We start from the raw sequence: 238742 nt of genomic DNA, 5'->3' as shown, positions 1-238742 counted from the left end.
TAGCAATCAGCCTGGACTTCTGATAATAGAGACGTGAACACCTGAACTCTAGGGGATAATATGCCTCCTTTTCCTCTGCCCCTGGAAGCGGTGAATCTTTCCATCTCTTTGACACGTGTAAACACCGCAGGAGACACCTAAGACTTTGTCCCCAGAGACTGAGGGAAAAATAAGGTGGGGGTGGGGGGTGGGTAAGAGGCTTTTGTAAGAATACAGCCTGCTGTCTAGAAGCTGCCTTGCCCCAAATCTGGTCCAAATCCTGCATAAGATTGTCAAGGGCAAATATACAAATGTTAAAAGTTTTCTCCCCAAACACCAGGGGAAAGTTTTGGCCACGGGAGCGGGCCTCTGACTCATGGCCGAAGTCTGGGAGCCAAGCTGAGGGGTCCTTTCCGTGTCCGCAGTCTATGCATCTCCGTGGACATTACACCGTGCACTTGTGATGCTCTTCTGCCTCCCAAGGATATCGCCTAAGTTGCTTCGTGAGAAAGTTCCCTTCAGTTGGTTTACAATTAGCTTTAATATTAATAGCATATTTAGGTAAAACTGAAACTCAATTCTCTCTCATTTGCTGATAGGACAGAGTTTTCTTGGATACCTGGTCCGTTCTTGATAGGATTGTGAAAGGTTTGTTTAGGTTTTACGTAATCTGTCTAGGAAACGATGATTCTGTGTTTTATGAAAATGATTTCCTGTAGTTCCCATTTTCGTTATCGGGGCTTACATTGCTTGAGGAAACGGATTCTTCTCCATTACAAGGGCTAATTTTTTTTACAACTATATAACACCCTGATTTGCCGTTGATTTCTTTAATAGTGACTTTGTTTGGTTCAATGAGTAACTAAATATTGTCTCACCACGACCTATGAACCTTTTTAATCGAGTGTTTTATCCCTTTTGACATTTACTACAAACTTCCCCAGAATGAAATTTTACATAAGTCTTGTTGAACTAATCCTTGAACTAATTCTGGGATTTTTAGGAGAGTCCCTGAAACATCTCAAAAGATGTACTCTCTCTTTTTTTATTAGAGCTATTAAATTAATTAGGCTTATTTGATATGTTAAACTACATGGGAAGCATTGTCAAATAAGAAGTGATACTAAACCTTTCTTTAGGTTATCTTGTATAACTATATTATTTTATTACTTATTAAATATGTTATGATACTAAATTATTGATATATTATTAGCACAGTTATTAACACAAGTGTCCTGCAAAAGTGCTTCATCTTCAAGGACTTCTGTGGAAAGACTCTGACAAGTGCAGGCTTCTGGTAACCGAGCTCGACCTGCCTTTGTGTGGTGGGGGCAATAAGGGAGGGACCTGCCAAGGGCTTCCCCAAGGCCACCGGCACAGCCCAGAGTCTGTCACGGGTGGTAGCCCAGACCTGTCCCCCTTCCCCACGTCAGTGCAACGGGCCCATCACCTGGGGGACATGCTGTTGGCGTGTGAACTCCTGCCTCTGCCACAGGTCCCTGCGGGCTTTGCCGGAACATCCGTGAGCGAGCAGGTGGATGGTGAACCCAGAGGAAATTCAAGGCCTGGGCCCTGCTGCGCCAGGCAGTGTTGGGAGTCATGTGGTTGGCAAGATGCATGTTTTCCAGACGCTATGATTGGGAGGGTGCAAGCTGACCTAACCCCCCAAACGAGATAGAGATGCAAGGCTCTGCAGGGCCTTTGGGGTTTGGGAGGACTGTGTTGCCCACCTGGCACAGCGCCTTGGTCCCTTAATACCTCCTGGTAAAGATGGGACACGGGGGGGACAGGGCATCAGACACTTGGGAGAAGGCAAGCGACTGGGGACACACCTTGGAGCCCTGGACGTGTGCCAAGCAGGGCTACCGTGTGAGTTACATGTGTCCCTGACCCCGGAAGACACGGGCTGGGCACAGGGACTAAACAACAGAAGGGGGAAGTGCTCCTAGGAGTTCGGTTCCAGAAAGCACTCCTAGGATTCTAGGGAAAAAACAGAGACAGACTTCTTATGTCCCCTCTTGGCGCAGTAGCTCCTAGCAGACACAGAGCAAGGGATCTGGCGAGTTGTATCCAATGCGCTACAGCTGCTGCCTAAAGGTCCCACGAGTCACTTCAAGTCCTGCCTCACTGCCCACGGCAGGGGCCGTGCACACACGTTCCGTGGAAACCACGAAGGCGGTCCGGCTGTGTGCCTCCCCCGCCCTCCTTTCGCTCCTTCCGGATTTCCTTGGGCTCAAACTTTACTCTATGGGTCTAACGTTTACATTCAATTTTAAAACTAATTTTTCCATTTTCTTCAAATCTTAGGTCTGAATCTAAGTGGATTTCCTGTTTTTTTCCACCACCAGTGTCTTCTGGCTGTGACTTCTCTGTCACCAAGGTCCGAATTTTGACTCATCTTTGTTTTTCTTTTCCCCTTGCATTTCATAACCAAATTTTTCAGACAGCCCCTTGGACTCTGCCTTGATTTATTGCATATTCATGAATTTATTTCCTTTATGCTAAAATGTCAACTTGACTGAGTATCAACAGTCTTGAGTCATGCTTCTTTTTTTATGAGGACTTTATAAATATTATTTTACTCATTTTTAGCATGCTAACGTGCCCTAGTTGAATGCTATTCATATTTTTCTCTCTTGCAAGATTTTTCCCCTGGATGCCATAGGATACTTTTTAACCAAGTTAAATCTAACTTTATTAAGCTTTTTAGTTTACAAAATAAGATATGCTATTTTAATGTCATGGAGTGCAGAGAGATAGAAAATGGCAACATACCTTATATTGTCCACTTATCTCATCTACCTGAGCTTGTTTTTCCATTCTATTTAAAAATATAAACATTTATTGAGTTATAACGTAGATACAAAATGTGCAACTCATATGTCTAAGGAGAATTGATTTTATAAATGCGAACACACCAATGTCAGTGGCGTGTGGATGATGAAAACAATCTGGTCAGCATTCCAGAAGCTTCCTCATGCTCCCCACAGGACAGCCATTATCCTGATTCTAATGGCCAAATGATTTTTGCCTATTTTTTCACATTTTTTATTGTTGTTCAAGCACAGCTGTCTCCATTTTTGTCTATTTTTAAAAAACACAGAAAACAAAGAAGTTCTTTGGTAAATAAAATTTTTCATAGACCCAAAGAAGAGTGAAAGGGAACTTTAAGTGTATATATCTTTTTAATAAAAGCATTTGTTTCCTGATAGTGGAACATTAATTGAAAAGAGGCATGTGTATTTTTAACAATCACATTTCAATTCAGTTTTGTGAGCAATGGGAAAGCAGCCTGAATTCCCACACCTGCAGGTATCGACTGGACTTCTGTGGGAACGCTGTCAGCATCTTGAACCATGGCCATGCATTTCATAATACATTCCGTTCTTTACCTTAGGCTAGTGATTACAAGCCTACTTAGCAAGGTCTTTTCAGGAAAAACGTTTTATTCAAGTATTAGAAACAAATGAGCATGAATCCTAACCACGTAGGACCCAGAAACCAGGGTCAAGATCATTAAATGGCGAATTCCTAGCGCACTAAAGTCCTTCCTCACTCACCTGACTTGTAAAACCAGGGTGTGAGACACCACGTGAGGATGTCACACACTGTCTACTCTGTTGTGTCTTTCCTCAGCTTATAATTGGGAGAGTTATCCTCATCCTGCTGGGTAACTGCACTTGCTTTTTTTCCTGTTATTGTATCATATTCTATTGTGTGACTAAATCACAACTTATTCATTCATTCAACTGCTAATGGGCATTGGGCTGTTTTTTGACCATTACGAAGTGTGTTGCTATGGGAATTTTTTATAACTGTTATGTGTTTTTTGGCGCACATGAACTTCAGTGTTTGAAGTATGTACTTAGGAATGAAACTGTTGGATTGCAGGGTATGCGTGTGTTCAGATTTAGTGCATGCTGCAAAGAGCCGCCTGAAATAGTTATACCAATACCCATGCCTGTCAGCGGGAAGGGAGAGACCTCGTTCTCCAAATCCTTCCCGACTCTCCGTGTGGTCTGATTTTTCACTTTAGCTATTTTTTTGTGGGTTTGGAGTGATATTGCACTATAGTCCAAGGTCACTTATTTAACAGTTTTATACTATTCAACAGCTTTTTATTCAAACACATATACAAAGACATACAGATTTTTTCCCCATTCTCTCCCCATTTTTATTCAACCTTTAACACACACAGGATTATATATCACCTGCATGAGGAATTACTCTAGGTGAAGCGTGCCCCTGCTTGGCAAACAGGACATTATCTTCGCAGAATTCTTCATCCATTTTAAACGCACGGGTCCTCCTCACATGTCGCGCGTGTCTGGCGAGCAGGGAGCCTGCAGCGCTGTCCCTCGAGGCCCTGTGTCTCTGCCCTATTTGGCCGTGGCTGGTTTGTCTTCATCGGGCGATGACTAGCTCTCTCCCAGAGGACGGCGGGGTGTGCGCTCACCCCCTTCTTGCCTGCCTCCTGGGAGTAAGTGAGATGTGGTCTCTGCAGCCCCCCATTCGGGTTTCCCGCTCACCAGTCTTGCGTGAGAACACCTGCATCCGCTCACACCGTCGTGGGAGTGACGCACCTTTGCTCCACCCCAGAACGTCCGCGCTCCCTCTGCTCGCCTGCCGTTTTGACCACAATGTATATTGTTTACAGTTTACTTTCGACTTTATTTTGTATTGCTTGTAGGTGTATACGGCTCGGTGGTTGGACAATAGTATGCCTTCCACAGTGTTTCCCTTGACACTTCCAGTACCCGGCTGGCACTGCGCACGGTCATCGCAGTCAGTGCTGACGGTTCCCCAGGCTGCACTGTGCACCCTGTGGCGGGTCTGTACCTGCCCACGGGCACCTCTGAGTCCCGGCCCCTCTCTCGCTCAAGTTTCTATGTGGAGGTTGTGATCTGGGCTGGGACTGCCTCCTCGCCCTGTTGAAAATGTGGCAGTCTCTATTTTTTATATCTCGTTCTCGTTCCAGCTGGCATTACAGAGGAAAATAGATAAAAATACAGAAGCAAAGGATGCCTCATTCACGGAAACTGGGTAAAACTTTGGTCAGTGAGCTATTTTCTAATTGCTTACCTCTTAAAGCCTGTCGTTATAAAATGTTACATTTTTCTATGGCATCAGGTGGTCTGATGCCTTGTAATGGGGGTGCAGTTACTGCGGAATGTAAAATTTGGGGCCCCAGCGTGGAGTGTGGACCCCTGCCAGGGATTTCAACACCAGCATCCAAACAGCAGTGCGCTTGCTGAGAGACAGAACGTGAAGCTGTTCGTCTCATGAGGACATGACTCTGGTGGTGCGCCAAGAAAGACATTATTTATAGCACCGCGGAGGAGATGGCTGTTGGTGGCATAAATATATTTATTAGTTCGTAGCTTTTTCAAGTACGAGTGGTAGAAATTCAGTTCAAACCATCTTAAGGAAAAAGAGAACTTACTGATTCCTACAAGTGTTTCTGCAAAGTGCCGCCCAATTCCTAGTCTTTCACGAGGACACGCGTTCTCCCCTGGTTAGAAACCACAGCAGAAAGAGTGACGCACAAAAGATCCTCCTTTCTCACCGTCTGTAATGTTGGACCCAACTTGGACCAAATGCCCACGCAGGGGTGCAGGAATGGATGCTGGAACCCCAGCACAATCGACTGAAAGGTGTGGCAGGACTTTTAGATGCAAGAACAAGATGTTAAGTCTAATATAATTAACTGGGACGTCCTATCTCAACATCCTGATGGCTGTGCAATCTCAGAAAAGGCTCTGCATTTCTACTTTAAACATGGGCAGGGGCTCTGAAGGCTCTTGTTTTCCAAAGGATTGGAAGAAAGAACAACTGATGAGACTGAGCTATTTCTGTGATCTTTATTCTTTAGATACAGATTGGAAAACGAAGGACTCTGGGTATTTTCCCCGGAGCTCCAAGCTTTGCTGGCAATCCTGGATTGGAAGGTGCTCTCTTATTTCTGCTGGAAGTGGGTGATCTCACCCCGTGAGTGAAATCACGGGGAGGGATATCAAAGGCAGGACAATTAAATGCAGAGGAACTAAGTTCTTCAGGGATCCTCACCTTCCCATATCAAGTTGCCCTGCCTCTGAATTTTTCCATACATTAGATAACACATTTTTTGAAGTTCTTACAGAATACTCGATGAGGTATTCTGTGACTAGTCACCAAGGCCATCCTAAGTTACACACCGAGACATTTGGACTCAGCCTTTTCTGAGTGTCAAAATCTCCCTTTCTGAGAATTGCCAGCCTGCTAATGCGGGCATGTCACAGTCACCTCCATATTCTTGCTGCCCCTCTTCCTGCCTCTGGCCAGGTCTAGTCCTCAGAAGCTCCGCCCAGCATCAGCCTCCGTATTTCACTCGATTTGACCTGTTCCCTTGCTCCTTCTTCCGGCTTTGGTAGTACCTCTAACAAGGACCTCTCTGTTAGTATGGGGTCACGGCTGGGCAGCTCTACTTCCTCTCCACTTCCATTCATTCCTGCTCATGAGCCCTCACACGACTCTAGAACAAATGGCCCAGTGTCTAGCTTTCCCTTGAACTTGGAATTAGTCCATCACCTGAGCTGATCTTCTGCAAGAGATTTTAGCAGTAAAGGAAAAATGAGGGAAAAGGGACAATCAGTGGGAAATTAAAAAATGAAACTGTTTATTTTGTTGACTATCTCAGTCCCCTTGGACCTGTATTCCGGTGTAAACTCTGGGTGCATTATTTTTGAAGACGTGCCTGAACCTGAACAAAACAGGTACATCATGGAGAAATCATGACCTTAGAGAATTTGGTAGCTAACGTCTATGAAAACGACCTATTAATGATTCCAGAAATTAGTGGAAAAATTCCCTTATGGCTGTCAGGTCATTAATGTTGAATGGCATTGAGCTTTTCTGTACCACCCTGAGCAACTCGATGATTCTCCCGGGGTTTGAATCCAAGTAAGCTCGGGGGTGGCGGGCATATTTCCGTGTCCTCCATCTGGGCAAACGCCTCATCAAAAATGCCAGCCCTCCTGTGCTTACACATCATGCATTGGCACTTCTGCAAACCAGCCAGTGTTTTTCAATGCATTTTGTAGTGCTATCTGAGTAGGAAGGAAGTGGTGGGGTACCTTCTTAATTACTGACTTGGCCCTGACACTTCCAGACTGCTTTTTGCCATATTCGTGTTTTCTGCAGCCTTCACGTTCACGGGGACGCAGTGTAAAAACTGCATTACTCATTTAGCTCTGCAGCACATGTTGGGTTTGGTACATCGGGACTCAATATGGTGCTTCGTTCTTTCTTTTTTTTTTCTTTTGCTTTGAATGTGAGTATAATTCAAGATGTTTGTTTTAATTTTAAATGCCTGCATGATCTGGCTCCTACCTGGAGAATATTTAAAATAGTTTTTGGATTATCTGTATTTATTATTTCCATGGGAGTTCAGAAGAATCATTGAGCACCCAGGGTTTATTTTTCTTTTTGACTTTAGTACATTTATTTGCTTCAATTTCTTTGAGGGTGCATACTACAGTTTATCTCTTAAAAGGTAACCAAAGCTGCTCAGCTGGTTGTGTGAAATTTGAAAAGTCTAATTTAATTCATTAGTTGCTAAACAACAAACACCTGTTTATATTAAGAAACAGACTTCTTAAAATGTGCATGCCCGCAGTTTGAAAAATACATGGAACAACAATGTGAAACTTGTGGTGAACACCATTAAAAATATTTAGATGCATTAGTGTATTTGATCCTCGAAAAACAAGTGCTGTCATTGTTCCGCCTGCTGGAGAGCGAACCTAAGACAGTCGGATGCCCAGACATGCTGGCCCAGGGTCAGGCCCGAACTCCTAGCAGTCCACATGCAGAGCTTTGCACTCGACCGCCAAAGAATATTGCTTCTCGGGTAGCAGCACGGGTGGGCTGGGGGCACTGGGACCAGGTGAGGGGTGGCAAAAGGCAAGGGTTTTAGGTCAAATCATGCCCACTTCTGAAATTCAGAGCCTATCAGATAAAATAACCAGAAAAGATTTTCTAAGATTATTTCTGTGTTTGTGTGTGTTTGTAAAAAATGGGATACAACTTTTGTACTTCGTGGGGTGGAATGGTTTAGGGGGGAAGAGGTAGCTTTCACACGGAAATGAGATGCATGGTGACTCACTCCTTTCAAATAGCAGGTGTGCGTGCTGGACACAGTAGTCCCGTCTCGGGGGCGGAAGCACGGCGCCATCACCCACAACACAGCCCCTGTTAGATGGCAGCCTCTCCGATAACGTGTCTCTTGCTTGAACGGTGTATCTTATTTTCTCTGATTTTGTTCTTTTCCTGAAGGCTAAATTCAGAAAGTTCAACTGAGGCAAAACCGTGGCGGCTTATGACCATGTTTAATAATTTCTTCTCCTTTCTCAGTCCCTACATAGGAACATAGGAATACTCACCATCTTGTCAGTAGTATCAGTGTCTGTATTTTTCCGTTTTACTCTAGTTTTTATATGACATCAGAAAAATTTATGTCTGATACTCAAAGTTTTAATAACTTATGCCTTCAAACTGCACAAATCAAGATCACGAGGGACACAAAACTACCATTTAATACCTGGAGTGATGTGCTATTTGAAAAGAATTGAAAACCCAAGTTTGGTATATACAGGTAATATCGTTAATATTTACAACATCACACCATAGGTAATGAAAATATGTGAATGGCAAGGATCTTATGTTTCTACACACACCACTGATCTCAATGTATCTAACATAATTCTGTATGAGAAATGTGTGAGATTTTTCGAATTTCCTTAATGTGTTGTTACGCGCTATGTTTATACCATGTTACTATTTGCAATGAAAACTGTCAGCTTATAGCCTTGGGACATTGCCTCATAATGAGGAAGATTGGACTTTCATATCATTCATACTGAAAGGGCTACTGAGTAATTTATTTTAGCTCTCTGTCGCCTCTGTTGAATCATCTGCAAAGAGAGAGAAATATTTATCCTATTAATATAACATATTGCCACATTATTAAACAAATGAGTCTGTCCTGGACAGGCAGTGACCGCCTGTGATGAGTTGTTGATGTATTACAGCAATAATACAGCAATCATGCAGAAATCACCTCAAGTTTTCCCCCCGGGAAATTAAATTTGTACATCGGAGGAATCAATACAAGTTAATGACAATATTTCATGCAAGTAAAACCACCTCAATGGCTACGACCACACCCTACATATGTTTTCTGTCCGGCAAGCACTACTCTGCCTCTCGAATCAAACCGCGCACGAGAGGGCTGTGTGACCTCCACACGAGGCCGTCACGGATGCTCTGGGAATCTGCACCTCTGACTAACGCACGACACGGCCATGTCATGCCTGCACACATACACTTAAGAACCTTGTCTCTATGTCCAATGCCTTGTCCCCATACTGGAACTGAGAAAGCTAGGGAAGTTTTTGAACAAATTGTTTTTCTTTCCTCCACCTCTCCTTGCTTCCCTTTCCTGTTTCCCATCACTGGGCAGACTTTGTTTTCGAGTCCCTGCTCTGCACCGGCTGCTGTTCTGCGGGCTCCCGTCTACAACACGCTGGGCTCAGAGCTTAGGAGGAGAGGCAGAGCAAGGAAAAGGCAAAGAGATTAGCATGATCCAGGAGATGGCAAGGACTACCTTTAAAAGCTAATTAACATGGGTGCTACAATGGTTTCCTGTGATGGACAGTGGCTGGGTGACATGTCTCTGTTGGGTGCTCAGGACAGTCTTCTCTGCTGAAGGAAGTGATGAGAAGGCCCTGGGGGAGGGAGAGAGGAGACTTCTGGGAAAACACACAGGTGATGGGCGGTCCCGCAGGTGGAAAAGCAGGGAACCGAGGCTGGAGCCCAGCACATCTGTAGGAGAGGGGTGGGACGATTTTATAACTCCATTTTACCATTCAGCTTACCAATCGAAGAACATAAGCGTGCACTAGATGTTGACCATAAACTTGCTTTCTCAGCTGTTCTGTGAAGAGTGTACACTTCGGACTGAGAAAACTGAGGTGTTGAATCTTGCCTGAGCACCCTGTAGCGGGGTGGTATCATCCGAACCTAAGTTTTTCATCTTTCAAATTTGGACGTTACTTTTCAAAATTATGGCAAGTCTCCTGGCATAGTATCTGGCACATGCTGGTCCCTCACTCTGCTGCTATGAATATTCAAACACCTGTATGTTCTCATGTTGGAAGAGTGACAGTTATTCCATCCACTCACGCAGCTTCCCAGGAGCTCACCGGACTGCGGTCGCTCGCGCACCAGTTGACGAAGACCGTAAACAAGAAAAAGGGCGCTTGTCATCCTGCTTTAGCAGGTTGGACGAGGGTCAGGGCACAGGGGTGCCCTGTCTAAGGTATCAATGAGCAGGATTTGGGACACCGGCAACCAGAGGATGGGACGATCCAAGATAATACTGGAGCTTTCCAAGCCTTCTGGAGATTTCCCTCACTGATACATGTGTTTTGTGGGTAGAACAATAACATGGAGGCAATTCCTGGGTTACTGGAAGAGGACAGGCTTCAGAGTTGTTGAGTGACAGTTTGGCACCGAAGGATTCTCTCATTGCCTCTGTGCACTCCCTCTCAAAGTGCAGTCAAGGTGCAGAGAGTGAGAAGCAGGTAAATGCAGAGATGAGCCACCATGAAGAGCAGCGCTGAGCTGCGCATCCGGAGGGAGCGAGGAGCAGAGGGAAGAGGCGAGGAGGAACACGGCAGAGGAGGACACTGCTATTGACAAAGTGGACCTGCCTCTGGACAGGTTTCCACTGCCAGGCGAGCGTCCTGGTTTCTCTGCTCAGGCCGGCACTATTTGCAGGACGCCGGGAAGCGCTAGATGTGCGGCTCGCTTGCCTGCACTGCTGCAAAATCCATCAGTCTCCGGCGCATGGTCTTCTGCTCTACTACTTACCTGGGCCTTTCTGGGGGATTTGTGAAAAGAATGTGATATTCTACTGTTTCACTTTTTCTTTTTACTGTATCCTCCTTTCACTGTTGATGAAATAAAAATGGCTTTGCTCATGCAGCTAGACACGGTAAGAAAATAGGGCAGGTTTTGTTACCTTTTTCTGCCTGTGGATAGATGCTGAGGGGGGCCTGAAGAATGCCACTCAGAGGGGTGCGAGACTATAATGGGCAGAACTAAGTTTAAAATTGTTTCGAAAAACCGATTGTCATGTTACAGCGGAATGAAAGCTTTCACGCACACGGAGAGAACAAGAGTCTATGAAATAGGATATTAAAAGAGCACAGTGGAAAAAGAAAACCAAGATTTAAAAAACGGAAAGAGGAAAGTACATTTTAACAGCAGGAAGTGGCTTGGAAAAAAAAAGCATAAAAGTGTAGTGCAGAAGGACAGGCGGGAGAGCTGAAAGTCAAGTAATGACAAAAATTAAAAAATCTGTCTTCAGAAAGTTGAAAAATATATAAAGGTAAGCAAAAGGTTCTTCCGATTATAAATTTGTTTCAATGCTTTGAAGATCACTAGATTTTAACAATGGCAGGATAGTATTTCTCATGTTGCATTATTTCTTTAATGGTTTAGATTTCTAAGTGTAAAATTTTCCATGCGGACAGCGATTTTAAGCCACACGGAAGTCAGTGCATCATTCACGCAGAAGGACCCACGTGGCTTGGCCTGTTCAGGTACTTTGTACCATTTGTATCCTATGGGCTGAGCAGGCTTTTACTTATTTCTTCATTTTTTTCTTTGTTACCTGGACTCTTGAAGTGAAATAATTACGATGGCCACGAAAGTGAAAAATAACGGTACACTGCCTTTTTTTTATATGTAAAACGTGACGTGGCCTCCCCTCCTACTTTGTGTATCTCGGTGCCCAGCACTCAACAGCGAGGTTTTTTAACTGCCTTGCTTCTGCGTCTTTTGCTGATACAGAAACATATGAAAGCAGATGGTCATAATACAAATAAAACTGTTAAGTTTTCACCTGGAACATTTAAAAGGTGAACTTCATAGCACTATCTTAACAAACAGAATGCAAGGGCCCAAATATAAACGTGCTGTTTTGTCTTTTCCTTTCCGTGCACCATCAGCGTGGTGATGGAGCTGCCTCATTTGGCAAAGCGATTCCATACGGTCACGGAAAAGAAACGTAAACACATACACAACTCTGGAGCTACAGTACATGTGAAAAAGTAATAACGTCCTAGGTATAAAAGCTTCTAATGCGTCTCCACAAAATGAAGAAAAATGCAATCAATCGTTCACACGGCAGGCCGGATGCAATAGCGCAATGAGAAAACACACGGGGTCAGAGGGGTCCGAGGAAGAAGGCACCAGCACTAGCCTGGACCACCCAGGAAACCGAGTGGAGGTTACAGCATCTGAGCAGGAGGAGCAGGTGGGATTTGAAGACAGAGACGTAGGGTGCGGACTACTTATTGCATTCCCGCTGTGACGCTGCAGGTTCACTTACTCATCCTGTTTTAACTAATAGCGCCTTGTTGCTGATGTCTTCTTGTAGTTCCGATTTTCTCTATAAACCCCCACTGAATGACCTCACTAAGGTTAATCACATCAAGTTCACTGTCTTCTGGATAAACCAAACAGTTTTTCAAATTACGTTGCCCGTGCTATTCAGCTCGCTCATGCTTTCTTCCCTCCTCTGAAACGGTGAGCAAACGAACAGGGGGCTTTGCTCATTTTCAGTCTCTCTTCAGCCCTCCAAGAATACCTGCATCCGAGGCATCCCCAAATCCCTTTAAAAGTGGTCTGATCACTGAGTCTCGTACTGTATCACTTCATCAGCAAGCGGGTTCCTCCGGGCACACTAGGGGATTCCGAAGGGCGTGGGCCATGTTCAGGGTTCCCCATACCGTTGCCTGGGATGCATTCGCTGTCTGTATAGAGCCCGATCAGTTCTCGGTGCAAATGGAACTAGGGCTCCTGCATCCACAGCAAGGTTGCAAGGGAAGCAGACGTTGATGCTGGAAAACCAGCTCTCCAGTTACCTCCTTACTCTGGCTGGGTGGACCACGCCTGGGAGCTTCCCCAGGGCTGGGGGGTGGCACCTGCGAGCCCCCAGCACCGGGAGGAGCCCCAACAGTCCTGGACCAGTATCTGGTCCTCGAGGTTTCAGGGAGCAACCCTGGTCCTCCTTCACATGTGTCCCTTCTGCGGCCGGAGAAGTGCCTTCCTTCCTTTCCAGGATCAGGGAAACACCTCCCATTCTTGCAGATGGCAAGAGAAAAAGAAAAGGGACTTTCCTGGGGCTGGAGCGGGGATTCCCTCCGCAGGGGCGCGCGTGTTGCAGCCCGCCCACCCAGCTGCAGGCGCGCAAAGCCCAAGGGCTTGGGAGCACCTTGGACACTCCCAGCGTCCTGTGTCCCCCTCCCACGGAGGGTCTGGAGCCCGCAAATCCGCAAATTAAGCGTGCCCTCATTGGTCATCCCCAAGGCCCCTCCGTGCGTCACCATGTTATGCAAATGAGGGGGCGTCTCATTGCCACGAAGGTGCGTGCAGGGAGCCTGGGCGGTTTCGGGGACCCAGGCTGGGGTCCCGCGCCTGGTGCGCCTGCTGCCTTTCCGGGAAGCGCTCCGGCGTCACGTGGCGCACGCTCCCACCGAATCCCCTCTTTCCAGGCACCGCGCCCCCCGCCCAAGTTACTTTTGCATTCCCGCCTCCCCCGAGTCCTGGGGAACCAGAGGCGGTGCCGAGCCCGGGGGCGGTTCCTTGGCAGCGGAGATTCTGGTCGGAGCCAGACTTTTGCTCCTGGGCTGGGTTTGCATCATCCCCATCACTCTCCGGAGGGAGAGAGGAGCCAGCCCCCTGCAGCCGGGGCTTCCGGCTCCGAGCAGACCCTCCCCCTCCGCGCCCCTTCCCCCTGCTGCCCCCCTCCAGGCCCCGCGTCTCAGTCGCCCCCTCCCGCGGCTCCGCAACCTTCGCCGCCTGCCTCCCTCCTCTCCTGCGCTGGCCTGTGTCCCCTACCCCCGGAGGAGGGATGGTTGATTTGGAGAGCGAAGTCCCCCCTCTGCCTCCCAGGTACAGGTTTCGGGATTTGCTGCTAGGGGACCAAGGATGGCAGAATGACGACAGGTGAGTGATGCGGGGCAGGGTGGTTCCCTCAGTACGGCTGGGGCGGAGACAGGTGGGGACCTGCGGGGCGGGCGGGAGGGGAGGGGAGGCCGCTGGAGCCGGGGAGGGGGAGCCAGCAAAAGGCACGCTGGTCTGTCTCTCCATTTTGACTCCATGGAAACATTGTCACAGACGAGCAACTCCTTCCCTCTCCACCTTCCTGTCCCCGCGGCGGATTTATTGCCTTTCTGTGATGCTCATTCTTGTCCGCGTGCGTTTCCCTAGGGTGTGTGTGAGGCTGGTATCCCAGGCGGAAAAACCCAAATGGCACGCAATCCCGGCGCCCGTTCTCCTTCCCCCCCTCCGGTGCTGGTGATCGCGTTCGCAGATGCGCGCAGGTCGGCGCGGGGAGCCCAGGAGAGACTTAAATCTCCTGCACCCGCGTAGTCAGCCCGCGTTGTCCTGAGCAGGCGTGACCTGCCACCAGGTGTGTGATGCTTTGTAAACATTGAGAGTTGCAGGTGGACGGTCGGTTTAAATATGTAACAGGTGGTTCCTGAACATGACAGCCTTTGCCATGGAAAGGACTCACTTCGGCCGGCAGCTGTGACTGTTATTAATGATAGTGATCATGGTGTTTGCAGAGAATGATCCATCCTTCTCACAACTGAGGTATTTTTAACCTCAATAGCCTACAGCCTGTATGTCACAAAATTAAGATAAGTGTCAAAACTGGAATAGTCATTCTTAGCAAAATATTGCTCATGTGAATTTTCTACAGCATCACTGCTTTGCCTGAACTTCTGAAATTCCTCCGGCTAGCTCGGTCTCATGGTTAAAAAAAGCACATTTTCTGTTTCATTGAATGTGGTATTTTCTGGAATGGTCCTTTCATGTAGCACATGCCACATGTCCTTGTTGTGAAATAATATGCGAGCTAGGCTCTCCATCCAGTTGAAATGTTTCCGTGAAGTTCACTTTGATATTGACGTTGTAATTTAATTACAGAAAAGATCCATTATTGGTCCGATTCAAAAACCTCTTCACTCACCCCTGGGAGGTCCCTTCCTTCTTTCCCTCATCACTTCAGCTCCAATACCAACTCCTGTCCCTACACACGCAGGATTACATCCCGTGCATCAGTGCCTGATTCTTGTTTGGTGTCCTGTCAGTGGTTCAAAGGGATACAGGTGTTTTGCAGAGGACAGGAGTTCAGCTCCATCTCTTCTTTTTAGGCAAAGACGTGTGCGTGTGTGTGTGTGTGTGTGTGTGTGTGTTGGTTTAGGCTTAAAACAATGGATACCAATTTACCAGGAGTCTTGAGAAGTAAGGAGTGCTGGTTGAAAGAAGAAGGGAAAGAAAAGAATACTTGAACACACAGGCATTGCTAGTGGACATGGACATACGTTGTATCAGCCTGGTTAAATGGCTTCTCAAGTGCAGTGCTCCAGATGACTGGCCCTGGCTTTGTTACCTGAGGACCTCAGGTTCATCATGTAGAACAGAAATCTTCTCTTCTGTGTAGAAAGGTGAGGGGGGGGGCTCAGTACACACAGAGGAGTTGGTGCTGGGGGCATTGTTTGATTTTTAACGTTGTAGCCAAGACATTATTACTTGTGCAGTTGCTGTCAACTTTCTGAGGACCCTGCAGATACGTGTCAGTACTGAGAACTGTGGTCGGCTGGATGCTGCCTACAAGAGTCGCTGCTGTTTTGAAAAAAAAAAGTTTTATACATTTATTTATAATGTCTATTTCAATAAAGATTATGTTAGCCCAACTTTATCTTAAAGATTGGCCATGTTTACTGTTAAAAATGACGTGTTAAACATTTTAAGTTGCTCATCTATTCTTAAAGATTAGACTAATTTTGTGGCTTTATGAAAACTTAATATTCAGTTTTGGTCCATTTGTTGTCCATCTTTGAAGACAAGAGGCTTTGATGGTAGGGGACCAGGACCTTTGTTTATTTCTTCACTCACTGAGTGACTTTGGGCAAGTCATTCAGTCAAATAGATTCAGAAATCATAGTTCTGTAAGGTTCAAGGCTATCAGCTAGTTAGCACTAAGTACTGGCTGCTACTATGTGTTAATTATGCTACGTGTTTTATACTTATATCTATATTCGTATCTATATATATCTACACACACGTGTGTGTGTAATATAAATATATGTATGTTAACTTATGCTATATGTTATCTCAGTCTTCAACACTCTCTGAATAGTGGGTTGTTATTTTAAGGAGTAGGACATTCACTTTCTCAGAAATCAAATGCTTCTCTTTGCAACATGTCTTATAAATGTAAAGATGGCACTCCAGCTCAGTTCTTTGCCACTCAGATTCCTCAAGAAGCTCTGAAGTTCTTCCACTGAATGGATTGGAATGGATAAAGATCACTTGTCTGCATTGAGTGAGCATGGTTTAGTTGCTCATTAAATGCTGACTCCCTTCTTCTGAGTTGCAGTTTGCAATTCTCGCTTAGTTTTCTCCAGGATCCGAAACTGACAGGCGGTCAGTGAAGCCGTCCCTTTCGTCTGCCCTGCGGACACGGTGCCTCTTCGCACTCAAGTCCGAGGGGCCACGCGAGACTGCTCCGCTCTCTTCACGGCCTCCACCCCCAGAGTCGAGGAGGGAGCCCCCTTTTCTGGAGGAACAGGCAGACAGGGTCCACCCACAGGTGCCTGGGGTGCTCTGCCCATGTTCTCTAGGCTGTTTTCTAGACACCCTGACTGTGTTCTTCTTCCCCTGGCCTTGGGGTGCACCACCCAGCAGGCAGGGTTGTGAGAGGAGCTTCCTGTCTCCTGGGCTGGCATGACTCCGAGGAGCGTTCTGCCCGGGTCCTGTGGGGCCGAGCTCCGCCTGCCCACATGGTAACTCGCTGATATTGTAAACTTTCTTGGCTTCCTTCCCGTCATCCCCCTATTGGTGTTTTCTGGATCATTTCCCAAAGACACTTACCCACCTGTCCTCACAAGATGTGCTCCTGGGAGAATCCGAACCGAGGTGGCGTGGTCTCCAGAGTCACGTCTGGAGATGACGGTGGAAGAGACGCCAGGGGAGCAGCCCTCTCTCCCTTGCTTTCCACGTTAAGGATTTTCCAGGCAGCCCCAGTGGGGCATGGGTGGCTGGCATGGGAAATGGGGGAGGCCTCTGAGGGATGTGGGAGGGGTGCTGGTGAAGAGCAACCCTCGGTGGCTTCTCAGGACACAGGAAGTGTGTGCGCCACACCCGAGACCCTTTGCGAACCGACCTTGCAGAGGTAGTTCACTGAGGTTTCATTTGTACCACCTCTTGGCAGGGAAGCACCCACACATCCTGTACAGGTACGGGTACAGTCACGTGGTGCATAATAACATTTCGGCCAACTACAGTCTGCATGCCTGCTGTGGCCCCGTGAGGTTATAACGGAGTGGAAGAATCCTTTCACCCAGGGGCGCTGTAGCCGTCAGAACGCCCCAGCACAGCGCGTGTCTCCCGTGTTTACGGGGACGCTGGCGTAAACGCACCCACTGCGCTGCGCGGGGTGTGGGGAGAGCAGCACACCTGCCACCAGGTGCAGCCTGTGATGCTTGACTGTTACTGGCGTGTGTATTTGCTACCCTTGCTTTTGATCGTTATTTCAGGGGGTCCCCCTTTCTACCTGAAACCGTTGGCTGTGAAGGTCTGCGGGGGTCTGCCAGCAGTGGCCTCCTGTATCTCGGGTGTGCGGAGTCCCTACAGGGCGTCAGTTTCCCCGGGGCTTGGCGGGGTCTCACGCTGTGTGTGCAGTGACCTGCCGCGGGGGCGTGCGGCCCAGGAGCACCAGGCTGTGTCGTACAGCCTAGGCGTGCAGCAGGCTAGACCCCCTAGGTTTGTGTAAGCTCACTCTGGGATGTTCACACGAGAAAATCACCCGATGACGCATTCCTCAGAGTGTGTATCCTTTGTGAAGTGGGCGTGGCTATATATAATGTAAATGTATGAAATACAGCACGCATATGTAGTATATGCATAAGGTATTTGTCAGTGCCATCCCTACCGAATTACCTCCCCTTCATGTGCGTTCTCAGATCTGTTTCTGCTGTAGGACAAGGGAACAGGCTTACTGTCCAGGTCACTTAGCACACGAGTGACGTCAGTTCAGGGGCCCATGGAATAAACTCAAGAGTTGCTAAATGACAACAATGCTTATTATGCCTTAGAGATGTCTGCTGTATATATGATGCAAGTGTATGTCTTTGGTATCCTGAATAACACACAGAAATCTAATTCAAATGGTTCGCACGGTATTTCCTTAATGGTCCTTTATCCCTTCAGCTAATATCGAGCGTACGCTGCATTGCAGGCCTTACTGAGTTAGGTTCTGGGAAAAGCTATAAGAAAGACTATGAGACAGTGTTTGTTCAGGAAGTGTTCCCACAGGTAATTACAGGTGCATATCTGCCCAGAATATTGATGGTATTTTGTTACGGGGATGGCTTTGCAAAATTTCCATTTTAAAACTGTCCGAAAGATCATGCGCTATTGTAAATCGGATAATGAGTGTTTGCTTGAAATACATTAGCGATGGATCAAGGTATTCACTATATTTTGAATGTAACGTTTAAAACAGTTGGTCCCTCCAAAGCTGCTCCGCGGTCGACGCCGACGGACCAGAGGCTGAACGGAACTGGGTGTCTAGGGAAGCCGAGCTACAAGACGGAGAATCACTGCCGTGTGGGACTCCCACGAGCCCGACCTCCGGGTGCCCACAGGGTGACAGCGGTCTGTTTCAATCTTTCTAAGGTTCATAAGACCACAAAGGTTTAGAATATTCCCCTGAAGCCCAAGATGGCAGCTGCCAGGCTTGAGATGCCTTCAGACAGAGCAAAGCCTTTCACGTCCGCCATGGAGCCTGGGACATTTTCAAGTTTGGAGCACGATGCACTTGATGTGGCTGAATTATCACGACGGTGGATAAATTGCTGTTAATGGACAGTTCTCGGCGGCAGCCGTGTAGAAGCAGGCCATTTACTTAATTAACACCATTTTAGTTTTCAAGTATGTGTTCAGTTGTTTCAACCCCACTGATTTCAAACACATCTTTCATATTTTATACGTTGTGTTTAGAAGCAATGCGAGCAAGTCACCTAATGCGTTGCAGTAACTGAAAACACAACAGGGTTTGAACAGAGTACAATCCAATCAATGAATGGTTTAAGGGGTATTTATAAAATAGGGGACATGTTTAGATAATTTTTGGAGTGTGTGTAATTTTAGATTTCTTACAATTCAGTGATATTACTTTATAAAATTAAATTGGAGGAATAGGTTTTGGATTGGCAGATGACACATTCATATAATTTACTGATTTTATCACTCTTAATAAATTACATATTGTTTTCAAAAGTAGCCACTTAATGTAAATAACTTATTTTAAGTTTTAAATTCAAGTCAGAAGAGAATGAAGTGTTATATTTACTGTTTAATTATATCATAAATTCAACCATGCATATACAATATTTAGAAAAAAAGATTTGAGCATTTATTGTTACAGGGAGAATCCAGAAAAGCTGTGTTTCTTAGTGCTAGATATTATATTAAAGAAAATCTCCACAAATAAGACAAAAAATTACCTACTTTTGAAGTATGTAATAGTTATCAAGAATTCAAATTTTAGTATCTAATGTAAAAATATCTTGACTGGCTCTGATAAATAAAACTGAAATATAGCTTTTCAAGTTACTTAAGAGTTTGCTTTTAAAGTTCAATTCCATTTACTCATTCTCATAGATCCACTTTCTGAATATGGTTATGCATTAGCAGAAGCTCTTCTGTGAATAAAACACTTTTAACTTTTCCGAGTCCCTCTACATATAATATGTCTTGGGTCAGGGAGGTTGGAATGTAGCAATTTAATTTTCCACATACGGTATTTGACATTTTAAATTGAACTTTCTACTAAACAGTTTTTCCATAGCAGCTTCGAGTAGCCTTGAGGATGGGTACAAAAACCCCTTTCCACGTGGGTGTCCCAGGAAATGATTTCAGCTAACTCGTTTTATTAAAATCAGCATCCTTTCTCTCTTCCCTCTTACTAATGTGATTCAACTTCTACAAAAATAGATTTGAAACTCGGGGCGAGAAGCAATACAAAGGGAGGCTGAACCCTCATAGCTCGGTCTTCGTGGTCGGCGCAAGGCACAACTAGCCTACCAGTGTGCTGAGTCAAACGTGCACCTGTAGCCAGGCCACGATTTTCTCTCTTTGCTGTAGTTAATGGTGAATGTGATGTTTTTATTGGCTTTTTCAAATCATGGGCTTGTTTATTACAATGTTTTATATGTTCATTAATCATTTTGTCATCGATGGGTCATTAGTTTTTATTAGTGTATTTATGAGTTATCAGTGTTGACTGCTGTTGTCTAAGTTACCTTTAGTAAATGAAGCAAAAGGCAATATTTTTTCCACAGTGAAATTTACCCAGTCGCTTTATCTATTTATAGTTTGAAATTAAACTGATATGGCCTTTTCTGTGGAATATTTATCGCATACCTTCAATCAAGGTGTTTTTTAACTAATGCTTTCCCTGAGTATTAAATTGCCAATTAAAAATTTCTCTATAAAAGTAAGCAAAACAATAGGCAATGATCTAGAGAGACAGTTACTTTTAGTCTTTGACAATCCTGTACCAGACAGAGGATCTTTTTTATGGACCATGGAAAAAGCCAATTATTTTGTTCTCAAGGACCTCAATCATCAGACAACAATCAGGTTGCAATTTATGACAACGGGATGGGAGGAAAGAACTACCTAGGGAACACTGACAAAAATCTCATCTTCGGTACAAATCCAAAGTGGTTAGCGGGGGCTGCACAGTATGGAATACACGTGAAGGCAGGGGCGGGGGGCCCTTCTCGCGTGGACTTGCCCCGGTCAGGGAGACTGGTCAGCAGGGCCCGAAACTCTTTTCTGGTACAAGGGGTAGTGTCATGTAAGGTTCTTAAAAAAATTGTTTTTTTTTTAAGATTTTATTTATTTATTTTTAGAGAGGGAAGGGAGGGAGATAGAGAGAGAGAGAAACATCAATGTGCAGTTGCTGGGGGTCATGGCCTGCAACCCAGGCATGTGCCCTGACTGGGAATTGAACCAGCGACACTTTGGTTCACAGCCCGTGCTCAATCCACTGAGCTACGCCAGCCAGGGCAGGTTCTTAAAATTGTAAGCAAATGACCAAACTTTATAAACAAACAAATGATAAAGACTGAATCTAGGTACATATTTTACTCTTCCAGTTAAATAAAATATAAAATACTGTCAATCTATCCAACATTTGATAGTATCCATATTAAATATTTATCCCTAATATCCATTTATAATATCTATTTATAGGTATTATAGATATTTATAGATATTATAGATATTATTTTAATATCTATTTATAAATCATGATGATTGGGCTTCATTCTAACTCACAGAGACACCAAGAAGTTTGCCACATGCTATGACCGTGAGCTTGACTTTCTCAGCTGAACCTCACTGTCAGTTTTCCATTGCCCGAAACAGTCATGAGTCCTTATATCTTCCCCAATACCCTGTGTTACCTCGCTGTTGTTTTCTTTTTTTTTAAGATTTTATTTATTTATTTTTAGAGAGGGAAGGGAGGGAGAAAGAGAGAGAGAGAGAAACATCAATGTGCGGTTGCTGGGGGTCATGGCCTGCAACCCAGGCATGTGCCCTGACTGGGAATCAAACCTGCGACATTTTGGTTCGCAGCCCGAGCTCAATTCACTGAGCTACACCAGCCAGGGCCGCTGTTGTTTTCTTAGTTGCGCACTCGTGTGCCTCAGAACAGGTGCCATGCTGCCTTGTAAGCCCCGCAGGCCGCCGCCTCCGACCATCCTCCACTTTAAAGCTTTGTTCGTGGCATCTGGCCTCCTAATGCGGCCCGGCATCTGGGTGACCCTGAGCCTCGGAAATGTTTGATTGCTTGCGGTCGGTACACAAATAAAAAACCCAGGCTCCTTGAAGGCAAGAGAACACGGTGAAAATGTCATTGGCTCCTTCGTATCTGACTATCTGGGAGCAGAAGAAAGGATTGGAAATTTCTGACCCCGACTCCTCAGTAATTAGATACAGCTGGAAGAAGCTGTGAACCAGAATCTAAGACGTAAGTGCAATTTGAAGGGAAGAAGAACCACCGCACAGACTTGGACAAATAAATCTCCCGTGTCAACCAGTTCAGAGGACCAGCCGTGCGAGATTTATCTGTCTCCTCCGGCAGGAAGCGGAGGCGGGTTCAGAGTTGGGGAGTGGAGGGTTAGATCGGAGGCTGCAAAGCCCTTGTCGCCGGCAAGGAACAGGGGTGACACGGCCCTGGTTTGGGGGAGAAGAGGACCCACATAAAAGTGAGACCGCAGACAGTAAGAGTTTTCTCCAGAATGTTGTCTTGGATTGATCATATTTATCTGCATTTTTTTTTTTTTACAAATGGAAGCATTGCAAGAAAATGGAAACGAACCCAGACTGTCAAGCCTGGCTGGTGTTTAAGGGACAGTGGCTGGCAGCAAGTCCCCCAGTCTTCGCCCCCTTGTGTGCAGAGTCCCACCAGGGACCGTCTTTGGAACCACGCTATGGTGCCCTCAACACCCCAGCGATTACGCCACGACTTTCCAGAGAGTCCGCCCACTCTGCGTGTGCATTCCTTGAACTCAGAGTTGCATAGTTTCCAATTTTCACACTACGTAAATATGGGTAAGAAATGGATGCTGTATAGAAAGCCCCAAAACAGTGCATGTAGGAGATAAAGTCTTTGGCTCTGGCTGGTGTGGCTCAGTGGCTTGAGCACCAGCCTGTGAACCTGGAGGTCCCCGGTTCGATGACTGGTCTAGGGCACAGGCCTGGGTTGTAGGCTGGGCCCCATTTGGGGGCACGTGAGAAGCAACCACACATTGATGTTTCTCGCCCTCTCTTTCTCCCTCCCTTTCCCTCTCTAAAAATAAATAAGATATTTTAAATTTTAAAAAAAGATTTCATTTATTTATTTTTAGAGAGGGAAGGGAGGGAGAGAGAGAGAGAGAGGGAGAGAGAGAGAGAGAGAGAGAGAGAGAGAAACATCAATATGCGGTTGCTGGGGGTTATAGCCTGCAACCCAGGCATGTACCCTGGCTGGGAATCGAACCTATGACACTTTGGTTCGCAGCCCGAGCTCAATTAAAATTTTTATTTAAAAAGCAGTAAAGGGTTCCTTGCTCTCGGCTTTCCAGCGCTGGACTTGGTGCAGCATCACGGCGGTGAATTGTGATGAGCAGGCACACTGAGCCCATCTTGTAAATCAGCGTGTTGATGAGGACAAAGGCGGATTTCCGCATTTCAACCCCCTGGAGCCCCCCATGGGAACCCCTGTGGACTGTCCACGCATTGCGAACAGCCAGGTGTTAACCAGGGGACCCGACGTGTGGGTTCGTAATGGACAGCCCGCTGGCCCAGGTCTGTCACAGCGGAATGCCTGGTGGTCTCCCAGGATGTAGGGTCATCCGTGAGCTGGACGAGCACCACTGAGAGTGATGGCAACGACTTGAGTGGCTGTCACACTGTGTGGTGAGGACATAGGCTGTTTTACCTATTTCTACGGAACATGGGACTATACACAAGACAAGGTGAAAGCGGATGATGATACTGCGTATAGTACTTTTCTTAAAGCCAAAGAACATTCACCAAGAGCTTAATGCATGCGGTACATCGATCCAGGCACGTGACGTGTATTGTTTCATTTTGTCTGCATGCCAGCTCTGAGGAATTCTGTTATTTCTCCTTTGACAGATGAATGACCCGAGTTACAGAAATAGGTAACTTGTTCCAAGTTACGTAATTAAATAGGTAGACCCAGAATCAATGGTTGTGCCTACCACCTGCATTCACACCACAGACGAACGGGTTTGGATGCTGTTCAAGAAAACAAGGAACGGAAGGCCGCCTGGTGGGAGTGCTTGTGGAGCTAGGGAAGTCGCAGGGCCTCTGCCTCCCTCTCGGCCGGCGTGACAGTGACAACTTGAAGGGACCGGCGTGGAGTTTTGGAGTTGGTAATATTTTGGGGGGAGAAAATGATTTTTCTCCTCTAGATGTAGAGCATTGTTCTTCTGACACTTTGGAGTGAGTGGATTGAAACAGGAAATTAGTAAAACAACTAAAGCAGAGATTTTTTCTCCCTACCTATCTACCTGTGTATCTCTGTATCTGTCTATGTATCTCTGTATCGACCTACCTACCTACCTACCTACCTACACCAGAGCATATATGGAATCAAACGATCCTTATATAAGATCCTACAAGTAACTTACCAAGATTCTTAAAGTGAAGCTTTGGCCAGGGTCATCCGTCCCACTACCTCTTGGCCACTATAGGGAACACACGACAAGTATCTTTCTTTCGATATGACTGGTTTTTCCCCTCGTGTTTCTTAGTAAAACTTCGGGGATTCCTACATATTTTTGCCTAAGGTGTTTGAACCTGTGTGAAATTCTTTTTTCTCAGCTATGGGACTGGTGCTAATGAAAACTATCTTGGAGAGAGAGTACGAGATATAAAGGTGTTAATGTGAAGTAACTTGACTGAGGGTTTCCCACTTAGCCCTGCCCGTTCGTATGTTTGCCCTGTTGCAAAGAAGGTTTGCAGTGGTTCACATAAATGCGCATGACAGCATGACATGAAGACATAAGTAGCAAACTTAGCAGAATAAAAGGTACCTGGGGGGCAGGGACCACATGAGGTGTAGAGATGGCAGCACCCACTGTGGAGTCCACGAGCTCCTCCAGAGTCACCCGAGTGGGCCACGGAGTGAGCCGGAGCAAAGAAGACTCAGCCAGTCGCAAAGGTGAGAAAGAAACTGGTCATTCAGGAGAAATTCGGCCTTCCTTGGCAATCAATTGGAAAGGACACCGCTGCCACAGACCAACCATTTGCATACAATGTGTCCGCCCACCGTCCCATCATAAGTCACGGCACGTTTCCGCAGACATTTGTGACCAACGCTGCCCGGTGCTGAGATAACTGGAAAGAATTGTTCACTTCAGGGAGACCCACGGGACACGCACAGTGTACTGCAGAGTATCTCAAACAAAAAGGGCATGCCTGAGGGTACTGACGGATTAGGACCTTCATGTAACCTTCCTTGAAAAATTATGTAGGTGACTTTGACTACCCATCAATAATGAAAACGTGTAGAGTCTGAGTCTGTCGTGAACCTGACGTGTAAATACAGCCCACGGAGGCCAAGACAGCTGTGTCTTTGTGCACGACCTACGGGATCTAACCCAACACACGCTTCCCCGTGGGCGAGCTCACCTCCTCGCTGGCACCGGGTGAACCCACTGACTTTCTTTCCCCACGGATGCCGACAGTAAACATCGCACAATTTAACCGTATGTAAAGACCGTAAGCTTCCTAGATTTAATTATTTATGTAGCCCTGTATACTTCTATATACATGGTGATACGTTCAATGCATTAAGCGTGATGTTATTGCAGACTTCTGGTTGCTAAGTAATTGATATCAGACAAATAGCCTCAAACAAGAACATCTTTTCAAATCACCTGCCACCACCGATACCACCAGAATCCTCCCACATTCTCCACTTTAAAACTTGATGGTAGTTTTGTACTGCTTTATTCAGCTTGCTTTCCTAATTTTGTAAAAAAGATTTTATTTATTTATTTATTGTTAGAGAGGGGAAGGGAGGGAGAGAAACGTCAACGTGTGAGAGAAATATGGATCAGTTAGCTCTCACATGCTCCCAACTGGAGACCTGGCCCCAACCCAGGCATGTACCCTGACTGGGGATCGAACCTGCGACTTTTCGGTTTGCAGGCCGGCACTCAGTCCACTGAGCCACACCAGCTACTAGTGAGTTTGGGATCACTCTGTATTCTACTTCAGTAGGATGTCACTTCTTGCTGAAAGCACTGCCGCGCTCGCTAGCGTGCCTCGGTGCCCCAAGCCTGTCCCACACATCCCATCTGTAATAACCCCCATGGCCGACCCACGCTGCGCTCGCCCTACGCACTTTCATTGTCGTCTCACAAACGTGGCTCTCTCATGCACTGCGCATGCTTTCAAACCCACGCAATGTCACTGGGGCTCACCAGGTGACACTGAAACTGCCTAGCTCAGTCTTCAATGCTGCTCACTAATTGGCTCCTTCCTTGATTCCACCTAAACCACTTTTTGGAATGTAATCACCCCTGCCCTCACATGCTGATACCCGCTTCATAGCCTTGCCTTGTATTAATGATATCACGATGAGAGGGTGTCACGTGGCCGTCCCCTCCCTGTCACCCTCTCCTTCATGGCTGGGCCCCAAACTGGACACAGAGCCAGGGTGACTAATGAAACCTTTGAAATCACTCAGGCTGTTCCATACATTCTCTTACTGTTATGTTGTATAATCGCGTCCTTTTATGTAGAATGTAAGCTACTCCAGGGAAAAAGCCACGTCTTCGATGCGTTTCGAATCCTCCTACATTTTTTAATACAAGTGGTTTGGACAGAGCCTCCAGGACTTTTAATTCTGTAATATAAAGAATACATTTGGAAAGTAAACAAGAAGTCCCAGCTATGAGTATATATATATATATATGTACATATATATATATATACACGTACACATACAAGATTATGACAAAAATAATGGGTCACTTCAATTTGAGACCTTTTCTCCCATGGAAAAACAACGTCATTTTTTAAAGCTCATTCCAGCCCCAGTTACGGTGGTTCCAGTATTTTGACTTGGAAATGCCCTGCCCACATCCCCTTCAACAGCCACGTGAGCTTTCCTTGGGGCGTGGCCGAGCCGCGTGTGCATCGGTCCACAACCCGGGCCGTGACGGTTCCGATGACTCAGAGTCGGTTCTGAAGTCTACACAGGCAGCCGCTCCGGGAAAGCCATCAGCTGCTGGCCGGCCAGCAGCGCCCCGGCCGAGGGACGCGTGGGGGTCTCGCGAGACACCCTCCCCACCCAGCTCGGGCACCGACAGGCGGCGGTCGCCGCGCTGATGTCATTGGACCAACGGAAGGAATTACATTTTTTTGTCTCAATTCCCGTAAAATTGTTTTCTTAATGAGGAGCAGGGTAGAATGTCTAATTTGGCAGTGTTTAGGATAAATAGAATGATTTTCTCCAGGAATAAATAATATGTAAAATGTATCAATGACTGTCATTGACACGTGTTCCAAAGTCTTTGACTAGAAGGAGGCATGTTATTCTGAGACATGTGCATTCCTGTTATTGTTCTGTGTACCAGGTCAGAGCTTCACCTGTGTGTTTTGGTTGCAATGAGTGCCCACGTTTGGTTTAACTTCACTCTGAAGTACTAGGAAGAAGTTTGTAACACATCTTGGTGCGTTTGCAGCGTATTACCACCTGACAGGTAGGGGAGAGAGAGACTGTAGTCACTTTCGGACATAGATAATTAAACGCGTGCTTAAAAAGGCTAATTAAAATGTTTGCTGTAACATTGCTCTGACTTGCCAGTGCTATTCTTCCTACCACATCATCCAAGCAATGTCTCCTTTCATTCGACCCTATACCACAGGGAGGGGAAGCCTCTCTGGGCACCCCAAGTCTTCTTGGGATTGAACTTACTCCTGCTACCAAAGGAGGGAGGATGTGGTACGGGAGGAACTTCACTGATACGGCGGACACTGTCCCTGAGCTTACGTTGTGTTGGAGACCTAGATGTACACAGTCACTCATGTAAGTTAGAACATGGTACAAGGCACAGAACTACGGGGAGAGGTGTTGGAAAATACTCCTTGGGGAATTCTAGAAAGACAGAAATTTGACATTGTGGGATTCATGTGTTAGAACTAAAGTGGTAATGGCTGGCACAGGGTGTAGTCCACAGGGCAAGATTGAGGGGGGAAGCAGGAAAGAGGCTAAATTAGAAATGGCATTGGATACAGAGGCATTCATTAGTAATGGATATTAGTAGTTGCTGGGGTGGAGAACTTATATTGCCAAGTGCAGGAGTTTGATTACTGTTGTCCTGCGGACTGTGGGGAACTATTTGAAGAATAAGGAGGTCATGTGACTAGGGGAGTCACGTGATTAAGGTTGTAGCATTAGTGGGATTATTTCAGAACTCTGTGCAGTAGTCTGGAAGATGGAGTGAGGAAATTCATTAAGCTAAAAAATATTAACATAAAATCAACAGGTGTCCCCTCCCTGCAAAGGAAGAAAAGAAAAAAGATTCATTCCGCTATTTTAATGAGCTATAAGAGGTGGAGCAGTGATAGTGAAAATGGCAACAAAAAGTCCAATAAAAAACCTGGGCAATATCATTAACGAACTTGAGGCTGGACGGGGGGAAGAATGCCGACCGGTATCGTACAGTGAGAGGACACAGGAAAGGAGGACCACTCTGTGTCACTGTTTGTCATGGTCTTTGAATGCAATTCCACATGACCCACTTGGTACAAATTCTAGGGTGCGAATTTCTGGTTTCTCATTAATATGCCTTGCAAAACATCCAAAAAAGGTGCTACTTTTTTTTGCATACTCATTTTTGCTATAGATGAAATTGAATTCCATCCCATTTTTCTCTGGAATGAATTCGTTGGGAGCATGTCAGGATGTCACAATGAGGCAAACTGAGCAGTCTTCGTTTTCTAGTGGACGCTTATTTTATTTTTCATCATGTTCTACTTAACTGGGCCACTGGATAGTCCAAAAGCAACTATCAGAGCTGGTGCTACATGCTCTATGGGTTATTTGTGGTGCTTTAAAAAAAAACAAATTAAAATGGTAGATTAGAATCGCAGCGAAAAGTAAAAACACTTTCTCTATTGAACACTTACGTAAACATGTGTCTACAAATTACTGTAATTAAAGCCTCCAGAGCTAAATTTGAAGCATCCACCTAAATTAGGGCTCAGAGATGAAAACGTGATACTTAGCAATCTTAAGAATGACAGAGAATGTTAATAAATGATACTACTTGGTGACTTGTGGCATTATGCATGTAATTACATAATTGTGAGGGAAAGGTCATACGCTTTCAAAGTCAATGTAGTCTAGTGTATGGGGGCATGCACTCAACAGGGACTCCTGTTGCTTGGTTTGCTGCCCTTCGGCATTGAAACGACACAGCCTTGGGCAGCTCTGCAGTCTCTCTAGTTGTCCGTGCTCTCATCTGCAGAGTGAGCACGACAGTCTTACCGCCCTTGGGAAGTGAGTTCACCTTCTGAGGTCTTTAGCTCTGTTCTGGCTAATAATTACTGCTAAATAAAGAGTAGTTGTTTTTGTTGTTATTTTATGAGTAGTATGTTAGAAATTTTAGGCTATCTAGCCAATCTTCAGAAGTCACCCATCCATACATTATTTGACTTTTGGTTGTGATTTAGAAAAATGATTTTTGAAAACACATTTGAATATATGATAGGCCAGTTCTTAAAGTTTCAGCTGAATTTTTCCCTGCCTAGAGTATTCTTAGTTATTTCTTTGTTTTTCCACCCTTCCCCCTCTCCTCTTTGGAAACCACCCTTTTTGGTCTCTGTATCTATGGGTCTGTTTGTTTCTTTGTTTTGAGACCCCACAAATAAGGGAAATCACATGGTATTTGTCTTTCTCTGATTTATTTCACTTAGCATCATCCAGTAGCTTTGAGAAAAGTAGTATCTTGATAGCAAATTTACTGCTGTTTTTGTTTCATAAGCCCTGAATCTATTTTAACAGTTTTATGGTGATTGTGCTTTAGAGAGTCAAGCTCCAGGATAAAGGATTCTTTTATTATTTACAGAAAACAAGACTTGTGTTCTCCTAGGAACACTGTTAAATACTGCAGCTGAGATCGAGAGAAGAACTCGTGAAGAATATGTTGTTTCTCATAGTAAGATATCGTGGAAGAAATGGTACATTGTACCACCTAGGGCTTTAACATAGCTTTTCCTCCATTTTAATTTTAGTGTATGTTTCTCCCTACTTGTCTTACCGATGACTTATGTTTCACAAGAGAAAAGGCAGCTGGATGTTGGTTCTACCAAGAGCGGGCTAAGAAGGTGACACAGGGTCAAGTCCGTTACCGTCACTCATGGTAACAGAAAAGAATGCTGGTGCACTTGAGTGTTTTCCCCCCAGCAACAAGGGAAGTCTAGATTGTTAGTGCACAGGCATCAAAGTATCTAAGCCCCCACATGGTTAAATTCTTATAACAATATTGCTCATAGTTTTAATATTTTAAATCAGTGGTTTGAAAATTCCATGGCGCTTTAAATCAACTTACAAAGTAGAAAATCCAGGAGCAAGAAGAGAATTGAAGGCTTGATTAATCTCCTCCTTCTATAATGAAGAATTCAGTAGAGTTGAGATTTATGTGCACTTAAAACAGGTATCTCTGGATTTACGTGTATTTAGATATTATTGAAAAAGATGACATCATTCTGAATATACTAAAGATATGAAGATAAATTGGTGCATGCACCTATTTAAAGTAGTGCAGAAAGGTCCCATTATCTAGAACTAAAAGAGGTATTATCAGTGTTTATTCTCCCTATCAAAATATTATCGGCAGATATAAACACTGAAGTAGCTGAAAGTATGAAGTGCATCACAACTCTAAGTTCTCAACCTCTAGATAAGCTATTCTGTTCTTAGTCTGTGAACTACTAAGACAATGTCCAGGGAATTGAATTGACAAATCAAATGAATGAGTGAATGAAAGACTTTTTGTTTTTATTAAAAAAAAGAAAATAATTGTTCTAAAATAATTTCATTCCTTTTGTTGTTCTGCTGTTCACAATTTATCAAATTCATTTTGTCATCATTATAGGAGCGTTATTTTGAATTAGCTTCCTCTTGGCCGTAGTAAGTCCTCCGTTATTTCCGGTAAATTGGCCAATCCATCGCATTCACTTGAGCAAGCACCATGACAAAGGAAATTTGTTAGCATCCATTGTTAAAATAAAGGTGCTTGGTCTGAGTAATCAAAATAGAGATCAGATGTACACACAGGAAATTTGTAAAGGCCTTTAAGTTCCTTTTATGTCCGATTGTCCTCATACTCGGAAATGACAAATCTTGGCAAATGCTGAGTGCTCCGCCTCTTGAGCTGAGTTCTCCCCAGGGCCTAGGTACAGTGGGACAGCCCCTGTGCCCAGAGTTTACCTTGGCTCAACACCACTCCCCCTCGCAAGAACAAAGCACGAAACAGAAGATACTGTGGGTCTTGTCTGGGGCACAAAGCAGACTCACTAGTGTGAGACTGGGTAATAAATTATATATAAACTCCACTTGTACTTGGACAGAACTTTATCCAAAATTTCACTGGGGCTCTTGAAGCCAATTAATTTTACTCTGAGTCCCAAGGTCCCTGTCTGGCAAAGCCTATTAATTTTCTATTAAAATAAATCTTGACTTAAAAAATGAACAGGATTCTTTTCTCTTGACAATATTTCTAATCACTGCAATGTTTAATCATAAAATTGTCTGCGAATATGTTCATTCATCTGTCCTCTCTGCTAACCCGCCTTTCTCCTGAGCCTTCTGGAATTCCTGCACCACCGTAAATACATTTCCCTAAACCCTTAGTTTTTCTCAAAGAGAGTTGCCTCCATTTGCTTCTTTTAATAGGAACCCAGCTGCAACTTTAGCATCTTCTCCGCAAACACGGCTCATTTCTCACACACCCGTACTTCGGCCCCCGTCCACGGGCTGAGGGCGTGGTGCTGTTCCGACGAACCATCCACCGTTACGTCTCTGTGTTTTTGATGTATGATTTTTCCTTGTCACTGTGTTCCGTCAGCGTTTGGAGGATTCATTCATGGAGGGCAGGGGTGCAAACGTGCATTCTCTCCCCTTATGTCCGATTCTGCTGTAACCCTTTGCGTGTCCTTGACCGTAGTGAATGACCTGGTCAAAGCCCTGCCTCGGTAGTTCCTAGAGTTTGCTGACTCTGGTGTCCAGCTGCCTTGAGCATCCTCTTGTAAGCCTGGGCCTTTGCCGGCCCACGGTCCCTTCACTGCTGCTGGCCCAGCCTGAAGGGCCCACTCCCTGGCGGCCGGTCCCCCTGCCCGTCCACACCCTCCCTAAGAGTGCGCTGACGCAGTTCTACGTGGGCGTTTCTGTTTCTCCATGTCCTGCCTCCACGTCTCTCCCATTCATATTTGGCCTGTTTTGCCTCTTATTTTCTCTTTTCTCTCCTGCACTTTCTTTTGTCTTACTGCTCTGCAGAGCCTCCCACTAAAGTTTCTGATCATCTGGAGCATGTCAACTCCAATGAACAATGGTCTCTGCTTCTCCTTTTTCTAGAAACTTCCGCCTCTAGATTTCTAGGACATCCTTCTCCTTTACTTCACGTCCTCATTTTTCTTAGTTTTTCTTTACAGATTTCCCTTCTTTTATTTCCTCCGAAAAGTTATATTTCATGCAGGGTTTCTCTTTGGTATTTTCCTCTTTACATTGCTTACCTCATTCTAGTTTACTTATTCAGATTTCAATAATTTGAGTGATATATTGATGATGTGCAAATCTGTTTGACACATTCCTTTATCCAGAACTCTGAAGTTATACACCCATCTTCCCACGGAATGACGGTGCCTAGCTGTCCAGCAGATACATCTCAATCTAGAATGCCCACGCTTAATTCAATCATCTCTGTAAAACTTTTCAAAGTTTAAAATACCGTGCAAATTTAAGGAAAGGAGTGGAGGGAAGCCTGCCGGGAATCAAGGAACCGGGACTCTGCGGCTCAGATCTCTGCGGCTGCCTCTCGAGCACTTCCTCCGGCACTAAGAAGTCGGGGTGGAAATCTGCTTACGGACTTGACCTTCTTAATAGACCATTTATATAATATTCCTTTTTACCGGACATTCTTCTAAGTACTCTGTTTCTCCCATGGGAGGTATTATAGTGTTCTGTTTTATAGATGAAGACGCTGAGATGTAGGGAGTTAAGTGACCGACCAGTGGCAGCAAAGCTGGACAATGGCAGAGGCAGGAACTCAGACCCCATGGGTGACCGCCAGGCTGTGCTGGAAGATAACAGGAACATGTAGGAAGGGATGCACGGGCGACTAGGGGTCTTTGGTTTCTTTCCTCCAAATCTAGTGTTGATAAATAAATACATCAGTAGATGCTAAAGAAACACCTGTTGATTTTGAAATACACAATGCATCTTTTTAAGGGAAGCTTTCCTGAAGGACTGGTGTTGTTATTGGTTCTCCCACAGAGTTTTCTGATGAGAAGGACTTAATTTCTCTGAAGTGTGAAAATGAAGACATTTGTAATACCCACTGTTCCACTGTCACCTGTCTGCTCACATGTACAACTGGTGTCATTTAAATAAGAGACCAACAAAATGGAATGCTTTGCTTTCAAAACACAGTGAAACGTGATAGAAGAAAATAAATTGGGCGGTTTTATAAAAGCCGGCATTTAGGAAATACTTTTTGGATTAATTGAAGGTAGTTTGTGTTTGAGCGGAGCTTCTTTGTCCATTCAGAAAAATGTTTGTAAGTGAACGAAAGCACATTTCTTCTCACCTGAAATACCCACCCCCTGCCCCCCGCCCCCTACCCCGCCTCGGCCTGCCTCTCCCTGGGATTCTGATGGAGTATTGATGGAATGGCTCTGGTCCTGTTTCTGCAGCTTGGTCAGAAGTAAAGGCTGTAAGACAGATGGTGGCTTTTAACTGATGACTACTGTGCATTCCCAAAGAGCTCCATATCTTTCTCAAATTGAAAATCCATTCAAATTCCTGCAATATCACTGCTGTGTCTCCTTGATAAATAGCTTAATACTCTGAATCTCAGTGTCTTCTTTGTATGATGGTAGTAAAGCCAAGAACACTAGCTTTTGAATCAGATTTACCTGTGTTTATATTGCTCTTTTTTATACCTACTAGCCTTGAGTTAATTAATCTTGGGAACTTTCATTCTTCCCATTGTAAAATGAGAATAATCATAATGGTTTTGTGCTTTGATATTAAGATTCATTAAAAAGATTTATATAAAAGGCCCTAAAGCACTGCCTGGCACCTCATGTCACTCAGCCACTGTGATGCATTATAATAAATGTTGTGATAAAATTTGCACATAAAGGGAGCTATTTGGACCAGAATAAGCTTGTCAAAGTATCCAATCAGAGTAAATAATAGAAATTACCAAAGGCAATTTCTTAATTCTGTAGTACTCAAATAGAGCACTTTAGGGTTATATAGCAAATACAGGGTTTTATAGAACCCTGCCCCTTGAGGTGCTGTGGTTCTATAGAAGCTCTATAAAAAGTCTTTACTATCCTATAAAGAAGTGTGTTTGGAAATAGAAGAGTCGAGGAATAGCTCTTATGTTCATGGATCACGTGACTTGAACTCTTGGGGCTGTCCTGATCCCAGTTTTCTGCTCCCAGTGTTGCACTAGGGTTATGTTACATCGTGACTTGGGGGGGGGGGCTGGGTGAAGGGCGCACAGACATCCCTGAACATTTCTGTGCCCTCCTGTGAGTTTAAAATTATCTCAAAAGAAAAGATTTTTTTAAAAGAAACCAGTAAACTCAAAAACATTCCAATACTTGGAGGCTGAATAACAGGTGATTTAATAATGAATGGGTTCACAATGAGATCAAGGAAGAAATCAAAAAGTATCCAGAGACAAATGAAAATGAACTCACAAAAGCCCAAAACCTATGGGGCACAGTGAAGGCAGTTCTGAGAGGGAAGTTCAGAGCAACACAGGTCTACCTAAAGAAAAGAGAAAAATCTCAAGTGAGCCACCTAACCCTATCTCTAAAAGAGCTAGAGGAACAACAACAAACAAAGCCAAAAGAAAGCGGAAGGAAGGAAATAATCAAGAGCAGAGCAGAACTAAATGACACAGAGACTAAAAAGCAATTCAAAGGACCAATGAATCCAGCAGCTGGTTCTTTGTAAAGATACACAAAATTGACAAACCATTAACCAGACTCATCAAGAAAAAAATACAGAGAGGACCCAAATAAATAAATCAGAAATGAAAGAGGAGAAGTAACAACTGATACCACAGAAAGACAAAGAATTGTAAGACATTACTATGAACAACTATAGGACAAGAAATTGGACAACCTGGGCAGAATGGATACATTTATAGCAATGTACAATCTTCCAAAACTGAACCAGGAAGAAGCAAAAAACCTGAATGGACCAATAACAGCTAGCTAAAAAGCAGTAATCAAAAAACCACTGACACATAAAAGCCCTGGACCTGATGGCTTCGTGGGCAAATTTTACCAAATATTCAAAGAAGAACTAAAACCAATCCTTCACAAACAATTCCAGAAAAAGGAGAGGGAAGACTCCCGAACTCTTTTTATAAGACCACTATTATCCTAATCCCCAAACCAGGTAAAGACACAACAAAGAAAGGAAATTACAGGCCATTATCTCTATGAACATAGATGCAAAAATCATCAACAAAATACTAGCAATCTGGATCCAACAGTACATTAAAAAGATCATCCACCATGATCAAGTGGGATTTATTCCAGGGATACAAGGCTGGTACAATATTCACAACTCAGTAAGTGTGATACATCACAGAAACAAAATGAAAGACCAAAATCATTTGCTATGTCAATAGGTGAAGATCGAGCGTTTGATAAGGTGCAGCACCCATTTGGGATAAAAGCACTCAGCAAAGTGGGAATAGAGAGAGCATCCCTCAACATAATAAAGGCCATTTACGAGAAACCTACCACCAACGTCAAACTCAATGCGCACAAACTAAAAGCATTTCTCTGAAGATCAGGAACAGGACAAGGCTGTCTGCTTTCACTACTCTTATTCAGCCCAGTACCGGAAGTTCTAGCCGCAGCCATCAGACAGGAAGAAATAAAAGGCATCCAAATTGGAAAAGAGGAAGTAAAACTGTAATTATTTGCAGTTGATATGGAACCATATAGGTTTTACCAAAAAAACTACTCAACCTAGTAAGTGACTTCAGCAAAGTAGCAGGATACAAGGGCAATATTCAGAAATTGATGACATTTTGGTGCACTGACAATGAACTACCAGAGAGAGAAACCAAGAAAAAAAATCCCATTTGCTATACCGATAACAACAACAAGGAAACCTAAGGATAAACTTAACTAAGGAGATAAAAGACCTGTACTTGAACAATTATAGAACAGTGAAGAAAGAAATTGAGGAAGATACACATAAATGGAAGCATATACCCTGTTCATAGATTTAAAGAATTAACATCATTAAAGTGTTCATACTACCCAAAGCCATCTATAGATTCAACACAGTGTCTATTAAAACACCAATGGCATATTTCACAGATCTGCATCAAATACTTCTAAAATTTATATGGAACCAAAAAAGACCCCAAATGGCCAGAGTAATCTTGAGAAAGAAGAACAAAGTTGGAGGGATCGCAATATACTACATTGTGACATTGGTGCCAAAACGCCAATTCTGAAGAACCTGTGCACCCCAATGTTCATAGCAGTGTTATTTACAGGAGCCAAGTGCTGGAAACAGCCTAAGTGCCCATCAGTAAATGAGTGGATCAAGAAACGATGACACCTTTACACAATGGAATTCTATGCAGCAGAAAGAAAGAAGAAGGAATTCCTACCCTTTGCAACAGCATGGAGGGAACTGGAGAGCATTACGCTAAGGGAAATAAGCCAGTCAGTGAAAGACAAGTATCATATGATCTCACTTACAAGAGGAATCTAATGAGCAAAATAAACTAATGAACAAATCAGAACCAGGGCCATGGAAACGGGGAACACACTGACAGCGCCCAGAAGGGGAGGGGGAGGGGAGGATGGCGGGAAGAAGGGGAAGGGACTCCTCAAAGGGCAGGTGTGAATGACGCCTGGATGTGAATGCCTGGGTGCGGGTGGCCTGTGGGAGCCGGGTGGGGCTGGGCGGCGGGGGGCAAAGCGGGGAAATTGGGACAACTGTAATAGGATAAAGAAGAATAAAATTTAAAAAAAAAGAAACCAGTAAACATAAATGAAATAACCGCTTCCAGGGGGGAGAAAGATCTCACATTTCCTCCATTAAGCACCGCAAATTGTCAGATGTAATTACCAAGTCTTACCGATATTTCAGCCCATTTTCTGAGGTGGCGCATTCGGTTGCCTCTCCCCCACTCCCTCTCACCTCCCTCCTTTCACTCATCAATTATTCAGTGTTCAAAACACTTGGAAAGATGCTGGCTAAACAGCTGGAAGAAAATACGAGTATCATGTATCGCATCTTTAATCTGACTTTGAGTTCTACAGAGTGACTCCTCAATTTAAGATCCTTTGACCAGGGCTGATTAGAAATCGAAACTGTCTTTCAGTAACTTGAAAAAAAAAAGATAATTGCACAACTACATAGTGCTGGACTGTAATCAGATACAAAGCAATGTTTCTGCTCATTCACCCCTCCCCGCAAAAAAAGTTGATTTCAGTTGATTTCAGACTCGAGTCCTCCAAGCAGTCAAACACACACGGACAAATATGTTTAGGAATTACAGTGTGTACTTTCATACAATTCTAAGTGTATCAGAAGACTTTCTCTCTTTTCATTGTGTCTTGATTTTTTTCTTAAAACTTAAAACTAGTCCTCTTTGTCACTTTTTTAATGAAGACTGTTAAGGTCGTTCTTTAAGTTAAATGCCGTGGGCCAAGGACCTGTGAGGGAGGAGCCATTCCTTTCTACTCTGTGCATTAAGGATGCTTTGGTCAGGTTCTGGCTTGTGTTCCTTGTAGAAGTTAAACGCCAACATCAACGTGTTGAAAATTTTGAGAAGGCAAGGCCTGCTAGGGTGCCAGGAGCTCAGACACACAGTTCCTGGAGATTTCTTTTTCCTCCTGGTTTAAGTGTGTTGTTCCTTCATTTTTCCCTACCCCTGGGACGTGAGAGCACCTTTCATGCATAACCCCATTTAAGTATGTGGAGTCGAATTTAAAGTTTTCTGGGAAGCAAGAGAGTGAGCAGGCATCAGCAGCCACTGAAAGATGACATGCCACACGTTCTCGTTCTTAAAGTCTTGGGTGGCACCTCCTGCTGGTGGCTCTCACCTGTCCCCTGCTCCTCCTCAGCGAGGGGCTCTCTTCCTGTTTCATCAGGCTTTCTGGAAAGCCTGCCTGCGCCTATCCAGGTGCCTCATGACACTCAGTCAAATAAAAGAGCTTTTAAATAGTAATATCCACTCTCATTAGAAAGCATTTGCATTCCATGGCAAGGATGGCTTCCAAATCAGAAATGGCGATGGTGACTTAACATTTGTTCGCAAGGTAGCGAAACATTTACTTTTCTCCCCTGGACACACCTCCCTCAGGTTTCTCTGGCTGGCTTCATGACCCCCTCTCTCCTGTCCCCCCAGCAGGCCAATGTGAAGACACTCTGGGCCCCTGTCGTGTGTCCCAGATGCTGGTGAGGCCCTTGTCCCCTCGTCCCCTCGTTCCGGTCACTAGGTTGTCGCATCAGCTTGCACCACCCCAGCCTGGCTCCTCCGGGCCTGGGGGCTCAGGCAGAGTTAGCTCTGCGCGGGCAGAGGTCCCGAAGGCCCTGCCGAGTCTGTTTTAGCTCCGAAACTTGAGCTGGCAGCCTTTGGGCCCAGAGGCTGAGAGCACTCGGCAGGGTGTCTGCCACAGCCACGCGGCCTCCTGGCTTGTTTTACGGTCAAGACTGGTGGTCATCCTGCAGTCCACCAGGGGAGGGGATGGAGAAATGATCAGCAGGTGCTCGTCCGCCGGCTCTCTCCCTCAGCAGACGGGAGCCTTACATCGGCAAGGGGACGGCAGTGTCCGTCGGACCGTTTCGTCCGTGGCGCTGGACTGCACTGTCGCTCAGGCCCTGCTTCTCATTTTTCTTATCTGCTGTAGGCAAGTCTAACGGACGACAGTCAGGGGCAGCTTTGTAGCACGGACACCCATCACCAAAAATGCCGTTTCTGCCACTACCATGTTGACATGTCTGCTCTGTCTGCCCCCTCCCCAGCATACATCACCCCTCCAGAAACACACCTCACCCCAGGTTGGATGGACCCCCTCCACGAAAGGGGGTTCTGCATCTCTGGGGCAAGAAAGATGATACCAGATCTCTGCAAGCGTGGGTGCCTGGATTTGTACCATTTAAACGCTTATTTTCTAGCTCTTAGGCCACGACTGACCTATTGATCAGTTATCTGGTTTATAGACCCGGATTCCATGATGGAGACAAATGAACCAGCACGGTGAATAACCGGGTACCCAGACTTTCTTCAAGGATACTTTGGTGTTGAAAAGCTAGGTGAACTCCAGCCTCTTGGGCACCAAAAATTCCACATCAAGCTCCTTGTCTTATCGATTCCTACATTCCTCCAGGTTTCTGTCTGAGCCGAGGCTCCACGCTACTCCATGTTGGAATGTTCTCCAACAACGGCCATTTCGCCCCTCACTCTTTCCCCTTCTCAAATGAGTATCTGCAGCAGGGAGAGCCTGGGAAATCCTTCGGGTCTTTCTGGATGCTGCTGCCCAGTTCTCCCAGCAGATCCTGTGAATGCGAACACGCGAGGTGCTTTCCACGGTGGAGCCTGTTGTCCCCTCGTCTGTCTCACAGCCACGGCCTGGCCATCTGTCGGTAGAGACACCGGATCTCACAGCACAGATTATTTCAGCTGATCTGTCTTCGGGGACCCCCGGGCGCCCACTCGCACTGCCGCAAGGGTTGAGGTCAGGCCTGGGGAACACGCAGGCAGACAGGGCTGCCCCCTGGAGCGAGCTTCCCGGTGCGGAGGGGGACAGAGTCACATGGCAGTTTGTTGAATGGGCCCCATGGGACCGGTGGGGAAGGGAGAGACTGGGAGGCCGAGCTGCCTGCCTGTGGAACTGGACTTGGCCTTCTCGGCACTCCCTGGAGAGGACTGAATGCTCGATGCGAGCAATCAACAAAATAAGACGCAGCCGGTTCTTTCTGGGGCACCTCCGGGAGGAGCTTCCCGGGGTTCAGTGGTCCGGGTCCAGGAGCGAGCCAGACCTGTGCCGTTTCTGAAGAGGACGGTGGTTCTCACCCCAGGAGGATGCATTCTGGCTTCAAAATCCTCAGCATCCTTGTTTCGCTTTTCCTCCAAGAGCTCATCCCCTGTTGCTCCATGCAGCACCCTGATCTGCCACGGACTATCTGTGCGCCACTCCATCTGCCACCCCCGTGAGCGCGCAGTGCGCCCGCCCGCGCCCGGAGAGACTGCTCCAGCGTCCGCTCCTCCAAGCTCCGCACCTTCCCGTGCCCTGGCTCGGGTCGGGGTTTTACCGCCGCCAGGGGACCCGAAGGTGTTGAGACGAGGCTCCCACAAGCAGATCCAATTCTCCAACCCACCAACATCTTCCGGTTCCTCTCTTCCTAGTGCAAAATGGTTTGTCTGATCATTTTCCAGCCAGGCTTCTGCAGCTTCAGTCAAAGTGATGCGATGAAAACGAGTTGTACATACAAATCTGCCAAAACAACGATTTCACAGAATTTGAACACAAAATCCAGAAATTCCTCAAAGTGAGATTCTTATTTTTATGATCACTGTACTTTTTTTACCCTGAGAACAGGCTATCCTGGTGTTCTTTTTTCCTTATTTTTTTCTCTTTTTAGTGTAGTGACGTGCCATGTTGAATCTCCCAGCCTGCCATTACGTGGAGCCCTTTCCCGGAGAGGGTGTCTCTGTCCCGGCTCGGCTGTGCCAGGCCCTGCAGGGCCACCCGGCCAGAACTCCCTCTACAAGAAGCACAGGGCTCCTGGTCCTTCAGTGACTTTGGAGACGATCGGCTGTACGTTCCAGTCTCTCTCCCTGTCCCCGCCCACGCCCATATTGTCTGTCGTCTGCCTTGTCATCAGACCAGAGTCATGAGTTTATTTTTAACAGAAGTTTCTAGCAGCGGAGGAAATCACAGCCTTTGAATTCTCTCCCCGGTCGATTAGGGTGAACATGAACTCCAGCTGCTGAAGTCTGACGGGGGAAGTGGGCCCCCAGGTCTGCGTTCCCTCCCTCCACTGGGGGGGGGGGCAACACCGCTTCCCTGCCGTCCATCTCCGGAATTAACAGAAGGGGTTCAGGGGCTCTTTGGGGTCTCTCTGCGGGGGCTGAACTTTTCAGTGTGTTTAGCTGTAAGTAGCTCTACCAGTAAACTTATAAAGACATCTATAAAGTTTAATTGGGATATGGAAAATGGAGACTTACATGTGAAAGTATAGCTTTATCCTAATGTGGCCACTAAATATCGGGTAAATCTGTAGCTTTATTACAATTCTAGTAGCTGACTTATAAGCAATGTGATCATACAGTTAGAGGGGATGTTTGAGTTCGGTTTGGACAGCTAATGAGGTTTTCTTTTTTTTTTTAATATTTTGTTTATTTTTAGAGAGGGAAGGGAGGGAGGGAGAGAGAGAGAGAGAGAGAGAGGGAGAGAGAGAGAGAGAGAGAAACATCAATGTGCGGTTACTGGGGGCCATGGCCTGCAACCCAGGCATGTGCCCTGACTGGGAGTTGAACCTGCGACACTTTGGTTCGCAGCCCGCGCTCCATCCACTGAGCTACGCCAGCTGGGGCATGGACAGCTAAGGAGGTTTTCAAGAGGTCGTCACACTGTGGAAAGGCTCTCCAGGTCATGTCAACAGGGAGTTACGTCCGAGGACCGGTACAGCCTCATGAGGACGTTTGTGTTGAATGACAGGATCAGTGAGAGATACGACTGGACTGGCTGAATTATGCTGCACCTCTTCTAAACTGAGTTGCTGACATTTCATGTCATAATTAGTGTTCAGCCAGTCAAGGTTTTGATTGAAAAGGATATTGATTAATAACTGTCTTAACCGCATGTTATACAGACCTTGTGTTTAAGTTGTCCTTACGTGTTTATGCATTTTAGTACCTATTTTTGTTTATGCACCTCGTGTATTTATTCATTATTTACATAGTATAGTGTCTCAAACATTTCAAGTCTGGACTGAAAACCTAGCAATATTTCTATCTTGGCTTTAACGATATCCTGAAACAGCGCCCAGCGCTCAATCCCATGCGCTGTTTTTGCACGCCCTGTACTTCCCTCCTGGCGGGCACTCACCCTCAGGGAGTGTCTTCCGAGGCGCTCCTCTCCCGCGTGTCGTTAACTACGTGACGACAGACAGTTTCCTTCTTATCGCCAGGGAGGTGGCCTCTCGGCAGCTATTTGCCAGTTGGTCCTAAGCATGATGAAACCATAGAAACTGTGTGTTTGGTTCATTCCAGAACTACAGGTAAGCTTCCATGCTGATTCCATAATGTTTCTCCTTTCCCCTCGTCCCTGGCCCCATAGCCCACCTTTCTGTCACCGCACGGCTGGCCGTGACACGGCCTCATCAGACACTGACGTCCTGCCCTGTCCCGTTTGATGCCTTGCACACGGCTGCCACCCTCCGTTCACAGACGTCGCTTTGGGCAGGCCATTTCTCGCCGAGACGCCTTCCACCGTGCAGCCCCGTGTCTCTGCTGGGGCCCAAAGGACAGAGTCGAAACTGCACTTAACACGGGAAGACCACCAATTCTGAAGCCAAATGTTCTCTGAAATCGCTCAGGCTGCCCGCTCAGGCCACTCCGCCCTTCCTAGTTGCTACTTTTCCCTGCTTGGAAGGTCGTTTTCGCATTATTTGGACCTGATGAAATGTGACCTGGAGACAGCGGCCCAGTTCCTCTGAGCACTGAAGGATCTTCAGTGACCCCCTGACCTCAACGCTCTTCTCCTTCACCGCCTGCTTATTTCTGTTGTACTTGGCTCATACATGTTCATTGAGGTCTTAATTGCAGGTGGGCGGGACAAACTTGAAAATTATTGGCATAAAATGGTACGTTGTGACCCCCTGGGAGGTAGGTGGTGAGGAGACGTCCTGGGCCCCCATACAGCCAGGCAGAGGGGCCCCCTTCCCTGGGTGTTCCCGAGACAAACAATACCCAGTCCCCACACTCGGCAGCAGCTTCGTGGCACACAGGTCCTCCTGACTTTGCCTGGTCACTGGGGCCTCATCTGCATGAGCGAACTGACTTTATCTGCAGGAAAAACAAACTTCTCGGGCCTTGATTACTGGAAGTAGTTTTGCAACTTCGGGCGGTGGAGTTGGCTGCTGTGCCGTTGCAGAGGCGGAGAGTGGGGTTTGGTCTCCCGTGATGTTTGTTTCTGTGGCGGAGAGGTGGCCCCTGGCCCACGAGAGGCGTGGCTGCTTTACAAAGGGACTTATATAATGTCAAAGGAAGAGAGTACTTACACATCAAACTTCCTAAAGTAACCGCTCAAGGAGAAAGGGGCTGGGTGGAGGCCTCTCTTTCCTTATTTCCCCAGGGAGAATTAAGTGCCTTACTTGTAACTTGCATTTGTCTTCAGGATGCCAGAAATGTCGGCGTGCTTTCCGTCCTTGAATAGAAAGCACAGATCTTAGGAGGGAGGGGGCAGTGCTGGCCGGTCCCTGCACCTGTCTCCAGCTCTGGCACCCTCTGGGCTCTGCCACCACACGTTTTCGGCTCCATTGCTCTTACTTACTTATTTATTCTTTGCAGAATACACAGCACAGTGTGTAACAAAGTCATTTCTGCTTTGCCACCCCCCTTTTCCCCGTTCAGCCTTGGCCAGACCCTCTGTATCTCAGCCCACACAGTTCTCTCACTAATAGTGTCTTTTGCATTAAATTTCAGGCTGCAGGAGCATAGATTTTCCTCGGGTCTGCTTTAGGCCAAGTTTATACTATGTTATCTTGATGCATAGGAAGTGCCTTGCTAATGTGTTTACAGGGATGGAAGGAAAAGAAAGAACATGGAAAAATTAAATTAGTAAAAAAGCAAAAGAGCATGTGGTTGTTACAGAACAGAAGGGGCCAAGGGCGATAGGTACACTGTCACCAAAAGGACCCCGTACTGGGCTTGCTGCTTTACAAGAAAGACAACTCTCAATGCCAGAGATTCGTGAAAAGGAAAGGAAATGTTTATTTAATGCTATATAGACTTAAAGTAGTGACCTAATGTCATCATCAAAATCCCAAAGTCCCTTGAAACACCCACAGACACACACAGTCCTTCCTTCCCCCTTTGCCCAGTCTGGGGTACCGTGTCTCAGGGAAAGAAACAGAAGTCCATGGCTCAGGCAGCCCCCAGTTCTTCCCAGTAATCCGTCTCGGCTGGTCGGCCTCCCTGGGTTCCCCGCACCATCAGCTGTGTCTCGGGGATCTCTGCTAAAGCCGGGTGCTGGTTCCCCCTTCTAAAGCTGTGGGGGTCCCCACCCTGGCAAAACTGCGTGGGTGGCTCTCCTCTCTATTGCCACAGCCGCATGGTTCTCTGCACTGCCACAGCCCCGTGGTCCTCTCTCTGCACTGCCACAGCCCCGTGGTCCTCTCTCTGCACTGCCACAGCCCCGTGGTCCTCTCTCTGCACTGCCACAGCCCCGTGGTCCTCTCTCTGCACTGCCACAGCCCCGTGGTCCTCTCTCTGCACTGCCACAGCCCCGTGGTCCTCTCTCTGCACTGCCACGCCCCGTGGTCCTCTCTCTGCACTGCCACAGCCCCGTGGTCCTCTCTCTGCACTGCCACAGCCGCGTGGTCCTCTCTCTGCACTGCCACAGCCCCGTGGTCCTCTCTCTGCACTGCCACAGCCCCGTGGTCCTCTCTCTGCACTGCCACAGCCCCGTGGTCCTCTCTCTGCACTGCCACAGCCCCGTGGTCCTCTCTCTGCACTGCCACAGCCCCGTGGTCCTCTCTCTGCACTGCCACAGCCCCGTGGTCCTCTCTGCACAATGGCTGCGGGAGTCCCCACTCTGCCAGAAGCGCGTGGTTCTCTCCTCTATTGCCATAGCCGCGTGGCTATCTCTGTACCGGCTGTGGTGCTCCCTCCGCCGCAACAGCCGTGTCTGGATTTAAATCCCCACGCCAATCCTCCTCTGCAGCCCCATTTCTGACTCCTCCCACAACTGGCTATGCCTGCCAGCACTCCCATATCCTTCCAGCTTTTCTGGGCTGCCATAGTGGGTCTGGGCACACGTGGCCCCATGTCATAGAGCCAATCATCTCCAAGCTCTCACGCAGGCTCTGTAACTAGGGGGAGTTGCCACCTAGTTACATCTTGGGGGGCAGTTACTTCCATCCTCCTAGCTCCATGCATGGCCACTGCTATTTAACATATCTGCGAAACCAGTTAACTGTTATAGATATGTTAAATGACCATGACTGAGGTTAGCTGCAAAGCTGTTGCTAGGCAAAGCAGCTCTCAATGGCCCTGCTTCCTGTGTCCCTTCCCCCAACCCACACCTGTGGGGGAGGGATAAGGACATCCTAATATTTCCTGGACACCTTGAGTTCTGGACCCCATTCCAAATCCATTTTTTGCGGGGAGGGTCCCCTCTTGGCTACACACTATTTCAGTGGAGTGTCAATCAAATATCTGAATGGAGGAAAAAAAAAGAGACTGTCCAAACAGTGTAAGAAAAGGAATGATAAATTTGATTCAAGTGTCCCGCATGCTCACACACACATCCACATATACAAATCAGAAGGCTGATAATGCATTTGAAAACCACAGCAATGAGTTCATTGCTGTATTCGAAAATGTCTCAGAGGATGTATTGCAAAGAATTGAACAAAACATCCAGAAGAGATGAAATCCAGATAAATACTAATCAGAGGGAAACAGTCACCAACACATTGAGAAATGCACCTTAAAATGAGATGCCACATTTAGTTGTGCTTTTTATAATTGAATGTGGAAGAGGATAGAGTAAAATAGGAACTGTCTCACATTGCCAGTGGGAATGTAAATTTGTACAGTGCTTTGCAAAATGAGTTGGCAATATTTGTCAAGAACCTTAAAATGTTCATACTCAGAACAAGTAAACCCACTTCTAGGAATCTACTCTGACACACAGTGAGAACTTTGCACAGAAAGATGCTTCCTAGTCACAGTGCATTTATAGTGGTGTAACTGGAAACAATCTAAATATTCAAAATTGGAAACTAGTTATTCCTTTATGGAATATGAATATTCAGGAGGTGAATTTCTGTGCAGACAGAAAATACAATGTCCTCAGGTAGTTTTTAACCATATGGGGAATGTTCTTTTGAATTTCTCCATACTTTCTGCTTATATATACATGGATATTTATAATATTAAATAACAGAACAATATTCTTCTTATTTACTATGGCTTTTATTAAAAGTAAGTAGATTGTACGTAAAAGAATTGTTGAGATTCTTTTTGGGGCTGAAGGCACTTGACCTTCAGGTGGTCTTACAAGGCTTTTGTTTGGGTGGGTTTTACTTGAGAGCGTTGGCGAATGTGCTTTTCCTAAGCACAGGCAGCCATTGCTCACCTACCTCTTTTTTATTTAGGTCTGGCATCTGTTTATGTGTACCTCATCTTTATTTCAAATAAACGTGCTTCTCAAAACTGCTTGCTTTCTGAAGAACAATGGTGTCACCTTTTCATAACACTGTACAAACCTGTGTATGAGTAAATTTTTTATAATACTAAAACATTTCAAAAAATGGCCTGTTTGAGTCAGGGTATATATTTCAGTTTTCTATATTATCACTAAATAAGTAAAAAAAATCAGTTTCAATTCCAAAAGAAAATACACCTTGACTATTACCTATCAGAGAAAGAGTAGATAGGACACTATCAGAAAAATTTTGGAAAACTATAATAAATGAATTGTGAGCTTATCATTTGACAGCATTTTTGTCTTGTAACACTTGGTTCACAGTCCATTTGTTTTTTTGGTTCTGTTTTTCCGGAAAAATCATTGACCAGGTTCCCAAAGACATTAGAGATTCTGGCAAATTACACGTTATTTGGCTTGTTAAACTGGCTGTGGAAGTATTAAACCTCCCATCCATTTTCCTACAGAAGCTCTGCAAGAGGGGAAAAAAAAGAAAGAGAAAAGGAAGCAAAGAAAGAGAACCCTGTCCTACTTTGTGATTTTCTTTGCCAATTGTGGACCCGAGATACATGTTAGCAGACAGAGCTGCTGGTTGCCGGTGGCAGGTGTAATTCCTGTGAACCGTTTCCATGCGGCCTCTGAGAGCGGCGTGCACCATTTCTTGAGTGGTGGAAAGGCTGAGGGATTCCTGCTACTGGAGAAAGTTCTTTCGTTTTATTACGTCGTGGTGTTCTCTGATCAGAAACAAAAATCAGCCACTTGCTCTGTGACGACATAGCTTGCAGTAGAGAGCGCTTTCTGGCAAGCATTTATTCGGCAGATGCTGGTTTGTGACGTTCTGGCGACAGCGGTGAGAACTGCTGCAGAGCTCTCCCTGTCAGAAGGTGCCACCTCTTATGTCTCACCACTTAATGATCTGGTGGCTTTTCTTAACAATTCTTTTTTTTTTAATATTAGTAAAGTTTATTCTTTTTTAAAAAATTATTTACTTATTTTTAGAGAGGGAAGGGAGGGAGAAAGAGAGAGAGAGAGAAACATCAATATGTGGTTGCTGGGGGCCGTGGCGTGCAACCCAGACATGTGCCCTGACTGGGAATCGAACCTGTGATGCTTTGGTTTGCAGCCTGAGCTCAACCCACTGAGCTACGCCAGCCAGGGCTAACAATTCTTAAAGGTGTTTTTGATGAAGGGGTTTGAGTTCCTTGCGAACAAATGATGCACCTTGAAAGAATAAATATTTGCTTTCCTTCCAAAGAATATAGATAACAGAAAAAACGGATTTATTAACCAACTTGGTCAAGTAAATTATCTTGTCTTGTTCACAGCTAAGACTTCCAAAGTATCGAAGTGTTTTCATCCTTCTTCCTTCCTTAGTGATTTGTCTGCATACTTCTAATGAGAAGTATGGAGACGAGATAGGGCTCTGATAAGCAGCATGGGATTCCTTTGCTGTTAATTAGTAAGTTCTCTGTGCATTCTGAGTCAGATTGGCTTTTATAAAAAATCAGTCCCCCATTTTTTTCCTACACGGAGATCATGTTCAGTCATAAACCTTGTGAGAGAAGAGGATCCACAGGGGCCGGGGAGGATTACATCTTCACGACTAATTGGCACCAGGCTGCGCACTACAGGTGACCCACGCAGTGGGCGAGTCGCTGGCTTATAATGTTCCTCAGCGATGGTGTTGGAGGATGTTTACTATGTTTTTGAGTATTGTTTTCTCAAGATTATGATAAAAATGCAAATACTATTGGAATTATGAAAAAATGAGACTGCCATCTTTGTTTTTCTAAAAAAGAATGGTTTGGCTCTTTCTAAACCATTGTAGAATGAAAAAATGAAAAAAACCTGTAAAATTAAAAAAAACTCATCATGTTGATGATAAAATGACTCATTTTTATTTTTTAAAACACTGGAGACTATCATTTTTAGAATTAAGAGGATGGTCCCTGCATTTCCCATTGGCATAAAAGTATGTATTTTGTTTCCCCCCCCTTGAAAGAATCCTTGGTAGACAAAGCTAGGAAGAACTGCAGAACCAGCAAGAGTTTGAGGGCTGCGGTATTTATAAGTATTTCCGACACGGCACAAGCTGACACTACGTTTAATATCGTGCAACAGTTCCAAAAGGACCCCAAGCAGGGCAGGAGGGGAGTGCAAGCTGCTCCTCATTTCCATGCAGGGGTGGGGTGTGAATGAGGACCACGGCTACACGCCTTGGGGGGGGATTACGGTCCTGGGGGAGTGACCACACGGTTACTGCGGGTGCCACGGCCGCCTTCGTGCCTGGCACCAGTGGAGCCCGCAGTGGGCAATGCTCTTTAATCAACGTAGTTGGGAAAGAACGCTCGTGTTGATCATGACCCAGAATGCCACTGAGACTGTGAGAATCCAAAGGAAAACTCATAGAAGAATCGTCTGGGGTCAAAGGGTGGCCTTGACCTGAACGGAGTGGGTCCCCACCACCCACACTGACTGCAGGTACTGGGTGCGCCTCTTTCATGGACTATTTAGAAGACGTCTGTCTGAGGAGTAGAAGAAATTAGCTTTTAAAGGAACGCTCCTGTTTTGACTTTTATGTGATCCTACATGGTGTGTCCCTAGCGTACAGAAATGCAGTCACCAGGACTTAAAAGAAACCGCGACGTGGTCAGTCTGTGTGTGTAGTTCCTCCCTCCACTTCAGGATCCCCCTTCTTTTAAACAGTCTCCCGCCCCCCACTCCGAACACTCTCGGAAGCCCACACCTACCTGTCATGTACTGCCTCTCCCGTTCCCTTTAGTTCTACTCTCCTTATAATTCTAAATGTCGAATTTATGTTGTGCTCCTCAGACCAAAGCCTAGCATCTCTTATTGCCCAGCGCACTTGTGTTACAGTCTAATAAAATGATTCAACAGAAGTTATGGACTTGAGAAGGATCGAATGATCTCAGAGGGTGTCGGAGCCCATGAGGGAGTCCCCATCCATCTCTGAGCAGTCAGGCCTGGGGCGCGTGGCCTCTGAGCTGTCCCCATCCTCCCGGGGGCTAGGCTGAGCCTGCCTCCTTCTCCCGTGACCCCCCAGGGGCGGTGCTGTAAAAAGACACACTACACAAACCGGTACAATTTCTGCACATAATCTGAAGTCATGAATCACAGCTCCAAGAGTGTAATGAGTTTCTTGGATTTAGAAAACAGTCTCACCAGGAACAGAATCTTCCTATGCCATGTTCGAATTCTCCATGCTGTCTCCCTGAGTTCACGGTCAGCTGTCCCTCCCCTTCCCAGGATGACGTTTATCCCTTCCCCTGTCCCCTCAGCGTTTGGGTCAGAGAACGGAAGTGCCCACCGGAGGAAACAGGGTCCCACTAGAACTAAGCAGAAAGGGGACTGGACTAGATGCGAGACAAAGTGTGAGCTGTTTTCTGTTTGCGGGCTGATTCATTTCAGCCTGTGCCAGGGGTCTGTGCTTATTTTTCTGTGCTTATTTCTGTGCTTATTTTTCTGCCTGGGGACCTGGATAAAAAGTACACATGGTCTGCATTTAAATCCCACTGCTGACCTGTGTGTCAACATAAGACATAACTTAGAACGACTGTAAGGCCAAGGTTACACTCTTGACTTTGATCATCTTTTATGGTAACTGCATATCTAACAGAAATGACTTACACGTCATATAAAAATCCCTGTGTTTTTTTTTTTCTGACAGACTGGTCACAAAATGTGCCAATTAAAATAACCAGTCTTCACGCTGTGTTTTTTCCTGCAAATGACCTTTGAGCAAAACATGAAAGGAATGCAGACTATCCAAATGCTTGAGTTTCCAAATGAGTGAGCCAGGATCTTTGAGTTTAACTTTTTCTCTCACCCCTGCTGAGAAAGTGTGCACGTCTTGAAGTTCCATGTACTTGAGCTACACTTTTTTTCCCTTGGCTGATAAGATGCATAAGGGAGTGGGAATGAACTTGAGACAAGCTGTTGATTTCTACTGAACACCCTAAAAGGGTCAGGTATCAGAAAAATTTTAAAAATTATGCAGCGATCAGCTAAAAATGTATTAGGATTTCAGTCAATTGATGTAAAATCATCCTGATGTCGGGCTTATAGGAAGCAAAGTGTGGTTGGGGTACATTTTATAATTGGTGTTGTGATATTTTGCTTCATCCCGAGAGTTACAGATATACATTTTTTTTAAGGGAGAGATTTAAGACCTCATTAGGGAAACATAAATTTACACAATTTCAGCAACAATATCGTTATCACACCTATGCTAGTGACATTCTTTCGTCCTCTTTGGGATGTTCTTATATAATTAGCAATAACATGTTATTATAAACAGGTGACCCTTTGAACCACATGGGATTGAACTGGATGATTCTACTTATGTGCAATTTTTTTATATACTACTGTATTTATGGGTTTCCTCTTCCTTATGATTTTCTTAATTACATTTTCTTTTCTGTAGCTTACTTTATGGTAACAACGCAGTATATAATGTACATAACATAGACCACATGTGTTAACTGACCCGATACTATCGGCAATGCTTCCGGTCAACAGGAAGCTATTAGTGAAGTTTTGGGGGAATCGAAAGTTACAGGTGGATTTTTGATTGTTTAAGAGTGGATGGCCCTAAACCACCACGTTATTTAAGGTTCAACTGGATCTTTTCTTGTTTGCTGAAAGCGGAGTTTAATTGAGCCTGACCTGGTTAGTTTGAGAAGCGGTGAATTAAACAGCAAGTTATAAAATACATAAGAAACCTTTGCAAGTAGGAGCGCTTAGGAGGAAACCTCGTGGGCCCTGAGGCCTGAACGTCTTAAGCAGAAACCCACGTTCAAGGGTCAGCCGTACAATACATGGATGCATTTCAATAATTGGCTTATGCGGTTCTCAGGCTTCAGTGTGCTACTTGTTCCGAACTTCGCATTTGGAGCCTGGCCCCCCGGTCCTCCATGTCTGCTCTTGAAGAACTCCTCCACACCTTGGGGTGCTAGTTGAGACATACAGGGCTTTTGCATATTGCCAGAAATTTGAAAGGATTTAATTTAAATTATAAATAGACCAGAGATGGAATTGTGGGGGTCTGTGGTTTGAGGCTTTAAATCACAATGCAATTTTATGTCATTTTACTAGGTCTTACCTCTTAGACTGTTCTCGCTCTCTAGTGGGGGCCTTGCATAATCACTCAGAATAATTCTGTTACTTTTCTCCCGTGAAATTTCCTACATAGTAGTTCACTTTGGAATGCTTAGAGTTGGTGTGTAAAAAAGTGGAGTCACAACTGATGTGAAAGTGAACTTCCAAAACTGCAAATGCCTTGGAAAAACAAACTAGAGAGTGTACCTTATCCGAGCATAAATCTAAAATGATGTTTTGTTTTTTGGTTTTTTAAAGATTTTTTATTTATTTATTTTTAGAGAGGGAAGGGAGGGAGAAAGAGAGAGAGAAACATCAATGTGCGGTTGCTGGGGGTCATGGCCTGCAACCCAGGCATGTGCCCTGACTGGGAATCGAACCTGTGACACTGGTTCGCAGCCCGCACTCAATCCACTGAGCTACGCCAGCCAGGTAAAACGATGTTTTAAAGAACTGGAGAAGCAGGTCTCCCCTAAGCGATCGGTATAGAAGCACAGTGCAAAGAGGAGTTTTTCCCTGTTTTTTATTAGTTATTACTGTTTTCCCAAATCCCCCTCATATCATCATTTTACAGCTTGTAAATGTTCTGCCTATTTAACGAGCAACTCCTTGAAAATCTTTAGACTACATTGCTTGCTGTGTGGCCTGGGTTATGAGAAATGTGGAATCTCTGGACCCGTTCAGACCTACAGAATCAGATCCTGCCTTTTAGGAGATTTTAGCATATTTTTACTTGTTTTAAAATTTGAGAAGCACTACCATAAAATACTTTTTTTTCCTTGGGCTTTACCATACTGGAGCTTACTTCTAATCTGTTACCTTATGACAATAATGAAGTGTCAATGACAATGTTTTAAAGTACAGTCGTGCTGCTTTTGTGCGCATTACGGGTGTCTACTTACGATATGAAAATAACACAGAGAAATACAAATAAGAAAACTCCCTCAACCACTCAGAAATTACATTATCACCATACAATAATTGTAGATCTCTAAATATACACACATAGGTGTAGGTTTATAAAGATGGATGCAGGGACGGATGGGCGGATGGGGAAAACTGAGACAGAATTATACTGAAGTGAAACCAGCTATATAAAGTATTTATAATAAAAGATATCAAGTTAATTTTTCTGAGTTTGAAATTTTTCAGAATTGGTAAAATAAGAAATTAAGTGAAATTAAAGATGTTGCTGAACTTGAGACGAGTGTTTCTTTACAAGGGGAGACGTTAGATTTCACAAGTCTTCCCAAGTGCAGTGACATCAGGAGATGGACGTGTCTCAAGCGGAGGCATCTGGTGTCTGTCCAATGAAAGACGAGGGAATAAATGTCATCGTGCGGCCTCACACTTCCGCCTCCCAGTGCTGCATCTTCAAAACAACTTTCTTCCACGTGGCGTTTGTCCCATATTCATATCCCACTCTCTAATCACAATCTCAACAGCTGTTTAAGCGTGTGTCTGTCTTTAGAGGTATAGTTATCTTTTTTTTAAAGATTTCATTTATTTATTTTTAGAGAGGGAAGGGAGGGAGAGAGAGAGAGAGAGAGAGAGAGAGAGAGAGAGAAACATCAATGTGCGGTTGCTGGGGGTCATGGTCTGCAACCCAGGCATGTACCCTGACTGGGAATCGAACCTTCGATGCTTTGGTTTGCAGCCTGCACTCAATCCACTCAGCTATGCCAGCCAGGGCTAAACCTGGACAATTTTTTAATGGTTGTTTTGGGGACCAGGGTTGGGGGAAACATCTCATAATTCATAGGACTTGTAGCTTCCGCACGAAGCTTTTCGCATGGCTGGAAAAAACGTAAATACAATCGAATGAAATGGTAGGTTTTCCGAAGCTGCCAGGCCTTTGAGAAGGCCACCGGGCTTCTTTGTTTCTTTTCTCATCTTCTCCTAGGAATGAGGATTATTTGTTTTTTTCTTCTCTCATCCAGGAAAACATTTTGTAAATTTTAGTTTGAGACCCAATCTTCTTATTTTTGTGTAGTCAGTCATTATCCCAAGTATTTTTCCCCCACCCACTCCTATCCCAGGAAAAACTACACAGCTCGGCCTCAGGGGTGGCGTCCTCAGGCCCATGAACCAGTCCGACTGCACGGAATGACACGGAAGGAGCCAGGCCCGGCGGTGGGGCCGACCACAAATCGGGAGGAAAAGGCTGTTCAGTGAGGACGTGGAATCGTATCAAAGAAAGCTGCCGAGTCCCCGAGTGTTTCCGACATCCGGAGTTCACGTCCTGACTGGAGACAGTGTAGGCGCATTTATTTCCAGCTGTGCAGGGGAAAACTCCCCAAGGGGGCCTTCGCGCTCTTCCCATGAGGTGCTGCTCGCATTAAGACACTTGTGTTACTTTTGGAGAAGAGTTATTAGAGGCTGGAATAAAATAAAAAAATACATATTTTTATTTTAAAAAGTGTCTCACACAGGTAACACATTCACAAGGATGAAAAGGTTAAAACGTGTAAACAGAAACGGAAGGAGTGGAATTAAAATATTCTAGTATCTCCTTCTCCACCCAGCTGGCATTTCGAAGGGCCAATCGATCAGTTTAGCTGGGCCTCTGTCTCTGGTATCAGCTTCAAGAAACAGTCTATTCATTTGGAAGCAAACACATACATGTGTGCAACTATATAAATGTATGCAAACATACACATATTGTTATTCTTTCTTCCCTTCATGGGAATGGTAGCTACTATATCGTCTGTTTTGCACACTTTTCAGTTGCAACACGTCTTGGGGAAGGTTTCACAACAGCACATCAAGTTTTCTCTTGTTATTAAAATCCGCACTGTGATTGCTTTTAGGGGCGTACCGTAACCTTGGGATGCAGGGACCTCCCTTGGAAATCTCGGCTGCCTTAGAGAGTCATCCATGTGACTCCCTGTGAGTAGTCTGAGTGTACGTGCAGTCTGTCCTGTTCGCCGCTGAGCTGCGCTCTGCAGTGTGGATGGAGCTCACCGTGGCTCACTGCTCACCCGCTGGGGGACATCCAGGCCTGTCCATTTCCGAGCTGTCACAAACAATGCGCTACGAACCTCTGGGTGCACGTTACTGTGTGGACATCAATTTTAGCTTCTCCGATGTAAATGCCTAAGAGTTGCTGGCTTCCATACTAGTTGCGTGTTTCGTTATTTATAGAAACAACGAAACTCTTTACAGGGGCTGGAGCATTTCTATTCATATCACCAATGAATGAACCAGTTTTCCACACAGCCTCCAGCATGTGGTGTTATAACGAACTTTATTATTTTGGCCATTTTGATAGGTGGGTAATGGGTCTAATTTTTAAATCATAAAATGTTACAAACTTCATTCAGTGGAACCATCCAGGAAATCACAGAAAATTGTGGCAGAACATTCATTTTTTTCCCACGGGAGATGATTCTTCAGAGATAAAAATAGTGAGTTAAAGGTTATACTGTATAAATTTTTATTCATTCTGTTTTGTCTGGGTACCTTTTCTCTACCATCATTCTCTTTTCTACTATATTTTTAACTTCAGAGATTTATCTTTAAGAGCAGTAAGATGGTGCTAAGTACGATTTTTTATTGCTATTTGTTCTGACAAAATTCACATTTCTGGGGTTGCACTGAGGGAGAGCTGACTTGTAACCCCTCACGAGAGGTAGACAAGACATTGTACCAGGACGGGACTTCAGCCTTCTGATTTCAGAACCTTCACAACTGCAGTGCGTTAAAATGTTAATTCTCTAAGATACTGCCAAGAAGCAGATGGGATAATTATCTACATATCAAATATAATTGTGCGGAAGCTACAAAGTAAATCATTAACCAAATTTCTTATGCATGAAGGCCAACTCTACTGAATACCCTGGAAGAATTATAATTCGGTAGCCTTTAGGACCACCACAGACGTATTTAAAAGTAATATTTTGCTTATAATTTGCTAAATAGTTTTATCATCTATTTATAACTTCACATTACATATCTTAGTGTTTATTAATGTTTTTCACTTTGCATTGAACATTTTCTGCTCCTTGATTTTTCTTTTTTAAGATTTTATTTATTTATTTTTAGAGGGGGAAGGGAGGGAGATAGAGAGAGAGAGAGAAACATCAATGTACGGTTGCTGGGAGTTATGGCCTGCAACCCAGGCATGTACCCTGGCTGGGAATCGAACCTGCAACACTTTGGTTTGCAGCCCGTGCCCAATCCACTGAGCTACACCATCCAGGCTGCTCCTTGATTTTTCCACCTGTTTTTTTTATAGTGGACTCTCACCTATAGTTCCTTGTTTTTGTTTTCGTGTTTTTCTCTTGGTAAAGGTCTTGCTGGCCTCTGTTATTCCTGGGCAGGGGCCACGCTAAACTCTGCACCAGTTAATTCCTTCTCGCAAATGTTTTCTTAACTCGTGTTTCATAAGACACGCACCAGCTGTTCCTTGGTATTCCTCCTTCTTCCGCAGAGCCTCTTGTTTACTGTCCTCGAGAGGAGACACGTCCCTGGTCCCTGCCGTCTGCTGCTGTTCCTCCGGGGCCCAGGCGACCACCTTCCCCGCGCCAGGCACTCAGCATGGCTCTGCGTTTTTGCTGAATGACAGAGGGAATGCAACAGTGGACTTGAAAATCCCTCCCTACTTCTACTACGTTCCCGGGACAAGTCTGTCCTCCTTCCTCCAGGAAGCTGCTCATTCCTAACTCCTGCCCCTTCGAAGGGGAGCAGGTTGGCGAGCTGGGAAGGGAGAAGGGACACTGTGGAAGGTGTTGAGGGTCTGACGTCCTCCCGTCACTTTCAGATGGTCCGGGCTCACAGCCCCATCTCCTTCACCCAGGGTTCTCTTTCTCGGGAAACCAGAGTTCTAGAGGAATGTCTCAGGCAGTGCTTTCCCTCAACTCAGAAATTTTATATCAAATGCCATAAGGTTATTGCATTTTTTGTCTTGAAATGACTTTGATGTCATTTGTAGCCATGTCTAAGGAAGCTTAAGGCACACTTTCTTTTTTAATTAAAAAAATTACAGTTGACATTCCACATTAGTTTGCATTAGTTTCAGGTGTACGCCATCGTAGTTAGATACTTGTGTACTTGACCAAATGGTCCTCCTGGTATTTCCAGTGCCCACGCGGTGCCGTACTTAGTTATAACATTAGTGACGTCATTCCCTGCGCCGCGCTTTACAGCCCTGTGGTTACCCTGTGGCCCCCAACCTGCGCTTCATAATCCCGTCCCCTCGCCACCCAGCCCCCGCATCCCCCAACCCTCTGGACGCCGTCGGTCTGTTCTGTGCGTCTGTGAGTCTCTTTCTGTCTTGTTCGTTTGTTTATTTTGTTCTCTAGATTCCACATCGGTGTGAAATCACGTGTTTTCTGCGTTTCTCTGACGGACTCGGGCAATGCCTATTTTCAAGTATGTCCCCAACTGGTAGTTACGTGTGGATGCTTTAATTGGTAATTTTGCAATTTCAGCCCGTTTCCTCTTGGACGCTGGGATGTTCAGAACATTTGATGGCACACCGACATTAGGGGACTTTTTCACAGTGGGAGCAGGAGAGGTGAAGTGTTTTGGGGTGAGGATTATAAAATGTTGAAGCACGCCTTTTTTTTTCTAAAGCCATTTATTTATTTTTCTTTCAACTGGATATGTTTCATGAAAGTGCATACTTCACTTCTAAAGCTGGAATCCTTTTAGTACATTTTTATGTTCATTTTTGACCTGGGTAGTGCTAGGACGATAAGAAGCTAGGAAGTTTCAAGAATAATCCATGTATGACGGTCAAATGGCCCATTGAAAATTGTCTTATAGTTTACTGATGCCTAATTTTAATGAGGCTTGAAAGATAAGTGGTCATAGACACTTCAGTTTAGAGTTCCCTGTGAACAGAATTACCTATTATTTTAGTACGTACAACACGCTTCTCCCGTAAGGTCATGGTGCCAGCAAACCCAAGGGCGTAGACATGTGTAACAACAATAAGCATAACTTTTAAAAAAAAGTTGGGGGCTCTTTATAAAGACTCCTAAGTAACTGTGAGTACGTCTCTCTAATACTTATTAGGGTGGTGTTCAGTTGTCGCTTTTCCCTGACATCATCGTGACCTGAGTCAGGTTTCCAAGTGACTTCCCGATGTCCCGGCGGCTACCAACTCCACTTGTAAATGAGTATTAATAAGACAAATGCTCTTGTAAGTAGGTAACAACTGAGAAACTGGAATTTTATCCTCCGTGATTTCAAAGATAAGGCCCAATCCTGTTGCGCGTGGGTCACCGGCCAGCAGTGACCACGGAACGCTGTGGATGGCTCGACAATACGCGAGAAAAAACAACACATGCACAGAGACAGACTAGTTTCTGTGGGGAAGTAGGGACGGAATGGCCACCCCCCCTAGTGGGGAGCGCGCTGATTTACCGTCCATACCTGCTTTTATTAGGCTCATTTTGCATAATAATTCAGGTAAAGTACAGTACTCATTAGGGGGAAGTAAGGAACTATAGAAAACAAAGAACTCTGCCGGTCTATTGAGTTGGGGTCAAAGAGCTGTAAGACTGAGGAACAAACTAACTTCCTCCTAAGACCCTTCTCATTCAACTGAGAGCATTTTAAACAAAGGAGGTTTCACAGTAATTTACATGTTCTTTCTTAGGCCTGATCACCCTGGGGAATCCGCACTTCTCAGTACCGAGCTGCACCACCCTGTCATTGTTTCAGGCTTAGATGGAGCAAGGGAACTAAGGCAACTGAGAGATAAGGAGATTTTCTTCCAGACGCTGAAAACTCAGACTTTGTCAGAGCCGAGGAGTGAGGGTCCATCACCCCCTTTTGCTGCAGCCCCCCAAGTCCTTCTTTTGGGGGGCCTCCCAAAGTGATCGTGCCTGGCTTAGGTCGTTCCCCCCGTGGGGAATCTTACCCGTCTTTGGCTAACCGACCAAGCTTTTTGGGGTTCAGCAGCAGAAGCAACATACCTGCCAGGGAGATAAGCTTTTGTCTCCTTGCTGGCTTACGGTTCCAAGGGCATTCCCTTAGCCTTAGCTAGGTGGGGGTTTCAGCCTCTGATACCAGTCAGGGCGGTTCCCAACACAATCCCAGAAGAAAACGAGAAAGCGATCAGTCATTAGGGGGCTAGTCGCAGTGGCCCTGCCTGGCTGCGCCCCCGTGAGCCCCTCCCTCACCTGGAATCTGGCGTCTGATGCTGTGCCGGCCTCCAGGGTCCTGCCCTTGAACCACCGGGGGCGCGCTCGCTCGGCGAGCTAAAGCCTGGCCGGGATGCCAACAATGACGTTGGGTAGTGACTTTGTTCACGTTACGTCATACACATGGGAAGGGATATAATCATCGGAACCATACTCTGACAACGAGATGCAGAGGACCAGAAGGAGAGAGAGAGGCGAGTGATTCGGGGAGGTCTGTAGGATGGAGTCTGGTCTCCGCGTCGCCGGCAGCCTGCCCCGGGAGAGTTACAAGGAGGTCCCTCCAGCTTTGGGAAGGCGGGTGGCTCGTCTGTGTTTGCATTCCCCTCACTGAGGGTGTGCACCCGGGAGAAACCGGTGCAGTTCTGCAACATGGCTTGCTTCCTCTTGCAGCGGGCTCTAACGTCTGTGTATAATAATACACTGATAAAAACAGGGAATCTTACTTTTATAGAGTTTGAATTTGATTTCTTTCATCTCTAGGCTTTATCCTTTAATCAAATGTCAACGCAAAAGTCTCCTATTCTTTTTTCTTTAATGTTGCTTTAAAACCTTTAAGGCTACGATGGAAGCTTTCTTTGAACGCCTTTCCCCCTATTTGATGCTAATTCAGTTTACAGGGTTTTCTTGGTTTTTCCCCATTTCTTTCTTATTCTTCATCTGAGGATAATCTCTGGACGTGGGCATTGCTACATCAGCTCAGATCATTAGTGTCCGAAGTCTAGCCGATGCTGTGTTAGTAACAATTCCGTGGCTTGCACAGATTTGCTGCCTCAAGCAGTGTTTCAGAATGAGAAACGCTAAGCGATGGGCCGAGCCCGCCCTGTGCTTTGAACACAGAGGTCATTTCCCTCCCAGTCTAGTAAAAAAATCAGCTCATTCCCTGGGACAGTACCTCCATGTATGATTTCCTCTCGGCATGAATGTACTGGAAATAATTCCCTATCAAAGGCACTCAGCAGTGAAATATGGACAGTCATCAGCTTGGGGAAGCAGTCTTTGCAAACAGTGCTGTTCTGAGATGGTCAAGTAAAAAAAAAGACAAAACGAAACAGAACATTCCTCCTCTACACCACCCCCGCCCCCCGCCATCCATCACCTTCCAAGCTGTTGCCCACCAAGTGCAGGGATATTGTGCCTTAATGACCCGAGTCCTGCATTGTCTCCAGACCGCGAATGAGAGCAAAGTTGTTGAAATGAACAAAATGACTTTTTGGAGGCGGACCATTGAGGAGGGGCCTTGGGCCAGGCAAGGTGGTGCCAGCGTGGAGGCCGCTGCTGCCTACCACCCACTCGATTTCTTTAATGTCTTGGGCTTCTCATTCATTGCCTGTATTCCAACTTCCACTTGAATGTTTCTGGCTGTGTTCGTTCATTTTCTGATTCTTCTGACTATAACAGAATAGATTCTTCTGTGCTAACAGAAGGCTATTTTTGTTTTATTCACTGTTTTGTATATGATGCCAAGTACCATTGAAGGCAGTAAAAAAAAAAAAAACCTCACTGAATGAATAAGTAAGTGCTTCTGTAACCAGGCCGAGGCTTTGCTTTTCACATGGGTTCATTTAAAGCATCGCTGGGTTTCTGGGAGGAAGCGAGTCAAGTCTCGTTCTGCAGGTGGGGAAACTGAGGACCCCGGGCGATGGGTGGGCTTGAAAAGCTCCCAAATGCGTTCTGGTCCCCAAGATGCCATCGGTGTATGCTAGGACAGGTGGTTTCTGCTTATAATTGCTTCCTTCTGGATCATCATATTTTTATTTCCGCGTGGTTCTTATACTTGTAAGACACAAGGACATTTCCACAGAGAAATCAGGACCATGATCTATTTCTGTGACCAAGGGGTACATTTCCTGTTATCCACGGAGCCCTGAGATGCCCAATGCTCGTGGAACGTTGGAGGACAGTCTCACTCAGCCATCTTTCTCACGGCCCTTCTGCCGACGTCCCTGGGACAACCTGCAGCCGTAGGAACGGTCAGGCGTAAACAGGACTTCAGTTGGCTGTGGTGTCCTTGCCGGTCACCTTAGGCACTAACTCACCAACACAAATTTAGTTCATTACATCATTTATACAGTCCTTGGTTTGCCCAGAAATAGGAATGAAATTATAGCATTGCCTGTGTTTGTTGACTATTTGAAAATTTCTTTTGGTTTGGAATTGCTACTTCTTTTCCTAAGAATGTGTATAATCTGAATGACCAAAATGTACATGAGTTGAGAAAGATGATATTTCTAGGATTATATGGAGACGAAATCAGTCAGAACCCTTCCATTTCATTGCAGTGCTTTCTAAGTTATACGGTTTTAAGCCTTGGTTTATAACAATGTGCTCAAAACTTGATTATTCATGAAAGCATATTAATAGAGTAGAGTACAATTCTACAAACATCTCTGAATGCATGCAAAAGTTCAAATACAGAGTGAAAGTAAGTGTTTTGGGCTCAGCCACAAGTAATCATTAAATAAGTTAAAAATATTACTACTGATAATTGGAGATTGCAATATATTCACAATTTTTCTACCTTTTTCCTTTTAAATTCCTTTATGAAATACTGGGCACATAGAATTCTGCTAGGTACGATGGAAATTGTAGGACGAAATAAGAAACATATGGTCTCAAGGATTATCTGTATCTTCCTTATCTCAACATTTCCCTTCTTTTGTTTAATAAGATTGTTCCAAGGTTGAGCTTGCTAATGTTAAAAGAGTTCCCGGATGTTCACTTTATAAATGAATTTAGCTGTTGAATGGTTCTGTTGATGTTGGTTCTGGAAACTCAAATGATGTCCAAACAGATTCCATGGAAATTGTACCAATCACTTACTTTTCTCTCTTGCTTGCCTGGCTTCCGCTGTGCTCATGATACTGCTCAGAGTTGGAGTGAGTTGTTCCTGGCAGCGTGTGCTGTTAGTTCAGACTCTGGTGTTTGGAAAAGATGTTTTATGGACTCAAGTTTTAAATCAGGATATAATTCCTGTTGATTCGTATTTATAATCACCGTGAAATGAATAAATCTGAACCTGTGATGAAACATCCCTTTCCTAAGCGGGAAAAAGACTAATGGAGACTTTGTTTACTGCAGTGTCCAGCAAAAGCAGTTAAATTACTCATTTGCATATCCTGACGGCTGCGCATAATCAGGGCAAGAAAGTGCATCCACAGATCAGCCTGCAAGGTACTGACTGCCCAGCATCACTTTAGGTAACGTCTGAATGCTGGGGACACGGCCTCTGCGCCCCCTTCATGCTGCCACAGCCCCTGATTCTAATCACATGAAATTGCTGAACCAAAGACGTCGCTGATTGTTTCACGGGGAGACGCTCTCTGCTGACCCACTGGAGCGCAACGATCACCAGGGCTGCTGAAATAATCACCGGGCTCCGGAGTGATTTCCGTTCCTTCCATAAACTTTCCGCAAATCTACCTTTCTCAGAGATAAGGGTGTGAGGCCTTCCTAACATGTCTATTTGCTCTGGGGGGAAGTTTCCCCATGCTTGTGGGGTCATGATGGCTACCATTGGAACACCGGGTCCGTATATGGGGGACCAAGGAAACATTAAGAAGCTTCTATATGTCAGTTTCTCTATTACTTATTTCATATGGATTCTCATTTCACCCTCATTAATATCAGGAACTTCAATATTTATCACCTAGAAGAAACTGAGTCTCAGGACAGTTAAATATCCTTGGTGCGTTCAAAGTCGCATAGCTGGTCAGCTTTGTAGTTGGATTGAAATGCAAGTCATGTAACTCTGAAGCTAGCCCTCTCCCCTCAGGGCTACAATCCTCAGATGCTTATCCGTCCTTCTGGGCACTGGTGGGGGTTCTACTCTGAGAACTGAGGATCTTTTTTTTAAAGATTTATTTATTTATATTTATTTTTGGAGAGGGAAGGGAGAGAGAAAGAGAGAGAGAGAGAGAAACATCAATGTGCGGTTGCTGGGGGCCATGGCCTGCAACCCAGGCATGTGCCCTGGCTGGGAATCGAACCTGCGATACTTCGGTTCGCAGCCCGCGCTCCATCCACTGAGCTACGCCAGCCAGGGCTGAGAACCGAGGATCTTTGCTTCGATGGGGCTGGCCGACCAGTGGGGGTCCAGCGCAGCTGAGTTGCAGAAGATGCCTCTGAAACCCTGGAGAGCAAAGCCCGTACCTCGTACGCGAAGAAATGCAATGAACAACCTTCACAGACTATTCAGAAGGAAAAAGTTACGAGAATGTTAGATGATATGGCTCTTGCTCCCCGGGTAGCAATGGAAGTCGAGGACTTATGTTCTATAAAGTCGTTGTTCACAGTCTCTATTTGGCCTTTATTTTTGTCCTTTCAGCTTCCTGTCTGAATTTAACAAACAACCCTGGGAGGCTGCTGGGAAGCCCAACTGGCTGAGCTGAGTAGCAAGTAGACGTTAGGACGAGGAGCTGTGGTTTCTGACTGTGAGGATGACGTGATCCCAGCATGACGTATTTTAAAATGGCCCGAGTTCCCAGAGAATGGCTGTTTGGGCCTCTGTAAATGACACCAGAAAGTGATTTGAATGGATAAGCATTTTAGGAAGAGAAATCATGGTTAAACCTCATGGTAGTGATGCTACTTGGTACAAAGGGTGTGTCTCATTTTGTTAGTGTTTTATTTTTCGTACACAAGTACTTATATGGTTATTATGGGGAAGGCAAAGAAACTGGTTAACAACGATCATCAGAAACTTGAAAAGAACAACATAATTTCAGCAATGTGAAGAGTCTGATGTGTAATATTTTGGATTTTTTTCTACTTTAAAATGTGTGAGCTTTACCCAAACTGGATCAAACCACGATAGTATCCAGTAACCTATTTTTGTCTGTTTGTTTTTTAATTGGTTTTCCACTTAACGGTGTATCATAAATAGCTTTCCAGCTTTATTTGTGATTGCATACTGTTCCCTGCTATTGATGTAGCAAAAAAAATATTTATCTGATTTTCTATTATGAGGCAATTTCACTGCTTTGCTTTTTCCTAATCAAAACATGATTTAAAAAGTGTTTACCTACTATTCTGGGCCACCATTGTCCTAACAATGACCAATATCATCCTAACACTTTTTGACTTTTAATGAGATTTGTACCTGTTCCATATTCCGGCAGTTTTATGAATTCATACACATGTAGCTCTTCTCTCTTGTGTTCTGTCGTCCCACATTTGTTGTGTCCCTCAGCATGTCAGCCGCTTCCCCGGGCACATGTGGACAGTTGTGCCCTCGTGGCGTTTTACACTGGGGACGCGCGCATATTTTCCTGCAGTGAACCCTGGCCGCTGGGGAGACGGTCACTCGTGTTTGCCTGGGTTGCACGGCACACGTGTGTTTGTCAAACATGGTTTCGGCGCTATGGACTTCTCTCAACATTGGCCTCTGGTTGTGTTTACCAGGGAAAAGGTTAGACATCATATTTTCTGAAACAAGCGATATGTTCTCTATTTTTGAACACCAGACATCCTAAGGCTACGTAAATATGAATAAAAGATTTCTTAGAAAGAAGCAGAGAGCGATCCTGTGACAACTTATTCACTATTAATGAATGCACAGTGCTCTGCAAAATAATCATGTTAGCCCGGACCCTGGCCTTCCTGCATCATCAACATTTCCTTAATAGTCTGTCAAGCAACGCCGAATCAAAGATAGCAGTGAAGAGGTTGGAACCGGCTGCTGGAGCAGGAACGCTGACATCCTATAAAGACTCCCCCAAGTCATGGCAAAAACCAAGGGGCACCCTTCCTGTGATCGTGCAACTGGATGAAAGGCGTTTGTGGCCGTAAACAAATGTCTTTCTCTCGAGCACACCCCTGAGCAGGAGGCCATAATGTCTCCCCAGCTGTTCCCTTGTGGACCCAGCTTTGCGCCTTTCCCGCGACTGCAGCCGCCAGTGTCCGACTCGGGAGCAAGGTACTGTAGGGTGGGAGGTGATGCCGAGGGGCTGGACTCATGAAAACAAGGCTCAGCCGCTTTTGTTGACGGGGACGAAGCTCTCCTTATTTGTTCTTTACTTATGTACCCATCCAAAACAGAGTGCTTTTAATAGTCGGCAGTTCTGATGAAGTGATATTGCGTGTGTTGAATATACTGAATGCAATGATCAATGAGAGATAGATGTGACTTGCAGGAAATTCTCTTTAGCCTTGGCCATATTCAATTCAGCCTTAGGATAATTGAGTATAGAAAGTACATATGCTCCCACTGTAAATCATTATCAAATTGCTTGGCTTCGCCCTAATGTTCTCTCTCTAAAATTATTGTTTAAATGCAAGTTATTTTGAATGTGTTGTGTTTCAACATTTGCTCTAAAAAGTCACTTGGTTATTTATTTTGAACGTTGTGGGGCTACCTCATGTCTGCCTCTCCCGGTGCTCGCCTGACTGCCAGTGCTCTCTCTCTGACTGTCCTGCTGGCCCCGCGCCTTCTCCTTCCACCAGTGCGTCCTGGGCATGGCTGCCAGCGCTGTGCAGGGGTCGTTACAAATGTGCTGCCACCCTCAGTCAGGGGGCGATCCTTCCTGATGAGCCAAGAAGGCGCTGACTAATTTTTAATACCGACAAGCAGTCGTGAGCCAACAAGAAGGACACTCCCATAAAAGCTAAATCTCTACTCCATGAATGATTTTATTTTTATATCAACACTCGGCACTGAGATGCTTCTTTAAGTGGACGAAGGTAAAAGAAAGTGTTTGGGTAATAACCCATAATGAGGAAAGGTTTACTGTGCTTCTTACTGGATCTTTCATCAACGAACACCTTTTTTTTTTTTTGGCTTGGGTGTGTTTGCTTGAATAGGAAGATGGTTACTTGAGCGAAGTGAGGTTAAGCATTTGTTTTTTTGCCATGGAAATGGTAGCTAAGGGTTTTCTCTTGTGCTCAGAGGCAAACGGAGGGTAATACAACTGGTGGTACCTAAGGACCATTCCTCAGCCTTCATTACTCGGGGCTATGCAGGGCTGTAAGTAACACTGGGAAGAAACAGTTTGTTCAAAGATATCCCGCATCATAATTCTAACGTTCCAGAAAAGATGATCCTGTATAAAATCTAAAGGACTGGTCTCCTATGGACTTATAATGATCGTGGCACTGTTTTCCAAAACAAATTGAAAAATTGGGTGAAAACGAGACAGAGTATTTTGATGCTTTTCATTTTTTAGCTGGAAGTGGTCATTCTCCTAAAGAACTGATTACGGAGACCGTCAGGCTAGTGGCCCAGGAGCTGTCATTCCATGAGGAGAGTTATCCTTCCCCCTCCTCAAGAACATGCTCAGCAGAGGCAGTTAATCAAAACTCACCGGAGGCTAAGGAGGTGGTAAGTTAAAAGTCAGGGAGAAATGGCCGGACAGATTTGGTACCTTGGGGAGAAACATGATCTAAAAATCAGACTTATGTTCACGTCCTGTTCTGTCACCTGTAGAAATGGAGGCACCTCTGTTCAAATCAACTGTCTGTTCATGGTGTCAGTTTCCCCCTAGAAATGAAATGTAGCCTTAAAGGATCTCTTGTGCAGATGAAGTTATGGCCCTTGGCGTCTTGTATTTGCACAGATGAATTCTAAGGAATGGGGGCATAAGTCTTGGAAATGCATTTGATTTCATTGCACGCTTGCCCTTCCATCAGCGCCCAGCTCCTCAACTCCCAGCTCCCTAGCAGGGCGACCGTAGGGCGCATGAGGGTCTCTCTGAGCCTCGCCAGTCTCACCTGTATAATGAGGACAATAACTCCTAGCTCTGATGATTTTTGTCACATTATATTTAAAAAAAAATACATGCCTAGCAAAGAGAAAGCATATATGAACACGGTATGATTGATCAGTAGAATACACGTGTTTTTGGAGATGAAAATGTCTATGGGTGATGAAGATATCATTTATGTTGCTCCTATTAGTCATTCGAGATCATATTTTCCTTTTATTTCACTTTTACCCATAATTGTCAACCTCCTGCTAAAGGACTTACCCATAATTAGGAGGAAGTGATGGAGGTAAGGAAAGGTTGCAGATATACAACTTACAAACTTGGCTTTTTAAATAGCTTCTCCCCTGCCAAATTGGACCCTTGCATGGAAACTGTTGAACCAGACGTACTAGGAAACCAGATTAGTTGTGACCTCTGCACAGGGCAGTGACAAATGAATCACACTCTCCGCGTGCACTGGCAACTTTGTGTCCACTAAATTATTGAGCTAATGAGAACTTTTCAAACGGCAACACTCCATCTGGTGTTTAAATGAGAGTACCTGAGCAACGAAGCCTGCATCTCAGATGCTACAACTCCGTGCCGCCCCGGAGAGCCACCTGCTGCCTCGTGAGTGCAGGAATCGTTCCCTGTTAATGCTCTCCCCCAGGAAAGACATTCAAGCAGCTTTTAAAGTGCTTGAAACCGTGAAGATAATGGCCTCATTTTCAGGAGGTTTCTCAGGTGATAACATCATGGATTCTATATCACTTTTTTTTTTTTTTGCTAGTCAAGTGTCATTATGTACACGTGAATAATCCTGAAGACATTTCAGGTCATTTTGCCCAACTTGGTGGTGCTCCCATGCGTGTCCCCGTGTGCGGCGTCAGCCTTGTTGGGGTCACACCCCAGGCTTTAGTAACGAAGGCAAAATGACCAGCTGTCCCAGAGACTACCTGGTCCGCCTGGCCCATTCAGACGAGTAAGCCATGGTTGGCCACTGCAAGAGGCCTTTTATTTCTTCACCAAGACCCTTTGAGGGATTTTCTTAGGGACAAAAGGAGACGCAGTTCCCACGCTCACAACTTTTGAGCCCAGCGAAGCGTTGCTGGCAGCTGCGGAGGGGCACGTGGCGGAACGTGCCCTCAGATAAACTCCTGAGGATGCTCCGAGTTCAGCGTTGGTGATGACGCATACCATCTGGTCCTTGGTGGCTTCCTGCCTATTTCAGTCTAGGTTTGCTCATCATTTCTGCCCAGCACTAAGCTAAGCTTTTTCTACCTTGCTCAAGGCGGGTATACCCTTTCAAACATGTAAATAGACCAAATTTCTAATTATTGAAGATTTTTTTTACTTTATAATTGAATTTATTGGGGTGGGATTGGTTAAGGAAATAATATGGATTTAATGATAACACCCTCTGTATATTAGATTGTGTGTTCACCACCCCGAGTCCCGAAAGTTATCTTTTTCCCTTTTTTTTAAAACTTGTCTGTGTTCTGCATCCTACGGAGGGCAGAGAACCAGTTATTTGATCTCTCAGGTCTTTTAGAAGGATACAAACCCTTAAACAGGTAACTGGACACATTGCAGTCAGCACTGGGGTAAAAGGAACTGAGTGCGCTGAAGCAAAAAGTACATGCCTGTCACCTAACGAAGACTCTGGTGAGGGAGAAGTTGCAGGGGCACCTGAAATGAGACTGGAAGGAAGCAGCGTGAGGTCTTCAAAGGAGGGCCGAAGAAATCTCGGTTGAGTTGGGTTGTTCATTCTTCTTAAGGTCCCGCTGAATGTTTTTATTTAAAAGTAGCAACCCCCGGATTTCAAAGCTCCGTAACTGGTACGATAACGAAGTCTGGTTGAGGAAATAAGGAGGAATTATGGTGTGACAGGGTGTTCGTACCATCCGCAGCCTCTCTCCCCAAATGAACAAATGTGTTTCTCCTTTTGGAGCAAGGTTATTTGGAAGTTCTGTTTCCCCGCGTGGATGCCAGATGGCAGCGGCCACAGATCGAGAGCCCCTGAATACTGATGGTTGTCAACTTCAGATGCTAATGGGACGTTGGAAGCAGCGGCCACCGAGTAATTTTTAACCCCAAACACATTAGCAAACATCCGCTGCACTCCAGGCACTGGGTGAGCGAGTGTCGGCAGAAAATGACGAATACCTTCGTAGTGGAGCTGGAGGTTTAATGGGGTTTTAAGAAACTGTGCAAGGCGAACTTGATTCTCCCTTAAAGCAATTCTTATTTATTTAGGGTTTTTTTTTAGAACTCTTTATGCCATAATTGGAATTGACGGGAGGGGTAGGCATGGGGAGACTTAGCAGGTATATACCTCCTTGTTAGACAGGTACAGTTAGGTGATGGGGAGAGGAACGTGGTTGTTCCTTCCTTTCCAACATTCCCCACTGCGTCGCTATACCTCACTCACAGGAGGGATCCGATCTGCCAGTTGCAGACACGTCTAATTAAAGGTCGTGCCTTAGAATAGAAGACTGCACAGCACAGGGCTTTGAAGGATGTGAAATATTGCACGGTAACTTTTGTAGACTGATACGTGGATAGAGCTTCCCTCCGGGTTCAATATTGGCGTTTATCATCCAAAGTTTTGTTTTGCTTTGCTTTGCTATATCTTGCCTTGAAAATACATTTTAAGTCCAAGGCAGATGAAATGTCTTTAGGTAAATCTGGCAAGCTGGTGTGGACAGAGCGTGGTCATTATGAGCATTTGTCTCCTTTTCTTTATTATTCGGCTAAAAAGATTTTTGCTGTTCAAAGACTCTAGAGAGTAATACTAGAGAAAGAGGATTCAGGTATAACGACGTGCCTTTTTTCCCTGAACCGCCAGAAGGATGGATTTGAAAATAGCTCAGATTGGGAGATTTCTGGGGAGAAGATCAGGTTCGGTGGTGCCGCACTGCCCGCTAGGCACCCTTCTTGTGGGAGAGCTGAGTTCCGCGGCTGACTACAGAGTCCGGGGAGACGGCTGGCTGACTATATGAACCGGGCAGTCTTGGGCATATAGGTGGCTTATGCCTGGAGTATCCCTGTAAAAGAAGACTGATCCTGAGACTAGGAGGGAATGAACCAGACCTGCCCAAAGATACGCAGAAGCAAACTTCAAGGTAAGGAAACCAAGAGAACCAGACACCTGCAGGTCAAGCAGAGACAGCGATTCAAGGATGAGGAAGTGACCAGCCATGCCTAATGCCTAACGTGGACCCAGGGTAAGTAAGGTGACCTATGAGACGTAAATTTCTGCTTCTGAAGTCACCCAGTCAACAGTATTTAATGACAGCCCTAAAACACGAAGACATCAAGTCTCACTGTGTTTGTTTCTTTTACTACCAATCAGGGCCACGGCCAACACGGCCAAGGGCACTCACCCTCTGCTTCTGGGATTTTCCTTCGTGCGTGTGATGGTGATGCTGTGTCTCAGGAACTCGGGTCCTTTGTGGGGGTTCCCTTTGACGGGTCTCCTGCTCGTCAGAGCACACACTCCCCAGCCCCCAAAACCGGCAGGCAGCATCAGGGCGAACAGCAGTTTTAATGCCAGCTTACTTCTCTGATTCCACATTTTATTGTCCTTTCTAGCTTCTGAGGACTTCTTATACTTTCCTACTGGCTATAGTTGCAGAATGTAGGTGTCCATGTGTGCTTGCATGTTTATGTACACACATGTATGCACATGCATGCATGTGTATGTATCTATGTATGTATGCATTTGATCTTTGGGGGCTTCTGCGTGTGTGAGTGAGTGATAAGAGTAGAGTTAAGAGGAAAAATGGAAACGATATTAACGCATCCGATCTCTTCTTTGAGGTGGTGGCTGTAAACCCACATAATTTATTAGAAGCCCACATGCTGCATATTCTTGTTACTCTTTATTGTGTACGGAAAAGAGTAAAAATGAGTTCATGTTCTATTATTTGCATTTGTTTTTGGCCTGACCCAGACCTGCCCCTACTCATGCATTTGGGCAGAGACATGAAGAGGCAAAAGCTCTTTGCAATTTAAGGATGCAAATATGTCCCTGTGTATTTGCTCTAGCGTTCTTTCCCTCTGCTTCCCCGGCTTAGGGCTGAGTTAAATTGGGTTGTTAGAGGGAATCGCTTTCAACAGAACGAGGAGGTACGGAGCACAGGTCCTGCAAGCGAGCACTGCCCCCGAGGCCGCGAGCTTTCCCACCGAGGAGCGGCTAGAATACAAAAGTACTCCTGGGCAGACTCAGAATGGGTTTCACCATGGAAACGGTGAGGCTGTTATTTCCAGCTACCTTCCAGCCCTGATTACCAGAATGACAGGAGCATAAACGCAGTTACTGAGGGGCTATCAGCATTATCGAGTGGTTAGCAGCCCGGAGCCCTCCCGCACTGCCATTCCAGCATGATATCCATGTCAAACACACACACACACAGACACGTGTGTCTACATGTGTATGTGTCATGAGTGTGGTGAGTGTATAAAGCTAGGTTCCCTTTCCAAAATGGACATGATTTCAGATTTTACTTTTAAAATGCAGAGAATGCTATTGAAGGTCATCAGCATTAATTTCTGCCTCCTTATAAGATGTAACAGACTCAGGACATGAGAAAGTGAGGCTGGAATAATGATGAAAGGGACTAGATGGGCAAACAGAAGTTGGGAAACGCGTGGGAGGGGCTGTCAGGTGCCGAAAGTGAGGTTTTGTGTGCGTGTCGTGAGCGCTGGGAGCCGGCTAGGCGCCCGGGGAGCACTGGAGCATGAACTGGTGAAACGATTTTTTTTCCAGATGAAAAATCGATTGGAGGCTTACTAATTAATTTATTTTTTACAAGGCTCCATTTAAATGTTTGCTCTGTGAAATAACTGAGTTACCGGAGGTTGGGAGTGAGTATTTGGAAATGGAAAGGAACCTGGTTCAGAGTCAACGGCCAAAGGGCAGGGCTAAGCAAACACTTCTCCGCAACCCCGTGCGGGTCTGCTGTTTGCGATGGTCTTTTGTAACATTTTACAGATAACCTAGGACTCTCCTAATAAGGAGGGGTCGACCTGATGAGGAGGTAAGAGGCAAGAAGCCATGGAAAGAGCAGGGCGTGCAGGCAGGTGTGGCCTTGTCTGAGATAAGGTGGTAACAAGTGACTCGCCCGAGGACTCTGTGACGGATGCTGCAGACTCAGAAAGCGGAGGGAGGGAGGGAATGGTGCTGTGGGACCCACAGGAGACTTTTGCCAGTGGTCTCTCTCTGTCCACGAAAAGTTCCGGAAGAGGGTGTCGGCAGAAGATTGGCATCCTGGGCCATTAGCCACTGAACAAAGCAAACTAGTTTCTGAAAGAAGAATGTATTGACAGCCTGGGTCAGAATTATTTTTCTGTGTTATAAAGTGGTAAGGCCTACTTTAAAATCACTGAATAAGAATTGTAAGAGTGAAGCAAGAAAATCGCATTTTAATAAGATGCTGCATGATTTTTGCAAGCAAATGAGAGGAAAATGAAAAAAAATTAATATTAAGGTAGATGATACTGTTAGGGGAAACTGATGATGATGAATCAAAAAAAATGTCCACAGTGTTCAGAATTGTTTTGGAGCACAGAAACATCTGGAGAGTTGTTTTTCAATTCATATTGGAAGATATTAGAATAATCTAAAGATGTTAGCTTAGATCAATCTTAGTTATGACCATAGAAGAAAAACTAAAAATATATAATGTGAATCCAGCAGCACATTACCTGACTAGTTGACTATTGCAAAAACTGTTTGTACCAGACACGGAAAAAGTAATTGTATAACAGAAAAACTGTTAAAACAATTCACCAAATCATTGTAAGAAAAAAACTCCAACAATGCATCATCATCAAGATGATGAGACAGATTCGAGAGAGGTTTCTGACAACAGTCAACATCCGCCCACTCCTGATAGGGTTTTTAGTAAAATATAAATATTTCTTGCAATGCCCAGGGCAACAGTTTAACTGCTAGGGCACAAGAGGCCTTCTTTTGCGAGAATGTGTTCCACGGCTGATACTTTCCTTCCAAAAGCACTAGTCAGTGTGGCAAGACAAGAACAATGAGATGTAAATAGAAATATTGGAGATTTTCAGACAGCATGATTGTCTGCCCAAACAAGCCTAGAAATAAACCTGAAAAAAAAAACCCCACCGCATATGAAGGAGTTCAACATGGTGGCCACTTAAAGTACCAAAAACAAATAAAAAAAAAACACGCTGGAACAAAACACTTGTACAGCAACCAAAATGATAAAATGCATAGAAATAGCATCACGAATAATATTTAGATCTACCCAAATGGGACAATAAAATGTTTTCACCCATATAAAATATCATTATTATACAAGAAAAATTGTCAAATGGAGAAAATGCCACCTAGTAATGATTGTAATACCACTTTATTTTCTATAAAATACAATATCATTTGCTATTATATTGGAGTAAATGTAATCAAATGGTCCAGAGTTTTATTCAGAGTATAAACATGAAAAAATTACATTTTAAGGACTGACGAGGGCAGACTTGCCAGAGTGTGTTACCTGAAACTGTGCAGTTCTGGGAAGGTGCAGAAAGGATACACTAAAGTCCCTACTGGGTGGAAGTATATTCAGATAAATGTCGATGAGAAGAGGGAGGGAGGAAGAGAGAAAAAGAAGAGGGAGCACATTCGTATCTATAAAAAGGAATCCTAAGAGGATATTTAAAGCCAATGAAAACCATCCACAGACTTGAGAAGAACAAGCAGCACGTGCTGGGCCACGCCCTGGGAACTGGAGGGCTGGGTGGTGCTGGAGGAAGCCCCGAGAGATCACACTAACGCCAACCGGCCTTGTTTCGGTAACAACTGCCTCCAGGTCAGCTAAAAGCAAGTGCCACTCTATAGATCATAAATCAGAAAACTAAAGGATATTCTTTTGCCCTTGATAGAAGACATGACTCAAAAAGTGTTTTGCTTTGTATTTCACTTTTTAGCATTAACTCTAAAAAGTATTTGTATCAATCCGTACTTCAATATCATCTATAATCCTAAGAGGGAAGGTAGATTTAGATGACTAGATTTATTGTTTTATTTCACATAATGTTATAACTGAAAGGGAATTTGGAATTTGTTTATTTATTGAGAGACCTCACGCCATGCAAAATTGTCTTCACCCTCAGGAATAAACACACACACGCACACACACACACAAGAGTCACCTGCAAACTGTGATAATTTTTTGGCAAGTTTGTAAGTGTCGGAGAGCTGTTTGCTTCACGTTGACGGCCACTCCAAAGTTGGGCCGCCACGCCCATAGTTCTCCTGTCTCTCTCCGGCTCGTCTGCACAACAGAGCGTCACATTATGAGTCACCTCACCTTCCTGATGACGGGCGCCTCGATATTTAAAGAAACCCATTCTGTTACTGCTGTCTCTTCCTAGGTAGGCTGTGGACAATCTCGTTTTAGTTCAGGATGCACCTGTGCTGTGCGCCCAGTGGACTCCAGCTACTAGGTGAAGATGGGATCCGTGTTTTCGTAAATTTGATAACTCAAGGAAGCAAACCTGCATGACCTTTGCCAACTTACCTCTGTAAGAGCCACGTGTCCTTTCGAATTTGCTGAGGCACCCAGAGCAAATTTGAACCCATTTAGCTTGCTGTCAGGATTACGGTCACTTTGTTGAAAACGAACTGCCCTTTTATCTGACGAACAAAGGAAGCGTGTCCGACGACGGGTTTCCGAGACACTGGTGGCGTTCTCTGCGCGGGGGTGTGTGCTCGGTGGTGTGTGTGAGTGTGCAGGACCGTGGATGAGTGGGGGGGGGGGTGTGTGCATGCCCGTAGTGTCCTGCTGGAAGATGCTGTGACTTTCAGGGTTTCTTTCTGGAGGAATTTACAAGGCCATCTTGATTTCTGCCCCTTTTTTCCACTTTAACATATGAAGTGAGTAAAACACAAAGGATGGAGCGCACACGAGAAAGGGATGAAGAGGGATGGCAAGTTTATGCCTGTCTTTAGGAACAGAGGTGAAGGGAGCGAGCTTTCAGGGCTTTTTGAAAGCGTAGCAGAGAAAACTTGGATTCCCGTTGATAATGAGAAGCCTTTTACTGTTACGGCGTAAGAGACAGCTTTAAAAATAGTCATGAAGATTTCTGACGGTACAGCACTGAATGTAGTAGTGAAATATTTCTTTAATACATGAGCATATTCATATGTTAATTTTTCTCCAGTTTTGTCTCCCATGGGTGCTCCTGCCAAAAAACCAAAACTAGAAAACTATCTAGTCTGTATGGGTAGCATTATCAAAGTTTTGTGATGTTAGGAAAAAATGAAATGAAATCTTTGTTTGTATAAACACTGAAATGTTTCTGTTAGCTGTTTTTTGCAGTCCTGACTTATAATACGTGTATTTGAGACGAAGAAAATTTTAAATGATGATTATTAACAAGTCACAAGACACTGAACACAGTTGTTCCTTTCACTCAATATTTGGGAAATATAATTATGCCATCACATGGAAGGAAGATTGAAAGAATTTAGGGGGGAAAGCGGATACATTTATTGAATAAATATTATTTTTGAGTGTTGATATCATTTTGTAGAGGGTTAAGTATATAATGTTCAGCATCGTGGTTGATTTGCCTGGTTCATATCTGTGGTGACTGTCACGTTCTATTGGAAATGAACTCTCCTCTCCTGACCCATGTCTGGGTCACTCGGAGTCTAAATAAATAAATAAGGAGGGGAAGGGTCCCGGGATGTGGCTGCCATACAGTCAAGGTGAGGTGAAAGGCTTGTTAGAAGTAAACGATCAGGCGAAGCCCCTTAAGATTTTGATACAGCGCATCTGGGGCGGTTCTGCTCAGACTGGACTTTTCAGGCATTCGGTTACTCCCCACGATGGGGAGCAAAACTGGGAAATGCTGACTCAAAAATTATTTGACAGACGCATATGAAAGGCTTTTGTATCACTGCTGGTTTGAATTACCTGTACCGCTCACTACACCCACTAGTACAGATAACTGAATGAACTGCCTGATGGCATTTGAACTGGGGTTGTGTTGGGTTGAAAAGTGACTGCTTCTTTCCGTAGCACTCCGCGTTTTACCCGGTCCTCATATATATTCTTTGTGATTGGGATTCACTTAAAGTCTAATGCAGATAGTTTTTAATTGTTCTTATGCGTTAGTTTTCCGTTTAATTAATTATGTTTTGTTTTCTGTTTGCAGGGTACAAGTTGAATTCTTTATGAATGAAAACACATTTAAAGAGAGACTAAAGTTATTTTTTATTAAAAACCAGAGATCAAGTAAGTCATTCATTTTATTCCCCTGTCTGCTTGCACATATATATGTATCCCCAACAATTCCCTTGCAATTCCTGCAAAATATTCTTTAAATAGAGCAGTACAATAAACAATCTTGTCTGCCAGGCAGTAGCATTTTAGAAAACTGTATAGACTTTGCCTCTGCTGGTGTTAAGGTCTCTTGACCTTAAAGGCGATTAAAGGCATTTGATTGTCCAGATCCCACGCTAGTAAGTAGGGTTCTGAGTGAGCCACCTGGACCAGGGAGGGGGTCGTCACAGCTTTTCTGTGGGGGCACCTTATTATGAGAAGGCTCTCATAATTCAGACTGACCCTAAGGGAGAGAACAATGGTCTGATTTCCTGGGGGCAGAGTTCAGTGTTGCCCAGAGGTGCGCGGTGACAGAGAACGGGGAGGGGACTAGCACCCTTTCCTGGAGAAGCTGGGCCGGGAAGTGCAGAGCTAAGCTCAGAGTTTAACACCCCCAGGGGTTCTTAGCATCGGACCAACTGGGGACAGCGTTGGGACTTCAAGAGGATATGCAATTGGCAGCCCCTGACCTAAACTTATTCAAGGTCCAGTGTCAAAGCATCCTTCTTGCCTCCCCATGACACCACGAAGTTTTGAAAGCCATGCACGATGGGGCATGATGCAGTTTTTCGGGTGGGCAGTGCTTAAAACGCCGACGGACGGTGGGGACGTCTATCCTATATCGGCGTCCACTTTGCCCTCTCTGACTGGGACCCCGATCCCCCTAGGGGCGGTCTTCACTAAGTGGGGGTCTCTGCGGGGTCCAAAGAGAGCAGCCTGGGTTGTGGGAAATGGTCCAAAGGCTGGTGGCAGGGGCCTGTTCAGTGTGTGAGGCTCACTGGCCAGGGGCGTGGTGGAGGGTGCGCTCCGGGAGCAGGCCAGCGCTCACGCACGCCGCTCCCCTCCGACCGTTTGGAATGTCCACGGGAACCTCGAGGACAGATATCACCCACAGGGGGCCACATCTTTTGAATAAAAGGTTTCCTTGATTTTTTAACACTAACAACCCTATCTCTCCAGGCCAGAAAAGATAAATGCATGATTTGGCTATTTCATTAGCAGCCAGCTTTGACTAAGCCGTCATTTGGGGAGGCAAGTTCTATAAAACCAGGACAATTTCATTAATAATTTAAAAGACTTTCTAAAGAAGCTAGCCCATAAAAGGCGCAGAGCATTGTAATAGCAAAGCTTAGGAAAAACTGCACGATTAATGAGCCCTAACCTTTTGCTGTTAAGAAATGTCACCTGAGGTGCACTCGCATGTAACGGGGTAAAAACTGGCACTTCATTTCCAGATTTTATTAACTAATAATTACAGGAAGACTGTTCTCTCAATTTTATTCATAATGCATGAATCAGAAGCTGCCTGATTGTTACAGGAAAGGTAATGCTTCTATTAATCAGACTTCGGGCATGTTTTGCTCATCTTAATTGCCCTTTTTCACCTTCATTAAGTATGACAGACTGCATAACGGTGACCCACACAGTTTCAAAAGGGACATCCATGACAATCTTACTCCCCACAAGAATACTGAGATTTCACTGGTTCATTAACCCAAAGGGAAAAGAAAACATCCACTGGTCAAATTCAAAATGCCTGTGTGTATTCTGTATTTCCCAGCATAGTCTATTATGATTTCTCCATAATTACACAGTTACTAATTAGAAGTATAATGTATAATTATAGACATGATTATAATTTCTCTATAATTAAAATCTGCAAGGTATGCGGAAGGTACGAGTTTTGTGACTTATGCTGTGAATGTGTAAGCAGCTAGATGTTCTAGCTGGCTAAGATTTACTTTCAAACTCATGGATATATAAAATGCTTAACCTTCTAAGCATTTCTGAAACAATGCTGAGGAGACACAGTTTTTGTGGCCTCTGGGTGCTCAACCCCAGACTCCCTCTCCACGTAGGTCTGCTCTCACGGGAGTCCACGCATTCCGTCAATCACGCTCTTTGTTTCAATATTCAGATCATTAAAATGCAGCGACCTAGAACTTCAGCGAATTTAGGCAATTGTGGCATTGTAGTTTCTAAATACAATTTAAGTGCTGTACTTAAAGTTGATATTTTTGACAAGTCTTTTTAAAAGTCTTTTGTGGACTAAATTCAAATGAAAATCAAATTTCTGTTGTTTGTTTAAAGGTCTCAGAATACGCCTGTTCAATTTTTCTCTCAAATTATTAAGCTGCTTATTATACATAATCCGAGTGCTATTAGAAAACCCTTCACAAGGAAATGAATGGTAAGGTACTTCTGTCTGACCCTCAATGATATTCTTTGATTGCTTTGAATTGCATTATAACTTTAAAGGATGTTATATAGAATTCATTTTTTTTCCTAAAGATGCTTTAGGTGTTTGTTGCAATTAAATCGAGCTGCCTTTCAGGTAATACACAGATATCACCTTTGCAAGTTCTTTTTAAACATCTCTGCTTATAGTCTGTATCTGTTCCTCTAATGCTAATACTGGACACCTACCTGTAACGTTTTTACTGCTAATCAAAATACCCCAAGTCACTGTGCAATGTGGGTCCGTCTCTGTAGACAGCCAGTAACTTTCTATTCTGCATTTACATGCATTGTTCTACTGTGAACCAGCTTTGTGAGTATTTTCGGCGACGCTCTAGCTGTTACTCTTGAAGAGAAACTCTTCAGCATCCATGGGGGCACGTGACTGTCAAGTTCAGAGTTAGTCTGTGTAGTTCTTTATCTTATTTGAGTGACATGGCTTCTGGATTTAACTTATTTTTTATTCATGATCCTGTTGCTTTTACTGATCACACAGTTATTGCATGGATGGGTTTGCCTGTTTATTCTCTGTTTTCGTTGGAAGCAGCAGAGCAGGCGACTGGGTGTACGGCGACTCGAATGATGTTGCTCTGATGACCACCTTGGGCCCCTGTCCAGCCCACTACGGTTAAAATGGTTTTCAAAGCAGAAAATAATGTCAATGGTTAACTTTGGTGCAATTATTTTTTCGTGGGGCAATCTGCCCTAAGAAAATTTGCAAAAAATTAAAGTAAACTGGAAACTGAGTACGTAACACGCGTTTACACGAATCGGTTCCCCTTCAGTTTGGTTAGACAGGGAAAAGGATCCTGTATTTATTAAAGACCCTGGGGATTTAAGCCAAAGATTCACATGTGAGATTCTGTTGTGTAATAATTTAAGTCATAATGCTTTAGAAAGTAATTTAATGAAAGAGCATTGTTACTTCACTGGGTCTTTAATGAATGCTCAGCCTGTACTTTCATTGCTCTGAAAAGGAACATTTTCTGCCCTCAGGGAATTTCCAGCCTGTACACAATTGTGGATGCTGGGGTTACTGCTTTTTCTGGCACTGGGCTACTTCTTTTATTTCCTTCAGTATATGTACTTTTGATCCTATTTTCCAGTTTTCTCATATGTGCCCTCAGTGCTAACCATTTTTGTATGTATTCAGAAGTATGTATATTTGCAAATATGTATCTATGGGCATACATATAATTTTTTTCACATTCAGTATTGTTTTGTGTTCGTTTCACGTGTGCCACATGGTGGTTGGCCAGTCCTGTGCTCTACAAAGTGGTCCCCCAATGTTTCCCCTACCCCCAAGGCCCCACACATGGAAATATTTTCACGCCTTTACAAAGGCTGCTTAACTCATCCATCACGTTCTAACTGCGTAGGCGGTTCCTCTGCTGGGCTGTCACTTCCACGGGCCACGTTCCGGTCGGCTTCTCGGGGCCCCTCCCACGGACCAGTGAGTCACAGCTCTGTCCTTCCTCAGACCCTGCTCCCCTGGCAGCCCCGTCCCCACAGCTGGCAGATGCCTGGGAGGCATCCTCACCTCGTTTCGCCTCTCGCTCTGCAGCACCTGCAGAGCCCTGAGCAAGTCCTGCTGTTTCTCCCTTTACCACGCAGCCTACCCTCACCGCGTGTCCCTTCTCGATGCCACCGCCCTGCACAGGCCGACCTGCCACCTGGATGACCACGGTCGTCCTCCTCACTAGTCCTGCCGCTTCTGTCTTTGCTGCCCCTGGTTTATTCGGAAGGTGGCAGCCAGGATTCCTTTAAAACGTAAGCCAGACCGTGGCATGGCTCTGCTCCAAATGCCACAGTGGCCACCATGACCTATAGGGACCCCCACTTTCCTGGGAACTTCACCTCCTGGCGTCACCCCCACCCCATTCTGCCGCCACACTGGCCTCCTCCCTGCCCCCGGGTCCTCAGCAGACACACAGCAGGCTCACAGCCTTCACGCCTGCTCTTGCTTCTGGAATCCTCTCCATGCGACACCACACGACCCACTCCCTCAGATCCTGACCCGGAGTCGGACTTTCGGGGAAGCCTTCCCAAACGTCCCGTTTGGAACTGGAGCGTCCTCACAAGGCTCCCTGGAATACGTGCTTCCTTTTCTGCATCGCCTTTCTGTTCTTTCCGTGTTGCACGTTTTTACGGGTTTCTTTTGTTCTCTGGGTGTTCCACGCGGGTCGAGACGGCTCTTCCACGAGGGCGCAGACCATTGTGTGAAGCCTCAGAGCCCAGCACGCGTGAGGCCCTCAGCAGTCACTTGTTAAGTGACGGAGGGACTTGCTGAGTCTGTGGAGGTCATCTGATGCGCCCCCCTCGCCCTGCCCAGGGCATTAGCAGGAGGAGCCTCGGGGGCCCACCTCTGCAGACAGACGCTGCTCTCTCCGCTGCCTCGGGGCCCTCACCCCGCAGTCTCCGTCTTCCGCCCCTGCCCCTGACTAGCGGTAGGACTCCTGGGCGTTAGAGGTAACAATTTCTTGGATAACTCCGAATCGGAAATGCTTACCCGCTGCCATGACTACAGCCCAGCTCCAGCGTGGGTCAGCGGGGGCTTCAGGTGTTCTGCCCGCACCCCCGAGGGCCTCGGTCACGTCACTCAGTGCACCGATGTGGGTTTCACTGCCACTGACCCTGGGGCAACACGGGAGGCATCCAGGGAAGCCACCCCTCACCCCTGCACAGTCGGAAATCTGAGTGTAACTTTGGACCCTCCCCAGTTGCCTACTGAAAGCCTGCTGTTGACCGGAACCCTTACTGAGGACGTGAACAGTTGACTAACACGTATTTCATATGTTATATGTGCTATATGCTATATTCTGACAACAGGGTAAGCTAGGGAAAAGTGATTTTACGAAAATCATAAGGAGGAGGAAATACATTTACAGTAATCGTTGGTACTATCGAACGAACAGGTGGACCCGGGCAGTTCGACCCTGTGCTACTCAGGGTGGACTGCCTTTACTTCCCTGCTCGCCCCGCACCCTCGCCGAGGACAAGGACCCCGTGGCTCTAACTTCCGGAGCTCCCGTACTTAGCACAGGACGCGGTGGCCCAGCGGGTGCGGCTGAGCTCATGGACTTATGTCAACAGCTTGCTGATAGCCTTGCACCACTGAGGTGATTACAGACCGCGGCCTGGAGACGCCACATTACAAATGCTTTCAAACACATGCCGGAACTGTTTTTTAAAACTTGCTGATTCATGCATAACCTGTACCTTTGAGAGACCGGAAAATCACAAACGGAGTCATGACCGATTCCTTAGAAGGGCAAAAGGGCTCTGGCGGGTGACGCAGACTAGAATAATGTTATTTGAAAGCATGTAGTGGAACAAAGTTTCCTACAATTAACTTCTATGCCATGCTACTAAGTATTTTGAGCCATAATTATAGAGGATATACATTTGAAAAATCAGATTACTGCAATTAGCAAACAACCGAAAGAACTCATGGCCCCATTTTGAATAAATGTTCTGTTTGGTTCCCCTTGTCCAGGCAGTCCTGGCTAATGAGAAACAGAAGTGGCCTTGACGGGCACAGGCTCCCTTTTAAAATAATGCGGCTAATTCAGCCAGGAGATTTATTTAATTAGCGCTGCTGCCGCAAGAACGCCAAGGCTGTTCTGTTCTGTTTTGCTTCATTTTTAAGTCCCTTCAGGAGTCCAAACTGATGGGCAAATGTTGCAAGTCTGAGCAAACTGAAGGACACGCAAAGAATTTTATTGTTCACATGTGAAGCTCAGCAAGTGACAGACTCTGGGAGTACACGCAGTTTGTGGTCAGTGATTTAGGGGTGCTAGCAAAGGACACTGCGCACTCAGCGTGTGGTGCGTGCGTTTCACTGAGACGAGCCGCCAGCTCTGCTCGCTGCCTCCTGCTGCTGATCACGCCTCACGCCGTGCCCAGACTCGCCCGTCCTGTCCGCTTCACAGCTGCTGCAGTGATGGGCGCTTTTAACAGCAAGGGACAGGCCTGAAGGGGTGAAGGCCGTGACTGTGCTCCTATTTCGTGGTATTTGGATTTGCACGTGACATCAGGGGCTGATGGAGCAGCACGTGACGTGCATTCCGGTGACACGCTCCAGTTAAAGATCGGGTAACAACTCTTACAGGAAGAAACACGATTTTGACAATATCTTTTAAATGTCTGGTCACCAACAGGAATGAATACCGTCACATGGACTGTTCACTTTTGTCATGTACATTAGTCACAGTGAAGATGAACGCAGCACCAAGCGCTTTGACGTATATAATCTCAAAAATCCAAAAGAAGTTTGTTTCTGTTTACTACTGCCTAACACTGGTGTTCCTAGTCAGTTTTCTAGACCCTTTCCTCTCTTCACACACACACACACACACACACACACACACACACACACCAGGGCAACTGCAACATCATGTATGTAAGCCACTTTCATTGTGCGGCTAGCTGTTGGCCTAAAGGGCCCTTGCAGTCGGCCTTCAGACACATGGAGAGCACGCAGAGAAGGGACACACGCTTCTTAATGCCACGGGCCGTTACTCTCGCTTGTGTTTCGGGCTCAGACCTCATGTGGGCACCCGTCACATCCAATACCTTGACCCAAAGCCTCAAGGATATATTCGAACAAAGGGAGAAAGGGAGAGTGAGTGTTGACGGACTGAGGCTACTGCCTCAGCCGATGTCTGATGGAAAGACCCCCGAGGATGCCCCCCGCCCAGCCGCGCACACTCAGTCCTTCATTGTCTCCCCAACACCTGGACAGGTCCTCGTCGGCCTGGTGTGGAGCCTACCCAGCGCTTCTGGAGAGGGTTCCGGTACTGAAAACCTCCCGAATGTATTGTGAAGAGTCTACTACGCTTCGGTATCTCAGTCGCTTTGGTGCGGGACTCGTCTTGAACTTTGCCTGTCCTGGACATGCGGGTCTAGGACCACGCCTGGTCCTCGGTTCTCAGTGTCTGGTGCCTGCAGGCGTGTTTCCTGGCTTCCCTCCCTGGTTTAGATCACACTTGTGTTAATAAGATACAAGCGCGCATTTGTTTTCTTCGGAAGGCTATCGACCTGAGTTCTCGAGTCTGTGACCCATGGGTCACCCCCCGAGGAACTCTGCCCCCACACACCGACCCTATCACCTCCACATGTTTATGCAACGTTTTATTCTTCTGGGGGTCACAATCACCCCCTGGCCTCCACCCCAGCTACCAAAGCTGATCGGACATTTCCAGCAGCCGTTTTCCTGCCCGTAGGCGAGGCCACAGGCACGCGTGCTGTGGAACGTGAGGAAGGCTCTGGCTCATGAACTGTCCCTACTTTGCTTCTGCTGAGACTTCCGTTGTTTGGTAGGCCTCTTCCTGTCGTGATAGCGAATCTTCAAACGTGAGTTGTAGCTGTGGGCCCAGCTACAATTCATTCACAATAACTGGATGAGATCAGTTTTGCTTTTATGTGTGCTTCTGTTTCATTTTTATGTTTATAATTTAAAAAGTGACATCTTTTATTATTTTAGAAATGGTTTATGATGATCACAATGGCAAGGAAAAGGAGGTAAAAACTATCTAAAATCTCAATGCATAAGAAAGCACGTTTTGATGACTGATCTCTTATGAGTTGTCTCTCTAAATGCACGGGTGTACAGAATACACTCACTCTGACATAGTTAGCATGATATTATAGACTTTGTCTTTATCATTGACTTTTGTCTCATTTGGGGTATTTTTACTGTTGATGATGATGAGGCTACTTTTGTCGTCTTGTTGGAGGGTGTTCAGGTAGATGCCAGTGCCTTTCCTGATATAAATAATGCTGCAATAAATATTCATGTGTAGGTTTCTTTCCTCTGAGTGCTTTTTGTCAACGGGAGTGAAGCTTCAGTGGAAATTATGGTCTGGCTGCCTGCCTGTTTCACTCCCCGTTTGTTCTGGACATTAACTAAAAATGTGCGGATCAGCCCTACACTGTTTTTCATGATAAATTTGATTTAGAAAGGGCAGCTCGGGCACTAGGTTTTTATTAGAATTTAGACATTTCCTCCTATGCGTTTATCCAATTTAGTGCTCGGTAAAGGGTGAAAAAAAGGACTTTCCACTGGAGATCTCACTTCACATTGAAATTTATATATTTGAGATTGTAGAAGTGTCTTTTTAAGGATTATGAAAGCTATTCTACATTACATAGCCTTGTCTAAAAAAAATATTTTCTCAAGGTCTTTTTTAAATTGAAATGCTGCATGCTATTTTAAGAACGATGAAAAGAACATCCCAGAGAAAATACTGTCAGTTTGATAAAACCAGCTTTTAGCAAATTCATGTTAACTCCCAGTTTCCCTCTGAAAGTGCTGACCAACTCATGCTCAGCAATTTATTTTTAATCTTTCAGACATTGGTGTAGACTTTTCTTATTATGTAGTCGTTTTTGTAGCATGCCATGTTTCTGTCTACGAAAACTGTATATAGCCTTTCGCTCTTCCATACCTAGGTTCGGTCTGGTCTCTGAAATGTCACCGACACTGTGATGTGGGTTTGGAAAGGACAGTGTTGCTGGGCTCATCGCCATGTATTTGCCTGTATGGGAACCGTCCATTTGTTTGTATTGATGTCTCGTCCACTGCACTCACGTACGCAGAAAGACATGGTCACTGAGAAAGACACACCTTCATTTTACGGAACTTGCAGTGTAGTGAGAAGACACCTAGTAAAGAAATGTACTTGCACATAAGTATCCAGTTACAACCGAGATGCCTGGAAGGGAAGTGCAGTGAGTGGCGTCACCTAGGACATCAGTTGACTGCTTCGATCGAGTGGAAACCTCAGAGAGGGTTTCCTTGAGGGAGGGTTGAGCAGAGAACTCGAGGCGAGTCAAGGGCTGAGATGGGAAGGAGAAGTCATGGTAGCATCAGTCTCAGAATGCCATGCTCAGAGTTTTGTTCCCAGGAGACGGAAGTCTTGGCTTTGGATGGCGGGTGCGTGGTGCAATATGCAGATGATGTGCCATAGAACTGCACACTTGAAGCCTGTATAATCTTATTAACCAATGTCGCCCCAATTGATTTAATTTAAGGAAGAGTTGCGGTCTTTATCTTAACCAAAATGCGATGTCAATACACAGTGAGGCGATGTGAGCAAAACGAATTGAGAAAGAATCGGTGTAGCTGTAAATTGGAGGGGAAATGTAGAAGACAAGGGAGTGTAGTGTCTCATTGGGAAGGCTTCTGCAAGAGTTCCGAAGAAATGCAGAAAGGGATGGTTTAGATCAAGGTGGCTGTGGGAATGGAGATGAACAAAGGCAGGTAAATTTGAGGACTAATGGGTTAGTTATTTACACAAATGCAGTGGAATTGGGTGCCATTTATTGGGATGTGGAAAACTGGGAGGACCAGGTTTTGGGGGGAAAGATCAGTGGTCTGGTTTGGAGCAAAGGAAGATGACAACTACTCAGGGAGATATGACATTCTGGAATTACCGGGTACTTCCATATACCAAGTAGTCTCTTTGAATAGTCCTTTTAAGTTCTATAACTCTATTTAAAACAAGAACTTTAAATAGAGTTTTATGGCTTTTTCTCATTGCTTGACATATTACCAGAAAGAAAATTATCGAAAGGTTTAAGAACATACTTCGTGTTTTGTGGAAGGGCTCTCATGCTTCCTAACGGGGGAGAGCGCGTGGGTTTTGTTGTGATTGTCGTGTTTGATTTTGTGTGTGTTTATTTGCATTCATGGGAAACATAATATAGTTATGTAAATGTTTTCCCAAATGCGGTGTGTGGCAGTGAATGGCCCCCACGTGAGCCGCTGCACGCCAAATAATTCAGATAAGGACAGGGCACAACAATGAACAGGGATAGCCAGTGAGACGGTGGGGATGTTATGCTGTTTTTGCAGAGCATCAGTAATTGTTGACACTGAAGGTGAAATGATCTTTAACAGACATCTAAGGACAGCCACCCCTTGTCCTGTGCAACATTCCATGCTATATCCTCCGTCACAGGTGTTGTGGTGGCATGCTAAGTATTTTCTATAAATCCAGATATGAAATATTAATGTGGTCTATAATCTGAGCTACTGACTTTATCTGGAGTATTAATGCTTTTGAATTTGTACTGCCACAATATTAACAGCTTTAAAATTAACAAAATCTTAAAGGTTTATAGAAGACCCTTAAGTGACTTTTCAATGGAGAATTTGATTAGTAGGTTTTGAGGATTTTGGACCCTTCTATAACCACTCTTTAAATAAAACTCCTTTATCTTTGCTTTTATTATTGATATGAGACCGAAAATGAAATTAAAAAGCCTATTTCATGGAACAGAACTATTATTCAAAAGAAAACTGAAAGGATATAACGTTTTTGTAATTTTAATTTGGATATTTTATTGTCTTCTCATGCTATTGTTATTTAAATATTTCCAACTTCAATCAAATGTTTAAATGAATGCATTTCCCACATTTAAAAAAAGTAACATCTGGTCTTTCTTTTCACAGGTCTCGTATCTTTTGGGTGAACCGGAGTCCGCCTTTGTGGGGCCTGCAGGTCACGTACAGTTTTGTTTATCCCTGCATTGGGGATGGATTCCTATTTCCTGGAGAAATACTGTGGGAGAGAAATGCTTGCTATTAAAAATGAGCTTGTCTTATTGCTTAATTAATCACGATGCACATTTTAGACAAACACGTTCACTGCTCTCTTCATGTTTGCTCGAGCCCTGCGTTCTGTCGTGAGAACTCGCGGTCAGAATTAGACTCAGGTCGCTGTCCAGGGCACGGAGAAAACCCAAGTCAGCCTGTGTTTTCAGCACCACTCATTCCTGTAACCAGCTTTCCAAATTCCAGTTACGCAATCCTTGAAAAATTAATCAAAAGTTCGTATCCAAGTGTCCTTGGTCTCTGGAACATGTGCGAATCTCAATAAATAATCAATAAATCAATAATCAAATGAACAGTTCATATTTCCAATAGCAAGAGCTTGCTACCGAGGCAGATAATTTGTAAATCAAATAAAAAGCGTGCCCTGGATTAGGAAGGCTGGAGGGAGGAGGGAGGCCACGGCGAGTCTGAGTCACTCTGTTGACGCACGCCCTGGAGTCCTCCCCTTCCTGTCCCCTCCCCTTCCTGGTGAACTTCACACCAGCAACCTTCGTGCAAGCTTCCGTCCTCACTTCTGTCTCCCTCCTCTGCATGCTTTTTATTTTCTGTCATCTTTCAACAGTAAAAATTATTCTAATAGAGGGACTTGGAATGACACGAAATGACTTTAAGCATCCCTGTTTATAAATAACCTTTAAAACACTTTGAAATCAACTGTTGGGTTCGTCTTTTAAAGTCAAGATGACTGTGAAGTCTGCGTTTTATAGGTGACAATGAATTCTTTCAATGATGTGTGTCTGGGATTATAATTATGAAGTCAGAGTTTTTACCATGTCTGGATATTTCATATTTTATTGAAGTCAAATTGCGTTTTACATTACTTTACACTGGCTTTCATTGCAGTGTCATGAACTTAAAAATAACTCTTTCACGTATTTCAGTGTGCACTGAAAATGCACTCTTTTCATCTCCAAATTATCCTCCAGGGAGGAGCGCATGTAAAATAAGTTAACATTTTTGCAAGGAGTTATATATGGTCCTGAAATACATGTTGATCTAGGCACATAGCTTTTGTCTCATACTGATGTTTTTAAATGATAATAGCACTTATTTCCAAATAGGAGTTTGAGTAATTCATGCTAAAAGCCTTGTAGAAGCCCTCTATCAAAGCGTCCCTCCAGGAAAAGGCAGGGATGATTCAGAGGCCTTGCGAAGAAGATTGAAGAGGTGTGAATTTTTTTATCATGACAACGTGCAGCTGATGTATGCACTTTTGAACACGTTTTATTTATATTCCCTTGCATTCACAAGTTTTTAAATTGTCCTTATGTTTCAAAATTCACCTCAACCAAAGTTTTCACTCCCATGGAGTCAAAATGTGAAACTCCAGGGAAATCTGTCTTTCTCCTGTAGGCTGTCCCGAACCTCAGAATCTGCCAGCAGATATATACTTGCTCTCTGAGTCACTTCTGGCCTGTGCTTGCTGATTTGGGTTCCATCCCTCTGCCCTAGAGGGCTGACAGGAACCTCTGGATCTCTCCTCCAGTTCCCCTTCCTGCTGCAGCCGCTGCCCCTGGTTAGGTCAGCAGTGGAACTGTACCTACAACAGGCAAGACAGAGAGAGGTGGAAGCTGTTCGGGGCAGGCAGGTCAAGCCCGTCCGGCTGCAAACGGGAAATTGGTTGTGAAGCTCATTCAAACACAAGCTGAAAGGCTGCTCAGGGGCTGACGTGGACCATTTTGTTAAGTGTTCAAAAGCCCGGCTCTTTCCTTCCGTGTGAGGCAGGCGATAGGGTGGACCACATCCAACCCAGGGTTCCTGTGCTTTTCTGCAGGGAACTGCCGCTTCTGGTGAATGCGCCTCAGACTCGGGCGGTGTTGCTGGCGGAGGGTGTTATTTGGGGGCGGGGGCAGAAAGCAGGGGTGTGAGGCCGTGAGGGATGCACACAGCAAAAACCTGTTCTTTCTGTATCACGCAAACTGCAGCCGGTCTGACTCTCCTAATCCCATAGTTTCATTAGGGATAATAAACCAGAAAAGATTTATTAAGGAGTATTAGAAATGGCCAAAGCTAAGCTGTAGTGCCGGGGACGACCTACAACCCACCTCCTGTATATGAGTTAATGTGCCTCGTAATACCTCCTATATCATATCTCACGTAAATATATCCAGATATATAATACACATATGCATACATTTATACATTCATTGACTTTATAAATTACCATAATCATGAATACATTATATTCTGTATAGTAGTATAATCATGGCTACATATTATTTTATTCTTATGATGTTTTCTCATAAAGTTAAAATTTGTATTTTAGGTTTTAGTGGCCTTGATAAGTCTGTTTGAAACGATCCTACTTGGTTATCTCAGTTATAAGGTAAGCTATTTTCATTAGAAATTTTCTGCTGACAGTCCACATTAAGAGCTTTTCCCCAGCCTTCCTGTCTTTATAATGCATACTCTGGGGATAAAGCAAGCCCTTCTTAAAGCACTTTAATTATTTTGAACCTCTCTAGTAGGTGATTTTAAAAAAGCTTAGTAACATAGTACTGTTCTCCTTGGTGGCTGGAACAGACTTGACTAACTCCTATGGGTTGAATTATCCGTTAGGTGCGTGCTCGTACGAGTCAAGCAAACGCGGTGGCCTGGCCCTTTCTCATTCTCAATCCCCATTCCCGATCCGTACAGAAAACACCGAGGGGACAAAAACATGCCTGCTAGGAACCGTTTTAAGGAATTCTTTTAGTTTTTGGCAGAGCTCTGCCTGGCGAACACAACCTAACCAGTGATTCCAGGACCTCTGTTTGGTAAAGAGCGCCTCGTGGTGCATGCTTTGCTTTGCTTTGCTTTGCTTTGCTTTTTCCCTGGGAGTTTATAGTCTGGAGGTGGGGCTGGGTTGGAAACACTGCACAGACTATGACAGAAGGCAGAGGAATAGGTGTTCTCAGTGAGGCCACGGGATGAAAAGGGAATCCTTGACTCATTCTGCGGAGCCCCGGCCCAATGATGTCACTGATGACAGGAGAGGAGACGGGACAATAGGGATTCATAGGATTAAGACAGGCATGAAGGAATGCACATATATAATCAAGAGAACGATAAATATTCAAGTGTGGCCAGAATATAGGGCATTTAGGGAAATATTGGTGCAAAAGGTTTGGGGTGATATTGTGAGCGCCTTGGACAGTAACGTGCACTGGGAATCGATGGAGGATGTTGCACGTGGGAGTTCTACAGTAGTAATTAAGTCTGAGGGCTATTCATTCAGAACTTCTGGGCCCCCGCAGCTCAGAGAGACATCACCCGGAAGGCCTTGCTGTGCTCCGTGAAGACACCGTTGCCGTAAAGGAAAACTGGGAGTTCGTGTTTGGCTGGGGGAAATGAACAGACGAACGGGATGCAAGATGAACTATGAACGTAGACACTGGAGAAATCAACTGGTGGTTGAAGGGAGTGAGTTCGTTAAGTGTGGAAAAATATCCAAGGGCGAAGCCAGGCTCATGTTGGTGGGGATGCTGGTGTCATCGTTGTTGGAAGTTGCTGGAAGAGGACCACAGCCATCAGGGAAGACGGAAGTGGACCAGAGGGAGAAAGTTACCAGAATGGGGGTCGCATTCAGCACTGATTTTCGGTTCACAGTTTCTGCATGTGCGTCACCCCATGCTCTGTTTTGGGGGGAACTCTCTATCTGGCAGACACCGATCTTCCTTTTTAAAACATAGGGGTTTGAAGACAACATTCCTTAGACGACTTTTGAATCCTAAATTTAGAGCAAGTTCAATCCCAAATGAAGCCCTCTCTCGGGTGCGTGTCCTGTTCCAGGGACCACAGGTTTGATTCTCCGGGGTCTGTACGTGGTTCCCAAAGAACAGGCCCCTTTGTCTTAAAACTGGCCTGCACATATTACAACAGCCAAGTGCTGGAAGCAACCTAGGTGCCCATCAGTAAATGAATGGATCAAGAACTATGGTACATTTACACAATGGAATTCTATGCAGCAGAAAGAGAAAAGGAGCTCCTACCCTTTGCGACAGTATGGATGGAGCTGGAGAGCATTATGCTGAGTGAAACAAGCCAGGCAGTGAAAGACAAATACCATATGATCTCACCTTTAACGGGAACCTAAACAACAAAACAAAGAAACAAGCAAAATATAACTAAAGACACTGAACTAGAGGACAGGCTGACAGTGTTCAGAGGGGAGAGGGGAGGGAATTTCAGGGGAAAAGGGGAAGGGTTTACAGGAACAAGTATAAAGGACACACAGATAAAAAACTAGGGGTGGGTGGAAATGGGAGGGAGGAGGGGAGGGCTGGGTGGGTGGGCTGGGATGGGAGTAAAAGATAGAAAATTGTACTGCAACAACAATTAAAATAAAATAAAAAAAACAAAAAAAAAACTGGTCCAACTGGGTGTTTTGGCTTGTTCACATCTCAGCCTTCTTTCTCCCCACGGGCTCCTTATATTTGATGTTTCGGGCACGGGTGTCAACATTACACCATCTCCCTGCGCGAGCCAAGCTAAGCGGGTCACTTGAGTGCTTCTCATTTAACTCGAGGAGCTGGCAGATGCCGCTTGGCCCCTGTAACGACTCCACACAGAGGAGCTGGTTCTCACTGCTTCCGTTTCTTCTACCTGCGCTTCCTGCCTTTTTTTTTAATATAGTCTGGAGAGAGAGACAAGCTAATGATAAAAACGCCTGTCACTGAATATTTTAGCACATGGACCATAGCCATTTGAGAACCGGGGGCAGGAATTTTCCATCACTGCAATGTTTTAAGCCTTTGGGACTGCCAGAAAATGAAGAATGAGTCTTAAGTTTTTAGGCAGTGTTTGAAAATAATTGGAAGTTACAGGGAACCAGACTGCAAACTGATTTCCTATTACACAGATGTCTTCATCGGAGATAAGCTGCTTTAGGAAGTTCTGAGTTGTGTTTCGCTGGACGTCAGTCAAGAAAGTTTCAGTGGCGAGGACTGTATATCAGGGTGGACTTCCTGGGCGTGTCCTCTCGGCCGCTGCGGGGGCCCTGGACCTGGTGTAAGGCTCTGATGTCGGCTTCTGGCAATTGTTCACAACTTGTTAATAAGAAGCCCTGCTTTTGCTTTTGCACCGGGCCCCTTGACTTGTGTAGCCAGCCCTGCTTGCGTGGGTTGGTAGGTTTGAGAATCCCCTTCGTTTATGTTTTCTCATCATCAAAACAATGTTACTATCGATGAGCTTTGTTAACACGTAGTGTGTTTGGGATCTATTTCATAAGCTTCGAGAAATGCCTGAGATTTTACTGCCTATATTTTCCTCTAAGGTTTTTTTTATGGTTTCATGACTTACATTTAAGTCTTTAATCTATTTGGAGTTTATTCTTGTGTATGGTGTAAGTTGGTGATCTAGTTTCATTTTTTTTTGCGTGTATCTGTCCAGTTTTCCCAACACCATTGTATGTGCTTGACTCCTTCATTAAATATTAATTGAGCATAAAGGCATTCATTTATTTCTGGGCTCTCTGTTCTGTTCCATTGACCTATGTGTCTGTTCTTCTGCCAGTGCCATGCTGTTTTGATTACTATGGCCATGTAGTATAGTTTGACATCAGGTAATGTGATACATCCAACTTTGTTTTTCTTTCTCAGTGTGAATATATTTACTATAGTAAACATTATAATTGTCACTTTTTATCAATTATACAAGTTTTGTTAGCCTGTTTTATTTTTACTGGTGAATTTTCTTTGATCAAATATGATATGATCACATGTTATGTGCAATAATCAAGGATTACTGTAACATTTGAATTGCTTCTTAAATTTACCATGAAGTTGAGAGGGCACGGTTACATTTAGAAAAATAATCTCTAAAAGTTATTGCTACGCCTTTATATGATAATTCAAAGAAATTATGAGTGCTGTCTTTTGCTCCCTTTAATGGGATTTGGTATAATTGACTTTTATTTTTATTCATTCTTTCCTGAAAGGGGAACATCTGGGAACAGATTTTACGGGTACCTTTCATCTTGGAAATAGTTAACGCGGTTCCCTTCGTTATCTCGGTAAGTCCTAAAATCATCTTTTAAAAATAATTTTGTCATTAGATTGCAGTGAAGTCTTTCAATACCAATGCTAATAAAAATATTTAACTCAAATAAATAAAGTTAGGTGTTGGTTAGAATCATAGTACTAAAAAATAAATAGTGAAATCTGTTGAGTAGCTAGATTGTGAAATTAAATGAACACTAATGAGATTCAGTACGATGGTAAAATGAGATGCGTCTTAGAAATGTATGGTCTAGTGGTGCCATTTAAACAAGTACCAATATTGTCTAAACAGACTAGAAATCGCTCCATTTCTTGTGTGTATTGTGGAATTAAAAAATACAGAAACCAGGTAGAACCACAAACTTGTAAACATGTCTCAGACTGAGAATACACTCATCTCTAGTTTAACCACAGGGTTTACTAGGTCCAATTCTCTCCTTAACAAGAAAGTTGCCAACAGCTAGACAGCCAGCAACTTGCTTCTTTATCAGGTCGATGGCTTACCAATTCCACGAAGCTTCTGTTCAATTGCATGCTTCCGCTACAAAATTTGGTTTTAATTTCTGTTTGATAGGGTTGTAATAATGTCTGTAGGGACTATGCTTTCCAACACTCTGAGTTTTATTTGGAAAACTATGAAAATAAGAAGATATTTAAAGCTGTTGCTCACTTCTGAGAATTATTTCAATATGAGTAATTTATCTAGAGAAGCGACTGGAATTAGATGAAGTGGCTAAGTAAATGTAATTCCAATTAACCATGGTTCCCCAATGTCACTTAAAATGTCTGGGTCCCGAGAGTGAGTGGTGCTATTAGGAAAGGGGGGGCTTTCTTTCTTTGTCCTACTCCCCCCCCCAAATTGCAAAGAAGAACGAGGCCGTGTCTACTCTAAACTGTCACAGCAAGAATTTAATGGTAGAATTAGCATAGTTATATCTGACATCCAGTGAGAGCTTATTATTTTCTTTCTGCTTCTACAATAATTTTCCAAAGAATTTTTCCGTAAGAATGAGACAGTGAATGAAAAGATCATATCTGCTCCTTGCATTTTATTAATAATAGGCATTAAATGTACTTGTCACATATTTTAAATTGTTATATTGTTTTTAATAAATTTTTCGGTTTTACATTTCTTTTAAATCTGCTGGATATGATTCCTTGCTTTGAGATAAAAGTGTAGTTTTGATTTATTTTTTTCAGATATTTTGGCCTTCCTTAAGGAATCTCTTTGTCCCAGTCTTTCTAAACTGCTGGCTTGCCAAACACGCCTTGGAAAATATGATTGTAAGTATGAAAGGGATATGCAGATGCAAAACTCTCCCTCCATCTTTTATTGTTTCTTGCTCTCCGTGTTCGGATTAACCAGAGAGAGAAAATGAGTCGGCGTCTGTGCCTCATTACTTTTTCATTCTATTTCCCCCCCATAAAATATAAATTCATACTGCTGGAATTTATTGGGTTCCAATTAAATATCTAACTGTTTTATTTTTAAGCTTCTTTTACATGAATATCGTATCTTAGTAAATAGCATCATTTAGACGTTTGTAGAAAGGAAAGAATTCTGGTGAAATGCCCTCAGATAATGACAGTGACACGTTGGAGAGACGTCTAAGCTAATGACCCTGTGTGACCGACCGGTCTGCCTGTGTCCTAATAGAGTGAAAACTTGCAAAATGCCCTTGCGGCCCAGTCACTGCCCTTTTCAGGTCCTATGAACCGGTGAACCAAAATGATTTAGATTTTCTAAATATGACCACTCCACAGCCAGCGGCTGCTTGGACTGGTCCCAGGAGTGAGTCATCTTCTGGAGACAGATAACCTCCCCAGACATGTAGCTGGACCCTTGGTTTTCAGGGTTCAGGAAGTCACAGAGTCAAACTTCCCAACTGTGCTGGGCCCACGTTTTGTAAAAATCTGTGGGGCTTTATAAGGCCCTGTAGAGGAGGTGGACGACCCTCAGTACAAGTCATCTTTTTAGATTTGGCTGGGCTGTGAATGGGGTATTTTCGGAGGGATAAACGGAATCAGGAAGCCAGGGATGCCGGTTTCAGAGTGTGCCCGAGGCTGGCCCTGCTTGGAAGGACTGGTTTATAACTCTGACCAGAATACGTTGACGGTAGGGCTCAGGGCTTACTTGGCAGTGAGATGTAAGACATTTGCTGCCTGGTCTTTTATTCTATAAACGTTAAAGTCAGTTCACTGTGTGCTAATCACTGATAGGATAGCCAAGCGAGTTTATTTCTTTATCTTCAGAAGAGAATAAAAGTGCCCACTCTTCAAGCTTGTTGTGAGAACTAAATAAAATTATAGATACATAAATAAATATGAATGTATGTACATATATCCATAAACATAGTAAAGGCTCAATATTATTCATGTTACTAAAAGGAAATGAAATATTTTTTTCTGGAGGTAGACTTGTTTTTCTTTTAAGTGGTTTTTCAACAGAAATTACGACACAAGTTTTGGCCAGAAGTGATATTTGGATAACATTTGAGAATTCATAGCGGATGAATGTTTCTAAACATCCATGTTAGCTGACCTCTGGAGTCTCATGGCAGTGCCTGGCCAGACGTGGGTGAATGTGGCCCGCGGGGCGGTCTGCAGAAACAGACCTGCCTTAACTCTTCAAAAAGAAAAAAAAAAAACATTTCACTAAATAGACATTGCCTAAATTGTTGATGAAAGAAATGCACCGGAAAAAAAATAAACCTCTGTGCTAAATTGAGTTGTTTGTTGCTGGAAAAAATAACCTAACCGAGGGAGAAGTGGTCAGTCCTGGAGAATAACAGGAAGGCTTTGCAGTACTAATTTAGGACCCATTTTCCATTGCGATATTTCTGGATTTTGCTTCTCATGCTCTCACTGGTTGCTCAATTTCTTTGGTTTTTCTGCTCATTAACACCTCTGTTAAAAGAAAGCAAGGGTTGAGAGGTGAAATTCTATTCACCTTAGTTTTCTGTTAATGTGGCAGTTCTGGTTAAATGTGTGGTGGAGGAAGAAACTGCTGGCTCTTTGGGATTTTATGTCGGTGAAGTTATCTCCCGTTCCATTGACTTGAAGACCTTTAACAGTTTATTATTTAAAAACTTGAGATGAACTGAAAACTAGAAAGGAAAAAATTATGAAAATCTACAAATCTATCACACTGAATACTAGTAATAATGTATATCTTGTATTTTATATTAACAGACATATCATACATTAAATTGTATTGTATGTTTAATTTTATAATTTGAATTTTTATCATATGCTAGTATGTAGTAAACAAGTTCTTATGTCATTAAATATTCCTCTTCAAATCAATTTAATGGATGTATCTAAATCTATTATATGGTTTGATCAATTTATTTAACTATTTTTGTATTGCATATTTTAGTTATTTTGATGGTAATGAGCATTCATTATTTCATATAGTAAATGTAATTTTGTAATGAAGATAAACAAATCATTATTGATTTCCATTTTTGATTATTTTCATGTAGTTAATTTTTTAAAATTATGTTATTGAGTAAATACTTAATAAATGAGTGAATGAACTACAAAGGACATACTTGTGAATTATGACCTGAATTCCCAAATTTCCATCAAGAATGATAATAAATTGCATGAGCAGTAATAAAAGTGAGAGCTCATATTTTTGCATCTTTAACAACAGTGGGTGTTACTATTTGTAATGTCTTTCAATTGCAAAGATAAAAACATAAATCTTGAATTCACAATTCTTTTAATAGTAATGAAATTGAACTTAAAAATATTTGCTCAATGGCTATTCAGCTTTTTTAATGATAAATTGTCTGGAGCAATTCCTGATTCAGGGAATAAGACTTGATAGCAGTTTGACCAAACTTTTACTTTCTCCCTAATGGAGTATATTATTTTCTGATCTTTTAAAATTGAAATTGGCCATGAAAGATTATGCTTCTAGAGGGCTTTGGGGGAGTCGGTTTCTGCAGATGTTTGTAAAGTGAATAACTAAAATTTGGTGCTTTTGTGGGCCTCCTACCCTATTGCCTTTGTAACAGGAATGTTTCGGTAAGATCTATTTTGACCCAGGCAAACATGAAACTGTGCTACCATATACATTTAAAGTATGTGTCCTGAGTAGGCACAAGATAGTTGAAATACAATACATAGTAATAATTGTAATGAACTCATGAATATGTAATACTTATCACAACTTAAAATATGTTTTTTTGTTTTATTTTAGAATGATCTACATAGAGCCATTCAGCGCACAGGGTCTGCAATGTTTAATCAAGTTTTGATTTTAATATCTACATTACTATGCCTTATCTTCACCTGGTAAGATTGCACAAATCAGTGTTTTTATTATGCTTTGTTGAACCATAGTTTTAAAAGTTCTTATAAGCCGTTTTAGTGAATAATCAGATAAAAATCAATTAATCATTCGATTAATGTTCACTATGAAATGGGCGGGGTCGCCTACGGAAATAGAAGTGACATCCTCCGGTCTTACAGAAGCAGCAAGGAGGCACTTCTATCGCGTGGTACTGGTATTCACAGCATCTCTGGCATTTCCCCAAATGCTGTGAACATCCGACGCACGCGTGTGCCCTGCGTGCCACAGACGCCACACACGGATTTCTCCTTCAAACCGCTGACGTGGGGGTGCCTGGCTTTTCTAGCCTTCGAAGCGGAAACGCCGTGAGAGAGCTGCCACTGCCCGTCACGGGGTCCGCCGGTGCCTTCTCTGGGTGACATGTTCGTGTGCACGCAGGCAGAAAGCGGGGCAGACCTCGAGGTGCTTGGCTACGGAAAACAGTTGTTTCTTCTTTTGGAAGGTCCCGCTTTGGCAATTAAAACGTAAACCACGTGAAATCGGGCACTGCCCGTATGGACTCATGCAGATCCGTAACTAGACAAATAATGTGAATACCCAAAAATGAGGTAGAATAATGTTCTGTTTTGTAGGAGTCTTACACATTACGTGTGGTTGTGCTCTGCCCTGGAGTTGACCTACTGAGAGATAAAAAGCTAATTAGGAAGTACTAAAGGAGGAGTGTACTCAGACACTCTTACAACTGAACGAGCTATGAGCAGAGCCATAGGTACACGTATTTAAACACATTCATGCCCCGTTCACAACTGGATATGGTCTGAGAAATTCGTCACTGGGTGATTTCACCACTGTGTGAATATCAGAATAATAATGAGTTATGCTATGATGTCAGCTAGGCTACGACATCACTAGACGATAGGTTACAAGATTACAATGGCCTGAAAAATTCCATTTGGTTTGCAGTTGACTAAATGTCATTATGTGGCATGTGATTGTCTCAATTTGGAAATAAGGTATGACAGCCTGTTTGCATCAGTATGCGGCTAATATGTCTATTAAATGGGCTTAAAATATATTTCATGGCATACTTTTATATTTAAAAACTAAACATTTTAGCATATTTTATGTCTTTAAACATAAAGTATCCCTCTGAAATTGTCACAATGCCATCTTATTAAATTTTTTTCCCTTCTCACAAATTGTTTTTTATTGCATACCGAGGAAATATCTAACTTCATAAGTGTGAAATACTAACAGTAGTGACCTTCCTTCCAATGTCACTAAAAATTCTTAATTTTAAGGTAAGGCAATTATTTGAATAATTTAGGAGATTTTTTCCATTTTACTTAAGGAAAACTACTTGAAATTAAAAATTTTATATACATGTACACGGGCCAGTATTTCCATTGCTGGAAAATTACAAAAAATAAAACAAATGATTTCTAAACAATGTGGGAAATCTGTTAAAGTAGAAATTACCATTATTTTTTTCTGCCTGACCCATAAATGAAGGATATCTCAGATATGTGTGTATGTTTTGTATGTATTTATCTATGTATATGTGTATATCTCATAGAATGTAAAATATATATGCACATACATATATGTAAATATATATACACACATATACAAATATATCTATATACACAGATATATTATATTTTGTGGTGATTACAGCCATAATTAACTGCTGTTATATCATAGAGCAAGGCTATCGAAGCTTTTGGAAATCGGAACTTTTTTTTTAAGATTTTATTTATTTATTTTTAGAGTGGAAAGGGAGGGAGATAGAGAGAGAGAGAAACATCAATGTGCGGTTGCTGGGGGTCATGGCCTGCAACCCAGGCATGTACCCTGGCTGGGAACCAAACCTGCAACACTTTGGTTCGCAGCCCACGCTCAATCCACTGAGCTACGCCAGCCAGGGCTGGAAATCGGAACTTTTAACATGTACATTGTTATTGAAGCCCCGAAAGCTCCGGGACTAATACTTGAAGCATCGGCAGCGTTGCTCACAAGTCCCACCATCTTACAATCACCTGCTTTGGAAAGCCAGGACTTAGTTTTGAAATGTCACGTCTCTCCATCGTTGTTAACATCACAAAGAACCATCATTAAGCATCTGTCTGCCGGAGACACGTGCTCAGTGCCCGGCCGGAATGCAAATGGAGCCCCCACCCCCCACCCCCCTTTGTGGGGAGTGCGCTCAGCATCGGTTTTCCTGCCATTGTGATGGAGCTGGATGGACCTCCCCACGTCTGCTTGTCGCACCCCTCCCGGTCGCCCGCACCCACTTCCCCGGCAGCTGTGACTCGGGATTCTGCCTGCGTCTCTGTGGCAAACAAGTAAACAGGCACGTGCGGGAAGGAAGTGCATGACTTTAGCCTAATTATTAACGTACTCTGAGCAATAATAAGTACTCTCATTCATAATGCACTGGGCGTTCTCAGGCGCTTGTTGGCTTATTTTGAGCCAACTTCACTTCAAACTTCAGTTTTTTACTTCAGTATGTCCATTTACGTATTTTTTATGTTATTTCACAGTTATTACATAAAGAAATCTATTAGGCTGATGGATAGTTCATGTTTTGGTCAAACATGAAACATTTAATCTACATTCTCAGTCTTGTTTCAGGAGAAAAGAAATGTATTCATTGATTTCTTTGAAAATGCAGCTTAGTTCAATGTTATTAGCGTGCTTAACTCAAGAGTATCTGGTATTTTTGGAGCACCTTTGATTGACAGTACTTGACCTCCAGAGGCATGGATTCTTCTAGTTACTGATTCAACTCGAGGGCAATAGCTGCATGGGAACTGGCCAGGGCAGGGGTGGGTGGTACCGTTTGCAAAAAGTATGAGAGCACGGTCTATTGGTGTTCCCACCATCATATTTGATTCTTAGTCTTGATTGGTCGCATGGGCTTGGCTCATGTTATAAATGAAGGACAGGAAGTCCACGTGTCTGAGCATCTGGCCCGACTGCCAGCTCCAGGGTACACTGGATGGGGCAGAAACCTGTTGTCCCAGCTCAGTTTTGCACAAGCGAGCAGCCAGGTTCGGGGCGGCTAATTGGCCAAGTGAGGCAAGTTTCATGTGAAAGGGAAGAGAATGTGGTCATGTAACCTATGTAAATAATAATGAGGTCATTGTTATTAGTATAAAAATCTAGGTAACTTGGTTTGGGGTTAAAGTTTTGTTTCCAACAAGCTGCTTTTGAAACACGACATCAAGTGTGTTGTTATTTTCACACATGCAGACCCTGAGGATGATGGCTAAGGTTCCAAGTGGTTACTACCGTCAGGCACATGTCAGAGCATGTAACCTGTATTAACTGATGGAATTTTCAACAGTCTAGAAAGTAAATTCTGTCATTATCCTCATTTCATAGGCACAAAATAGTAAAGGAATTTACAAAAAGGAACAGTTAAGCAGACCTGCCTTAAATGTTCATCTGTCTGCTCTGGGCTGTGGTAAAACTTCAGAAAGAAAGACTTTGCTTACGGGGGAATGAGAACCAGTCTAATATCTGTGGTCTCCTCTGAGCTAACACCTTGCTCACAAATTCCCGAGGAAAATTGATTTAGGACCCAAAACTTGATACAATGTAAAGCATTGGTGAATTAAGAGGGTCCCGTATAGTTGTTTTCAGAAATACAAGAACTTAGAAAGTATGCTGCCTACATCTTCCAGCGAAGTACTACAGAGGTAGGAATAAAAGGAAAAAGTGAAGGTTATATGTGCAGTGGGACACACAGCAGAACACATTGGCACTGACCTTGGGAAGCTGCTTTCACACCGCATTTTACCAGGAGTACGTACCGCTGCAGGCTTAGCCAGGCAGAAGTGGGGACCACGTTATCATACTCTACGGTGCAGACAACGAGCCAGGGGAGGTTCCCCGTGAAAAACGAGGGGGAAGGAGGGAGAAAAAGCCCGAGTCCTCGGCGCACACCCGCCAGGAACCGGGGACGTGGAATGGTCCCCACAGGAAGAGTTCTGAGCGAAGCGCTCGTCTGCACTAGTGTCCGGCCAGCCGCGTTGGCCGCGCCCGTGTGAAAACCCCTGACCCGAAACCCGCATGCGCAGAGGGTGCACCGCACAGGAGGTCTCATTCAGAAAATCAGGACGAAACCTAGCCAGTTAAGAAATGAAATTCAAGAAAAAGAAAGAAGACTTGGCGAAAGAGTTAAGAGATAAATCAGCTTTGTTGAAGCATCGGGCATGCACCCTCAGCTCCCAAAGAGACTGGGAAGTGTCCTAGTGGTGAAGACGACAGCTAACACGTATTGAAAGTTTGCCTTCTTTGTCAGGAAATTCCCTTTCTTTCCTTTCCCCTCTATTAAATTGTTTAACTTTGCACAACATTCTATGGCAGATATTATCATCTTCATTTTACAGACTAGAAGCTGAGGCACGGAAAGGCTAGACCAAAGGCAGCCGTAGTTTGTGTTATCCGAGGCTCCCAGGGCAGAGAAAGGAGAGCTCAGATGCGGACCCCGCTGCTGTCATTGACCCATTCTGGTGTCATGTACATTGTGTCCTGGGAGTCATTAACCTGGGCACATAAACTTAATAATCAAGCCAAAGAATCAAACAGAGTTATAATTTTCTCATCTGTCACAGTCGATTTTTAAGTTACTGTTTCGAGAATTATAATGTAAGAAAAGAGATTAAGATGGCAATTATTAAAAAATTTTTGTTTTTTCTCATATTTCTTCCTTTGAATTTTTTCATTGCTAAATTTTCACTCTGCTTCAGCCATCTGATCTAAATCCTGATTCTCTGCAGAAAAGTCTGCTCTTCACCGGTTATTTTGAAATAAAGAAAATGTGTGTCTGTGCATCGTGGGATGAGGGGCGGTCCCTCTTCGTGAGTCACTCAACTGCAGTATAAGTGGATGTCATTCAGATGAATAGCTTAGGACATGACTCACTAACCCTTGTTTTGCGTAGACACAAGGACAACGTCCAGAGGAACAAGAACTTTCTTCCAACAATAGAAATACAAGATGGATTATTACTTCAAACACTCAATTTCTCCCTCGACGGTGTGAAATCCCAACATCTCCAATTACCTTAAGTTCCATGGGATTGTTAGGCTTTAGGCAGACGCTCTACAGGAAATGAAAATGATGATTTGGAACAATTTAATTGGTATTCATTCACTAGGTACCCAAGTGCCAGGCGTGGGCTGATATGAATGCTCAGGTCTGAACTACAAGCATGAAGTCCAAGTGTCGGTTGCCTTCGGCACAGAATGCCATTACTAATTACATTTCCCAGGAACTGTGCACAGCAATGGGATTCCCAGGGAGCGCGTGGATATTTAAGGTTATTTATTTCTGCCATGTGACTTTTGCTCTGAAAACATTTTGTTGTACCGATTGACATTTACCAGGTGCTGAAAAAGTTGACAGTCTCAATATTTCCTTTCATTTAAAATAATGTTTTCCTTAGAAACCTTGCCAAAGCTTGGGAAGCTTGTATAACTAAGTATATTTTTAAGAGAGGCAAATATTCTGAAAAGCACAGGGTAAGTGATTAGTCATTAAGGTGCCTTTTATTATATATATATAGGCTCTATTTAAGTAAGCAACTCAGTTAAGACTTTTCAGTCATTTTAAAGAGGGCACAAGAGAGTCCGTATTTTAAAGCCTAATTAGAAGTTGATCAGATTTTGTTTTAGAATTACATAACACTGAAATTATTTTGTATGGATTTGTGTCCAAGATAACACTTAAGAATGTTTTGTAAAGAAGCCAACCTCACAGCAGGACTCAAATCCAACATTCTTCATGAAATCTTTCAAAGATAAACCACATTTCTCTAAGAAGAAAGTGAAGCTAACATCGATGAGCTAGCACTCTATAAACAATTCTTTGAATATGTGAGTGTGGACTTATCTAGTATAGCTTTCAGTGTCTACATCGCTGTTGTGGCTTTGAGCATTGTTTCTTTTATGACGCAGTCACTTATTACCAAGAAGCGTAGACGGCGTCGTCATGTGGTGGGTTGAGCTGGTTGCAGCTTGGGGCTGAGATAAGGCGCCAGCCTCGCGCTGCACCTGTTCAGCCCCTGGGAGCTTTGTCTCTGACAAGGGCGGGTGCCTTCAAGGACCTGGGGCCCACTTTCCAATTCGGATCGCTGCTAGGAGCCCAGGTCCCGGCTGCTGTGAACCGGGCCCTGGGCGGCCATGTCTCACCTGGCTGCTCTCTCACCTATTTCGGGGCAGGCTGTACACAGACTTGTGTGGCCTGCTGGCTCAGTTTTATAGCGATGCTTGAGGAATCTTTACTAAAAAGTGAGAGTGCTACAGTCAATGAAAACGATTCTCTATTCTGGTTCAACGTTTCATGTATCGTGTGCCTTTCACTCAGGTCGATCTTAACTCAGGTGTTTTACTTTTTGTCACTTGTTATGCGCTTCAGTTTCCACCTTAATGCTGGCCGTTGTCACACTGGAGTGACCGCAGAATCGCTGTATTCAGGAAACGTTAAGGTGTGCTTGCTCTGTGGCACAAGGGTGAAGTCATAAACTGGAATAGGACCCTGAGGTCCTAGTGTCCCGTCCCATTCCCGAGGCCCCTGATTGCACTTCACGTCATCTGCCGTGCCCTGCAGACTCGCTCAGGGCGTGGCCCCATGCTGTGCTCTCACCGCCACGAATGCTTTCAGAAAGAGAAGTGACATAGTTTTGGTGACGCATTGGACACCATGTGTGAGACAGGGGCACACGGAAGGGTGACCTCGCAACGTACTCCCCGGGAAGCTGACTGAATGGTGGTGCCGTGCACGAGGGAGGAGAGGGGGCCTGGGGAGAAATGCACGAGGGAACAGAAATGGGGTCCACAAGAGCCGAGACGCCGTTTAGAAACAGTGAGCTGTTGGGGGGCCCCTGGTGGACAGGAGCCCCGAGTTCGGGGGAGGGGTTGGCCCAGGCGGGTAAGCTGGGGGACACCAGCACCCGGATGGCCACCGAGGCGGGACCCAGAAGACAGCACCCTCCGGGCACGAACAGACTGGAACGTCTGAGTAAACGCTGAGCGAAAGCAGAGACCTTGACAGGCGAGTGAGACGCACTGTGCCCGATAAAGCACACAGTGTGTGCAGAGACGAGCACTTGATTCCCCTGCGTGTCCCCAGATGGGGGCAGTCGATACACAGAGTGAAAACCAGGGGCCGCTCAAGGAGAACCCGAGGACCAGGGGATGGCGGCAGAAGACGCTCATAGGGAACCACGTGACTAAGGGGAACCGGAGCACAAATGTGATTTTCCACTTCTCCAAACATAGCTCCTTCCCCGCCATCCAATCCAGATGGTTGTCTATTTTAGAGCGCAGTCAACGTCAGAGTTTTCATCGCACATGGTAATGATAAAAAAAGCATTTTTCTTACCATCAAGCGACCGAATCTGGGTAGAATTCATACGTCCTTTAAAAATTCCGCAACCTCTATTTCTTCTCCTTCAAAATTCCTCATTTCTTCATCCTGCCTTTTCCTTCCTGTCAATTCATCTTGGGTTACTTAACCCCCTAAATTTCACAGACTCTTCCGCACGTCAACTGACGTTTTGGGATCAGTGTGTTTGAGATTACGTGCCATTGTTATTCTCCCAGTTCCCTCTGAGCAAATTCTTTACAGTTATCTCATTGCCTTATAACTCACTCTCTTTCCTATCCACAATTGCTGCTAAAGCACTTCAAAGCATTCCGATGCATAGTAACATTGTCTACTTTCTCTCCACTCATTGCTGGAGCTGGTGTTCTCTCCTCACCCCATATCAACCTTCACCGACCTTTTGCTATGTAAATGTTGTACAGAATCTTTCTGATTATCCTTAATAATCCAGGTTCCTTTGGCCATTTAATACTCTCTTTATAGCTTCTGTCCATCCATTACCTTATATTTATTACACCTTCGTTACATCTTTCTGTGTAAGTTGAACATATTTACTCTTTAGGCTCCTGGTTTGCTAGCACATTGATCTTAAGGTGTTCTAACTATCTCATTGAATCCTGCCTATGCTGTCCCCCTAGCGTGCCTGCTGGGAGGGGTGACAGGCCAGGTTCAGTCCCCCGCTTTGTAGTGACCTCACGTGAGCAACTGCAGCCCTCACCCCCCTTTCCTTGTAGCTGACTATGTCCCCAGTGCTTTAGTGTTTCTCCCCAGGGTTTTGTGCTTTGTGTGTTGGCCTTTCTCTAAACTGTTCCTATTTTATAATTACAAATTCAAGCAGAACCCAGTGCTGAGAAATCACCAAGATCCAGATAATTTACATAAAAGCATTTGGTAAATTATAAAGTGCTATTCAAACATCAAGTCATATTTTTATTGCTGTAATTTAGGGGGCAGGTTTCTCCTAAAGCCAAAAAAAAGAGAAAATTGTTCCTCTTGGAAATTTTATTTCTTACAGAAGCATGCGTATATGTACAGCGGTTTGAGGGACTTTTGCTAAAAACGGAAAGGCACTGAATTTGAAGGATGCTTTGAGACTCTTCTGCTCCCCTGTACTAGCTGTTCTCTGTCTTGCCACAAGTATTTCAAACGTGTGCCCAAAGTTGTTGGAGGTTTACATTTCAGGCGGTTCGAGACAGGCTGCAGTACAGGGTTGATGCTACATGAGCCTTTTCCTACCTACAGCCTGCCTGGAAGGCACTGCAGGCCCATGTGTCGCTGGGAGAGGACAGCAGCTTGGGGCACTCGCTCTAGTTACTTAGTCCTGTGGGTCACCGGGCTGTGAGCGTGGGTTTGCCCTTGGTTCAGAGAAAGATTCAGAACACAGTGCTGGGCGAGCACCGTGCTCTCAGGGAGCCGGTTTCCTTCCTGGCTGATCTCTGTCCTCCGTGAGAACGCGCCTCCTTGCCAACTGCCCTCAGAGAAGGCTTCCCTTTTACTAGATCGCCACGAAGTTGGGGAGAAGTGATGAAAAGCTTTGTTTTATGCTGCGTGTTTCCCCTTAGGAGGAGAAGGGCCCTCGGTGGAGGTTTTGAGTCGTTCCTCCCTAAGCTCCACCCCCTGCGGAGGGCGGGGCGGGGCTAGATCTGTTCCCCTCCACTTGCCCTGGCGTCTCCCCAGCGGTGCCCCCAACGATGTCACTTGAGGACATTCATGACGGCTAACAGTGAGAATAATGGCTGTTCAGTGGGAATTTTGAGCTGAATGGCTCTCATCCTGAGCAAACAAGTAAAGGAAATAGCACCTTTATTGTATCGGCTGGATTCTAAATGGGCACACTTTGCTTAATTATTTTTCTCTTGCAAAAAAAAAAAATTCAGAATTAAAACATTCTTGAATGGTAATATATGCATCGCAATATAAATTCTTAGTTTAATCGCTTTGAGTATAAATAACGTGATACGGTAAAGCTCTCACAAAATTTTTACAAGTTGAAGCCACCGAAGCAAAGCGTGCCTTATGTAAATGTCAACGCGAACCACGTTTTCCAGCGAATTCCTGTGGCTCAGAGTGTGGCATTGACCCTCCTGAAACTGCTCTTTGAACAAATAGCATTGATCAGGAAAACAGCTGTGATTTCCAGTGAAAAAGTAGAATAACTATTTAGCCGGGAGAGTGTTCCGCGTATGTATTGATTTCTTGAAGAATAGTTTACAAGCAGTTGCACCCGCCACCATAGGAAGGTTAGTTCAAAGTTCCAGTGAAATAATCACATACTTCTCCAGAGTGTTCTTTCGCACACATAGTTATTCTTGTGTACTATAGACTCACGAGGACATATTTTACTCTGTAAAATAGATACGAGGTCATTTAGCCATCTCTTAGAAAGGAAAGAATTGTCAATTGGTTTTAAGTGGAGATCAAGTAAAAAGGCTACCATTATGACCAAGAATTTTCCATTGTTAAACATGGCATTTTGATATTACATTTGTGTTTATTTTCTAGTTTTTAAGTTCATTTTTTATTGAATTTTTCCATTGCCATTTACCCTCCTTATACCTGGTCCCCTGCTGTCGCTACATTTTTTAAATGTTAGATTCAAATAAATGATTATGTAAAAATAAGAAAGTAATTTTCACAGCTTACAATGAGAAGCAGCCTATTAAGCTCAATGTTCTCTTTTGTTCTGAAGGGCTCATTAAATTTGGACCATTTCAGGAAAAAATGAAATAAAGGTTCATTTTGTGCCTTGCTTGATTTCCAGAAACTGTCCACTGGAGACTGAATATTGGGGATTAGCTTTGCCACGTGGCATTCAGAAGAAAGACATTTGTGTGGGAACACGTTAAATGAATAAAATCAGCTTACATCAGCCAATATTTACTGGGTGTCACTTTACATTTTCCACGGACAAGCACATAAAAACCGAGCCCTCACCTACTAACTGCTCGATAGTGAAAAGAGAAATCCAATACTAAATCAAGCCTTTTCTGGAGAAAATTCGAATATATACAGATTTTATTTTGCTTTTCCCTACTCAACATAAACATACTGTTAAAGACATAAAGGGCATTAATGGTGTGTAAAGCTAATATTCGGTTGGCTGTGCACCTCACTGTTGACAACTGCATCGGAGAGGTTTAAACAAAGTCAAGAAAAAGGAACACTAGATCGCGGCAAGGCAAGACCTCACGACTGAGCACGGGGCTGGGGTCTGGATTTAGGAGCTGGGGGTGCCCCCTGCTCCCTCGCTCAGAGCTGCAGCTTCGCTCGGATGAGGGTCTGGGGCAGTGCCTACAGGTGGTTTGTCAGCCGGGGGGTCTGGTGCAGAGGCAGGCGGTGCCTGGGGCAGCAGCAACCACTCAGGGTGTCTGCAGACTCTTACTAACGAGCCCTGCACTACTCAATTTGATCGTGTCATTCGTTCTCCCGCCTGACATTTGTCGTTTGAGTCTGCAGTGTTCAGGAAAATACAAATTCCTGTACTGAAAGTAATCCACGATTTGCCCCTGGTGCTTCCCCTGCCCCATCTCCCTTCCCAGTCTTACGCTACAGGCCCGACGGCAGCCGTACGGAACTCGAGTCGTGTTTTCCACAGCTGAGCTTTTAATGCCAAGTTCTACTATATCTACTTTGTACCAGTAGAAGTTACTTTGTCCATGACTTGAATTTGAAGCTTCTCCTACTGAATACCTTTTTCAAAAAAGAAATCTAATGGTTAGGAGGAGAAAGTGCAAATGAAGAAGAAAGCAGAATAGATACTGTGCTTTGTTTGTTCATTGGCACGTTTTGGAAAGTTAAATCTTTAAAAGGGGGAGGGGAATATGGTGCTGAGATGTATTGACCTTATTCTACTATTCTGTTCCTGGGAATAAAGCGAGGGTTTACTTAGTAGGGATCTCTGATATCAGAGTAGGACTCAGAAAGTGAGTGTAAATTACTCCCAATATTAAATTCTGAAAACTTGATATAACAAATCATTCACATGTACATGAAGGTTATGAGCATGTGTGTGCCCACAGGTACCCTGCACACTACACATGCACACACACTTCATGGGTGCATGTGCACAGATACACACATATAGTCAGTTTGTGCATGCCTGTCCTCTTCTATAACATATTAAATGCCATCGTGTCTCAGTGATCGGTCCTTGCCCCTTTTACTTCACTTTATATTTTCCTCCCAGGAATATGTATTTCAGCCATCTTTTGTGTAAGCCCGTAAGTATTCCAGGAGGGCGTGGTGTACGTGTCCATGTACCTTGAGACCTAGGGATGGCTGACGGGCCTTGAAGGACCCCCCTCAGGGACCCTGTACCAGGCTGTCAGCAGCTCCAAGCGTCCATGCCTGCCTCTCAACCCTTACGCGGTAACACAAGGGAAATGAGAAATATTTCTGAGCTACGCGGTTGGCAAGAAAGTGCTGTTTGGTTATTTCCACTCTTGCACAATCAGAGGAGGAACGTGTGGTGAGCGCAGCAGCCTGACCCCTTAGAGACGTGGCCCCTTAGGTGTACAGGTCCGAGGACCCTGTGGTCTGATTCCACAGAACCGGGAACGGAACCTCCCCTTCCTACGTCAGCAGTTTTTCCTTGTGAGCAGTGGACCCTTGTTCGATGTGTGTGTCGTTAATGCGCAGAAAGACAGGACAGGAACCTTTTGATCTTACAGAACAGGGACTGATGAGCATTTTACGTGGAAGAATTTGGTCTAACAAGAGCTGATCTCACGGGAGACGGGTCAGGCCACAGCCTCCACTTTCTGTTTACGTTGCAGGTTAGAGGTGGACACCAAAAAGAACCTGGCAGTGTGATCACACACATTGTCTTAAAGCAGATTCTATGGCTTTAATTGCATCCTTTGTAGCCTTTAACTCTTCCTGTTCAAGAAGAGTTCATGTTCAAGATTTCCTGTGACATTTCCTGTTACAGTCCTCCGACTAAATATGTACAAAAACTAATTCATCATATGTCCTCCTTAAAGTGTCAGGTCTGGGAAACATCAACCATTGTCCTTTCTTTGGGCCAATGCCCCCGCCAAATTGGAACCATTCTTAATACCTGTCCTGTCACCCAATATGCAGTCGACACATTCCATGGATTTCATGTCCTAAATATCTCGCAACTCTGCCCACTCCCATCCCCCTCAGTTGCCACCTCGCTGGTCAAAACAATCACAACATCCTCAGAGCAAGTGCCGGGCAACTGGTATACCATGTTCGCGCTGGCTCCACGCCAAGCCATTTATGTCATGGCAACCAAAGTGACATTTGAGAAATATAAACACCATGTGTTACCACTTGCTTAATGTTCAAGATTTCCTGTATGTCATGGGACGTATACCAAACCTTTCAATGTGCTCTAAATTTCTGGCACCGTCAGGATTCTCGGCATCTCTCATTCTCGTCTCAGACTGCCGATTTTCTTCCTCTGCTCGGAAGTCCTCTATTAATTTTTTTTCCGATTTTCTCCATCATGCTGACCTCCCTGCTCCCTTCAATGCTCTGCCTCCCTCTCTGCAGAGTGAAGTCTGCCTCGTCCTTTTTATGTTCATGTGAGTATCACTTTTTCATTGTCCCTGACATACCCGACCCCGTTATCATAGGAAACCATAGCACTGGGGGGCTCTCCTTGTGTATTTATATAGATTTACTTCAGACATTTTCTATCCCTTCCTCTAGATTCTAAGACCCATCAAGGAAGCCATCTTGCCAGTTTCTTTAGGCCATTGCCCCCCAGTACCTAGTTCTGTGCCTGACATAGTGAACAAAAAATTCAAAACTTTTTCAAATGCCAATGATCTATAATAGAGCACAAGTAAAATTACAAGTATTATATCGAAGATTCAGAAGAGAAAAAAAACCCTAGCAGTTTTCCAAAGAAGCAAAAATAGTAAATAAAAATAATTAATTAATATGAATGTAAAGTGATTATATTATACATCTTTATTAACTGCCTTGTTCATGTTGCTTTGTTTTAAAATGATAGCAATAATTACAATACTTTTTATGGTGATTTTGGTCCTCATTTTTCTCAGTAATGGTTTAATTTCTTAATATTGGCATTTCCTCGAGCAAGAGTTTAAAGGAGAGAGCATCGTTCTGATTTTACTTGATTCCTGACTTCACCATGTTATGGCTTTTGATCGTAATCGTTTTGTCTCCTTATTTGACCTGGTTTCATCTATCTTGTTCATTTCTTTTATCTGACTGCCTTACTTTTTTTTTATTTGTCTACTTTCCCCCCCATTCACAGTGGAACATACATCTTGTGTTAAGACACAGTACACATTTCTTAGTGAATGGATATGGGCGACTATGCGTACATGCCCAGCGAGCACGTGTCCTGAGGAGGAGACAGAGCAAACCATGACGTGACTGTCAGTTCCATCCTTCCCACCAGGAACGACGGCGTCACGGAAAACTCGGCCCCCATCTGCGTGCATTATAATGGTCATGCCCACAGGCTGATGAGTCTATGAGAAATCTTCCAAGATGGTTGAGCAGATGTTTTTATTTTGTCTCAATCAATTAATGGTGAAAGGAGATGAAATGTAATCAATTAACTTAATGTCATTTTGCTAGAAGAAACATGTCCTGTAGGACTGGCAAGGGACAGTGTGGAGGCGCTTTCATTGGAGCACTGCAGAGGGGAAAGAACTCTTAATAGCACTTTGTCGATGATGCTTAGTCTTAGGTAGTTTCTCTCTCAGACTGTGGCGGAGCTTTATTCACTAGGTGAGGGAAAGAATGAAAAAGTGCATTTTAAAATCTGTCAGTTAAGATGGTAGCTCTTCTAAGTGGAAGGATGTTTTGTTAAAATGAGACAAAGGAAATACACTTCACTTTATATGTGGCCTTTTATTTCTAAGGATAATTTGAAGTTATATGCTTGGTGTGATATATTTATATCTATTATGGCTGTATGGATTTAGTGCAAAAGGGGCCATCATTCTTTAAAAATAAATGTTGTTATGATTTCTGCATGTGTTAGCATAGCTTCTTTAACTAAAATTATCTTTTGCGACATTTGACGGTATTCCAGTTAACAAGAAAAAAGTAGAATGAAACTTTTTAAAGTGAGATATCATTTGGAGTCTTCCGTTCCATATGGCACGCTCAGGGTGGTGGTCCCCATTTCAAATAATCACGGGGCCTATGGAGACGCTGTTCTCCTCCTCCAGCCCCTCGGGAGCAGGGAGAGGCTGCGGCTTTGGTGCTGCTCCAGTGCTCGGTGGGGCTGCTGTGGGGCTGCCGTGGGGCTGCCTTTACAAACGGCACTTTGTTCAATGTGTTCGAAGTTCGGATTTGCAGGGAGTCAGACTTGCAGGAAGTCAGTAAACACCGAAGTATGAGGAGCAAAGCATAATGATTCTTGTGAATCTGTGGGCAGAAGAGTAGGTCATTCCAAAATGCGTAGGTACGGGGTTTTTAAGCAGTATTAAATTGAGATGAAGGGTAGAGATGGCACTTTAAAATTTTATGTATTCGTCTCCCTTAAAAAAATAAATAAAACCTCAGGGCCTGACAGTTCCACTATTCAATTTCTTCAGGGGACAGTTAATCCAGGGCAGGGTGATCTCGGGCATGGGCAAAGGTAAAATGTGAGCCATGTCCTTTAATAATTAAACTAAACTGTGACTCTAACACACTCTGATGAGGGGCAAAATATGAGCTAACCTTCTCATTCAGTTCATAAAACCCTAATCCTCTGAGATACTTTTTCCAGACTAAGAATGTTGGCAGCTACGTTTGGTTAATCCTATAAAAATTCCACTCTCAGAGCTGTGATAAACACAAACTCGTTAACAATATCTGAAAAGTCTTTGCTAAATAAAATACGCTGAACTCAGAGTTGTGAAATGTACTTGATGGTGGAACTTTGCGTCTGGTTACCATCTCCTGCCAGATTGGCTTTTCAAGGCATGTGTATTGAGATGCAGCGCTATGGGCCAAGATCCCTTTAAAGAGATGGATATAAAAATCCCACAGCGATAAACTGCCAATAAAAATCAAAAGTGCATTTTCATTAAAAACAAAACAAATATTAAACAAGCAGGAAAAAACGTAACTAAATAGTAATTACCTCAAAGGTAGGTAGGAGTGTGTTGATTTATTAACTTCTCATTCACATATTTATTATTTGTCTTGTAATAAGTGCATGTTATTACTTTGGGGATTAAAAATATTGGAACTGTAACAAAATTGCCACCAAGTAGGGTTTACTCTCGAAGCGTAAGAATGCCTTATTATGGGTGTATGTATATTAATAAAATACTTCATCACATTGGATTGATTGTACATCGCTCACAGGAATGGTCGATTCAGCATATCCAAAAATGAAATAGTTCTTACCCCTCCCTACCATCAAAATTTTCCTAATATTCCTGACTTACGTCATTATTATTTGTTGGCTTCATGCCCTGGTATCCAGAGGTCATATGGGAGACCAACAAATAGTAACTGAAAACCAAATAAAACGTTACCCCTCTCCTGAGCCGTACCTGTTTCAAATGGTTCTACTTACATAGTCAGTCTCTTACCCTCATTGATTATATGAGGAGATTTGAAATTCCCAAGAACACGTCTCTATGTTTCTAGTGTACACTGCTGAGTATCAAGTTCTGAGTGTGCGTTCAAGGGCACATCTGACTACTGGGCGCCTTGTCCGCTGGTCTGCACGGTTTAACTGCACGCCCACACTGAGGGAGGAAGACCCGCCGAAGTGCCAGGCTATCAGATTCCTGAAGGATTCGTATTCTGTGACCGTAATCTTTAAGATAAACATTGTCACCATGGGCATTCAGGTAAAAGTGAATTACATTAAGGCAGAAATGGGTAAGTGAAATAGTTTTGAAAGTCCACTTTAAGCTCAGGATTGTGAAATAAGCCACAATTACACCAACAAACATAAGTATGTACATGGGAGGAATTCTGTGTCCCCAAAATGAACAGAATGTCTAAAAAAACAGATATATTTCATTGTAACTGTCATAGAATAAAAAAACCCGTGTTACATCAAATACCTGTTTAAATGATAAAATGAAGTATAAGTATATATGTAAAATAATATAAAAAGATAAATTCTATTGGTGTTTCATTCCCAAATATTACTATTTTAACATTTAAATCTTAGAATATTACTATATAATGGTATACTTAGTAGTTACCTACGTCAGTGAATTACATAATTATAAATACATGTATGTATGATATATGTATATGCAGTTTTTTATGTAATTACAAGGGAAATTCTTTCATTCAAGCAATCTCAGTGACAAGTAGCTCTTTTTATAACAAGTCACTGGCCCTATATTGACATTTTCCCCAACTGCCTTACCAAGAATTGGTTGTCAGTTTCGGGAAACGAGGACAGTGAACTTTCCCCAAAGGTCAGCTCATGTCATCAGGACTGGTCTTTGTGGAAAGTTCAAGATTACGGGTGCACATTGCAAATTGCCTAATACTCCTCTCTGCCCCCTCCACGCCTGTCCACGTCTCCATGGCAGCCGAGACTGGCGGGCCGGGCAGAAGCTCAGACAGGGTCGCGTGTGTCCATGAATACTCATGGACCCATGAATACTCATTCTCTTGCTGCTAACAACTATGACTAAATCCACAGGGAAGAGGACTGGACACACCGCTTCCTCCTAGTCCCCGAGTCCGTCGTCGGGTTGAAAACCAAGGCTTCGTCACCTTTTTGTGCAAATATGGGATGGATCCTTATGTCTGAATCACTTTTGTGCTTCGCTTTCTTTCCTGCAGGGCTGGAATATAAATAACAAAATTGCTGCTGGATTCGTGGAGTGTTATTATGTGTCTGGTGTTTCGCATCATAACCAAATGAAGTTAATAGTGCATTTAAATTTCTGTCGAGGGGCAGAAAGTTTAAAAAGCTTAAGAAATTATCTTAGTTAGCATTACTCAGGGTATATGTTAAGTGCTTGATTGTTAATTTGTGATGTTGTTACTGGAAGTATTATAAAGGCGAGGTCAAAATCGTTCACCGTAGGTGTAGGAGAGTGTCACACTCACGCATGGCCGACAGACAGCACCATGCTCGGCACTAATAAACCATAGGAAATGGATTTGCATGGATAAAGATGACTCGGGGGTGTCCAACCAGCAGCTCCATGGGCTGCATGCGGCCCAGGATGGCTATGAATGTGGCCCAACACAAAATCGTGAATTTACTTCGAACATTATGAGATGTTTTTGTGACTATGTGTCATATTTAATATGTGGCCCAAGGCAACTCTTCTTTCAGTGTGGCCCAGAGATGCCAAATGGCTGGACACCCCTGCATGATAGTAGGTTACTCATTTTTCATTGTGAAAAATATTTAAGGAAATTTGTTTAGTACCTTTTGATTTTACAGTGAACTTTTTTTCTCATTTGAAATTTACAGGTATTTTTACAGTGGAGGAATTATAAGATAGTTATATTTACCTGCTACTTTTCATTTCAGAGTCAATCACTAAAACTGAATCTGAGCAATTTTAGCCTATTAACTAAACAAAAAATTAAATAGAGGACATGGTGTGATACTGGTTAATTGTTTTCTGTTTTAAACTGCAGTACATCATTTAAAATGTTTAGACAGGGGATAGAGGACAATCAACAAAAATATTGTTACAATTAGATATCCACTAAAATCAAGCATTTAAAGTCAGCTTTTAAGAAATATGACTGCTCAGTCACAAAACAATATTAACTTTCATTAGTATAAAATTTAAAGATAACAGAATGCTTACGAATATCCACGGGCTATAATTATTTATTTTAAATTCTACCTTAGTAAATTCCTCTGCTACTTGCAAATCAGGATATCATTTAAATAGTCTAATGGAAAAGATGCATCTCTTTTAAAATAAGACAAAATGGGATATTTTGATTATGGATGTGCTGTATGTGAGCACATTCTTGGATTTAGTTTATCAGAAAATCTGTGCCCATCATTAAAATCACTCCTGGGTACAGACACAAAATGGTAATTAACTGGAATTCATCAGCTATGGGCTGGGGGAAGAGGCGGTTTTCATTTAATGGTGACTCTGAGGACATCTGTGAATGAAGTAAGATAGCAATCTATATTAAAATGGATTATAATCACAAAATAGCTTCAAGTCCTCATGTGGCGAGTTGCAGCATGCACAGTTCTAGGAAAAGTAGCTCATACATGAGAGAAATAATGTTTATGCACAAGGCAGATCAAGGGTGCCTCAGTGCCAAAACCATCCTAGCCTCAAGATTCTATAACAGGGCAGCAGTAACCTATGTATCTACCTATCCTGAAGGTATATGTTTCACTTCAAAATAAAACTATATCTGGTTAATGTAGAAAGAACTTAATAATTATGTTTTCCTGAGGGAGGATGAACAATGCAAGATCCCAACTATTCAATGTCTTTTATGACACGTGCCTCCACTTGCAAACGATCATAACGATGAGAAACGATGTGCCCACTTTTCGCCGTAATGCACGTTTGTGTCTGCAGCATCTGCGGGATCCAGCACCTGGAGCGAATAGGCAAGAAGCTGAACCTCTTCGACTCCCTGTATTTCTGCATCGTGACCTTTTCCACGGTGGGCTTTGGGGACGTCACTCCCGAGACATGGCCCTCCAAGCTCTTCGTGGTGGCTATGATCTGTGTCGCCCTCGTGGTCCTGCCCATTCAGGTAAACGTCGCCATGGTGACCATTCTAGCAATGGGGAGTCTTATAAAACCACATCTTCCATGTTGAATGAAAAACGTAGGATGGTATATTCATCTAATGTCGTACATGCTATTATTATATGTAGTCAATTTATTAAAATTTTCTCAGAAAAGAATTTTTACATCATTATTAGACACTGAGGGTTTTCCCCTTCACTCAAGTCATGGTTCACATCTCGTTTCAACTTTACAGATGTTTCTTTTGAAAATCGGGCATTTATCTATGGCAGGAGTGTAGGGTGATAGGGTTTTTTAATCATAAATGATAGATCAAGGAAAGAAACTTGCGAAGGGTTGAATCCTTTGACTCTTGTAATCATCTAAAAGCCAAACATCATAATGAGTAAAAGTTGATTGCATGTATTAGTCACTAAAATAAAGCCTGAAGAGAATATAGAACTGTTACGTAGCATTTGGGGAGCAGATAAGGGACTCGCAAAGGGACAGAGATATAAAATGAGACATAAGATAAGTCGCTACAATCTCTTGATTGTTCCTACAAAGGAGCTTTGGGCGTCCATGGGTGGGCCGGTTAGAAACAGGATGTGGCCAATACAAATCTAACTTGTACCGCCCATTGCAAACCTTGGCCACAGGCTCTCCCAACATACTTCGTGTATGTATAAAAGTGAACTTGCCACTGCTGACCAATCCTCCTGTCTCTCCTTCCAACACCCTCCCCGACACCCTCCACTGCCCTCACATACCAGCTACCCCACAACTGGGATGTGGCCCTCCGGGTTGTTGCCGTGAGGTTATCTGAATGCATGAGATATGGGGAGACCCTGACAGAGGAATGAGACTCTTTTCTTTGACTCGGCATGTGACATGCCATGGTTGCATGCTCTACTGGACGTGAAGCAGAGGCCCAAACCATAATGCCCTGTCGTGATATCACAGGAAAATCAGATGAATCTGTTTCCTTAGAGCCACAGGCAGCCTCTGGGGGGCACAGAGACCTCCATGGCATCACCAGATAGGGGCTGTTGAAGGCACCGGTCATCCGGGTCTTGATGAGCTCCACACGGAAGGAATTGAGCGCATCTCATAAACAAGGAATGGGTGGTGCTGGTTTTAACTTCCACAACCTGTGTTTTCCCTTCACATGTGAAAAATGTGTTCCAGTTTGAACAGCTGGCCTATCTGTGGATGGAGAGGCAAAAGTCGGGTGGGAATTACAGTCGACACAGAGCCCAAACGGAGAAGCACGTGGTTCTGTGTGTCAGCTCGCTGAAGATCGACTTACTCATGGACTTTCTGAACGAATTCTATGCTCATCCAAGACTGCAGGTACATTTCGTTATGCTGTGCATTACACCAGATCCTACCTGCTAACACATGGTCAATGTCAGTTTGAGAAAGTGGAGATGAAGAACTACAAATATAACCAGGAACATAGAAAAAATGCTGAGGGAATACACGGCATTTTAGTTTCCTTCTGTACCTTCACTAAAAGACAGGTGGAATTATGGTAATGCTACCAAGAAAAGTTTCTCTGAATTAAAATGATTGGCATTTTTCTCCCTGGGAGAATGCATAAATGATATCTTTATGAAACAGTGGAATTAAGCATAAAATATAATAAAACAATGCACAAATCATTTCAATATCATCTGCTCACTGGAACCTGTCAGTTTTGGCAAACGTTGCTGGTTCAGACATGGAAATCTGGAAGTTCTGTTCTTTCCTTTTGTTTCCTGGGGTATAACTAGGTCAACTTGATAGTAGCAATAAATAACCAAAAATGGGATAATAATAGTTGAATTAAAAACACGGGTTCAGAACAATCTCTTCGTTTGTCGATGCAGATCAAATGCTCACAATACTTCTTGTACTTGCCACAGGGATGGGCCAGTGTGAAGTAGGTGATGGTTGCTGCTTAAAGCACCAAGTTCAGCCCAAACAGGAAAGAGCTACTTGAATATCTTGTTTTTCTTCAATAAATTTACATCATAAAACTGGACAATCCCGAGATCAACATAGTACTGAGTATATCTAATTATCACTCCTTGAAATAGACTTTTTTCATCAATGCTTTGGAGAGCTTTTAAGTACAATTTTTATATGTAAAAATCTTATTTATAAGTGGTACCTAAATTATATAATACAGCCTTTTGTTTTCATATAAATTAACCTGGATTTTTTGGAGAAGCTCCATATGTAGTTGTTGGGTTTTTTATTTTCATATTAAGTAACTTCAGATTTTATTGTAATGTTAAATAACTTTCTTTATAACCTTGGAGGAAAATTCGGATCCCTGGTAACTTATTGAAATTATTCTAAAATCAATATGGAGAATTCTTGAAACTCTAAAGAAGTTCACTAGATATATTTTAGAGTGATACGTGACGACTGCTCACCAGAGAATTGTAATCCCTGTGGATCTCGGGTTGTGAACCATCTCCTTGAGAATAGTGCCATTACGTTTTCTCCAAAGGACCATTATTTTGAAATATTTGACCTCAAACTCTTTAATTACTTTGTCAGCATTATCAATATTTTGATAAACCCTTATCCATTCAGCTATCAGAAAACGTTCATTTTATCAGTGCATCATATTACCAAGTGAAGTAAATCGCCATCACAGTTTTTATTCTAAAAGTAAAAGTTTGAAGTATGAGTTTACACCTAAGCTTTCTAGCCCGACATGTTATGTGTATTTTAGAATTAGCCCGAAGAGGATCAAACCGGAGTGTGGCAGTGTGTGCTGACTGTAAGCACGAATCGCCTCCTCTTCATAGTACTAGTAAGACTGAAAAAGGTCAGGACGGAAGGAAGTACTGATTTAGGAGATGTACACATCTCAGTTACACTTATTAGAGTCTTGTCTTATTTATGTAGGTTTGGGTTATAGATGCAAACGTTTACTTATTAGGCAGACTTCACTTCTAGCTCGTCACCTTTCAGGACACGGTGTGACATTCCGCGTGCCTATTCAGGGTATACACCTGAGCCGGACTGATTTTCTTCCGCCGCCCTCTGTGCTCGCGCAGGACTACTACGTGGTGATCCTGTGTCCCACGGAGATGGACGTGCAGGCGCGAAGGGTGCTGCAGATCCCCATGTGGTCCCAGAGGGTCATCTACCTGCAGGGCTCAGCGCTGAAAGATCAGGACCTGCTGAGAGCCAAGTAGGTGCCCCCACCCCAACCATCGTCCCTGTGACGGTGCTCCGTATCATTTCCCTCCTCCCAATTTCCACCTTGTTCGGTGTCGCGGGGGCGGGCGCGCGGGAGTACTTTGGAATGCAGAGTTTTGCCTGAGTCCCAGTGCTGGTCAACAGGAAAGGTCAAAAATATGAAATCAGTGTGTTTGCTCCGGTTTCTCGGTGGGAAGGGGGTCAAAGATCGTACCCACATGCCACAGTGACTGTGGCGTGCGTGGATTGCTCTGGCTGTCGGCGATGAGCCAGAGACACCAGGGAGACAGGGTGTCTGCAAAACAACCTCCGTGGTTTCAGAGCCAGAGGAGATTCCTAGCAGAGGTGGCTTTGCTCGGTGTCTGCTGTTGCTTCTAAAGGCTTAAAAGGCTTTGTATTTACCCTGGAGTTGTAAGGATGTACAAGGAAACCACTTTTTACTGTAGGCGGATTGATGAGAACAAGGGTTAAGTTCCTGTGACATCTTATCAATATGGTCACAGAATGACTTTGAGTGAACCAGAATTATTCAAGGTCCCGCAGTATATGAAAATATATAACAAAAATCATCACATGACTTTCTTACTGTCATTACACACTACTGAGCTATAAAGCCAGGTTAACAGTGATCTTATTAGTAGTCAAAGACAGCCGTGATCTTGAACTCCAACTTTCGCTTCAGTGTCAGAAGACTCAGAGTTTTTAAGTTTCGTGGGCGTCCTGGGACTGAACCCTGAAACCCGGTTTTTCGGATGGCAGAGGGGGCGTTTCAGCATGCGATCATGTTGTCTTTCTGTCCGCTTCAGGATGGATGACGCCGAGGCCTGTTTCATCCTGAGCAGCCGCTGCGAGGTGGACCGGACGTCCTCCGTGAGTCTCCCGGGTCTCTCTGCCAGGGGTTGTTTCACCTCCGCGGAGCTCTTAACAATTCCGATTGTGTTTAGTCTTTCAGCGCTAAATCCTGGGGACAGTGAAATTTCCCTCAAAAGGAGCAAATGCCTTGAAACGATCTTTGCCATGTTGTAAGCTCAGTGGGCTCACGGACAGTATCGACAAAGGTGTTTTGAAGTAGTTTGTGCTCATCCGTGGGTTTTCTGTTGATCAGAGTAGAACCAGTCGTGTGTGTGTGCGAACGAGACCGTTTTGTACTTCATATACCCTGTGCCATGCGGTTTTGTTACACGATCTCGGTTTTCTCAAGTTACAGCCAAGGCGGCTGGCTCGGGGAGCCTGCATTAGAATCAGCTGAGAAATCACTAGAATCAGGCATTCGTGAAAACTCTGTTCAGAATACATGGGCTGGGGACCGAAATGCGTGTCCTTTAAAAACACCCCAGGCGGTTTTCAACCACATCTCCACTTGGTAATCTTCGGCTCACGTGGCCTTTATGATGTATATTTAAGCCTAAATTTCTGTAAGTGTTTAATTAAATTAAATGGTAGTTTATCAAATTATAAGTTCTTAACTTTATCCTTCCAATTTTATTAAGTGTAAGAAGTGCTTTGTCATTCTGGTGACTAGGCACTGCTAACTTGCGCTTCTATGGCAGTGCGTCTGGGGCCGTGTCTGGGGTCTGCAGACAGATGCGCCGTTGGCGATTTGCACAGTGACTGGGACACGGCAAAGCATGCCCGGGTCTTTCAGGACATGCAAGAGGCTCCCCTTTGACATTAATTTAGGACCGTTAGTCCTTAGCGTGGGGAGGTATTCTGTGGTCTTCAACCCCTGGCCTGAGCTTCCCAGTCACGTTTCCACAATTTTTTAACCTGTGTCACCGTCAACCTTGCGTTCCTCGAGCAGCGACTCCGTGTTAGGACACTTGCAGTCTTCCATTATCTATAACGTTTTCAAGTTACAAAGGAAGCACTAGGAAATACATGCTTCACATCTTTTGTTAAAAGATTTTATTTATCTGTTTTAGAGAGAGGGGAAGGGGAGAAGAAAGAGAGGGAGAGAAACATCAATATGTGGTTGCCTGTTCACACACCCCCTACTGGGGACCAGGCCTGCAACCCAGGCATGTGCCCGGACTAGGAATCGAACTGGCTTTGGTTCACAGTCCTGTGCTTAATCCCCTGAGCTACACCAGCCATGGCCTAACATCTTCTAGAGTACCCTTGACAATGAGGACCTGGGGACTCTCAGGTAGCCCGTGCATGCCATCACACCTGACACGCTGCTAGACGGACAGGGAGGGAGTGAAAAGATTCCGCCCAGGAGGACGGAGGAGGCGGTAGACGAGAAAACGCTAACGTAAGATCGGAAGCTGGAAAGCAGAGAGATGAGTGGTAACTGACTTCACAGACAGAAGGAAATTAAAATTCAAGTTGAGAAAGGAAAAAAATCCAAAAGGCAGCTTCTTGCCATGGAAGCTCAAAAGCCTCAGGAAATAGAGGCCCCAGAGGCCTTCTGGTAGGGCTGCATGTAGGGCTAAACACGTGAATGGGGATTATGAGTCTGTAAGAGAAACGGTCAGCATCTTTGAACCACAAGTTCATTGCGGGTCCCTGCCCCTGCCCTGGGGGAGGAGGCTTGCTATGGAGAATGTAACCCAGGAACACCCCTCCCTCCGAACCACAGGGATTAAAGAGCACCTTGTCTCACTGAGTGTGAGTGGCTTCTCCCACGGAACCCAGAACCCTAACAGCCAGACCCACAGCCAGACCCACACCCCTGCCGGCACAGGAGGGGGGTCTTCTCTGGGGAAAGGGTCCATCGAGAGAGAGAACGCCACATGGTCATGAGGGGTAACACGGGTCCATGTTGACATCAGGTCTGGCGTTCCTGAAGTGACGTGCAAGTGTAGGTAAGGTCCCACTCCGGTCCCAAACACCTTTTGAGTGCCTCCCTCCTCCCTGTGTTCAGGCAACAGGGCTCTCTAGACATTTAAGAAAACTTCTAACAGAATAAAATACAAAATGAAGCCGACAGCAAAGAGGAACTCAGAGGAAACACGAGCAAAACCGTATCATCCTGGCAACCATCAGAGTTTGGGTCGCCCTGAGCGGAGGGGCGAGGGGAAGGAGAAGGACCCGGGTCCTGGGAACTGAGTGAAGTCACAGGTCTGGACGGACAGAAAGGGTGAAGAAGAAAAACCGGTGTCACCCGAGTCACCAAGAGCACAGTCTGTCTGCTCCTTGGGCAAAGGCGGAGAGTCAACTGTGCCGCGTTCTCGTGAGTGAGGTCCCATAGAAGTGTCTGCAGCCCTTGGAGACACGGACTTTAGGGACTTTGTTACCAAACGGAGGCGGACTCCCGCTGCTGGGCAGGGGCTGGGGAGGCGCGGTGCTCCCATTAGGACTTACAGGCGTGCGTGACCCAGGGACAGGAGGATGGGGTAGGGATGGCCTGAGGGAGAGGCGGGTGCTGCTGGGTGGAGGAGGGCAACGGGGGAAAAATTGGGACAATGCCACAGCATAATCGATAACAAATAATTTTAGAAAGGAGAGAAGAAAAAAACATAGAACCCAGGAAAATGTTGCACTATGCTAAGTAGCTGCGGACATTAGCACAGAGGCCCCCATGCTGCTCGGTGACGGTGACGGTGACGGGTCTCCGCCGGGTCGGGTGTCGTGTCTTAGGAAGGGCCCGGCATCCTGGCTGCTGCCGCATCCTTTCCCCAGAGAAGCGGCTTCGAGGATCCCTGCCGCCCGCTCGCCCCTCCTGCCCCAGGGCCTGGCTGACACTCTACCAGGACAGTAGATCCAAAAGGGAATTAAAGTCATGAAACTCTGCTCTTTGATTCACCAAAGGCTAATAAGCTCATTATTTTTTTTTACAAAAATATAGGTCGTCTTGCTTTGTTTATATCTTCTTGCCGAGACGGCACTGTGGATGGGGGACACCCCAGTTTAGCCGTGCAGCGCCCGGCTGTGCAATACGCATTCCGTGACGTTTTGGTTTTACCGTTTCAGGACCACCAAACAATTTTGAGGGCGTGGGCCGTCAAAGATTTTGCTCCCAACTGTCCTTTGTACGTCCAGATATTGAAGCCTGAAAATAAATTTCATATCAAATTTGCTGGTAAGTTTAGTCTAAAATAAGATCCTTTGAATGTTCTCAAACTCCCGCTGTGACTGTGAGAATTGTGTCTGTGAAGGGAGTGGCAGCTTATTATATTCGTGTTTCTACCATCATCTGCTTGTTGTAAGAGAATTTATTCACATTAAAATGTGACGAGATAGTGATTTGGGGCGAATCTTACTTTGTCATGTGATTTGGTGATTTTAGCAATCGAAGTTACTGGATACTTAGTAAGCCTAAATCGATTAGCAGTGATAACTTGTGCATAATATAGACACAGGATTCGAGTGTTATATCCATTCATTTATACTTACATTTCCCCATAGATAAGACCTTGCTATAGATTATTTAACACACATATAAACTTATAATACAGTTCAGTAATATATTAGAGTATATTCAAGTATATTTAAGTGAATTTGATTTGGAGGGTAGATTTTGAAAATGATTCTAGAAAAAGACATATGAATCTTTTATAGAGACATGGTTTTTAAAATAATTATTCACATGAGATTATACTTTAAACGTTTAGAAACTGAAACAATAAAATGGTACCTTATTTTTTTCTTGAATGCTTCTGTAGGAACTAATTTTGATCAAGGCAGTAATATGCACTGTTAAAATTCTTGTATTATTATTTATTAATTATTATATTATTTTTTGAAATTTTTATTGAATTTATGGGGATGGCATTGGTTAATAAAACTATATAGGTCAGGTGTAAAATTCTACATCACATCATTTATACACTGTATGCGTCCTCCACCCTGTCACGTCTCCCTCCATCACCATTTATGCCCCCCATACCCTCGTCTATCTGCCCCGCCCCCCTCTTCCCCCCGGTCATCACCATACACGTGTCATCTACGAGTTTGGGTTTTTTGGAGGGTTAATTCCTTCACCTTTCTCACCCAGCTCCCAACCCCCTCCCCTCTAACAGCTGTCAGTCTGCTCTCCGTATCTATGAGTCTGTATCTTGTGTTTTCTATATTACAGTTCACCTGAATGGTCTAAAGCTTCAAAAGTCATTAAATGGAAATCAGTTTAACTATGCATTGTTAACATATTTTCTTCAAAAGAGGTGTTCACATATCTTCATATCTTAAAATGATTTGCCTTATATAATAGTTACATGAAAAATTATAAACGCTTTTAAATGCTAATAAGGAAACCATGAAATTATTGCTATTTAATTTGCTCTTTTATCCTTTAGCTTTGAGACTAATGGTGCCATTTTCCTAAAACTGTACAGCATACAATTTAAACCAAGGCTCTCAACTCTGGCTGCATTTTAGTATCTCTTTGGTAAATTGTTTTTAAAGTACTAATTTAGGGGATTCTGATTTAAATGGTTAGAGCTGATGCCAGCATTTCCTTAAACCTGTTTCCTAAACTGAAAATTAAAAATAACAGTACCTTCTTCGTAGAAGATTTTGTAAAATTAAAGTATTCCATCTATTACCTGTTATACAAGTAATTAGCCTTCAGGCAATGACTTTTTTTTTAACTAAAAGAACTTTATAACTAAGCTGCCTTATTATTATTATTATTTGGCTAAAGGGATGCTTTTGCAAATTTTCATCATGCTGATAATGCCCCCTTATGATAAGATTTTTAGGAAGGCAGTGATGACCTAGCATTAGGCCAGGCCCTAAAAATATGAATTTAAATCTGAAAGCCCCACTCAGGGTTTAGCCAGACACACCTGCATTCTCAGCCCTCTTCCCCCTCCTGGTAAATGGCTGCAATACACAAGATGTCTCTGTTCCATTGGCTGGGATTAGCAATAAGGATGAATTACAAAAGGTCTGCAACAAGTTAGGTGTTGCGTAAATACATACTGAATGTGGATCTTGAGACGACACCTGGTTCGGGGAGACAACTTTAATTTCAAATGTGTTAACGACTAAAACTCAGAGCAGACTTGGGTTTTCCTTCCCTTCCTTGGCAACCCCTTGATGGGCTCACAACAGATAGGTTAAAATCACTGAAACGGTTTCCTTTACAAACAGAAAATTCCGAAGACTCTTTGAGGTGATTCTCTTTCACATTCTTCTTTTGCCATTATGTTGACAAGCTCATTGAAATGAAGGGAATAGTTAAAAATTCTATCCCAAGAGTTTATCTTACTGTTTCTCACTTACAGTACCTGCTGAAGTTTCTTTTCTCCCAAACTACTTTGTGGTTGAGATTACATCTTGGAGGAACTCTTTATTGTATGAAGAAATGAAAGCACCTAATGTCATTAAAGTGCCATAAAAACAGTCCAGGGTGGTGTATGAAAATCCAAAAACAGTATCGTATATTTATACCTCAGCATGGGATTAAAAAGATTATGAAGTTTACCATTCAAAAGGCAGGGTTTCGAGCTGTCACTTAGTTTGTGGGGTGCACTGGTGAAATAAGGGGCACCGGTGGACCATGCTCCCTGTGCCTGCCCCACTGCCACGTGACTTGCCCCCCAGGGAGGTGGAGCTCCATTTTCCCAGACCTGAATATGGGCTGTCTTGTGACCGGCTTTGACCAATAGAATGAGATGGTAGTGATGTGGGACTTCAGAAGCTAATCCTCGGTGGACGGGGCAGCTCTACTTTCTCTTCCTTGGCTCTCTGCCCACTGACTGCGTGTAAAAAATCCTGATTTAGCCTTTCAAGGGTAAAACATCCCAGGAAAAGTGGGGGGCACTCTTCCCAGGCACCCTACTGCTCTAGCTCCCAACTAACCTGCCAGGCAACCCAAAGACCATGCTGACCACAGTATCTGGGGCAGTAAAGTGAGGGCGTTGAAGTCACTACATTTTGGAGTAATTTGTTACACAGCAGTAGATAACTGCTATTGTTTGTAATTATGCTTTTTGTCCTTGTATCCCCACAGGTATTAAACAGCATGACTCTAAGTTACCACAAGATATAAAATATGTTATTTCCAGTTATTTAAATGGCATTTTTAGTTCACTCTAAATTGTGGAACTTTTACCGTAACACTGATATATTTTTAAAACATAGATGAATGTTTTTAATAGGTAGAAAAGAGAAACTTCAAAATTTGACTTATTAGAAAGCAAAAATAATGTAGCAACCTAGCAACTATACTTTGTGCAAATCTACCATTCATATCATTTAAGGGTCCTGTTCTCCTGAGCAAAATGTAGACATTTATTAAAGTATTGAATCATCACACTGTCATTTGAATGAATGGCCATATAAATTATTATACTATTAATTATAATTGAAATGACCATCTATACCTGGATCACAGGGAAAAGGTCACATGGACATGCCTTCGGCAATAGAGAAGATACATTCCCCTTCCTTCCACCGAGATGGGAACGAGAGCTAGGAAGCCTAAAGACAGACAGAAAGAATAAAACCTTTAGTAAAATAATCATATAAGAAGAGATTTCTGCACATGAACCCATGTGCACAACACATCATAATGAGATTCCAGTAACAAAAAGCAAACTCAAATTGACTCAAAGAAAAACAAAGCATGCTTCCAGCAACTCGTCCTTCTTACAATAAATTTGTCCAAGTACACAGATTACTATTACAAGTTCTAGAAAAAGGCCATCAGTCAAAATCTTTGATCTGCTGTATATTAACTGCATATCTCAGACTTTCTAATCTCTCTAAGCCTGAGTTCTCCAAACTACAAAATGAAGATAGTAGGAGAAACTACCCCATAGGGTTGCAGATTCTCATAAGTTTATCAGCCATTAGTAACTGGTACCTACTGAACTGATGGTCATCATTGCTCTCAAATGCCCACTTTTCACTCTCCTAACAAATTTACATGATCTTTCTCTGCAGCAAAAGTAATTGAGGAATGCCTGTGATATTTTACAAACAACTCATTACAGACATTCAAAAAGCACGCAATTCTCAGCATGCCCATATTTTACAGAGAATAGAAAGAGAAAGATATCTCCCTAACTCATTTTAGGGGGCTAACACAAACTCAATATACAACTCGTCGAGGGTAACATGAGAAGTGATAATAAATAAATTTATTTAATTGATGCCCATTGTTGAAAAACTGATATAAATATATTCACAAAATGAACAAAGTAATGTATTTAAAAATAAATAACCAGCTTTAAACTATTCCAGAAATAGATCATCATGTTAAAGGAAAAACAAACATTATTAACATTTCAATGGATATAAAAAAAAGAATTTGAGAGAGAATTCAATACGCACTCACAATTAAAGGAAAATAACAAGAAAGAAAAAGTGTTAGAAAAGTATGACTAAAGAACTCCTTCAGCTCAGGCGGGTTATCTACGAAATAACTGCAGAAAAAGAGCGCCGATCATGTAAGGAAAGGCTCTCTCTACGGTTGGGTACGGACAAGGGTGCCTGCTGAAGCCCCTTTAACTCAGCATCTCCCTGGAAACCCGAAGAAGTGCAGTAAGGCTACACAAGTAGAGAAAAGAAACAAGCATTGGAAAGCGACAATGAAGTTGCCATTGTCCACACAGTAGATTCTCCGCTGCTGCCTATGGACCTTTCCCTTCGGGGAGCTGGTCCACGCGTCTGATTTCCACAATTAAATCTCTGCCCCAGTCCCCACCATGGCCCCAGTGCCCTGTCTCTCCCTGCACAGCCAGTGCCTCCTGTGAGGGTTCCAGTAGCTGTCTCAACGGGAAGATATCTAGAAATGGCTGGCTTTCCCTGACATTGAATCTGTTCCCCCCCCCCCCATTCTTCCCAACACCATCTACTTGGAACTCACGCCCCAAACCTAGGACTGGGTCTTCCATCTTCTGCATCCAATCCACCGAGTCCTATAGGTTGCATGCCCTGTGTACCCCAGGCTGACCCACTGACACAACCCGAGTCCACGCCAAGATCAAGTTTCACTTAGTGTTTCACACCACTCCCTCCCTTTCCCCTGGGTTCACACACAAGCCAGCACATTTGCGATAGCGTTTGCCACCCACCTGCTATGGGAGGCGCCCACGTGTTCGCCCCTCTGAGGTCCGCCTGGACTTGCTGGTTCCCTTGCTAGTGCATCGGCACCAGCGTTCTTGTGCATATCACTAAGTTATTTCGTTTTTTAAACTTTTATTGTATTTTTGACATTACCCTTTACTCCCCTTATACCTCCACCCCCAGCAATCACCACACTGTTTGTTGTGCATGTCCATGAGCCCTCTTTCCTTCCTGCTTGACCCCACCACCCCCTAACCTGCCACCACTGCTAGCTGTCAGCCTGCTCTCCATCTGTGAGTCTGCCCATTTCCCTTGTCAGTTCGGCTTGTTCGTTAGATTCCACATATGCGTGAAGTCATATGGTATCTGTCTTTCTCTGGCTGGCTTATTTCACTTAGCATAATGTTCTCTAGGTCCGTCCATACTGTTGTAAAGGGTAACATTTTCTTTTTTACAGCTGAGTAGTATTCCACAGCCCAAGTATCCAACAATAGAGGAGTGGATAAAACAACTATGGGTCATTTACACAACATCACTAGTTTAAAAAGATTCTTTCTATTGCCTTATTTTTGCCAGCCTCTGGAGATCAAAAGTTGAATAGTGGTGTAGCTTTGGTTATGTGAAATCTCTTTGCCAGTGAGAAATATTTTTACCAATGCACGTAGTGTTTACGAGGTGACAGCTGGGACTATAATGTAAGAAGAGGTGGCGGCAGGCTCCCACACTGTGGCTAACCTCGGACGGTGGTTTGACACCATCTTGCAGTCTTCGTCAACCTTGTGTGGGACTCGTAATTCTGGGAAAGGATTTCTGTGGTCGACTCTCTATCAGAAGTCACCTGGAAGGCAGATCATGCCTCCACTTTGTTGAGCCCTTCATAAATTGTCTCCATTTAGTTCCAAAACCATGAGGAAAAAGGCAAAACATCATAGTAGTTTCATTGTCAGACATGTTTTTGCAGTGCCAAATTTAATCAGAATAAAAACAGGCTCATATTTCTTTCTCAACTTTACATTCCAAAATTCATTAAAAAAAACTCAAAAAAGCTGCACATAATAAAGCAGAGAAGGAAAGATATGTCTTTTTAAAAATATTTTATTTATTTATTTTTTAGAGAGGGAAGGGAGAGAGAAAGAGAGAGAGAAACATCAATGTGTGGTTGCTGGGGGTCATGGCCTGCAACCCAGGCACGTGCCCTGACTTGGAATCGAACCTGCGATGCCTGGTTCGCAGCCCACGCTCAATCCACTGAGCTATGCCAGCCAGGGCTGAAAGATATGTCTTTACTAGGTGCTGGAGTCCGGCTCCAGCAGGTCCAGGGATTCCCAGTGGAGGGGTGCTGTCAGCGGAGGAATGACACGAGAGGTGTAGTTTCAAGCTCAACAGCCAGGCATCTCTGCTGGGCTCTTGAGTTCTTTATTTTTTATGCAGCTGGGTGTGTACATGTGGCATATGTGAAAGCAATCAAAATGAGGTTTTCAGGGCATATTTGCATTGTCATTGTTCTGCAGAAAATATGACACAGACATAATAGGAAGTAGCTGTCCATTGCATATTATTGTGCAAGCTTTTAGCTCCTAATCTTTGCAATTAATCAGTAACATGTTTTACCACTTTATGTAACACCTTAATTTCTGTTTTTTTCAAAGATTTTATTTATTTATTTCTAGAGAGGGAAGGGAGGGAGAAAGAGAGAGAGAGAGAGAGAGAAACATCAATGTGTGGTTGCTGGGGGCTGTGGCCTGCAACCCAGGCATGTGCCCTGACTGAAAATCGAACCTGCGATGCTTTGGTTCCCAGCCCACACCCAATCCACTGAGCTACACCAGCCAGGGCGAACACCTTAACTTCTTAAAGCTTAATTTAATTTTAATCTATATATTCTAAAGCTGCAAGCTGGGCACGTAGCTGCACGCGTAGCTGGGCACAGGATTGTTTTAGCTCACTGGCGAAGGCCATGCGGAAGGCTTTCGTGCTCAGTGTGGTTAGAGCCTGTCTCTCACTTCTCACTTCAGCGCCAGAGCCCTGCCATCCTGTGCAAGTAATAATCTTTGTGTTGCTCAGTCCATTCGGCTGCCTCCCGTTCACCTCGGTGTTGATGCATTTTTATTGTTTGTTTCCATATTTGACGTCTGACCTCTTTTGGCAACAAACACCATGGGGGCCCGGATCGCTTAAGTGCCTCATAGGAGAGGAGCGTATAATAATCTTTCCAATACCCATTTATATTTGCCCATCATGTCCCTTTATGACAGATTCCGGTACAGGGTGAAGGGGGGTCAGTGGGCCTAGGAGTCAGAGGTGGGACAGACCATGGATACTGCTACAATGCTGACCAAATGTGTTTTTTGAATCTCTCTCTTATCTCCGGCGCCCTGGTTCTAAGGAATTGTGTAATAAGGGTGGGTGTAGGGGCTTTTGTAGGGAGTAATCCTAGGAGTCTTTTCCATTCCCACTCTTTGAACTCTCCCACCCACTTAGGAGGACACCGTGGTGGGGAGTCACTCTCCAATGAGCTGTCATTTTCTTGCTTAGTTCCGAAGAACTGCATTTCTTCTGGGGAACTGCCGTCTGTCCCGGTCCCGTGGTAGATCACGTAGACCCTCGGCACGGGCAGTGATACAGTGATTAGGCAGAGGAGTGCTGGGTACTTTCCCTGCCGTGTCTGCTGTGCGGACGCACGGTTCCCCCTGTGACTGTGTCAGACTGCAGGGCTGGCCTGGCTCCTGCTTGAATGGACTTAACAAGAGGACTGTGGTCTCTCCAATGAGCTGAATTGAAAAGAAGTTTGCTGTTTGTCTCCTAGCCAAATGAAATTACTCAAAAAGTCAGAGGAAGGCGAATCCATGTAATGTGAGTAAATCAACTGCTATATTAGGTTAACAATCTATTCTCACCCTTCAAATAAAATGTTATATTGTCTGTGAATGTCCCATTCTCTTGGCTTTATCCACAAATTTTCTTTTCTACTCCTGGGTCCTCTGAAAATCTCCCACTTCATTTTAGCAGATGTTAAACTGGTAAATTGCCCCCACAAGTAGGAGGAAAGAATATAAAAATCAATTTGCAAATGAGTCTGAATTTTCCGTTAATTTTATTCCCATGCTTTGATTATTGTATGTCATAAGGAAGAGAATTTGAGTTGTAGTTCATGAATGAAAGGAAGAATAGGAAAGTGTTGACTGAGTTAAATACTTCCTAAATCACAACTAAAATATGCCAGGAAGAATGAATCATTCTGGAACAGTAGGAGTTAGTTTGGGGAATTAAAAAAAAATCTATTGCAGTAAAGTTAAAAGGGTAGGCAGGAGTAGAAACCTTTGAACATTAATCATTGACAATATTGTATAAACACATTTTTCTGATAGTGGACGGTTACCAGTATAAAAGAGTATTGTTTAAAACCCACACACACACACACATGCGTGTCTGCACACATACACACTTCCCAGAGAAAGGATTTACTGAAAAATGAAGGTCTTGTCTCACTTTAGCCACCATCTACTTTTTAACGTAACACCAGACATTCTAATGCCTCGATTTTTCCTACCCGAAAAAGAGAGTGGAAAAATATTTCCAAGCAATATAAATATTGGAAATGATCTTAGCTGTTTCTAAATAACATATGTGTGTGCAAGGCTTGACTTTCACCAAATGTTGAGGTGCGAGTTTTTCCTGCTGAATAATTTCTTCATTTCCCATGTAACGCCTACATCGACATCATTTTAAACCCCGTCCTTACAGCCTACTTAAGAACATCATGCTTTGAAATCCTATATTTTAAAGTTAAAGCATCAAAACTTTGAAAACCCTCCAATTTTAATTCTATCTTCCGTTAAAATATAGTTCTGTCAGTTTCGGGCATGCAACATAACGACTTGTATCTAACAGATACAGATACAGATCTCTGTGTCTATGTCTAGTATCGCATGATGTGCTCGCCGTAATAAGCCCAGTGACCATCTGCCGCTGGGCCAAGTTACTACGACATTACTGCCTATTTTCCACGTGCTGCCCATCGCATCCCCATCATGATCTTAAACCCGTGGCTTTTCAGTCTGTAAAGTCATTTCTTAACATCAGTGTTTTATAAAGAAGGTCAAGTATACCATTTTTCACCCCCATTTTCTCATTCAAACATTTTTATCGAGTCCTGCTGTGGGCGATTGGTGATTCCAGGCAGGAGGGGTGCAGGGATGAGGGAGATGGACTAGCAGTCAACCCAACAGCAAATTTCCTCTTTTTCTCTACGTCTCACCGTTTGCGAGTGAGCCAGTGTGCACGTGCGTCCTGACCGGAAACACCACCCCAGCCAAGCCGTTACCTCTGTAGCGCTTCCGTTGTAACCACCTAGTCCTCCCCCCGGCCCTGCTCCCCTCCATATGGGTCAAAACTCATGATACGAGCTAGGATCTGGTCTCGCTGGGTTTTGCTGGATGAGTTTAGTTGATCTGATAAAATTATAGGTAGTTATAGTTTTATAATTTAATATAATATCTCCATCCCGGGAGTAATTACTTTTGCATTTTAAAGGCCCTCTTCAAATACAAATTTTAGTTCCAAAAGAATGAACTCCTAACAGTAGGAGAGCCAGTAATTGCAGATGGCAAATATTATAATGCGTTTTCCTTGGGTAACATTGTCCCAAAGCATACTGCGTGGGAACCTAGTAACTTCATACTGCACACACAGGAACATGTGTGTGCATGTGTGTGTCCGTGTGACTGTGAATTAGGCTTCACTAAAGAACTGGGGTGCTGAGAAGTAATGAGGGTTTAATGGAAGTTTTCGGGGAAGGTATAACATTGTAACTCGGGAGAACACAGTGACTTCAGGGGGAATGTGCAGTGCGGTGGAGGGGACAGAAAGGAACCCCCCCCCACAGGGGCGGTTACTCAGGAGGCTGCAGGAGTTGCCGGGGCGACAGGTACCAGGAAAGAGACGGAAGCAGGGTGGTGGGAACAGGAACGCAGCGTGAGATCAGACTCCCCGGTGGCGGCTCCGGGCGTCCTGTGCACTGAACGCCAGCTGAGTTCGGGAGGCAGGGAGAGCGAGGAAGCGTTTTCCTGTTTATCTTCGCAGCTCTCACCCCTCGTCTGCTGTCTTCACCTGTATATGAATTCTGTTAGAGCAGTTAACCCATCTCTAATTGCCTAGATGTCCACTGAGCTCTAGAACATAATTATATATATAATATATATCATTCATATCATTGAGGTTTAATTATACGTATTTATTCAGTGAGGTGTAATAATATTTATATAGACACATACATATACATACATCTGTATCACTTAGAATAGAAGGTGAAGGATTGTTTGGTATTGTTACCATTTTATTATTAAGATGATTCAATCATTACATCATTAGCTCTCACGATATCAATAGCTGTCGTGAACTAGTGAGGAAAGAATAGTTTTGATTGGAACCTAAAAAAAGGAGACTTCTGAGTAAAATTATTTTTCATAAAATATTAAGACTGTTTTTCTGACATGTTTAAGAGGAAAGGAAAATAAAACTGTTTTGCTCTAGAATTCAGGAAACAATTCTCTTTTTGAGCATTTCATTAGTACGAAACATTTAAAAGCATTGCACCAGTACAATAAGACAAGAATTCAAACAGTTTGAAGAACAGAACAATGTTTTTTATACTCAATGTTGCTGAAGTGAAATAAATCTGCTTTACAGCGTATTTGGCCACTTTCACACTGGGTTGGACTCTGTATATGGAGCGGGCAGTCTCATATTTAGGCCTTGGGAAACCAAGTGGCTTGCGAAGGTTCACTGAAGTCTATTCGCAGCCATGTAGCGGCCGTGTGGGCCGCAACCCTAGAACAGGCAAAGGTGCCGATGCATGCATGTACGTGTTGGTGACACACATGCACACACATGCACTGCCCCCGATGAGTTGTTTTGATTCCAGCAATAGGATCAGAACAAAACTCGGTGCTTAGAGATGATCTTTTGTCCTCTAAGAAGAGGAAGCAGTTTTCACAGACATCAGCCTACTCACGCCCAGGAACCGTGTGATAAGAAAACAGTCTGTGAGACTTTTATAACACCATTTGTGCAGTTGGTCTCTATCACAGACTTGTCCTGGTATACTAAAAACAAAAATGATCAATTTTAAAATTTTACCCTGGTTTGAATTTCTGTTTAAAAGCTTTTTTTTCAAAGGATATTTGATTTCTGCAAATCAACCTGGATTGGTTGAGTACACTTTCCACTGCCGTTTATTGCCATCTGAAGGGCTGTTACCTAGCAACCACATTGCAGAAACTTCTAGTACTTTATATCAAACAGGAGCTCAGAAAACTCGGTGAGGCAGACTTTAAAAAAAATCTGACTTATTTAAGTGTAATTAACAATTTTATTTTTCATAAAGCCAAAAGGACTAGAAAATAGATTTGATTCATATCCATCTATGAATTTGTATCCTTAATTATACTTGCTTATTTTAAAAGCTCTTAAAAACAATAAAAAATGACAATAATAAAGAAACCAAGGACCTCACCCAATTCTGTTACTCTAACATTCTTATCTCTTAAGAACTGTTTCCTACCTTTCAGGTAGTTATAATTAATAGTATGATTTTTGATTTTACAGACACTTATTTGTGCTTATTGGACATACATGTGCATGCATGAACATACATGCAGAATGCAGCATCTCTATAAAACTGGGATCATGGTTCACTGGGTAACGATGGAGTTATATTGTTTGGCTACTCACATTATTAAAACATGTTCTTGGCATGTATTTCAGGAGAGTTTATACAAATATAAAGGCAGGGAGGGGGAGTGTGCGCCCACCCCGGCCCTCGGTGGGGACCCCCAGGGTAGCGGGCGCTGTGCCAGCCAGCAGCGGAGCAGAGGGGTCCTGGCCCTGATCGAAATAAGCAGAAACTGTAGCAGAGTGGGAAGATATGATGAAATGTCTATCATTCTTAAAGCGGAAATGCTTTCTTCAACAAGGAAAGGCCATTAGATGCCATAAAGGAAAAACGGGCAGATTGAATAGTTGCTAAGCAGCGTGGTCTTTGCAAATATAAGCCGGACTTTGACCACACGGGCCATTTTGCCAGCAAGGAAGAGAGTTTTGGGAAAGTGGTTTGTCTACAGCACAATAACCCAGCAGTTAAAACCCAGTTATGCGACCACATCTCACAGACAGGGAGGCTGAGAAATGTCATTTCCTCCTGGGTAGCCATACGCCCAGCTGAAATTTGGGGGGGAGGGGGTGCCCTGAAGCCTCTAGCACCCCAGGGAGAAGGAAGGACGGCTGTGGGTGACAGGCACTGGGTTTCCACCGCCACTCGAGTCTTTGTCCACCCCAGGAGCCTTGTACAATACTTTCCCTGCAGAGTAAGCTGCTTGTCCATTATGATGGAGAACACTTCCAAGTGACAGACGTCATCTGTTGCAGCCAGCTCCAAGTTCAGGCCGCCTGGGCGATGCAGACTCGGCCCCAGGGGTGCCCGAGTTTCTGGCCTGGTCTGGCGACAGACGCAGAAATAGAGCAGTTGTTTGCCTGCACCTCCAGCCCGTCTGCCCACACAGCAGGGCGCGAGGTCACTGTGAGGACATGCTGACTTTCGGGACAGGGAAGGAGGGGAGACCCCAGCAGTCCTGGGCCCACCGCAGTGACGGAATCCCGTGGGACACGAGTGGCAGAGACTGTCCCATAGATTCCTCGATCGGCCACCCGTCCTGCTCGTGGAGAATAACTCCTGTGTCTGTTCCTAAGCTCGGCCCCCGGGTCACCGTTCTTAGTGACCACAAAGAAACAGAAATTGGAGTAGATGACTTCCGGCCACTTCGACCAAAATTATGCTGGACCCTTTCTTTGATTTATGCAAATGAAGGTTATTATCTGGTTGAATAGTTTATCATATTCCTCTCCTTGTGTCAGTCATTCATATTGATTAAATTGGTATCTTTTTCGTGAAAAAGGTACCGCATTTACTTTTTCTCTAACAAGGAATTCCATGATTATGAGACACTAACTTCTCAACATGAGACAACGATTTTCAACCTAGCAGATCAAATGCCTCCTTTTTACACTAAATATTTTGTAATGCCTCCTTACTAACCTGCAGTGAAATTCAGATCATGTAGCCATCCATACAAATATACTTCATGTAATTAATATAATACCCTAATTATAATATGAAAAAGAAACCGAAGGGATGACGCATAGTAAAGAGGCACGTATTTCAATATGTAAATGCTCAGGTACGAATACCCAAGGGACACAATGAAAAGAGAGGTGCTTACTGACACTGGTAATATTAGTAATTAGACATCCTCAATTTGTATGAATGACTCACAGTGCTAAACAGCTGTGTTCTCTGATAATTCAGGGTTTACTAAATAGCTTCCACTGAACTGCAGAAAAAAAAGGCATCTGTGAAAATAAGAATGGTTACCTAAATTTTTTCAATCTCTCCTGCCTTCCAGTTCCTCCTGATCACTGTAGTGTCCCATCCAGTGACCCGTGTAACGCAACCCTCCCTCCGCCCTCCCCCCACACGGGCACACACAGTCACTGGGGGGAGGGGTGTGTCCCCGGGCTGAGCAGCTACACCTCCCTCCACTGTGGCCTCACCCTCCCAGCGATGTAATTTCTCATGGTTTTTCATTGTTGAGTTTCAATATGGACCCTGTGGTTACTTTTTTTCGCCATGAGGTAAATCAGATGGGATATTTTTAAACTGTCACACAAGCACGGCTTTTCTCACGGTCTCCGACGAGGAGGATTATGGTTTGTACATTCCAGGAAGGGACAGTTAATAGTTACACGTGGTATTGCGGATGTGGCAATCATATCTTCCAAATGCTCTGGTACAGTTTGGATTTTAAAACACTCTGTCTTATGTCATAAAAAATGCACACTAATTTCCGGTGAAGTGGTTTCTTCCATAGGTCCTCGGTCACAAGGCCTCTCTCCAGGGAGGGTTCGGTTGGGTACTCAGGATGGTTTTTCTTTAGTTTAGTCTATTCCAGTTAGGTCCTGGGAGGAGTACCGCTTCCACTCACTCCTCTGCCGTCTTGGGTTTCCCCTTGTGCACTAATTTCTTAGATCTGATTTATTGCCAAACCTACCTGCACCCACCCCCCGTGCAGAGGAGGCACAAGGAAATGAAACTCTTTGACAAAGCCGCCAGTTTTGTTGAAGGCGGAACTGGAGTTGGGTGCTCCTTCTCTGTCAATTCCTAACTCATGGTCTGCTACTCTCTTGTTTTAAATTTGATTTTTAAATTAGTTTACATTCAATATTATTTTGTTTTAGTTTGAGGTGTGCAGCATCATTGTCAGACAATCAAATACTTTACGAAGTGGTTTCCTAGTATTTCCAGCACCCGCCTGGCACTGTACGTAGTCCACACAGTATTCCTGAGTTTGTGTCCTGTGCTGTAGTAGCCTCTCTTAAGAAACAGTTTTCCTGGGGAAAAAATTACACGTGTAAAATAAGATCTTTAAAATAAGCGTATTTATGTGGTGATGTTTGTAATTTTATTCGTTGTTTTATTTTTCATATTATTTTAAACTATTACCATCCCAAGGTAAATTATTCTAATGTACCTATTTTATTTCAAATAGATCACGTGGTTTGTGAAGAAGAGTTTAAGTACGCCATGTTGGCTTTGAACTGTATATGCCCAGCCACATCTACGCTTATCACACTACTGGTCCATACCTCTAGAGGGCAGTAAGTACATCTTTTCTTTAAGATAGTGCATTTTAAATTATATGTACATATTATAAAAATAAGTGGAGCTGTGCGATTTAGAAATATAGCAAGCCGAGGTGTACAGCTAGACATGTACCTGTACTTGGATTTGTGTGTTAGCTTTGTCTGAAGCAGAGACAGTCAGGCAGGTACAGACCTGTTAACGGGGCCGAGACACAGAGAAACTCCACAGGGATTTGCTGTCTCTCCTAACTGATCTGGAGATCGCCTGTCCCAGCCCCAGCCCTAAGTGTCACTAGTCAGGCCCAGGGTTAAGGCATCGCCTCTCGGTTTGAGATGAGCACTTAGCAAATGAAGCGTTCAAGAACAGGGCGACGGCAGTCGCCAGTGTGGGACCTGAAAGCTAACTTTTTCTACTTCTGAGATACGTTTTTAGTCTTTCTGTCTTAAAGCTATCTATACACAATTGACTTCAAAATTAAAAAAAATTCCCAATGATCACAGAATGATAACAGAATCAGAGATACGATTAGCTAATGTCATGTAAGAAATCGCTTTTGTATGCATTTCAAGGGAGATGGGGGAAGGTCCCGTCATCGGAACACGTTGTTCTCACTGACGAGGCTTCAGTTTCGTGAAACACCGAGGCTGCTGCTGACGCGGGCGGCCACGGAAGATGTGGTCAGGGCGCACGCTCCCCCCTCCGCATTTGGAGGGGAGACACCGCGCATTTCCTACCGTGTCCTATTCTTCATTGCATTACAGACAAAAAGTTGATTTTCTAAGGAAACTTCACTGTGGTTTTGTGGTTCTGATTATTTAAATTAATTGATAGCTATTTAAGTGATGTGCCAAGTTGAATTTATCAAGGAAAAGGAAAATTCTTTCTTGGAACTTAGATGGGATAAATTGGTCATTGAAAATCAGTAAATGCCTTGCGGTATTTTTAAGCACTTTTTGCTCTTTCCTTGGATTACGCCTGTGCTCTATTGAGATAGTAAGAGTTTCTCAGAGGCAGGTTTACTCAAGTTTGGAATACAAATATTTCTATTCTGTACACTTACAAGCTCTTCTTATCTGTCGATGGGAAGAATAGAATAGGATCGAGGATGTAATTGTCTTTCATTGAAGAAAGTGTATGGATTGCGAATAAGTTGAATAAAAAACTGAAAATTCTTTTGACACCAATGAATTGAACACGCATGGAGCTCATCACACTGTACCTCTGTCACCGAGTCATACGACCTCCAAGATAAATCGTTTCACAACTACACGTCACAGAAGCGTGGTGTCCCCAGGACGACTTTCTTTAGAGCTGCTTCAGTGAGATGTAACTCACATACTCTACAATCCACCACTGAAGTGTAAAACTCAATGTTTTTTTTAACATAGCCCTAGAACTGTGCAGCCGTCACCACTGTCTAACTTGAGTATGTTCCCCACCCCATAAAGGAACGCTCTACTTTTTGGCAGCCTCTACCCTTCCCCCAACTCTTTTAGGCCCAGGCAACCACTGGTTTCCTCTGTCTGTAGATTTTTCCCACTTGGGACATTGTCTACTGCGTATAAATGGGGTCACACAATGTGTGGGGGGGGGTGTGGACCTGTTTCCTTCACTCAGCATACTGTTTCCAAGGCGTGTCCATTCGATAACATGCCCGAGTCCTTTGTTTCTCTTTATGACTAAATAATATTCCATTGTGTGATTACATGGCATTTTAGCTTTCTGTTTGTCAGAGGGTGGATACTGGGGTTGTTGCCAGGATTATAAGGTGCTCTCGCACACTTGACATGCGTGTGATGACTTTTACGTGGACCTTTGCGTGCATTTCCTTTGGGTGTAGATTAGGGGTGGAAGGGCTGGGACACGTGGGAACACTGTTTAGTCCTTTTTAGGAACTGCCAGGATTCTTCCCGAAGAGAGTGTGACCTTACGTGTCCGCACCAGCGATGCACTAAGGTTCCGATTCCTTTGCATCCTCAGTAGTGCTTGTTACTGTCCGGGCTTTTGACGCCACGGTCCTCGTGGACGAAAAGTGGTGTCTGCCTGTGGTTGGGGTCTGCGTTGCACTGACAGCTCATGACTTTGCGCATCTCTTTATGTGTTTCGTGGCAATTTGTGTATCTTCTTTGCAGAAAAGTCTATGCAGATCCTTTGCCCATTTTAAAATCGGGTTATTTGTCTCTGATTATTGAGTGTCAGAGTTTTTACGTATTTTAGGTACAAGTACCGTATCAGATATATACCATCACTGGAATATAGTTAACCCAACAGAAAAGCGCTTAATTTAATGTGTTTAGTGTATTTATGAAGAATATTGTTTGGCTAAAGGAATTTATATCATTTCCCATATTATGCTTTCGTTGAAGATAAAGTCAAGATTCACTTACTGAGAAAACAGGTTTGAAGTTTTGCCCTTGAGCCTCAGCTGGCGTTAGAAGGCTCACACAGGTTGATTTAATAATAAGAGAACAAACTAGACAAGACAAAGGAGAGAGATAAAGCAGTCAAGAACTGGAGGTCAAAGGTCAGCTCTTTTGGCGACAGCTGTCCCTCTGGTCACAGTGACGATGGAGCTCCTGACTCAGACCCAGTGTTGGACCGACCCACTCGGCCGCCACCGCCCACTCCGTAGTCACCTTCCTCTAGTGGAAACGGGGACACAGAGGGAAACCACAGGTTAACGATGAATTGCTTATCTCTGGGTTTTTATGTCAGAGGAGTATTAATGCTTTTTAAACAATTGTATTCCTTAAAAATACAACTTTGGAGTCTACTAATACAGTCAATACAGCTCCCAAGGCTGGTTAACATTCTTAGGATCTTATAATTTCTTTTTTTTTACACGTTTTTGTTTTTTCTTTTTTCTTTTTTTTTAAGATTTTATTTATTTATTTTTAGAGAGGGAAGGGAGGGAGAAAGAGAGAGAGAGAGAGAAACATCAATGTGCGGTTGCTGGGGGCCGTGGCCTGCAACCCAGGCATGTGCCCTGACTGGGAATCGAACCTGCAACGCTTTGGTTCGCAGCCTGTGCTCAATCCACTGAGCCACGCCAGCCAGGGCAGGATCTTATAGTTTCTATCCTATTATTGATTAATATTTCTGTCCCAGTTCTAGTTGGTCTGTAAGTCATAAAGGAACTTCGAGATGATTTCAAGTAACTGTGCTCCTTGGATTCACCGGGAGTTTGTCCTGCCCTCCAGCACTGCACAGCTTCTCCCTTCGTTGGCCTTATTACATGTGGAGGGTTCAGCGCTCTGGCTGTGGTATTTCTGATGGCTAATTAAAGTAGCATTTTGATTTATTGGACGATCTTGCTAGAACGATGAATGTAAGTTTACCGTTTGGATGGTAATTGCTGCAGGACAGTAACCACGGACCAGGGTAATCTGGGCAAAGAAATGCCTAATTATCAGTCTAGTTAATTAATAGACACAAGTGATTCAGCTTGATGACATTTCATCCTTAACAAATTTCATTTCCTTTTTATTTTCCTTTCAATTTACTTTCATAAGAACCTTTTCTTCATTAGTCCATCCAAAAGGTAATACCGTATTTTTCGGGCTATAAGATGCACCCCCCCCCCAAATTTGGGAGGAAATGCAGCGGCGACCCTGCTCGTGCCTTCTGTGACCCTGCTCCACCATAGCCCGCCCCCCGCCCCCCGCCCCCCACCCCACAGCAGGGCAGATGAGCTACATGTGGAGCATAAGACGAACACCCCCCCGCCTCCCAAATTTGGGGGGAGTACATCTTACAGTCTGAAAATACGGTATTTTTGGTCCCAGTGGTCATGGATAGGACAGAGAGAGAACTGAGGAGGAAAATATTGCCAAGTTAGAATTTACAGAACTTGGCCAGGGATACGATCTGAACGCAGTTCTCTTTGAATTGCTTTTGCCAACCATGAAGCCAATACGTTTCTTTCTCCCATTCACGTCTTATCGCTCCACCATTCAGAATCTCCAAAGATGCCCCATCTTAGAGGGACAGCGGGCAACCTTCCCCCAGCGGGGAACACAGAAAAGAGAAAAAAGAAACAAATATTCTCAAACACCAGTGTGGACGCCGGGGAACTAAAAGCTTGCTGTCGGGCAGAAAGGGGGATCGGGAGGAGGAAATGTTTGCTTTCTGACGCGGACGTGAGTGGTGGGGTTGCTGTGATCCTGGGCTCCTGGGCACAAGGGGGGGCATTCAGGTACAAATCCTGGGGGTTGGGAGGAAGGACGACTGAACACTTCCCCCCCGCACCCCCCAGCAATCATTACTTTTAGGAAAGGGTGGAAAAGAGGAAAACAAGTGCAGCGTGGCACTGTGGACTGTCGAGGAGTGAGGCGATGGAAGGGGACCCGGGTGGTCAACAAAGCAGAGGGGTGGGGACGGATGGAGCCCACGGAGGTCACTGGTTCCCAGGGAGTTCTGAGAAGACAGCTCCAGACAGTGGAGACATCCTCATCGTGAGGAAGGACGAGGACAGAGGACATGTCACGGAAGTGTCCTCGGTGTTTTCCACGAAGATAAGAAACACAGTGAACTCTCTGTTGCACAGAAAAGTTGAGAGAAGCTTTTCCTGTGACTGTTTTTTTCATGTGAGCCTGTATGCATTTCTCTATTTTTTTTTGTTTGCTTTTAAAGTTAGATTTGCGGGGTGAGCATCCGAGAGGAGGAGGAGAGAAGGGTGCGGTGAGACAGCGGGGGTGAGACTGGGGACCGCCGGCACCACCTGGTGTGTCCCACGGGCAGGAGGGGTGGCCGAGGGCTCGTGCGCAGCAATGTCGTTGGTCACAAAGCACAGTGTCGCACTAACTGAAAATACGTTCTGCCTCACACAGCAGGACTCAGTGGAGGGGTGGTAGCTATTTGACAGATCCAGGCCGGGGGACCCATGTTCGGAACAGGCCGTCTCGCTCCACAGCGTTATCAGGACACCTGGCCCTTCCCGTTTTCTCCGTCCGGCACCTTCCCCCGCAGACCAGCACCCTTCAGGTTCTCTCTGAACTCACTCGCGCCCTCCGCCTCGGGCCGTTCTCTTGCTCGGGTACGAAGGGACGGGGATAAGAAGGGGTGAGCTGAGAGTGTTGAAAACTTTCCGAACTAGAATATGGGCTTGATTCCAGTTCCGTCTGTTGGCAATGTAGATAATTTTCAATTAAAAATATATGAGTACATACACACACTTAGGTGCATACACATATATGCACATGACCACTTAGCATGGCAGGTCTGTCCTTTGTAAATAATCAGGTTATGCAGCGTAGGTAAGACAAGGCAAATGGAAGGATCGCATGTGGGGGTACACTGAGTCATGCAGAGAGCCGTGATCGCCCAAGTTTTATGTATGAAAAACCACGAAGGTCATTGTTATTTGGTAGAGGGAGAGCTGAAATCCAGTGCTGCGAACTTGACACAATTAAAATAACAAAGTATTACTAAGTACCTGTAGCATGATTGTTATTATTTTTGGCTAATTCTTTATATGTTATCTGTCAAAGAACCCAACCAAACATATTATTATAAAATATATGACTTTGAAGCTTCTCTCATCAACGTAGAAACTAAAGCCAGACCCTTTGGGGACTGCCCGGCCTACTCATAACTAAAATTCCCTGTTTGGTAGTGTTCATGCCGCGGAGGGAACTCATACGTTTGGGGAGGAAATGGGGCAGAGAGAAGTCACCCCAGTGGAGATGGAAGAGGATATAAGGGGGATAAATGGTAATGGGAAAAATACAATAAAAAGTCTTTAAATTAAAAAAGAAAAGAAATGGTTGGTCCCCCACCTGGGAAAGTCATCCACCAGCGAGCTGATTACATACCCTGTTTAACTCTCCGGCGCATCTGCAATAGTCATTTCATCCGCTTCTTTATTTATTTGCTTACCAATTATTCACTGAGCACTGAGGGTGTGACAGAGCCGTTCTAGGTGTTGTGGTTTCCACAAGGAAATCCACATAAAAAACTCCAAAATCGGGGAGACAGAAAATAAGCACACAAAAAATATGTAAGATATATACCGTCTCTGAGGCTGTCATTCAACAGAGAAAGTATAAGCTGGGGAAGACAGTGGGAAGTTCAAGATGAAATACCGAGTCCCACTTAAACGTTGGCATCAAGGAATCAGTGTCTCACCGATGACTTGGTCAAGTTGGCGTGGGAGCTGCACGGGTACTGAGACGTGAGCTTTCTGGGTGGCAGGGAAACAGACTCTCAGACGCACACACACCTGGCCGTGTGAGAGGCAGGTCAGGGCGGTCAGAGCAGAGGGACGGGCAAGAAAAGGCTCGGGTCTGAGAGGCAGCCTGGAGCCGGGTTGTCTAGGTCCTTCAGGTCAGTAGAAGGTTGCCCGCTGTCCCTCTAAGATGGGGCATCTTTGGAGATTCTGAATGGTGGAGCGATAAGACGTGAATGGGAGAAAGAAACGTATTGGCTTCATGGTTGGCAAAAACGATTCAAAGATTGTGTACATAATCTCAACCAGGGCACTTACATCTTGTCTGGGACAAGGGTCCGCTGTGGGAGACATGAGAAGTGCTCAGATTCTGATACATTCAAGGTGTTGGTGTCAGGACTTGTTGACTGACGGGAGAGGAAAGAACAGAAAGAGCGGGGTCTAGAACGATGGCAGGGTTTTGGATGGAGCAACCAGAAGGATACACTTGTCACTCACCACAATGAAAAGACCACAGGGCTTTTATTGGGGACACCATACGCTTAAGAGACTTATGACACTAGCACAGTTTCGTCCAGAATGGCGTCTGGAGGTGGGGGAGGACTCTCCAGTGAAGGCATACACTTGGCCTTGACAGCGTGTGACGGATTTGAAGACACGGAACTGGATAAAGACACCTTGCAGGATTATTTTGAGGACTCGGCATGCCATGCCAGACCACAGCAGGTACCCTCTGTTCGCCATCAGCTCTATTAACTGGTATCAGGGAGTCGGACTCTGTGTACATCATACTCATTTCTTAATTTGGCGTCAGACAGTTTGAGGTGGCAGGAGAGATGCTTCCAAGACAAGAGGACTTGGAGAACCACACATTGTATTTGTGACAAAGTGGAAAAGACTCAGCCCTTCTCACGGGTATTTTACATCTAAATCGGAATAGTTCAGAGGTCAGGCCAAAATATGGCGACCCTCATGATCAGAAAGGAATAAATGTTTGTCACTTTATTTGGATATTTTCTAGAACAATGATATGAACGAGCAGGTACATATCAGAATGTTTTTAAGGCACTAAAGAGTGAAGGTGTATGTCTTCACCAGAGGCAATCTTTAGAATCACTGTCTCAAGTATTGCAGAAATTAGTGTTAAATATATCTCAAACATGTGACTAAAGTACGTACAGTATCAGGCATTTTACTCTCAGGTGATGTATCACATTATCCCATCATAGAAGATTTTTATAGAGGGAAGTCAAATAGAATTATAGGAAGTATAAAAGTCAGTCTCCTTGAAAGATACAAGTTTTTAGAGGCCATTTGAAAGATTGTATGGAAGACCTGCATGATAAAAAGAATTCAGTAAGAGGAAATGATTAAACTCAGTAACAATTATTGTAAAATGCAGCAGAAGATGAGCATAAAGAAGGTAGGTGCCAAAGGAAATGATGTTTAAGTTATATAAATGTAAGCAAATAACAGTTTCTAAAAGATTCAGGTAATGATAGCACGTTATTACAATATGTTGAAATAACTTGACCAAAAAAGGGGACGCTTCAAATAGAAATCAGTTGGCAAATGATATAAATATCTACATTAAAAGATATAAGATAAAAAGATATGAGAACCCCAATGCCTCATTCCATGAGAACATGCTAGAAGTCAGGGGAAAGCTAAGTTGCTTTTATATTTTAGTATAATCAACTTTTAAGGGGTGCAATTTTGCAAATGTGTACCTTGGGGATGGTTATTTCATAAGAATCCCTTCATTAACTTACTGGGCAAGCATGTTATTTTCATCAATGGGATCTAGAAACTGTAGGTCTGGGCATTGTGGTAATGTTCTTTGTAAAATGAAAATTAACTTATCAACACTCATATTACTGTATTTTGCCATGCATGATGCACACTTTTTTGCCCAACTTTTTGAGGGAAAAATAAGGATGAGCATGATACATGGGTACTGCTAATTCTGTATCTATATAAATGCTTTAATTCTTTTATTTATGCTTATGCATTAAAGTGTAACTCTAGAAAGCAATAATGATATATGTATTCACAATAATACCCTGGAACATAACAATTGATTTCTAAATAACAAATAACAAAATAGATAAAACTAAATAAACTAAATAATACAAACTAAAACTAAACAAACTAAATAATAAATAACAAATAAATAAAAAAGTGAATTAAAAAATTAAAATGAAAGATTTTTCCCCTGAAAGTTCGGGCCCAAAACGTGGGTGCGCATTATGCACAGCAAAGTACAGGAAGTTTCATCCATTTTTTGTCAAAGTGATTGGTGTCTTTAGAAATACAAGAATATCTTCATTCCTGGTGTTTCCTTAGCTTGCAAAATCTATCATCCTCTCACCAAATGGTAGGCATTTGTAAAATCACAGAGAGATGGTCTCCTGTAACTTTCCATCATGAACAGGGTACTTGTGTAGATTTAAACTCAAGTGACGTTTGGGCTTTCTCCAGTACCTGCCTCCCCAGAGACCACCTGACAGTTTTATAAAATCTGCAACCACAGCGGGAACATATCAAGCCAGAACGCAGTGTCGTTATTTGTGTGAGTGGCATATAGACAGTGGTTCTGGTATTTCATACAGTTGTCCAATGTGTGTTCCCAGGCAGGATTCGTGGTGCTTTGGGATGGATAGTGGTACATTCTCTGAAAAATACAGTTGCATACTCAAGTAAGATTGGGGAATGCTAGTGAAACATTACATTTTTAATGGCTTTTGACTTTTACTTCTTTAGTTGAACTACTTCCACATTTAGAGAAAGTCACAAAAGTGGAAAATAGTCCCAAGAGCTCATTTGCACGCACCTGTGCCACGTAAATGCCTCCTGATATTCACATCTTACACGATCGCAGTGTAGTTATCAAAATAAGGAATCTATATTGATTCAGTGATTGGCCATATTAGAATTTTAGGAATTTCCCCCTTACGTTCCCTTTTCTCTTTTTTTTTTCTTTAAAGGTTTTTTTTAAAGATTTTTATTTATTAATTTTTAAAGAGGGAAGGGAGGGAGATAGAGAGAGAGAAACATCAATGTGTGGTTGCTGGGGGCTGTGGCCTGCAACCCAGGCATGTGCCCTGACTGGGAATCGAACCTGCGATGCTTTGGTTTGCAGCCCGTGCTCAATCCACTGAGCTACGCCAGCCAGGGCAGGTTCCCTTTTCTATTCCAGAATTCTCCCATGGCCTTTCCTCTGTGAGCCCACCTCCTTGAATCCCCTTGAATAACTTGATCAGGATTCTCTCATATTTTGAGAAATCTGGGCACCCTCTGCTTGGGAAGCTTCTCATAGCTCCTCATTCCTTATCAAATTAAATTCAAATATGACTGTTTTATTTAAGGGCTTCCCTGCTTTAGTCTTCATTTACTTTTATGTCCTTATCGCCCATGAGGCTCTTGTGTATATATAGCATGTTCTTCAAATAACAAGATCCTAAATATACTTTGTGGTTTCCGCCTCCTACATCTTATTTTAATGTTGTTCTCTCTGCCCTGAATTCATTTCTTCTGCCTTCTCAGAGGATTTTACTAAATCAGATATTTGGTAAAATATTCACCATGGTCCCCTCGAGAATATTTTAAGCTCTCCAGCTTAATGTGAGTTTTCCTTTCTATGAATTCACATAGAATTTTGTTACATTCTGCCAGAGCCTTTCCTTTTATGTGTTTATGTTATTCAATCTAGTCCGCTGTAACTTCATTCAAGGTAGAGAACACGTCTTAATCATTCTTACACCTTCTAGAATGTTTTTCACAGCCTGGATGCTCACTAAACATGACTTTTAAAAAAGACATAAAAGATGCACGAAGGACTCCTTGGGGCTCCTGGTCCAAAGCAGTTTGTGGTCGGCATGCCTTCATCCACTCTCCCTCATCGAGGTCCCCCAAAAGGACAACTCAAGAAATAAAACATCATATGCTTCCAACAGTGAAACAGAAGTGCAAGGGTGAGAGGCTGCAAGGAATCTGGAAGATGGAAAGTGGATAAAGGTGTGTTTTCTGAGGAAGCCCCAGTCCCAGGATATGTTTAGATGAAGCAGAATCTCTGGCTCACAAGGCAGTTCAATATTGAGTTTTTTGAGGTATCTCTTTACTGCTCTCCATGGTGGATGCACTCACCTGCGTTCCCACCGACACAAGAGAGAGTTCCCCTCCCTTTGCATCCTCGCCAGCACGTGATTGTTGCTGTATTGATGAGAGCCCCTCGGACAGGTGTGAGGCGATGTTAGGTAGCATGACCCGTCAACCAAGATGGCGCCAGAGTGGGTGGAAGCCACGCTAACCTCCTCCCAGGACCAAACAGGAATGCTAACTCCAGAAAATCTTAAAACTTGCAGAAAAGGAGGAGAATCTCAGAATCCTTAACTTCTGAGAAAAGGATTCATTTAACTAGTTTAATTGCAAAGAGATTTCCCGAGGCATATGGTTAACTCACAGAACAAGGGAGCCTCCTGTGTCTAGGCTAATCTCCCACACGCATTTCTGCCACCACACTGGCCAACTAGCCCTGTCATGGACCTTGACCTCTAAACACCCTAGATCCTCTGTATCTCTTCAGCCGCCCACTGCAACAAAAATGACTGTCCTTTTCCTGTCTGTTCCTCCTTTAGTGCACTTCCAAAACCAACTGCATTTCTGTGCAGTTGATGGGACTCAGGTCCCACATCGGCATCAAAGCTAAAAGCAAAGATCCCTACAAGTTGTGGTAAAGAGATGAAAAGTCCAGACCTGTTGGGTCTCAACAGGAGACTGGACTAGATTAAAAGCAACATAGGCAGTGGGGTGTGGCAAAGGAGGTGGCTGTTTTCTCTCCCAACTGGAAAGAAAAGGCAATCGTAAACTCCAAGAAAATAAAAAAGAAACTCTAATAAAGCAGATTAAAATATGACATAACACTGAACTAAGGCTGTCAGGAAGTAAAGAGCAAAGTTTTAAATTTTCTCTACATATTTTTCATTGTTCAGGCACCTATGGGAAGGTATATAGTTATAGTACTCCCAGTAACCCTTAAGTCAGGTGTGTTGCAATAATCATAGTAATGTGATCAACGCACACAAGTTTTCTACTTTTTTTCTCAGCTTTACTGAGATGTGATGTGAGTTTCATGTGTAAACCTGTTCTCTCTTTTTAATCTGAAGTCATTGACTTCCCTATAGCCAGTGAACAAAATACAAATATTTACCATTTCGACAATGTAAAAATAACCTCCCAGCCAACAACGCTTTGGAGTAAAAGCAGGGGGGAGAGGTGGGAGGGAGGAGCGCAGCCACTCTCCTGATCTTACACAGGAAAAATCGAGATTTTATGTCTGCAGTGGGTGGACCTGAGTGCTAAGTGTTATTTGAAGTTAAAGAGTAACTAGCTCGTCGGCAGATATGAACTTGCAACCTAGGAATGCTGAGAGCAGACAGGTTTTATCTGGCCACCAGCCTGGAGTCAGTGTGTCTCCTCCTTTTGAAGTGTTTTCTTTGACGCTGCCTTCCAGTGGCCGTGCAACACCCAGCTCCCACCGGCCTGCACACGTCCCTCTGTCGTCCCATCCGGCCTGACTCCCCCACTGCCCTTGCCAAGCCTGCCCTGGGGACCCTGGACTTGCGCTCCCAGAGAGGGATTCCAAAGAAATGTTTATAACAGCAATCTGATTGTACGCACAGCTCGGTGTCGGGAATCTCTCATAACTCAGAGAAGGAGGTTAACAGATAATGCCTACAATAATAGAGTAATTAAGTTAGATAACATATTATTAAGAGAAGCCTCAGAACTCTTTGAATTCAGCTCAGGATTTGGGAGCACTTAAGGAGGTGTTGAAATGTAAGCGATGAAGGAAGTAACGTGCTAGAAACAGCAGTAAGTGGGATGAAAATATTGTTGAAATTTGGCCATTCATTCATTCATTCATTCATTCCCTAAATCAGGATCTCACGTGTCCACACCGTGGGATGTACTGTGCGAGAGTTTAGGCGATGCCATGTGAACACATGATCTCTAAAGAGGAACATCTAACACAGGTCAGGACACCAGGTAAACACGGCTCATGTGTGCATTTGGAACGCACTGGGAATTCACCACCCTACATTGGTTTTCTTAGGAAAGTATCTTTCAGCGCTGGTCAGGTCAGTTTGCAGACCTTGGGAATCAATCAAAGGACAAAATGAAGGGACAGGAACGAGACAGACCAGTCACACCTAATTTCCAAAGGGCAAAAAAAAAAATCTTCAACTAATAAAATGTAAATAACAATGAGAAGAGCTTTGGAAACTTCTGTATTTGTAAGTACTAACCTTTTTGAGATGTAACTTTCCCGAAGACTTCTCTGGATATTTGAAAGTAAAGAGACAGCACAAAGAGGCTGAGCGAAAGACACTCAGTACATTATTCAGAGAGTGAGGGGACAGGGTACTTTAGCTTCAAGTTTTTACTAATGCTGAAAGCAGAACGCTAGAAAGCACCGGGATGTGCCTTGTCTAATGATAACGTTCAAGAGTCCAGAAGGCAGTTTCACTCTGATGAACGGATTTATTTTTTCACCCTACAGTTCAAAAAATAGATAAAAAAGATCTTTCCAGAATTTTATTGGTTATTTTTTTGCGTGTAAAAAGCAGGTAGCTCCCTGAAGTAAGGGACCCCTTCAGAAAGCCCCACACTGACATTTCCCGGGGACAGACCGGCTTGAAGGGTAGTGGGTACGGCCTCCTTCACGTGCATGCACACGGCCTGTCGGGTTTAACGCTCGAGCTCCATTCCAGTGCTCACTGAAGTGTGTCCCTTTCCAAAGTGTGATCCTGTTTTGCGGTCACTACTGACCATGCTTGGAACCCAGGGAATACTTGTCTGTTTCTACCCCACTGCATTTTTCTCATCCTGACGAAGGCGAACAGCTTTCCGGCTCCACCTAGCGGTAGAAAATTGATTCTCATCCTTTATACTTTAGTCTTCGGACTCAGATTTCTAGCTTTGCTCTCCGCAGACATAAAAGGCTGGGGAGGCCCTGCTGTGGAAGAGTGGGAATACGTATGTGCCCGAGCCACGCTCGCTGGTGCCTTATCACTTCTAGAGCTCATGAATGCTGTTCTCTCCAGATGATGATGCCTGTGGGTCAGTTCTGTCTGCACATGAGCAAGAATGCATGCTCCTCCAAAAACGTGGACTAGCTATTTGCTTTACAGCTTTACCCGGTTTAGAAGCTTCGGTAACATTCATGTGCTCTCTCCACCCCCCAAATTTCAACTCTGTTTCCAAGGACACAGCCTGACGTTTGTCAAAATCCTTTCTTTCACCAGCGGGAACTGTAGCTTCCCGATATTGATGGTAAAGGCAAGATTGCATCAGAATTGAACTATTTTACTTTTTTACTTTTTTAAAGATGTCATTTATTTATGTTTAGAGAGAAGGGAAGGGAGGGAGAGAGAGAGGGAGAGAAACATCCATGTGTGGTCGCCTCTCATGCATCCCCCACTGGGGAGCTGGCTTACAACCCAGGCATGTGTCCTCACTGGGAATCGAACCGGCAACCCTTTTGTTCACAGCCCACGCTCAATCCACTGAGCTACACCAGCCAGGGCATATTTTACTTTTTAAATGGAGTAAAAGTTTGAGACCACTGGGAGCTAATGCAGTTCATGCCTGTTCACGGAGAGGCGCCCTGAGGAAACCGGAACGGCCCCGGGACCAGGCGGGCGTTGGACTGGTGTCTGCCGGAGCAAGGGATGAGATACCGTGTGTCCGTCTTCATTGCATCTAGCCCTAAAGGTCACTTCTTTTAGACTCCTTACATCTACTTTTAACCAGTAAAATGAGAGAGTAAATGCATTTTGAACCTCCTTTAAAATGGGGTGTCAGTAAGGAAATTTTATCTAACTCTTCAAGTACAAATCTAAATGTCATCCTTTTCCTAAGGCAAATATTTCTACCCAGTTACATGCAAAGTCTTTTATTGCACAGAGAAGAATGGATCTTACACCAAAGGTTCTTGTCGCAGGTTCTCTTTAGTCCCACTGATGTGGGGACGATTTAGTTTGATGATAAAAAGAGGTGTGTAAAACCACCTCATCTGACAATCTGTGCCGATTTTGGTGCGTCTGAAATGATCGTTTACTGTACGCTTGACTACATTGTTTGGGGCTGAAGGGAACGGAACGGACTAGCCCAGATGCATCTGATCATTGACAGGCAGAGGTGTTTAAATCAACAACTACAACGTTATGAGACAGATGCACTCCCACTAACCATGGCTTTTGCAGCCTGGCCCACGGTGCTTCAGAATGCCGTGGTTTTATGCTTTTTGTAAAATGCAAACCATATCCTGTGACACACTGCTGACACAGGAAAGAGTGTGTAAGGTAGTAAGAGTTCAACTGGTTGCATCTGCAACAGAAAATTCCAGGTAAATCCTTCTTTTCTTCCTCTGGGAGAGAAGCAAACCTGCCTGGATTCGTTTACTGCATTCGAGGCCTGTGTTAAAGTGCATTTCTGCAAAGAGCAGGCCCGAGAACAGAGTCATCAGCGAAAGGTCCCGTCCCACTTGGCTGATTCTGAGGCACAGGAAACAGGTGTGTGAGTTAGTTTGCTCTCCGGCCATAAACACTCTCTCATTTGCCTGGAAGGGGTAATAATGGATTCATGGGGAACGTGCAACTTCCCTTTGGAAGAAGAAGGAAATGCAGTTTTCAAAATTGATTTATGCCTCATTCAAAAACTGGTGGGAACAAATGGTATTTCTGACCCGGGAACCATAAACAGAATAGAACAAACATACTTTGACTTTTTTTCTTTTCCAATACTTAAGTATATCGAGGAGGGACTTTTCGTGTTGTCCCGGGATGAAGGACTTGAGGCTAAACTGAGGAGAAAGGAGAGTCATGTGCCCCCTTTTCCTAATCCCCCCTCCTTTCTGCAGGGAGAGAAGATGGGGCCGCGGGAGAGGGCCACACAGGGGCTCTGCCCCTGCCCCAGACCCTCACGTCTGCAGGAAGTGGGACGGGCACCCCTTTCCCTGGCAGACGCCGGCTTGCGTCCCAGTGTTCAGCGAGCTCATGAACGTGAGGGAGGGAGAATCAGAGAGGGACGGCAGCACCGGAGAGCAGCATTCACCCCCATGCCTGGATTCCCTGCCCCACAGCTGATGGCTCAAAAAGATTTGAGCCATTTGTCTGGAACCCCAAGAAAGGAAACCCAAGAAGCTAGAGGATTCTCGGGAAACACGGCAGGGAGGATGAAAGAGATTTTCTGGGAGAATATGAAGAGGGCTGTCCCTCTCTCCCCACAGGAGATTTTTTCCACGTCTCTACCAACCAGCTCCCTGGAGGATGTGCGGGACCAGGTAGAACTATTTCAGAGAACGGGGGGCCCCGGGGGGCATAAGGCTGAGCTGGCAAGAGGGGAGTTCCGGACTGGATGGCTTTGTCACAGCTGGATGTGGTTCAAAAGAAACGAGATGTGTCCAGGACGCTGTTAAGGGACAGGGGTGGGAGCTCTGTCAGCGCGTGGTGGGCAGCGGCAAGGTCTCGGGGACAGGGACAGTGCAGTGTGGGACTTCTTTCCTCTAGTAGATAGTGTTCTTCCTGCCTCCTAAAGAAATTCTCTCTTGCTTTTTCTTGCACTTTCTCTTTCCTTATTTCAAATGTTGTCCTCACTAAGACATCTATCGGGGGTTTAAGACATAGAGAACTGTGGCATGAGCTTCCTTTCCCTCGAGGTTGCCATCAAAGTCCCCCCAAGGCTCTCGAGCCTAAGGAATCCGGCCCATGAATTCCAGGGCGTGACCCTCCATTCGGGGGAAATAGAGATTTCAATGAGATTTTTTTATGTATCAAGTGTACACTGTTATTTGGTACTTCATTATTTCTCCATGGAGTATTTTATTTCCATAGTCCTGCTTTTATTTTGTTTCATTTCCTACTAATATCTTCACAAACAGATGGGGCTGGCGATTGCTTTGAAAATAAAGGGGGACACGAACCCACCCAGGGGTGATTCATCGCCATTCCGTAGTCAGCAGGGAGAGCAGACACGTCACCAGGGTGTGGCAGGGGCAGACCAGACTGTGTCACCGCCGGCTCGGACTTCGAGTCGACCGCAAGGAGGTGCACGAGCCAGTTATTTCCCCTGCGCGCTCATTTCATCGGTGCAAACAAGTCTTCAAATTTCATTAAGTGGCTTTGCATAATCTTTACTGAGGTCCTCATTCTGTGCTTTTTGTTCCTGATGTCTTTTGTGTTTTTACAGCTGCCAAGGTTAAATTCCTTTCACGTTCATTAGTGCTTACGAAACTCAGTCATGCCTTCCCCCCCTCAATTCTAATGGCAAATTCATCCTCGTGAAAGTAATTGACCGAACCTAAAAAAATGACTCTGGTGAAGGAAAAAGATATTATATAATTAGAAGAGCCGAACATGTCGTAATTGAGCATGAAGAACACTGTTGGATTGTTCTGTGTTCATTAAACAAAACATTTATTAAGCACTCGCTGGTGTCAGAACAAATGTCGGGTCTCAGGGATGGCGGTAAACGAGACACGACTCCTTCCCTCACGGAGTGCGCTGCCTGCGAAGGATTAATGAGTACCGTTTGGCGCTGTAGTGTTACGGAACAAGGTCTAACGTCAAGAAGCCGAGGAAGTCGTGAGTAGCCCCAGGGTCAAAGAGTAGATCAGGCCTAGGAGACGAAGGAGCAGCGTTGGGCAAAGGCCTTGGTGTTCGAGTTTGCATTCAGGGAAATGACAGGCTGCCCCTGGCTGCAGCCAGGAGAGGTGGAAGGGGAGGGACCCAATGGCCTTTGAGAGACCGGTCTGAAAGCTTTGCAATGACAGGGGCGCTCCCTTCCAAGGCACCCCACCGCGTTCCCATTCCGGTGCCTAGAGTTAGATTCCCACATGGCTCTGGTACCCTCGTGTGACCGTGATGCGAGCCCGCGCTGCCTTTTGGATCTCAGAACAAACCCAGACGGATTACGAGCCTCCTCTCTTGAACTCCCAGCTCTTTACATGGATTCTGTCTTTGCCAAGTAGGCCCGCGCCAAGCGGTGACGTGGTGCATGACCAAGAATTTTATTTCTGTTTGCCAAAGGGAACATTGTCCCTGCTGGTAACAGCCTTTCTTAGCAAGTGGTCACCAGGCACAGCCAGATGCACTCGGTCATCCAGTGTTTTATTTTCCTGTTTCCCAAAAGAAGTGGTAACATCACAGAAAGGTAAAGGTTTTAAGAGCGTTACTGTTCGGCAGTTGGCAGGCGTGTTAAAAGAGGCCGTAAAACACAGCAACGGGGAGGACCCGAGAGCAGAGTCCCAGAGGAAGCTAACGTTTACGGAGAGATGACTGTCATCCGGCATCTGCCCGGCGATTTGTCTCCATTACCTCATTTTGTCCACCCCAGTGAGGCCGAGAGCGTTTTCTGCAGAAGCGGGAAAGAGTCACTGAGAAGTTCAGTAGCTCACAAGATTGCCGTTAGAATTCAGATCTATCAGACCCCAGGGCGTCCTCAGCATCCCGAAGAGGAAATGAAGAGAAATGAAATACATCTTGAAAATACAGGGTTTAAGAAAACTTATGCACACTTTGATAACATCGATAAGTATCTTATCTCCCTAGTAATCCTTTAGAGAAAACTCGAAGTTTAAAAAGGCTTTTGAAACCCTGTAGATGGTTGATGTGACTTGTTACCTGCGTAGGCCCACTCAGAATCCATGGAGATTATGAAGTATTTGGATTTTTATAGATTTATCCCCTTTCTTCCTGAATGTGTATTTCCCGTGCTTGCCAGAGTTCACAAGCTTTATTCGGCAAAAGTAATTGGAATTGTACAAAATGGGGGAAAGGGCTATTGGATATTTAGAACAAACTTTTCCTAGGTTGAATATTTTATAAGCAGACAGGTCCAGAATAAAAGAAACTGCACTTCCTGTTTAAATGTATTTTCTTAATACTTTTGGGATCCCTTTTGGAGACCCTGACTTGTACCACAAAGAAATAGTTTTTCTTCACAGCCGTACAGTTGGAAGAAAGCCACTAGCATGATATATAGATAGAAATTAAGAATATATTTTCTATGAGTCAAATGGCTGAGTTGACATGTACCCATTGATAATTTTTTTAAAAAGCAAACTCAGCTACAGCTGCCAAGCGGTCCCCATAAATGAGACAAAGCGGGCCACACTGTCGATTCTACAAAGCCAGGGTTGCGTTTGGCCGTGCGTGCCCACACAGACGCCAACAGAGACCAAAAGTCAATGCACGGTCAGAAGAGATGCTCTCATTTATGGGACTGTGGGAAACTCCTACTTTCTAGGAAGCTTCTCCAGGGTGCGGGTGTGCGCGTGTCTGTGGTACCCGCATTTGTAAGGGGCGCCCGCACCTGGGCCGCCACACAGACACTTCCAGCTGGGACGCCCGCTTCCCCGCGGCGGCAGCCGCCGTGTTGGACCCACATTCACCGATTTTCTCTGTGTGTTGTGTGTGTCCGTGCGTGTGTGTGTCCGTGTGCTGCAGGGAAGGCCAGCAGTCCCCGGAGCAGTGGCAGAAGACGTACGGCAGATGCTCTGGCAACGAAGTGTACCACATCACCTTGGAGGACAGTGCGTTCTTTGCGGAATACGAAGGAAAGAGTTTTACATATGCTTCTTTCCACGCACACAAAAAGTATGTGTCTGCTTCCAGGGTGGCGTGAAAATACGACTCCATCGGACCTTTTCAATGTGGTTTTCCAAAACACAAGTCGTGTTGGTCGGTGCTCATGAGTGGCAAATATTCTGAGGTTTCACGTCATTACTGAGACATTTGAACTTGGGCCTGGTGGGTGGTCCCCACAAGTTCAGACAACCAGGGATACAGTGTAATTCAGTAGAAATATTTACTTTAGTGACTTTTAAATTATCTTTGAAAGATTTTAATCCATTAAGAATTCACAATATATAAAAATGAATCTTTTTATAGATCTGAATTTTAAACTGTTGATTAAAAATTTAAACAAAGTAATAATGAAAGTTATAAAAACTAGACATTTTAAAAAACTTGTTTTGGCAAGGGAAATAGGTTAAAAAAAGATAGTTCCTTCTAATTCAAACATAGAACATTATTTTATTTTCTTTTTATAACATATTTACTTTAGAGATAAAAAAATTTTATCAGAATAATGTATTATCAGTATTATAAGTATATTAATATAACATTTTTAGGGTTTGTAATATATCTGGTATATTTCACTAATCCAATATCCAATGTACTCACTCCATGCTGAGCCTCAATATGATTTCATTTGTATATATACTGTTGATGTTTAAAAATATTTTAAAGCTTGACTTATTTATAATATTATAAGACATGTCAAAATATACATATTCAGGACATTTTGTTTTTGGAGCATAACCTGGAAAAGTAGAAATTTTTAGGTAATGTTTGTTACAGTCAGTGGTTGTTATTTCTCCTAATTAAGCTACGCACTTATTCAAGACTATTTGAAATGTGTTTTTCTAACATTTAGAGTAAACCAAACATGGTAGAAACAGAACAAAAATAAGTGTAAGGACCCCGATTCTTTCTCATACGATGTTGGGTAAGTTCCTTCCTCTCCATTAGGCTAACGGCTCTCAAACATTTTTAACTAAAGTAAGAAATACTGTTTTACCTTTTTTGACCAACGTAAGGTGTGAGTTTTATGATAAACTCCAGTACACACACACACACAAAATTTACTAACGTTTATTGCCCTTACTATATGGTATGCACTCTGATGTTTTCTATTCTCTTTTATTCTTCTTCATGTATGTACATAAATATATGTAATAACCAGCTAGATTGGTTTCTCAACACACTAAGGACCCAGTTTTCCTTAAAAAAACACGAGTCTTAAACTTTCAGGATACTTTCAAGCTTTAAAAGGCTCTGACTGGGGGCTTTACTTTTCACCTGCTTTTTAAGAGTTGAATTATTTTCTGACGTATGCAAACTTAAGAAAACAACACTCAGACCTTTGCTGAATTACAATCCTTAAACTCTTCTGTTGTCTTTTTTGTATTAAGGTTTGGTGTCTGCTTGATTGGTGTTAGGAGGGAGGATAATAAAAACATTTTACTGAATCCAGGTCCTCGATACATTATGAATGCCACAGACATTTGTTTTTACATCAATATAACCAAAGAAGAGAATTCGGCATTTAAGCAGCAAGACCAGCAGAAAAGAAGCAAGGCCTCTCGGTCGCTCTACCACGGACCCTCGCGGCTGCCTGTGCACAGCATCATTGCCAGCATGGGTGAGAGCAAACGCACTTGAAAAGGCTACTGGTTTCTTCCTAAAGATATGATAAATATACTTCAATTGTATGAAAAGTTCAAGGTCAAATTCAGAATACACGCTTTGGTGTAACTAAATATACAGAACATGGTTCTAAGCTGTTAAATTGGTAAACAAAAAAAATATTAAGCTCATTCAAAGCAGCCAACAATTGTTTTAGATTCCCTGTGAGGACCTAAGAACCTGCCGGGTCTGTACCCCATTCGTGGGGACTCCCCTCACACACCGGGGGGCTTTCCCAAGTATTCCTTGTTTTTCCCAGAACTCCCCTTCCATCCCTTATCTCGTTCTCACCATTCGACTTGGCTTCTCGGACACAGAAGTTAACTTATAAGAAAATCCAGACAAGTAACTTATAAGAAAATCCAGACAAATCTTCCCACCGAACTTCCTACAAACCTACACATAGAGTTTCTGTCACAAGAAAAATAAGTTCTTTCTTTTGACACATCTTAAGGCGTTTGCATATGCTACAGACCTGTCTCTCTTTACTTCACGGGACTTCACTCTTTACTTTTAATTCCTCCACATTATCTAACTTCACCCCCCCAACACACTGGCAAATTCCTCTCTCTCCCTCTCTCTCTCTCTCTCTCTTCATAATTCTACACACACACACACACACACACACACACACACACACATACTCTGGACCAACATCTTTGTAGATAGATTTCTCCAAACGGTTGTCTTCGGTTCCTGGCTTGAAATCTTACTGTTCCCTCTGGGGACCTTGGGAGTCAAAGAAAGAGAGTGAATAGATTGACAGACCGTAGACCTCCTTTAGGGAAGAAAGTGAAAGACATCTGTTGGTTGAAGGGGACTGAAAAGTAGTGGATGAATTGATTATACTTCCCTCCAGAAAGACGGCAGGTGATGGTGTCGGGGAAAGAGGCCGGACACAGGGGCGAGCAGCCGTTAAGGAGCCGTCACTAAATCGAGGCTATGACCCTGAGTGGGAAGGGCCTTAAGCGGTCTAGACTTGCTGTGCTTACTTCCCCGGGTTTCCCCGGGCCTCTGCGCTCACCATTGTCTGTCAGACCAGACGTCAGTTGTCGTGACTTCAGAGTTGCCTGTTGGCCACAGGGACAGGTTCCTTTGTCCTCCTGTCCCCAACCCCGCTGTCCTTTATCGCATCATTCTGCGCACTTTCTGTGTGGTATTTGTCATCGCCTAAAAGGACTCTTCTTATTTATTTGTCTACTTGCTTATTTTAAAGGTAGATCCATACATTTAGAAGCCTTGTCTGTCTTATTCCCAGCGGATGTCAAGTTCCTAGAATTGTACTTGTCACATAGTAGGTACTCCATAAATATTTGTCGTATAAATGTAAAATATGAATGGTCCTATGATAAAAAGTGGTTACAGATAAGAGAAAGATAAGTCACCAAAATGGAGGGAAGGATAATATAATGAGACATCCGAAAACTTGAAATACCCAGTAATTTGTTGATAATTTTATATAAATGTGTATTGAAACAAGGGATATTCTTTTACTGTAAATTCCTAAGCATTTCGGCATTTCACAGATCTTACATTTTGTGCTATAGAGCTAAACTCAGCAATAAACTTTTACACCAATACAGTATTTTTTGTCCAGGTGGACAAAAATGCCCACAGGAAAAAGATGTACGTAACCTTTGAGATGAAAGGGGAAACGAGCTTTCCTTGTCACACTGATGGCTTTTCATGTCACTTCGATCGTGAAATGACGGACACGTCACAACTGTGGCAGGCGCCCTGACGGCTTTTCCTGTCTCGTTGCGCCAGGTACCGTGGCTATAGACTTGCAGGACACAAGCTGCCGGTCGGCCAGCGGCCCTACCCTGGCCCTCCCCGCAGAAGGGGTCAAGGAGGTCAGAAGGCCCAGCATTGCGCCTGTTCTGGAGGTGGCAGACACGTCGTCCATCCAAACCTGTGATCTTCTCAGCGACCAGTCAGAAGACGAAACTGCGCCAGATGAAAAAATGTCCTCAAACTTAGAGTACGTTTGGACACTCTCAGATTTCCTGGGATCTGTGCTCGCCTTGGGAACCACTGTCACCCCAGAATGAACCCCAGAATCAGCCCTCTACATTTCCACATTCCTACCAGGCCAGCCTTCCGGCCAGGCAGTGGCGGTCTGGAGGACAAAGTAGCTAGGCCCTCAGATTTCCGATTCCTATTTACAGGGTAGGGGCAGAAGTAGGTTCACGGTGCTGAGTGCTTGAAACACAGTTTACTCTTGTATTAGCATTTATTAATGACTGTATTATATTCCATATGAACAACTGTAAACCCACTTTTGCCCCACCCTGGATATTTCCAGGCAGTTTTCTCTAACAGATCCTTTATCCTTAAAGAAGAAAGAACCTAAATCAGTATTTGCATGATAGAAGCTGCCTTTTGTAATTGTTGGTTTGCAGTAAGTTCTATTGTACCTTTTACCTTTAATTCACTTTCTCCCATGTCCGTGCTGAAGTTCAGTCAGCTACTCAGTGACCCGTGACAGAGGTTCCTCCATCACACACCCCTTCTTATCTCCGTGTGCAGCAGGTTTTGTGTAATTTGCAGCGATAACGTTTTGAATAGGTGAATAAATGCTCTTGTTCTCTTTGCTCAGCTTCCACAGCAAACAGTCGCGATGCACACTCCGTTACCCATGTTTAGCTTTCAGCAGAGTTTGTTCACTTGGCACATCCCCGAGTTATATTTCTCTTCCGTGAGCAAAGCGCGGCGGTCAGCAGGCTTGGCGGGGGAGTCGGAAACCATGGGTCTTGCGTCTCAGTCCCCCTTTCTGGGGCTTTGTGTGAGGGAATTCGATCTAACAGTCTGACCCTCGGTGTCTTCCCCTGCGCACTGAGCACGCTCGTACGCGTTGGCCCCTAGTGTCCACACGGAGACTGAGACCCCACAGAAAATGCGCTCGTGAGGATGCTTTCTGTGCAGAGCACGCATTCAGGGGGTGCCGGTTATTAGGGGGTGTCAGTAGTGGTGATGGCAACACCATTCAGACGCTTCTCCCAGTGTTTCTCATAAAGCAGGCAATCAGAGAATGCTGGATTAAACCGGGATTAACTAAAATGTAATGGAAACTTGGGAAAATCCTTCTTTAATTCTTCCCACTTTTTACAAATGTAGTACATGGAACTTTGCTGTAGCCACAGAACACAGTCCACTCTGAGAAATCAAAAGTGCTCCAATGTATTGATGAGATATTTGCTAGACACAAAGAGAGGTTTGACCCCCAGGGTATTGCCAGCAATGGTGTGGTGGGGTGTATGGAAATTTTTTCTTCGCGCAAAGCTCTGAAAGGATTAAGAGGTAGAGAGGTTCTATTTTTAGAAAACAAAAAAGAAGTGACAGTGAGAATTCTCAACTTTTAAATTTGCAAAATGTGCTCCTTTGAAAATAGTTTCAACTAGATTTGAATTTTTTTTATTAGAAGGTAAAGTTTTTGTCAAGAAAACAAGGAGAGCGTGTTCATATTGAACACAGGAATTTTGCCTCCAGGAAATTTCCTTTTATTTCTCAATTTTCATCCAAGCTGGTACTTTTTGACAGTCTCAGTCTGGAAATTAGCACAGCCAAAATGTGCCGGTGGCTCTTTTTCTAAGTCAGCAAACTGAATATCCTTGGCAGTATTTTAAGCACGATTCCAGCAAAACCTCTTTTGGGTGGGTGTTTAACTCAATAATTAATTCAATATTTACTCCTTGTCAGTAATGCACCCGTAACTAATGCATACTGATAGAGTGAATCATGATAATAGATTTTGCTTTAAATGTGTTCCGTGAAAATTAACATTACTATTTTTAAATCTATCTAAAGCTTTTAAACTGAAGATTGGCCACGTCCTTTTGTAAAGCACAGTAAATATTTCCAGCTTTTTGCACCACGTGGTCTTTGCCGCAGCTGCTCCCGTCTGACTGGAAGCGGGAGCACGTCTGGAGGAAGCCCCGTAAACGAAGGGCTTGTCTGTGTTCTGAAACAACTTGTAGATGCCGACGTTTGAATTTCACACACCATGTGATGTGTAGTAGTAGTCTTCCTTTGACGTTTTCCAACCACTGAAACATAGAAAAACCACGTGTAATTCACAGAACCAGGCGATGGGCCCTGGTCTGCCTCCCCCCATTCTAAATCCACTTCCTTATCGAAATGTAGCTACAACGTGAAGTCACCGTGTCTGGCTTTACCGACGTAGAGGGTCGTAGCTGTGACTCAGTCGTCCCGCTCTGCCCGTGCCGTTCAAGGTGACGCAGAATCTCGTATTGCTTTGCAGGTATGCTAAAGGCTACCCGCCCTACTCTCCCTACATAGGGAGTTCGCCCACGTTCTGCCATCTCCTTCATGAAAAAGTGCCATTTTGCTGCTTGAGACTAGACAAGGTAAGCATTTGCTACTGTTATTTCCTGCACATTTAAATTATGCTTTTTGGTGCTGGCTGGTGTGGCTCAGTGGATTAAGTGCTGGCCTGCAAACGAAAGGGACGAAGGTTTGATTCCCAGTCAGGACACAGGCCCGGGTGAGGGGCCAGGTCCCCAGTAGGGGGTGCTCGAGAGGCAACTACACGTTGATGTTTCTCTCCCTCTCTTTCTCCCTCCCTTTCCTCTCTCTAAAAATAAAATAAAATATTTTTAAAATTACTCTATTTTGTAATTGCATATAGTCAAATCAATTTTACAGCCTATTACATATGAAATAATTTTGTACACAGTAAACTAGGTTCGAACATATTATCTTTGCAAATGTAAGTGTAATACATAACACGGTGAGTTTTACCTTCATCGCGGCATTAAAGTTGTCCAGCTGCTTTATCTCTCTGTGAAATTACCCGATGACTCAGAGGTGCCTGGCTCTCAGACCTGCGGACTCTCATGTCCAGCGGCCACAAAATCCCTCCCTGTATTCTGTGCTGGAAATGTTCCAGGTTCTTTAATTATACTACCACTTTATGTATGGAAATGAAGTATGCCTTCAGCTTCATTTTTCCAGCCTCACTGAAGTATGATTGACAAGTAGAAGTTATATATATCTGCAGTATGTAATATGATGTTTTCATATATGTAAACATTGCGATCACTTTTAGATAGAGACACCTAGCGATGAGTTTACTTTACAGTAGAACATGGGCACACACATGTTGCTGATTCTTCCTCCCTCCACATTAGGAGGAAGAAGCACATTACATATTTGCAATTGATTTGTCTGATCATGCACATCATTGCCCAAAGCATGCTGGAAAGGTGAACATAGGAAAATGTAACTATTTTCAAATCTGTTAGGAGATAAAGAAGTTACTGGGTTAGATTAATTTTATATATCCATGTATCCTAATTTTTTTCCACCAAATTTTAGTGGGGTATGAACACCGCATTTCTTTGTTTCATTTTTCTTCTTTAGAGTTGTCAGCATAACTACTATGAAGATGCAAAAGCCTATGGATTCAAAAATAAACTAATTATAGTTGCAGCTGAAACGGCTGGAAACGGATTGTATAATTTTATTGTTCCTCTCAGGGCGTATTATAGACCAAAGAAAGAACTCAACCCCATCGTTCTGCTATTGGATAACCCGTAAGTATACTTACAAGTAAATAACACCAGCAAGATGAAGAGTGCTTAACATTATATCAAAAATAGTTTGTTTGCATTTGCTTATAATATTTTAAATCAGACACATTATGGCACGTGATGCATTTGGCGATGTATCCTGGGCTGCGGTACAAGTTCATCACTGAATGTGGTTGTATCTCACAAACACAACTTGAAGCATTGCTGGAATACCCTGAGCTTTTTGGTTGGAACTATTTTGCAAGTGGTCATCACTCCACACCAGTGGGCACACGCCACCAAAATAATTACAGTTATTTCCTCAGATTAATCAACTAGACTGGAAGGGCTCTGCCCCAACTGGGTGCTTCGCTGTCTTTCTAAAGAACCGTTAATTATCAGAAAGCACATTAATGGCCCGTTTTCCGTTGTGCCGTGAGTTATGATGGCTCTTTCACTGTTAGAAGGATACCTTTGCTAATGTAACACGAATCAGGAATGCTTTACCCTGCTCACTAACTTGGAAAATGTTGGGTTGATGTACTCTTGTGAAATTAGACGATGCCAGCATTTCAAAATCCTTGTGCAAATATAAATATAGGTCACTGAATGCTATTATCAAACGTACTGCATCCTAAAATTATAATATGCCTCTCTGTGACTGACAATTAGCAGCAGATGGCTGCTGGATCAGTACCACAGTTTAGGAGCCTCCAACTCTCCTTTTCCCTTCCAAAGTGATGCAAATTTCAGGATGAACTGAATGAGGCCAGAATCTGTTGCCTTGTCTCTGCCTTTAAAATGTATCAAATGAAGTTTCTCAAAACAGAGATATCTCCCCAATATGTAACAACTTCATGGTTTTGTCCATTCTGAACATACCAATATCGAGGTATTTACTGATGCATCCTTTTTTAGCATCACTGTTACATTGATGCTCGACTCTAAAAACTGAGCAGACTCCTAGAGACTTCAGTTTAATTATTCTCACGTATGATGACCCATGGCTCTTTGATACTACGTGGGCATCCCAGCACAGGTGAGGTCAGTGTAGGGCAGGTGACGGGGAACAGAAACTTGGACCTAACGTCAGGAGAAATAGAAGCTTACTCGTTTCATACGCATCTTGGGAGCGTTAGAGGTGGGTTGTGGGGTGGCCACGGCAACAGAGCGGTTGCAAAGCCCGCCAGGGCCCTTGACTGGATGCTGCTTTGGGGACTTCTCTGCTGGACAGTGCTAAGGGACTGGTGGAACTGTCACACAGAGATGCCCACTTAACTACGTGAAACCAAACGTGTCATTTTAGCTCCTTTTTGCTTAAGTTGAGCCACTCTCTTAGCGACAGGATTGGAGACAGGGGCACCTGCAAACCGACTGCCATGGGCCACCCCCTTCTGGTGTGGCCTGCACCAAAGGGGTTAACTCAGGCCCCAGAATGTGGAAGGAAGGCAGAAGGAGACTTGGAAAGGGAGAAGCGTTACTGTGCTTATGGCATCGCTGTGGTAAAGTGTACGAGCGGTCCTTCCCCCACTGCTGTGTGTATCTCCTGTCTGCATCCTGGACCCCGATTCAATGTGTGTTGGGGGTGGGAGTCCCCCTGCCTCCAATAAGCAATGCTGACTGGGGACGCCAGCGGGGGTCCTCCAATTCATCCCAGTCCCGATACCAGCTGCCCAGAGATAGCATCAGCTCTCACGGGGTAAGGGCTCAGTCCTATAAGAATGTCCCCCACCCCCTGCTTTAGAAGCCAACTGCAAATTGCAAGCCCAGGTCAATTCCAGAATTAGAACTTTCTAGGCCATTCATAGTTCCTTGTTCTTTTACCTATATGATATTATCTAACTTACAGGTTTTTGATAGATACAAAAAATACATGGTCAGTTCTTTTTAGAAACAAACATTGTGTTTTAGCTTTGGGTTACTTTGCATGAAAAATTTCCTTTGCTTCTCTAATGACTTAACATTTTACAGTCCAACCGTTCCCATGACACTGGCTGTTGGAGGATTTTTGTGGGGTCTGTTTTCTCCCAGAGGGTATAACTGCAGGCTGTAAAATTTACTAGCTTCTGAGTTCTTCCCGAAAGTGGTATCTAATATTTTTATTTGCTGTCCTCTGTCCCTTCAATCAAAAATGAGGAAGCAGAAACTAAACACCACCAAGTCATGTTCCAGGAAGGTTTATGGAATCCTTCTTCCAGGAAGGCGATCGGGTTGTTCTGCAGTGGCTAGTGCCTGGCAGCGTGCCCTACACCGCTGCTAAGAAATACCAAACAGAATGCTTATTTCTAAAAAGGTTTCCATGTTCTAAGAATTCGCACCCTAGTGATTGTCCACGATGCACGTATTAGTTAGCTTAGTGGGATTGGACTTTGTTTTAAATTCACGAGTATTGATGAAAATAATTTGCAGTACATGGCTATCTAGGAAATTTAGTTGAAAGACCGATTAATTCAATATAACAGAAAGAACAACCGATTTAAAATCCTGGTAAGTATGGGGTTTGAGTATATGAATTACATTTATAATATTCACACATAACATGTCAAAATATGTGTTCACCATGTTTTCGAATAGAAAGCCTTCCAGATCCCTTACGGCGATTAAATAAAATCAGCCTCACGGGAAAACGCCTCGCACTTGGCATTGGTTCCTTAGAGCCGGTCTGAGTTCGGACTGGTTGGCCCTCCACTTTGTTTGGTCTGTTGTTGTGCCGTGATGATTTCATGACGATTTCTACCCCGACCTTGAAGGTCACCTGGTCACCTGCTCGCAGCGTTTCAGGAGAAATGGGAAAGAGAGGGAAGAGCTTTGGACCATGTGACCCACAGCAAAGCAAAGTCGAAGGGCAAGGTCTAGGCATCTGTCCCTGATTTTTACAGCATCAGGGTTGCACTGGCCCTTTACCGAGTCAGTCTTCTTTCCCCAGAGAGAGTCCAGCAAACGCAGCTCTGCTGATCTCAGAAGTCACGGTCAAGGGTCTGGCAGGCCAGCGTTCTCCTTAAAGGCATCCTCGCTTCGGCCTCACACAGACAGGGGACCAGGTTTAAGTCCAGCCTCTCGACAGGCCTGTTGTCGCTCCCCGATTTTCTCTCTACACCCCAATTTTCTCATTAGGAAAATGAGTACAACATTTATCTTAACACTGGTGCAAAATTGGACTCATGAAAGTCAGCCAGGAAATGACAGGTCCCCTCCCTTCCACCACTCGAGACGTCGACACTGCCAGGGTTCTGACTGATGCGCGGGCTGGCGCATGCACCCCCGGTCAACGGGGAGAGGGAGATTTATCCCAAGTAGTGGAAATGTAACTACTCTTGTATTTTCAGGGAGGAAATAACCCACTTAACGGTGAAATTATGAAATGCTAACAAAATAAACTGTCTCGCTGCCTTCATTTCTTGAATTTGAAATAAAGAAATTAAGTTTATTATAGGAATTCGTAAAGTGGAAAAATAATGATCTTCGAGTTTTCAAATCCATGCAAATTCACAAACCTTTTCATTTCCTAGTAATAGCTAGCTAATTGATATTTGCGTGTGGTGGCAGTTTTTACAGTGAAAGGTTTTTGTGAGGACGTGATGCTCTCGGCTCATGAGGAGGAGGCCTCTTTCTTTAAAGATGAGGCGAGGTCACACTTTGACTAGTGCGGTGCACCTCTTATTTCTGTAACTCCCACCAATTATTTTATACTTGTTGAATTTTTATTTTTTATTACTAGTTAATTTCAGCACGTTTTGTTCAACAATGCGTATTGAGAAATTCAATAATTTCAAAGTTGAATTACTTTTACTTAGGCTTTTTACAATGCATATATTCCATGGGTACATACACCATATTTATTTATTGATCTGCTGATATATTAAGGGGTATAATTCTGTATCTTCTTTGAGAAAGCTGCTCTCAGTAGGCAGGCTAATTTAGTTTCTTTGGGTCAACCAAGAAAAAACTGACTCATTTCTCATTTTACAAGGCCTTCTCTGGCCCAATAATTTTTAAATTCACTGCCAAGACGTTTTAGTCATAGTTAAGAGTATCAATTCAGTACTTTTGTAGCATCATGCCATAATGTTTCTGATTTACAAAGCTGAAAACGTGTTTTTATAATTCCGAGGCCACTGTATTATTCATAACAAGCACAAGTGATACTTCCTAATTAATGTTAAGAGGAAAAGAGTACCTACATAGATCTTGTCAGCGGTATGTAGTTCTGGAAATGCCGACTAAGTCAGTCGCCCTCCTTTCCCTGGGAGTGCTGCCGCCATTGTGACACTGTGTTTCATTTTGTGACCCACCCGCCACCTAGGCCAGAAATACACTTTCTGGACGCAATCTGTTGGTTCCCAATGGTTTACTACATGGTGGGCTCTATCGACAAGTAGGTGACAGAGTCTGGCACGCGAACCAGTGTGTGTCCTGTGGCCCGCCCCGCGCTGTGCCCCGTGTTGCATGACCAGTGGAGTGGGCTGTTCTGGCTGTGCATACGTGCTGTCATCTGCATGTGTGATGTCATCTGCGTAGGTGATGTCATCTGCATACGTGATGTCATCTGCATGTGGTGCGTGTCGTTCCGTGTTGTAGCCATCTTGCACTCGAACTCCCTGAGCAGTGATCTGTGGTGGCATCACAGCAAATCTGGCTGCATGTCCATTTTCTCCGTTCTGTCCGGTTGCTAAAGCTGCTTCAGCTTTGTGTCGCCTGCAGCAATAGCGTTGCTACTTCTGGTGTCCGGCAGAGAGAAGTCTGCAGCTTCAGCATGGCGGTGCACCGCCGCCATGCCCCTAACTTCAGGGAACCTCCCACATAGTTCAGAAAAGCTCCTTTTAAGTCAGGGTTACAGAATGGGGCCTTTCCTTAGGAGCGAACTTTAAGAACACATCTCAGGGTCCATCATTTCCGAAAATGTGTTCATTAAAAGGTCAAATGTGTACGATGGTTTAGTATTAAAATACAGTTCCTTGATATGCGTGCACATGACATTATAGAGATGTAAGTACTAACAGATCATAAAACTAATATGCTTACAAAATAGGTTAACTTTTTATTTAAAAAAATGCCAGTCAGAGCCTTCAAAATAAACTGTTTAACTTTATCAGTTGAGCACTTTCATGCTTACGCTTCACCCTGCGGGTGTTGAAAAGACAAAGTTATTAATGGGACAGTGTTTCAGCTGTGGGTGCATCGAAGACCAAACAGAGAGATACATATTTAGCCTCCATTCTACATTAACATTTACATCGTCACTTGTCATAACAGTAACCAACTAACCGCAGTGCAGTTAGATCTGTAAACATGATATAAATTTATGAAAGAGAACTTAATCCACACTTAATCAGTAGGAATGTTCCTTTGAAATGATAGTATTCAATTAAAATTCATTAGGGAAACAGGATGTTTAAAAGACAAGAAAGGAACCTCCCCCCATCTTTGCTTATGTAAACTATGAAATGAATTCGCCCTCTGTACAAGTGTGCACGGCGAGGAGAAGACCCGAGAGCATCTAATTCCTGTTTAAAGGACGGACACCAGGTTGGTGATTGTTGAAGCAGGTCACTGGTAGGTACGTGAGGGTTCACTATTCTCTTTTGCTCCTGTTCAAAATTTTTCTTGAAAACCCCTTTGAATTCAAACACACTCCTTTACACGTTAACATTCACGTTGTAGTTCTCCCGGAAAGTCTTAGAGAAGGCCTGAAAGGGAAACAGGGCCAATTACAGATGCTCTGTAACTTTTTCCATCCCCGTTGACTTTTTTCTTGCGCTGCCATCTGGTGGCCAAACTGTGTAAAGCAGCCACGCTGAAGATTGTTGGTGGGTGGTGGAAGAAAAGGTGCTAGTTATAAGAATACACTGGCAGCCTAATAAAATAGGAAAATAGAATATAATGCACTATTAAATGGATTTAAATATAATAACTTAAAGTTAAAATGCAAAGAATAAAAATGTTGCCCCAGGGTTCAGATACGCCATTCCAATCGGTTAAAAATATTTTTGATAGACTTAAACTCAAATTTAGTATCAGTTACTAATCTCACTTGCCCAGATTATATGTGAACAACAACAGCCAGTAATCTGAGTATGGAATTAGCTGATACCTTAAGGGATTAGCGGCCCAGTACAGGTACTATCATGGAGGAATTTTGTCAAATTTCCATTTCATTGACCTACTGCTGATGCCATGGTCATCTTTCTCACCATAACGTCTACCTGTACATCTTTTTCTAGGCAAGCCTACCTTCCACACCTATCTTTCCCTTCTCCTGTATCTATAAGTATAATGGACAGATTTTTATTTTTTTATGGTGGAGTAAAGATGTGATGAGCTGAATTATCCAAAAGTGATTTAAAATGATAACAAGGTGGTCTGAAGGCACACGACTGAGGCAGTAATTTTTATGGCCCCGAAGGGACCATATCACATCCATTTCCCACCTACTTCTTTTTTTCTTTATGTATTTTAATAGACGTAAGAACAACTGCAACGAATTTTCTAGATAAACGGAACATCCAAGCGTTCCTCGGGGTTTCACCCAGTCCCCACACTGACTGGGCGGCCCTCCTCCCCACAGCACGTTCATTTGGAGTAGCGTTCTGTCTGCACAGTTTTAGCCACAACATCCCTGCCCCAGAACACTGTTCCCGACTCAGATGCAGTATTTTTTCCGGACTCCTCCTGGAGATCCGGGACTCTGAGCCTCGGTGATGCTCTCGCGCCTTCTAACAGAGTCAGAAACCCCGCCTCCTGCCTCCCGCCTCCCGCGGGAGGCAGACACACCCCTCCAGCCAATTCCATCCGCACTTGGAGGAGGCCTTCAGGCACCTGACTCCCAAGGAGTCAAGACTCTCAGAGGAACTACTGTTCTTCACGGGTTACACCTCCCGCCTCAAATCAGACGCTGTGGAAACCAGCCAGCCCGATTCTCCTCTGCCCTGGACCACCTCCACACCTAGAACGACGCCAGACTCCTTCAAGTTCACTCGCTTACCCGGTCCAGACCCACTTTTCCAGTTTGTGGGAGGCACAGGCAATGAGGGAGTGGTGTCCCTGTGTCTGCTCCGATCGTGACATTTCCTTGTCATTCAGTAGCAGGCGAACTTCTCAGAGACAGAGACTCTCACCATCCATAGGGACTCGTAGGCTAGGTTAGCACAGTCACTTAACGCAACCCGGGAAATCAGGTTATTCGGTCACTGGCTCAAAAACTTGAGGCTCCTGGCTGGCGTAGCTCAGTGGATTGAGCGCGGGCTGTGAACCAAAGCATCGCAGGTTCAATTCCCAGCCTGGGCACATGCCTCATTGCAGGCCACGGCCCCCAGCAACCATACATTGATGTTTCTCTCTCTCTCTCTTTCTCCCTCCCTTCCCTCTCTAAAAATAAACAAATAAAATCTTTAAAAAATAACTTAAGGCTAACTCAATGGTAGGCTTGAGTACCACTGATATTTATATGTTGTATATGTTCTTGGCAGGGAAGAGCCAGTCTGTAACACAGAGCTTTATAGAAAGAAATAATAGGAATTCTAAAATAAACATCACGGTTTTATATATCTTTGTAAGGTATGATCATCCCAATTCACATAAGCGTTCATCTCTACTCTTACCAAAAACACCTTAGGGATTAAAAAAAGGGCACATGTCTTGGAAATGGCATGTTAACTGTACAAACATAGTTCTAATATGTTGGTACCACCTTTTACTAAAATAATTAAAAGTATTATTAAATACATTCGCACTGACACAGTCGAGATCTAATAAAATATAAAGAGCTCCAGAAACACACATTATCTCCCATCGGTAGAGAGCCCTGTCCGATAACGCCCACTAACATCCGCCAGGGCACGGGTCAGTGAAAGCCACCAGTGAGGGCCCGGGGGACCGCGTGTCTGGGCACCACCCCCTCCAGCCCTGCGCTCTGCTGAGAGTGCCCTTTCCTCTGCCGGTTCCCCTCCAAGCCTGGACGACCTGCTGCGGTGCGGGGTGACGTTCGCGGCGAACATGGTGGTGGTGGACAAGGAGAGCACCATGAGCGCCGAGGAGGACTACATGGCCGACGCCAAGACCATCGTGAACGTGCAGACGCTGTTCAGGTACCGAAAGCCGTGCCAGCCCGGCCCGGCCCGGCCCGGCCCGGCCCCCTCCCCCAGCAGCAGGTGTAAGAGGGCACGTGGGGCACTTGCACTGACATGACCGCCATCCACTGGCTCCTAAAACACATGTTTATTCAGTGCCCGCTGGTTGACTGGTACTGCGTGAAGCTAAATATTTGACACCAGGTCAGTAAATCATTTTTAAAAATAAGTAGAACAATAAATCTGTTTCCGTGTGTAGTTTGGCCCGGACAAAGCCTAAAAAAAAAGCATGTTCGGCAGCCGTCATGACTCGTGGTGGACTCGGCGCGCTCTCACGGTGGATTGGTGCCGACCGTGGCCGGAGGTGCGCGCTCCCGTCCTGGCTAGCGCGGAGGGAAAGGTCGCAGGCGGTGAGGCCCCGCCTGACCTCACCCGCACCCTGTTCCCGTCTCTGGTCAGGAAGCTCGCCCCGGCCCGAGTTCCCGCCGCCATCACCTTTGGGTGACAGGGCGCGACCCTGTCCAGAGAAAAGTCCGTGCTCTGAGCCCAGTCAGAGTCCCCCGTAGATCAAGACACCTGTGCCACTTGAGATAATGCTCCTTGAAATCACTTGAAAATGCAAATATCTGAACTGCTGTTTCAGTTCCATGAGTTTGGCGGAAGTCTCAGTGAAATATCTGAGCTCCCAAATGGCAAAAGTCACTAAAAAACCATCTGAACTCTGTGGTCGGCTCCCCTGGCTTCCCCCTCGTAGCTTCATATTGTAGCAAAAGCCACATTGATGGTGATTACTCGTTTACAGTTGGAGCTCAGAATTCGGAAGACAGTCTGGATGTTCGTATGACCTTCAGCAAATTACTTCCCTCCTCTGGACCTCGATGTCTTAAGCACAGGTTGTTAGACACATAAAAATACCCATGCCTGGTGCTTCTCAATCACTCAGCAAATGTGAGCAGTGGTAATTATCAGCAGCACCCTGCCATCTGAGGTGCCAGCAGACTCTAACTCTTAAACATGCTTCTTAACCTTATGGAAATGGTTTCCCTCATTTGTATAAAATGCATGTGGAAAGTAGTTAACCCTTTTGCGGTGTCCATGCAAAGACAGGAAATCGGGTACACAAAGATTCCATCACGGCACCTGGAAAATCGACCCTGAACTTGTTGTATAAGAACCTTTTGCAGCAGCAGGAGAAGTACCCGCTGTAAAGTACTCTAATAAGGAGGGGTATTCAGAATGGAGGGAGCACACTGAGCTATATAAAATACTGCACTTACAGGCAGCATAGCGCACGCTTAAACCATGACAGATACAAGCAAGTCTTTTCTCTGTAGAAAATAAAAAAGGAAATTACAGCCTAGAAAATTAATTCAGAAGAATAAGATTTATAGCTGGTGAATAAAGTAAAATTATACTTTTAAAAAATGTCATGCTAGGCAGAAGCTAATTATAGTTTTAACCGGAAAGGATCCTAGGTCGTTCGAATTAAACATGCCATTTTAATTTTAACTTTCTGAGAGTTTTTTTCCCATTATAGTAACGTTGCTATGGATGGGACTTTTACTATACATTATCTGAATGAATTATTTTGAGTCCAAGATAATAACATATCCCCATCATACGGAGAGCTGTGAGGGCTCTAATTGACCATCTAAAACCAACTGACCGGCCGGAATAACTAAGGGCGGCTGCGCACGTGGTGACGGACCCGCAAAGGCCGCGGCCCCTGAGCGCCTGGCCGCGGGTCACGAAAGGATGAATGGTGACTGGATGAATAACTCTGGATCCCTTCGCTGTTAAGTTTTCTTGTCTTCAGCAAAACAGTTTAGAAAGTGTGCAGTTTTTTACGTGCACAGGCCCATCTCGGCTGAAGAGTTTCAATCAGAAATTTCAGAAGAACTGTTAGATGCCCAAATTAGACACTGGTGTTAGGGACTGGTCTCTATTAGAAACCTGTAGTCTTGGGGCACTGGGTCCAGGGAACCCTGGGTCCCCAAATCCACAGTGCTCCAGTATTTTCTATAAAGTGGCATCGAATTTGCACATGACCTGGGTCCCACCTCCCGTACACCTTCGGTTATCTCCAGACTACTGATGTCTCATACAACATACAGGCTAGGTGGCGATTACACTGTGTTGCTAAGGGAAGAAGGGGAAGAAAAAATAATATGTGTTCAGTACAGATGGCTGGTCTCAGAGTTCTCCCAGAAGTCTGTGGAACAAAGTACATAGTCTATTTTCCATCTTTATATTGGTTAGCATAACTAGGCATGTCAAATTTTTTTTACCAGATTAATTAATTCAGGCAGAGACTACTCCTTAGGTATCTGACACTTCTCCACAACCATACTCCCACCACTGAGTCAGACCGTAAGTCAACTGTAGACAAATTTCAAGTAGGTCAAACTAGATTATTTTTCGGTTATATTATTGCTTCAGTATGAGCTTTGTAACCCAAGGAAAAGAGATTGATTACATCATTTAATTTCTAAAGTGCTCTATATGCAAAAAGTATCTGGGTCATGCTAAGGCTCAGAAACAGATACACAGCATGAGCACATTAAAGATACTTAAAATACACCTATGAGACAACTCGAATTTTAAGTATGAAATGTTATACGTGGATATGAGTAATACATGAGAAATCTAAGAGCCACTGCGGTGAAATGTCTTATTCTTTAAGTCTTATTTAGTCTTATTCAAGTCTCACTTAGTTTCTCGGTTTTCAGTAGGTGGCAGGCTTAGCTAACACATCTGGTTCCTCGGTTTCGAGTAACCAAAGCTCCAGGTGTTCTCACGCGGAGCCGAGCAGGCGCACGCCACACGTTGTTGTCCCAATTCCAGCTCGCCCACCCCCGTCCGTGCCTGGCTGGGCCAGCCGTGTTGTCGCCCCTCTTCCTAAGACCTCGGATGTGTCTAGCCACAGGTGTGTATACTTCTGTTTGACGCCAGGTGTTAGAAAGGGATTATGTTATCCAAGCAATCACAAACTTATCCGGTTTGAAAAATGTATGTGAGAGACAAAAGCTGTATTTTTTTCAAAGAACAATTCCCAAAAGACAACATACATTTTCATGCGTCGGCAGCTCTGTCTTCCGCCCGAAAGTGCTTCTCTGGCCTCCTGTCTCAGCGGAGTCCCAGAGGTGTCCCACAGGCTCCGCATTCACTGGCATCATCACGCTACGTAACCTGTAAACATTCATTCAGCCACATTATCACCCCTAGAAAAACATGACAGTCCCGTAAACTGTGAGTTTTTGCAGTTTCCTCTAGGAGATTTTAGAGTCTAATTTAAAGGCAGGAATTTCACTTTGTACTTCTTTTTAGATCTTGCCGACCAGCGCTCCCTCTTCTGGTCACGTCTAACTGAGCTTGAACTTGGCACGGTGTTGCTCTCGGGGGTAATTGACAAGTTGTAGGGTAGAAGGGGTCCCCACATGGGGCTTCCACGTCCCGATTTTAGCTGACGCTTCCTTCATTAATTCTCACAGTGACACTGCTCTTTTAACACATTTCTGAAATAAATACTTCTGGAACTCCCAGGTGGTATGAGATTTGGCAGATGGATGCACTCTCTGGGTTCACCAGATAGAGAGGTGCCAGCCCCAAAATCAGTTGCTGTTTTCTTTCTCCCATCAGGCCACTCTTCTAATTTTTCAAAGGTCCCCCCCCAAAATTAACGTTCACTAAATTTGCTATCTTTGGGGACTTCTGAGTAAGAAGAGCTCCTGAAAGAATACAGATGGTATGGTACCGCTACACAAAGCAGTTAAACCATAGCATCCTCCTCATCAAGAGCTCACCTACAAAACCAAAAGCGCACGAAGAAGAATGGAGGAATTATTTGCTGTAACGAAGAGCTATTCATTAAAGAGGCAGGTGCACTAGCTGACAGGGACAGGGAGGAGTTGTCTTCCCAGCTGTCATGACCTAGCAGGCGAGCTCAGCTAGAGCGTGGATGACAGCAGCCGGCGTCCGGGGCCCAGACAGGGCGTAGCCAACCGCAGCATCAGACACGCGTGAGCCAGGGTGGGAGCCAACCACACGGACCTGCAGCAACTTTAAACTTCGTCTCCATTAGATTTGAGAGGAACTTTGTATAACAGTCCGGACTTCCAACTAGAGAGGACGAGGAGGAAAGGTAGGAGGAACGACCGTGCCCGTCAAGCAGAAACAGCAACGTGAGGAAAAGGGGAAGAGCTCCTGAAGGAGCGATGACAACACCTCTGAGAACCAGCACCCGAGGCTGAGCCCAGTCCGTCGCAAACAGCCTCGCTGAGCTTGCCCGCCCCTCCCAGGATCAGGGGCGGGAGTCTCCTCGGCCCGCCCAGGGCCCCGGCGCTGCTGCGGGCGCTGGTATCTGCACAAACACAATGATTCTTTAACGTTAGAAAGCGTTGTGTTGCTGATGCTCCCAGGTATTGCTGCGTACCCGGATCAAGAAATGCTATATTTGCTCTCGGAATGGACCGGAAGCTACATCTCACTGGCTGTTTCTTCCTGTGGATTTTATGAAACACCCGATACCACGGTTTTCAAAGGCTCTGATTAGATAAGACTCAAACATTTGTCCATGAAGTTGAACCAGGAGGGCAGGCAGTTTCGCGGGAAACTCAGGGTATTTGTAAGAGTTTTTCAGAGTCTTAACTGAGCTGGTGCCTGAGGCCCTGTGGAGGCAGACGGGAGGGTCAGGTAGACTGGGAAGGTCTGGCCCTGGGCTGGGGAACAGACCCTGCGGGTGTGCAGAGGCAGCGAGGCCCGCCCACCCCGGGGTAAGGGATGGTTCTGGCCAATCGTCACTGAGACCACAGAGGCAGAGCTGAGGAACAGCGTACACTCCCCGTATGTAGTGCTGGAGTTCAGAGACGGGGCTCCCCTTGTAGAGGTGCCATGGCCCCCGTGAGGCCCCTCGGTCCCTGTTCAGTCCCGTGGAAGCACCGCCACCTCCCTCCTGGGCGGAGCCTGGAACGAGAGCCAGGGGGCTGCGAAGCCGCCCGGGTGCGAGCCCCCCCGCCCCCCCCACTGGGTATTTCTGCCCTGTGCATTTCCATCAGTTCAAGTTCAAGGTACTGCTTCGGCCGCGTGGTGGGAGCTTTCAATGGCCAGAGCTGAGCTGAAAGGCGTCCTGCGTGGAGGACAGAGCTCAGCATCTCAGGAGGAGGCTGCCTCGGGGAGTCTCAAAGCGTGAGGGCCGGGAGAGCTACCGAGACACCAGCTGAAGATCATCAGATCAGCCTCAGCGGCCACCGCGAAAAGGCACTGGCGGTGGCATCGCCCGGTCCCCGTTTCCTGGGGCCGGGGGCGGGGTATATGTGTGAGTGTGTGAGTGTGTGTGTGTGTGTGTGTGTGTGTACGTGTGCGTGGGAAGTGAACGCGAAGCGAGCGCACACATGAAAATCCTCAGGCTCCTCTGGGAACAGCACTGACCTCGGCCTTCGTCTCATTTCATGACGATGAAATACGATTTCAGTTAAACCATTTCCCCTCCTCAGAAGCACACTGCAGCGAGCTTGGAGGTTTAGAGCTGCCCGCCGTGAGACTGGGCAGCCGCAGGAGAGCAGAGGTCCCCATCATGACCCGTGCGCTCATCGCGTACAATTTCTGCCAAAAGGCGCTATTAATCTCCTGCGTTTCCAGATCCATACTGGCCGCACGGCGACCTCGGGCATCCTGACCTCGGCTTTGGGGGTGGCTCTTCTATGCTGCTCAGGACTGTAGACAGAAGATGTGTCATAAAAGCCAAACTGTTGGGTTTATTTTTTTGTGTGTCATAGGGCTCACGTGTCGGTTCACAAGTTCTTTGGGAACCGGTGGCTCATTTTCCTGGCCTCGGGCGGGCCCGCGGGGGGAGGGGCAGGGCCTGCCGCGGCAGCTTCCTGCGGTGATGGACCAGCGTGGGGCATCACTCGCTCGGAAACGCAGGGGTTCGCGCCGCCCTGCATGCACGGCATCGTGGGCGTAAAGCACACGCCGTCTCGCCTTGCAGGTTGTTTTCCAGCCTCAGCATTATCACCGAGCTCACGCACCCCGCCAACATGCGGTTCATGCAGTTCCGAGCCAAAGACTGCTACTCCCTCGCCCTCTCCAAACTGGAAAAGGTAAGCCGGGTCTCGCTGTTGGGGCGTGGAAGAAATAACTCGGGGGTTGTCTACACGTAGAAAGAAATGCCGTGAGGTAGTAAAAATAAAAATGCTGCTTTGAATTCCTATCGGGGCCAAACTCTTCATGTGTAGATTTTTTTTTTAACGTGAATGAATGGAGTGGAACTATTTTTATCCCAAGTGAACATGCGGGAGACCCCGTGTCCCCTGCGTGGTCATCTTGTGCCACTGACACTTCTGGTAATGAAGCCACGCAGAGCGAAAAACGCGACAAGGAATAGTAAAATAGGAACGGGGATGACAATAACAGAAAAAAAACAGACATTTTCATCTCATTGCCCTCTGGACTTACTATTTTCCCTTGTTTGGGTGCACCTCCTAAAGTAGCCTTCCGCTCATGCTTACGGCACCACTGGCTGGGAGACTGCTTCCTTCACAAGTGCTTTTGAACTTCACCCCCTCCCCCAGTGCCGATGAAAGCCCGACTTGAGCAATCACAGGGTCATCACACACTGATGGCAGAAGTGAAGGAACAGCAATGTGAGGTTCACAGGGTGGTGCAATCAGAAAAGGAGATTTGGTCTCTGTCCCCGGCCCCGACACAGAGCTTCAAGGAACCCTGGGAACTTCCTGAGTGATGGGCGGGCCCTTTGTTGGCCAGACCTTTCCGTCTTACCTGATTTGATGCTAACGAGGCGGGTCCTGGAGGAGCCCGGAGGTAGTTCAGAGATAAGGCCGGTTCCCAGAGGAAAAGGCCCCACTTGCTTACAAGGTTGAAACTGTCAGCCCCTCATCACACCCCAGCTCCAAGGAGGAGCTTAATCGTATGGCTAATGGTCTCATTAACTATGCCTACATAATGAGACTTGGATGAAAAGCTCTGAAAAGCAAGACTGCAGATGGTCCTTCTTGGTGGACATAGTGACAGAAGAGGGGCATGCCAGAGGGACAGTCTTGTGCCTGGGGACCCTCTGCGCCTCCATGGACACACCTTCTCATCCGCTGTCCCTTCGAGTTCTTTACAATAAGATGGCCGTCCCGAGGTGCAGCACGGCCACCAGGTCTGTGAGCACTGCAGCAACCTCAGAGCCTGGCAGGGGTGTGGGAGGCCCCGGATGTGTAGCTGCGTGGACGGAGGTGCCGCTGGCTTGGAGGAGCGTCGGGAATCGGAGCAGTCTCGTGGGGCTGGGTCTCGTACCCTGTGGGGCTGGAGCCACGCCTGCGTAGTAGTGCCAGCGTGGGCCTGAATTCAGGACGTCCAGTTAATGTCAGAGCATTGATGTAGGGGCGCAAGTAGTCATGAGTGTAAACCATAGTGAACCAACATAGAGCAAAGGGATAAAAACAAACAAACAAACAAATGGAGAGAGCTTCTGGGAGAAATAAGCAAGAATATCAAAGCTGTTTTTAAATATATTCACTAGGCAAAATTTTACACATTCTCGATTTAAATTCAAGCCAATACATATTTACTGGGCACCATGAGCCGAATACCTTGGTGCAGGCTGGGAGTCCCACAGACGAAACGCACAGCATTTACGGTCTAACAGGCGACACAGATGCATACAAACCAACAAAAGCATGTGGTCTCACTTTGTTTTTCCCCTTTAACGGGCTGGACCGCTGTGTATTCATAATCTCAGGACGAGACCGGCTGAGTGGGGGTTCGGTGCTATCCCCCCACGCCGGATTTGATTCCTTAGGAAAATTCCTTACCTTGTTTTTAAGAAAACACTTATCTTTTTTCACATCGGCCCAGAAAGAATTTGAAGAGAATACTGATTAGTTTCTATTTCTTTTAAGTGTAGGGAAATATTGCCCAACCTAGTCTAAGGGAGTGACAAATGTAACTTATACGGACAACTATTTTCATGTGCAAATGTATCTGTTAGAAATAGAGTATCATGACTTTACACAGCAGTTCAAGCTGCCACTGACCACAGGTCTGTGTTCCCTTGGAATTCACCTGTTGAAACTTGACCCTTCACCCGCTGATAGGAGGAGGCGGGGCTTCAAGGAGGCCACCTGGCCTTGAGGGTGGGGCTCCCGGTGAATGGGAAGGATTCAGGATTTTGTAACAGGCACCCTGAGAGCTTCCTCGGCCCCTGCCCTGGCAGGCAGGTGAGGACACAGGGGGAAAGCAGGTGGCTGTGTATCCTTGAGGCATCTTTGTCGGTCTTTGGTGTCAAGGTAATGATGTTGTGATAAAGTGAGTCTGGAAGGGCTCTCTCCTTGTCAACACGTGGGACGATGCGTGAGGAGGTTTACCTGGGCAGGAAGGTGTGAACGCAGGCTGCTCACCCACGTGTCTCTCTCACACTTCTGCACAGAAAGAACGAGAGCGCGGTTCTAACTTGGCTTTCATGTTCCGACTGCCTTTCGCCGCCGGGAGGGTGTTCAGCATCAGCATGCTGGACACACTCCTCTACCAGGTGCGTGCCCTTTCTTCTTGCCTCTCTGAAACGAAATGTTTGCTTGCTATTCCGCTCAGGCTTTATTACATACATGGTAGATCTAGTGTTTCGCGTCCGAGCGGTTCACTTAAAACTGGCTCTGAAAGTGATTCAATATTTTATTGCATGTATTTAATGACATAAAATTTAATGAAACATTTTATAAGAAAATCTTGGTTTTTTTTTTAAGAATAAGCTAGGGAATGACTTATTGGCATTCTTCAGTGCCAGGGTCCTACAATGTTAACTGTGACATCTTAATGCATGTGCTATGTTGCCACCGTCATAGCACCAGCCTAAAAAAAAAAAAAGCTAAGAAAACTTACTACTTTTAAAAAACAGCCTTAATTATAATATGCCTTTTACTTAAATACAATAGATTGGTGCCAATAAACTGATAAACCAAGGATGTTTTAAATATCTGCTAACTATTGCCTACCTCAGTCAAATATAAGAAAGATTTTACAGGTGAGAACCATTTTGATTATTCTGGAAGGCCAAAGCTAACCTTGTCATTTTATTGTAGCTAAGAAGTTCACGGAGATGCTATTTTACTCAAATCTATTTTAATCTTTTTTTCTAACTCTCCCAGAAACTGAGCAGCGGTAACATTTCAAATCCTCTGATTGAAAAAATCAGACAATTCCTATCTCCATTATGAGAAAAAAGATATTCCTAGGGTGTTAAATGATTAGATGGCTTGAATCTCAAGTTCAGCATTGAAACATTTCGTTGTGCTGATTTACTGTTTGGCGACATGTTCCATGTGCCCTCTAGTGCATTGCTGGACGGAATGAACTAAGGCAAAGACAGCTGAAGGCTTTCTAGTGGCTAATGATGCCCCCGAGGGCTCCCCTACCAGTGTCACAGGTCTCGAACCATCAGCTTGTGCCAGCCGAGAGCAGGGACAGCCCAGCCCAGAGAACTAACACGCCCGTTTGCCCAGAAGTTTCCAGACACACTGTGTGGACCCTGCAGGCGGCCGGCTTCCCCCTCCGCCCCCCAAAGTTACCCCGCACATACTCTGGCCATGGAGAGCGGGTGGGAGGGGAGGACTGTTTCAAGAGCAATGCCGAAACAGAAGGATTTTTATCAGCTAAATGCGGGCATCCCTCTGCACCAGAGGTCTTCAGACCTTTCAGCCTCGGTAGCTCGCGGTGAAATAAAATCTTCTTGAGAACAGTCTAACATACAGGCTAACGTAGTACCTGCCCACTTACCTTCTCCTGACATCCCATGAGATCTTTTCAGGGTCCGACTTTCAGACAGGTAAAGAGTACCCACTCCTGGGTTAAAAGAAGATGCTGGAAATCATGTACAAAATTCCTAAACTTATATAATCCGCATTCTGGTATTCATGTCCCAGCCTCCAGGAGACTGACGCACCTCGAAACCTCGGCCACTTCCGAGGAAGGCCACTTCCTCGGCCTGAGCAAGGGGAATGGCTGTGGTTTCTTATGTCCCGCTCTAGGTGGAAGGGTGCAGCCTCGTGACAATGACTCTCGCTGAAATACATGAGTGATCAAGAAACAGTTTGGTAGATTTATTTACAAGGCATCATAACTTGTTGAAAGTCTTTGCTATGCAAAATAAGTAGATTATTCTATAAGGAAGGGGAAGGGAGGGCAAAAAAGATTAATGTGAGAAAGAAACGTTAATCATTTGCCTCTCACATGTATCCCCAACCAGCAACTGAACCTGCAACCCAGGCGCGTGCCCTGGCCAGGAGTCAAACCCTGGAATCGAACCAGGGACCGTTTGCTTTGCGGGAAGACACCCAGAACCAAGCCACACTGGGCAGGACACAGATTATTGTTGAAATTTGTCACATTTTAGCACTTGACGACCAAGCTGAGAGTATAATTTCACACAGTTTATTAAACAATTGTTGTTATGTTATGGTGCAATGCCCTCATTGCTTGGAAGTTTTTCCTTTCACCCACAGCTAAGAATTAACTGAAAATATTAGAAGGATCGTTAACACTCTAACTACTGCATAGCATTCTAGCACCATGTCAAAATATATCTTACATGTTTGCACATAAGCAGTCTGATGGTATTTAATGCTAAACTATTTATTAATACTTAGTTATCAAAATATTAGAAATTTATTGTAGTAGCACTGAGCTGAATCCAAAAAATGTGTAGTATTTTATTGCAAATTTTAGTTCTTTCAAGTTTTTATATATTCCCTGTTTTGTATCAACTCATTTGTTGTTATTAAAATCTAAAACTTTGTATTGTGTCTAATAGCATGCATGAAATTTTAGCATAACAAGATAGTCTAGAAAATATTTCTAAATACTCCCACATCTCCTTATGTTCAGCTTAACTGTACATGTGTATTTAGGATGCTCATAAGATCAAGTTTTATTTCCTGTTTTGTAGGGGCTTAATGATATGTTTCGAGAAACAACCTTTTAGCAATAGTACGAGGCTCACATGTGTGGCTGTTCTACACCTTTCACAATTTTGTTTGTGTTGCAGTCATTTGTGAAAGATTATATGATTTCTATCACCAGACTTCTGCTGGGATTGGACACTATCCCAGGATCGGGGTTCCTTTGTTCTGTAAGTTAATAATCTTTGGAATGAAAGATTATGCTGATAAATGGTCTGAAATCCAACTCTAATGGATATAGGCTTTCTCTTCTATATCATTTTTTCCCTAATATGCACTGAAAGCATAGCACTATCGATTTTTTTAATTTCTTATAAAACGTTAAATTAGCAATCCTGATAAGTAGCCATTCTGTAGAGAATACAGAACAGGTGTTTTTCTTTCTTGCTGGCCATTGAGACAGGCTGTGTCTGACCTAAGATACCCTACTGTGGACAAGAAGGAATCACATGGTTCAGCTGATCTGTAGTTGTTTTACAAAGGGGTACACTGCGTCCGAGAGGGTTTCATGAAGTGCCTCACCGGCAAGTCCAAGTTGAGGTCATCCAAGACGGACGAGTTATGTATGCCTCCCGTCCGTGTGTCCCGTGCCCACTCTGCTGACACCTTTCCCAATATGAGTGTTGTCCTCACTCCGAGGGGCGATTCCCTTTCGTACCAGAGTGCCCTTCGTACCTGAAGACTTTTAGCACCAGCAGACCCTGTCCACCACACTCCGGTAGTAGCCTCTAGTTATTACAACATTTAAGAAGTCTCCACGGGTTTTCCAACAGCTCCCAGTCCCTCGGCGGTGACCACTGTGTCCTGACACTGAACCAATCCAAGTCACACTGCCGCCAGTTGAGCAGGTGGCCCCTTAGGTTGGGAGAGCCGCAGGGATAAGACTGAGATGCGGTGCGTTAAATGAGTTTACTACCTGGATAGGCACTTAGGAAACAGCATGCCCAGATTTTGAAATATCAACAATTTCTACCTTTCAGAAGTGAAAACCGCTAGGGTTTTAGTTCTTGAGAAGAGGATATGTAAACAATGCCTGTGTGTTCCAGATAAAAATCACGGAGGACGACCTGTGGATCAGGACGTACGCCCGGCTCTACCAGAAGCTGTGCTCGTCCAGCGGAGACGTGCCCATCGGCATCTACAGGACCGAGTCGCAGAAGCTGACCACGTCTGAGGTTTGGGCCGACACAGTGTTCGGTGCTTGCGTTTAACCCGCTGGGAGGCCGCCATTCCCAGTCTCGGCCACTGATTTCTGACAAATGTCACAGAAACAAAAAGGATGCTGTCGGAGCAGATGGAGGGGGTTTTCCCATGCAAAATCTCCTCAAGTGTTTGTTCAGTAAACTGCGCCAGCATTTCTCAAAATGTTGTTGGCTGAGGGCCTGTTCTAGAGTTTGTGAATCTGAGGCTCCCAGGGTCTTGCGTAGGTGTAGGATTTTTCATTTCCAGGAGATTGTTGGGGAGCAAATTAATCGTGAGTGAACTTCTGATGCATAAGAAAGGTTGTTTTCCACCTTCCTAAGAGACTCCCCCTGTCCGCTGTTAGCGTTTGGAAGGGAGCAAAACCAGGCCAAACTGGTGAGCCGTGTAACAAACGTTTTTCAAAGTTCTGGTTGCAGACCACCCTGGGGCCCAGGAAAAACTCTTGTGGCAGTGCCAGCCCTTCCCGGAGGGACGCTCGGTGATTTGGGAAGCACACTAGAGAGACAGCAGCGGTGTAGGTAGAGTTTCTGATGCTGCATGCAGACCCAAACTTACCCATATTTTGATTTGGGCACATGATGTGGTTCTAAATAGTTTATAGTTAGTAAACCATCACATTTCAAACTAGACTCTTTAATAAGATACAGACTTTGAATAAATGCACTGCCCTATCTGTATCTGTAAAAGCGTTTCATATAAATGATGGTCTACATTCTTAACATATTTTTCTCTTTCAGATACCTCAAAATTACTTGAAAATTTAGTTACCACTTCTTTCTCCTTTGGTCTTACACAAAGTTACCTCAGCTATAAGCCTCTACTCAGTTATATGCATTTTAATAGTCCATGTGATGGTTAAACGCATTTGTGATCAAATCAATGAATCCTTGTACACACAGGAGCTTTCTAGGAAGAATAAAAGTAAGGGAGCTTTTCGTTTACTGTTAAAACCTAGAGTTTGACTTGAAATGGGTGGCATGGAAGCCAGCAGAAATAGTTGTGTTTGCCTGAGGTGCTTTGGGGTCTCCCTGTAGCTGCAGGATCCCGTTCACACTTCCTTCTGGCCACCTGCTGCTGAGCCTGAGTACGTCCCGCATTTACTATGGTCCCTGCGGTTCACACCCCCCCAGAAAGCAAGACCCAATTAGAGAAAACCAGGAATGAGTGACAGCAGACACACAGCAGGCAGTTAAACATGGGAGCATATGTGGTCAGATGTGCCTAGAATTTTAAGAATATTGGACCTCCCAAATCATTATCTGGTTAAAGTTGATGACAAGGGCCTTTTACACCTAAGCAATTAACCGTTTCATATTTGAACCTGGTGAAGTACCGAGAAGATTTCCATACTGCAGAGTATTGTCATGTTCAGACCTTATATGCAGGCTTTGTGAGTTTGAACAGAGTGAATTCTGATGTTGGTCAAGTTCATATTCGTGTCGGTTGTTTTGTTGTTTTAAGGGACTTTGTCTTATGTTGTTTAGGATGCAGATAGGGAGAGGATATTTGAGCTTTTGGGTTGCTATTGAGGAGCATTCAACTTTACACATTAGTCAATTCTTTCCATCACAAATAAAGATCACCTTAAGAAAATGTTTATAAATCTCCATATAAAAAACACTTATTGTTGGCAAGATAAAAGGAAACTGGGTTAAATAAACATACCATCTCCTATCTTCCTGTATTAAACTCATCTTTTGGCACATATATTTATATTTAAATTTTATATTCTGCCTATTATAAAAATTAGAATTTAAATAATTAAAGATAAAAGTAAGACCATCAAGCATTCAGAGAAATATATGGGGGCAGAGAAATTAATTTTACCCTACATCTAAAATGAACTGGCTGCCACAGGTGAGCTGGAATTCTACTTTATTTCAGTGGTAAATAAAGTGAAAATAGAACTCTTGCACTAAATAATAATTGTAGTCTAATGACATGCAAGGATACAAGTTCATCTTGAGAAAGAGTTGTTTTTCGGGTCACTATGGAAACAATGAGAATATTACATGTTTCTCATTTACGAGATTTATAAACCATGAGATACAGGTTCTAACTTCGGTCGGGGTTTTCCAGGATGCGAAAGAATCATTAGAATAAACATCCCTTCAGTCGAACTTCTATGTAAATAAAAAGAAGGGGGCAGTATTTAAATATCAATTCAGGAAAGACATTGGATTTTTTAATGGAAACTGGACCCATGTAAGAGGACAAGGGAGTCCCCCGGTTGGTAATGAGGGGACATCAGGGATAAAGAGCAACCTGGAGCAGATCGAAGGCTTCGGAGACATTTGTCCAGGAAGATGACATTTGTCATCTCCATGTTCGGACAGAGATGAGGCCATTGCCCAAGAGTGAGGGTGAACTATTGATAAATGCATACCTAAATAGTCAACTGGTGAAATGGTTATGACTCAAGGAATACAATTCTACCACCACCAACAAAAATCATACAGGAGTGAATGGCCCCCATGCTTCCTGTGGAGCTCATCTGTAAACTGTACTCAGTGATAGCACGCTCTGAATTTTGATCTAACCAAAGTTACACTTGAACAATTTTGAAATAAGGAGAGATGGAAAAGGTAGTGGGATAGGTGGAAAAGATGGTTAATTCCTCTTCTTCCAGAATAAGAAGAGAAAATCAATAATAGCTACCAACATATTATATAGAGTCAGAGCGATAAAAAACAACTATCCAACTAAAAAGGTAAACATAGATGCATCCTATGAGAGGAAAATAAAAGAGATTATTGGGTGAATTTCTAGAAAAATAGCATTCTCTATTTAAACAATATCTATAATTAATAAAAACAACAACTAAGATTCATAGCCATTAATAAGTCATATTAGACCCAATCATTGGTTGTTTCTGCAGTTTATACATTCAAGTGTTAAATTCTATGTTATTCTGCAAAGAATGTTCCCTCAGAGGCCAACATTTCATATATGTTGATTATAAAGATGGTAGGCCTTTCTTCCTTATTATTTCAGAGTTAAAAAATGCATTTCAAAGGCAGATGCAGGTTTTCATGTTATGCCATTTCCAGTTTGTCTCCCGTATCTTCCAATATTCTATGTAGAAAACAAAATTTTGTGAACTACATCACTGCTTTGTCTGTAGGAGTGGAAAACACACCGGATCGTATGGAAGACACCTTTGAGAAGACAAATGGTGATAAAGGATATTCATCATTAAAATTATACAATGTGTAGAAGACCTGGAACACGATCTCCGTGTTTTCTGGGGGGCTATGTGTGGGTGGGAGGAGGACAGAGAGTAAAGTGGGGGTGCAACAGTGACAGGGAAATCAGGCCAGGAAACGGGGACAGCCCCTCTGCCCTTTTTGTCCATGCCAGGGGAACTACCAACATCGATGGGTCTATTTTTTGTAAACATCATTCTCTTCTGGTTCTTCCACCCAGTACAGGATGGGGAAGGACTCATTTTCCTCTTGGTGGCAGAAAAGAACAGTATTTCTGTCCACAACCCTTTATCCACAATTCTGAAATCCAAAAAGCTCACCAAACTTATTTGGTGGCCAAACTTCACCTGAATTGTCCTGAGACTATGATGTTCCTTATTCCAGTGACTATCCACACTTTTCACTGAAGAAATAATCATTTTTATTATAAAATGCTACCCAAAACCCACTAAGGGTATAACTGACCATAAAGTATATAACACAGTACTATCTTTCCAACATCTGAAAAATTATGAATTAGTTAATGTTTCTATCAGGTTTTTTTTGGGGGGGTGAGAAAATATAGAACTGTGTTTTCCCTCAGTATTCCAGTGTACTGAAAATTGCATTTGCTTAAAGTGTCATATAATCAGTAAAAAATACACTATAAATTAGAAAGAGATTATTTTAAAGCACATGAAAGTACCAACCTTTGCACAACACATGCAATAAATCGGTGGCCTACTTCAGTCTGATTGTCGGTTGCCTTCAGAGGCAATAACTCCTGTACCTTTAAAAACGTGTTTATAATGCAGTGATCATGACGGCCCCACCTACCAATGATTATGCCTTTACTATTAAACTGGAACATAGAGTTTTATTACATTTGATTAATATATCAATAAAAGTTTACCTTCTATAAAATCAAATTATTAAGAATATTTTACTAAGGGTTAAAATGGAATGATTTTGAAACTCTCGCTGCCAATTTCCTGCTATCACTCACTCCAACGACATCCTGAGATAAAGCTTTAAGGAGCCTATAATCAAATGTCTATTGTGCATTTTTAATATTTGTAACAATAGTTAGAATGCGAGACAATGAGCTATACTTCAGTTACATTCTCTCTCCCAACACATAACTGAAAACTTCACTGCTACCCAATGAAATGTCTTAAAACTGAAGAATAAGATAGCATAATTTTTATAACTCTGAATAATTAGGGTTATGTGATAACTGAGCAGATCAGTTATCAGACTGTGTGGCCAGTGTGAAACCTCACAGTAGTGTTTGTGAGCTTAGTTCAACTTATACAGGAGGGAAAGACAATCTTATTGTAATATCTGAGTTTTAAAATTTTTAACTTTATAAAACCATCTTAAGATCCACATTTAAAAATAGTACAGATATTAATGCCACAGTGATTATTGAATATCAATAATTATATCAAATATTTCCTTGTGAATATAGTAGTTTCATCACCTCTTATCAACTGTTTTATTTTATTCTATTTGCAATCGTTATTCTTTCTATCAAATCTTAGAAAGACAATTTTTAGCAGAAAAAACAAACAAAACCATAAATTGAAGCCAAAAAAAATCTAACAAGAACAACTTTCTAGTAAACTTTACATTTTATTAATTTTATAATTCCATTCAAAAGCCCTGTGATCAATAATCAAACGCAGAGGTCACACACGGCGCACGGCCATCTGTCAGAGTTCATCCTCACTGCGGCTGTTTCGTGGATTTGTCCAGTCATTGTCTAAGCTGCGCTTTGTTGTGTGTTTTTCCCTCCCTCTGTGTCAGTCTCAAGAAATAGCCCCACAAGTAAGTATTTTGTTTTCCTCCCTTCGATCAAATAGTCTGACGTGTGAATTCAGAGCTGTTAGAGGAAAAGAATGTTCAAGACTGAATTCAGCATTTCCCATTACAAAATAAGGCTTGAATTAAGCCAAAATATGATAAATGCTCTGTTTTCCAGGAAATGTACTTATATTTCCTTAATAGAATTACAGACTACTTTCACCGTTCGTCTTCAGATGCCGTGTACGCACCGATTCAGTCACACGTCTTCCTGAGTGGTGTCATCACCAGCTAGTGTCCCCAAGTGCGGTGTCTACTGTTAGTGCCATCAGAGAGCTGACGTGAAAATTTCATGCCTGCCATTGGATTTCATTACCTCTCGGTTAATTTGATTTTCCCGAATCCGCTCCCTTCATAGCACAGGCAGAGTAGCCACCATCTTCCTGAGTAGACTCACACGATGAAACATCTCTAATGGGTTGTTGATGCCTAACAGATATCAAGTCAAATTGTTTGTTGCTGGATTGGAAGGTAGAGTACAGGTACAGTCCTCTCCCACCTGCGGTTTTGTGTTTGATGCTTCCAGGTACCTGCAGCAAAACCACGGTCCAAAAACATGAAAGGAAAAGCCCAGAAATAAACAATACGTAAGGTTTCAATCGTGCGCATTCTGCGTAGCGTGGAGCAGCCTCACGCCGTCCCACGCTGGCCGGCCTGGGACATTGAGTCCCCTTTGTCCAGGGTGTCTGCTCTCACTTACACAGTGCGGTCAGATAGTGTCAGACAGAGAGAGCACAGTCACATCACTGTAATTACAGCACATTGTTAAAATCGTTCTGTTTTATTACTAGTTACTGCTAATCTCTTACTGTGTATGATCTATAGATTAAACTTAATCGTAGGTAAGTATGTATAGGAAAAAAAGCAGTATATGTAAGGTTCAGTCCTGTCTGTGGTTTCAGGCATCCACCCGGCCTCTAGGGTCGCCTCCCCCACGGATAAGGAGGGACCGGTCTATGTCCCGGCCATTTTTTATCGATACTCTTTCTGGCCTTGTTTCTGGTACAAGTCATGTATTCAGTCATTTTGCCTGGCCCCGTGAGGAGTGGACTTGGACCCGGGTGGTCTGAGTTTCAGTGGTGGCTTCTCCTCTTGTTAGTTGTGTGGACTTGGGCTTTTCTCAATGTGTAGTGGCATGGAGATTGAGTAGGGAGCATACTGTTGTCAGTTCACGCGTTACAGAAAGGAGGAATGGGCTAAGTGACTTTTTAGAGGAAGTGGCAAGTAATTAATTGTGTGCCAAGCGGATAGAGCAACACAGATCTTACTGCATTGTTATGCGCCGGCACCACTGGTGAGGGGCTGGCGCTGCTTCAGAAAGGGTTTGTCGGTCCGCTTACACTTATCAGTAAAATATAGGGAGCGTTCCTGGGACCTGGGTAAATGCCTTGTAATCTTAGTCCAATATAGATATGCTGACCAACCTCAAGTGCATTCTAATTCTCACACACACACACACACACACACACACACACGGAAGTGTGAGCTCATTTGTAATTTTCTTTCACTTTGTCTCATAAAAAATTCTACTTAATGTTATAATTCTTATGCATAATATTTTCTAGCTCTATTGATTCTTACCTTATTTCTGAGCCCGTGAAAGCATTTGTTACTTGCACGAGTCACTGTCTTTAACTTACTAAGAGTCTTGCGGGCACCCTGATGAGCAAGAAGCCACGTCAATGAAAGCAATCCCCGTGATTTCATTCAACGCCCTCGTCTGGGCTTCCTGCCCCCTCCCCTCCCTAAACTGCGAGGGGTCCTGCCGCGCTGTGCACAGTGGCTGCAGGGAGTGACTGAGCCTTCTGTCACAGGGGCTTGCTGAGTGGCTGCCGGAGTCTGCCTATCCGGGAACGGAGAGGAAGTTGTAAGGTTGAGCTAGGTCGTCTTCCCAAGGGAGGGGTGTTCTCTGAGCGACGGTCTCCTTGGATCAGCAGCACTGTTCTGTGTAAGGTGTTTACATAAGAATATGCATGCTCACACCTACCAAGTCATATCTCGTTGTACCTGACATCGGTCTTAGAAACTTTCTTCCTAGTGGCTCACGTGTCCCTAAGTGGCATGTGCGTTAGGACAGTGGTACTCACGTGTGAAAGAGAAGGATGTGTGTGTGTGGGGGGTGTGTGTGCAAGGTTTGGGCGTGGCGGGATGGCTGCTGTGCCCCTCTTTGTGGTGCCTGCACGTGCTCAGGCCTTTTCCTGGGGACCGCACGATGCTGGAGGCGAGGGGACGGCGGGCCCCCATGCTCGCCCTGAGCGGCGGCACAGGGTGTACACACACACACACACGCGCGTGAGTTTGAAATCTCTGCTTTTAGGTGATATGTTCCTGGAGTTCTGGAGAGTGGTTAGTAAGAATTGCGCCGGGAAGGTATCCGAACTGGCCCGGAGACTGTGACTTTGCTAGGGCAAACTGTTTGAAGACCTTTCTGCATGTGTTTAACCTGGCTGCGTGGTCGCTGGTCTTCTATTTAATCATCTTTTGTTTGTTTGTAAGTCAGTGTGGGAGTTTACAGCTATTCAGGTGCACAAGAATATTATACACACACACACACACACACACACAATACTTATGTATAATACATATTGTGAAAATCTAAACATACATACCCCAAAGGATATTTTATGTACAAAGAAAACACGTTCTTATACGTCATTATGTGTGGCCATAAAACACATTATGTAGTTAAGAAAAACCGCTGTTTCATTTCTTATAAACCGGAAGCTAACGATGCTGAGACCAGCTGACCTTGCTGATCTGACCCTCGGCCACGGGCCCACTGGTTGTCAGTAACAACCCAGAATGTCTTCTGTCGTCAGCCAGGTGGCACCACTTCAGCCCGTTATGATGATGCTAAAACTGTTCTGAAGGGAGAGATGAGTCCTGATTACCAACACTCGCTTTCAAGCTACTGGGTGAAGCGATTTCTTCTAGAATACCACTCTGCTCCCCAGGTCGCTCAGCAACCTGAGACACGAATGGAAATCTGAGCGAACCCTGGATGAACTCCTGTGTGCGCATGTGTCTGTGTCGTGCAGAAAAGAACCTTCCGTGTATTTTGTGAACCTGACACTTCCCGCGCTTCTGAAAAGAATGCAAGCAGATAGAGCTGGTTGAGGCATAGGAAACACTGTCTCCTTTATGCAGTTTTCAATTCCTTTTGTTGGGAAGAAGTACTCTGAGCCTTTCTTCAACCATATCAAATGTGATAGATATTTGGAAAAATCCTATAACCTTTACAAATGATGCTTTAAATCTACATGAAAATTGCGGCCACAGGTAATTCTCATTTCCTTATTCAACTGTGTCAGCGTGTTCCCAGGGCGTTTCCTGTAACATATGTCTCCGTCCGTTCCGGCTGCTGTAACAAGATGCCACAGGCCGGTGGCTCACAAACAAATGTATTGCTCAGAGTTCTGGAGGCTAGACGTCTGACCTCAGGGTGCTGCACTGGCAGGTAGGGACCCCCTTTCGGTCACAGACTTCCTGGAGCCCCACATGGCCAAAGGGGTCAGGGAGCCCTCTGGGGCCTGCCGCTCTTATAAGGCAATGCACCCCTTATGGGGCATCACCCCCCGACCTAACCATCTCCCAAAGACCCCACCTCCTAGCACATCATCTTTGGGGCGTTAGTACTTCAGCGTATGAATCTTGAAGGGACTGAGGTCAGATCACAGCAATGTGCAAATATCTTCTTTCATTCTCACGAACATGAAATCTTGTTTTTTTAAGTTAATAACGACATTAGGCTTTTGATAATAACAGCACAAAAAACAGGTCGACCCAGAGCCCTGCCATTGTCCATAGGAAGGGCAGAGAGGAGCTCACAGGGCTAGTACAGAGCAGTGAGTCTCCACTTGCACTCAAACCCACATTGTCTGCAGGCTCCCCGAGCTTGCCCCGGCCAGTGGGCACCTCCGAGGGGCTGCTCACAGCACCGTGGTCTCTGGTGAGACAGAGTCACGGACAGAGAAAACCGCACTGAGAAAATCCCTTCTCTGCCTGATTCATACCTGTTTTTTACCTTTTTAACTCATTATTTCTTTTCTCCCTTTTATGTTTTTTTTAAATGTACAAGATAATGAGCCATACTGTTAGCTACTATGTATTGAGCATTTGCAGAGACAGGGCACTACTGTATGCACGTGACATGGATGATGTCTTAGATCTCCTCAGCAAACCACTGTGGGCAAACATATACATTAGAATCACCCTGGTCTCAGTCAGATAAGGACATGGTGACACGCTTAGTGATTTTAACTTTGTGCCCAGGAGTACAGAGCAATCCCAGGTCTGCCTCACTGACGCCAGACTCTCGCTGCAGCCATGTTCTCACGCGGCCTCCGCGTGCCGGAAAAGCCCCGCGATAAAAGCACTTTCGTGGGCCCCCACATGACACCATTCCCACCAGAAGATGATGGCGGGTTCTAAACACAATAGAGCTACAACCAGATGATGACACGACAGCAGAAAAGTATATTTCTAAGCGGACCTTATGAAAACCCACGCACACACATGCACAGACATTGAGAACCAGGAACAAAATGCTTATTACCGATGTAACTGATATCGTAGGTCATTGTTCCCGCTGAATTATAGGACTGCTGTTACTATAGAAGGAGGTTGACAGTGGCAAATGTTTTCTTTACGCATTGCTGTGCTCTGTGAATGTCTATGAGGAACAAGATGGGCATTGTGCTCATCTTACATAGAGGTGAACCACTTTTGGTGCAGGGGCAGAGCTGGGGAGTACACACGATATCCTTCAAGTTTGTGAGTCTTAGCCCATCGAAGTTCCCTGTGCTTTTCACAACGTCGTACTGGAAGGGCCGAGAAAGGTTTGCAGACCTCACACTTGTAAAGCACGATCTGGCTGTTGTCGGTTTAGAGTTCTTATAGCGAACCCCCCAGCCCTCCTGATGCATTTTTTTTTTATTGTTAAAGTGAAATATACAAAAGGATGCCATTTGTTTTATTGAATTATTGACAAAAACGGCCTGGCGGTTTCTATGGGTTTTATGTATAAGTCGTCATATCTCCTGCTTTGGGGCATTCAAAGCAGTGGTACACGGGGTGCTTGCGATTGTCCAGCTAATATATACACTGGGCTCAGTGTATGTATTTGTTTATATGATAGGAACTGGGTTCAGGTTATGGATGTGTGCTTGACATGACTGGGGGAAAGCGCTCACAAAGACAAACAGTGTTTCATTCCCGACTTGGAAGAGAAGCACATCACCCCCCGAAAATATTAGTCTATGGTTTCATGACTTGCATTTTAAGTGACATTCTACAAGCGCAGTATGTTTAGCATCTGGTGTGGCAAGATTACTATTTCCACATCTTTGTAGGCCATCCAACTGTTACAGGGATTTACGACACAAAAGATCACATCAAATAAATTTAAGATGGTGAGGAAGAAAACTCTGCCCGGGCAAGTGTCTAGCTATGAATGAATTACTGTGTTTCCAGCGTTGCTGCAGAGCACAGATCCACTGACCCCCGAACAAAGACTGGCGTTCCATACTGACGGCGGACACTCACTGCTCGGGGTTTATGCGTTTCACTTGCACAGCAGAGGATGGTCAGTATACTGTCCAGTAGGTGGGACTGGAGGGAGTTAAGATTTACAGTGGTATCGACTGTTGCAAAAGCACGGTACTAAAAATGTTCGTACTGCCAACTTAAATTCCAATAGCTAAAATAAGGTTGCTAAAAATGTTAATGGAATTGTTCCCTTATCGTGAAGCTATGAAGGTTAAAGAACCTACTTTTGATATCACTCTGAAGCAGTGCTGTGTTGAAACAGAAAGGTAGACAAATATAGATGCTTTTATCGAATGGGAGTGTGACATGATTTCATAGCCTGCCACTGGGTATGGCAGGCATGGCACTGACCGAGCCTCCATAATTTATATTCACTTTTTAAAGGATTTCATTGGGTCTCCTCCTGACCTTACTCAAATTGGTCATTTGAAATCCCTTACGCTGAAAGCCAGCCACACGTGCGTGCGATAGCAGGAGCGAACACTCGCTTCCACGGAAGGGAGGGCGGGTGTGTGGATGCGGCCGCACGTGCCTTCCCGGTCAGGAGGCTGTTCGTTTGCACGCGCACGCTTTCAGGAAGGAAGACGTCCTGCTTTGACGCGATTGTGTTTCATGTGACTTTCTGGTATGAAAAGTGGCCATTTTAAAACAAGCAGCCTTTGGTTATTAACAGCCTATACTCAAGGAAGCGCTTCTGACTTACAAATCAGATTTCAGAGTGAAGAATCAAAATTGATTTTATGAGTTTGTTCATTGCTTTTTCCCTTCTATGCAGAACAGCCTGATTTAAGTTCGATTTGTGATTCTAGAAGGCATTCGTGAAATACTAATATTTAGAACTTATTTTCACTTGGAATACTCTGAACAGTTCCTGAAGTATGTTTTAATATTTTCATCAGAAAACATTTGACGTGGTGAATAATTAATGCATGAACTAAAAAGTGCTTTTTGTTTTTTTCTGGGTCATATGAGGAGGGAATGAAAACCTCACATTTTAAAAACTACATTGCAATGCCATTTTTAGAAAGAGCAATAACTTAAAAAACTTAAATGTCATTAATTCCCAAAATAAAAGTGTTACAATATTTCCTTAAATCTCATGTGAGACACATGCAGTATATTTATAAAAGTTCATTCTGTGGATGTGATTTGAATAAAATTATAAAATAGCTAGTTTTTTTTGTTTGTGGTTTCAAACAACTCTATGTTAACAATAATTTCAGAAAATAAATCTGACACTTAAAAATTAACACTACTCATAAAAACTTATATTGGAGTATGCAATATTTTATTGGAGGATGAGATATTTGATCTCATTTATACATATTTCCAAGAGAACATTTTTCTTTTTTTTTTAAACTAGAGTTACCTCTTTTTTTAAAGATTTTATTTATTTATTTTTAGAGAGGGAAAGGGAGGAAGAGAGAGAGAGAAACATCAGTGTGTGGTTGCCTCTAGGCGTGGCCCCCACTGTGGACCTGGCCTGCAACCCAGGCACGTGCCCTGACTGGGAATCGAACCTGCAACCCTTTGGTTCACAGCCCACGCTCAGTCCACTGAGCTACGCCAGCCAGGGCCGAGAACATTTTTCTAATAGCATTTTTAGTGATGGGAAATTCATACCAATGATTATGACCTTGCTCTTTCTGTGAGAGCTCTCATGAGCTAAGTGCTTCTACCAAGATATTAGCCCAAATATTAATAGAACGCGGGCTGAAATGCGTCCTAACCTGTCTAACCATCCGTGTGCATTTCCTTTCAAGTCTCAAATATCAATCAGTGTGGAGGAATGGGAGGACACCAAGGACTGCAAGGAGCAAGGCCTTCCCCGAGGCAACCACCGCAACTCCACCTGCAGCGACCAGGCGGACCACCCCCTGCTGAGGAGAAAGAGCATGCAGTGGGCCCGAAGACTGAGCCGCAAAGGTCCAAAACACTCTGGTAAAACAGCTGAGAAAATAACCCAGCAGCGACTGAACCTCTACAGGAGGTCAGAGAGACAAGAGCTTGCTGAACTTGTGAAAAGTAGAATGAGACACTTGGGTCTTTCTACAGTGGGCTATGGTATGCGCTCTCCAAGTCTTGTGTGATATGGGCTTGTGGTTTCGGGCCCTTAGTCGTTGTAGAGCTGGCTCTCTCTTAGCAGGTGCAGGATGGCGCTTTTGGTTCACGGGCCCGTTGGAAGGGGTAGGGCCGTGTCCTGAATCTCTTACAGAATATGATGATGATGATGATGATGACATTAAAGTGCTGCAAGTTTTCAGTATGTGCTTAGTTCTCTAGGCACTGTGACGAATGCCTTATGTAAATTATCTTCACTTTAATTTTCACAAAAACTCTCCCATTTTACACATAAGGAAACTAGGTCGAGCGACTTATTACTTAGCTTGTTATTAGCAGGGCGGAGGTTTATGTCCAGTCCTTCTGGCCCCAGTGTCTGTCGTATCTACACCCACACACCCACATGCATCCTATTCTCGGGCCTGGAATGAAATAAATTTGAGGCTTTGGCAAGTAATGGAATGTACCAGCCACAGATAAACCAAATGTTCCTGCAAAATGTGTTCAGGTTCTTGTTATCCAGAAACAAAGTCCTCAAAAGCTTTCATTTAAACTCAGATAGAGCTTGGTCTGTCTCGATCATTGTTAGCCCCCCCATGTTGACCTGTGATTGCAATATAGACCACTTGGCACAGCTTAAATAATGCAAGGATAATTTTAAAATACATCACTTATTACTGCATACATTGTATTAAAGAAGAAATTTAGTCCGCTCAGAAGAAACTCGAACGATGAGGTTTTTGTCTGGTTCTGTGTGTGCCCAGGTGAGCCAGAAGGTACGGTCAAGTCAGCGTCGGGCAGGCTAAGGACAGAAGAAAATGTGTTCCGTATTTTCCCATCTCATCTTTTTTATGAAAGCCTCAACCTGAAAACCATACATAGAGAAAGATTTTAATCATTGAATTAGAGTTTAGAAGAAGTTAGCTGTGTTTCTTTGAAGCAGAAGAAAAGGAAACACATTTGTTGACTCCTCCTCTTTCCCAGGAACTGTCAGGTGCTTTTGCGCATTTCCTCATTACTCCTCATGGCCCTGATGCAATTCATGCCCCACTTTACCCTTCAGGAATGTGAAGCTCAGAGGCTGAAGACCTCGACCAAAGACAGAGTTGAAATGTCTCAGGGTCAGGGTTCCATAATCCACAATTATACTGCACTTACTTAGATGTAGCACCAACTCATCCGTGCCCCATCATTTTGATGTGATCAAACAAGGTCTTACAATAAAAAAACAAATTAAAGGAAAACAATCACTTTTATTTAAAAATATTAATTGCTCTTGGCCGATTTATCAAGTATGATAGTATTTCTCATAGAACTATTGTCCTCTATTTATGTGCACTTTTGTTAGTTGTTATCCAGCCACTTTTTGTTCCTTTGAAAAGTGCTGGTCAGTGGTTGCTCACCAGGTGTGGCTGTGGGTCATGACCATCAGAGCCCCAGCCGGTCCCGTTAGCTGTGAGTGGGTCACAGCTGGGCTCTGTGGGACACAAAAATGCAGGAGCACATGAACTGGCTGCGGGGTAACTGTCAGGGAACTCATTACGTTTCTGCTCATCAAACTTCCATCCGGTACCTTGCATTTCGTTATTCCCCATAGTTTTTTTTTTAATATAGTTAATTTAATTCTCACACTAACTACTCTTATGAAAGGAAGGAAGGAAGGAAGGAAGCAAGGAAGCTCTCTACCCTTTTCCTCTCTGTCTTCTGGCTTTCTCTTTCTGTTCATTCTCTCAACCCATCCATCCACAGATCCATCAGTTCATTCTAAAGCCATGCCCTGTACATGTCTAATCTCATAAAGATGATAAAAAATGGGATTTGGAACCAAACACATCAAGGGCTCCAGGCTCTCTGTGTATTTCTCATTCACAAAAATGCATCTACCGTTCACAAGATACCACTGGGCTGCTCCAAGCACGGGAATAGAACAATGACCTATTCAAATGAGATCTCTGCGTGCACGGGATCTACATTTTAGTGCCGGCCAGGACAATCCTTGAACTATTTAAGGTCTCCAAGCCCTTTGATCATTTGACAAATGGCAATAGTAACACCTGTCTCATAGGTTCATTGTTTAGGATGAATATGACAGTGAGGGACACCGGGCTTAGCCCAGGACTGGCATTTAGTTAATTCCACAGACCTACCACGTATCTATTTAAGTACTATAAGTATGTCTGTGTTTTATCCATCAAAGGGGCTTTTTTTGCCCACTTCAAAAACAAAACACAGTTTTCTCCCTTGGGGGCAACATTGCCCCCACTGAGGATGCGTGCTCTACAACTGGTATTATTGTGCACGCGTGCCTTCCTTCCTGGAGGGAAAGGGAATGTCTTCCTCATCTCTTCATCTTCGCACCCCCCCAAAATTACACATTCCCTGAGCCACAGGCGCCCGGTCACTGCGCATTGACCGCGTGAACAAGTGGCGAGCTTACAGGTGAGAAAACTGGGTCTCAGACATGAGCGGTTTCCTTGGGTCATGGAGCTGAGAGTGCATTCGCATCAGTGCTTTCACTGGTGACGGGGGCTCAGTGTCTTTTTACCTTTTCACTAAGTCCCACATACTTTCTGCTTTCGTGACCGGATCTTGTTGTGCTCCACGGGTGAGAGGGGTTTTAAATACTTTATATAACCCACGGTGGCTGATTGAATCATGAGTGATAATCTGACTTTTTCTGGGCAGCTCTGGCCTGTTCTGGGGGAAGGAACGGATTATTTCTGACTTGTTGGACAGGGGTATGAGGGACAGGGGAGGGAAAAGGCAGAAGAAGGCTCAGAGGGCTCCAGGTTGAACGACTAAGTGCTGGTGGCACTTACTAAGCTTAGCAGAAGGCAAATCTGTCAGGGTGAAGACAATACGTTAATCCGAGTGCCTGGAAAAATTCTGAGGGTGCTGCTGTGTGAGCAGCTGGCTTTTGGCTGTCTGGTGCTTAAGAAAAAGAAAGGAGATGTTTATACAGACCTGAGAATCACCAGCACATAGATTTTAATTAAATCCATAGGAGTGAGTGAAACAACCCCAGATGAAAGATGATGGTTGAACTATGAGAGAGAAAAGAACTCTGAGAGAGAACTCTGAGGGCATTTGCTCGTATGTCTAGAATGTCAAGGAAAGAAGCATTTTCTTTTAAAAAGCAAGAGGCTGAAGTGTCTAGAACTAAATTACCCCCGAAATGTGCCATGATACAATCACACGCTATCAGCTGGTTGCGTGTTCTATCATAGTAATGAACCTTCACAGCCTCACAAGCCCAGGTGGGCCCTGAGGTGGTCAGAGTCCCCCCCCGCCCCCACATGGTTACTTTCAGCCATAAGCTGTTTTGTCTGTTACCCCAATGTGAGGTGACAGCCAGTGCAAGAGTCATCGTTCTTGTTTCATTTTTTAAAATTCTAATACAGAAAATTGCAAACATGAGCAAACATGGGCAGAACAGCAGGAGGAACCCACGCGGGGTCATTGTCACGCTCCAGCAGTGATCAGCCCTCGGCCTGGCTTGTTTCTCGTGAATCCCACCCACTTCCCTCCCTTCTCGTATCATTTTTTTCTTGTTAAATTCCAGACATCACATATTTTCGTATTTACCTCTATAGTTTACAGCCTAGTTATGAACATAGAGTCAAACTTACACTGAAGATTTTTTCTATAAACTACACTACAGTGTGAGTAATTAAGGTTTTCTCTATGTAAATAACTGACCTTAATCTTTAAACATCTACTGAAATGGCTCTCACACTCACTAAAAATTATTCTTTCTAACTATCAACATAATTTTAACGTTGAATCCATGGGAAGATGCGTGTTTTTAACAGTGGAAACTGACGAGCAAGTCTCGCTGGAGGGACTGCGGCTTCGGCACCAGCAGACTTTGACATGGATGGTTCTAAGTTTCATGCTCTTAGTAAAAGAAGAAACGCCAAGCAAGGAAAAAAAAAAGAAATTCTTTTACGGGAGAACAGGGACTATCAGTTAGAGATGGGCATTGTTTGAATCCATCAGAAAGCCTAATTTCTTTGTAAAATAAGTTTATAATTTGCCTGATATAATGGATAAATTAACTAAGAACTGTTTTTTTAAGCTGACATGGTTACTTAAATCCTTTATCATTTTCTTTCTTATGGGAAAAAATAAACAAATTTAATAAAAGAATGCTATTCCCACCCATATCTATAATAGATACCGTGATGGTGGTAATAGTAACACCATCAACTTCTACGTGAAGACTGTAATAAATCACTGATCATTTACATGTAACTTTTCAACAAAAAATTCCCCCAAATTCTAATCAACAAGTCAGGTACCTTTTTCTAGTACAAAGCTATTCACAAATTCATCTTACAACAAATTACCAGAAAGGGGAAAGCCACTGTAGCTAAATATTTCTTCTGAAGGCTTTTGCAGCCTTGGTGCTTAGGAGGAGCAATAGAAGTACCTGAGATTGCTCTGGTGACTTCGTCAACAATTTGTTTTTTCAAAAGAAATCGACCCCATATTTATATTGTGTTTTTAAAATATATAATTTACCTTTCCCCTACATAAATGAGCACAATAATATTGATATATGAATCAATATATTCCCAGTACAGATTCCTAGAAAATGGATGATTTTGTGCTGTTTCTATTTCTGAAACTAATACCTTCTCACAAGGAAGCAGTCAGAAACAGGAGATGTACATGGGTTTTATGCTATTCTCATTCTGTACAGAGAATTTTAAAAAGTAATCTTATGTGTTTTTTTGAGATTTTATTTTTTTATTTTTAGACAGAGGGGAAGGGAGGAAGGGAGGAGGAGAACAACAATGTGTGGTTGCCTCTTGTGCGCCCCCTACTGGGGACGTGGCAGGCAACCCAGGCATGTGTCCTGACTGGGAATTGAACCAGGGACCCTTTGGTCCGCAGGCCAGTGCTCAATCCACTACGTCACACCAGCCAGAGCTGTATTTAGGATGTTGATAGAAAAAAAACTTCAAAGGTTTTCTTAATAGATAAAGTAATGAAGCTTTCAAAGAGGGTAATTGCTGAGCTGATAATGATTTATATGAAATGAAAATGTTTGGCAATGAACTTTCCATATCTTCCTAAATTAAAACTATAAAGTTTTGTTTCAAAGAATTGTATCATACCCTTCCCAGAACATTAATTTTTCAATGATATCAATATTTTTACATAATTTACAACTATATCTAACTTAATTGCACTTAAATATACACAGATCTCACTTTACGGCTGGAAAGCCAAATGCTGTGTGTTGACGGATGTGTAAGAAAGTGTGGCCAATTTGAATAAAATAAAATATTCTTGTCATTGAGAAATAAAGTTAATTGGTTGAGTGAACTTTTTACTTTTAAGATTTTATGATGGGTTGAGTATAAGTAGTCAGAGGATGAGCTTTCTAAATGCATTAAAACCAGAACAAGCGTTCAGTTATGATGCCTGTTCACGCTCTGAATTGAAACGGCCAGGAAAAATAGAAATCAATAGTGTGCAGACAAGAGACAAAAGGAAACATATGGCTTTGTTCCCCGAGGGGAGGGAGACAGATGAGTTAAGCCTTTTGCTGACTACAAGCCAAGCAGGTGGGTCCCAAATAGGAAAGCATAATCTGTGCCAGCAGAAAAATCCATCAACAGAAACCGATCCTGAGAATAAGGACATTAATGTAGTTACTATAGTATTAACTCTATGTAGGAGGGTACGGGGCCACAGGAGCATGATGAAGTGAGGATGGAAACTGCAAAAGAACCAGAAGGAACCTAGGTTTCAGAATTCATAATGCAGAAGAATGATTATCGTAAGATAAATAATATGTTTAAAATCGCGTAGGAAGTTTGCAGTGGACTTAGAGATAAACCTATAACGACATCCACCGAACTTCTGTTCTGAGGACCGCATTACATAGCACAGTGCCTCTCAGGGAGACTGCTAACGAGGTTCATGAGGGACATGAAATCATCAGTGGGCAACAGAATTTCCAATTATTTGGATTATTGGGCTTTGTAGGAGAAATAAGCCCTGTGCGACTGAGAGTGTTTTCTTTGATGAGGTATGTCTTGTAGTGACTACAGAAAAATATGCCCTCACTCTGGTGCAGAACCAATTTTTTTTTAACTTGCTTTTTTCCATCAGCATTTAAATAGGCTGTGGTGTCTCGCATCCTAAAATATTCTCTCTGTGTCTCTCTCTCCTTCTCTCTCTGTCTCACTGTGTCATGCTCTGTACCTGTCCTTCCCGCCCCCCGAATTTCCACCATTGCCATCGCTCCAAGCCACCGCCATCTCTCACCTGGGCTTCTGCTCTCTTCCCTGCTGTCCCTGTGTTCAACCCTGAGGCCCCGAAGTTCACTTCCCTCAGAGCAGCCAAGGTGATGCATCCACCAGGAAGTCAGCCCGTGCCCAATCTACCAGCCTCGCAGCCTTGTGCTGGCTTCTCGTTGCTTTCAGAATGAAATTCAAATGTCCTGTGTCTACAGGTCCACAAAGGCCCACAGAGCCATAGGGGATCTGGTCCCAGCTTGCTCTCCAGCATTGCCTCCAGTGAACGGCCTCTTTGCTCGCCCCAGTCCACCCGCAGGGGCCTGAGCTCCACAGCTTAACTCAAACCCTCAGCCTTTGCCATTTGCCAAACTTCTTCTTTATCGTTCCATGCCGACACCTTCCCATCACAACACACGATGAGCATTTGTGAATTGCAGACTGGTTTCTGCCGCTACAGGAATCACAGGAAACCTGGATGCGACTCTCGGCAGGAGTCAGGTGCTGGTTCTGCACACTCCGCATTAACTTTCAATCACGCTGATTATGTGTTGATAATTGAATTTGCCCCATAACCTGGGGGACAGCACCACTGTCACCCCGGGTTGTAGGTGAGGAGACTGAGCAGGGGAGAGGAAAAGAGTGGAAATCCTCGCCCACAGCCTCAGTGGGAGTGACAGAAGCGCCACCATCTCCACGCAGACTCCATGGCTTCCGGGCTGTGTCCTTAGCGGAGCCTCTCGGGACGCCTCTGCATTTATTATTAAGATGTTTCTCCGATCACAAAATGCATCATGGACACACGTTTCACAATTATTATTTCATAAAATGTACCCAAATAGAAGTAAGATTTATTTTTTATCAAATTACAGACTTTTAAAAATGATCTGACAATACTTCCATAGGAAAATTTCAACAACTGAAAATGGAATGCCCATGTGTTTGAATCCAGGGTCAATGAGTTACTTTGTAATACGTAACAATAAGAGGATAATTTTCTTTCCTTCCTAATGTGATCTGTCTCCATGAAGCACCCTAAGGCGGATAATTTCCACATGAAGCTTTTAGCTGGGTAATTGCATGTGCTAATTCTAGAATCTCTTTTACATTTTTCAGTATCTTAGTACATTTATTTCATATTTTCACAAGAAGAGCAGTTCCATTAAATAATTATGTCAATGATAAAATGTTCATTTCAATGGAACGATTTCAACCATTTTGGCTTTGCCAGTGTCACAGATCATGTACTAAGACACTTCTCATCCACTCACCAGGATTCCTTCGTAGGAAACGAGTCTTGGTTCTGGTTCATGAGCCAAATTTTCCAGAACAAATTCATTGTATCTACTAGACATGTGATTATATTTTTGGTAAAAAGTCTTATTTAGTCCTTTAGTCCTTTATCCCTAACGGGTGCCTTTGCCTCCACCAGTGCCCATGGTTATGACAGGGTCTTAAAGATCCAGAAAAGCTACCATTTTTTTTCCTCTAGACATCACTAAAACATAAGGTAGGAAACACGAACAGAGGTGAAGACACAAGACATGTGGCTGCTGGAACTAGATGGGTGATGAGCTTCTGATGTCTGACCACCAGGACCTTTTAAAAGCTCGCCTCCCAGTCCTCCCACCCACAGTCACGAAGGGACAGCGGGACCCGTAGGTCTCCTGGGCGAGCAGCACGCACAGCACGGCCGGGATGCGCGCCGCAGCAAGGCGGATGTGGCCGAGGGAGAGGGGATGGCTTTGGACTCAGCCGCTTTTTAAAATTCCCGTTCACTTAACCCTGAGGAGCAGTCAGTGAGGGGTGGGGGAGGACAGAAGCCGAGAGTGATGAGGTCTCATCCTTGGTTACCCACCTCTTGATAGAAACCATATGTCATCTTTGGCTTGAGTTCGTTAGCAAAATGTTTGTTCCAGTCGCTGAAGTCCATGGAAAACTCACCATCTTCAGGATGATAGATGAACATGAGCAGAAAAACAATGATGGATGCACTAGTTCCATCTACTATTGTATAATGTTCAGTTATCTAGACAGTCTTTTTTTTTTATTAATCATTGTTCATATACAGTTTTCTCCTTTTTACTCCCAATAGACAGTCTTTACATTTGCAACAGGCCAACCAAGTCACCCACAGATGTTGACTTCATCCCAGAACCAAAAATAACTATAACATCACGTGTGTGATCAAGGAGAAAGTTTGGGCACAGATACTGAGAAGCTGTGGGTTACAGTGCTTTCCTCCTGATGCCACCACTCAACAGTGTTTGCTGTTTATATAAGAAAGTTCAGTAATGCCACCTTTGTATAAGAATTTGAGTTCTACACAGCCAAATGAGAAGAAGGTTTTCTAGCATTTCTGAGTATTATGTCCTGGTCTCCAGAAGGCACTGTTCATTTCTGTTCCTTTGTACGGAGTTGTGGGAATCCACGCAAGGGGAGGATTCCCCAAAGAGCATCCATAAACTGCTTTTTCATGTGGACAGGTGACCCTGGCTGTCTCCGTCAGGACAACATCCTCTGGGCTGGAACTGGGCCTTATCTGGGGCAGGCTCACGTCAAACACTCAATGGAATTCTCTCTCCACAGTTCGCCATCTACCCCTGGGCAAGAGTGGCAGGTTTAGCAAAGTAAAATAGAGCAGTCCCAGTTAAATATGGATGTCAGATAAACAATTAATTGTCTACTACAGATGTATCACGTGCAATATTTCAGACATATTTATGCTAAAAAATTATTAGCTTTTTCCTCTTGAATACAGATTTGCCTGCCAACCCTATTCCTATGGCAGAATACAATTCTTTGTATCAACCCTGGAGATATATGCAACCAAATATACCTCATTGAATGTTGATTGTTCTCTGCCCTAACAGATAATACTTTTGCTGGCCGACTTGTGGTGGGTTTAGTTCTACAGCAGTTACCTGCCCTATCAGATAAGGACTTTCATTATAGATTTTAAAAATAGGGCACATCTATGTATCCATTTGAAAGATAATGGAAACTATTGTTTTTCACATTGTCTTTCATGTGGCAGGCTTGTAGTTAGAGGCACACAGTAGTAGACATTATTTTATAAAAATAGCATACACTTGCCAGGGCGGGGAGTTTCCAAGGCCAGCTGCACTGACCTGTAAAAGGCCTTTGCTCTCACTGCATGCGGTTACGTGAGTACTGACCTGTCTGTGCGGGTATGAAACACGGGTTCAGATTTCTGGATCCAAACGCACAACTGAGCCCGTCTTTCAGGAGCCCGGCTTGCCCACCACCGAAGCGGCTAGGAGGGCACGACAGGTCCAGAGCGGGGATTTAAAATACCCTCAGAGCCTAAAAGCGCCGCCCTGGCGGGGTTGATGCTGTTGACATACATGTCCACCACGTGTCCACGCACCTTTGCGTTTATACCGTATCGCAGCCTCAGCAGCGGAGGCCGTCAGCTCCCCGAGCTGTGCTCGCTTCCTCGCCCGTGTCCCTGCACAATGCCACGTCAGCGCTCCGAACTGGGAGCCCGACGGTGCCTTCAGAGGGAATGGGCAAAGTTAAAGCGACACGGCCTTCTGCTTCACTGTGTACAGGGCCCGGCAGGTGGAACCCCCGCGTGAGTGTGGCCGGTAGCGTGATACTGCGGGTGCAATGATTCGTAGTTTTAATTTTAACATTTCACCTAAAAGGTCAGAGGGTGTGCTTGACTGTGATATTGTTCTGCTACAGAATCACATGCTTATGATCTTATAATAACAAATTTTAATAAAAAGGGGGCATTATCGATGTCAGACCCTGTATATATATTACATATATTTATATTGCTTCAGAGGAAAAACTAATTACTGGGTCGTATGCTTTCCTGGCAAATTACAGTTCAACTCTGTTCCACGGGATCCTTTGCATCCTGCAAAACCAATAGTGGGCTGTCTGTCACACCATCAAACACACTTAGGACCTTCAAGCTTTCTAGATGCCGTTTTGTTACGTTTTCTAAACACAGTGGCATTAGTGATTTTTCATGGGATTTCCTGGAAGCACATTCCTTCCTGGGATGGCCATCTTTACCCACAATCATGTTGCACCATTACTAAAGCCTCTGAAATCAAGTTAACATCTTGTTTAGCTATTTCCTTCACAGAAAAACTTTCTCAGTGTAAACGCGTCAAGGGTAGAATATAACTGCGGTTGTTCTGAACAGAACCAGATACTCTACTTGCATCACCTGTTGGAACAAAAATGGGTGCCTGCCAGGCGTCCCCCACGGCAGGAACTTGAAAAGAGTCGACTGCATACACGACCCTCCTGTGGGCAAGACTGTAGCAAGTCCCCATTGGCGGCTCTGTGTTTGCAAGATGAGATGCTCTATAATGAGCCTCGTAATTTCCTGTGAGAGCGTAACACGCTCGGCACGTCTTTGTCTTCCAGATGAAATGAATGACCACCAGAGCACCCTGTCCTACATCCTCATTAACCCGTCCCCGGACACCAGGCTGGAGCTGAACGACGTGGTGTAAGTGGACCTCACATCTATGTTTATCTTTAGAAGCCACCGATTTATGTTTCTTTTTAAAAGACTTTTACTTATTTATTTTTAGAGAGAGGGGAAGGGAAGGAGAAAGAGAAGGAGAGAAACATCCATGTGTGGTTGCCTCTCACACGCCCCCTCCTGGGGACCTGGCCCACAACCCAGGCCTGTGCCCCAACCGGGAATCGAACCAGCTACCCCTTGGTTCACAGGCCCATGCTCCATCCACTGAGCCATACCAGCCAGGGCCAATTTATATTTTTATATTTTTATCTCCACTGTTATAGCCCCTATGGTTCTTGTGATATAAATGTCCAAGTCTAATTTTGGTGCTCAGTCAATAAAGGCATGTTATGTATTTCGGCATGACATACTAGAAAACACTGCAGGATTGTCGAGGAGTAAAAGTAGGAAATGGCAGCATGAATTCTGTATTCTGTGGGCTGGTATATAGGTGCATTTGGGGAAATGAGAGAAAATATGCGGAATAATAAGAGAACAGCTTAAAGAACAACCTGAAATATCTTCCACTATCTAGTTCTATAGACACATGATTTTCTGCCATCCAAAGTAAAACAGGTCAAGGCTTATTAGGAAAAGGTCAAAGGTAGTCATTTGATTCATCAAAAACTAGGTCTTATGTACATACAATAATCCGTATTGTAGGCATTGAGATAACGAAGTTCTAGTGTAACTTGAGCAATCACAGGTATCATGAAAAAATGCCTATGTGACAAATAGCACCAAAAAATGCACCTTCAAAATTTACCTTATTAGACTCTTAGGTTTCATAGTGACAATGTTAGGGGAAGGAACTTGCACGGTCACGTAAGTGAATTTAGAGGAGAATGGGTTACACCCATGCCTTCTATGCTTTTCTAAGACATCACTCTCAAGAGTTCACTTTCAATGAAGAGGCACCATGCGTTTGGTTCAAAGAACCATACATCACCAGAGGACCGGGCGTTAAAAAGCAAAGCCCCCAGACACAGACATCTGGAGTAGGGACCCCAAGTGCCGGCATGAACTGGTTTTGTGTTTACTGACTGTTGCCGTTCCTGGCTTTGTGTCCTCTTCCAGGTACCTGATCCGGCCAGACCCGCTGTCCTACCTTCCCAACAGCGAGCCCAGCCGCGACAGCAGCCTCTGCCGCCCCGCCGCTCAGGACTCGCGCGAGGAGACGCAGCTTTGATGCTGCGAGCCTCCCGGACTCATTTTTTTTCCTACCAGGATCTTGCTTGAAAAAACTCTATTTCTTAGGGAAAAAAAAAAACGTGTCACTGGCATGAAATACACTAGATCGGAATCTAGTCAAATCTCTCATATTTTTTAAAAAATCTATTCTCTTAGAAGTATAGATTATTTTGAAATTTAATGTACTGCTTATTGGTATTCCTATGAATGTTTGAAAGACATCAGTGGAATGAACTTTGAAGCCTAAATTAAAACACACAATTTTAAACTGGATAGTTCATTGTTTGACAATAATTCAAACTGTATGAGGGCAGTTTTAAAATATCTTAAGGTTTTATGAAAGTAAAGCAAAAATCCAGCTATATTTGGTGCGTCACATTGGACATAGAAGATCGTTGCCCCTCTTAAAAATTAAATGTGTTACATTGTATTCTTTAAACTTGCTGTTTTATAATACCAAGCTCATCACAAACGTCTCATCTTCTCTACGCAGAGGTTAATGAACAAACATGTTGACTCACATTTTTGTAAGAATCCTAGTTTGCTTTAGCGCATAAATCTGTAAGTCATCTTAACCTGTTTTGGTTGCCTATTCATTCGACACCACATTTATTTTAGAATCTGAGATGCTCCAAGCATGTTTTGTTCAATGGGAGAAACCAAAACAAATAGAAAGAAATACTGAGAACCTGACCTTTTTGCTAACTGAATGCCTGGCCCTCGCTGTCTGCCAAGGAGAATATAATAAAAAGCCAATACGGAATGTTCTCTTAAAAGAATGCCTAACATCGGGAAAATACTTAAAACATGTTTGTTGACTTAAATTTAATCCAAGAATTACATCATTAGCTGAAATATGCAGTGATTTTCACTGGACTACCGAGCTTCAGCATTTCCCACCTGTCTACACAGAGTGTTTCATTTGAGAGTTAACTTCAAATTCGAAGAAGCAAAATTATACTTCTAATGGAATACGAAGACATTTGACACATTACAAGTCCTCTTTTCTGCCTTTAGTATTGAAATAACCATAACAAAAATGGTATGTTAAAATCTCGATTCAATGTTGAAAAATTATAGGAACTCTGTTTTTACATTGTGAGAAATAAGCAAATAATAAATAAGCATAGGGAGTTTTGCCATTGGAATTGAATATGAATCATGCAGAATTTGACAGCTATACATTAAATATCAACCGACCTTTAGTGACACCAGTGCTTTTGTCTGTATTTCTGTGCCCCTTTCAGACAGAGAAAATCACAGGAGTTGCCAGTTAGTTGGAATGTGTTAAGGCAGAGAGACATCAGTAAATTTAAAAAGCTATTTTTTATAATTAAAATAAGAAGTAAAGTTTTGTAATTTACTTCTAATGTTTCTATTTCCTTTACTTCTGAATTTGACATTGAGTTCGAGTGCAACAGAAAATAAGACATTTAAGACTAGGAAGAGACAGTTTATGTTTATTCTTCATAAATAAGCACATACATTGAATGGAAAATAGAAGCCTTAAGGAGAAGAACATAGAGGAAGAAACCCTGATAGTCCCCACACAACTTTATGGAAATAAAAATGTAGAACATAAAATGTGAAACTATAGATTATAGCCATTGCGTATTTAGACTTAGCGATTGAAACGCCTATTTGTTGTGTATGTGTGTGCGTGTGTTTTTTTTGTTTGTTTTTTGTTTTAGTACTTTGCCCTGCTCTCCTTTTGGAATGACAAAACCCCCGAGAATTTCCTCCACAACAGGGAGAGCCTACCTGTCACTGTCTTTCATCAGACAGGGAAGTCCAGCTTAGCAACAAGTCACCGAAAGCTGGGAGCATGCCTGGAAGCAAAGACGGGGCGTGTAGGTCTGTGTCCGTCACAGACACACGGGGAAGATATTGGACAAATAACACACACTGACAGGGAACTCACTCGCACTCCGGGCAGAATAAAAGTAAGGTACGCAGTGGAGAATCACAATGAGTGTTCTGGTCTCGGTTCATATTTGCACATCAATAGTCAAGTACGACGTTTCTTCGAGCTGCCGTTCCTTCGCTTCCTTACAGTTATTTTTAGGAATAAATATAAGAATTTATGAATCTTCTGTTTCCTCAGAAGATCTCGAGTCCAGTATTTTTGCATTATGACGGTTGGCAAGACTAGGGTTTTAAGTTACGATACGACTATATTTCCTATAAAACTAAAAGTTATGTTTCATAAATTTTACAATAGTTATTTTTGATCATGAACAGCAGTCCAAATGCACTACTTGACACAATGCGTATAGCTTGCCATAATAATGATAGTTTATTCGTCTTTCTGTTATTTAAAGAATAAAAATATGCTTATAAAAGCCTTTAAACAAATCGTTGCCTTTTTAAAAAACACACTTGTACATGAAAACATAAAGACAATACAGTCAATAATAGTCCTTGTAACCCTAGGGGAATTGGTTCTGTTTATTGTCTGTGTAACATTTTGCTACCAGTTATATTGAATTGCTTTAAAATAAATAATAAAACTATTTCTGATGATGAAAACTCTTGGAGCTTTGTGCCAACATGTTCATTGTTCAGGCAAATTATGTCTGGAAAGTATAAAACTCATCGTCCAGTTTGCTATTTCAAAACCCAAATAAAAACAAGGTGGTGTCATTGGAAAAGGCAGCTGTAAATAAACTGTTAGTGAGTCACTTCTTTTTTTTTTTATAAAAGAGCCACTCTGGCTCACTCTTGTTTTTTAAGATTTTTATTTATTTTTAGAGAGGGAAGGGAGGGAGATGGAGAGAGAAACATCAATGTGCGGTTGCTGGGGGTCATGGCCTGCAACCCAGGCATGTGCCCTGACTGGGAATTGAACCTGCGACACTTTGGTTCGCAGCCCGAGCTCAATCCACTGAGCTATGCCAGCCAGGAGTGAATCACTTCTTAATGAATAGGCTCTGAATAATTGCGTGGCCAGAAGGAGAGTGGGGGTCCAGACAGGAAAGGAGCAAAGGGAAGGAGGAAGAAGAAGAATTGAAAAGGAAGAGGAAGAAAAGAAAGGCGGTAGAAAGGAATGTAGTTCCCAGTGGAGAATTCGTTTTCACAAAACCAGGGACAAGGTCCCAGTACACTATAAAGACCAGAGAGCACTGGTCTGGGAACAGAAACGTAAGATTTAAGGTCAAAGGCAGACTCCTGGACCCAGGGAAGTGGCATAGATGCGTGCCCCCCTACTCCTCCTGCTGATACACAGCAACCGCCCGGCTAGTCTCGGCCCCAGGAGCACCAGGGGACTTGCCCAGACGGGCAGAAGGAGGAAGCTGGACAGTGGTGCTGGGACGTGACCAACAGCGTGGCGGTGACTGTGCTGGACTGCCCCCTTGCCCTCCATGCGGCTCGGTCTGGCTACTGGCGAACAGCAATGAGCGGAGACAGGAAAGTCCGGAGAGAAGACCGCCGGGTGACTCACACCCCGACACCGGGCTCCCGACACCCCCGCAGTGTGGGCACCTCTCCGGAGAGCGCCTCCTGGTTGACGTGGTCAGCATCCCTGGTGGCCGGCAGGCCCCTCCGCCCAGGGCCCAGCTCTGCCCCAGAGAAAGAACCAAAGCAGCTCGACTGCAGTTCCGTGAGCCGCGGCTGTGCCCTCTGGGTCCCCGGCTGTCTTCCTGGGCAGCCCGCTCAGCCCTGGAGGGGGGCCTGCCCCTCAGGCCTCCAGCAGCTCACCGTTCTCAAGTTCCCTTCACTTACCACTAACCCCTCTGTCGTTACGTCAGAGCTCCTTAATCATACCTCCTTAAGGTATGAAGCCCAGGTCCTACCTTATTACGTAATAAGATTACATTTGATTACTCATATCGTAAAATGTTTCAGCGAAAACAACGATCCCTCCTTCTGAGGATAAGTAAATAACAGCAATTGTAGATGTCTTGGGCCAACCAACTGACACACAATTTGACATTGAAAATGGAGTCTCTTCTGATCACTTTTTAATGAAAACTAAATTGTGATTTAGTGGTTTTTAATGTTTTTGGCAAAAAGCAGGCAGTGCAATGACTGCCATTTTCACTGGAAACCATGCTGCTAAAAGTAATTCAGGGTCTGTGCTTGATTTATTATCTCCAACTAAAAGAGCAAAATTCCTTATTTTGGAGAACTCAGCATCCTCCCGGTTAGTGAGGGCAAACCTCACGTCTCACTTTAGTGTGGTAAGATTCATCCTTGAACTTGGAACCAGGTAATCAGCTCCCTCCACGTGTCCCACAGATGTCACGGACTCAGAGCCCCGATTAGCAGCAAATCAACAGCTGTGGGATCACCTTGAACTGTAAGTATTTCAGGGCACATATTTTTATAAAAGAAATCTGCCTGTTGAAAAATCTCTACCTATGTACCCATAGGATGTTAGCATTGATTAGGTAGTATGAAAAGTTACAATCGCTTCATACATTGATTTTATATTAAGCTATTTTGAGGTCATGCTATTGTTTTCTTTAGGTTGCTGAGATGTTGCTGTCCTGTGTCATGCATAACTATTAAAAGTGAATTATTAAGCCTCTGAAAGAGAGAGCTTAATATTTGAAAAGCCACTATGAAAATATATTGATGAGATAATATAGTTTAATAAGTATTTGGACTTTCCAAGCAATTTTTCTATGTTAATAGAACCAGACTTCCCAGACACATTTCAATATTCCTCCACCCCCTCCTTCTGTTACCTTTTTATACAAAACAACTGCCAAAGCAATGACAAAAGTCATACAACGTTGAAGCAACTGAGTAAAGCCATTGAACATTTTTGCACCTTAGGAGATAATTTTCATCTGAGACCGAAATCAACTGTGTGTCTGTAATTCTTCCAATATCGACACAGAATCACCTGCAGGATACAGACGTCGGTCATGGGTGAAGGATTTGTTCTGCGGACACAGTACTGACCACTTTTCTAGACTTGTCTGTGTCATAATCGCCACATCCCGCATCCTGCCTGCAGTCATGCCACTCACCCTCATGACGGCAGTGCCTTGGCCCCAGACGCCCAGAAGCTACATGGGGGAGCAGTGGGGCCGAGGGGAGAGGTGGGTGGCCACCCGGCACCAGCTGCCCGACCCTGGAGTCAGGCAGTGTGTCTGTCAGCTTCTCCCCAGCCACGCCGAAGTCCCAGGGGGCTCCGCCGGAGGGAGCCAGGTGGGGAGTCAGCACTCACCGCAGCTTTCTGGCGGGGGCTTCGAGCAGCAGGGAACCCCTGGTGGCCTGCGTACCGGGGGGATGACTTCAGACAGGGAGGAGATGGAAGCAGTCTGGGCCACCTCAAAATGCTGACGCAGTGGTTGCATGTGGTCAGAAACTAGACGTGGTTGACGGGAAGACTCAGAAGCTCAGAAGCAAATCTCCGATGAGAATCATTAAACGTGCATTCAGGTGATGATGTCCACCGTTCACTGCGCCATCACACCGCCATCGGCTCACGGGGTGCAAACGCGAGGCTCTTCTTCCACACGAGACAGACGAGAGATGCTTGAACACCCCCGGGCAACCCCGAGGTCCCTCTTCGACTTTTCTCCTTCATCATTCCCAATTCACAGCCGTCAGCTTCTCAGTCCTACTATTCCTACCTTTGCAACGACTCTCAAAACCCTCTGCTCTCACCCCTGCTCGCCAGACCAGGGAACTCACGCGCCAGCCTAGACCTGGGCTGCTGCAATGACCTGGCCCTCATCCGTTCCTTTCTCTAAATTTTGATCAGAAAGTTTCTTCGAACGGTGCCGTCGATGCTGAGTCAAACCACCCAGAGGCCTCTGTCGTTACTCTCAGATGACACAGCACACTCCTCGGGCCTCCCGTTCACCATGCCTCACTCTCCTCACTGCTTTCAGTCTTTCAAACACGTCACAGGGTTTTTCTCGAGTGACTTGGGACCACCGGGACACAGCTCTGTGTGTCTTTCCTCTCTCTTGTCACTTCTTACATGTTATTGTGAGCTATGCTGACATTAAACACCTGTGCAGACATACACTGATCAGATCCCAGATGGTAACAGTCCCCCCACCCCCGCCCCGCTAGACGAAAGAAGCAGCAAAGAACAGGTTGACAACTGAACATAGACTGAATTAACCTCCTTTAAGAGACAGTCAGTCAGCACTCGGTGTGAAGGATAAAAAAAACCCAAAATACAAACAGGGAACAGACCTTGAAATGCAAAATCAGTCAGGGGAATGCCCTCACTGATAACAATTGTTACATTTAAAGGCTTAGCTTGGGAAGAAGCACAAGTGCAAACAATTTGGAAGAGACCTAATTTGGTTTACTTTTGGATTTGCTTTGTGATATCACCATCTTGTGGCCAAATGTAAAACAATTTTCCATTGCCGACTAATCAAGGCTGGGTTTGGTCAGCAGAAAGCTTTCTGTGAACAGTCCATGGTGTGGGACTACACAGCACCGTCCTTCCAAAACCTGGGTGTGTTATCCACTTTTTCCAACAGTTATTATTACCAAGAAAGATCTCATTGCACTCTCCAGGGCTAACTTAATACTTTAAGAACGAATACTTTTAAAAACAGAAGTGACATTTGTACAAAGAAAAAGTGATTTTTAAAAAAGATTTATTTATGTATTTTTAGAGAGGGAAGGGAGGGAGAAAGAAAGAGAGAGAAACATCAATGTGCGGTTGCTGGTGGCCGTGGCCTGCAACCCAGGCATGTGCCCTGACTGGGAATTGAACCTGTGATACTTTGGTTCGCAGCCCGCACTCAATCCACTGAGCTACACCAGCCAGGGCTAAGAAAAAGCTATTTATCATGTGTTATAATAAGAACTCATTTAAAATAAAACATATTTTTACCTATACACAACGGAATACTATGCAGCAGAGAGAAAGAAGGAGCTCCTACCCTTCACAACAGCATGGATGGAACTGGAAAGCACTACGCTAAGTGAAACAAGCCAGGCAGTGAAAGACAAATACCACATGATCTCACCTTTAACAGGAACCTAAACAACAAAACAAACAAGCAAAATAGAACCAGAGACATGGAAATGAAGAACAAATTGACAGTAACCAGAGGGGAGGGGGTAGGAGGATAACAGTGGAAGGAAGGGGAAGGGTCATCACGGAACATGTGCAAAGGACCCACGGACGTGGGCAACAGCGTGGGGCTTGACTGGGGGTGGGCGGAGTGGGGGAGAGCCACGGGGGAAAAATTGGGACAACCGTAACTGAACAACAAAAATACATAAATAAATAAATAAATAAGTGAATAAATAAATAATATTTCACCTATGAACTTATAAAATATTCTAGAAAATGTTTATTGAAATATACCATTAAACTTTTAAAACATGTTAGAATCTAATAGCTAGATAAGATAGCAATCTTTATTTTACAGGAAATTTATCGTAAGTATAAAAAGTGTAATAGGACAAACTCATCCACAGAGAGACAGTTGTGGTTTACTTAATATGACTGAATAATGCCCTCCTCAGTGAGATTTAAAATGGTCATCGAACATAGAAAAGCTTTACAAAATATGCTAATTAGTGTGCGCACGCGCGTGTGTGTGTGTGTGTGTGTGTGTGTGTGTGAGTGTGTGTGTGTAAACCCCAGAGCCACACAGCCTTGGGGGGTAGGTTTCCTGTCAGTATACCCTATTACGGCCAGATGTTCAAGTACTGATTTTCAGGCCAAGTCGAGCTACTCGAATGTCAGGTTACGCCAACTCAGACTCACCCTTGAACCTGGCTAAACACAGCACAATGCAAAGCACAGAGCGTTCCCCAGGAAAACACTCTCATCAGTTGCTGCTAAATCTGTCACATGTCCGCTCGCCTTGGGTTTAGGTTTGGGGGTTTAGGTTTGGGGGTAGTGCGTGGTGGGGGTGGGGGCCAACGCGGGCTTCTTTGCCCATAGACCCAGCTGGCCAGGGAGAGCAATTCAGCTGCGGCTCAGACTCCCACGCTGGATGCCCAGTTCTCTCCGCTCCCGTGAATTCCTTCCCCAACCAGTCCATCCTCCTCATGCCAGCCGGGAAATATCTCCTTTATGAGGTGCAGAGCACACCCCATCACGTTCAAGGGCAACAGATCCCTGTCCCCTGCAGACAAAGCTAAAAACCACCTAAAGGGCTGTGCGAGGTCACGATGATTCTACCCGCGCCTACCTCTGAAGGCTTCTCTTCTGTCACCTCCACTTTGCTCTTTCCGCTCAGTGTATGGAAACTGAAGTCCAGACCTTGAACTAGAGATCGTCTCCTCTTCATCGCTGTCTCCATCTTGCTAACTCTACTCGCTCTCCAAGTCTCCACGTGGTTGCGGGCCCCTTCTCGGCGCTCCCCAGGGAATGCGGCCCACGGTTAGCCACCCCACGTGCCCCGTCTGGTGCCCAGGGCACAGATGAAGGCATCGGTCAATGCTGCGAGGGCGTGTGTCTGATCTGTGCCTTCCCCACGGAGCTGGAGGCTCCGGGGAGGGGTAGGCAGGGGGAGAGCACGTCGATTGCTCATCTCCTTGTCTTAGAGTCAAATACACAGCTTAGGGGATATGTGCTATTTTGGGGCTAACTCCCAGGAGTTCTGCCTTGGGGTGTGACACCAAAGTCCCAACTGATGACACATCCGACTTTCCCGCTCCTCCCCCTGCGCAGACAATCCCCTGAGGGAACTCAGAAGGGATTAGCGGGGCAGAGCACGGGTCCGCCGCTCAGCCAAAGGGTATTATCATCATTTCATTTTAATTGCTCACCATCCATCACCATCTCTTAAAATTCACGCTCACTTTGTCTTCCCCTTCTTTGTCGCCCCCTTCGCTCGGAATGTACGATTCATTTCACTAACGCCGAGTCGTCAGTGTTTTATAAAGACAAGTCGAAACCGAGGTTTCCCCTTCGGGTTTCCTCTCAGAACACCGTCAAACAAATTTAAATCCAACATATGCGCCTCGGGAGCAGCATATTTTATTATTTTTCCAACACGTTAAGTTTGTCTTGTATCATGCTTAAATCCTCACCTCCTTAGTTTCTGTTTTAAAGTATTTTAGACATTTTCTGTACATTGTGTCAGTGGCGTCGGAGATGGAGCAAGATGCACGTCAGACTGCGTGCGGAGAGCGGCTGGGCCTGCTCTAGGGTTTGCTGTCCGAGATCCGAGGTCCGAGGTCCGAGCACCCACCGACACCAGGGCAAACCCGTCCTACCCGACGTGCCGGCCGCAGACGCAGACGGCCCCACACCCTGCGGCTTCCTGGTTCGCTCCGGGCAGCCCACATGGCTGTCCCTCCTAGCAGGAACCGCTCCTGTCGGTAGCATATATAAAGCAGGACAGTGCAGTTCAGGACAATAGGCGACTTTGCTTGGAGTGGATGAGGAAGAAGAAGAACAGAGGGTGACTCCCAACGCTGTACGTTCCTTCCATCCCGTGGTTGCTTCCCCCGCAATAATTATAAAATGCAGAAGTCATCAAGGGTTATGGGGAAAGGAAGATGAGTTGTGGATCTACTACAAATTAGAAAATGAAAGGACTTGAAAAATGTCTTTTGTTTTGAAGTCACAAAGGAACAGAAGTCCCAGGTCAACAGTAAGGAAGGCAGATTTTTGTTTTAGCTGCACAGTAATCATTATAAGGAAGCAGCTGGGGTCTGTTGGATAAATTAAGGCGCACACGGAGAGCATCTTTCGGCGGGGGTCCAGTCCGGAGGGATGGCAGACGTAAGACCTACTCTGCGCATTAGACAGGCTGTGTGCGGGCGGGGGGATGGGCAGAGAGGGGAAGCCCACGTGACCGGAACCGCAGAGCTCGGTGGGGGCTACATTCTCTGCAAGGACATTCGGCATCAGCTCTCTGGCAGGCCATCTACGCAATTTGTACGAATTCTATCCCGGCAAACCTACAGATGTGCAGAAACAGTTTCCTGAAGGTTTTTTAAATACATGAAATACAAGATTTCAAGTGTGTGGCTTATCTCATTCCATTATTCTTGCTGCCAGGTTCACTTTGTTCTGCAAAAAAATGGTGACATCTTGGGTTATCGGGTTGGTTTTTCCTCCGTGAATAACTCCAGCACTTCTCTGTGATGGGCAATCCAGATGATTACTTATGAGAGCCATCACGCTGTGGATGCATTTAGCTGTGTCAAAAATAAAACGCCCGTTGCCTCACAGTTCATGGTGTGTCCAGAAGGCTTAACGAGTTTCGTGTGTGTAATACATTTTGTCACTGGAAGTCACTTTCACAACTGCCTGTGCAAAAAGGTATTAGCTGGCGACCAATACTTCCTCACATTTGATTCCACCTGCGTGTTATTTGCCAGATTGTTTTGGAGACTAAGACACAGAAGAAATTTCTAGAATGCGGATGAGAATGGAACTTCACCCAACAGTATCCCCAGCTTCCACAGAACCGTCTAGAAGGCCGGGGCTCCTGCTCCCCCCTTCTTCACCTTATCGCCGCCTGGGGCAGGAAGATGGAAGTGTCACAGACACCTGTCAGTTTAATGCAGCCCACTTAATTCTCTGCCTGGAAGACTTAAGGAGAGGGTGCTGGAAAGCGGAGGAAAGCCAGCTCAGTGTTTGTGGGGAGTGAGGTGGAAATTCAGCCCTTGGGATGAGAAAAGGCTTCAGCCCCTCTGCAGATGTAGAAAATGCACTGTGTACAATCCAAGGGATAATCAGTTTAATTACCATGCCTATTAGCTCCTGGTGCTGTGGCCAATTACCTCGAGCTTACTGGCTTATTAAAAGAACACAAATTTGTTATCTTAGGTCTGGAGGCCAGAGGTCCGGAATGAGTCTTCAGAGGCTGAAATTGGGGCGTGTGCCCTCGTCACAGTTCTGGGGGGATCGCCTCGCCCTTGCTATTGTCTGGGGGCTGCCTGCATGTCTGGTCGGCGGCCTTTCCCCCAAGTCCTTCAGTCCAGCTCCGGCTCCTTCCCACAGCCCCCCTTTCTCCCCCTCGGGAACACATCTGTGATGCCACAGAACCCACCCAGACAATTCCGGACAATCTCACTATCTTACGTTTAAATCGCATCTGCAAAGTCCCTGTTGCCATGTAAGGCGGCATCACCGCTGGTCCCCGGAATCACGATGGGGACATTTGGGGGCCACCATCCGGGCCACCACCCCAAGGGGCTGGCCTATTGATTTGTCACACATGTTCCGTGCAACTACCCAAACACTGTTGGATGCTGGCATCCCGGCAGCACCCCAGCTTCGGCCCCGAGGGCCCTCACAGGGAAGCCTGTTATGCCCAGCCCGGTGGGTAATTCAGCAGCTTCAGTGGATTGTGAGTGAACAGCTCAGTGCTGCAGGAGTGGCTTGAAGGGACAGTCACCCTGACCTACGGGGCTTGGGAAGGTTTGCTGGAGGCGGCCACCCTCAGGGAGGAGCTGGAGGAGGGATGGGAGGGGCCAGGTACCTTGTGTGTGGAACAAGGGATAAGAAAGAGAAGAGGAATTTAATCCCCTAAACTCACAGGTCTGTCTGGCCTTAGACCCAGCTGGACCCGCAACCTCACGCTCCTACCCTCATTTCCCTCCTGGACTCACTGACCCTCGAACCTGCTAAATCAACGGGTCACCATTGTAACCACGCCTTTGCACCCACACACAACTCCTTTATCTCCCTTCTGCATTTGTGCCAAATTCTGCCAAATCCACCGCCCACTGTTTTATTCCAACCCTACGACGTGTCTGCAGCTGCAGCCGTGGGGCTGGGCGAGCCAGGAGAGCAACACGCACGTCCACCGACTGGCAGCACTTGGAATCGTAACCCTGAATCGGAACTGGGCTCCTGAGGCCCCCGGGCAATCCTCACACTGTCCCCTCCCTCCTGCAGCACCCACCCCCGCCCCCACGGCCCCGGGCAACGGCTTCCTGCTCTCAGCTGCGATTCTCCCTTCAGCTCCCTGTGCCGAGGAAGACTCTGCAAAGAACGTCCCCAGTGGCCTTCCGCCACGTGCCCACACCTGCCACTCCTGGGGGCAGGGTCTCCGCTCTGCCTTCCGCTGTCACGGAACCCTGTTTGTACTTCCAAGACCCCATCTCCCCACCTCTGCGCCAATTCCCACGGTTATTAAAAATACCTTCCCTCCTAGGGACGAGAATCGTTTGAGCGACCCTGCTAACGTCCCCCTGCACTGAAAAGTGCTTTTTCTGTCTACTGAAGCACGCCCATTAGCAAACACGCCGTTGTCACTGCTCTTCTGTTAAAAATAAAAACGCTCTCCGGGTTTCAGGTCTGCTCCAGCTACTCACTCACGTCTCCACTCTCCCGCGAGTAACTCTCCTCGCGGAGACACTCGCGCGCCTTCCTGCCCTGCAAAGCTCTCCTGCACTTTTCCCAAAGAGGGTTTTACTCTCTAGACTCCAGTGAGACCGTTGATGTAAAACTACTACTAACAACGGCTCCCACTGTGTTACTCTCACGAGCTCAGCGTCCCAGGCACTTGATAAATATTCAGCAGCTTATACTACAGGCACCGCGGCCTGCTCGTCACTGGTAAGACGCCTTCACTGCCCGAGGGCACTGCCTCTGCATTCACCCATAATCTCCGTAATCTGAGTCCAAGACCAGTCAGGGGTCCTCATTGTCATTAACCGATCAGCAGGGTTTAAGCCATTGATTGCTTCTCTCCTTTCAAAGATCTGTTTTTCATTGGCTTTGGGACTCTGCTTTTCTCTGATCTCCCTCCCACCTCGCTGATTAGAGCTCTCAAGGGACAAACCATTAAAAACACCTGCCTCCTTGTCGCAAGGGTGAGACACTTAATTGTGCAGGAGGCAGACTGGTGAGCGAGTTCATGTCCCTCGATGTCCGAAGAGGGTAGGTTCACCGTGCCGGGGCGTGTGGAGCTGGCAGTGACGGACTGGTGGAACGGTGGGCGTTTCACAGACTACACAGGACATGGCACTGAGTGTCCTAACTCATCACCCACAGGACCTTCTCCCTTCCAGGGACTGGGCTGCAGGAAGGAATGGGGACAAAGGACTGGCAAGTCCCACGAGACTGGCCCTCTTGCGGTCCTTGAGCCTCCATCTTTCTGGACGGAGTAGATGTGGAAGGTCACTCGCTTCACTCCCTGCACGGAATCACTCACGGCAGCCTCCCACTTGACTTCGCCTCTGGAGCTTCCTCCTGTTGGTGCAACAGCCAGAAATGTGATGAAAAGAGTTCCGTGGAGCGTCTCACTATGCTTATGACTTTATTTATTGCCCACCTTCGCCATGAGTCATGTCAGCAGCAGCAGCGGCAGCAGCAGCAGCAGATGTATCTCTTACTCTACGTCCCTCCCAGCGCCTTGCATACACCGGGCGTGGAAGCCGTGGACGTGGGCGTGACCCAAAGCAGCCTCCTGGAGCTGCACAGGTGTGCGTGGGGCCACTGTACAACCCGGGGTGTGTGCATGCACGCGCCCCCCAGTCCGGAGGGACATGCAATGCACCCCCAATTTTGTCAGTCTAATTCTGTAACTCTGTGTCCAACTGAGGCTGCCAATCAAACTGGAGGGCTCATGATTTAATGATTCCCTTGTTGGGGGCCTTTGTTGTCTCTTCCTTTCCTTGGGGAAACTTTTAGGAGCATCCAGATTGCTTCTTGCCTTTCAAGGCTTAAGCTGCTGTGAAATAATAGTGACCAAATCACTTAAATGTATAATTGTTTTCCTTTGCAGTTACAGGAATGGCTTTATTACATGCACATAAATATTTGTATTTTATTCCTATTTCAGTGGATGGAAATGTAATTGATATTTTTAAAAGGGAAGCTTATTTCAGCTTGATGAAGAGCACACAGTAGAAGATTAAAAGAAGCTTTTGCATGATTTAAGACAGACAAATGGATTTCCAAACGCCGGTGCTGAGGGGCATCATGGGTAAAACCACCGTCCTGGAGAGTGACGTTTATGCGTCTCCCGCTCCCAGGTGGAGAAGCAGGAGAAGGAGGCGTCTGTCCCCGGGAAAACGTTGACAGATGGCAGATCACCGATCGTTTCCTCTCATAGTGCAGCAGGAGCTCCGCTGGACGTGCGGGCCAGAGGTTGTTAGTGCACCTGCCTTTCTCGGAGGCCGATACGGTGTGTGGCTGCGGTGGGCCAGGTTCCCGGCCGCCAAAGCGCAATAGGCCGATTATTCAGACGTGGAAGTAGATCGCTAAAGGTGGGATGTGAGCTGCAGGTTTTCCGTACGTGGCTGCTGTTATATGGAGGGTGTTCCCTTTTCTGACGAGTCTGTTGGATGTTTTCCTCAGCAAAGATGGTTGAATTTTGTCAAGTGCTTTTTCCACATCAATTGAGGTGATAATGTGGCTTTCGCTTTTCATTTTGTTAATGTGGCATTTTCCACCAGTTGACTTTTTTACCTTGAACTCTAGGTCTAGCCTTGCATTCTAGGTACGCATCTCACCTGGGCATGACAGATGATCCTTTTACTGTGCTGATGGGCTCAGTCTGCCCATGTCTGGTTCACAACTAAAGTGGTTCTGGCATAGGACTGCTGAGGACCACCTCCCTCACCACTCACATACATATTACTTCATTATAAGGGTAATCATATTCAATAAAAAGTCCAAGGAAGGTAGTATTGACTCCTATCTAAGATACTTCTAATAAACAAAAAGATACTAAACACTTCCATGGGGCTTTGTGCCTGAAGCACTGAGAAATGTGATTCGACTGAGTCTCACTGAGATGCGTGCGTTCAGGACGATGGAGGGGCTACAAGGTGTGTGGTGATCTGAGGATTTTATCTAACCTGAATGTGCCTGATTGGAGCTTCCTGTCCATTTCCACATATTCGTTACTATTAACAAAAACTTCTGGGGTGGCGTTTCCACACTAGATGCCAGCCACTCAGCACGTGTGTTTGTAATGTATTATCCAAGGTCACACGCGTTTCCTCCAGCGCGGTTCTCTCTTTGTTCCATGGGAGCCCTGTCACTCGTGTTGCTCTCATAAGTTCAAAGTTGAGCAGAATAAAAATGAGCAAGAATTCAAATTACTTTTTAGCATTCCCTCAAAGTTAACATTTCCCCTGATTTGATTCAGTGTTCTCTTTTCCTCTCTCTGTGTGTATACACGTGCATGTGCTTTCATCTGGAATACTTAAGAGTGCATTGCGGACTCAATGCTTGATCTCTAAATAATTTCACATGCATTTCCTAAAAGCAAGGGATTCTTTTATATTGCTTTAGTTCAATTCTCAAAACCCAAAAAGCAATATGGATTCAATATTAAGACTTAGCCTATAGACATTCACCTTGTGTAACTGCTCCATTAATTTCTTCAGGAAGAGAAAACTTCTGATTCCGGGTGCAGTTCAAATCGGGAGAGCATATAACTGTAACTCTTTTTACTCTTCTTTCCTCCAGGTCATGTCCGTAGTCTCTCTGTCTTTCATAAGTTGTTTTAAAAGATTTTATTTATTTTTTTAGAGAAGGAAGGGAAGGAGAAAGAGAGAGAGACAGAGAAACATCAATGTGCGGTTGCTGGGGGTTATGGCCTGTAACCCAGGCATGTGCCCTGACTGGGAATTGAACCTGCGACACTTTGGTTCACAGCCCGAGCTCCATCCAATGAGCTACGCCAGCCAGGGATACATAACTTTTTTTTAATGCTTACCACAGTGTTGCCTATAAATACATTGGCCATGGACATGGCACAGAATGTGACTTAGCTAAATGTGATCTTTGTTTTATTATTGACAGAAATGGTACTAAAATTTAGGAGAAAGAGCATCAGTTCTAGATGTTGGAAGTCTAGATGTCCTCATACCTGTGCTGACTTGGAAATCACTCCAAGACTTCAGAGATGTTAATTTTTGCCTCCTGGTAGCAGTCTTCACACTTATTTAATTCTTTTTAATAATAAAATACAATAACATCATTTCCCTGCTCTCAGGAGAGCTGTAAGGATAAAATTAAGCTAATATATAATATCGGTGTTAATTAAAATCACTACAGAAACAGGGGATTACTTTATGAATGGGTGGGTCACAAGGGAAGAAGCCACACTGATAAATCTCAGGGAGACGTTACCCCATTCCGTTCATTTCTCAGTAAGTGGAGGCGGGCGTCACACTGAAAAATGACCATGTGCCTGCCATAAAAATACAGGGCCATTCTTTGGGAGAAATAGACTAGTAAAATGTTGGAACTGTGACATCGGCTCACTTTATAATATTTCAGTTACGAAGGGCCTCTGCTTGGATGGCAAACGGTGAGCTGGTGCCTGGGGCTTTGGAGCTGGCTCATTTCTGCACACTCAGAACGCCTCGCGGGTCGGACAGCAGTGAGCCGGCTCCGTGGTGAATTCCACCTGCCTCTCCCACGTCCTCGGTGGCCACGTTTGCAGACCATTCCAAAGGTTTTATTCTTCTCTTTCCAGTCCAGGCTACTGCTTGTTCCTTTTCTGAGAGGACAGTATGTCTCTCACTTGAAAATGTGGGCGCTTGTTGCTATATTTACAGTTGATCTTTTTTTGAGAAGAATTATGAATCTCTCAAAGACCACACGTATCCTCGCAGTCTCTTTTCTGACTAAATCTGTGCCCACCCCTCTTGGTCTGCTTAAACTCTGCAGCCTCTGCTCTCCATGAGTCTCACATACACAACATGGGCCATCGCTTGTCGGGTCTTTTCTGCTCAGACCTGAAGTCCTTTCGGTCTATTCCCTGTTTTCTGTTTTGTCTCCCCGGCCACAACGGAAGGTCTCACATCTCTTGAAATCATGTGTAATGCCCCCTTGACTGGTATCCCTGCCTTCTTTGAGTTCTCCTTTGAAGTCACACAAATTATTCTAAAGCACAATTCAAATAATTTTATGATCTACGCCCTTTTATGAATCTTCACTAAATACCAAATCAGGTTTATTCCCAGACAGGCAGTTGGTGAAGCATCTAAAACACGGGCCCTGAAACTCTCTTTTCTGTGCTGAGTGAGTCTTTGAAACTCAGACCACCCCACTTCCTTTGTTTGTGCTGGCACGCCCCTGCGCTAACACGCAGAATGAGAGGGATTAGTGCAGGTTTCGCCTGGGTTACTGTGACAACGTGAGTCAAGTTACTTAAAACACCTAGAACACTCCTGATGCATTGGTGGTATTCAAATTAATGTGTTCTCCCCTCTGCCCCATATTATCCACATGATTGCCCATTTTCAAAATTCTCAGTGCCCTTCTGTGCACACGGCTCTTTCCATAGGATGTTCACTGGTTATTATGTTCTTCCCCCATTTTTTTCACCTGCAAAAATCTTAACTTTCCTTTGAGGGTCATCTCACACTCTAGCTGTGGCTTGCATTAGTTTTCAACTTCTTCCCCTGAGAGTGTTGGTTATTTCCTTTGAAACTCCGCAGCGTTCTGTCCTTTGCTGCTGGCATTTGGCACATCCTACCTTGCAGGATGTTGTTTGGATTTTTGTGGCTGAACTTCATTCCAGGTGGCTAGTCGGTTCGGGGACCGTGTACCCTAAGGCATACAGCAATTCCACATGCTGGAAACTCAATAAATATTTATGCGACAGATTGCATTGTGCAAAGATGGCTGCAACAATAGCTCCTGTCCCCTCTGCTCTTCTGCAGTGTAACACTGGCGATTCTCCTCCTAGATCTGGGCAGAAATTGTAACATTTTGGCTGAAAAAACAGGACTGAGGGACACGGTGCTCCCGACAGCTTTCACTGCTTGCCCTTGCCCGACAGAATGTTTGCCTTTTGGAGACCCGTCCCTGAACCTTCTTTTTCTCCCTGTGCTTCATTCTGTATAGTTTTTGTTGGTCTGTCTTGGTATATGTTGTTTTTCACCATCTACTTCCCAAAATCCCAGTGCCGATAATGAATACATTAAACTGCACAGGATACAATGTAGCAAATATTAAATGACCTTCAACTAAAGGGACGTCTGAGGTCTTAGAAACTGAAAATGCCAGGTCAAGTGAAACAGTGTGTGGTTGTTTCTGCTACTCATGTTTGGACTGTGTGTGCAATTGATGAAAAGAAACCGCTTTCTAAATCTCGTCCTGAGTCAAGATCAGAATAACATACTTTAAAGTCGATAGAGTATACTAAGAACTTTTAAGTAACTACTAAATTAGTGAAATTTTCATTTTAAAAAATAAACAGTTCAAAGGCATTTGCACGTTGGTGGGAAAATTATCTATGCTTATTTAATTAGCCCAACTTTGCACCGCATACCTTATTGATTTCTATTTATTTCAAGAGTCCACGTGAACGTCATGGACTTGCGATGTGCTTCAGATGCCACGAGAAAATTGAGTGTGAGGGATTTTAATGTGGGAAATATGGTGATAACACAGATGCAATCTGTATCCCTCGGTCACTTAGGACAGGCCTCAATTTGCCTTTGCATTCTTTAAGGAAAAAAAATTCAATTCCCTTATATCACTATTATGTATCACTGCTTATTACCTGTCACCATATAAACTTATTTCATGTGTATTCCATGCAATATATTTCATAGTACATATCAAGAAGAAAGAATGAAAAATCACTTCAGTGCTCTCCAATAATGACACTTGGAAAATGTCATAGTTCATAAGGAAATAATGAAAACTCCTATTTCAGAGCAGAGCACTCTGACCTTTTGCTGAGGGCCTGGTATGCATTTTTGAGCAGGCTCTGTAATGAAACTCGGAGGTCAAATTCTGGTTTCTAGTAAGTCATTGAAGGTTTCAAAGATCACCACTCTAGCAACCATTTCGTCTACAAGCAAGGCATTCCAGGGATAATATAAATGTAACATATTTATTTTTCAATTATCAATTTTCTTCTTAATGTTATTTTCGAAGCCAAAGATTTGCATGGTTTACTATTTCAGGTGCCTTTTCAGATACTGATGTTACACTGCTTGTCTATTCATCCTTGTGTTTTCTTCTTTGAGGTTTACAATGTCAGGTGGTGATGCTTAAGTCTTTAGCGCAGTTTCAGTTGATTTTTGTCTATTATGTGAGACAAGGGTGCAACTTCATCTTTTGCTGTGGATATCCAGTTTTGCCACCACCGTTTGTTGGAGAGGCCATCCTTTCCCCACGCATAATCTTGACACCCTTGTTGAAGATGAGTAGACCATATATGGGTGGGTTTATTTCCCAGGCCTCTGTTTAATTTCATTGGTCCATAAGTCTGTTTCATGCCAGTACCATACTGTTTTGATTACCGTGGCTTTGTAATATATTTTAAAACCAGAACATATACCATCTCCATATTTATTCTTCTTTATCAAATGGTTTTGGCTACTTGGGGGTCTTTTGTGGTTCCAAAAGGATTTTAAGAATTTTTATCTATTTCTACCATAAAAAAATGTCATTGGAATTTTAAGAGGGATTGCATGGAGTGTGTAGCCTCGAATGATATGGATGGTTTTAATAACGTTAATTTCCTGATCCATGAACACAAGATGTTGTCCCATTCATGTGTGTTCTTTAATAAATCCATAGCTTTTTATATGTCGATTATACTTCAATAATGTGATTTTTAAAAAGCAGGAGTATGTCTCATAGAGTGGGGAAGGGGGAACACATTACGAAGCCACACCAGGAAACTTTAGGGTGTGATGATCACATTCACGATTTTGATTGTGGTGATGGTTTCCCAGATGTATGGCTATATCAAATCTTAACAAATTCAACATTTTAAATGTTGAGTACACCTCAATACAGCTGGGATTTTTTTTAAAGCAAAAGTATTTAAAAGTCAATATTCAAAGGCACCTAAAGAAAATGAACTCGTTCTAGAATATTCACATTCCCTTCAAGCTTTCCCTCACCATTTCCTTCCACAGCATCTCGCTTTCCATGCACAACAGACCTCCTGGTGCCTGCATCTCTGTCGACACAATTCTTCCTAATGCAGACCTCACAGTCCACATGATGAATTATTAAGGGCACACTTTTGTTTTTGTTATCCTGAGAATACAGTGTTGCAAAAAGGCACAAAGAAACTCTCAGGAAATATTTAGGGAATCCTCCTATTTTATAATTCTTGTATTAATGGATAAAGAATTTAGGAAGGTTGGGGATTCATTTTTATAATATAACAGTATTTATCTTTTTATTCAATTAAATTTCAAAACAATTTCACAGGCGCCATTAAAATATTATTAGCAAGGGTTCTCTAACACCTGTGGACACCGGCATGGAATTTTAACTGCAGCTTTTGCAGGAGGCTTGACATTCTCGGGAAAGAAATCAGCTACACAAAGGCTCACAGGAGTAATACAAAACAGATAGTTGATATAATTGCTTAAAATTCTACTGTAGTGTACACATCTAATACTTGACGTCTCATGCATTGGCTATGGCAGGTTGGAAGTGTATTTCAAACACTTGGGACAGTTCTATTTTTCGGTCTTTGTTTCTCCCCTGCTCTTCAATAAAATACTATTTTAAGAAGTCATACAAGCCCAACACAGGGTGATGGGTAACCTAACCCATTTATCTGAAAGGACACTTTTCTAATAATGATTTTTCCGCCATCTGAAATGCCTCTTGCTGCACCTGATCCAGGACTAATCGATGGTAGCACCAGGCGAACTGCCGGGCACTCGTTTTTCGGTCAAAGGCAAAATGTTCTCCGTTCACAAATCCCCCATTTTTAAACGTGAGCAAGCACGTCTCCCTTCGTGGAGGCTGCCTGAGTGTCAAACCCCAGGGTCTAAGGTTCGCATGTGTGATGCAAGCAGAGGGAAATTCACCGTTTCTTTTCCTGTTACATCCCTTCCCTTTGAAATTTCTTTTTGTTTATTTTAAATCATGTTTACTATTATTTTGTTACAGTTATGTGCCCCCTCTGCCCACCCCACACAGCCCTGCCCCCACAGTTCCTTTTTTCCCTCCTCTTTTCTTCACATGTATATATTTTTCACATAAAACTGAAATTACTGGCATAGTTCAAGCAGTGCTATAATCCCGAGAGAAGGGAAGAAAAAGCCTGTGTTCTCTCTGTTAGAAAGGCAGTTTTCAATGGAACGGTGTTGCTGGGAGGTTTCACTGCAGAAGGTTCTGAGACAGCATTTGGCAGGGCGGCTGATGGGGGCCCGGAGGGACGCAGAAGCGTGCAGGTGTGGAAGTGACAGTGTCACTCGAGATGGGGCAGAGCAGTACCCTGTTACTACTCAGTCATGTTCTGTAGCAGATCCGTGCGTGTGGAATGAAAAGCCAGGGGAAACTGTATGGATTTAAAAGGCAACCATTTACAATAATGTGGTTATGGTCATTTGTTTTCATCAGATGCCCCCTCCCCACTAATTTCTCATACAAGTCTGAAACATTATTTAGAAACTGATAACATTCCAAATAAGACAAAAAACAGAGGACCTCACTCTTTCATGCCACACTTCTACTCTGGGCATGTCTTTTGTCTTAAAAAGTAAACCACCTTGGCATTCATCCGACACGTCCCTAAAATTCGGTAACAGTAAAGATCGAAGGGAAATCACCGTCACCTTGGTGACAGAATGAAAATGATTTTGTGTTCAGTGCCCAGAGCAGCAGGGCCTGGTGATGCAGGAAAACCGTAGCTCGGAGCACAGCCCCGCTCACAGCAGGGAAGCACCGGTCCCCTGTGACCGCGATGCACCCTCTTCCTGCTGGAGGCACGGTTTTAAGCCAGGATGGAGACGGGGGGTTGGGGGGGGCGCGTGAGGATGCGCCCCATCAAACTCTAGCATGGGAATCAGTGAAAGGGATTCTTTTCCCTGGGTGTTTGCTGTGCCCTGCACGGCCCCGCCCCCCTGCTTCCTATTGGCTGGTTGCGTGGCCACCCAGGCACCTGCTGGTCACCAGTGGGACGCGCTCTCCGCAGCTCTCTGTGCAAAGCCCCAGGGGCTCTTGTTCGCTTGTGCTCCTCTCTCTTCCAGGCCATCTCGTGAGATGTCCACAGAGCCACCGGGCTAGTTTCACTCCACTTCGTCCACGAGAGAGCAGCTCCCAGAAGCTCGGCGCCCTGTACAAGAACCAAACAGCTCGTGGCGTTGGCCAGGCCTTAAACCCGAGTCACATTATCCCGAGTCTCATGTTCTTTCTACCATGTTGCAGCTATGGTGGCAAATTTCGGAAGCCCATCAAAGGTGGCAGGTAATTCAAAAACGTTATCTTGATCCTCAAAGCAACCCTGAAGTCTAATTTTGGAATGCCTCTTCTTCAGATGCAAACCGCAGCTGCGGCAGATGAGATGGTTTACTGATGCGATCAGTGTGGTCAGAGGCGATGCCGGCGTCCCTCGGGCTGCAAGGGCTACATCGTGCCGTGTTTCCGTGGCAAGTGTGCGTGGGAGGACCCGGCTCTCATAAAACGGGAAGGACACCGCAGAACCCAGCGAGCAAGTCTGGGATTCCTTAATTAAACTTGCCTCGTGAACAGGGGCAAACACACGTTTGGGGGTGACGGGAATGTGTAGGGGCCCATGAAACAGGAATGTAATAATTACTAATTGGACGTTAACAGGTTGCTACTTGGTTTATTACTTCATATGCACCATAAAATTCCATGCAGACATTAAGTAATCAATGTTTAATAAGTAATCAAATGTATTACTCATAGTATAACTCAAGAAGGTTTTTCAGTAAAATGGATATTTTCAGTAAAAAAAAGGATAAAATGGATGTAAAGTGTAGCATAGGGGAAACATTCAATAATGTTTTAATAACTGTGTATGGTGCCAGGTGGGTACTGGACTTAACGGGGTGATCGTTTTGCAAGTTACAGAGATGCCTAATCATTATACTATACACCTGAAGTTAATAGAATCTTACACATCAAATGTAATGAAAAAGGGGAAGGAGAAGAGAAATAGCAAAAATGATTTTAGCTATGAGTGCACTTTTATGTTATTACACTAATTAACTTTAACTCCATACCTCATTCATTAATACGTTATTTCTAAAATGTGAAAAAAAGAGCAGAAAATGAAAAGAAAGAACTCCCCCCTCCAAAAAAAAAAAGAGAAAGAAAAGAAAATGTAACTAGCACTAAAATCCTGTTTGGCCACTAGATAGGGCTACTGTTCTCCACTGACACTGGATTTATGGTGTTTTTAGTGTTTTGGGTGCTTTATGGTGTTTTTTCCCTCCAATCTTCTTGGATCACTCCATCTGAGCTTTCACACATACACATATATGTTTACACGCATGCATTGTCATCTATATGTGATCCATACAGTTGTGAGTGTGTGTGAGAGCACCCTCCATTTTCCAGCTGAGAAACTGTCTATATCACACAGAGAAAGGCATCAGAATAACTCACTATATACTATTAAACTGGCTTTGGAAATTTTGTATGGCTGAGTCTTTTATTACTTCCTTTACCAGGCAATTGTTTTCTGCTCCCCTAAACATTCACCGAGCAACTTTTTAACTGAATATTCACCCTCAAACAAACCAGTCACGAACCCACAGAGAAGATCAAGAATGGTCAGGAAGGATTTCAAGGGCCCGAGTGGAAAGGCGACAGGGAGCTAGTGCAGGTTTCAGGGAGAAGAGAGACACGATCAGATTCGGATTTTAGAGTGATACCTGTGGACAGAGTATTGATGATGGGAAATCGGTGGGCTATTTTGATATCTAAGCAGAAGGGGAGTAGGGTACTGGTAATAGTGTGTCGACTGATTGACAGATGATAAAGAATTGCTGTATAAATGTTACTCAGAGCGCTATCACTTCCTAAATTGCATCAAAGAAGAGTCATCACCTTAGTCTCTAATGTAGCCAAACCACACCTTCCCCAGAGCATTTTCATATGCATTACATCAAAACAAGCGGAAAGCTCATTTATTTCTGTTTGTGCTACAATCCAACTTTGTTGCTGAATTCAGAATTCCCAATTTTTTTCCCTTGAGAATAACAATGATGTTCAAACAAAAAAATTGTTTTAACTAAAAGCAGACGGCAAAACACACTACCCCTCTCCAGCTTTGCAATAACCTGATTCTGGTGTGTGGCGTGTGTGGGAGGAAAGAAACCCCCTCCCCCGCTGGTTCTTCTGGTACAGTGGAACTGTTTAGAAACCCAACAGGCTGTGTGAAGGCTGTCGAGAGCCGATGTGTCTGGGGAGTTGGCGTGTTGTCGCGTGCAGACTTGTCGCGTGCAGACCTGTCGCGTGCAGACCTGTCGCGTGCAGACTTGGCTGGTCAGACGTCTCCACGACAGCGAGAGGTACCACGAGCGTGACCAAAGCGACCGTGGCTGACGTTGAGAAAGCCTCCAGGACGAGGTGTCTAGGGCGGACCCCCCACCCGACTCCCACCCCGCGTGATGGGCTGCCAGCATCAGCGGTTTCCGAAAACGAGGCAGTGTTTTACCGCAATTCTTCCTAAAGTTCTAATTAACCGCGTAATTAATGAGAAGCGCTGAGGAAACGTTTCAGCACTGTTAACCTACAGCAATTACCATGACAAGCGTGATTATTAAAGGTTTTATTTTTATTTAACCAGAGCAAACAATTTCTATGTTGCCATATTAAAATGATGTTACTCCCCGAATGCAATTTGTAAACTTCGCGGGCTTCTTTTCCACTAACTAGGCAGTTATTTTTCTCGAATGTCCTCTGTTTCTTCATTTTATAAGGCTCTGAGTTTCAGCCCTGGGCCCAACACTTTTCAGCAGAGTGACTTGAATGGAATGGGTCGGATTGAAAATCAGGACTAGCGCCGACCCAAGGTGAAGGTCAGGAACATGGAAGCCCTCCCAGAATGACCACTGGGTGGTGCCCGAACTTCCTGGAACATTTTTTCCTTTCATACTGAGTTTATGGATTTTTTTTTTTATTTTTCCTTATGGCCGTAGAAATTCCTCCTCCTAGCTGTGAGGTTTGAGGCCAATTACTTAACCTCCTTCGAGTTCTGTCCTGTACAGCGAGATCATGCCTGCCTGGGCAAGCTGTGAGGATTTGGGGATCAGTGTTAAGAGGGATGTTCTTAACCCCATTGAGTTAGAGTATTAACCGATTTTCTCACCCTGAGGACAAATGACGTGTGGACACCTCCTGTCAGGGCTCTAAAAAGTGGCCAAAGAGATCTTCTTGACTCCCCAACCCTTCTCTTCCTTCCAGCCCGTGGAAAGGACAACAGGAGGGCACCAGGTTCCAGTGGACACAGAATATTATATTAGTTTCTGATGTACGACAGAGCGATTCGGTAATTTCTTAAGTAAGTGTCGAATTGCTGTGCTGTGCATCTGAAACTACCACAATGTTGTACATCCACCACAATGGAAACATTGCAAACTCAGGATTTCTTTGCAAGCAGCTGCTCGTCTACTAGGGAGCCCTTCACCTAGACGTAGGAGACAGGAGGATAATGCTGATTCCCAGGTGCCAGACCCAAGACCACTTAGAGGATCCCTGCCCTCCTGTGACCGCCTGAGCCTGAGAGATCTACTCAGACGTTGACCTGTGTTCTTCAGCGTTTGGAAGGGAGGAGTCTGGTGCCACACTTGCACACGAGAGTGAAAAGTGAGATGCTGACCGGCGTTCCCCGGGCCTCCTGGGTAGGTGTCCAGGCTGCGCAGGACTCCAGTGGCTCTTCCGTAAACATCAGCACAAGGGGAGGGAGGCCACGGTCAAGGGCTCCTGTGAACTCACGCAGGGTCAGGTTCACCTCGGAATCACTCTGCCCAGGGGTTATGTGTGGGTGCAAGATGCGTGTTTTTGGAAAGAGGTGTTTCACCACTTTGTTTTCCTTCCCTTTAATGTCTCTTTATGGAGAAGCTATTTCTCTCTTTTGTAACAATGCAATAGAACATAAAAGAATCACTTCCACGTTTCTTCTGCACAGAGAGTTTTAGGTGAATGTTTAACTTCAAAGTTAAAATTACTGAGATGAATCAGATTGACACTTCATGTTAAGACAAAACTTCACCAAACCTCCATTTTTTAGATAAATGTTGATTCCTAATACAAAAAGGAGAACTTGAATTTGGTGCCGGATGACCCCCACACAGCAAAACCCGACTTTGTGAATCTCGGTGAGCCCGTGTTTTATTTTCTTAAAACTTGATCCATTGCACTAGTGTTTCTCAGGATCACTGCTGCTACGTGGGGCTTTGTGTGGCCCCGCACACAAATCGATCTGCCTTTTGACCCAGCAACCCCACTTCTGGGGATGTATCCGAAGGACCCCAAAACACTGATTCGAAAGCACATAAAGCACCCCTATGCTCACTGCAGCGTTATTGACAGTCACCATGATATGGAAGCAGCCCCAGTGTCCATCAGTGGATGAGTCGGTAGAACAACTATAGGACATCTACGCAATGGAATACCATTCAGCCATAAAAAAAGAAAAGTTGGCCCTGGCTGGCATAGCTCAGTGGATTGAGGGCGGGCTGCAAACCAAAGCATCGCAGGTTCGATTCCCAGTCAGGGCACATACCTGGGTTGCAGGCCACGGCCCCCAGCAACCGCACATTGATGTTTCTCTCTCTCTCTCTTTCTCCCTCCCTTCCCTCTCTAAAAATAAATAAAATCTTTAAAAAATAAATAAAGTCATCTAAAAAAAAAGGAAAGTTTACCCTTTGCGACACTATGGTTGGACCTGGAGAACACAACGCTAAGAGAAAGACAAATACCATACAATTTCACTCTTACGGGGAATCCAGTGAACAAACTGAAACAAAGAGGAAAATGGGGACAGACTCATAGACGGGGAGCAGGCTGACTGCTAGGAGCTGGGGGAGCCCAGGGGGCGGGGGCGCTGCGCAAAAAGGAAAAAGGACTCACGGACATGGACAACGAGGTGCTGATTGTTTGCGGGGGGGTGGCGGTGGCAGTGTAAGGTGACTCAATGGAAATGGAAAAATACAATAAAAATGAATCAATTTTCCTTTCCTTTTCCACTCTTCCATTCTTGATAGATGGCAAAAATGAGCCAGCCTTTAGAAGACAAATGCTTGTTACTTCAAAGAGAAAAAGCACTTGGAGTTAGGGATCATTTTGAGATACGTCTTTTATACCATTGGCTGTACAGTCATGGAGGATGGTTCAGTAAGAGCTTGTTGATTCAATGGTCTGTAAAATTTCATCAGCTCTCCACCTCATATTGATGTTCATATCTTGCCGAGATGATTCGCATAAGAAGACACGCACATGGTTTCCAGTCTCTTATTTCAGTTCTGAGCCAAGTGATGAAACGTTATGAATCTAATCTTATCACTAGTGTGATGGTAAATATTGGATATGAAATGAAAATTTTAATCTCATTAATTTTTCGAGATCACGATGTGTACAATAAAAATTGCTTTAATTAATCAAACTGTATTTCATCAAATGTAAAACACTCTTCATTCCAACTGTAGAAAGCTTATAGAGAAGAAAATGCCAGCTAAAGTTCATGTTGGTTATTCACACTTTTTTAAAACTAAATATCATTTATTTTAAAGTGAAAGATAAGAGAAGCTAACACTTCAAGAATTCCTGGCAGTTTTTACAAACTGTTTTCAAGACTTGTAAAGATCTTACAAGCAATTTCTTATCATCTCCATTTTATAAATAAGAAATCTAGTCCTGGCTGGTGCGGGTCAGTGGATTGAACCCTGGCCTGCGAACCAAAGAGTCACTGGTTTGATTCCCAGTCAGTGCACATGCCTGGGTTGTGGGCCAGGTCCCCAGTAGGGGGCGCATGAGAGACAACCACAACTGATGTTTCTCTCCCTCTCTTTCTCCCTCCCTTCCCCTCTAAATAAATAAATAGATAAAATCATTAAAAAAAATAAATCGAAGTCTCGTGGGTGAAATAATTTGCCCAAATCAAGCTCGTTTCAAATGATTTACCAAGAAGAAACTATTTGTTTTTCCCAGAGAGGGTGTGTGATTTTTCCACCATTAGTATGCACTCTTGACATTAAAGGGACTGCACGAGAATAAAGTTACAATCCCAGAGGCAGGGTCAGTCAATATCTCTGCGGACAAGAGAAAATGGACCTGGACGGCTGACTCACTGGGATGGCACGGATTCAGGCTGACGGTGCAGAGCGAGATGCCGCCGACGTCACTTCTGAGGAGGAGTCGGCGCAGAGCACAGAGGAGTTTCTCAGAAGGGACCCGAGGCCCACGGTCATGGCGGAACTGAACTTTAATGGCAAACAGTGCAGCCTTACCACCTCATCCCCCGTCCTACCAGAGCTCTCCTCGTCTACAGCTGATATCCAGAGACACGCGCTAAATTTCTGCGTCCTCCCCGCTGTCCCATATGGCCCGCGGTACCCCCCCCCACCCCCCGCAACGGAAGCAGGCGGATCACCATGTGCTGCTTCTATTTCTGATGCCCGGAGACCGCGCTCTCTCTGCCTGGCGGCATGATGCAGTGTGACTTGGTGACCTGTCACGACCTCATACACGGTTTCCTATCTACCATCACACCATGCCTGGTACAGCGTAACAGCCTTCTAAGTCGCTCTTGCCCCTGCACAATGTATTTCGGGTTATTATGTTTCCTCAGGTGTGTGGTGCTATTTATCATTTCCCTGAGTAGAATCTTATTATTTTATTTTCTTACTTATTTCTCAGTCGTCTCCCTCACTGGCATGGAGTAATCGAGTTGCACAACAGTCAGTAATTGAGCTCTCTGTGCGTGAAAGTGATGGATGGGGAAATTACTTTAATGCCTTCTCTGCTCGTTTAAATTACAGTAATTGGTCACTGAAGTTTGAAGTTGGAAATTTGGATGAAACCCCTACAAATGGATACATTGCCCAAATGGGGCCGTTTCTGTACAAGATGCTCTACCTCGCCCCTAGATGAATGTTCTAATTCTGCTATTTCCTTTCACTAAACACGTACTGACTCATCACCATGTGCCAAGAAGTCAGCTTACTGTTCCGAATTCAAGAATAAGCTGATAGTCACCTACAGAAAACCATGCTAATGAAAACAGAAACATTTAACTGAGTGGCACCAGGATTGGCTGTACGGAGAGAGATGTCTGGTTCTGTGAACACACGCAGCATCCGTGCGGTGGGGAGATTTGCCTTTCACATTCAAGAAAGGCTTCGCTGAAGCATCCATCGAGATCTGACATTTGAGAAAAGCGGAGGAACCGACCATGAGGGGTGGGAGGCGCTCCAGCAGCCCCGGGGGGCAGCAGACTGCAGGGGGCGCAGGGGAACCGCCACAGAAGATGGAGCTGTTCCCTGGGGGGTGCAAAGAGACACCGATGGGATTGGAAAAACAAAGCCTCCTGGGTCGGTGCAGACCAGCGCCTGGACCTGCGCGGGGGAGGCGGCTCCAGTGAGTGCAACGTGGTGGACGGGCTGTTGAACGTTTCAGGCTGTTATCCTAAAAGGGCCAGAAAGTCCTGGAAGTGCTTCAGTTATGGGGGTGGGGTTGGGGCGGCATATCATTAGATTTAACTTTAGAAATCGTCATTTGCCAATGGAATACAGAACAGGCTAGAAAGGGGCCAGAGCTGATAGAAGACTAGAAAGCAAGAGGAAGCGGTGACTTTGGGGACCGGGGCTACCCGGAAGCTGGAAGAGGCAAGGTGGGTCAGAGAGAGAGTTTGGAGGTAAAACTTGGTTATGGTTGTGCCAGTATTTGGTTGTGGTATGCCTGTTTAACCATACAAAATTGTAGTGGAAATGATACAGAACAAAAAAGAGGTATGACTGTATCAAAATATTACTCTTATAATGGAGTACACATAGTTAGGCTAATACTTACATCATACTTATTATTCCATTTACACATACTGGTTTACATAACCCTCACAACAATGCCATGAGAAAAATGCTAATGCAGGTGACTTCATAGATGGTTTTGAAGGCACAGCGAGTCCGATGTCTGACCACCAACAATGGCACCAGTGCAGCCAGTACTTGGTCAAGTCCTGATGCAAGTCCAGGCGATCGGTTTCCAGGTTCGGCGCTCCTTACCCCTGCGCTGCACGCCCCGTGTGGCTGGTCCGCGGCCTGGACACCTCCCTGCCTTCCCCACGCCATAAACAATCAGAGCATTTCCTGTGTCAAATGATTTACCAAGTCCTCTGGCTGCGATCACGACTGTGTGACACTCAGTTTTCTAGCTGTCGCTGAAATGAGCCCAAGACAGTATCTATACATCGGCCCTACACTTGCTTCACTTGGCTGGCTGGGTGGGACCCCCAAGTTCAAAAGCATAAATATGCCATGACACCTCCCCACACCTGCCCAAATAATAATTTTTGAAGTTGCAAGGTATAATAGGCAAAATATAATAGGCTTGATATTATGGGTTACTACATTCAAAT

The 238742-nt window shown here is 44.3% G+C and overlaps 1 protein-coding gene across 2 annotated transcripts; it reads left to right on the top strand.

Annotated features, from left to right (window-relative positions):
* Positions 1-13793: 13793 nt before the first annotated feature.
* On the top strand, positions 13794-211086 carry KCNT2 (potassium sodium-activated channel subfamily T member 2). 2 transcript variants are annotated; one of them, XM_045817677.1, is made up of 28 exons: positions 13794-14034; positions 75503-75582; positions 77761-77860; positions 86366-86414; positions 88794-88853; positions 92445-92519; positions 93706-93789; positions 96716-96810; positions 115699-115879; positions 117043-117207; positions 118911-119047; positions 119862-119925; positions 122971-123079; positions 137616-137724; positions 156386-156535; positions 157915-158144; positions 159956-160169; positions 162450-162555; positions 163571-163743; positions 168023-168094; positions 171669-171803; positions 177772-177883; positions 180217-180318; positions 182827-182910; positions 183787-183915; positions 196305-196605; positions 207264-207348; positions 208444-211086. In XM_045817677.1, the coding sequence occupies exons 1-28, from the start codon at positions 13940-13942 to the stop codon at positions 208553-208555; spliced, it is 3408 nt and encodes a 1135-aa protein (XP_045673633.1). In that variant the 5' UTR covers positions 13794-13939; the 3' UTR covers positions 208556-211086. The 2 variants fall into 2 exon arrangements, with proteins under 2 accessions (XP_045673633.1, XP_045673636.1); XM_045817680.1 differs by lacking the exon at positions 168023-168094.
* The last annotated feature ends 27656 nt before the right edge of the window (positions 211087-238742 follow it).

This window comes from Phyllostomus hastatus, unplaced genomic scaffold, assembly GCF_019186645.2.
Source record: "Phyllostomus hastatus isolate PE091 unplaced genomic scaffold, TTU_PhHast_1.1 phas_contig_148, whole genome shotgun sequence".
In the NCBI taxonomy this organism is placed as follows: domain Eukaryota; kingdom Metazoa; phylum Chordata; class Mammalia; order Chiroptera; family Phyllostomidae; genus Phyllostomus; species Phyllostomus hastatus.
This window is presented reverse-complemented; position numbering and strand designations above follow the sequence as displayed.

Coding starts and splice junctions, on each gene's coding strand:
- KCNT2 (XM_045817677.1), top strand. CDS start 13,940: ATGGTTGATTTGGAGAGCGAAGTCCCCCCTCTGCCTCCCAGGTACAGG. Junction 88,854..92,444: donor TTGGTTATCTCAGTTATAAG/GTAAGCTATTTT, acceptor CTTTCCTGAAAG/GGGAACATCTGGGAACAGAT. Junction 115,880..117,042: donor TCGTGGTCCTGCCCATTCAG/GTAAACGTCGCC, acceptor AATGTGTTCCAG/TTTGAACAGCTGGCCTATCT.